This window comes from Lithobates pipiens, unplaced genomic scaffold (genome assembly GCF_037356315.1).
Source record: "Lithobates pipiens isolate NorthernLeopardFrog02 unplaced genomic scaffold, aLitPip1_a1.2 Scaffold_1, whole genome shotgun sequence".
Classification (NCBI taxonomy): Eukaryota; Metazoa; Chordata; class Amphibia; order Anura; family Ranidae; genus Lithobates; species Lithobates pipiens.
The window spans coordinates 9809143-10090566 of record NW_027507685.1 but is presented as its reverse complement, the minus strand read 5'-3'; the positions used below and the strand labels follow the sequence as shown (position 1 = coordinate 10090566).

Below are 281424 nucleotides of genomic sequence, written 5' to 3'. Positions count from 1 at the left end.
AAATGCAAAGTGTTCTCTGAATGGCTCCTATGCCAAGTGAGTGACCCCTGTGGTTACTATGCAGCAGGGCAGGTGCTCAGCACAGTACCCAGCAGACAGCGAGGATTATTGTAGTAGCAACAGTTTCAACAGGGATCAGCCAGGTATGGAATATGTATATTTATATTGGTCCAAGCTGAAAAAATGTAATGACACAAAAAAAAAAAGCACAAAAAAACAGATATACCTGGAGTTCAGCTTTAACAACTTCTGATACAAATCATTGGTAATAATTAATTTACCTTTTATTTGTTTTTTAATTACTTTTACATCTATGGCAATGTTATATTTCTTTGTTAGTAAAGTGTTATAGGTTGTAGATTTAACATATAATGAGCCTACTACAACACTGTAACAGTAAGCCCTTGTACGCACGGTCGGACATTCCAATGGAAAATGTCCGATCGGACCGTGTTGTCGGATAATCCGACCGTGTGTGGGCTCCATCGGACTGTTTCCGTCGGAATATCCGGCCGACAAACCTGGGCTATAAAATTTTCCGACAACATGATCCGATCAGACTTTGTCCGATCGTTTGTAGAGAATTCCGATCGGACAAAGTGCCACGCATGCTCAGATCAAATCCCTAGACCAAAGCTATTGGCTACTAGCCTGAACGTAGTCCCGTCATAACGAAATAACGTCATCACGTTATGAACGATCGGATTTTCCGACAACTTTGTCCGACCGTGTGTATGCAACACAAGTTTCGGACAAAATCCGACGGATTTTCAAGTCGGAATGTCCGACCGTGTGTACAAGGGCTAACAGACAGAAACCCAATGTCTGTATACCAAGAGAATAAAATACAGTTGATAGTAGCTTTGGCAGCAAGTGCAGGCCCAGCAATTTCATTTACTCAACAACAATCAGTATTTTTCTTACAGGCAGCTAAAGCACGTATATGTTTTTGTTTTGTTTTTTGTTTTTTTTCCCATTATCTTTTTTATTGAAATAAACAGGAAATTACAGAATAACAAAAGGTATCATGAGGAATGCTACATACACATCTCGTTATACAAAGGTTAAGCATATACATGCACAATTAAACTGTTGGGAAAGGGAAGCAAAAAGGTTTCCCGTCAACATTCATTGAGCGCTGCTCGTGTAAATAACAAAGTCATGAACTCATATGTTACGGACATGAGGAATGGCTGAGTATCGGAGACATCCTTAGATAGCATCAAAGTCATACTCCAAAGATCCTGAGCTTTTTTCCACCAGAGATCCTAAGATCAGTGGAGTCCATTGGAATGATTGCCATCTCACCAAGAAGCCACAAAGGCTGCGTACAAATAAGAAGCAAATGCAGGGGAAAGGGAGCCGACCTAAACGCGTATCTGCACAGAACGGCTTTGCCAAGTCTTTTTCTCAACAACTTCAGATTACTCACCCCAAAAATTCTTAAATTCAGGCAACAATTACAACAGACAAAATCAACAGTTACTGTATGTATGGTTATTATGTAGCTGAACACGGTATTTCCTAAAATCTATAACAATGTGAATTTCCCAACAAAGGAAAACAAAATCTTGGATCAAATATATACTGTACAGTACAAATATCCATGAAGCATACAAGCATATAGGTACCTTGCTACCATATCTTCATCTATCAGATCAAGTCTTGCTAATGATCAATCCAGAACAAGAACTGTTATTAAAACTGCCACTATCTATATAATTTGAATTGAAATGGACAGCCCTCTATTTCCAGGCAGCCCCAGAGTTACAAACATTCCGACTTACATACGACTCATACTTACAAACGGAAATTGGCACATGCGTTTATGCCAGCATGATAGAAAATGCCTCGCCAAACAGTAACAGGTTCTCTAAGCTTTATCCAAAAAGGGATGGCTGATGTATGTTTATGCACTGCACTTCCAGGGGGGAGATGCTGCCCTCTAGTGTCTGAAGCAGCATGTGTCTTTGCCTTTTTATAACTCAGTTGCCTTCAGAGATCCTATGGATGAGGAAGTGGACTTGTTCACGCCAGATGCAGTCCAGTGCGTATTTATTCTGCATCAAGAATGCATGGACAGTGTCTAACTTTGATTCCAATTGCCTAGTTCACACCAGTACAGCGCACTCTAGTGCAGTTAACAAAAGTAGAATGTTGCATTGTTCCTGTATGGAACACATCTGGAAAGTGGCAAAACCCATTGAGAATGCATCAGAAACACTTCTGGAACACAGAAATTGTGGTGATCTGGCCATCAGGCTTGCACAGAATCTATACAGTGAGGCCGCGTACACACGCGCGGACTGTTCGCCCAACTTTGTCCGTCCAACAGTTTCGGCAAACAGTCCGCTCAAAATTAGCATGGACGGACATGGCCACACACGACGAACGAACAGTCCGCTGAAACCGTGCACGATGACGTGAACGTGCCTACGTCTGGACGAAAAATACGACGTCCTATACACTGCATTATAACTTTCGGCGTGTAAATCCTTTCTGAGAATGCGCGGAACTTAGTTTGTCGAACAAGCCTACACACGGGCGGACTGTTCGCTCAAACAAGGTTTCAGCGGACAGTTTTTCGGAATTTCCGAAAAACCTTGTCCGTCCAACTGTCCGCTGAAACTGTCCGCTGAAAGCCCACACACGAGCGGACTGTCCGCCCAAACACTGTTCAGCGGACAAGGTTGGGCGAACAGTCCGCCCGTGTGTACGCGGCCTGACAGATTTTGCCTGCCAATCAGAAATGGAGTTAACTTCACTATATAAACTTCAGAAATGGCATTACATTTAACACTGGAAACTACAAGATTTGGCACGGTTTCTGGAAAGAGTGTAACCTAGCAACTGACTTTTGGTTGATGCTTTTGCTAGAACTGGCGCACTCAGTCACTGCTATTGTGGTTACGCCACGGGAGGGCAGGCAGAACTTCTACACAAGCCTTCGACATTTCCTATAATGGGAGGTTATTGTTTGGCCAAATGCTGAACAACGCAATTCAGCGAATGACAGGAGGGAAAAGTCTGGACAGTGGCCATAGACTAGTAAGAGGAAGCCGCCATCCTTCACTCAAGCCTACCGATCTTCAGAAGGTGCAGAAGGGCAAATCTTATAGGACAGGCTACAGATTTAACAGATCACAGTGGAGGTGTCTCAGTTACTTTTGACATGAAATCAAGTCCAGAGCAGGCTGCTTTGATGGCTGGAAAGTCTTTGCGGCCAACCAGTCTCTACCAGTTGGGGCCAGGGGGCCTGAGTGAAGTTGATTGTCGTCCAAACCCTGCAGAAGAAGGCCACAATCATTAAAGACCAGTTGGTCCAGAAGACAGGTGGGAGTACAAGGGAGAATTCTAAAGTTGACACTGAATAAATTAAATTTATGTTCAACAGATCTCAGAAAAAATGTTTGCAAGATTTTTATACTGCTACAAGGCCATTATACCAGTGAAGCTAGAAACATAGAAGCATCTGGGGACCTTTCCCCCCCAGTTTTTCTAGTACTTAAGGCAGGAGCCTTCTGGCGTGTTTCAATTTGAAGGAATCAAATGTGTTCATAAGCACCAAGAGGTGCAAGATCGAGTCCATGCAGACAGTTACAGGGACAGTTCAGCAGGCGGACCAGTTGGTATCAATCGACCCGCCGACTCATACTACCATGCACCGATCAATGTCGAGCACCAGAGTCATGTGATATTTGAGGTGGCCAGATGTCACTTCCAGTTCGGGTGTCTGCCTTTTACAGAATTGGCACAGCCCCAGGAAACTTTTTTTGAAGATCTTGTTTGCAGTGGTGGTACCTTGGACCAGGTGACACATGAGAGCGTTTCAACTTGCCTTCTTTAGCCTATGAGCTGGACTGTCTATGGATTGGAACATCTTTGTGCCTATAAAAATTCATCAAGAACTGGAATTGTGGACATTGCCACTGTGCTTCTTTCGGAGGCATGCCTCTCAGCCCAAGAGATTGGATGATTCTGATGTTAGTCCCTGTAGCCGGGGGATCCACAATCTGAAGAAACAAGTGAAGGCCATTAAAGCGTGGTGAAGCGTCTGCCCCAAGTATCTTGAATGGAAGTAAGCCTTTTTCTAGCATTGCAAGCCTTTCAGGATCTTCAGAGGCCTGTGTAAGGTTGACAACAAGACAGAGAACCACTTATGCCCCGTACACACGAGAGGACTTATGTCCGACAGACTTCCAAAGGAGTTCCGCCGGAGTTCCGCCGGAGTTCCGACGGAGTTCTGACAGACTTTTCGGCCGAACGGACTTGGCCACACACGATCACACTAAACTCCGACGGATTCGAACGTGATGACGTACGACCCGACTCGAATAAGGAAGTTCATAGCCAGTAGCCAATAGCTGCCCTAGCGTCGGTTTTAGTCCGTCGGAGTAGCATACACACGAGCGGAGTTTTCGAAGGGGACCGGGTCCGGCGGAGTTCCTTCGGGAAAATTTGAAGCATGCTTCATTTCTAAAGTCCGTCAGACTTTGGCGAATCAAAAGTCCGTTGCAGCCCACACACGATCGGATAGTCTGACGGACTCGGTCCTTCGGACTTTGGATGTTGAAAAGTCCGCTCGTGTGTACGGGGCATTACAGTCAGTTAAAGTGGAGGGCTACCCTGAAAAACAAAAATACATTAAAATTTAGAAAAAACTCAACTTACTAGAAATGCCTGTTGCTAGGCACATCGTCCTAATCTGCCTCTTCCTCCTCCGCGGTGATCTTCTGTCTTCTCTCCTCCATGCAGCGTCTTCTGGGTAATGGGTCGCACTGTGTTCTGGGAACTGTGTGTCCCAGAACACAGCGTGCCCCATTCACAAAGCGCTGTGCGACTCGCACATGCGCAGTAGGAAACGGGCAGTGAACCCGCAAGGCTCCACTGCCTGTTTCCCTTAGCTAAAATGGCGGCGCCGGGACCCGAGAGCCGAGGGACGGGTCAGCCTCGGGTGGCCGACATCGCAGGCGCCCTGGACAGGTAAGTGCTTATTAAAAGTCAGCAGCTACAGTGTTTGCAGCTGCTGACTTTTACTTTTTTTTTTTAAAACCGGCCCTCCTCTTTAAGGTTGGTCTTCTTGTCAGGGAAGCAAATCCAATTATTGGTTTGGTTAAGCAGAATATTTTTTCAACAAGTGCTTCACAAAAATATTGGCCCTTTGGGGTGTTCCAGCAGTAGTTCTCTAAGTGACCTTACTGAACATGCAGCTTCTAAGGCCGCGTACACACGCGGGGACTGTTCGCTCAACTTTGTCCGCTGAACAGTGTTTCAGCGGACAGTCCGCTCGTGTGTGGGCTTCAGCGGACAGTTTCAGCGGACAGTTTGACGAACAAAGTTTTTCGGAAATCCGGAAAAACTGTCCGCTGAAACTTGGTTTGAGCGGACAGTCCCCGCGTGTGTAGGCTTGTTCGTCAAACTAAGTTCCACGCATGCTCAGAAAGAATTTATACGCCGAAGGTTGCATTGCAGTGTATAGGACGTCGTTTTCTAGTCCCGTCGTACGTGCCGTTCACGTCATCGTGCACGGTTTCAGCGGACTGTTCGTTCGTCGTGTGTGGCCAAGTCCGTCCATGCTAATTTTGAGCGGACTGTCCGCTGAAACTGTTTGACGAACAAAGTTGAGCGAACAGTCCCCGCGTGTGTACGCGGCCTAATCTTTGCAACAGGATACCAATGCAAAGACTCCGTCATAAAAGATAGGTTCACAGTGCCATCTTTGTCTCTGGTCGACTGAAATATTTTATGGCAAGGTCAATAACAGCACCCCAATCCAATGAGGCTACTTTCAATGGCCTGTATGTGGAAGAGGCTACACTAGAGGTGCAGGGATTCTCATCTGAGGTTGTTCAGACCTTGGTGACCAGAAGGTCATCCATGAATGCTACATAGAAGAGGATATGAAAGAAATTTGTTTTGTTTGCTCAGCAAAAGCTTCCTCTCCTGTGTTCCCTGCTCTAGCCAATATCCTTGACACTTTACAGTCAGCGCTAGAGGTTGGTCTGGCATAAAACTTCATTTGAGGTACAGATCTCTACATTATCTTTTCACGGGCTGCAGATGGGCGCAAAAGCCAGTGACCAGATGCTCCTTCCAGATGACAATCTATATATGACCTTGAGGGAAATCCTTGTTCCCTCTGTTAGACTTAAAGAGGGATTCCACCAAAAAAAAAAATATTAAAAGCCAGCAGCTATAAATACTACAGCTGCTGACTTTTAATAAATGGACACTCACCTGTCCCGGGTTCCAGCGATGCCGGCAGCCGAGGCCGATCGATCGCTCGGCTCTCAGCTGCTGTAGTCACCATTCTAGGTGAGGGAATCAGGAAGTGAAGCGAATCGGCTTCACTTCCCGGTTCCCTACTGCACATGCGCGAGCCGCGCCGCGCATTAGGAAATCTCCGCGCTGTCACTGGGACCCGTGTGTGTCCCAGCAGACAGCACGGCAGGGCAGGAAATGGCGTAGACTCCCACGGGAGACTATGCCCGGAAGTGGGTGAAAATACCTGTCTTTGACAGGTATCTCCACCCCCCTCCCCCCTGAAAGGTGTCAATTGTGACACCGGAGGGGGGGAGGGTTCCGATCAGCGGAGGTTCCACTTTAGGGTGGAATCCCGCTTTAAGTTTGGATCTGAGAGCACCCTTTGCAACTACTTCAGACTGAAGGATATTGACCATTGCAACACTTTCCTGCAAGGACCCTTTGGTGTGTTGTTTTTTTCTTCCTTTTTTACCAGATATGGAGATGCAACGTCTATCTCCAAAGTTCAATTTTAAAGTGATATCCAGTTTCCAGAGCAAATGGGAAGTAGTCCCTTTGAGTTTTCACACGAGAGTCACTGAGTGCACAGCAGTAAGACTTCAGTTTTCTTACATATTGTCAAGTTACTAACGGTGTACTTGGTCAAAAGAGGAAAGTGTACAATCTTTTCCTTTAGTAGCCATCAGTCCCTCAAGAGCCCTCCACCCTTGGGTTACCAGGGTGATTAGACTGGCATGCAAGAAGTACGCTTTTCTGCTCTGAAACAATTGCAAGCCTATTTGACTAGAGGGGTGGCAGCCTTTGGGGCAGTAATGCCAGGATTGCTTGGAAAATATAGTTAGCTAGGCTAGCTTGAAGGTCTGGTGTGGCCTTCAGTCAACCTTACAAACTAAATATGCGACCAGCAAGTTTGGGATGAGAGATCAATTTTTCTCTGGCTTTAGCAGCTTTTGTTTGCTTGTCAGTGTCTCCTTTTCATTTGTTCTCTCCCACCCTATATTAGCTTTGGTATATCCTATTGTGTGCTGACGTGAGGTGGGCCAGGAAAACGGAAAATTGTCATCAAATACTTACTGTAATTTTCCTTTCCTGGCCCATCCTCACGTTAGCACATGACTCCCTAGTGGCCTGTCACAGGCTACATTGGGGCTGTCTTATTCAGCTTGAAACAGGTGGTCACGTGGGGTCCAGAGGGGGTGTTAACTCATTGTGTGCTGACATGAGGATGGGCCAGGAAAGGAAAACTATGCTAAGTATTTGATAACAATTTTCATTTTTTTTTGCCTGAAGTTACACTTAAAAATGTACCTGCTCTAACTTACATTCAAATTCAACTTAAAGTGGAGCTCCACCCAAAGGGGAAGCTCTGCTTGTTTGCTTCCTCCTTGGCACCTTTCGGAGGGAGAGGGGTGTTTTGACAGGTACCCATCCCCATTTCTGAGAGACCTTGCACCGGCAAGGCCCCCCTTCTTCCACCGCTATGGTTTTCCTTACAAGATATGTCAGGGGCAGCACCCGAGAGCCAATTGAAACCTGGAGAGGTAAGTGTCCTAATAGTCAGCAGATACAGTATTTGTAACTGTTGACTTTTCATTTTTGGAGGGGGGGGGGGTTGGAGCTCCACTTTAAGAAAAAAAAAACTATCTTGTTTTAACCGAGACTGCAAGTGCCCACTTTCTAAATTCCTATTTAGAAGATTTTGTTACTATTAGATCTCTTCCACTATAGACATACAATGCCAAAGATACACACACACACACATATATATATATATATATATATATATATATATATATATATATATATATATATATATATATATATATATATATATATATATATATTTTTGTTATTGTTGCGCTAATCTTAACTCTTAATATTCACTTTTTTTTTGTACATATCCTGTTTGCTCATACATACCCTATATGTGTGTGTTTATAAAAACTGTCCACGTCTGGAGTGAGGAAGTCACCAATCTCTAATGCCGCGTACACACGACCAGACTTTTCAAAAGTCAGACGGAATGATTCCGGCAGACTATTCGAACGTGTGTGGGCTGCAGCAGACTTTTGATTTGCAAAAGTCTGACAGACTTTAGAAATGGAACATGTTTCAAATTTTTCCGCCAGAACCGCCGGACCCAGTTCCTACCGAGAAATCCGCTCGTGTGTATGCTAGTCCGACGGACAAAAACCGATGCGAGGGCAGCTATTGGCTATTGGCTACTGGCTATGAACTTCCTTATTCTAGTCCGGTAGTACGTCATCACATTCAAATCCGTCGGACTTTGGTGTGATTGTGTGTGGCCAAGTCCGTTCATTCGGAAAGTCCGTCAGAACTCTGTCAGAACTCCGTCAGAACTCCATCGAAAGTCTGTCGGACCTAAGTCCGGTCGTGTGTACGCGGCATTATAGGACTGCTTTGAAATTACAGACTGGGACTTGTTTGCACAAGGTGCAGATTTAGAGGAATATGCCTCCTCTGTCCTATACACATTTCTGTACAGAGACTGTACTAAGCATTAAAACCATTAAGGTGTTTTCAAATCAAAAGCTATGGCTGTATGGAAAAGTACAGGCTCTGCTCAGAGAACAAGACTATGTGGTTGATTTATTAAAGGCAAATACATTGTACACTGGAATTGCACTTGCTCCAGAGCTTAGTAAATAAAGTAAAGCTTCACTTTGCAATACTCAATCACATGCAAGAAAAATAAAAAAAAACTGCATTTTTGTTTGTATGACAGAAACCAGCAGAGCTTCCCCCTCAGATCTAGAGCAACTGCACTTAAAGTGGAGTTCCACCTGTAGTAATGGCCCAGACCCCCTAGAGGCCTAATGGTGACCTCCAGAGTCAGAGAGAGCTGAATTGGGTGCCAGTCACTTTTTGAATGTGAACCAAAATGACCAGTTACACTTACCGGTAACAGTGTTTTTCTGGGAAGTCTTCCAGGATGGCACCCTGAGAGATGACTGGTCTCACCTGACAGTAAACACAATTAACAAAGGGGTTATAACCCCGACCCTCCCTGTGCTACTCAGTTGTGAAAAAGTATTGACCCACACCAATGCACGAGAATGAAACACCTCAAATATTCATATAAAACCAACATACAAAAAGAGGTGGTGAGAAGTAGGCCTGCTGTCCTGGAGGACTTCTCAGAACACCATTACTGGTAAATGTAACTGGTAATTTTCTCAGGATGGCACTTTTAGAGAAGAGCAAGTAGCTCAGACCTACCTTAGGGCGGGACAACAGCTTGTAGGACCTTCCTACCAAACGTCAGATCCTGAGTTGACAGCAACTCCACCCTGTAGTGTTTCAGGAAGGTGCTCTGGCTTGTCCATGTAGCTGCTCTGCATGTCTGCTCCACCGACGCTCCAGCCCTTTCTGCCCATGAAGTCGGCAGAGACCGAGTGGAATGTGCCTTAAGGTTATTCAGGGCTGCCCTACCAGCCTGATCATAGGCTAGAGTAATAGTCTGCTTAATCCATCTTGCTATGGATGATTGAGATGCTTGCTGACCCTTCTTCTGGCCAGGAAAATCTAACTAATAAGTGGCTGGACCTTCTAAACTTTTTTTAAATAAGTCAACAGACAACTTCTGACATCTAAGCAATGAAAGGAACTTTCTCTCTCTTTCTAAGGATTGGTACAAATTGAAGGAAGGACAATCTCTTGAGTTCTGTGGAACCTTGAGGCTACCTTCAGGAGGTACAGGGGGTCCTGCCTGAGAACAACCCTGTCATCAAATAGAAAAAAAGGCTATTTTATTGATCGAGCCTGGCTATCGCTTATCCGCCTGGCCGTTTTAACCACCAGTAGGAAGGCTGTCTTTAGGGTAAGCAACCTAAGAGGTTCAAACAGTGCCCTCTTTAGGGCTTCCAAGACTAGCGTAAGGTCTCAAGGTGGAAACTTGTTTACCTGCACTGGGGATAGTCTTTCTCTTGCTGACAAGAACCTTTTAATCAGGGGGTCCAGAGCCAACCTCCTGTCCAAAAAATTGGACAAGGCTGTGACCTGAACCTTAAGTGTCTTGGTTGCCATCCCCCTGATCCGCGCCATCCTGAAGAAAGTCCAGGATGGCAGGAACCTCTAGTTGGGAAGTTCCCATTCGCCTGGCGCCAGCGTGAGAAGACTTCCCAGACTTTGGCATAAATACACCTGGTAACCGGCTTCCTGCTCAAAAGAAGGGTGTCGATTACTCTCTCAGAACACCCCCTTTTTCGCAGGCTCTCCTTTTTCAAGAGCCAAATCATCAGCCTGAAGAAGACGGGATCTGGTTGGCAGACTGGGCCCTGAAGGAGAAGGTCCTGTTTCTACGGAAGGCACTGAGGGGGAGCTATGGACCAATTTCCCAGGAAAGGGAACCAGGTCCTCTTGGACCACCAAGGAGCGATCAGAATCAGTCTGCCCTCAGAGAGACTCAGCTTCTGCAGCAACCTTGGGATCAGAACTAAGGGGGAAAGGCATATGCCAAGTGGAAGTCCCAGACTTGGGCCAGCGCCTCTACCCCCTCTGAACCCCTCTCTTTCGAGAGTGAGAAGAATCTCTTTACTCTTCTGTTTCCTTTGCGGGCAAAGAGATCGATCTCTGGGTTGCCAAAGTGTCGGCATACGAGGGAGAACACGTAGGGGTTCAATTCCCACTCCCCCTGGTGAATCGGTTGCAGACTGAGGTAGTCTGTTTCGGCATTGTGTACTCCCTTTATGTGCAGTGCTCGGGTAGAGGGGATTCTTCTGCCCACTCTAGGAGTTCCAGGGTCAGACGAGCATGAGATCTGGTTCCTCCCTGATGATTCAGGAAGGCCACCATGGTTGCGTTGTTGGAAAGGATCCGGATCTCTCTGCCGTTGATTCTTTCCTCAAAGGCCTTTTAAGGCCTCTCTGACCGCTAAGAGTTCCCGGAAGTTGGAGGAAGCGTTCCTCTGACTCTGGCTCAATGCGCCCTGGGCTTGGAGTTCCTCTAAGTGGGCCCCCCAAGCGCTTGCAACTATTGTTACCCTGAGGGGTTGGAGTTGGGCCCAAAGGTGGCCCTCCCGCAACCTCTGAGGATTGAATCACCACTGCAGAGACCACTTTACCCTTTCTGGAATGGGAACCCTGTTGTCAGCGTTCCCCTTTTCCCATCCCAGGAGGATAGGAGAAATTGCTGGAGAGTCCTGGAATGGAGCTGAGCCCATAGGACCATGGGGATACAGGACAGCATCAGCCTGAGAACTCATATGACCTTTCTGTAAGGGACCTCTTTGAAATCTAGAAGGAAAGCTACTGCTGCAATGAGGCCCTCTACCTTCCCCTGGAGCAAAATAAGCTTCTGTGCAGTTAAGTCCACCAGGATTCCTAGATAGATCTTGGTCTGGGCAGGAACCAGCAAGGATTTTTCCCAAATTGTCTTTCAGGACAACACCTGAGAGATCCTGACTCCTCCCATCGGAAACCAGCAAACACCTCCTTCCTCCAAATCTTTAAAGGGAGGCAGCTCCCTACCATGCATCAGTTTTTGTGTTTCCTCCGGCCGGGACATCCATGGGGGGAGGGGGGGGGGGGGCATGTTCTCTCAGGTGCTCCTGGGGGACAGGTGTTCCTCACCATTTTTTCCTCCTTTTTTTTCAAGACCTCCGCCCTCCTGTTTTACCCAGGCTTTGCAGCAGTACATATGGGCTCCTCTACCCTCTTGGTGCTCGGGGAGAGCCGCAGTGGGATCTGGTTGACCCGCTCTGCTCCGTATAAGTGGCGGCTGTGTGCACCAGAACTGACTTCATTTTAAAGGTGCGTCGGGATCCGGCATCATTTCTGACTTTGGATGCAGGGGGAGGAGGCAGGGTTGATGCTGACATCTATTTCCGCGTCCAGTGCAGTGGCACTATGGGAGTCCAGAAGCAGAGTGTAAAGCCACAAGTGAGACGCTGCACCCCCGCGATGGAGGACACGGCGGGCTCTGCAACAATGGGGACAGGCACAGGTGCCAGCAAGGCGTAGGTAGGAGGGAAGCTTATATCTGCCTGTTTCCTCTACTTGGGATTTCTCTCTTTTTTTTCCCCCTGGTGGTGGGGGCCTATCTTGCCACTTTAGGTTTCTATTTCTTTCTTAAAGTGCACCTTGGGGTGGTCCACAAGTGGAGACTGGCTCTCAGCAAAGGCCTCCTGTTTTTTTGCCCTTTTTTGTTTCCTCTTTTAGGCCAAAAGCTCTGATTCAGGCAAAAGAAAATGCCCCTCATGCAAAGCCAAAATAGGAGAGAATTGGAAGAAAGCCTTATGCAGCACCTGCATTGCTTCCTTAGTTATAGCGGAGTCAGCTTCCGTTTGTGATGACTTGGTTGCCTCAGTCAAAAAGGAGCTTTATGCCACAATTCAGTCATTCTGTGACTCATTGGCTAATCAAATGGCCAGTCAGCCCTCCACATCCAAGTCTTCCTAGGTTTCTCTTTCTGCCCCAGATAACCTTTGATAAAGGCCCTTCTACCAAGCCATCTCCTGCTCCTTCTAGTGAAGGTTCAAAGGAGGAGGCTAAGGGGGCGGTAGCCCCTTTTAAATTTGTCCCTGGAAGAAGTTGACAGGCTTCTTAGAGCCATACATGTTACCCTTGGCCTAAGTGCACAACCGCATGTACACGGGTCTAGGTGAACCTAAAGTTCTGACTTTTACAGTTCATTCTGTCATTTCAGACTCATAAAGAAAGAATGGCAGGAACCAGAGAAAAAAACTTTTTCCCCAAGAGAAACAAAAGATTTTTTCTGCTTGAGGAAGACCCCTCTGTGGTATGGAATAAGGTCCCCAGGCTTGATGCTGCCTTCTCCCAGGTCTCTAGGTCCACCAACCTGGCCTTTGATGACATGAGAGTCCTAAAAGATCCAATGGATAAGTGTATGGATCTTTTGCTCAAGAGAGCTTGGCAATCAGTCACGAGCAATTTAAAGCCAGTTATGGCCACAACATGCATTGCCAGGAACCTGCCCATAGGAAGAAATTCCTTCTCAGTAAAGAAGAAGAAACTACTCCCAAAGCGTTTTTTGCAACCTCAAAGAGCTCAGGAGCAGGACAACAAGTCCTAGAGGAGAAGGAAGAATTGGTCTGCACACAAAGCTAAAGGCAAGTGCCGAATCCTTTTCCAACCTCCTATGCAGGTCGTAGAGTCCCAATGAATCATCCAGAAGTGGCCAGCCTGTCTCTCGCAGCCTGGTATCTGAAGAGCAGCTCCTAAAAAGCAAAGAGATTTCAGACCGTTTAGTTACAACATTATTATCAAGCAGGAAAAGAGTAACGAGAGCCATCTATACTAAGGTCTGGAAGGTCTATAATTCATAGTGCGATTCATCTGCCCAAGACCCAGGGAGCCTTGTTTCCATCTTGGAGTTCTTGCAAAATGGAGCAGATAAGGGACTAGTGGCCAGTACCTTGAAAGTGCAGGTTTCTGTAGTAGCAGTATTCTTAGACAAATGTGTGGCCTGGTAGTCACATTTTTTAGAGCTCTTACAAGATCTAAACCAGTACCAGTCAAAGGTTTCCCTAAATGGGATCTGTCATAGTCCTGCAAGCCCTATCAAAGAGTCCATTGGAGCCTCTAGGAGAAGCATCTCTCAGATGTCTTATGCTTAAAGCTGTGTTTCTGATCGCCAGTACTTCAGCACGCAGTATCAGTGAGCTACACGCTTTATCAATTAACCACTTGCCTACTGGGCACTTAAACCCCCCTTGTGACCAGACCAATTTTCAGCTTTCAGTGCTCTCACATTTTGAATAACAATTACTTAGTCATGTAATACTGTACTCAAATACATTTTTTGTCCTTTTTTTCATACAAACAGAGCTTTCTTTTGGTGGTATTTATTCACCTCTGGGTTTTTTATTTTTTGCGCTATAAATGAAAAAAGATCGAAAATTTTGAAAAAAAATACACATTTTTCTTTGTTTCTGTGATAACATTTTGCAAATTATTAATTTTTCTTAATACATTTTGGCCGCAATTTATACTGCTACATATCTTTGGTAAAAATAACCCAAATTAGTGGATATTATTTGGTCTTTGTGAAAGTTAGAGAGTCTACAAGCTATGGTGCAAATCTTAAAAAATTGATCACACCTGATGTACTGGTGGCCTATCTCTTGCGACCCGAACAAGCCAGGAAAGTAAAAACACCCCCCAAATAACTACTTTTTGAAAGTAGACATTCCAAGGTATTTAGTAAGATGCATGGTGAGGTTTTTGATGTTGTCATTTTCTTTTCAAAATTAAGATTTTTTTCCCACAAAATTGTTATTGTAATAGGTTATTTGCCATATCAACCATGGTGCCATGATGATTGAAACACCAACACCAGCCTTTGCCCGCGAAAAAATTGCTTAGAGAGAGTATAGATGCTTTCCATGCGGAACCTGTTTAACCTTCTTAGTTTTATTATGAGGCAGTACTTTCCTGAGGGCTTTGGAACTACCAAGAGTACTTGGGGGAGGTGAGGAGAGAAACTCCAATTTGTAGCCCTCTCTTACAATCAGAAGGATGTGGGGACACTGAGTAATCCTTTCCCACTGAGAGAGAAAGTGGGAAAGTCTTCCCCCCAGCCTTGTGTCACTTGGTATCCTTCTCAGCAGACTTCTGGCTGGGGAAGAGAAGACCTCCCTTCTGCTTGCCTTTGCTGACCACCCCCCCATACCTGGTGACATTACATTCCTTCTTAGCTCTAAACCGGTTCTTAGCCTGGGGGCCTGGAAAAAAATTTCCACTGTCCTTCTTAGGTTTTATGGGAAATTTCTTGCCTTTCTCTGCAGACCTAGAAAGGGCCTGATCCAACCCAGTGCTGAAGAGCAGGGAACCCTCAAATGGAAGACCATACAGCCTAGTCTTAGAAGTGTTGTCCCCATCCCAGGTCTTGACCCACAAAGCTCTCCTTACAGAATTCAAAAGGGCACCGGTTTTGGCAGCTGTGCGCACCGTCTCAACTTCTGCATCCGCCAGGTAGGCTACTGCCCTACCAATCAACTCTAGAGAGTCCAAGACCTGTTTGCACTTAGAAGTTTGCGACACATGATCTATTAGTTTGATGACACACATGTCTGCATTCCTAGCCACACAAGGCGAAGCCAAGGCAGGACTCATAGCTGCTGCATTGGCTTCCCAGGCCCTGTGCAAGAGGGTCTTGGCTCGTCGATCCATCTGGTCCCTGATGTTGACCGTATCCTCAAATGAGAGGTCGGATTGCTTGGACACCTGGGACAGGGAAGCATATAATCTAGGTGTCTTAAAGAATCTCTCTTCCTGCTTGAAGGGGCACCGTCGACGCAATTTTTGCTGAAGCCCTGGGCCGGAAGTGACTCGGGGAGGTGTGGCGACGTCACTTCCTGTCACCTGCAAGATGGTGCCGAGTACTCTCAGCTCCACCAAACTGCGCCATCCCTCACTGCTAGCTGCCCGCGCAGGAGTGCCAGGAGTCCTCAAAGGAAAACCGACCACCAGCTTCCCCCTGCTGAACGGACACCAGCCAGGTAAGGGGGGTGGAACAGGAAAATGGTCCCTGAAGTTCTGGGTACCCCACTGTACCCAGGGTCCTTCAGCTCTCAGGGGGGTTCTTCCCAAATCTGTCACCCTCCCCTGAGAAATAGGAGAGAACCCCCCCGGGAAGGGCAAGACCTACTGGACCCATAAGCTTCACAAGCCTGCTCCCCGGCTCCCAGGGGGAGACCACCAGGCCACAGCTTCGGGTCTATTAGCAAAAAAACAATTTTGTTGTGGGGGAGGGGGGTTAGGAACTGAACACCCTTAGGCAGATGCAATAGCAACTGTCAGTCTCCAAGACAAAATAGGCAGACAGCTATACAGGTTGAAGGCCTTTAAGCTGGTTGCAGCACTGTATTTGTAGAACTGCTGTCTCCTATGACAACTGAACTCTCCAACTTCAATGCAGATCGCCACACTTAACTCTGTGTCCTCAGTTGCAGATCTTTACTCACATCTCACTCTTACTGTAGATTTTCTCACTGAGCTCCCAGTCTTCTCACCAGACCTTCAGATCCCAGCCACCCACTGGATCCCCTGAGCTTTTCCACAGCTAACCCGTTGTAAACTCCAAACATCACCCATGTCCCTGACTTGAACGCTAAAGCTTTCTCAACTTGTTCACTGTCACCAGCTAGTCTGCTCTGGCACTTTATCAGACTTCACAAACCTGGCCTCCTGATAACAGGAGTAGTTGTCCCTTTCTAGCGACTGTGTCCCCTTTATCTCTGACTTCCTGGTTCTCACTTGCCTCTGGTAACAGAAGTGGTCGTCCCATGTGGCAACTTCTTCTTCACCTCTGGCATGCTTGGTTCACCATCCAGCTGAACATCTGCAACGATCAGGCTCCCCTCGGGCTGAGCCTCTACACACATGGCTAGGCCCCAGGCTTCGGGCCTAATCTGCTGCTGCTGCTTCATACAAAAGCCCCCAGGCCTCAGCCTGGGGCTAAAAGAACACTGATCACCTGACTCATTCCCCTTAAATAGATGATCCCAGCATGCAAAGTAGCTACTCTGGCTAAGAAATTCTGTCTATTTACAACCTGATCTCACTGTGGTCTTGTCATTCAAATGCCAAAGGCAGCAGTGGCACCTAATGACAGACGAGAGAAATGCACCAGATTCAGGCTTAGGGCAAAAAGTCAGTAGATACAACTACCAATTATCCAGGCTAGTTACCACTTAACATAACTAAATTTGTTAGCAACTTGGCTAAAACCAGGGTGCTACACACCCAAAAGTGGCACTTCCGCTAATTTGTCTCCCCCCCTCCGGTGCCATATTTCACACCTTTTCGGGGAAGGCAGATCTTTGACTGGGAGACTGGGCCGCGGCACATTTCGTCAACAGCCTGGCTTCATCCTCCCTCCTTCTTCCCCCGCTGCTGGGCCAGTAGGAGAGCACAGCAGTGCCTCTTGCATGCGCAGTAGAGACCCGACGTGAAGCCGTAATACTACACTGCCGGGTTCCCTTACCCACAATGGCAGTGGCAGCACCCGACGGCTGATAGAAACATCAGCTTCGGTGCCAACATCGCTGGGCTCCAGGACAGGTAAGTGTCCTATTATTAAAAGTCTGCAGTATGTGTAGCTGCTGGCTTTTAATTTTTTCAGGGGTGGGTGGACCTCATCTTTAAAGTGAACTTGCAATGCACAGTATATTTGCCTTTTTAGTAAATCAACCTCTCTGTCTTTAAATCATATGACTCATTGGCCTACAGGAAGGCTCAACGTAAAGTAAGCGGGATAAAGTAAAGTAAGCAGAAATTAGAGAGGCTGAGAACAATTAACAGGCCATGAATTGTGAAAATGGAGAATAACTTTTTCCCACTCTGATTTTAAACACAGGAGTACCGCAGGGCTGTGTGTTCAGATTAGCCCTGTTGACCTTATTTTCACATGATTGCATCCTTATTCATGCCTACAGTACTATAGTGACAATTGTAGATGATACTACTCTAATTGGCCTTTTACATGACAATAATGAGACAGCCTATAGGGAAGAAGTTCAACATCTGGTCCAGTGATGTACAGGCAACATCCTGATACCAAATACAACAAAAACTAGGGAGATAATAGTGGTCTACAGGAGATCTAAGAAGATCACCCATTCCCTCTGCATATAAACAGAGAAGAGGTGGAGAGTGTGAATAACAGCAAATTCCTGGGAGCTTAAATAACAAAGAAGTTGTCATGGTCCCGCAACACCTCCTACTTAGGCCAGACTGGCTTTAAAGCGCCTGCTTTCTGTTGTTGCAGCATAGAGAACATTCTCCTACACTCTGCTATAATATGGTATGACAGCTGCACGGTGGTGGACAGGAACGATATGTCATGGGTAGTAACAACACATCCGATTATAGGTAGTGACATATCAAACATGGGCACTGTGTGTATTCACCAATCACCAATCATGGAAAAGGGCTTGCAGCATTAGCAAAGATCTAACTCGCCCAGAATACAGTGAGGGGACTTTCCTAAGACTGGAGCAGCCAGAATCTGGAGCAGCTGTGCATGGCAACCAATGAGCTTGTAGCTTTCATTTCCAAGCTTAACTGAACAAGATAAACATAGAAGCTGATTGGTTAATATGCACAGCTGATTATGTTTTAATAGTTACATAGTTACTAAGGTTGAATAAAGACACCAGTCCATCCAGTTCAACCTGAGTGAGTGTCTACAATTGTCCCTATCCCTGTACATTGCACACTCACATTGATCCCTACCCTCAAGGAGCCCACGATCCAAGGTCCCCATTCATATACTAGGGCCAATTTTGGACAGAAGCCAATTAACCTACCTGCATGTCTTTGGAGTGTGGGAAGAAACCAGAGTACCTGGAGGAAACCCACGCAGGCACAGGGAGAACATGCAAACTACATGCAGGTAGTGTCGTGGTTGGGATTCTCCCCAGTATATTTAGTCCACTTCCATTATTAGTAAAACGATACAGAGCAATCAAGATTCACACAAACAGACTGAATACATTTTCCGACAGAGCTGTTTTATACATGTAGCACTAACCCCCGAAGGAGCTGCTGGTTTTATTTGGGCTTACCGTTACCTCACCTGCTCGCCTCTTCGTCTTAGGAGGGTCCTGTTGGAAAGTAGCCCAAATGATGATAAATCCGACACTTAGGCCGCGTACACACGGGCGGACTGTTCGCCCAACTTTGTCCGCTGAACAGTGTTTGGGCGGACAGTCCGCTCGTGTGTGGGCTTTCAGCGGACAGTTTCAGCGGACAGTTTGACGAACAAGGTTTTTCGGAAATTCCGTAAAACTGTCCGCTGAAACCTTGTTTGAGCGAACAGTCCGCCCGTGTGTAGGCTTGTTCGACAAACTAAGTTCCGCGCATGCTCAGAAAGGCTTAACACGCCGAAAGTTATAATGCAGTGTATAGGACGTCGTATTTTTCGTCCCGTCGTACGTGCCGTTCACGTCATCGCGCACGGTTTCAGCAAACTGTTCGTTCGTCGTGTGTGGCCATGTCCGTCCATGCTAATTTTGAGCGGACTGTTTGCCGAAACTGTTTGACGGACAAAGTTGGGCGAACAGTCCGCCCGTGTGTACGCGGCCTTAGTCCTTTTTGAAGATTTATTTAGGGATAACACAAAAAAAAAGAATGAAACCCCAGTCCTTCAATAGAGGGTTAGAGGATAAAGGGGAGTTCAGGCACCTAGTAATTGCGGGTTAGAGGTATTAGTCAGATCCAGAGGACAAACAGCTCCGCAGACTGGATTCAGCAATCACCGGATAGGCCCCTCTCACGTGACCTAGCAGCCGATGAGATGCTCAACAAAGTCTCTGCCACAGACTTGTCAATTGAACTTAAAAATCTTGAGAGTTTTAGAATAACTACCATACAGTACCAGATTCTTTCAGCCAACCCGGCAATACTGCAAGGGTATTAATCCGGGTTGCGTCCTCCAACTGAGTTTCCAGGCTCCTCCAGAGACACCAGCCTTGCACTCGGTCCTCCACCTGAGAAGTCCTCCTCTGGATCCTCCAGTTTTCTTGGCTTCTCCCTGCAGGCGAGACAGCACAGGACCACCCCTGAATCAGCAGGTCCCAAGACATTCCTGGGCCTACACTCTCAGTTGCAAAGCCTCAGGCCAGCCGGCCCCGTGGCGCAGAACCATGCGACACAGGCCCCAGGCCAGGAGGGCCATGAGGTCGGGATAACGGACCCCAAGACAGGGACCCGGAAAACAGACCCACAAAAATGGTGTCGGTACCTGAAATACCCTCTGCCAGAATGCACAGCAGGGAAACCACACCCACTGAGCTATTTCCGAGCAAGAGGTGGCATTCAATGCATCCAGCCTGCTGCATTTCCACACCTACCGGCGGTGACAGCGACACCTACGGTCAAGTGGAAATCAGTGCAACCCAGCTGGACTGGTACAGAAACCAGAACTTTTAGCCCCCGTTCACACCTATGCGAATTAGATGTGGCTTACACTGCATCCACTTCGCAGGACATTTTAAAATACATTCAAATGAATGTATCTTGTTCACATATGTGCGTTGCATTCGCACTGCGCATTGCACAAAAAAGTGTGCGTTTTCTGGGCATTGCGGTGCGAATTACAAGCACATTATCCTCTATGGGAACGCATCTGATTCGCAGATGCATTGAGCTCTGAACAAGAAATCCCCCTCTCCCTGCTCAGCTGATGCGCAGAGAGAACGGAGCGGCACCGCTGAACAGCTGCCTTTTCTCTTCACACAGAAAATGTAGCTGGAATTCGCACCGCACTGGTGTAAACCCGGGCTTAGAGAGAATTAGTCTGAGCCAAACTACAGCTTCAGACAATTAAATTTGAAAAAATAATAGCGTCTGCCCATCAGGAGCAGGGCGCTACATACATTACTCCATCATATACAAACTCCCAAGAATATTGATGCACCTCCATATTTTATTTTTCATATGCAATATTGTATTAGTACCCTGTTTAATATGTGGATTACTTTGAATACATTGTTTTCTTTGCAAGGGCTATTGCTTACAGGTAAGTAATGTGTTTTTGCATATGTATGCACAAATGTATTTTTGCTATTGTCAGAGAGTTAACATGTAACATGTTAAGCATGCAAAGATAATAAAGTATTCAATCTAATTATAAAACCGTGTAGTGTGCATGATGCTGAAGTTCGCTCCTTATTCGGCCAGCTTCTTTTTCAAATGCAGAAGGTCGCTCTTTATTCAGCCAGTTTCTTATTCAGGTTGAGTCTTCACAAAAATTATTATTTACTAAACGATCATCTGCAAAGTTTATAATAAAATCATGAACTTTAACCACTTAAGGACCAGGCCTCTTTTTCAGATTTGGTGTTTACATGTTTAAAACAGTTTTTTTTTGCTAGAAAATTACTTAGAACCCCCAAACATTATATTTTGTTTTTTTCTAACACCCTAGAGAATAAAATGGCGTCATTGCAATACTTTTTTTCACACCGTATTTGAGCAGTGGTCTTACAAGCGCACTTTTTTTGGAGAAAATTCACTTTTTTGAATTAAAATATAAGACAACAGTAAAATTAGCCCAATTTGTTTTATATTGTGAAAGATAATGTTACGCCGAGTAAATTGATACCCAACATGTCATGCTTCAAAATTGCGTACGCGACATTTAAAATGTGTGGTTTGGCCGCCGTTTTCATATGCGGGCGCTACTGCTGTATGCGTTCGCTTCTGTGTGCGAGCTCGTCGGGACGGGGGGGTTTTAAAAATTTTTTTTTTTTTTTACTTATTTATTTTACTTGATTTTATTTATTTTTACACTATTTAAAAAAAAAAATAAAAAAAATAATGGATCACTTTTATTCCTATTACAAGGAATGTAAACATCCCTTGTAATAGAAAAAAGCATGACAGGTCCTCTTAAATATGAGATCTGGGGTCAAAAAGTCCTCCGATCTCATATTTGGACTTAAATGCAATTAAAAAAAATGTCATTTTAAAAAATTACATTGAAAAAAATATACCTTTAAGAGGTATGGGCGTAAGTGATGTTTTGACGTCGCTTCCGCCCTTCTATGGTATAGAGACGAGTTGGGCCATCTGAGCCTCACTCGTCTCCATACCCAGCAGAGGAAAGGACCCGATCGCCTCCGCCGCTACGGACGGCTCCGGTAAGCGGTGGAGGGCACGGGAGAGTGGCGGGAGGGGGGGTGTCACCTCTCCCGCCGCCGATAACGGTGATCTTGTGGCAAACCCGCCGCAGAGACCCCCGTTATCGTACACAGGACCGCCTCCTGTAAAGAGGGATACCTAGGTTGTGGCAGCAGCTGCTGCCGTTACCGAGATATCCATCTTCAAATAAATTGGCACCATGACAGCCATGCATTTCAATAGGAAATTTTGAATAAGAAGCCAAGCTATTCCTATATGAAAACCATCTTGGCTCACATGAAAATTCCAAATATTTTATACTCATTGGGCATCCTACTATATAGAAAAGTTCAATTTGGCCCGAACCAAGAGATATAAAACATGAAATATGGCACCAAATTTGGCATTTCACTGTGAAATTCAGAATAAGAAACCCAGAAATTGCTATTTAAAAACCTTCTTGGCTCACCCAAATTTGAATAATACTCATTGGGCATCCTACTATAGAGAAAAGTTCTATTTAGCCCAAACCAAGTGATATAAATCATAAAATATAGCTCCTTTTATTTGAGGAACTTTATGTATCAGCTAGTAATTTGTCATAGCACATTCTTGTTACTACAGCATTCGGCACTTCTGTTGGATGCAATGTATTCATTTAGAGTAAAACCTTGGATTATGAGCATAAGAGCTGGTTCACACTGCGGGCGATGCGAGGCGACACCGACTTACCTCGACCTCAGCGGCGATTTGCAAATGACTTCTGTATAGAAGTCAATGCAAGTCGCCCCGAGGTCGCCCAGAAGTAGTACAGGAACCTTTTTTCTGAGTCGGAGCGACTCGAGTCGCTCCTCTCAGAACGGTTCCATTGTACAGAACGGGGGCAACTTGTCAGATTGCGGCGAGGCAAGTCGTGTCGCCTCGCATCGCCCGCAGTGTGAACCGGCCCTAATTAGTTCCAGAAGAATGCTTGTAATCCAAAGCACTTGTATATCAAAGTGAGTTTCCCCATAGGAAATAATGGAAACTCAGATAATCTGTTCCACAACCACTGCTAGTCTATGCAGTACCGTGTGTGGCCAGAGGTGCAGGGGCGCCAGAGAAACTCGGAAACACTCAGACGCTCAGAGACGCTCAGACAATTTGTTCCCGAGTGTCTCTGAGCATTTTCGAGCGTCTCCAAATGTCACCCGGCAACCCCACACCTCTGGCCAAATGCGGTACTACACCCCAGCAGCTTAAATCCTGCTCCTCTTGTGAGACAATTCTCAGGATAAAAAAAAAAAAATCAATTGCTTGTAATGCGAAACGCTTGTAATCGGTGTTACTCACAATCCAAGGTTCCACAGTACAAGTAAAAATGTATCATGTTTTGTGATCTGTTACATTTCCTTTTCAGTAGTTCTTCATTTTAGCTTCTTCACTGAGGCTGGGTTCACACTGGTGCGATGCGGGAAACCTTGCAAATTCTGTGCGGATTCCCGCATTGCACATGAATCACCGGCAGTTCACACTGACATCTGCAAACCATTCTGGGTGTCAATGTAAAGTTAATAACACCCCCAGTTCAGTTCTCAGATGGCAGTGTGAACTGTGAAATGGTGCAGGAATCAGATCGCATGGGTGTGAGTACAGACCAAAACAAGGGTCCTGCACCATTTTGGTGCGAATGCAATGTGATTTCAGCCCTACAGTTTGTATGGCTGAATTTGCATTGCACAGACATTGCATGTGATCTAAAAAGCAATGCGGTGTGAATCGCATGTGATGTCTGTGATCGCACGAGTGTGAACCAAGTGAAAGGGTTAAGGTAGGTTTTGTACTACAGTGGTAGAGTGTTTGGCTCTGGCTTGAGCAAAAAGTGGCAACCCTACCTGCAGTGCCAGTGCTTGATCTCCCACAGCTTGACCAATGCGCAGTGTATTCTGTTTTTGGACAAATGAATTTATTCAAAATCCAAAACCTGTATAAATGGATTTAGTCAGCAGCTAAATTTATTTTTCAGACAGATCCTTTCATCTGAAACAAAGTTTTACAGTGTGCACATGTCTTCTTAGCACTGGGGTGCATAAAATGTATACAGATATGCTCACAGGGTGGGATTATATAACGTGCATGAGTGCTGCATCCTGGTAGTGCTGCATGATTGGCATTAGTGTCCAGTTAGGTAGAGTAGACATGTGCCTATAGGTGCCCTCCATAGAGGGGCACCATGCCTTCATCTTCTCTGCGTAACTGCTATTGTTTTAACAAGATATAATACCAGCAATAACAACAAAGGTGCACTCTGCACAGACTCTGCTTCTGCTCCATGACCGATAGCTCTGTTTGACACTGAAAGGCATTTTATATTGCAGCCTTTACGCAGCACATAGTAGAGGTAAGGACACGAGCAAGTACGCTTTTTGTTTTCAATCCAGTATATTTTAATTTTTTTTATATATACAAAAGGCCAAAAAAAAGCAATACACACATACATCCCAAGTACAAGCAAATAATATGCACATAATAATTACACATTAATCATAAATAAAAAAACATACAAAAAAAATATATAAAAATTTTCCCAAATCCCACCTTCCCTCTCAATATCTTTTTCTAAACTCTTTCCCTTGGGCCCAAAAGCCTCCAACCACCTTTTCCAAATATTCTTGAATTTCCCGGGACAACCTCTAAGTAAGAAAATGTATTTTTCTTTTATCAAGCTTTACTTTATTTGTACTCTCATTCCTCTATTGTTGGGGTGGTATACTGAAATCCATTTTTGTGGTATTAGTTTACGCGCCTGGAATAGGCTTCTTAAAGCAGGAGTAAACCCAGTTTCAAAAAACACTTATATTCCCGGCATGCCGGAAATGCTAACTTTCACATTGGTTGTGCTCTCAACCAAACTTTCATACCATCCAATGGCTGGTTTCATAACTGATCACATGTTCAGCATTATGGCAGTTGAAGAATCATTAGAGGCCAAGATGGCAGCTTCCTTGACTGAAAACGATAGAAGTGTTTACTTCCACTTTAATACTGAGATATACTGTAAGCAGAGTCCGGGATCTTAGATTCCTCTAACATATTTAGCAGGCAAATGCCTGGTTCTACTGGCAGTTTTATTCCAAGCAAGCTATTACTGGTATCCATTACCCCCTGCCAATACCGGTGGAGTTTGGGACATCTCCATAACATGTGTATTTGTTTCGCAGACCCTCCCTCGCACCAAGGGCAGAGAGGGGGTATCTCTATGTTTCCATTTAAATAACTTCTTAGGTGTTTGGTAAGAGTTATGTAAAATAAATAATTGTATTGACCTTTGCGTAGTGGATAAGGATACCCTGGGGATTGCCCATTGCTCGTCTGATGTTGGCCCCAAATCACGTACCCATTGGGTCCTTAATGCAATATCTATCGATTCTTGAAGCCTATTATATAAGACCCTATATAGGTGAGATATAAGAGCATGTTTATGGACCTTCACATCCAATAAAGAAATTATTATAGAATTACTGAGTTTAAGAACAGAAGAGTGGGCCTGCACCTGAATAGCAAATGTCTAAGCTGTAAATACTGACAAAATCATTGATTCAGAATATTGTATTCGATAGTTGGTTGAAAGTTTTTTTAATATATTATATTCATTGATTCAGCTAGTTAAAGCGGGAGTCCGCCGGGACTCCGCGTTTTTTTTTTTTTTTAAAAGCCAGCAGCTACAAATACTGCAGCTGCTGACTTTTAAAATAGTGACACTTACCTGTCCAGCGCGCCCGCGATGTCGGCACCCGAAGCCGATCTGTAGATCGTTTCTCGGGTGCTGCCGCCGCCATCTTGGGTATGAAAATCAGGCAATGGAGCCTTTCGGCTTCATTTCCCGGTTCCCTACTGCGCATGCGCGAGCCGTGCTGCGCAATAAGGACGGTCCCCGCTGCCTCTGGGATCTGTGTGTTTTCCCAGCAGGCAGCGGGGCACTTGCGGAAAGGGGCGGGCACTTGCGGAAAGGGGCGTAATCTACGCCCCTTTCCGCAGAGAGCTATCCCGGAAGTGGGTGCAGTTACCTGGATTATCCAGGTAACTGCACCCCCCTCCCCCCTGAAAGGTGCCAATTGTGGCGCCGCAGGGGGGGAGGATTCCGATGAGCGGAAGGTCCATTTTAGGGTGGACCTCCGCTTTAACTCACCTCTGCTTGATGATGTTTAAAGAGGAGGTAAACTCTCCCACTCTGATGCTTATTTTCATTTAGTACATCATAATAAGTAATTATCAATCTATAGCCACTGTAATCCAGCCCAAATCGCATATTATTTCCTGTTTAAAGAAACGTTAACAAACTTGTTTCCAGGGGTAAGCCATCTTAAGTATTGTTTTCTGAGTCCACAGTGGAGTGTATTTCCGCCCTTACATTGAGCACTTCCTGTACTGTTAACCAAGCCTCCTTCTCAATCCAACGTTTCTATGGCAACCCTGCTTCCCTGCTCATAGCTGACTTGTTTTATTTCATAGTATTTACTTGTGCCGATTATCTAGTGTTTGCCTATGTCAGTCTTATCAGCTTCAGCTACAGTAATGCTGTCCGATGCCTTTTTTTCCACTCCATGTGATGTCATGTGGTCACATGGGATGTAGTAGGAAGCTCTGAGTGATTATGCAGCCTTGTGGGATTTCAGTGTGGTACAGAGCGTGCCATATATCATGGAAGATATGGGCATGCTCAGTGACGTCATTCTAAAGAACAAAAAGGATTACAACAATACTATGCAAGTAAGGACATATCTACAAACAGTGTTCATTAGAGTTTTTTATGCTGATTTACATGGGACAAAGTTGTGGGGGGGGGGGGGAGTTTACAACCACTTTAATTTTCTGTACTTATTTGAATTATTTTACTGCTTTTGTTACCAATGTAAGAATTTTCTTGTACCTTGTAAAACTCAATAAAATATAAAAGTTTTTTTTTTATGTATTATTCTGAAATAATTGCATCATATATGTTAACTCTCGTTTTCCCCAAAAATCAAACCCTTACAGTTTCCTCAATTTCTCATAACTATGGTTAGTCCATATTGGGCTATAGACAGTGTACCCTGTAACCTTAGTGATCTTTTTAATTTCTTGACAAATTTTATCTATTACTTTTCCCGTTGGGAATACCTCATCTCCCAGCAAATTTCTTGTCTCCAGTAAGGATATTAATAGGTATTCCTTAGATAACGGCAATAACAGACCTTTTATAGAATCATAGCTGGAAAATAACTTTTTACATGTGGCATAACAAGCCCCCCCCCCATCTTTAGGTAGCATTAAAGGTTCCAGTAATCCATGTCCTTAGTCGGGTTGCTTTTTCTGCCAAATGAGTTCCCGAAAGAGACTTCACCTTCCTAAACCAATATTGTGTAATCCAAATAGGAGCGTTCTGAAAGACATAAGCCAGTTGCGGGGTCCAGATCATTTTAATGAGATTCGCTCTACCCATCACTGTCAATGGAACTTTACACCAGCTCCGACATTTATCCCTAAATTTAAGCAATACTGGTTTGAGATTCAACTCAATATATTCCTTAACATCCCTAGTTATCTTAATCCCCAGATATTTAATTGAGTGCTTAACTTGTATTTGGGATAGTTGATCTGACAACGGGATTTTCAATTCATTCAATGGCATCAATATTGATTTCTCCCAAATTATCTTAAAGCCTGAGAATTGCCCAAACTCAGTGATAAGTCTCAGAATTTCTACTAGTGTGCTTGAAGTATCCAACAGAAAAACAAGTGCATCGTCGTCATATAAGGCTAATTTGTCTTCCCTGTCTAAGCGGTGAAACCCTACTATCCCCTCAGATTGTCTGGTGGCAATAACCAGAGGTTCTATTGCCAAAGCAAACAAGTGCGGAGAGTGGACAACCCTGCCTAGTCCCTATGGACAGTGAGAAGAGCGGGACATAGTATTTTTAATTCTCAACCTCGCCCTAGGATCCTTATATGACAGTTTTATCCATGCCAGGAAACCAGGCCCAATACCAAAAGCAGTAAGTACAGTCCACAGATATTCCCATTCCACCATATTAAAAGCCTTCTGGGCATCCAGGCCCAATATGGCCTTGTTTCCTCCATTATCCATTGGTAGTTGTATATTTAAAAAGAATCTATGGATACTTGTTGCAGCTGCTCTTGTTGGAATAAAACCCATTTGATCTTTATGTATCAAAGTATTAATATAGCTAGATAGCCTATTTGCAAGTACCCTAGCTAAAAAATTTAATATCTGAAGTAAGGAGAGAGATAGGGTGATAGGGCTCTTGTTTTAATGGATCTATATCTTGTTTTAAAATTACCATTATTGTAGTTTCTTGCATTGATTTAGGGAGTTTTTGTGTATTAACAGCATCATTTAATACTTACAGAAGTTTTGGAAGTAGAATCTGACCGTATTTCTTATATATTTCTGTGGGTAAACCATCTGGACCTGGGGCCTTATTATTTTGTGTATGCCGCACCGCTTCTTCTACCCTTTCCAAGGTTATATGGCAATCCAACTAATCGCTTTCCATTCGTTTAAGTTTAGGGATATCTAAATGGTCTAAAAACGTTTGCCTTTATTTATTACATTTGGAATCTTAGATTCATATAAGGAGGTGTAGAATTTCACAAATATACTTTGAATACTTTATATATCGTAAACTATCTTTCCTTTTATGTTTTTAATAGCCGCTATAGCTGATGTGGCTTCCTGGATTCGAGCTATCGTGGCCAACATATGACCAACCTTTTCCCCCATTTCATAGTGTTTTTGACTTTGAAAGAATCTACTATTCTCTGCTTTAGTTAGGGATAGGGTTCTATATATTTTCTGGGCATCCTGCCAAGCTTGATGTCTGTCTTCTGTAGGCGTAGGGTCCTATATGAACTTCTGCTCCACCAGATTCACCCTTTGCATCATCTCTTCCTCTTGTTGTCTTGTTGATCTCTTAATTTTAGGTATTTCTTTAATTATAAAACCTTGTAGATAGGCTTTCATTGTGTTCCAAACCACCCAGTTTGAGGTTGAATTCTTATTGTAATGTAATCATGTATGCATTTAATATTTTTAATGGGTTTTCGAGCCACAGTCAAATCTCCAAATTATCAAACAAATGAAAAGGATAATTATCTGTACAGTTTGTTTCATTAGTATTTTTAATATAGAAGGATAGCACATTTAAAATAAAACAGTCACATCTGGGTGAGCCAAGATGGTTTTCATATAGGCATTGCTTGACTTCTTATTCAGAATTTCCCATTGAAACACATGGCTGTCAGGGTGCCACGTTTGGTGCCATATTTTATCATTTATATCACTTGGCTCAGGCCAAATTGAACTTTTCTATATAGTAGGATGCCCAATGAGTAGAAAACAAGCGGAATTTGGGTGAGCCAAGATGGTTTTCATATAGGAATAGCTTTGCTTCTTATTCGCAATTTCCTGTCATGGTGCTAATTCTTATTATTTACAGTATATCACAGTATATCAGGCCAAATTGAACTTTAACTAATAGAGGGATGCCCAATTAACTGGTTGCCGCCCACCCCGCCATTAAATGACGGCAGTGAGGTGTGGCTCTCGTTCTGGGACGACATCATATGACGGCATTCCAGAACGGCCGCTCTCTCGCACCCGTGGGGGGTGCGCAGCGTGGCAATCACAGCAGCACCATGTTGCTAGGAAACGCGATCTGTGAAAAGAGCCGTGTCCACGGCTGTTTAACCATGTGATCGGCTGTGTCCAATCACAGCCGGTCACATGTAAACAAGGAAGTGCCTGTAATCGGAGCTCCTTTCCTCTCACTGACTGAGTGTGTGGTGAGGAGAGCCGATCAGCGACATCTCCACGCAGGGGGACATTTAAGAATGTAATCAGGGCACTGATCATCAGTGCCCCAATTACAATATTGAAAAACAGTGTCACAAATCAGTGCCCACCATTGCCCACCAATACCAGCAATCAGTGCCCATCACTTCCCACAAGTGCCACCAATCAGTGCCCATTAGCGATGCCAATCAGTGTCACCCATCAGTGCCATCCATCAATGCCCATCAGTACCGCCTATCAGTGCCCACCAGTGTCGCTTAACAATCCTCATCAGTGTCACATATCAGTGCCACCTATCAGCGCCCATAAGGGATACCTCATCAATGCCCACCAGTTCAGCCTCATCAGCACACATCAGCGAAGGCGAAAAATTACTTACCACCAGAAGACAGCTCTATTTGTGTGAAGAAAATTATAAAAAATTTGTTTGTGTATAGTGTAGCATGACCGCGCAATTGTCATTCAAACTGCGACAGTGCTGAAAGCTGAAAAATGGCTTGGGCAGGAAGGTGGTGTAAGTGCCCGGTAGGCAAGTGGTTAAATGAAAACAAGTCACGTTGGGGTGAGCCAGGATGGATTTCAAATAGAAAGTTATTTATTCAGAATTACCCCATTAAATACAGAGCAATTAGGGAGATTGAATTCTTGTTAAAGTTCACGATTTTATTATAAACTTTGCAGATGATTTATCCAACCTGAATAAGGAGCCAACTTCAGCATCATGTAGTGTGCGAATCATATTAGTAGTGTGGTGCTACCCCCGAAGGAGACCCTTGGTAATTTGGGTTCTCTGTTCTGTGCTTCGACTCCAAGAACAATCCACAGCCCCTCTGACACACCTGGTTGAGTGAAAGTTACTGCAGCACTCATAGTAACACAAGTGATAGAAAGAAATAGACACAAGATGGTTTAGTGGTAAATGAACTCAATGTATTAGTATGGGTAAGAATAAGTGGTTGAGCTTCTGTGAGCATATAGAAGGTAGGTTCAGACAAGTCTGCAAGATAGTAAAATCACTATGTCAAAGTAACTAAGAATAGAGTTATGTACCGGGGGCGGACTGACCATTCGGGCACTCGGGCACTGCCCGAGGGACCCATGCCACTAAGCGGCCCCATCAGGGTTGCCAGCCTCAATAAAACCAGGGACAGTATGTAAAAATCTGTGTTTTTTTAAAAATCCCAAGATTATAGCTGCCCCGCCTCTCCAGTACCTTTTCAGTGTGTGTATGTGTATTCTGTGTGTGTATATTGTGTGTCTGTTAGTGATGGACGAACTTCCGACGGGACGTTTCGCGAACGCGAAACGCGAACGGACACAAACGTTCGCGAAAACGACCGTTCGCCGCGGGCTCCATTGACTTCAATGGGAGGCGAATTTCGCAAACCTTTAGGTCGAATTTGCGGCCACGGGGTAATTATTAGGGGGTAGCACGTAGTCCCACCACCTGGACAATAGCATAATACATGTATGAGGTGAATTTGGGATCGATAACTACAAGCATTTTTTTTTTATTTGGGAAATTGTTCTGACAATTCAGGACTATGGAGCTAATGAAGGCAATGGAGGAGAGGGAAGGTCAGGGACCAGGGTAGGCAAACAAGAGGGTGCAGGAGATACAGAGCACTGACAGCAGCACCGTAATACAGAGCACTGACATCAGCACCGTGACATACAGCGCTGACAGCAGCTCCGTGACATACAGCGCTGACAGCAGCTCCGTGACATACAGCGCTGACAGCAGCTCCGTGACATACAGCGCTGACAGCAGCTCCGTGACATACAGCGCTGACAGCAGCTCCGTGACATACAGCGCTGACAGCAGCACCGTGACATACAGCGCTGACAGCAGCTCCGTGACATACAGCGCTGACAGCAGCTCCGTGACATACAGCGCTGACAGCAGCTCCGTGACATACAGCACTGACAGCAGCTCCGTGACATACAGCGCTGACAGCAGCTCCGTGACATACAGCGCTGACAGCAGCACCGTGACATACAGCGCTGACAGCAGCTCCGTGACATACAGCGCTGACAGCAGCTCCGTGACATACAGCGCTGACAGCAGCTCCGTGACATACAGCGCTGACAGCAGCTCCGTGACATACAGCGCTGACAGCAGCTCCGTGACATACAGCGCTGACAGCAGCACCGTGACATACAGCGCTGACAGCAGCTCCGTGACATACAGCGCTGACAGCAGCTCCGTGACATACAGCGCTGACAGCAGCTCCGTGACATACAGCACTGACAGCAGCTCCGTGACATACAGCGCTGACAGCAGCTCCGTGACATACAGCGCTGACAGCAGCACCGTGACATACAGCGCTGACAGCAGCTCCGTGACATACAGCGCTGACAGCAGCTCCGTGACATACAGCGCTGACAGCAGCTCCGTGACATACAGCGCTGACAGCAGCTCCGTGACATACAGCGCTGACAGCAGCTCCGTGACATACAGCGCTGACAGCAGCTCCGTGACATACAGCGCTGACAGCAGCTCCGTGACATACAGCGCTGACAGCAGCTCCGTGACATACAGCGCTGACAGCAGCTCCGTGACATACAGCGCTGACAGCAGCTCCGTGACATACAGCGCTGACAGCAGCTCCGTGACATACAGCGCTGACAGCAGCTCCGTGACATACAGCGCTGACAGCAGCACCGTAAGCAGCCCCAGGAGGAAGTCAGCACAGCACAGGGATGGTGTGATCCCCTCATAATAAGAACCCCCAGGAGGAAGTCAGCACAGCACAGGGATGGTGGGAGCCCCTCATAATAAGAACACCCAGGAGGAAGTCAGCACAGCACAGGGATGGTGGGAACCCCTCATAATAAGCAGCCCCAGTAGAAATATGACACCGCTCAACCTCTTCAAAGAGGAGGGTAGGGGCATATAGTACGGTGTGCTTTTTTGGGTCAGGGAAGTGAGCCAAATGAATTAAGAAGGTCTGTGTGCTTGATTCCAAAAATTGTTTATAGACATATACATGGTCTACTGATCACATGTGTTGAATTCCTCCGAGATCCATGCCTCATTCATTTTTAGAAATGTGAGGTAGTTAACACTGTGGTGAGCTAGGCGAGTACGCTTATCGGTCACAATCCCCCCTGCTGCGCTGAACGTCCTTTCGGACAGGACACTGGATGAGGGGCAAGCCAACAGTTCGATTGCAAATTGGGCAAGCTCTGGCCAGAGGTCAAGCCTGCCCACCCAGTAGTCTAGGGGTTCATCACTCCTCAGAGCGTCCACATCGGCCGTTAACCCAATGTAGTCGGACACCTGACGGTCTAGGCGTTCCCTGATGCTGGATCCGGATGACACCTGTCGATGGGTCGGCTGAAAGAATGACCTCATATCCGAAGTCACCAACACATCTTCAAACCGGCCTCTTCTTGCAGGCGCTGTTGGATTGGTACCCGCAAATCCTTCTCTGGGAGTGGGAATTGCTCCTCTGCCAGCGCACGCAAAAGCAGAATGCAGCATTTCTCGAAGCAAGGCCTGGAAGTGCTGCATTCTGACAGCCCTCTGCGACGGCGGTAACATTTCCGCCATTTTGTGTTTGTACCGGGGGTCTAAGTACGTTGCCACCCAGTACTGGTCCTTGACCCTCATGCTTTTTATACGGGGGTCCCTATTAAAACACTGGAGCATGAAGGCCCCCATTTGCACTAAAGTGGAAGCGGTGTGGTGGCCTGGCTCCTGCTCATCATCCAGGATAATGTCGTCCTCTTCATTCTCCTCTCCCCATCCTCGCACAACAGGGATCCCAGAAAGGTTTAAAGCATGCTCTTCTTGCTCCTGCTCATCCGCCCCGGCACCATCCTCCTCTGACTCCTCATCAGACTCCTGTTGTTGACTTGTCTCAGATAGAGTAGCCCCCCCTGGGAATTCATCCAGCATTGCGACTTCCTCATCTTCCCGCTCCTGCTCCTCCACAGCCTGATCAATGACACGACGCAATGCACGCTCCAGAAAGAAGGCATAAGGTACCATGTCACTGATGGCGCCATGGCTGCGACTGACCAGTTTGGTGATCTCCTCAAATGGCCGCAGAAGTCTGCATGTGTCGCGCATGAGCAGCCACTGGCGCGGTGAAAAAAAACCCAGCTCCCCAGAACCGTTTCTTTCGCAGAGTTCATACAGGTAGACGTTAACTGCACGTTTCTGCTGGAGCAGCCTATCAAGCATATAGAAGGTTGAGTTCCATCGCGTCGGGCAATCGCAAATAAGACGTCTGACCGGCAGATGGTGTCGCCGCTGAATGTCAGCAAGGCGAGCCATGGCCGTGTAAGATCTTCTGAAATGGGCCGAGATTTTCCTTGCCTGCCGCAAGATGTCCTGGACCCCAGGGTATTTGACAAGGAATCGCTGCACGACCAAGTTTAAGACGTGTGCCATGCACGGCACGTGCGTGATTTTGCCCTGTTTCAATGCGCTAAGCAGATTGGCACCGTTGTCACACACCACTTTACCAACTGTCAAATTGAGCGGTGTTAGCCACTCATCTGCCTGTGAACGCAAAGCTGAAAGGAGTGCCGGGCCAGTGTGGCTCTTTGCTTCCAGGCACAACAGACGCAGCACGGCATGGCAACGTCTCACCTGGCATGTGGAATAGGTTCTGGGGAGCTTGGGCGGTGCAGTGGAAGAGACGCTAGCAGCGGAAAAGGAGGAGGCAGCTGAGGAGGAGAGGGAGGAGGATGGAGTAGGAGGAGGAGAAGAAGAGTCAGGCCTGCATGCAATCCGTGGCGGTAAAACCAAATCTACACGGGTGCCACGGGTTACATGCTTGACGGCCGTCAGAAGGTTCACCCAGTGGGCAGTAAAACTGATATACCTTCCCTGCCCGTGTTTGCTAGACCACGTGTCTGTGGTCAGATGTATCTTGGCACCGACACTGTGTGCCAGAGATACATTCACTTGCCGCTGAACATGGCCATATAGCTCTGGGATGCCCTTCTCTGAGAAATACTTCCTTCCTGGGACCTTCCATTGTGGTGTTCCAATGGCCACAAATTTGCGAAAGGCCTCCGAGTCCACCAGTTTATATGGCAGTAGTTGGCGGGCTATGAGTTCTGACAAGCCAGCCGCCAACCGTTGGGCAAGAGGGTTATCCGGCGTCATCATTTTTTTACGCTCAAACATTAGGCCCACGGAAGCCTGCCTTTTTGCAGAAAAATGTGAGCTTGGCGTGATGGAAGGTGGAGTGGAGGACAATTGTGAGGAGAGAGGAGAAGGAGAAGTAGAAGACGAGGCTGGACGGTGAGAGCCTGCAGTGTGGCTTTGTGTGTTCCGTTGCTCCCACTGGGCTCGGTGATGGCTGCTCATGTGCCTTCTTAAGGCGGTCGTCCCTAGGTGAGTATTGGGCTTACCGCGACTAACGCGTTGACTGCAAAGATTGCAGATGGCAACGCTATTGTCAGCAGCGGACACGTTAAAAAAAGCCCACACTGCGGAGCCATGTGCCGGTGTCCTGGGAGCGCCAGATGTGACCGTACATGGTCGATGACTCGCTCCTGATACATTTGCAGTCTGCTTTGTCCCTGCTGTGCAATGTAAGTCATTGCTGCTTCTCCTCCCTATCTGCTGGTCCATATCTCCCTCTGAACTCCCCTCCTCTTCCTCTCTTGTGGGCACCCACGTGACATCACTAGACACGTCATCATCAACGTCACCTTCCCCACCGCTATAAGTAGAGTAGGCAGCAACACCGGGGACCAACCTCCTCCTTGGGCTGATCTGGGTACTGGCGTCAGACTGCTGAGTAGCGCTTGTTGCTACCTCCTCTTCCTGATCCAATACCAAGAGTGGCTGCGCATCAGAAATGTCCTCTTGATATGGATCGGAAAATAATTCCAGTGACTCAAGCGGAAGGTATGTGGTGGTGGTGGTGGTGGTCGTGTTGTTGGTGGTAGTGTCTTTGGGGGTGCACATAGCAGAGAGTGAAGAAGAGGGTGCAGATCGAGAGGATGAGGAGGGTGCAGAAGAGTAAGGCTGAGCGAGCCACTCAACCAAGTCTGGTGCATCCTTTAAAGTAATTGAACGCACCTTCTGCAACTTCCCACTTTGGCTCAAGCCTGTTGCTCCTGCCCTACCCCTACCACCCCTGCGGAAGGGCCTGCCTCTTCCTCTGCATGTCATTTTTTAAATGACCCTGTGACAAAACTCTTAGTCCCTATACCGCTGAAGGACTGCTGCAGTATAGGTGAGCGGTCAGCAGTGGTGCACGTCAACCCTATCTATTGTGGACCGATAGCGGTCCTTACAGAACAGCAGACTGTACCGCACTCAAGCCTATGTACCGTAGCACCCTATACCAAGTTACCAGTCCTTATAAGAACTTTTGTGGACCAAGCAGGTTGTGTATTAGTGTTTAGCAGACTGTACGTCAGTCCCTATACCGCTGAAGGACTGCTGCAGTATAGGGCAGCGGTCAGCAGTGGTGCACGTCAACCCTATCTATTGTGGACCGATAGCGGTCCTTACAGAACAGCAGACTGTACCGCACTCAAGCCTATGTACCGTAGCACCCTATACCAAGTTACCAGTCCTTATAAGAACTTTTGTGGACCAAGCAGGTTGTGTATTAGTGTTTAGCAGACTGTACGTCAGTCCCTATACCGCTGAAGGACTGCTGCAGTATAGGGCAGCGGTCAGCAGTGGTGCACGTCAACCCTATGTATTGTGGACCGATAGCGGTCCTTACAGAACAGCAGACTGTAACGCACTCAGGCCTATGTACCGTAGCACCCTATACCAAGTTACCAGTCCTTATAAGAACTTTTGTGGACCAAGCAGGTTGTGTGTTAGTGATTAGCAGACTGTACGTCAGTCCCTATACCAATGAAGGACTGCTGCAGTATAGGGCAGCGGTCAGCAGTAGTGCACGGCAACCCTATGTATTGTGGACCGATAGCGGTCCTTACAGAACAGCAGACTGTAACGCACTCAGGCCTATGTACCGTAGCACCCTATACCAAGTTACCAGTCCTTATAAAAACTTTTGTGGACCAAGCAGGTTGTGTGTTAGTGTTTAGCAGACTGTGCGTCAGTCCCTATACCGCTGAAGGACTGCTGCAGTATAGGGCAGCGGTCAGCAGTGGTGCACGTCAACCCTATCTATTGTGGACCGATAGCGGTCCTTACAGAACAGCAGACTGTACCGCACTCAAGCCTATGTACCGTAGCACCCTATACCAAGTTACCAGTCCTTATAAGAACTTTTGTGGACCAAGCAGGTTGTGTATTAGTGTTTAGCAGACTGTACGTCAGTCCCTATACCGCTGAAGGACTGCTGCAGTATAGGGCAGCGGTCAGCAGTGGTGCACGTCAACCCTATGTATTGTGGACCGATAGCGGTCCTTACAGAACAGCAGACTGTAACGCACTCAGGCCTATGTACCGTAGCACCCTATACCAAGTTACCAGTCCTTATAAGAACTTTTGTGGACCAAGCAGGTTGTGTGTTAGTGATTAGCAGACTGTACGTCAGTCCCTATACCAATGAAGGACTGCTGCAGTATAGGGCAGCGGTCAGCAGTAGTGCACGGCAACCCTATGTATTGTGGACCGATAGCGGTCCTTACAGAACAGCAGACTGTACTGCACTCAGGCCTATGTACCGTAGCACCCTATACCAAGTTACCAGTCCTTATAAAAACTTTTGTGGACCAAGCAGGTTGTGTGTTAGTGTTTAGCAGACTGTGCGTCAGTCCCTATACCGCTGAAGGACTGCTGCAGTATAGGGCAGCGGTCAGCAGTAGTGCACGGCAACCCTATGTATTGTGGACCGATAGCGGTCCTTACAGAACAGCAGACTGTAACGCACTCAGGCCTATGTACCGTAGCACCCTATACCAAGTTACCAGTCCTTATAAGAACTTTTGTGGACCAAGCAGGTTGTGTGTTAGTGATTAGCAGACTGTACGTCAGTCCCTATACCAATGAAGGACTGCTGCAGTATAGGGCAGCGGTCAGCAGTAGTGCACGGCAACCCTATGTATTGTGGACCGATAGCGGTCCTTACAGAACAGCAGACTGTACCGCACCCAAGCCTATGTACCGTAGCACCCTAGACAGACCAAGTTACCAGTCCTGATAAAGAGCTTTGTGGAACAAGTGAGTTGTGAATGATTAGCAGACTGCAGCAGAAGGGCAGCAGTCAAGTATAATATTCTTTCTATATTTGGAAGAAAGAATATTATACGTGTACAAGCCTATTACCGTACCACTGATACCAGTCCTGAAAAGAACCTTTGTGGAACTAATAGTAACAGCAAGTCTTTAAAATTATCCTCACTGCCTGACACACTGCTTCCTGCCTGTCCCTATACAAATTGGCAAAAAAGAGTAGGCTGGAACGATTAGCTGGAACAGCTCTTTTGTGGACCTGATAGTAACAGCTAATGATGATGATGATGATGATGATGAAGAAAGACTAATCTGGCTGAGCTGTCCCTAAAATAGCAGCATACAGCGCTCTGTCCCTTTATCTAAACTGACAAAAGAAACTCAGGCTGCTGACCTAACACCTATACCAGTCCTGAAAAGAACTTTTGTGTACCAAATAGCTAGCGTTTTCTCTGTCCCTACTCCACACAGGATCCTTTCCCTACAGTGACAGAAGAAAGAATGTAAAATGGCCACCGGATCGGGTGTATTTATAGGTTAGGGGGAATGTCCAAGTGTCCATGAGCTGTCATGTCTCAATTGGTTGTCCTGTAACACATGATAAACGTGTCACGAAAGGTTAAAGTTCTTGTATACATTAAACACGTAAGTCCGCCGGGGCGAACGACGGAAAAAGGCGTTCGAACCCGCGGACGGCGAAAGTCGGAAATTCGCCGCGAAACGACCGCCGGGCGAACCGTTCGGCCATCACTAGTGTCTGTGTGTGTATACTGTATGGGTGTGTGTGTGTAAATATCTATTCTATTGCCTGGGGGCCTCATAATCTCCTATTGCCCAGGGGCCCCATAATCTTCTCCTATTGCCCAGGGGCCCCATAATCTCCTATTGCCCGGGGGCCCCATGAGTTGTCAGTCCGCCCCTGCTGGACACCCTTTATTAGTTGCAATGTTAATTTAGCAGACTCTGAGACTTCTATAGGTAGACAGCCATGCAGGGAAAGGTATCCAGCAAAACACCACATCTGCATGAGTAGGATCGCTGTCTCCTATGGCAACAATCTTGGAACAGTTTCTGTCAAAGGTTGTAGTGAACTTTTTCACTTCTTCTACATTCTCCTATTGTAGATCTTCACTCAACTGAGCTCCCAGTCTTTCACTAGACTTGCTGATCCACTGACACTGGATCCTCTGAGCTCTTCCAATCTTCTCATTCAGTATCTTCCTCAAGCATCACCCACGCATCCCTGCTGGGTCCCTAGCTTGGCACTCACAGATACTCCTTAAGTGTCACTCCACTAGCCTGCTTGGTCCCTCACTTGGCACCCAATATTGCTCTGCAAACGTCACCTCCAATGGCTAGGTCCCTGGTTTTACATATACTGAAGTTTCCCAATTCTTCACCATCCTTGGTTGGTGAGAATACTGCTCTGGTACTTGCTTCAGCTACTGACGGTGGCCCCTGGTAGTAAGGTGGATGGTCCCTTAGTGGCGACAGCTTCCCCTCTACCTCCGACCACTTCAGGTTCTCCAGCTGGCAGAACCGTAATTTCTGGTTGGACTGCAACCCACAATGCCAACCCTGCCCTGCTCTCTTGCTTCTGAATAGGCCCTCAGACAGCCTAGCAGCCACATGTCCCTGGGATAGGCCTCAGGTTCTGGCCTAGCAGCATGGGGCAGCACAATACACATCCACTCAGACAGCCATCCAGGTGGCACAGAACCCCGATCACCTGACCTCACCCAAACAAAAAGGCTCTCCCAGCAGGCCAAGAGACCTAAGAAAATCCCGGCCCATTGGCTGAGAAACCCCATTCATTCCTAATCTGTCTTTGCAATACCCTTGTCTTATCTAATGTCACCAGATACCGGGCCATCTAGTGCCAGAAGAGAGAAGTGTAGCAATTCCAGAATTAGGGTGAAATCATTTGACCTCCTTTCAACTGTCCAAGGCGACTATCACTTGGCAAATAAATTTACTAGCAACCCTGCCTAAACATAAGGGTGCTACAGCCGCAAAAAGAAAACAAAAAAAATCTTCTCCCTGAAAGTTAAAAGAGATGTATGGGTCACAAGAGTGCAGAATGAACTGCACCCTACAGCCAAATTAGTTTTGGCTGTACTCCTTTAAGATCACAATATGCTAGTATGCAGCACATTATGAAAGACCCGGAAACAAAGCCCTCCCCGAGACCTCCATCTTCACCCTGTCTACCTTCCGGGTTTGCGGGCATGCACGTGGGAGTCACGCCACAGCTCTCTCTATGGACAGCATGCCGTCCATTGAGAGAGCAGCACACATGCGCTGGTGACATCACCGATGCTGCTAAAGTAAATATCTCCTAAACAGGTCCTTATTATAGGCTTACCTGTAGGTATAAATAATAAAAAGGCCTCTACTTCCACTTTAACGTAAGTATTTTTTAATATGCTAGTATGAGATGCATACTAACACTTTATGCCATGGCCTTGCAGGGGATTTTTTTTAAATACCAAAGTTTACTATCCTACTGCACTTTTATATTTTCAATGGAAGGAGTATATTTTCAGGGCGGAAGGAGAAGTAATTGGTCATGTCTAAGAGTGTCATGTGACTAGCCTGTCTGGCAAGCCGGCTGGCCTTGCAGTTTAGTATAAAGCTCCATTCACACCTGGGTGTTCCGGAATTGTGGGCAGAATCAAGCTTAACGGCACCCTAATCGTGGTGCAATTTTGCCATGGTTGTTGCGCGATACCTCCTGTTACCCAAAATAAGCTCCTGATCCTTTTTGAGTGACAAGCTTCACATGTTGAGATTTTTTTCCACGATTGCAGCTCACTTAACCTCTAGAGATCCGCGCTATAGCCGAATGACGGCTACAGCGCGGACCTGCTTTGCCGGGACGACGTCTATTGACGTAGTCCCAGTGCACGAGCGACCTGCGTGCCCCCTGAGGGGCGCGCACGGCGCGCTCTGTGATCAGCGAGTCTATGAGACTCGCCTGATCACAGATCGGAGCAAGGGGTCGATCCCGACCCCTTACCACATGATCAGCTGTCAGCCAATGACAGCTGATTATGTAATCACAACAGAGCCGGTAATCGGCTATTTTTCCTCCTTGCGCTGTCAGACGATCACCGGCGGCCGTGAGAGGGACTTCAGTCCCGATAAGGGCCAGCTCATCAGTGCCCACCTGCCCCCTGCCAGTGCCACCTAAATATGGAAAAAGTGCCACCCATTAGTGCCTATAGTGCCACCCATCAGTGCCCACAGTGCCACCCATCAGTGCCCACAGTGCCACCTATCAGTGCCCACGATCTGCCTCAATAATAGTGCTGCACCTCAGTGCCACATATTCGTGCCCATCAGTGTCATTTACCAGTGCCCATCAGTGACGCCCATCAGTGCCCAGCAGTGCCACCTATCAGAGCCACCTATCAGTGCCACCTATCAGTGCCCATAAGTCCCATCTATCAGTGGTACCTATCAGTGCCCATCTGTGCCACCCATCCGTGCCACCCATCCGTACCACCCATCAGTGCCATCTTATCTGTGCCCATCTTTGCCCATCAATGCCACCTTATCTGTGCCCATCAGTACTGCCTTATCTGTGCCTATCGGTGCCACCTTATCTGTGCCTATTAGTACTGCCTTAACTGTGCCTATCAGTGCCCACCAGTGCAGCCTATCAGTGCCCACCAGTGCCGCCTCTTCAGCGCATTTCAATGAAGGAGAAAAATTACCTGTTTGCAAAATTTTATAACAAACTATTAAACATGATATTTTTTTTTTGCATCTTTTATGGTTTGTTTAGCAAAAAATAAATAATAAAACCCAGCTGTAATTAAATAGCACCAAAAGAAAGCTCTATTTGTGAGAAAAAAAATGATAAAAATTTCATTTGGGTACAGTGTTATATGACCGCGCAATTGTCATTCAAAGTGCATCAGCGCTGAAAGCTGAAAATTGGTCTGGGCAGGAGGGGGGTTTAAGTGCCCATTAAGCAATGACAAACACAGCAAAATCGTGCCATGATTGGGGTGCTATTAGGAAATAATAGCATTGCAAACGTGTCCCGCATTTTGCCATAATTCTGAAATTGTGGGTAAAATACCCAATTCTGTCCGTGATTCCAGAGCACCCAGGTGTGAATGAAGCCTTAGGCTCTGTTCACACCGGAGAGATTTTCTGCTTGAAGCTTGTAGCTCTAAAATGCTCAAGAAGCCAAATCCCATTAATTTCAACAACTTCTGTTCACATATGAGCGTTTTGTCGACTGAAGCAAAATGCCTGGTGCTCAAAAAAGTACATAAGCTTCTTTTTGTCAGATTGCAAGCATTTTTGGCCCTAAAGACTTCAATAGAAATGCCTAACTTGAGCATTTTACGAGCACGTTTTCTGCTCAAGCAGCAGCTCTTCACTCCTAATCTTCTCCACCTCTCCTTCCCCTAGGGCTTTCTATTGGTTAAACAAAAAAATGCCCAAAGCTGTAAAATGATTGTAATATGAAGGCCTCTTGAACCGCCTTTAGGGAAAGGGAGCCTTGACTGTTGGAAGCATGGCATTACTGTGGGTGTGAACCTAAAAGGGAAGTTAAGTAGCTCCCTTAGGATGGGCTACAAGACCTGAAGTGATTGGGTGGAGCCTGAACTCTAGGAAAAGGCTATGCTGAGGCACATCCAACTGCTCTGAGTAGATTCAGCTGTCACAAGAATTGCCCACCCTCCCGTCCGTTGTGATGTTTTGTCACAGCTTTATTGGCGGTTTTGACCTTGCCAGCAATTGATGTTGCTTTGTGGGCTATGCCCTCAAGTTAAATTCTGGGGTCAGTCTAATGCCTGTCTGGCACTGATGGTAAGGACAGACCTCAAAGCCCTTGTACACACGGTCAGACATTCCGACAACAAAATCCGTCTGATTTTGTCCGACGGATTTTGTCCGACGGATATTGTACGAAACTTGTGTTGCATACACACGGCCGGACAAAGTTGTCTGAAAATCCGATCGTTCGTAACGTGGCCAATAGCCAATAGCTTTGGTCTAGGAATTTGATCTGAGCACGCATGGCACTTTGTCAGATCGGAATTCTCTACAAACAATTGGACAAAGTCCAATCGGATCATGTTGTCGGAAAATTTTATAGCCCAGCTCTAAAACTTTGTCGGAAACAGTACGATGGAGCCCACACACGGTTGGACTTTCCGTCGGAATGTCCAACCGTGTGTACAAGGGCTTAGACTATGTGAGTTCATATTTATGGGTGCTCATGGTATACTGTGACTGGCATTGTTTGGTACATTTGGAAAGTTGTACTTGTGAAATATTCAATAAAGCTGTGGCCTTGCCCTATTTCCAACTTAATCAGCTTCTGTGTCTTTTTTGGGGGGGGGGGAGTTATTGGTTTAGTAGTTGGTCATAAATGAGCCTATGCTTCTCAGCAGTCATGAAGGCCTCTTGAACCGCCTTTAGGGAAAGGGAGCCTTGACTGTTAGAAGCATGGCATTACTGTGGGTGTGAACCTAAAAGGGAAGTTAAGTAGCTCCCTTAGGATTGGCTACAAGACCTGGGGTGATTGGGTGGAGCCTGAACTCTAGGAAAAGGCTATGCTGAGGCACAGCCAACTGCTCTGAGGAGATTCAGTTGTCACAAGAGTTGACCACCCTCCCGCCCGTTGTGATGTTTTGTCACAGCTTTATTGGCAGTTTTGACCTTGCCAGAAATTGATGTTGCTTTATGGGCTATGCCCTCAACTCCTCAAGTTAAATTCTGGGGTCAGTCTAATGCCTGTCTGGCACTGATGGTAAGGACAAGCCTCTTAGCCCTTGTACACACGGTCGGACATTCCGACAACCAAATCCGTTGGATTTTGTCCGACGGATTTTGTCCGAAACTGTTGCATACACACGGTCGGACAATGTTGTCCGAAAATCCGATCGTTCAGAACGTGATGGCTAGTAGCCAATAGCTTTGATGTAGGAATTCGATCTGAGCATGCGTGGCACTTTGTCCGATTGGAATTCTCTACACATGATCGGAGTGTGTCCGATTGGAGCATTTTGTCTGAAAATTTTACCAAGTTGGAAAACTTGGTCCGTCGGATACTCCGACGGAAACAGTCCGATGGAGTCCACACACAGTCGGAATATCCGACCGTGTGTACAAGGGCTAAGACTATGTGAGTTTATGGTTGCACACGGTATACTATGACTGGCGTGTTGTTTGGTAAATTCTGGGGTTAGTCTAATGCCTGTCTGGCACTGATGGTAAGGACAGGCCTCGTAGACTATGTGAGTTCATATCTATGGGTGCTCATGGTATACTGTGACTGGCATTGTTTGGTACATTTGGAAAGTTGTACTTTTGAAAAGTTCAATAAAGCTGTGGCCTTGCCCTATTTCCTATTAAACTTAATCAGCTTCCATGTCTTTTGGGGGGGGGGGGGGGCAAGGTATTAGTTTATTCCTTGGTCACAAATGAGCCTATGCTTCTCAGCAGTCATGCTTCTAAGACGCTTGTAAAACACTTCTAAAAATGCTCATAAACTCTCAAATAAAAAACGTCAGTAAATTGCTATGCTCAGGTGTGAATGCAGATTTAGAGTTTGTTTTTGAAATTCTTAAAGAATGTTTGTTTTGTTTTTTATCTTAATGCATTAAGATAAAAAATCTGTGTGTAGCAGCCGCCCCAGCACCCCCTAATTACTTACCTGAGCCCCATGTCTGTCCAGCAATGTCCAAAAGTCCCTTGGCCATCCGGGACTCTCCCTCCTGATTGGCTGAGACACAGCAGTGGTGCCATTGGCTCTCACTGCTGTCAATTAAAGTCAGTTAGCCAATAAGGAGTTAGAGGGGGTGGGGGAGCTGAATGGCAGCTCCATGTCTGAATGGACACACAGAGCTGAAGCTCGGTTTGGGTGTCCCCAAAACAAGCAGCTTGCTGTGGGGGGCACTCGACATGAGGGAGGGGCCAGAAGAAGCAAAGAAGGACCTGAGAAGATGAGGATTGGGCTGCTGTGTGCAAAAAGTATAACATGTTTGTTATTTTTAAAGGCGGGGGGTAGACTTTAGTATCACTTTAATAAAAAAAGGTTTAAAATAGCGTAGAAATTTTTTGAAGAACCCTCATACTTTTCAGATCTTTTCTATGGTGCAAGGTGGCACCTCCTGTTTTCTGGCCTAGGGTGGACACTGCTACCTCCTGGGATTACCTCACATCTATCCCAGGAGGCAGTGCCACATCTGTGCCAAGGATTTCTGTGCATGCGCACAATCAACACAGCGTGGTATAGTTAAATACTGTAGTTAAATAGTAGGTGAGGTAAAAAAAAGACACAAGTCTATCAAGTCCAACCTATGTGTGTGATTATATGTCAGTATAACATTGTATATCCCTGTATGTTGCGGCTGTTCAGGTTCTTATCTGAAAGTTTTTTGAAACGATTGATGCCCCCCGCTGAGACCACCGCCTGTGGAAGGGAATTCCACATCCTTGCTGTTCTTACAGTAAAGAATCCTCTATGTAGTTTAAGGTTAAACCTCTTTTCTTCTAATTTTAATGAGTGGCCATGAGTCTTGTTAAACTCCCTTCCGTGAAAAAGTTTTATCCCTATTATGGGGTCACCAGTGTGGTATTTGTATATTGAAATCATATCCCCTCTCAAGTGTCTCTTCTCCAGAGACAATAAGTTCAGTGCTCACAACCTTTCCTCGTAACTAACATCCTCCAGACCCTTTATGCGCTTTGTTGCCCTTCATTGTACTCGCTCCATTTCCAGTACATCCTTCCTGAGGACAATCTGCCAGCCGCTGGTTGTATTTGTGCACACGTGTGGAAATCTATGTTCAGATGTGTGGATGGGTCTCTGCCAGGACAGAGATACATGGAAGACACTGACAGAGCATACATGTATGTGCCAGATTTTGTAAAATAGCGTGCGGAAGAGGGAGGAGGAGGAGGGGCTTCTTTTGGTGATTGTGTTTTTTTACTTTTGCTAAATCTTTATTGAATTTTCACAGTTGTACAAATAAAATGATTATCCAGAAAGGAAGATCCATATAAGAAGACCAGGAATTATTATCTCTCTATTTTATGCTGTTTATTTTATTATTATAAGACTTGTCATGTCACACCTTATGCCGTGTACACACGACCGGACTTTCCGGCAGACTAGGTCTTCAGACTTCAGACTCCGACGGTCTTCCCGACTGACTTTTCAGTGGAGTTCTGACTGACTTTCCCGAACGCCACACACAATCACACCAAAGTCCAACGGATTTGAATGTGATGACGTACAACCAGACTAGAATAAGGAAGTTCATAGCCAGTAGCCAATAGCTGCCCTAGTGTCGGTTTTCGTCCGTCGGACTAGCATACAGACGAACTGATTTTTCGACTCGAGTCCGTCGGAAAGATTTGAAACATGTTCTAAATCTAAAGTCTGCCTGATTTTTAGACAGCAAAGGTTCGATGAAGCCCACACATGATCGAATTGTCCAGCGGATTTGTTCCATCGGAAACCTTTGCTGTCGAAGTCTGGTTGTGTGTACGCGGCATTAGACCCCTTTCACACTGAGGCTTTTTCAGGCACTTTTGGGCTACAAATAGCACCTGTAAAACGACTCCCCCGCAGTCCCAGCGTGAAAGTGCTTTCACACTGAGGCGATGCGCTGGCAGGACCTTAAAAAAACTTCTGCAAGCAGCATCTTTGGGGGGGGGGGGGTGTATACACCGCCCCTGCCCATTGAAATGAATGGGCACCGCTGCTATTTAATTTATGTGAGCTTCTAAGAAACATTAAACCCCAGAGAGCTGGGAGCCATGTGTACTGGGCCTGCAGAGGGGTATTGTAGAAGTGGTGAAGTGTTTTGGACAGAGGACTGCAATGTTTTTTTTTTTTTTGATTGAAAACGTATACTTTATTTTGCAACAGAGGACTGCAATGTTTCTGTATGTGAGGATATTAAATACAATTCTACATATGCAGGTATATCTGAGCCCGCTGATAACTCAGTCAGGACAGGAGTGAGGAGAGAAGAGTTTCATGAAGATAAGGCCTATTTCCCGGCATGCCTCGCTCCGCCCACCTCCACTTTGACCTCTGCTGATGTGCTAAACATCCGGGCTATCTGTACTATAGAGGGAAGATGGCGGCGGCAGTACTACCTGCTGATTGGATAAAGAATTGGGAAAAATCGGGAAAAAACGATTAGTGAGTGTTGGGGTGAGGGTGCGGGGGGCTCAGAGCGGGCTCCGGGGAGGAGGAGGGGGCGCTCAGTGCGGGGTGAAGCGGGAAGAGGTGACCCGGGGGGGCCCGGACGGGAGATTGGGGCGGAGAGGGTCTGTGCGGACACACGTGGGACGGATCGGTCTGCATTCCAACGGAACGATCCCCCCCATACACCCGTCCGATCAGTCATGTCCTTGTACAGTGTGATGATGATGGTGGGGGGTGTATTGCATTGTTATTGATTGTACAGGCCTACTACAACACCCCAGTCCTGGAAGAGACCTGATAAGAGCCTCATCATTGTGTCCTTTCTGCTGTAAGGAGAGGACAGTGGCTCTCCATGGTGGAGTCCAGTTGTTTCCTCCCATCCAGTTGCTCTCCATCTCCAGGGGGCTCCTTCAGGACCATTTCGGGGGACACTTTTGCTCCCAGATTCCCCCCCCCCCCCCCAGGTGACAGTGGTAATGGATCCTGCGGGTGGGATGGCGCGCGCACACACCGGCCATCAGCAATGGATCCTGCGGGTGGGATGGCGCACAGCGGCCATCAGCAATGGATCCTGCGGGTGGGATGGCGCACAGCGGCCATCAGCAATGGATCCTGCGGGTGGGATGGCGCACAGCGGCCATCAGCAATGGATCCTGCGGGTGGGATGGCGCACAGCGGCCATCAGCAATGGATCCTGCGGGTGGGATGGCGCACAGCGGCCATCAGCAATGGATCCTGCGGGTGGGATGGCTCACGCAGCGGCCATCAGCAATGGATCCTGCGGGTGGGATGGCTCACGCAGCGGCCATCAGCAATGGATCCTGTGGGTGGGATGGCGCACAGCGGCCATCAGCAATGGATACTGTGGGTGGGATGGCGCACAGCGGCCATCAGAAATGGATCCTGTGGGTGGGATGGCGCACAGCGGCCATCAGCAATGGATCCTGTGGGTGGGATGGCGCACAGCGGCCATCAGCAATGGATCCTGCGGGTGGGATGGTGCACAGCGGCCATCAGCAATGGATCCTGCGGGTGGGATGGCGCACACACCGGCCATCAGCAATGGATCCTGCGGGTGGGATGGCGCACACACCGGCCATCAACAATGGATCCTGCGGGTGGGATGGCGCGCACACACCGGCCATCAGCAATGGATCCTGCGGGTGGGATGGCGCGCACACACCGGCCATCAACAATGGATCCTGCGGGTGGGATGGCTCATGCAGCGGCCATCAGCAATGGATCCTGCGGGTGGGATGGCACGCGCACACAGCGGCCACCAACAATCTGTGTTTACGACCTTTTTTTCCCCAAATACCGCACCTACACCGATTTGTGTGCCAAAACTTGGCTGATTGTCACAGGATTAAGTAAAATAATTTGTTCCAGTGATTTGTGTCCGGTGCGGGGCGGCCATAGGAATGTCTGGCTTGATTATGTAAGTCCAGGGATTCAGGCCGCACGCTATTCACCTGGACCATGGTAGTAAGGATCTGCCAACTGGCTTCAGCTCCTTCTGCAACCCATCAGACACACTTTTCTAATGCGTTCCGCCTGACCAGGGCTTAGATACGGGCCTCGTTCACACATGTGCAGAGACGTGCGTATTTATCATGTATGTCTTTGTAAAGACAGAAAGAAAACGATTGTTCTCTGTGTGCCCCGGTCACCCCATGACACTGGTATTGTGTGCAGATTTTTTTTTCTGTGCAGAAAAACGCTGTGGTGTGAACAGGGCACATAGAGAACAATTGTTTTCTTTGTGTCCGGGCAGAGACATAAATGCATCTCTGTTCATGGTACGTACAAGCGTATTCAAGTCAAATCTGTAGGTTGTCACTAGTTTTTAATGCACATATGGCGTGAGCAAGGCCTTAGGGCCAGTTCACAGCATAGAAACACGTTTTTCATGCGTTCCGGTGCATCCCCCCCCCCCCCCCCCTTTTTTTTCCCTTCACCATTTTCTTCCTTTCCTGGTGACACATTTGCCACTTTTCATGATAGAAGCGGTACCTGTTTTTGACACGTCCCTGTCCCCACTTCCAGGAGACCAGCGGCCCTCAGAAGTTTGGCTTCTTCCTTCCTCCACCGCCGGACCAATTAGAAAGCACGGCGCACTATGCGCAGTAGGGAACTGTCTGTGAAGCCGAAAGGCTTCACTGCTGGTTTCCCTAAAGCCCCATACACACTATCAGATTTTCTGCTGATTTTTTATTATTTTTTTCCTTCAGATTTACCAAAACCATATAATATGAGGTAAAACCTTAGGAGTTTCAATGTCTATGCAATCAGGCAGGCCCTTCCACTACATGGTTTTGGTAAATCTGAATACGAAAATCGGCAGAAAATCTGATAGTGTGTATGGGGCTTTAGTGGATATGGTGGTGGCAGCCGATTGGAAGTTCGGCTAGGGCAGTGATGGCGAACCTTGGCACCCCAGATGTTTTGGAACTACATTTCCCATGATGCTCGTCTACACTGCAGAGTGCATGAGCATCATGGGAAATGTAGTTCCAAAACATCTGGGGTGCCAAGGTTCGCCATCACTGGGCTAGGGTGCCGACATTGCAAGCTCCGTGGACAAGTGAGTGTCCATATATTGAAAGTCAGCAGTTATAGTATTTGTAACTGCTGACTTTTTTTTTTCTGCAGGCTGGAACGTTTTTATGTACAGTTCCATGCATTTTGCACTGCATGTGGTGCAAATGAGGCCTTAGGCCTTGTCAGGTGAAACGCGTTAGAGAGGAGTTTCTGTCTGATGGGTAGAAGGTTAAGCTGAAGCCAGTTAGCTGATCCTTACTGCCGTGGTTCACGTTACCAGTGTGCGGCCCTGCTGCCTAGACTTTGAGTTGTCGTAGGATGTCTGTGTTTCTGCGCCCTGTAAACGAATATCTGCACTATACTGTAGTAGTGATTGTTATTTACAGATCTCTGGCAGATTGGATCAGACACAGCTCTGCACATGGAGACTCCTTGTGATAAGTGGCTGTACAGGCCCGTACCAGTGGGGACTGAGCTGAGACATGTGTCCTTCTTCCTTTGAGCAGAGAGATGGCAGCCAGTGAGGTGTCTGGACAGATACACACCAGGGAGAGGGCAGTGGACATAGACATGTTCTGTTGTCTTCAATGCTCTCTCCTCTCAGCAATCACTTCCTGAGCACACCAGAGAGGGGTGAAGAAACAGCGATACAGTGCACTGATATGACCTGATAGGTCGGTCCCTTCTACCAGGCGTGTGCTGTCACTGTGCAATATGTGCCTAATAAACAGAGGTCCCTGAGGGATCTTTGTTTTGTTAAAGTGGTTGTAAATCCTGACATAGACCCAGGATGGTGATTAGCCTCAGGTGACACACACGCACACACATATGAAACCAATCCTCCGTTAGTTGTACCTGTGTATCTGCTGTCTTCTCTACATCCGTTCAAAGTCCAGAATTTACACAGCTTGTCTGAGCTGTCAGAAAAAAAACGGGGCAGAGAGCTGAAGTTAAACTCTGCAGAGTTCGTTGAGGAGAGCTCTGAGAGCTGATTGGAGTAATGGACCCAAGCCCCCCCCCCCCCCCTCACACAGGAAGGCCCCTTTCACACTGGGGCGGTTTTCAGGCGGTACAGCGCTAGCGCCTTTGTAGTGCCTGAAAAAACCGGCCCCTTTCACTCCAGTGTGAAAGCCGGAGGGCTTTCACACTGGAGCGGTGCGCTAGCAGGACGGTGAAAAAAGTCCTGCTAACCGCATCTTTGGAGCGGTGTATTCACCGTTCCTAAACCGATCCTACCTATTGAAATCAATGGGACCACGCGGCTATACCGCTGGCAAAGTGCCGCTGCAGCATTGCTTTGCTTTGTTTTTTCGGCCACTAGCAGGGGTTAAAACCACCTCGCTAGCGGCTGAGGACAGCCGCTAAAACGACAGTAAAGCGCCGCTAAAAATAGCGGCGCTTTACCGCCAACGTCCGCACCGCTCCCAGTGTGAAAGGGGCAGAACTAAGATGAGGCTGTCGGTCTATGCGCTAGAGGTCCCTTCCTTGTCACCTTTTTTCCTCTTGGTGTCAGGAAAGCTTGTCAGAAGTGATTCATGCTGATAGCAGAACAAAGCGGTTGACAGAAATTACATTTGGTGCTCTAGTGACAAGTACACACTATAGGGATATGCTTTAAAGTATAACTAAACCCTCCTATCTTTTACAGCCAAGGGAGCTGCCTTTCTTGGGCTGTGTTCACACCAGCAATTAAGGCCAGTGCGAATTGTAGCAGCAATTACTGCTGTGGCTCTTAGCGGCGAGGTGTGGCCGCTGGCCCTGTTCAGTATAATGACGGGCGCTGTCAGCTGCAGCTCTTCGAAGCTCTCTACACAGCCAGTAATCGCTGCAGGTAATCGCTGTCTGTGCAGAGAGCTGTGAATAGATGTGGCCACCATTGACCTGCTATTATAGTGCATGGGGCCATTGGCCGCACCTAATTGCCAAGAACCACAACAGGAATCGGAAGATTCCTGCCACTCCAATTCGCACCATCCCTAATCGCTGGTTTAAATGTAGCTTTGGTTGATCTGCAGTTGCCATGGTGTAACACATATCAGTTATGACACCAGATGGTTTGACAGTTTAGATAATAGTGCAAACAAATGTGACAGTTATTATTCATAGTCTTGAATGTAACTCTTCTGGGAAACTGTGATGGGTTTAGTTCCGCTTTAAGTACCCCATGCACACTGGGCCCACCAAGACCCCTTTCACACCACACCGCCCATAGCGCGGGCAGTAAAATGCCGCTATTTTTAGCGGAGTTTTACCGCCGTATTTGCGGTGCATTTCGCCCGCTAGAGGGGCGCTTTTACCCCCTGCTAGCAGCCGACAAAGGGTTAAAACCGCCGGCAATACGCCGCAATAGCGGCGTTTTTCTGACTGTATTACAGCGCTGCCCCATTGATTTCAATGGGGAGCAGCGGGGGAGGAGAGGTAAACACACCGCTCCCAAAGAAGCTGCTGGCAGGACTTTTCCCTGACGTCCTGCCAGCGCACCGCTGTAGTGTGAAAGCCCTCAACAATGGTGCAGCTTCTTTAGGGCGGATTGCAGGCGCTATTTCTAACGCTATAGCGCCTGCAAAACGCCCTGGTGTGAAAGGGGTCTAGTCTGCACCTCGCTCAGCCTAATTGAGCTGCTGAGACCAGAGTTTTTCCATATGGATCTCAATGGTGTCCCTTTTGTGAGTCCTGCCCGAGGCTGCTCAGTGCACATATTCGCCAGCACGCCATGGATCATCAATTGCCTCCGTATCTTTTATTGAAGAAGGATCACAGAGTACGTAGTCTAATGTTTCAGAGCCATGCAGGATCCCTTTGTCAGGCATGTTGCACTATGTCAGTGATGGCGAACCTTGGCACCCCAGATGTTTTGGAACTACATTTCCCATGATGCTCATGAACTCTGCAGTGTAGTGGAGCATCATGGGAAATGTAGTTCCAAAACATCTGGGGTGCCAAGGTTCACCATCACTGCACTATGTCTTCTGTGATGTGATTATTCTCCAATAAAGATTTGGGCATAATTGGTGATCCGTGCTGTGTTGGCACATATGTGCATCTGATGTGTGATAGTTCCAGCTGATTGCCGCTGCAGCACCCCGTTGGGCTGGATTCACACCTATGGCAGTTTTAGTGCTTTTTGCATTTTGCAGATTTGCACTACAGTCCATTTACCATGGTTTCCTATGGAACACGGTCTGTAGTGCAAATCTGCAAAAAGCACAAAAACTGCATAGGTGTGAATCCAGCCTTACTCCCAGAGCCTTGTCCAGGACAGTGTGCAATAGGAATATCTATACCACTGCCTGAGGCAGCTGGCACAACCAATCTCATGGTAGATTTGCCATGGGCACCTTTCTCTTGTAGATCCTTTTTGCTCACATGTGGGTTCTGTCTGCCAAAGAAGACCTCACACAGAAGACATTCCTCTGCCAAGTGATTAACAGCATTTTTGGATTCTGTCACTCGCGTCCCTTGGAGGAGGAGCTGGGAGTGTGACTTGTGTGCCTAGTTCAGGTTGTCTGTGCATGTCAGGGTAGGGAGTGTTCTCACATCAGGGAATATTTATTCATGAATGCCGAGGTACACGTGTAGTGTAAGGGCTCATTCACGTGTGTTTTGATTTCTGAGGAATGATCCATGTTTGGAGCACTGGTCATAGAGCACTTTAACAGGTAGCAAGGAGGCATTGGGGTTTATTTACTAAAGGCAAATTCACTTTGCACTACAAGTACACCTGAAAGTGCAGAGGGGGACATGCAAGGAAAATAAAAAATTGTATTTTTGCTTCTACATGATTGGATGGTAAAATCAGCAGAGCTTCCCCTGATTTCAGCTCTACAGCGACTGCATTTACAAGGGCACTTGCAGTGCAGAGTGGATTTGCTTTTAGTAAATCAGCCCCATTGTATCACCTTTTTTACTTTAACCTCTTGAACCCTACACTAGCTCGCCAAAACCGCCGCACAGTATGCAGTGTTTGTGGTTGCAGCATTTTAAGCGTGGCGTCATTTATTTGACTTGTGTCCACTGAAGGCACCAGGGGTTATAATCCGATCGCAAAGCATCATGTCCACAACCTCTGCAGCTAAATGGGGAGTGGTTTGGGGGAGGGGGACATTGCTCAAACACTCTTATGGGCCCAGGAATACAATCCTTACACAGGATCTTGGGTACAGAATTTTTTGATTAAAAAAAATTTAACCTGTGTGCAGAGGCCCGTCTCGGCTCCCTTAATACTTACCTAGGTCCCGTCTTTATCCAGGGAAGTTGCATGAGCATCTTAGCTGCCCAGGACTCCCCTCCTCATTGGCTAAGACAGCAGTGTGGAGTGATTGGCTCCCACTGCTGTCAATCAAAGTCAGCCAGCCAATCGGGATAGCAAGCTGCATACTGTGGGGGTACTCAACAGGAAGGAGGGGCCAGGAGCACAGAAGAGGGACCAGAAAAGTGGAGACTCCGGTCTACTCTGTGCAAAACCAACTGCACAGGGCAGGTAAGTATGACATGGTTTTTATTATTTATTTATTTTTAAACAAAGAGACTGTACAATCACTTGTAATGTGTTCTATGCATTTAAAAAAAAACAACCTTTTGTTGGCAGCAGCCCCCCTTTCATGTGATCGGCCCGATGGAGTCCGCCTGTCAGTTTTTCAGGCTGACCAGATCGGTCCACCTGTAGTCCTCTGTAGGGTGGCAGTTGTAAGCAGACATGTGTCCACCGATGCCCGCCGGGCATCCAATCTGACAAAATCCGCTGAATACAGACATATGGCGATACGTTTGCCATCTGTCCAGTGGGTCGTATCAGAAGACAATTGGATGAAAAGGTTTCCATCCAACCGCCTGCATAGCGGAGCAGAAATGGACCTGTCATCTGCCTGCTCAGTGGGGATCAGTGGAGCGATCTCCCGATGAACAGGTGGATTCTGGTTGGACGGATCTGCCCCATGTGAAAGGCAATTTAATACTTACCTGAGCCCCATCTCGAGCCAGTCATGTTACACACAAGAGATTTGCCTACCTGGGACTATCTCTCCTGATTGGCTGAAACACACAGTGGTGCCCACTGCTATAAAGTAAAGGGAGTAAACCAATGAGGAGAAAGAGGGACAGGGCTTTGGCTCGGCCTGCGTGCCCCCATAGCAAGCTGCTTGTTGTGGGGGGACTTGGCAGGAGGGAGGGACCAGGGGTTATTCTTAGATTAAAAAAAAAAGCATGGTTTGGGAGATATTCCCTTTGCATGCAGCTGCTGACGTCAGCGGCACATGCACTCTGAATGGCTGGCTGAAGGTCTTTCAGATGCTGCCGGTGTTCTGGCATATTCAGTCCGGCCATCATATAGTGTCCACCCCGTACTGCGCATGTGCAGCGCTTGCGCTGTACGGAGCAGAAGAAGCTTCCGAAAATCTCCAAAGTTGAACGGCGCCTGCGTCGTGAGTCGAGGTGGTAGCCCCACCATCCAAGCGGACATAGGGCTGGGAAAATTAGAGGGCCCCTTGTGGGCTCGCTTCGCTCGCAACGCTTCGGGCTCTTTTATATTCCAACTCTATGTCCACTTGGATGGTGGGGCTAGAACCTGGACTCACGGCGCAGGCGCCGTTCATCTTCGGCTATTTTTGAATCTGTGTGTGCTGTGTACTGTGCATGCGCAGTACACAGCGGACACTATCCGATGGGGGACTGTATATGATAGGACACCGGACCTTACTGGGAAAAAGACTCCCGCGTGTACATGTGGAAGTGACGACGCTGTGTGTGGCCGGAGCTGCGAATCCGGAAGAAACGCAAAGGGAAAGATGTCAGCTCTCGGCGTGGACCAGGCTGCAATATGGAGGCTTCGATCTAAGGTGGTAATTTCATAATGAGCTAGTATGTGGTGCAATACTAGCACCGCCAGGTTGAATCTTGCAGTGCATACTGGCTCATTATGCAGGGTTCTTTTTTTTTTTTTTTTTTTTCCTTGATGTGCGGGTTACAACCACTTTAAGCCATAAGCGAATGAAATGATAGTGAAAGCCTTGCTCAGTGAAGCTTAGTCTAACCTTGCAGTCATCTTCTCCCCCAAGATTACAGGTTTTATGATGGGCATTTCATGAGTAACGGTTCCTTAATCTTGCCTAAAAGTAAATTTGTTAAAACCTGTCCAATGCAAACTGAGCAAAGGAATAAAAAAACAAAACAATATGTCCATTCTGGGGCCACAAGCTTACATTTCCTCTACTTACTCCAATGATGTAAACACAAAAACCAGTCCCTTGATTGATATTCGTTGCGTTCTATGCCTGTTTTTCTGTGAAATGTATTAATAAATAACTGTTGCTTATCTACAATATATTAAACCTATATACGGTAATATCTTTTTACAGCATACAGTTGTGTCGCAGCCTCAGTGAAAAAGGACAGGAAAATGTGACCTTCAAAGGTAAAGACTACATATTATTATTATTATTATTATTATTCAGGATTTATATAGCGCCAGCAATTTACGCAGTGCTTTACAATATAAAAAGGAAACAATACAGTTACAATACAATAAAATACAAGATATATTTCTTTACGTTTTTATAACATTAGAGGTAGATGTTGCTTTTTTTTTTTTTTTTTTTATTTTTTTTATGAAATATGTCCAGATATAAGCTTTTAAAAAATGAAAATCTGACATTGAAGGTTTCAAAAATAACTCTGTATTTTGTGTTTCCTGAAACGACACTATAGTTTCTTATATTGTGTTTTTTGACCTTTTCTAAAATGGCACCAATAAATGTCCCTTTACAGGCACACGTACTGGGTAACCTAATGACATGGTTTGGCTTATGCCAAAGAGCTGGATGCACTGACTACAATTTTTCCTTTTAAAGAGGAACTACATTCATACAGTAATAGTAGTAATGCTTGCATTAATTAGGGAATTTAAAATAGTAGTTAAAAAAATAAATAAAAAAAAAACACTCCCCTCCTTTGAAATGAATGGAAACTGCCTCCAAAATGCCCCCACTAAGCATTTTTGGAGCAGTTTGAGTCACATGTCCTTTTAAAAATCGCACCAAAAAACGCTCTATTAGGCATTTTTACTGGCAGTTTTGAAATGAACCAGTGTGAAAGTGCTCTTTACTCTCAAAAAAAAAAGAAATAAGTTTGGTTGGAGTTTCAATTTAAAGGATCATTGAAGGCAAAATAAAAAAATAAATAAAATAACAAACATGTTATACTTACCTCCACTGTGCAGCTCGTTTTGCACAGAGTGGCCCCGAACCTGCTCTTCTGGGGTCACTCGGCGGCTGTCTCGGCTCCCTCCCACAAGAATTTCACAACTTCTTGCGAGCTCCCTCGCATAGTGTGGCGTGCTTGTGGGCGCACTCCTGTGATACAGCGAGCAGCTACGGGCGCTAGCTGTATCACTCGTCTCCACCTCTCGGCGTGCGGCGTCATTGGATGTGATTGACAACAGCATGACCCAAAGGCTGCGCTGCTTTAAAACCATCCACTCTAGCCAATCAATGGCCAGGGTGAGTGGCGAAGAGGACGTCGGGGGCGCGGGACTTTCGAGGGGTCGGGTATGTAAAACGGGGGGGCCCCGGCATTGTCGGATGTTTTTTCAAAAACGTTTACCTTTACAACCCCTTTAATCCCATAGCAGTTGCTCCAACAAGTGAAATGTTATGCTCCTTCTGCATTCCCTATAGTATAGTTTAAAGGGGAAGAAAAAAAAAGGGAAACGTTTGGCCCTGTTTTTAGTGGTTGTGAACGGTGAAAATTGACTGATTTAAAGAATTTTTTTTTTTGGGCATTTAAAAATCATGTAAGAGGTTGGATATACTCAAGCCATTTGAAGAGGACCAGTTTTGCATTTTACTGCTTATGCTTAATGCTCATTTACTTTCAAAATGCATGGCTTTAAGTAAATGGCTACTTCGCCCTTTCTTTACCGACCGGTGTAATTTGTGATGGTAATCCTATACAGTATAATCCAGGTTTATTCTCGAAGTAGAATGTCTGTATTCACAAATATAAGTAGGGATACTGTTGACATTCGCAAAATATTTACTGTGTATACCAGAATACAGCCTTTTATATTTAACGGTGTTAAATTTTTAATTTTTTCAGAAATCCAGCAAGTTCTTTATGATCTTGCTTGCCAAGTAATTAAAGGAAATCTGAAGTACGATCAAGCTGCTGGAGTTTTCACAGATATCATAGTATGTGTGCTTTATTACCTCTTTCTTTACATGTTAAAGAATATATAATATATATATAGTGTGTGTATATATGTGTGTGTATATGTATATATATATATATATATATATATATATATATATATATATATATATATATATATATATATATATATATATATATATATATATATATATATATATACACATACATACATACATTTTTTTTTATTTATTAATGGGGGGGGGGGGGGGGGAAGTGAAATAGATTTATGGTGATAAATATACAATTTGTTCTAAGGCCCCTTTCACACTGGGGCGGTGTGGTAAAGCGCAGCTATTTTTAGCGGCGGTCTGCGGGCACTAGCGGGGGTTAAAACCCCCGCTAGCGGCCGAAAAAAGGTTAAAAGCGCCGCTGCAAATACACCGCTCCAAAGATGCGGCTAGCAGGACTTTTTTCACTGTCCTGCCAGCGCACCGCTCCAGTGTGAAAGCCCTCCGGCTTTCACACTGGAGTGAAAGGGGCCGATTTTTTTTTCAGGCGCTACACAGGCGCTATTTTTAGCGCTGTAACGCCTGAAAACTGCCCCAGTGTGAAAGGGGCCTATTAGTCAACACTTTCATTTCTTACTATGGCTATATAAAGACATCTGGAAAGTATTCAAAGCGCTTCCATTTTCCACTTTTTTTTTTTTTTTTGTTATGTTAGCCTTATTCTGAAATGGATTAAATGCGTTATTTTCCCCAAAATTCTACAAACAATACCCCATAATGACAACGTGAAAGAAGTTTGTTTGAAATCTTTTCAAATTTTATTAAAAATAAAAATCACATCATAAGAAGTGACGCGCAAATTTGAGCTCAGGTGCCTCCTGTTTCCACTGATCATCCTTGCGATGTTTCTACAACTTGATTGGAGTCCACCGCTGGTAAATTCAGTTGATTGGTCATGATTTGGAAAGAGACACGCCTGTCTATATAAGGTCCCGCAGTTAACAGTGTATGTCGGAGCACAAACCGAACCACAAAATTCAAGCAATTGTCTGTAGACCTCTGAGACAGGATTGTATCGAGGCACAGATCTGGGGAAGGTTACAGAAACATTTTCTGCAGCATTGAAGGTCCCAATGAGCAGAGAGACCTCCATCATTCGTAAATAGAAGAAGTTTTGAACCACTGGGACTCTTCTAGAGCAGGTCACCCAGCCAAACTGAGTTTGGGGGAGAAGGTCCTTGGTCAATGAGGTGACCAAGAACCCGATGAGCTCCAGTGTTTTTTGTGGCGAGAGGAGAACCTTCTAGGAGAACCATCTCTGCAGCACTCCACCAATTAGGCCTGTATGGTAGAGTGTCCAGATGGAAGCCGCTCCTCAGGAAAGGCACGTGACAGCCCGCTTGGAGTTTGCCAAAAGGCACCTGAAGGACTCTGACCATAAGAAACAAAATTCTCTGGTCTGACAAAACAAAGATTGAACTCTTTGGCTGGAATGGCAAGCATCATGTCAGGAGGAAACCAGACATCGGTCATTACCTGGCTAATACCATCCTTCTAGCGAAGAATGGTGGTGGCAGCAGCATGATGGGAGTTTTTTTTTTAGCGACGGAAACTGGGAAACTAGTCAGGATCGAGAAAACGATGAATGCAGCAATGTACAGAGACATCCTTGATGAAAACCTGCTCCAGAGCACTTTGGACCTCAGACTGGGGCGAAGGTTTATCTTCCAACAGGACACCCCCCCCCCCCCCCCCCACAAACGCACAGCCAAGATAACAAAAGGAGAGGCTACGGAAAAAACTCTGTATGTCCTTGAATGACTCGGACTTGAACCCGATTCAGCATCTCTAGAGAGATCTGAAAATGGCTGTGCACTGACGCTCCTCATCCAACCTGATGGAGCTTGAAAGGTCCTGCAAAGAAAAATGGCAGAAACTGGCCAAAAATAGGTGTGCCAAGCTTGTAACATCATACTCAAAAAGACATGCACATTTTTCTGTTTTTAATCTTTTTTTTTTTTTTCCCCGTGTTTGGTTTTTTAAATTTATTTTTAACAAGTTTGCAAAGAATTTAAACAAACTTCTTTCACGTTGTCATTATGTGGTATTGTTTGTAGAATTTTGAGGAAGTCCTAGGTGAATAAGAAGTGTTTTATTTATTTATTTTTTTTTTATTTTTTTTAAGGAGCTGATTGCCACCATACTGGGAAATTTGACTTTTGAGCTATGCTAGACCTCTTAAAATTGTCCATCCTGGAGAGTGAACATATATTTGAGCAGGCTGGTGAAGGACTGGATTGTTTGTTTGAAGCTCCGGGATGAGCTTGTTTCACTTTAACATGTGTATGAGAGACTGTTTTATATCGCTTTTATGAGGTGTTTTTTTATTTATTTATTTTTATTTATTTTTTAATCAGATTGTTCATGGTTGAGGGTTTTTGTGTGTGTGTGTGTGTGTGTGTGTGTGTTTTATACGTAGTTAATGGGAATCGATATAAGTTACACCGAGCGCTGCACTTTTTGAATGATAAGTTATTGTTCAGGCCTATAGTCCGAAGAATAGGGCTCCTCACGTCCCTGTTAAGGCACATTCTTCTGGACTTGCTGGTGCTTCATGAGCTTTTCAACATTGATAGTCAGATTTTCAAAGCTGCTCCGTGGATTACTGTTGAGATGTTTAAGTTTTATTTGTGGTTGTTCAAGCTTCCTCTGTCAGTTTCAGGACTAAGGTGCTACACATTGCTCTGAGCCTGTCCAGCCCTTCTGGAATGGTTTTTGTTAAAGGCTCTGTTGGTGCCCCCCCCCCCCCCCCTAACTTCAGACTTGCAGACTCTGGGGGTTCGGGGTGGACGACTAAATGACCCGATCTGCTACTACAGTAGAAGAACTACAGTACTCATTGGAGCACCAGTGTGATGTTGCTGCACTGTTCATTGGCACTTTTTATCAGCTCCCTAACTGGAGGTCCTTGAGCTGGAAGAAGGGTCTGCAGGAGCTACAGCATTGCACCCGCGATCCACCGGTGGTTGCCGTGCTTTGCAAGCTCAAATGCCGAAAAAAAAAAAATCCATTCCCTTGTGTTTTTTTTTATATTCTCCATATTGATTGCTTTTAACTCAGACTAGCTGGAAGTGGAGGGGGGGGGGGGGGGGGTTATATAGGGGGATGTCCCATCTGCCTGTTTGTTTTTTGTCAGTCCATTTAGCTGAAGGTTATTGCATATAACCAGTTGTAGTGATTAAAAGAAGCCTGTGTCTTGTCCTGTACTCCCCTCCCAGGTATAAGATTTTTCTTGTAAGTCAAATCCCATTTTCCTGGTCCAAGTTACATGAGATAGGTTTAGGGCTGAAACAACTAATCGATTAATCGACAACGAATCGATTATTAAATTAATCGATTACTATTTTCATAATCGATTAATCGCCCAGTAACAAAATGGGGTTAAAGTTAAAGCGGGAGTCCACCGGGACTCCGCGTTTTTTTTTTTTTTTTTTTTTTTTTTTTTAAAAGCCAGCAGCTACAAATACTGCAGCTGCTGACTTTTAAATAGTGACACTTACCTGTCCAGCGCGCCCGCGATGTCGGCACCCGAAGCCGATCGCTCGCTCGGCTGCCGGGTCCCGCGGCCATCTTGGGTATGGGAATCAGGAAATGGAGCCTTTCGGCTTCATTTCCCGGTTCCCTACTGCGCATGCGCGAGCCGCGCGGCGCAATCCGGACGGTCCCCGCTGCCTCTGGGAGCTGTGTGTTTCCCAGCAGGCAGCGGGGCACTTGCTGAAGGGGGCGGGCGCTTGCGGAACGGGGGCGTAACGTACGCCCGTTCCGCAGAGAGCTAGCCCGGAAGTGGGTGCAGTTACCTGGATTATCCAGGTAACTGCACCCCCCTCCCCCCTGAAAGGTGCCGATTGTGGCGCCGGAGGGGGGGGGGGGATTCCGATGAGCGGAGGTCCATTTTAGGGTGGACCTCCGCTTTAATGAGTCTGATGATATTTACCAGATTGACCATTTAATAGTATATCTCTCCTCTAATGGTATATACAGTATTTCTCTCCTCTAATAGCATATGCAGTATATATCCCTTCTAATAGTACATACAGTATATATCCCCTCTAATATTATATATAGTATATCTCTCCTCTAATAGTGTATATAGCCTTTAATAGTATATACAGTATATCTCTTCTAATAGTATTTACAGTATATATACAGTATATCGCCTTTTGTCTGTTATTCTCAGAGTGGATTAGATATTTTGCTCCTTAACCATATAGTTGGTTATTTATATTTACCACTGCATATAGAGATATTTAAGAATAAATTACCTTTTTTTTTTTTTTTTTTTTTTTTAAACTTTACATATTAACTAAATTATACACCACACCTTTTTTTACGGTTATTAACCGATTAATCGGAACAATAATCGGCCAACTAATCGATTATGAAAATAATTGTTAGTTGCAGCCCTAGATAGGTTTGAAAAAAGGGGCGAGTATGTACCGGTACTTCTGGATAAAGGGTGACTAAAGTTACTCTTTTAGTTTCTCTCTGCATGAGTAATAGGGTCACTTTAGTTCTTTAATAAGTGATGGTATTGACACATATAATTTAACTAATATTCATTCCTTTTTTTTTCCCCCCCTCTTATTGCTCAGGATTTGCGAGAAGACATGCCTTCAATCTTGGCAGATGTAATTTGTATTTTAGGTAAGCATTTTATTGCGCATTTCTTGACCCTTTTTTATTTATTTTTTATTTATTTCGTTTTTTAGGGGATGGCTCAAACACTCAATAACTAAAAGGAATATGACCAGCCTTGTGTAGGCAAACTGCAGTTATTCAGCCTTTTAGTTTTGTAGTTTTAAAGAAAAATCCTTGAATCACGAGGACCAAGTGCTTACTGCTGCCTTCTGAATGCCTGCCTATTTTTTGATAGCTGAACAAGCTTTGTGAATTTGAATACCACACTGCAACTGCTAGCCTAGAGTTTGACTCATTGTTGTGGAATGACACCATTCAGTTAAATGGGTTATGTTCAGCGGGCAGTATTGCCACCGAACAGGGGGATTTTATTTTAATTTTTTTTCCCCACACTGCATTTATACAACCTTTGTTAGCTTAAAGTGGTGTTCCACACACACACAAAAAAAAAAGCTAAAAAATAAAATAAAAAAACATTTTGAACATATATAAAAATTTTTTTTTTTTTTTTTTTTTTTTACTCTCCTCTAAATGCCTGTTGCTAGGAGGTCCCTCATAATCTGCCTCCTTCAGTTCCTGTGCTGGCGACATCACTTTCCCTCAGCACAGGAAGGGCTCAGCTCCGCCCCCCCCCCCTCCCTCCTGTCAGTCATCTGGGACACGGGGTCCCAGATGACTGCTAGGCCGCTCGCGCATGCGCATTGGGTGCCCGGCTGTAAATCCACAGCTGGGTGCCCACAGTTGCAATGCCAGCACCACCAAGAGGAGAGGGGATGAGTGGAGCTTCGTTCCCCCACATCGCTGGACCCTGGAACAGCTAAGCTAGATTAAGTCAGCAGCTGCAGTATTTGTAGCTGCTGACTTATAATTTTTTTTTATTTAAGGGAAACTCCTCTTTAAGGGTGTGGTTGGGTTGAAATTGGAAGTGTAAACTAAGGCAGCCCATAGATGATTAATCTCCCTCCTCATTGGCTAAAACAGCAGCGAAGCTCCATTGGCTCCCGCTGCTGTCAAAGTCGGTGATCTCGGTGTCTGAATGGACACAAGGAGTTACAGCTCAGCTGCCCCCAGAGCAAGCTGCTTGCTCTGGGGGCACTCAACCAAAGGGAGGGGCCAGGAGCATCAAAGAGGGACATGAGAGAAGGATATGGGCTGCTGTGTGCAAAAGCACTACACCGATAAGTATAACTTTTTTTTTTTTTTTTGGTAAAAATAAGAGCCTTTAGTATCACTTTAAGCCTAAAGCAAAAGCTGTGCTTGGAAACGGAATATAATTTTTATCTCAGTTAGCAGCTTGGTCAGACAGTGGTGAGGCTGGGGGGAGAGTTGGCTCTGTGGACCATACTAGCTTATGATTTGGGACCTAGAATGACTGGACAAAGGGCTACATATACACTTCCTGGGTAGGTGTATCTAAGAAACAATTGGTGATTCTTTATATAAAAGTCATTGTGACAAAAACACACTACTGTCAGTATTCAGATTGAATATTAAAATGTGTTTGAGCCAAAATAGCTACTTATTGAAAGAGCTGTTATACTTGGAAAACAATGTTGCAGTTCTCCTTATTGTGATTATATGATGAGAAGCAAACTTGTGTGAGTAATAAAACTATAAAACATTTTAACCACAAGGGTTTGAAATCCCCCCCCCCCCCCCCTTTTTTCCCGCCCCCCCTTCTTTCTGTGGAAATTCCGGACTGATCAATGTGATTCCAGTTGGTACGTGCCGATAGTGACACTGGCTTTGATCCATTCCAGAGCTTCTACAGAAAGAAGAAAAATTATAAAGGATTTCAAATCCCCGAACCACTACGTTGGCTGCGTGGACAGGGACAGCTTATTGCACACAGGTTGGTGTAGCAGAGACCAGGAGGTTATAGAGCAGGGTCAGCAACCCGCCGATCGTGGGCAGGTGAGGAATATATTGCGTTCCTTCCGTGCCAACCCCCAGACTGCACCTCCGACACATGTAGAGCAGGAAAACCAGCAGCGCTGTGAGTGGGTGGATGTAAGTACCAGGGGAGTACACTGGCAGCAGAAGGAAGCGAGACTGGGTGGCGTTTACTGAAACCGATTCCCTGTAGTTCTCCCCTGCAGCAGCTAAAAGTTGGCTTCACCTCCCGTCCTTGCTAGTTAAAGCGGGAGTCCGCCAGGACTCCGCGTTTTTTTTTTTTTTAAAAGCCAGCAGCTACAAATACTGCAGCTGCTGACTTTTAAAATAGTGACACTTACCTGTCCAGCGCGCCCGCGATGTCTGCACCCGAAGCCGATCTCTAGATCGTCTTGTCGGGTGCTGCCGCCGCCATCTTGGGTATGGGAATCAGGAAATGGAGCCTTTCGGCTTCATTTCCCGGTTCCCTACTGCGCGTGCGCGAGTCGTGCTGCGCAATAAGGATGGACCCGCTGCCTCTGGGATCTGTGTGTTTCCCAGCAGGCAGCGGGGCACTTGCGGAAAGGGGCGGGCACGTGCAGAAAGGGGCGTAATCTACGCCCCTTTCCGCAGAGAGCTATCCCGGAAGTGGGTGCAGAATACCTGTACAGTACAGGTATTCGTCACCCCCCCTCCCCCCTGAAAGGTGCCAATTGTGGCGCCGGAGGGGGGGAGGGTTCCGATGAGCGGAGGTCCACTTTAGCTTTAGGTTACCGGTACCTACCCCTTGTGTAGCGTGTTAACCCCCTTTTTTATTTTATTTATTTTATTTTTTTGAGAAAGGCTAGCTTGCACTGTAATGTATGTGTAGTCTTCTATTACTGTTTATGGCTATGATGAGCAGGGTTATCATATTTGAGTTTTTGTACTATTATTGTTCCCTCTTGAGCTTGTTTGTATGTATTTCTTGCAAACACAGATATTGAAACAAGCTGCTCTGAAGAAAAATGGAGACGGGATCATTTTACCCAGCTGGTGTCCTCATGTTTGGTAAGGGTCATTTTTTAAAATCCAAGTTTTTTTTTATTTATTTTTTTTGTTTTGTCTGAGGATACAGAAAGGTATTTTTTGTTTATATTGAAATGTAGAAATATGTGTTTCATTCTTCCATGGTTGGAACCAAAAGCAATACAAATAATATGCTGCCACAATAACTGGAGACCTACAGGTTTCCTAAGCTGACCACAGGAGATTTTTCACCTTTTAATACATTAAGGTGAAAAACCATGAGGGTTTACAGCCCCTTTTTAAGGATTAGGAAAGCTTATTTTAATTTTTTTTTTTTTTTTTTTTTTTTTAGATTCGTTATTAAAGAGATCAGTAATTGTTAATGTATTCTTCCATTTTGTGGATAATTTATAAGGCCCTGTTCACAACGCGGCATTTGCGATAGTGGGCAGGATCACTGCGATTCTGCCAGCAATCTCAAAATGCTCTGCAAAACTAAGAAAAGCGCTCCACGTTTGTTCAGGTGCCATTCATTTTCAATGGTGCTTAAACGCAGGTGCGATTGTTGCGCTCTGAATCGCTTTGAGTGAAGCTTGTCACCCGACAGACGCTCCTTATTGAACAACAAGATTGGAGCGTTTTGGAATCGTGGGTAGCATCGCACTGATTCTGCCCGCAATTACAAACGCCCTGCTGTGCCGAAGTCTTTATATTTTATTATGTTAAGTAGGTAACCTGTACTTTTAAGGTAAATATTTCAGTAATTGGTTTTCCTGTTCACCAAGCCACCTGCTGCAAATTTTTTAAATTTTTTTTTTTGTAGCAGTTAAAGCGGACTTCCAGACATTTTTGTGTTTTATTAAAAGTCATCAGATACAAAAAGTGTACCTTCTGACTTTTAATAAACGCTCACTCACCTGTCCCATGTTGCAGCCTCCTGAACCCTCGGTTTTCTCCCTCGTCTCTCCCCGGCATCACAAGTGTGGGCAGCCGGCTGTGACAGCTTGCGGCTTCACAGCCTGGTGCACACTGCGAATTTGTGCATCGCGCTGCGTGTCTTCAGTGGCCGGGAAATCTTTTGGGACCTGTGACGTGTCCCAGAGGATTGCAATGAGGGAGGGTGAGAGGAGAACTTCCGCTCGAGTCACCTAGGCAGCTTGAGTGGAAGGGGGAGCCGGGTACCCCCCACAAAAAAATCACATGCAAAATGTGGCATATAAAGGAGGCCTTAATGCACAACTTTTGGGTGAAACTCCGCTTTAATTCGGGGTTTTGCGAATACTAGTCTGCCATTGATTTTATGTTCTCCCTGCTATCTAGTAGTCTGTATGTCCTCGCTCTTTCTGTCCTTTCCCACCCCCTTTACTGCTTAGAGCCACTGTGTACCTCTTATGTCCTCTGCAGTGTTTTTGGGCTCTGCTATGCTGTTTTACCCACTCTGAAAAGGGTGATGCCTTCGTTTGTTGTCTGACATGCCGTCATAGGCTTATGTACTCTGTAAGCAGTGTGTATCCCATCTTTTACTTTGCAAGACATAAAGGGGGTAATTTTGAGTGAAATAGGCCATTGTTTTTCAAGTAAATGGGGAAAAAAAACTTGGACGTGCTCTTTAAATTGTAAAGGAACAGCAGAACATCGCACAATCTGGCACGGAATAATTGTGTCTGTGTCCACCCACTCTATATCTGGCTGGAGAGCCAAGCATTGAAAGCTTGCATTTCATCTCTGTATGGTATCATTTTTATTTATTTTTTTTCTTTTCTGTACTGAAATATCAGTTATGATGTGCTGATGGGGAGGACTCGCAGCAGCCAAAATTCAGACTTCTCTACATGTTTTCTCACAAAGGCTTGGTTCCATAGTCATTTTGTTAAAGCAACTGTAATGCAAAATAGTTTGCTCTTGTACCTTTTTATCAGTCCCCTTTTATGGTGTCTGAAGATGGAATCGGTGCCCTCCCAGGAGTGTTGCATGACAAAGGTTGCAGTGCTGGAAGAGGCGGGAGGTAGAACTCCCCCCACAATAATTCCCTACTTTTAAATTTCGCCATGCAAGTCCTGTAAAGTTTGCCGCTTATAAACCTTAAAATTACTGCCTTCTTTCAACAACACTTGGGAAGACCAGATACCACCAAGTCCGTCTCTACCTATGACTTCACCCTTACAGCGGAACTTCAGTCATTTTTTCATCTTTCCATCTATTAAATCTTCTGCCCTTGTTGTTTTAACTTGCGTTAGTAAAGCTTTTTTTTTTTTTTTTTCTGCTAGTGAATACCTTTATACAGCCCACTTCCTGTTTCTTGTCTGGGGGGGGGGGGGGGGGGAAGCCTAGGCTTATGACATACACAGCTCACTTTCTCACACTCTTGTTAGGGTTTGCCAGGAAGGGAGGAGGGATGAGTCATAAGAGGGTCAATGAGAGCTGCAGAGCTGAAGGTGTGCTTCTGTGTAAATCCAGGAAGTGAACAGTTAAAATGGTTGCAGACAGAATCAGTGGAGAGAGATATCTGCAGCATATTTGGCAAGTACAGAATCACAGTTTATAAAATAATATGCAAAGTGGTTGGAGGGAAGCTTCAGAAAGGCAAAGATGGTTTTTTTATACAAATTATGTGAGCAGACTGCAGTTCCGCTTTTAAAGTGGATGTAAACCCTCACATGTGCTCAGTGAAGTGAACATGCTCAGATAATTCACAGAGATGAAACAAATCTCCCTACGTAAGTTTTGCATGCATATCTGCTGTCTTCATCTCTATATATTCTTTAGAAAGTACACATTGTGTTAGAGACTTTCTCTTCCTGTTTAGCACTGGGAGTGGCTTCTTGGCATACAGCTTATTGGAGGAAAGGCGCACACCCCCCACTCCACATTGGAAAAAGGAAGGAATGTGCACAGCTGTGCTGTGACAAGACAAGCTCTCTGCTTCTTTTTATAGCAACCTCCCACAACACAAATCTCAGGCTGGTTTTATCTTGGTTGATGGACAACTTGTCAGAAGTTATTATGCTGATAACAGAGCAATGAAACAGCAGGACTCAGTGCTTTGGAGAGAGATAAGAAAACACTACAGATGGGTGCTTTAATCAGGTTTACATCCACTTTAACGGACACCTCTAGAGCCAGATATCAACAGGCCCATCTTAAGTGGTCTTAACCTGTTTCCAGATTACTGAGCAGGATTGGATGGAAATTTTGAGGTTACATGTAAGGGCTTGGTCATTTCTAGGGGCAGAATGATGCAAATGAAATAGTTTTTTCACTGCCTCTTTACAGCTGCTAGATGGCATTAAATGGGGTCTATTCCCCTCCACGCTATGCTTGATTTTGCCGATTTTTACCCCCCCCCCCTCCACGGTTTCTGGACCTGTTAGTATATCTAAAACTTTTGGTCAGTGATTTCATCCCTTCAGTCTTAAAATGCCCCAATATTTCTCACCCACCAAAAAACTGGCATATTTAGAAACTGGTAGGTCTCCCATAATTCCTAATCAGAATGTCATTACGTACATTCCACTTCTATGACTGCAAGATGATCCTTTTTACCATGGAAAGAAACTTCTATGACAATTTGGATAAGATTTATGTACGCAGGAAAAAGCCACACGTTTTTGACCAAGTATGGGCTAGATGGGTCTCCACCACCCATGTGTGCGTTTCTCTGGATCCAGGGTCCTGATCAACACTCTATCTATGAGATGAAGAGAGATTATATATATTCTCCCTCTCTCCCTCTCTCTCTCTCTCTCTCCCCACACTCATAGTTGATGCATTGAGAAACTAGTACAGCTTTTTGTATGTTTTTTGTAGTATTATGTATTTATTGACAAAATAAAACTTAAATATTCTGCTTCTTTCACAGTATCTAATGTCCGACACAATTCTTAAGGAACGCCTAGATCCTGAAACTCTGGAATCACTTGGACTCATTAAACAATCCCAACAGTTCAACCAGAAGTCTGTAAAAATAAAGACCAAACTTTTGTGAGTATGGGTTTAAATCTGTGTGTTAACTATATATAAATTCGATATTTTAAAAGATGGTGACACCTTTTTTTTTTTAATAGCTGATTTTTACACACACACACACACACACACACATACATATATATAATGTGTGTGTAATATATAATATATATATATATATATATATATATATATATATATACATACACACACATAATATTTTTAATAATGTATGGCTCCAAAGCTGGTCAGTGCTGTTTAGCAGTGCACTTTGTTATTCCATAGCTGGTATTCTTTGAAGGAAATGGCACCTAGTTGGCTTCATACGTGTTGGTACACAAGTGGGTTTAATTGGGTAAAATGTTGTTTTTCTTTTTCTGTTTTATTTATGGATGTTAAATAAAATACTATCTTGTATTTAACCTGCTATGGATATTGGGCACGTGTCAAAAACGTTTAAATACTTTGGCAATGTGTAGTATGTCTGGTCCCTCCTTCTCCTCCAGAGTTCTTCTGTGACAGTCACTGGCAATACCCGGCTGTCATTTTGACAGCTAGTATTTTTTATTTACAGAAGCAGATCACCATCTGCAGAAGAATTACATTAAAGCAGTATTGTTATTGTTTGTAACTTCTCTGGTCATTGATTGCAGATCGAGAGGGTGACTGTGATATTTACACACTCTAAACACCAGTAGAAGGATTTGGCTGTGACTGGTTCAGGGTAACTGAGCAATTAACCCTTTAAAGGCATGGTCACAGATACTAGGTCTGTGTGTAAATGGAAACATGCAACATTAACTGTATCGCCTGTTACAATTAACTTTTTTAACAAAAATTTTTGTATGGCTGTTAAACCCAGACAAGCTATGTTCTACGGTAACTTCTTCAAAGAGGAAAAAGTAGTTTTTTTTCTAATAGAGCGTTCATTCAGAGATTCAGCTTAAGGCTGGGTTCACACTGCTGCGGGGGGAGATCCGGATGTGATTCGCACCGCAAATTACATCCGATCTCCGTAGCGATGCGAGTTCAGCCATACAGATAGTATGGCTGAATTCGCAGCGCTCCCGCAGCAAACTCGCACGGGTCCCTTTTTTTTTGGTCCGCAACAGAATCGGATCGCATGGGGGTTCACACCATGCGATCCGATTCCTGTGCGAGTCGGCAGATCGCACTGCGATATGCGGACGGATCTGGGGGTGTCATTAACATATCATTGACACTCCCAGCCGTCCGCATAGGGCAGTGTGAACTGCCGGCGGGAGTCATGCGATGCGGGAAAACGCCGCGGATTCGCGGCGTTCCCGCATCGCAGCGGTGTGAACCCGGCCTCAAGAAGAACTTAAGGCAAGCACTTTTTTTGGCTAGAGTAGGAGAGGATTCTAACCAGTTGGTGTGGTGGGTTTTTTTTTTAAATAATTTTATGTATGTATGCATGTATATATGTATGTGTGTGTGTGTGTGTGTGTGTATATGTATATGTGTGTTTTTTTTCTGTGTGCATCACTGCAAGCTTGGTTTTGTGAACTAATGGGAGATGAGGCAGATTGCCTTGTCTCTGCGATGGGCAAGGCTGTCCAGCATAGTCCGATGGAAATATTGTGAACAGGCCCTTTAACGCAAGATCAGATTAGACCGTATGCCATAAAAATGTGCATACCGGTGGTTTGATGTTTGGTCCCCTGTAGTAGTAATAATCAAAGTTTTTTTCCTTTTTTTATATATAGGAAGTGGGCTGCCATTTTAGGTATTTCTATTTTACATTGCAATAAATTCATTTATAACTGTATTTTCTGTATGTAGCTGGGGGGAGAAGGGTGGCCAGGGTGACAAACCCTTGTGCCTGGCAGTGACTGAAGAGGGTTTTCCACATTCTGCTGTGCAGATCGGTTTCAGCACAACCACTCTTTTTACTTGTTATTGTAATCGGCATTATCTGCTGATCCAGGGCTCTGGAGACTGCAGGGAGCTGTAGGAAGTCGGCCTGTTGTTGCAAATTGTTTGTCTGCAAATTGGTTACGGGCTTAAGCTTATTTCTGTTAACTCTCATTGGATAATATCTGTTTGATAAAACCAATTTATTTTTGAAAGCTTCTTTTGCCTCATAAATGAGCAACTTCACAGAGGCTGCCTGTGGGTCTGTGTTTTTTTATTTTTAGAAATCTGACCAATTTCTGGAGGTAACTTAATAATAATAATAATAATCTGTATTGAACCCAGCTAATGTTATAATTCTATGATCAGAGCTAAACCTTCTGTAATTTTCAGGACGTACTGGTCATAAACCCGGGGGTCTATTATTTTTAACTTTTTGTGATGTGTGTTTTTTTTTTTTTTTATTATGTTTGTTTTTTCTGCATAGTCTGCTTTCAATATATTTGTCTCTAGTCTTGACTTTGGATAATGCCAAACAGGGATGAGAAAAAAAAAAAAAAAAAAAATATATATATATATATATATATATATATATATATATATATATATAATATAAAAAAAATTTAACACATAAGGATGAAAAATGTTAAATCCTGTTTTCAGCTGGAAGATCAGACTATAATTTGGGCACAAGACACACTTTCCCTTCCTTGTATGTGATGGAAATGTGGCCATCAGTAATTTTGGAAGCAGGTCTACACCCAAAGAGAAAAAAAAAAAAAATGCAGAAATTGAATAGTAGAAAATTTCTCATTACCATATATCCCTCTTGGCTTGGGCACTTTGGGATAAATGGGCTTCTATTTGAGATGCTATAATCTGCTTTTGTGCATTGCTCTGCAGTACAAGAATTATACAGTGATTTATAATATTGCACAAAGTCTCCTAACTGCATCTGATGATCACAATATTGGCAGGCTGCTTTTTAATTTAACTTTTTTTTTTTTTTTTTTTTATATCTATTTAGATGTAATTTCACAAATTTCTAGTGTGTAAGAACTTTTTTTTTTTCACATTAGCTCTCCAAGACATAGACTAATTATTAGAAAATTATATTTTCTTTTTGAGTTTGTGTGTGTATTTGTGGGTTTTTTTTTTTATTTATTTTATTTTTTATTTTTTTATTTTTTTGTCCAAAAAAACCCATTTAGCTAAATATTGTTGAGACACCAAAAAAAAGCAATTGAACTTTTCAGGTGCCACTAGTAAGTATTCAACCCAAATGTCAAAAAAAGGTTGGGTCACTGTGTAAAATCTACATAAAAACAGAATGCATTGATTTTCAGATCTCATAAACCCATATTTTATTCACAATTTTGAAATTAGAAAAAATATAAAATATTTAAACTGAGGTAATGTATCATTTTAAAGAAAACGATGATAAGGTAGTTTTGAACTTGATGCAACCGCTACACGTCTCAAAGTTGGGGCAAGGCAATAAAACGCTGGCAAACTGCAACCCCAGTTTCAAAAAAGTTGGAACAGAGCAATGTTTACCACGGCGTAGCATCCCCTCTTTTACCAACACTCTGTAAACATCTACAGAGTTTTGATATTATTATGTACAGGGGATCCCCGGGTTACAAACAAGATGGGGTCTGTAGGTTTGTTCTTGAGTAGAATCTGTTTGTAAGTCGGAACAGGTACAATTTTTTAAGTGTAGCTCCAGCCAAAAAATCAATTTTAAGGTTTTTGGATAACATAGGGAAGGGTTGTCACCCCTGTAATATTTGTTTAGCTGTCTGTGCCCCTGTAGAGACGATTTCACCTCACTTTCTGTCCCAATGATAATTTGGATTTTGAAAATTTTGGGCTGTTAGGGAAACAAGGATTGGTGATGAAGCTTTAGTGGAGACACCTTTTTCCCATATTACCGTATTTTCTGGCGTATAAGACAACCTTTTGCATGTAAAAAAATTGGCCAAAAAGCAGGGGTCGTCTTATACGCCGGGTCAGCCCCTCGGATGCCGGCTGGGTGTTCGGTAATACTGTATGTAGCTTCGGCTACATACAGTATATACCGTTGAGCCAATCCTGATGAGCGATGTATTCAAATGAATACAAAGCCTGCTCGGATTGGAGTAACGACCTCTGCCAATCCGACCAGGCTACTCTGTAGCCTGCTCTGATTGGCTTGGAGAGTCAGAGTGGCGCGGGCTGATGATGTTACAGCCTCTGCCAATCCAAGCAGGCTTTGTATTCATTAATAGAATACATCGCTCGCCGTGATTGGCTCCAGCAAATGCAGGAAGAAGGAAGAAATATGAAGCCGGGTCGTCTTATACGGTAAGTACAGTTTTAAAAGCGTTTTTGTCCTGTAAGATTAGGGGGTCGCCTTATACACCGGCAAATACGGTAACTCTTACAGGAGAGAATTTCCCTTCCTAGAGGTAGATTTCCTCTTTCTTCCTGTTATCTCCCTCTGTTTGTAAGTAGGGGACCGCTTGTACTGTAGATGATGCTCTATTTAAAGTCTTTGCAGTTTTAGAATAAAAAACACTATTTTAAAGGTTGTTCTGCAATTTTTGTACGCAGGTTTTTACAGATTGTGAACTTCTGCCCATCTTTTACTTTTGAGACATTCCGGCTCTCTAAGATTCATTTTTGTATGCCAAGTTGTGTTACTGGCCTGGTGCCAATTAAAGTATATCTAAAGGCAAAACTCCTGACAGTCTTGCTGTCTGAGTCCCTGTTTCTTGTTTGGCTATGGGTCAGGAAGTGAAGTGCAATGGGAAAGAGATGGCAAAAAAAAAAAAAAAAAAGTTTTGCCTATAGTTCTACTTTAACCTAATTGGATGCAAAATGTTCTTCTTCTAGCTCTTTCTTGTTCGTACCGCTTGCATTGCCAGCTTTCTTTTGTCCCAACTTTGAAATTTGTTGCTGCCATCAATTTCAAAATTGCAGTTTTTTGTTTCCTTTTCTTTCTTTCCCACTTTAAACATTTAATATTGTGTTGTTGTTTTTTTTCTATTATGAATAAAATATGGGTTTATGAGATTTGAAAATCATTGCATTCTATTTTTATGTAGTGTCCCAACTTTTTTTGCAATTGGGGTTGCAATTAAAATTATTGTACTAACTCTTAAACTGTGGAGGGATTTAAGCTCCCTAACCTAAAATAATGTTTAGTTGCTAAATGGTGTAAAGCTGTGGTCGGCAACCCATTGATCACGTTCCACCTCTCAACCAAAGACCGGTGGACCGCAAATGGGTTCCTGCGCCGCTGACCCCCTTCTATGTACACTATGCCCGGTGATCTGTATCAGTGTTGTTCAGGTCGATCTCTATCTCTCGAAGGTTGCCTACACTGGTGTAATTTAATAGTGGTGTGCAGACCTTTAATTTCTAATTACATCTACTTAGTATTTAGGTCTAGTTTGCCTTTTTCAGTCTATATAAACTAACGCAGTGTTGCCCATAATTTTGGATGTTGCGGTGAAACGGTGTTCCAGGAAATGTCTGCATAAGTGTCCAGGCTGAAATACTCATACTAAGCATTACTGGCTTAAATGCATCGGCTTCTGTTGTTTTCTGCTGTTTACAAAACTGTCCCCACAAGCAAACGTCATTTGGATGCTTTGTAATGCTCTTATAAGCTGCTCTTGGCAGATAGGAGAAGGACGACATGTAAATGGTTGGCAAGAACTTTCAAGTGGTCCTGTGAGCTGTTTATTTCTGTTTTCTGTGTTGTGTCCGTAGGAAGGCCTTTTTTATTTATTTATTCATTTTGTATATCTTTATTAATTTTTTTCCCTTTTTTTTTTTTTTCTGCAGTTATAAGCAACAGAAATTCAATTTATTGAGAGAAGAAAACGAAGGATATGCAAAGTTGATTGCAGAGCTTGGACAAGATTTGTCTGGGAGTATAACAAGTGATTTAATCCTGGAAAATATCAAATCTTTAGTTGGTAAGGCTGGAGATATATTATTTTTCTTTCCTATATCATTGTACTTGTGTAGTTTCTCATTTTGTATGTTTAAATTGAAATATCAAATTCATAGACGATGCCAAGCCTACTTCAAATATAGACACAATTGCAGATCTCTAGCTGCTGGCAATTTGCAGGATGTCTGCTGACAAATCTTGTTTTTTCTCTTGATTTTTGGAATGGCCACTTGACCGCCGTGCTTTTTATATTTCTGCACAGCAGGGACTGTCGGAGGGTAACGGTGGCACTTTAATGTATTTTCCCCTCACAGAACCTCTGCTGTATAGGAGGCCCAGTGAGAGATAATTTCACCTTGCTGCACTGTAGTGTAGTGGCAACATTTCGTGATGAGAGGGTGACAACGCTTCAGGTAAATCAACAGGTGCCTGGCAATGTTGTCACCTTACTGCAGGAAGATGACCTACATCAAGCTTTTTTTTTCTTTTATACCTGCTCTGTTCAGTGGTTTTGAACAGAGCAGCCCCCGCCAGTCCCCCACATATGCTCCTGGCTCCTCCCCCTTGAGCAGTCCATTATTCCCCCCCCCCCCCCCCCCCCCAGGGAAAACCTTTTGGGCCATGAGACACAGAGGTGTTGCTTCCATGTGATAAGCTTGTGTTTTAATCATGAATCCTGTTATCTAGTACATTTAATGAGGCCTGTCTACTTGCTGCCCGCGCTACATCCGAAAGACGGCTACAGCATGGGCTTTAATTGCCGGGAGGGCGCCCATTGACTTTCTCCAGAGCAAGCGCTGTCTGCGTGTCCATGTGGGTCGTGTGTGGCACGCTCTGTGATCACTGAGTCTGAGACTCAGCTGAATACAGAACCGCGTAAGGGGTCGACCCTGGCCCCTTACCACATGATCAGCTGTCAGCCAATGATGGCTGACCACATGATGTAAGCAGAAGCTTGGTTATTGGTATTTTTACTTGTTTTTTTTTTTTTTTTTTCTCTCCACGCTGTTAGCTGATTATCGGCTTCTGTCAGAGGCACATCAGTGCCTCACACAGAGAGCTGCGGCTGCATTTTCCGTGCCCACCAGTGTCAACTGCCAGTGCCCACTGTGCCACCTATCGGTGCCCATCAGTGTCTCGTAATCGGTGCCACAGATCAGTGCCACTCATCAGCGCAAATTGATGAAGGAGAAAAATTACCAGTTTTCAAAATTTTATAACAAACTATGAAACAGTTTTTGTTTTTTCAAAATTTTCGATCCTTTTTTTGTTTTATTTAGCAAGAAAAAAAAAAAACAGCAGCAATTAAATACTATCAAAAGAAAGCTCTATCTGTATTAAATAAATGGTAAATATTTAATTTGGGTACCCTGTAGCATGACCGCGCAATTTTCATTCTAGGAGTGACAACGCTGAAAGCGCAACATTGATCTGGGCAGGAAGGGGGTCTAAGTGGCCAGTAAGCAAGTGGTTATAATGGTCTAATAGTCTTTGACTGCTATGCCATCTATCATTGAAGTAGAACTAAACCTAGAATTAAAAAAAATAATTGAGAGCATGGAGCTTCTTCTTTTACAAGAGTTATATACCGTATATACTCGAGTATAGGCCGACCCGAGTATAAGCCGAGGCCCCCAATTTACCCCCAAAAAACTGGGAAACCTATTGACTCGTGTATAAGCCGAGGGTGAGACATGCCTGTCCATCCCTGTGTGTGTGTCCGTCCATCCCTGTGTGTCCGTCCATCCCTGTGTGTCCGTCCATCCCTGTGTGTCCGTCCATCCCTGTGTGTCCGTCCATCCCTGTGTGTCCGTCCATCCATCCCTGTGTGTGTGTGTGTCCATCCATCCATCCATCCATCCCTGTGTGTGTGTGTCTCCATCCATCCATCCATCCATCCCTGTGTGTGTGTGTCTCCATCCATCCATCCATCCATCCCTGTGTGTGTGTGTCTCCATCCATCCCTGTGTGTGTGTGTGTGTGTGTGTGTGTGTGTGTGTGTCCAGCCTACCTGTGTCCCGAGCCTTTGTCCCGAGCCTCCGTCCCGTGCCTTGCCTCCGTCCCGTGCCGTGCCTTGCATCCGTCCCGTGTCGTGCCTTGCCTTGCCCCCGTCCCGTCCCGTCCCGTGCCGTGCCGTGCCGTGCCTTGCCTTGCCTCCGTCCCGTGCCCTCTTCGTCGGCGGCCATTGTAAAATTCAAAAGCTGCGCCGCCGCCTTCGCCTGTGATAGGCGGAACACTGAATTTCCCAGCAGCCTGTGTTCCGCCTATCACAGACATCGTATCATCCTCGTCCGTAGTACGAGGATGATACGATGTCCGTGATAGGCGGAACACAGGCTGCTGGGAAATTCAGTGTTCCGCCTATCACAGGCGAAGGCGGAGCCGGAGGCGCGGCTTTTGAATAGAATGGCCGCTGTCTGTCTGCTCGACACGCTGATCGAGCGGGCAGACAGCGATGACTCGAGTATAAGCCGAGGGGGGCACTTTCAGCCTCAAAAAAGAGGCTGAAAATCTCGGCTTATACTCGAGTATATACGGTAATCTCTTTTGCAATAAGATGCACTTGCTGTCAACCTTCTAGTGAACGTACGCAGAGCTGACTCGTGTGCTTACGAATGAGTCACGCCATCCCCCATTGGCTAATCAAGAGGCTGAGAAGGTGACCGCTGGAAGGGGGAGGCGAGTATCTTGCGGTGCAAAGGTTTACATTAAGCCTCCTGTGCTTTATAGAAAAGTAAGCTGTCCTTTTTTTAGTGTGGCCATACATTATACAATTTTCTTCAATTTCCTTTAGATTTGCCAAAACCACTTTTAATGTGGTCAAACAAACGCTTTCAATTTGCATGCAATCAGGCAGGCCCTTGTACTACATAGTTGAAGGTAAATCTAAAGGAAATTTTAGTACAAGGGCCTGCCCGATTGCATGCAAATTGAAAGTGTTTAGGTTTGACCTAATTATATGGTTTTGGTAAATCTAAGGCAAAATTGCACAAGAAAATTTTGTATAATGTATGGCCAACTTTAGTTTTGGTTTGCAGATGTCTTAGTATTGCACATGTGACTTGCCTTGATGCCAGCCATGCTGGGGGAAATTTACAATGCATGCTGATTTCAGTAGCGTGTTTATTAACCACCTCAATACAGTGCATTTTCACCCCTTTCCTGCCCAGGCCATTTTTCAGCTTTCAGCGCTGTCGCACTTTGACAATTGCGCGGCCATACAACACTGTACCCAGATGAAATGATCATTTTGTCCTCACAAATAGAGCTTTCTGTTGGTGGTATTTGATCACCTCTGTGGTTTTTATTTTTTGCGCCATAAACAAGAGTGACAAGTTTGAAAAAAAAAAAAAAACAATCTTTTTTTATTTATTTTTTTATTTATTTTTTTTAACACATTTTTTTTCCTCAGTTTAGGCCGATATGTATTTGGTAAAAAAAAAAAATCGCAATAAGCGTATATTGATTGGTTTGTGCAAAGGTTATAGCACCTACAAAATAGAGGATAGCTTTATATCATTTTTATTATCAAAATTTTATTTTTTTATTTATTTATTTTTTTTTACTAGTAATGGCGGTGATCTGCTTTTTATATTATTATTATTATTATTATTATTATTATTTTTTTTTTTTGTGACTGTAACATTGCGGCAGACATATCGGACACTTTTGACAAGTTTTTGCGGCCATTCAAATTTATACAGCGATCCGTGCTATAAAAATGCATTGATTACTGTATAAATGTGACTGGCAAGGAAGGGGTTAACAATAGGTGTTAAAAATCAAATAAGTGATGTTGCGCTCCCTTAAAATAAATAAACAACTCTAAACTACCTAATGCTTACTATTGGTTAAGTTGCATATACCAATACAATAGACCCAACTATTGTGCCAAAACGTAGTCCGTAAATAGTGTCAAGTGCTAAAAGTTATACTAAACATAAAGTATTTACACAATATAAGAGTGTCCAGTGCTTGATAAGAATCGCATAAATCTAAAGTGCCTAATGCTTACATACACAGTTGCATATGACTGCACAATAATGTTTGGCACCTTGTACCTGGAGAAGCACTGTACGAAGCACGTGGCACTTTATATTTGCTCTTTTAAGAGACTGTGTGTTTTCTCTATTTTTTTTTTATATATTTTAATTGCACTGTGCGATCCACATATATGTCATTATCAATATAGTTTGCAGCGTTAATTGTTTTTTGAGGAACAAGTTCGCTTGCATGACATATTTCCACTGGTGTATGCGTTTTTTGGATCTATGAAACACTGGACACTCTTATACTGTGCAAATGTCATATGTTTTAAGTATAATTTGCAGCACTTGACACTATTCACGGATTACTTTTGGTCACGGTAGATGAGTTCACGTTATTGTGCAGTCATATGCAACTGTGTATGTAAGCATTGGGCACTTTAAGAGGAAGTAAACCCTGATGGGTGTTACTTCCTCTTTCATTCCCTGCAAAGGTAAAGCATAATGGACTACTATACATCGCATAGTAGCCCATTATGTGTCACTTACCTGACACAGGAGCCAGCGAAGTCACCGCTGTCCCCTGTAGTCCGCCGCATCCATCTTGCTGGTGGCGTCTTGCAGCTCCGCCGCTGTCATTCGGCGAAGCCGCGATGACGTCACTCCCGCGCATGTGCACGAGAGTCGACACGCACGGCAGCTCCATTCTTGGAAATGCTGCACTCAGTGCGCCTGCGCGCCGCTGTGCGCCGTAGACAGCGGTGCCCGTTTTCGGGCAAATATCTCCTAAACCATATAGGTTTAGGAGATATTGCTTGGACCTACAGGTAAGCCTTAATCTAGGCTTACCTGTAGGTCAAAGTGGTTTGTAAGGGTTTACAACCACTTGTAGATTTATGCGATTCTTATCAAGCACTGGGCACTCTTATATTGTGTAAATACTTTGTTTAGTATAATTTTTAGCACTTGACACTATTTACGGACTACGTTTTGGCACGATAGTTGGGTCTATAGTATTGGTATATGCAACTTTGTATGCAATTTTGTATGCAACCAATAGTAAGCATTAGGCAGTTTAGAGTTTATTTATTTTAAGGGAGCGCAACATCACTTATTTGATTTTTGTCACAAGTTTTTCAGTGGTAGGGTTTATACCTCTGTCGGTGTTCTGCTGCAACCCACCCCTAGTATTTAATGAGATTTGTATATGATAGCGCGGGAATATCCCAATTCTATCTAACAATAGGTGTTGATCAAAGGGTTAATATTTTCCCTGGGAGTGATTCTAACTGTAGGGGGAGGGGATTCACAAGGGGAGGAGACCGATGGGTGTTTCTCTGTACTGAGAACACCATCGGTGTCCTCTCCTCTGACAGGACCGTGGATATGTGTGTTTACATACACAGATCTCCTGTGTTACCGGGCAATCACGGGTGCCTGGTGGACATCGCGGAGGCCGGGCACATGCATAGAGTCCCCAGTGACACAGCGGGTGTGCGTGCGCCGCCTGTGGGCCGAAAAGATGAAGGGTGTCATATGACACCCTCCCGCAACAAAAGCTGTGCCGCCTGTCCATCAATTGGCAAGCAGTTAATATTGAATGTGTGTTCTTTTTCTTAACCACTACAATACAGGGCACTTTCGCCCCCTTCCTTCCCAGCCCAATTTTCAGTTTTCATCGCTCTCGCGCTTTCAATGACAATTGCGCGGTCATGCTACACTGTACCCAAATGAAATTTTTATAATTTTGTTCGCACAAATAGAGCTTTATTTTGGTGGTATTTATTCACGACTCCGTTTTTTTATTTTTTGCGATATAAGCGCAAAAAAAAGCGGAAATTTGGAAAAAAAAAACAATATTTTCTTTTTTCTATTTTAAAAGAAATCCAATAAAATCAAATTTTGTCATAAATTTAAGCCAAAATGTATTCTGCTACATGTTTTTGGTCAAAAAAATTCCGTTAAGTGTATAATAATTGGTTTGTGTGATCACGGACATATGTACGTAAATGATCATGTACATATGTGTGCAGGTGATCATGTACATATGTGTGCAGATAATCATTGGGACATGTGATTTTAGTGGGACATATGTGGGGGACATGTCGTTTTTTTTTTTTTTATTATTTGGGGACATGTCTTTTTTTTTTATTATTTGGGGACAAGGGTGTTTTGGGGACATGTGTGGTGACGTGTATTGTGGTGACATGTGTGTTTACACTGTGTGGTGTGTTGTGTGTTTACACTAGACTGGTGATCAGTGAGTAAAAAGCTGTAAAAACAGCTCATACTCACTGATCATCAGCCGGCTGCAGCGATCTGCTCTCCTCTCCTCAGCGATGACTTCTGTGTGAGGAGAGGAGGAGCCGATTGCCTAGCAACCGGTTGTTTGTTTACATCACATGACATCCGTGATTGGCCCTCATGATCACATTACGGCCGTGTCCAATCACAGAGCCCTCCTGCCGATCTGAGATGTGCCGTGTCCGGGTGACACGAGCTACGCGGGCACGCGATCCCCCTCCTTCTGAAGGATGTTCCTGAACGTCCTATCAGAAGTAGAGAGCTCCCACCCAGCCGTATATGTACACTGGCCGGGTGGGAAGTGGTTAAAGAACATTCTTTGTTATCAAACTGTAATGGGTAACGTTCTGCTTTAAATATATCTGACTACATCAAACTGAAATAGTCTAATAAATAGGTAATGACAGCTGAGGGAGTGACAATACACATCCAAATACTAGTAGATAACACAATGGAAGAAATTAACATCTAGGGGGCCAGGCCTCCTATTAGTTCACCTAGGACTTGACGGAAGTGTGCTTGTCAGAGAGGCAAATGTTAGATTAAGAATAAAGTAGCTTTATTAGAAATTTTTAAAAAACAATCCGGTCATGATCGGACCGCATACACACTAAAAAGTGTCACACTGAACATCTATATAACACGCCATCATTTCATGAAAGTTGATGATGAGTTTTTGACGGTTGATTACAACTCATTTCGCAGATCAGGACACAAACACATGCTTGCCAAGGTTAGAGATCCATTAAGAGTAATAGACTGCTGCTGCTCAGAACTGGAAAGACCACCACAGTTCAAGGTTGGCTATGCCAAAGCCGACAGGTATTATGTTAGTTTATTCTTAATCTAACATTTGCCTCTCTGCTAATCGCACATCCTTAAAGCGTTATTCCGCAGCTTTTTTTTTTTTCTTACCTGGTGGGCGATTGCTACCGTCGGTTAGCATCCACGATCGGCGTGTTTTTGACCCCCGGTGCGACGATTCTTTTTCTTCGGATAAGTTTAAAAAAAGTACTCGGGCGTTTTCCATTTTAAGTGTGGGCGTCTGAAGCCCACAGGCATTTACTTCCTCTATTCTATGACGCTCGGCTCCCAGCATGCTCCGGTGGTAATGGCAGATACAGCTGCCTGCCCACTTTGAAAATGGCAAATTCGGACACGCCCTCGTCACGCGACCGGCGTCCTCCCGAAATCTCACGAGATTTTGCAGTTTCATTGTCCCCCCATGGATTCTTGGGAAATAGCTTAGAAATTTCCCAGGGACCATTGCGAGGAGGATAACCACGCCTACTCCCACGGGAGGACAGCCCGGAAGTCAGCACAAACATCTGAAATATAAGGTAAGTAATATTTTTTTTTTTTTCAGGGTTCATTTAGGTAAGTATGCTATCATGTGATTTTAATAATATGAAGTAAAATTTTTAGGTACAAAACCGCTTTAAATGTTCTAGGTGAACTAATAGGAGGCCTGGCCCCCTAGATGTTCCTTCCTTCCACAAACTGAAATGGCTATTTAATTCATTTTTAATATTTAAAGCATATTCGTCCATCTGTCCATGTCTCCATTGCATTTATGGCTGTGGCCTTCTGGAGTAAGAGCAGATGATTCATGTAGCATTTGCTTCCTAGAATCCAACTGCCCTTAGGTCAGGCATACAGCCAGGTGGGTGTACCTATCTGACAAAGTCCCTTCTCCTGATGAAAGGATAAGAAGCTCATGGGCTTTGTGGCATCATTTTTGTCTAGGTCAAAAACTAGGATGCAACTGAGGAAATGGGGGGAGGAGAGTTTAAAATAAAAATGGTAAGATGTATATTCTATCTCTTTACTAGCAGCATAAGGATTAAAACATAGTTTAGTTCTGCTTTAATTAGGTCTAGTTTTTTTATGTGTTTGTTTTTTTTTTTTTTGTTTTTTTCCTCTTAGGATGTTTTAACCTTGATCCAAATAGAGTATTGGATATAATCTTGGAAGTATACGAGTGCCGACCAGATTGTGATGATTTTTTTGTACCACTAATTGAGTCGTATATGGGTATGTGTGAACCTCAGACATTATGTCACATCCTCGGATTTAAATTCAAGTTTTACCAGGTAAGGTGTACAGTTTATTTCCAAATAGTTCCTCTTCTGATTCCACTTTGTTTTATTGCTTAAAATTGAATTCTTTTATTTTTTTGATTTTCTAGGAACCCAATGGAGAAACACCTTCGTCTTTGTACAGAGTTGCTGCAGTTCTCTTACAGCAAAACCTTATTGATTTGGAAGACCTCTATGTACATGTAGGTCTAAAGAAACAATACTATTTTATTTTTATAAATTTTAGTATTTGATTCTAAAGCAGCTTTAGGATAGTATAAAACTCCCTTTTTAATTGACCTGTATAGTACTATTATCCACTTACCCACTGGACACTTGAACCCCCTTCTTAACCAGGCCAATTTTCAGCTTTTGGTGGTTTAAAATTTGGAATGACAATTACCCAGTCATACAAAACTACCCATATGAAATTTTTGTTATATATTTTTTTTCACACAAATAGAACTTTTTTGGTGGTATTTAACCACTTTCCGACCAGCGCACGACGATGTACGTCGACAGAATGGCACGGGCAGGCATATTGGCGTACAGGTACGTCCAATATTCAATGCCGCCCTGCCGTCGGGAGCGCGCCGCCGGCGGCGCGCTCCCGCGCTGATCGGGACCCCCTTGAGTCCGGTCGCGGGACCCGCGGACTCGATCACCTCGGGCATCCCCACGATCGTCTCACGGAGCGGCCGAATGGAGGAAATGCTGTGTAAACAACATTTCTCCATTCTGCCTAGCAACTAGTGACGCTGATCTCTGCTCCATGTGATTGGAGCAGAGATCAGTGTTCACTAAATGAAAGCCCAACCCCCCCACAGTTAGTAACACACCCCTAGGAACACTTAACCCCTACACTGCCACCCACTGGTTAACCCCTTCACTGCCAGTGTCATTTACACAGGAATCACTGCATTTATAAAGCAGTGATTACTGTATAAATGACAATGGTCCCAAAAATGTGTCAAAAATGTCCGATGGGTCCCCCACAATGTCGCAGTCACAATAAAAATCGCTGATCGCCGCCATTACTAGTAAAAAAAATAATAATAAAAAATTATTAATAAAAATGCTATAAAACTATCCCCTATTTTGTAAACGCTATAACTTTTGCGCAAACCAATCAATAATCACTTATTGCGTTTTTTTTTATTTTTTTTTTACCAAAAATATGTAGAAGAATACGTATCGGCCTAAACTGAGGGGAAAAAATGTTTTTTTATATATTTTTGGGGGATATTTATTATAACAAAAAGTAAAAAATAATGCGTTTTTTTTCAAAATTGTCGCTCTATTTTTGTTTATAGCGCAAAAAAAAAAAAACGCAGGGGTGATCAAATACCACCAAAAGAAAGCTCTATTTGTGGGGAAAAAAAGGACGTCAATTTTGTTTGGGAGCCACGTCGCACGACCGCGCAATTGTCAGTTAAAGCGACGCAGTGCCGAATCGCAAAAAGTGGTCTGGTCTTTGACCAGCAAAATGGTCCGGTCTGCAAGTGGTTAATCACCGCTGTTTTTTTTTATTTTATTTGTTGCGCTAAAAAAGAAAAATACTGAAAATTCTGTTTAAAAGAAAAAAAAAAAGTGAATTTTTCTTCATTTCTGTTTATAAAATTTAGCAAATAGTATTTTTTTTTTCTTCAGAATTTTTGGCCAAAATTACTACTACTACAAATCTTTGGTAAAAATACTGGCACTTTTGAAAGCCCCAGAGATCTAGGACAATGGAAATGCCCCTAAAATTACCCCATTTTGGAAAGAAAACATCCCAGCATATAATCTAAGAGGCATAATGAGTGTTTTTAGTGTGTGTGTGTGTGTGTATATGTGTGTGTATGTATATATGTACATGTATATATGTGTGTGTGTGTGTGTGTGTGTGTGTGTGTGTGTGTGTATATGTGTATGTATATATAATTTTATAGTATGATTTTTTTTTTTTTTTTTTTTTTTAACAAAGTTGTCCATTTTATACAATATTTCTTACACATAGCTTGTACATACCAAAAATTACACCCCAAAGTAGACTCTCCTACTCCTGAGTACAGCGATACCACATGTGGGAGACTTTTCCACAGCCTGGGCACATACAGAGGCCCGACATGCAGGGAGCACCAGCAGCCGTTCTAGGGGCATAAGCTTCAAATCTAATTTGACTACTCGTTAGACTTTTGTGAGGCACTGTAGTGGTGTGGATGAGCGAAGGATGTGGATGGCTGAGAGTGGATAAGTGCTGCAATGGGCACAAATCGGTTCTGCGGGCACTACAGATCCAGCCCACAGCACTGCTGCACCTGATCTCGCCACTCACATTGTACCGATCGGTACAGAGAAGGGGAGAGCGGAAGCGGACATGACGCTGGTTTGTTTACAAGCAATCCCTCCGTCATTTGCTTGCATGAATATAAAATGTCACCATGTAAGGTGTAAGTTATAGTAAAAATCGCCTCGCGCTACAGCGGGAGCTGGAAGGCCACACCAGCGATGCACCGATCCTGATTGTTGTACCTAAATGAGTACAGAGTTTGAATGAATCGAGATTACTACTTAAAAGCCGACTTTCTATAATACATTTCTTTCCTAATATGGGGCTGGTGTCCCCTAGATGTGGTATGTGTGGAACATGGTTTTCCCGTTTTTACTAAGCCCTCACTTTAACAAATCTTTACATAATAAACCTTTTCTCCATACTCTATAATTAAGATAATTTTAATTCCATCCCCCCCCCTCTTTTTATTTATTTTTTTTTTTTTTTCCAGCTTCTCCCATTGGACAACAGCATTCTTGAAGAGCATAAAAAGAAGGTTTTTGAAGCCAAACAGATTGTCCGAAAACTTAATTTGGTAGTCCTGTCTTCGGAAAAAAATGACGAGAAAGATAAGGAAAAAGAGAAAGATGATGAAAAAACTGAGAAGGTAAAAAGCAGTTTTGACAGTTGAGTTTTTCATTTGTTGCAGTTTTGAGCCTAGTGATATTCTTTGAATATAGAAATTTACTCATTGCATGAGCAGAACTAAATCTAGTAGTTGTACACCTGTGTTGGACTTTAGTTTTAGTTTTTAGACATGATTTTATATGCAACTTCCTTTTAAGTGATATTAAAGCAAACATTTTATTATATTGCATCTTTCCAGTTCTTAGATGTGATGATTGCATATTTTTTTTTTTTTTATTTTTTTTTATTTTTTTTTTTTTTTAAGCTTTCTTTTTTGTTTATATAGTGATCCAGCAAGTTTTTATTTTATTTTTTTTTTTTTATTTTTTACAAGCTCTCCACAGAATATATTCGTTTACATGAATGAGGCAGACATGCTTTAAGCCAGGGGTTGACAAATTTGCTTTGCATTTAGGAGCCAGTTAAAAAAGTTAGGAGCCAGTTTTTTTTTTCAGCTCCCGGGGTAAGGCCACTCATTTTCACCCCCTATCCCTAACTCGCAATGTAGCACCCAGTCAATAACTCCATTGAAACGCTGTTACATCAGAGGTATGGGCTGACCAGAAAGAGTAAGGCTGGCAACAGATGGAACTGGCTGGCACTGGAAGGTGGCACTGGTTGCCACTGGAAGGCACGTGGAACTGCCAGATGGCACCGGCAGGTGACACTGGTTTGGAACTGGCAGGTGACACTGGTTTGGAACTGGCAGGTGACACTGGTTTGGAACTGGCAGGTGGCACTATTGGCACTGGCAGGTGGCCCTGGTTGGTGATGGCAGGTGGCCCTGGTTGGTGATGGCAGGTGGCCCTGGTTGGCGATGGCACTAGTTGCACTGGCAGATGGCACTGGTTGGCGGTGGCACTGGTTGGCGGTGGCAGGTGGCGCTGGTAGGTGGTGGCAGGTGGCACTGGTAGGTGGCACTGGTTGGTGGTGGCACTGATTGGCGGTGGCAGGTGGCACTGACTGGCGGTGGCACTCGGCACTGGCAGGTGGCACTGGTAGGTGGCACTGATTGGCACTGGGTAGTGGCAGGTGGCACTGGCTGGTGGTTGCAGGTGGTATTGATTGGCACTAGCAGGTGGCACTGATTTGTGGTGGCAGGTGGCACTGATTGGCGGTGGCAGATGGCACTGGTTGCCGCTGGCAGGTGGCACTGATTGGTGGTGGCACTGGCAGGTGCCACTGGTTGGCACTGGCACTGATTGGCGGTGGCACTGGTTGGTGGTGGCAGGTGGTATTGATTGGCGGTGGTACTGGTTGGCACTGATTGGTGGCAGGTGGCACTGATTGGCACTGGCAGGTTTCACACGGAGCACTCTGTTACTGAAATGTAACAGAGGAGCTGGCGGGACCCTGCCGGGGTGTGAAACTGACAAGTAACAGAGAGGTGGATATGTCAGATTTCAGCCTGTCGGGGTGGGCGGGACCCGGCCGGGGTGGGCGGGACTCAGCAGCTATCAAACACCAGCCAACGATTGGGCTGCTTAAGAAAAGGGGCGGGCCACATACACGTAGCGGCCCGCCCAGATCCCATTGGCTGGTGTTTGATAGCTTGCTTGGTCCTGCCCCCACCCCGGCCGGGTCCCGCCCCCACCCCGGCCGGGTCCCGCCCCCACCGTCCGGGTCCTGCCCACCCCGACATCAGGCTGACAGATCCTCCTCTCTCCATTGCATGTCAGTTTCGCACACAGCGCGGTGCTGCAGAGTGTGAAGGAGGGAGGAGGACAGCAGTCAGTGTTAATGCTGCTGCATGTCTGGGGCATCGATAGTGAGTGGGCTGGTGGCAGCTTAGGCGCCAGGTCGCGATTTCTGGTCGCATTGGCGACCTGGCGCCTGGGGTTTGTCGAGCCCTGCTTTAAATGGTCTGTTTTTATTCAAAATTTTATACCAAATGGAATAAAAGTTGTAACAAAAAAAATTATAAAGGGTTAGCTGGAGTTTGCCTTCAGGTTGTTAGTGTATTGAAATTTTGGTGGATTTAAATCTGTTCTACTTTAAGACTAACATTACATTACATAACATTGACAGTGCTGCTTTCTGCTGTGTTTCCTGTGCTCATTCATCCAAAGTGATGTCTCGCTAATACAGGAGGTGTTTTACTGGCCAGTTCACAGTGTGAACACAGAGAAGAAAGTCAAAGTGAAAAAAAAAAACTGATGCAGCCACATCTGATTGGTTAACTGCAATAGAGTACCTTTTTTTTTTTTTTTTTTTTTTTTAGCGCTTTTAGGCTGGATTCACACCTATGCATTTTTAGTGCATTTTGCAGATTTGCACTACAGAACATGTTCCATAGGAAACGATGTTAAATGGACTGTAGTGCAAATCTGCAAAATGCAAAAAGCACTAAAGCTGCATTGGTGTGAATCCAGCCTAAAAGTGGTTGTATACTGGGGGGGGGGGGGGCTTCAGGGACATCCCCTATATAACCTCTTCCACTCCTAACTAGCCCCCTTTTTTTTATTATTATATATATATATATATATATATATATATATATATATATATATATATATATATATATATATATATATATATATATATATATATATATATATATATATATAATATATTTTTTTTTTTATATGGAGGTGTTTGCTCTCAAAAATTCTTCTGTCAGGTTTCATGGCTGCATCATAGCCAATGCAGCTTTTTTTCCGCAGCTTCATGAGAAGTTGACCCTAGCGGACCATACCCAGACCCATACCTTAAGAAGATGTGGGGCTGGCCTGTAAAGTTACTTGTCACCAAGGTGTGTCACAGCTGTAGAGCAGGAATGCCAGCCGTTTAAAGAGGAAGTAAACCCTGGTGGGTTTTACTTCCTCTTTGTTTCCCTGCAAAGTCAAAGCATCCATTATGTGTCACTTGCCTGCGATGTCACTGCTGTCCCCAATAGCAGGGAGCATTTATCTTCAACCCCTCTTCCTTCTGGGGCCGCAAACTCCGTCTCTGTGACTGTCCGGAGTTGCGTGACGTCACTCCCGCGCATGAGCGCGGGATTTGCCAGTCACGGCATGACCCTTATTAGAAATGCCACAATGTGCTCTTTCTAAAGTTTGTATGTGCCGTAATCATCGGTGCTATTTTTTTTTAAATTTTTTTTCTAAATATCTCCTAAACAGTGGCGGTTTAGGAGATCTTTCTTATGTTAAGGCTTACCTGTAGGTAAAAGTGGTTGAACAGGGTGTACAACCACTTTAAAGTTGTCGTAATTGTTACCTACAGTCTGACGCAAGTGTGTCATCAGGTGCTGCTGTGCTTGCCTGGACTCGTCAGTTGCTTTTACGGTGTGTCCATACCATTTTGCTATGCCATCTGGTCAGTATGGGGTAGCTTTGACTCAAGAGCTGGGAGCCTTTGGAGAAAGAGACGGAGCGTCCCTGCCGACTGAATGAAAGGGTTCAGGTAAGTAAAACGGAGGGCTGGGCGGCCGGTGACTGGCAGGTGTTTTTTCGCATAGGATGCATTAAGGTGAAAAAAACACAAACCTTTACAATCCCTTTTAAGGTGGTTATTGCAATCCTTACTTATGCAGACTGCTCTTGTTTAGCATTACATCAGTAATGAGTCTGCAAACTTGCTTAGACCTTCCCAGCCCACTTACTCCTTGCTCGGGTGCAGTGATTAAAGCTGTATGTTCCTCCAAAAACTTACCTTTACTTTGCAATATCTGTTGAGGAGGGCTTTTTGCAAAAACGAATGCACCCAAATTTCGGTAGCTCTAACATCGGTTGAAAATGGTATTATTGGCATTTTACCAATAAAAGAAAAAGGTGCCGAAAAGGCAATTTTACCACAATTTTACTGTGCCTATAGTGTGTTTTTGTTTTTCATAGGTCTTGTGACTCAAAAATGTTACACGGGTGCGTTCTTGTTGCATTTCAACAGGGTGGTGCATTTATTTATTTATTTTATTTTTTCTGACCAAAAATGTAGCAAGCAACATTTTTAACATCGCAATGAAGCGTAATGGACCAGATTTACATAGAATTTAAAGGGATACATTCTTCTTGAGCTTTTCTTGCACTTAGGCCCCATTCACACCTGAGCGTTTTGTAGCTTGAAGCCTGAAGCTACAAAACGCTAGAGGGGGAACAAAAATCTATTATTCTCAATGAAGATGGTTCACATCTCCACTCCATGTTCCGGGTCCTTTTTTGTCGCTTGAATCGAGCAGATTTGGGCGTTTTTCTTCTTTTTACATTGATGACCTTTTGCCCTGCATAAAATCGTGGCAAAACGCCGTAAAAAACGCAGCGAAATCGCGGTAACGCGATTTTCTGCGTGAAAACGCTACGCTCAGGTGTGAATGCAGCCTAAAGGTTCCTATAATGGTCGACAATAAATAAAAATATACAGTATCTCACAAGTGAGCACGCCCCTCACATTTTTAAAAATATTTTATTATATCTTTTCATGTGACAACACTGGAGAGACGACACTTTGCTACAATGTAAAGTAGTGAGTTTACAGCTTGTATAACAGTGTAAATTTGCTGTCCCCTCAAAATAACTCAACACACAGCCATTGATACAAAAGAAGGGAAAAGGGGCAAAAAAGGGGGGGCAGCAATGGGACTTTATATGAAACAACACATTGAAGGTCAATTAAATCAATCAATAAAATGATATTTTATTGGCTATGCACGGGGAAGATACTACAATGAGTTAACAATACGTCAATATTATAATACATAGATATATACAGAAAAATATACAATAAAATAAAAAATATATAAATAAAATAGTAAATAATAATAAATAAATAGTAATAAATAATAATAAATGGATAATAAATAAGAAATATATATGATAGTAACCTAGGTCAATTCATATTATATAAGCATTAATGTATATATTTCATATTGTAGTAACATAATATATACACAGCCATTGATGTCTAAAATGCTGGCAACAAAAGTGTTTACACCCCTAAGTGAAAATGTCCAAATTGGTCCCAATTAGTCATTTTCCCTTCCGGGGTCATGTGACTCGTTAGTGTTACAAGGACTCAGGTGTGAATGGGGAGCAGGTGGATTAAATTTGGTGTTATCGCTCCCAATCTCTCATACTGGTCACTGGAAGTTCAACATGGCACCTCATGGCAAAGAACTCTGAGGATTTGAAAAAAAATGAATTGTTGCTCTATATAAAGATGGCCTAGGTTATAAGAAGATTGCCAAGACCCTGAAACTGAGCTGCAGCACAGTGGTCAAGACCATACAGTGGTTTACCAGGACAGGTTCCACTCGGAACAGGCCTCGCCATGGTTGACCAAAGAAATTGAGTGCACGTGCTCCGCGTCATATCCAGAGGTTGTCTTTGGGAAATAGACGTTTTAAAGATGATGCACAAGAAAGCCCGCAAAAAGTTTTTGCTGAAGACAAGCAGACTAAGGACATGGATTACTGGAACCGTGTCCTGTGGTCTGAGACCAAGATAAACTTATTTGGTTCAGATGATGTCAAGAGTGTGTGGCGGCAACCAGGTGAGGAGGACAAAGACAAGTGTGACTTGCCTACAGTCAAGCATGGTGGTGGGAGTGTCATGGTCTGGGGCTGCATGAGTGCTGCCGGCACTGGGGAGCTACAGTTCATTGAGGGAACCATGGTTGCCAACATGTGACATACTGAAGCAGAGTGCAATCCCCTCCCTTCGGAGACTGGGCCGCAGGGCAGTATTACAACATAATGACCCCAAACACACCTCCAAGATGAACACTGCTTTGCTATATAGAAGCTGAGGGTAAAGGTGATGGACTGGCCAAGCATGTCTTCAGACCTAAACCCTATTGAGCATCTGTGGGCCATCCTTAAACAGAAGGTGAAGGAGCGCAAGGTCTCTGACATCCACCAGCTCCGTGATATTGTCATGGAGAAGTGGAAGAAGACTCCAGTGGCAACCTGTGAAGTTCCGGTGACCTCCATGCCCAAGAAGGTTAAGGCAGTGCTGGAAAATAATGGTGGCCACACAAAATATTGGCACTTTGGGCCCAATTTGGATTTTTTTTACTTAGGGGTGTACTCACTTTTGTTACCAGTTGTTTAGACATTAATGGCTGTGTGTTGAGTTATTTTGAGGGGACAGCAAATTTAAACTGGTTTACAACCTGTACATTCACTACTTTACATTGTAGCAAAGTGTCTTTTCTTCAGTGTTGTCACATGAAAAGATATAATAAAATATTGACAAAAATGTGAGGGGTGCACTTTTGTGAGCTCATTTATCAATTTTTTTTTTTAAATGCTGTCATTTTCAGTTTTTGGCCAAATGCATCCTGCATTTTCGGTTTCATCACCCAAAGTTCCATTCAGTGCACCTCTACTACTGATAATAATAATCTCCAGGGTGATCCTCCTCTCCCTCTGTATGCTTATGATTGTTTGTTTGGATCAAATGCTGTGTCAAAGGCTTGCCTCCTGGATGATTGTTTCCCCCTTATCCACTCTGAGGTCACTGGTAACGTTCACTACCATTTATTTTTAACTTTGACTGTTGAACCATTTTTTTAATTTAATGGAATTAATAGCACTGTTTATGCATACAGTACTATGTTGGAATTTTTTTGATAATTTTGTGGTTTTTCTTTGTTGCATCTCTTACCATGCTTTTCAGGCTGCACTTGGTCTGATCCACTTATCTGATTACTCCTCACCAGAGCACTCCGGGTGTTCTGTGCTTTTTTTTTTTTTTTTTTTTTTTTTTTTTTTTTTTGGGCTCTTCCCTGCTCCTTGCCCTGAAATGTCTTTCCCCACAAAAACAGCTGGATCTTCATGCTGCTTTTCAGCAGCTCTTCTCACATCACCCCAGTCCTGAACAGTGAACAGTTTCATAATTAGTGCTTGGACATGTTCACAGTACTCAAACTTAAAGTGGGATTCCACCCTAAAGTGGAACCTCCACTGATCGGATCCCTCCCCCCCTCCGGTGTCACAATTGACACCTTTCAGGGGGGAGGGGGGTGGAGATACCTGTCAAAGACAGGTATTTTTACCCACTTCCGGGCATAGACTCCCGTGGGAGTCTACACCATTTCCTGCCCTGCCGCACTGTCTGCTGGGACACACACGGGTATCAGAGACAGCACAGAGATTTCCTATTGCGCGGCGCGGCTCGCGCATGCGCAGTAGCGAACCGGGAAGTGAAGCCGATTCGCTTCACTTCCTGATTCCCTCACCTAGAATGGTGGCGGCAGCAGCCGAGAGCCGAGCGATCGATCGGCCTCGGCTGCCGGCATCGCTGGAACCCGGGACAGGTGAGTGTCCATTTATTAAAAGTCAGCAGCTGTAGTATTTATAGCTGCTGGCTTTTAATATTTTTTTTTTTGGTGGAATCCCTCTTTAATGTTTGTGTCCAGTCAACTTTGAATCTGAAGATTCTAAACTTGTTCCCCTGTGTCCTAAATTCTGCATGGAATTGTCCAAGTCTGTAATTTCCTCTCCATCCTTAGTGGACATCGGGAATGATCACACGGTTTCATTTTTCTTTCTTATGAGCACGTTCTGCTTTTTTGCATTTACCTTTTTTGTTATCCTTCCCTTTTTTTTTTTTTTTTTTTGTTTTGTTTTGTCACCCATGACCCCCAGGTTTCCAACAACATGCTTGCCCTGATCTTGGTGCTTCTCAGAGGATATACATTTTGGGGAGGTTATCTTGATGGTCTCTTGATAAAGTCCCCACTATCTCTATGGGCCAATGCCCAGCAGACAGTGCAGATTGTGCAGAGATTCCACTGGATCCTCGACCTTTGGAAGTCATCACTGGGATCCACTCACCGATTAGAGTACCAGAGTCTAACTTTGGGTACGAACCTGTCCAGCATCCTTCAGCCCTTGGGCGTCAAACATATATGTCCTTTCGCTCTTTTGCATGGGCCATTCAGTCCCATTGGAAACCCTTGTTTTTTTTTTTACCATGGGCCTCATAGCAGCCGCCTCCTCCAGTTTCACTCTAGGCCAGTGATGGCAAACCTCGGCACTCCAGATGTTTTGGAACTACATTTCCCATGATGCTGAACTACACTGCAGAGAGCATGAGCATCATGGGAAATGTAGTTCCAAAACATCTGGAGTGCCAAGGTTCGCCATCACTGCTCTAGGCTATACTATATGTGCGGTCAACAAGTGAAAAAAACAATAGCCAGTAAATTAGAACATAGGAGGCATAGGCGTGCCGATGCAAGTCAGGGCTTTCTTGCTGTCACTCAACTGCCTGCTGTAGCTGGAAATTCAGAGGCAACATTGGATAATTCATGACTGCTTACTCCCCAGCTGTGGCTGCAGTCCTCATAGGAGTTGGTTACCCACCATCCTATGCCTTGTTTTGCCAGAACACAGCTTGAAGAGCTCCTTTCTGAGCCAGCAGTCTGGGAAAATTATATGTGTTTTTTGCACACACGTCTGTTTGAGTTTTGTGGTACACGCCATCAAAAGAAGTAACCAGTATTCTTTGAGTTCCAACCCAGAAGCGTGGCGCAAGGGAGGGAATATTGGGGGAGGGGGCAGCTTAGGGCAAGTCTGAACCATGTAATAAAAGGTACCCTCAGCTAGCTGACGTCTAGTATATAGGGGGGTCTAACTTAAGCATATATGCTGTCCAAATGAGCATGCAGGTGTATAGTAGGCTCTCTGTAGAAATCTGGCCTGAGACCATGTTTAGTGACTTGTACATACTGTGTGTGTGTGTGTGTATATGTGTGTGTGTGTATGTATGTATGTATATGTGTGTGTGTGTGTGTGTGTTTGTTTATTTTGTAGCTTTAATTTCTTTACCATGCATGTAAAGGTTTCCTTTGCAACATGGTCATTCTCTCTTCTGCTTTTGAGTCCAGCACATTATCTTGTTCTAATAGCAATTGTCCTGAATTACATTCTCATGCTTTTTGTTCATTTTTCATTTTTTTTTTTTTTTTTTTTCCATTGTAGTGTATTTTTTAACACAAGTTCTATTTTACATTTATAAAACTGGCTCCAGTGCCCCCATTTGAACTTTTTTCTAATTGCTTTGAGTGCTGTATATTGTGAGTGTTATTCTGGTTTTCTTTAGTTCTCTATTTTTTAAATTGGATTGTGTGAAATGATTTCATGGTTTGTTTAGTTTAGTGCCGTGAATGTAAATAAAATTGCAGAACTATACTCGAGAGGCAGCACAAATGAGTAGAACCAAAATCCTAATTCATATTTTATTGTTGAATGAAGCATAATTTGATTATATGCTCACTGGTAAAATTATTAACTCACAAAGAGAGTTCATTATTTCTAAACATGCCAGGGTATTATTTACTACTTCGTTTTGTAATTTGATGTCTATTTCATTCAATAGAGTAATTTTGAGTAGTTAAACTTTTTTTTTGCCTGCGTTTATTTTATTTTTTTTTTTATTTATTTTTTTATTATTAAAATCACTCTTGATACAATTTTTTGCCTTTTTTACAGTTCTTAAAGCGGGAGTCCGCCGGGACTCCGCGTTTTTGTTTTTTTTTTCTTTTTTTAAAAGCCAGCAGCTACAAATACTGCAGCTGCTGACTTTTAAAATAGTGACACTTACCTTGTCCAGCGCGCCCGCGATGTCGGCACCCGAAGCCGATCTGTAGATCGTTTCTCGGGTGCTGCCGCCGCCATCTTGGGTATGGGAATCAGGAAATGGAGCATTTCGGCTTCATTTCCCGGTTCCCTACTGCGCATGCGCGAGCCGCGCTGCGCAATGAGGACGGTCCCCGCTGCCTCTGGGATCTGTGTGTTTACCCAGCAGGCAGCGGGGCACTTGCGGAAAGGGACGTAATCTACGCCCCTTTCCGCAGAGAGCTATCCCGGAAGTGGGTGCATTTACCTGGATTATCCAGGTAACTGCACCCCCCTCCCCCCTGAAAGGTGCCAATTGTGGCGCCGGAGGGGGGGAGGATTCCGATGAGCGGAAGGTCCATTTTAGGGTGGACCTCCGCTTTAATAGATGGTAAACCAAATGTTTCTTCCTTGTACAAGCTTAAAAGAAGTTCAGAACACCACCAAAAAACTATTTTATTCCTCTTTTCCCCCCCCCACAGTACAAAGCGCATGTAGTCCTTTGTCCCCCTTTTTTTTTTTTTTTTTTTTTTTTAATACTGGTTTGCATTCAGAGATTCACACATAATAGTAATGTAATAGTTCTTAAAGTGACACTGCCACTAAAGTAAGTTACTGCCACTGAAGTCACACTGACGTGTCTTTGTAATTGTGCAATTTCAGATGATTTTACACGATTTCAAAGCCGCGGTCAATGTGAACCAAGGCTAAATGCTGAGCCATTCTGAAGGGCAAAGCTCTGACTATACTACGTAGTCTTGGAGCATGTCCTTTCCTTCCCTTTTCCGTAACACTTGTTCCTATTATCCTATCTGGATGGGTGCCTGCCATAAGTGCCAGAGCCTTGGTCCAATCAGAGCGTCTTGGCATTCAGTTATAAAGGTAGCAAGGAAAGCCCCTGCAAATATTTGATTGCAAATGTGTGAGCGACCATCTTGGAGGTAAATGAGCTTACAAGTAGACTGAAGAAAACATTTCATTAAGCAGTCATTTGGAAAATTTAACAGAATGTAAGAAGTTTCTGTAATGGCTGCTGCAGATGGACAGACCCTAAAACGAAGATGCACAGAATTTGGAAACTCTCTGTAGTCCTAATAAGATATTAGAATATATATGTGGTATAAGAGGAACCAAATGGGTCATCAAGAACACCTCAAATTGTCCAGAACTGGTTAAGAATATGTAAGGCCCCTTTCACAATGAGGCATTTCTAAATTGTCAGTGAAACACTGAGCACTTTTGAAGAGCTTTCCATTCATTTCAATGGAGAGGGCTGTTTTTTCACCGCCCTGCCAGCGCACTGCCCCAGTGTGAAAGCATTCATTGATTTTAATGGAAATAGGTTTTCGTGAACTTTTTTAGCGTCTTATGCTTCTGCTCCTGATATTGTTTATGCTTTTTTTCATTCCCAAAACTGTGCTCGATCTCCAAATATAATTATTAAAGCGGAGGTCCACCCTAAAGTGGACCTTCCGCTCATTGGAACCCTCCCCCCCTCCGGCGCCACAATTGGCACCTTTCAGGGGGGAGGGGGGTGCAGGTATCTGTACAGTACAGGTATCTGCACCCACTTCCGGCGTAGATTCTGCAGAAGGTACGCCCCTTTCCGCAGAATCTACGCCCCTTTCCGAAGGTCCCCCGCTGCCTGCTGGGAAACACACGGATCCCAGAGACAGCGGGGACCATCCTTATTGCGCAGCGCGACTCGCGCATGCGCAGTAGGGAACCGGGAAATGAACCTGAAAGGCTCCACTTCCTGATTCCCATACCCAAGATGGCGGCGGCAGCACCCGAGAGGCGACCGAGAGATTGGCTTTGGGTGCCGACATCGCGGGCGCGCTGGATGGGTAAGTCATTATTTTAAAAGTCAGCAGCTGCAGTATTTGTAGCTGCTGGCTTTTAAAAAAAAAAAAAAAAAAAGGCGGACTCCCGCTTTAAGTAATTGGTAAGTGCATTGCTACATAACAGCACCTCACTGAAAATATTGTAATGGGGATATTTTGTATTATGTTAGCAGGTTTTTGTAGCCCCTTGTGGCTTTTTTTTTTAATGAAACCTCGCTTTTGAGACCGTAAATCTGATCATATCCATAATATGGAATTCATACATGTACTATAAAATGCTACATACAGTAATACAATCTTTTAGTTACTGATATACTTGTTTGCAGGCTACTGACAACCAGAAGCTTGGTTTACTGGAAGCACTACTGAAAATTGGAGACTGGCAGCATGCTCAAAACATAATGGATCAGATGCCCCCTTTTTATGCCACCTCCCATAAATCTATTGCAATAGCACTGTGCCACCTTATTCATATAACCATTGAGCCTCTCTATCGAAGGTAAGTTACATTTTAAGGTAAAAATACATTTTGATAATCTTTTAATAGACCAGGGTGTTTTACACTTTGAGATCTCGACTTTTTGCTATATCGTGTGTATATATGTATGTATGTGTATAATATATATATATATATTTATATATATATATATATATATATATATATATGTGTGTATATATATATATATATATATATATATATATATATATATATATATATATATATATATATATATATATATATATATATATATATATATATATATATATATATATATATATATATGTGTATATATATGTGTATATATATGTGTATATATATATATATATATATATATATATATATATTTTTTTTTATATATATATATATATATATATATATATATATATATATATATATATATATATTTTAATTATTTATTTATATTATACTCTTTCTATCTCATTTCCTCAGTTTAGGCTGATATCTTTTCTTCTACATATTTTTGGTTAAAAAGAAAAAATGCAATAAGCGTATTTTGGTTTGCGCAAAATTTTATAGCGTCTACAAAATGTTAGGGGGCTGATCTTCACACAGGGCAGTGATCACTGCTCTCGATGACAGAAAACTGTGATCGCTGTCCTGTCACTAGGCAGAACAGGGAAATGCTTTGTTTACAAAAGCATCTCCCTGTTCTTCCTCTCTGTAACAGGATTGCGGGCACCTGGCAGACATAGAGTCTGCGAGATCCACAGTCGTGGCGGGCGTGCGGCCATGAGACCGCTTCTTAAAGGGGACGTACCTGTACGCCATTTTGCCCACCAGTGCTATTCTGCCAGTGTACATTGGCGTGTGCTGGTTGGCAAGCGGTTAAACAAGTATACAGAGGCTGATATGAAGTGTAATTTCTCATGTATACCTAGGCAGCAATATCTCTAAAAATTGGCGCTTTCCAGAAAAGTGTCAGTTTTTTTTTTGTGCAGCAAATTTTACCACCTTTTTCTAAAATATTTCACAGGTTGTCAAATATTAGTAATGTAGTTGTGATATAAGCTTCTGGCTGCTGTTGAAGAGCCCAGCCATCTAGAGTGTTTAAAGATCACTTCACATATTGATGATTTGTTTACTTTACATTGGCCTTAACTTGAATAAAGTCCAGCATGCTTTTGAAATCTGCTGGTTTGTCATGTGTAACCCATATAACTGTCACTTTTGCTGGACAGCTTCATCTGTATGTAAATGTGGATTTAAAATGTAAAAGAAGGCTTGAAAAAAAACCACAAACTTTAATTTGTGTGCTGAATGCTGTCTTTACAAGTAGGGCTGAAACAACTAATTGATTATGAAATTAATCGATTACTATTTTCATAATCTATTAATCGTCCAGTAACAAAATGGGGTTAAAGTTAATGAGTCTGATATTTACTAGATTGACCCTTTAATAGTATAGCTCTCCTCTAATAGTATATACACTATATCCCCTCTAATAGTATATGCAGTATATATCCCCTCTAATAGTATATGCAGTATATATCCCCTCTAATAGTATATACATTATATCTCTCCTCTAATAGTATATAGCCTCTAATAGTATATACAGTATATCTCTTCTAATAGTACTGGTATATACAGTATCCCTCTCCTCTAATAGTATATACAGTATATATCCCTTCTAATATATATATATATATATATATATATATATATATATATATATATATATATATATACACTTTATCTCTTCTGTCTGTTATTCTCAGAGTGGATTCGATATTTTGCTCCCTAACCATATAGTTGGTTATTTATATTTATTACCGCATAGAGATATTTAAGAATAAATTTTTTTAAAACTTTACATATTAACTAAATTATACACCACACTTTTTTTTTTTTTTTTTTAAACATTATTAACCGATTAATCGAAACAATAATCGGCCAACTAATCGATTATGAAAATAATCGTTAGTTGCAGCCCTATTTACAAGTATTAACCATACAGATGTTAAAATATTACTATATTTCCCCCCCCCCCTATAGTAGTCCTAGGCTCTGTATCTAAAATCCAATTAAAACAAAGTTTTCAATATTTCTTTTAATTCTTCATATAAAAAGTGCCTCAACAGTATCGGGGTTCTCATTGGTCTGCGTAGTTTATTTTGACTTTTCTCTTTTGTTTAGTGGTGAGGCACTTCTTTGCAGGATTGCCTTCTGAACACCTGACAGCAGCTACTTGGCTGATCAATGAAAATGTATCCGCTGTGGGTTGCTTTTCAGAGCATTGTCTAATGTGAATGTAGCCTTACTGAACTCTTGAAGGAGAAAATAATTTAATTTTAGGTTCCAAATGATTTTGTTCTTATTTGGAAAGCCATTTCTGTTTTTCTTCTCTCTTATTTTGACTTGTGTTTATTTCCTTCACTTGGTGCACAAAGAGGACCTAAGCAATGTCACATGATTTGGGATACAATTTGTGATCTTTTTTCTTTTGTTCATGGAGTAGACAAACGTTATGTCCTTGTTTCAGGTTGAACCCTAAGGCTGAATTGACAATACAATGTACAGCTGCTGGAGTGCTTTAACCGCTGGCAGCTGTCCATTGCTAGCTGCTGGAGGGAAGTGTGGTGCGCAGTTCAGCACATCACACGGTCCCGTCGCCCCCCCCCCCCCACTTTTTTTTTTTCTTTTTAAGTTTTATTTTGTACACACTTTATGTGAAGTGTAAAAAGCGTACTCTTCAATCATGACAATGTGCAGCAGTTTGGATTGGAATGCCTACCTTTTACAAGCACATAAACTTTAATGGCGTCCAACTTTTTGGTCTGTAGGGTTCAGTAATGAGTTGGCCCACTCTTTGCAGCTATAACCATATCAACTCTTCTGGGAAGGCTGTCCACAAGGCTTTTAGTAGTGTGTCTAAAAAATATTTATACTATCGTGCCCTGCGTCTATAATCTGTATAAACACAAGTGCTGATACACTATTGCGTATCTTTACTGGAGTCTGTAGAGTTTCAAGATAATGCAGCTGCTTAAATTCCCTCTTCGTGAGAATATCTTCATACAAAAGTCAACAAAACACCAGTTGTCAGAAGAGATGATATGCAACAAAACTGTCACAAAGCTCCACTGACACCCTGGACAGCAGCGCTGCTGTCCAGGGTGTCAGTGGAGCTGTGTGACGGTTTTGTTGCATATCATCTCTTCTGACAACTGGTGTTTTGTTGACTTTAGTAGTGTGTCTGTTGGAATTTTTGACCATTCTTCCAGAAGAGCATTTGCTAGTACTCATGTTGGACGAGAAGGCCTGGCTCGCAGTCTCCGCTTGAATTCATCCCAAAGGTGTTCTATCGGGTCCAGGCCAGTCAAGTTCCTCCATCTCAAACTCACTCGTCCATGTCTTTATGGACCTTGCTTTTTGCACTGGTCCAAATCATTTGGTGGAGGGGGGCTTATGGTGTTGAGGTTGTTTTTCAGGGGTTGAGCTTGGCCCCTTAGTTCCAGTGAAAGGACCTCTTCAGCATACCAACACATTTTTGACAGTTTCCTGCTCCCAACTTTGTGGGAACGGTTTGGGGATTACCCCTTCCTGTTCCAATATGACTGTGCACCAGTGTCCAAAGTACATGAAGACATGGATGAGCGAGTTTGGGGTGGAGGAACTTGCCTGGCCTGTACAGAGTCTTGACCACAACCCGATAAAATACCTTTGGGATGAATTTGAGCGAAGATTGTTAGCCAGGCCTTCATGTCCAACATCAGTGCCTGACCTCACAAATGAGCTCCTGTAAGAATGATCAAACATTCCCATAAACACACTCCTAAACCTTGTGAACAGCCTTCCCAGAGGAGTTGAAGCTGATCTCATTTCTTGAGGCCCGAAAAACGTCAGGACAGTACAAATACCCCTTTTTCTGGTAAGTAGACAGTTCAAGGTATTCATTAAGAGTCTTCATGGCGAGTGTGTTTTTTTTTTTTTTTTTTTTTTTTTTTATTGTCATTGATCACCCCTGCGGGTTTTATTTTTTGCGCTATTAAAAAAAATAAATAAAAAAAACACATTATTTTTTGCTCTAATAAATATCCCCCCAAAATATATAAAAAAGTTTTTTCCCCCCTCAGTTTAGGCCGATAAGTATTCTACATATTTTTGGTAAAAAAAAAATCGCAATTTTTGAATTCGATTGATTGGTTTGCGCAAAACTTCTAGCGTTTACAAAATGGGGTATAGTTTTATGGCATTTTTATTAATTAATATTGTTTTATTATTATTATTTTTTTTTTTTTTTTTTACTAGTAATGGCGGCGATCAGCTATTTTGTGACTGCGACATGGTGGACACATCGGACATTTTTAACACGTTTTTGGGTCCATTGTCATTTTATACAGCAATCAGTGCTATATAAATGCACCGATTCCTGTGTAAATGACACTGGCAGTGAAGGGGTTAACCAGGGGGATGGCAGTGTAGGGGTTAAGGGTGTCCTAGGGGCGTGTTACTTACTGTGGGGGGCATGGCTGTGTTAGTCAACACTGATCTCTGCTCCAATCACAGGGAGCAGAGATCAGTGTCACTGGTTGCTAGGCAGAATGGGGAGATGCTGTTTACTTCCGCATCTCCCCGTTCAGCCTCCCCGTGAGGCGATCGCGGGTATCCCCACGGTGATAGTCCCACAGGACCCTGAGACCGGACTCATGGGGGTCCCGACCAGCATGGTGGCAATTTTTAAATGGATGTACCTGTACGCCAATTTGACTGCCCGTGCCATTCTGCCGACGTACATCGGTGTACGCCGGTCGGGAAGTGGTTAACAATGTATTGACACTCAGCAGTTCACATATGGCAGTGTGAACTGCTGTGCGACGTGGGAACTCGCAGGGGATTCACAGGTGCTTGCGTCGCACAAGTGTGAACCGAGCCCTGGTGTCTCAAGAAATGGCCGTCAGTACATCAGGTGTGATCAATTTTCAGTGATTGGCATCATAGCTTGTAAACTCTACCTTCACAAAGACCAAATAAAATATACATTGATTTTAGTTCTTTTTACCTAAGATATGTAACAGTATACATTTTGGCTAAAATTTATGACTATAAAAATTACTAATTTGCTACATTTTGACAGAAAAATCTGTCTTTTTAAATTTGTAGCGCAAAAAATTAAAAGCCCAGTCGTGATTAAATACCACCAAAAGGGGGAAAAAAAAGACAGTCATATGGTTACAGTGTTGCATGACTGAGTAATTGTCATTCAAAGTGTGAGAGCGCTGAAAGCTGCAAATTGGCCTGGTTAGGAAGGTGGTATAAGTGCCCAATTAACCATTTTACCCATATTTCCTGAAGGTGAATTCCACTTGGCAGAGTTGACGTGATTAGGATGTGGCAAGACTAAGGTTGTTTTCAAATATGACGCTAACTTGACTTTTATGGCTCTAAGCCATGTTCTTCCAGCTCATAAGCTATTTTTCTTTTTATGGTTTTTGGTACTCTCGGATGCACATAAATAAACCAAACAAAATGGCCATGTTTGTAACAAGCTTATGCCTTTGTTTTCTAGGGTGGGAGTGCCGAAAGGTGCCAAGGGATCTCGAGTGTCCTCTTTGCACAGTCAAAAAGCACCAAAACCAGTAGAGTGCTTTGAGGATTTGAGAAGGGATGTATTCAACATGCTCTGTTTTCTTGGCCCACATCTGTCACATGATCCTATTTTGCTGGCCAAAATTGTTCGACTGGGCAAAGCTTTAATGAAAGAGGTTTGTATTTTTATTTTTTTCTTTCTTTCACTATTCATGTAGAGCATAAAAATTGACTTCTTTGATGTCTTTTATAGATTATCTGTTACAGTAAGCACATATGCACCGACTCTTAGGCTGGGTTCACACTGAAGCGATGCGGGAACGCCGCGAATCCGCGGCGGGTTCCCGCATCGCATGCCTCCCGGCGGCAGTTCACACTGCCCTATGCGGACTGCTGGGAGTGTCAGTGAAACCTTAATGACACCCCCAGATCAGTTCGCATATCGCAGTGCGATCTGCAAACTCGGACAGGAATCGGATCGCATGGTGTGAACACCCATGCGATCCGATTCTGCTGCGGACCAAAAAAAGGGTCCTGTGCGAGTTTGGAGCGGATGCAATGCGAATTCAGCCATACTATCTGTATGGCTGAACTCGCATCGCACAGAGATCGGATGTGATTTGTACTGCAGTGCGGTGCGAATCACATCCGGGTCTCCTAGCCGCAGCAGTGTGAACCCAGCCTTAAACATACACCCTGTTCTCAATGTGCCTAATGCTGAGATATTGAGATCTGCTTCTTCAGTAGGATTTGTGATGTCTTCTTCCATCTGTTCAGTGGTTCAATGCACTGTTTTGTTAATGACTTTCATGTGGCTGATGAGGGTGAATGATGAAGCACTCTTTTTTTTTTTTTTTTTTTTTTTTTTTTTATTATTAAAGCAGTTCTTGTTTCAGCTTCTGATGGTTATTTAAATATGTTCACAATCCTATTTTTTAGATTCTGTGGACTTCATTGTTGGGTAGTTGACTGTTTTTTGTTAATGGTTTTCTGTATGTTCTTGATTAAAGCTTGGTGTAAAGCATCTTATTTTTAATAGTATTGCTTTTTTAGTAAACCCTAGCAAAGTAGCGCACTTAAAGTGGAAGTAAACCCATCGATTTAAACAGTTTAAAAAAATGGCATGCCGGGAATGCTAACTGCACATTGGCTGTGCTCTCAACCAAACTGTCAAACTACCCAATGGCTGGTGTCATAATGGATCACATGTGCAGCACCCTGGCAGCTGAAGATTAAACAGAGGCAAAGATGGCAGCTTCCGTGGATGAAAATGATAGGGGAGTTTACTTCCACTTTAAATTCGACCCTTGCCTTTGCCCTGCAAGGTTCATTAAAAGGGTCACTTAACTGCATGGGCAATGAAAAGATTAATGGAAAGTCAATATCCTTCGTGTACAATACCTGACACAGGGAACATGTTAATACACCATGGGATATAACTCTCTACCTTCAGGTGATTGGACCATGGCATGCTTTTGAGGACATGCCTCCGAGGGTGCTTCCCCTATAACCCCATCCCACTCTGAGTCCTCAGTTATTGTCTGTAGGTGATGGACCTCCCTCGTCCCTCTTTCTCTCTCTCTCCCTCCTCCTCCCTCTTTCTCTCCCTCCTCCTCCCTCTTTCTCTCCCTCCTCCTCCCTCTTTCTCTCCCTCCTCCTCCCTCTTTCTCTCCCTCCTCCCTCTTTCTCTCCCTCCTCCCTCTTTCTCTCCCTCCTCCCTCTTTCTCTCGCTTCTCCCCTCTTTCTCTCGCTTCTCCCCTCTCCCTTCTCTCGCTTCTCCCCTCTCCCTTCTCTCTCTCCCTTCTCTCTCTCCCTTCTCCCTCTTTCTCTCCCTTCTCTCTCTCCCTTCTCCCTTCTCCCTCTTTCTCTCCCTTCTCCCTTCTCCCTCTTTCTCTCTCTTCTCCCTTTCCCTCTTTCTCTCTTCTCCCTTCTCCCTCTTTCTCTCCCTTCTCCCTCTCTCTCCTCCCTCTCTCTCCCTTCTCCCTCTTTCTCTCTCTTCTCCCTTTCCCTCTTTCTCTCTCTTCTCCCTTCTCCCTCTTTCTCTCCCTTCTCCCTCTCTCTCCTACCTCTTTCTCTCCCTTCTCCCTCTTTTTCTCTCCCTTCTCCCTCTTTCTCTCCCTTCTCCCTTCTCCCTCTTTCTCTCTCTTCTCCCTTCTCCCTCTTTCTCTCCCTTCTCCCTCTTTCTCTCCCTTCTCCCTTCTCCCTCTTTCTCTCTCTTCTCCCTTCTCCCTCTTTCTCTCCCTTCTCCCTCTTTCTCTCCCTTCTCCCTCTTTCTCTCCCTTCTCCCTCTTTCTCTCCCTTCTCCCTCTTTCTCTCCCTTCTCCCTCTTTCTCTCTCTTCTCCCTTCTCCCTCTCTCTCCTCCCTCTTTCTCTCCCTCCTCCCCCTTCTCCCTCTTTCTCTCCCTTCTCCCTCTTTCTCTCTCTTCTCCCTTCTCCCTCTTTCTCTCTCTTCTCCCTTCTCCCTCTTTCTCTCTCTTCTCCCTTCTCCCTCTTTCTCTCTCTTCTCCCTTCTCCCTCTTTCTCTCTCTTCTCCCTTCTCCCTCTTTCTCTCCCTTCTCCCTTCTCCCTCTTTCTCTCCCTTCTCCCTCTCTCTCCTCCCTCTTTCTCTCTCTTCTCCCTTCTCCCTCTCTCTCCTCCCTCTTTCTCTCTCTTCTCCCTTCTCCCTCTCTCTCCTCCCTCTTTCTCTCCCTTCTCCCTCTCTCTCCTCCCTCTTTCTCTCCCTTCTCCCTCTCTCTCCTCCCTCTTTCTCTCCCTTCTCCCTCTCTCTCCTCCCTCTTTCTCTCCCTTCTCCCTCTCTCTCCTCCCTCTTTCTCTCCCTCCTCTCTCCTTCCTTCTCTTTCCAGAGAAACCAACTTTACTGTTTTTTATTTTCTTTGAAGAATTCTTTAGGAAAACAATAAATCAACCTTCGCTGTCAACAGAAGCCATTTATTCAGATCAGCGCAATCTCTACCTGGACCCCGCACTGTGGGAACAGCCTGTAATGTTACTTCGAGAACCAAATCTTGCTTTGGGTGCTTACCATGCCTCTGCTCTTCTTGCAGAACCTGCCTGTAACAGGCTCCTTGCACATATGCCATTTTAAGGAAGACACCTATTTGGTGAGGCACGTGACCATTTCATTAAAGGGTGACTCCACTGTCATGGGGGGGAAAAAAAAATAGACAAATCTAGCGTATAGAAATTGCAAGTCCTAGTCCTATTTTGATTGCATGTTAAAAATGTACTTTTTATTTTCAATCTGCGTTGTTGTAGTGCTCTGTAAAATGCAATATGACTATCTGGAGGATTTCTGTACACAAACTCCCCCCGGATATGTCCTTGCCTGTTTGCACGATTTGGCTTACTGATTTTACCGAAGTCTGCACTAAGATACAAATCGGATCTTGAGCATCCCCTGCAACAAAAATGTTTGGATGACCATCTCCTGAAGAATTCATCCCCTTGCAACTCTTTGGGAATATCCCAAAAGGCAATTTAGCTGCTTCAGTCCTTAGGCTAGGTGATCAGCTTAAAAAAATAGCTTTATAGTCTTCCATTCACCTTGAGTATCTGGATCTAATTCTAGATGCATCTAGAATTCTTTCTTCAAGGCTTAATGTACACGGGACGTTTTTACAACCTCTCCTGAATGATTTAACTTGACAGATAGTAACCCATGTTAAAAACCTCAGTTTTGCTGTGTTTACATGCCAAGTTTTGGCATCTGAACAAATTTTTTTGCCTCCAAAGAGAAGCCTATAAAATCGACATTAAACGAACCTGTGTACATGTACACATAAGAGAACACTGGATGAGTAAAAAAGCATCCGACAGCCTCTGAACGTCTGTTTACCAGCAGCAGTGTACATGAGGCCTAAGCACATACGAAGCAACTGAGATTCAAGAGATAACCCACATTGAGAATCGTCATGACTTCTAGTCTAATTCAGCTCTCCTTGAATTGAGCTGAACCATTTGCCTAATTCCGTTCAAGAGCTCTGCAAGTAAATATTCTATCAGAATGGAACGAGTTGGCTCTTTCCCTGGATCTATCTATGCTGCTTTTTCCCTAAACAAAGAAATCCTTTCCCTGGTGGATCACCACTTCAACTCTGACGGTGGGAAAATTATTTTCCTACAGCTGGAAATTTCTTACAACAGATGTAAGTCTGTCAGGCTATAGAGGAGTTTTCCAGTCCTCCTACAAATAAGCAAGAGAGGAAGACCGATTCATCTGACACCAAACTGGCCAAGAAGAATGTGGTACAAAGTCATTCTCGGTCTTCTTGCAGAAGAACCCTGGCCTCTTCCCAACAGACCAGATCTGCTCTATTCCATTCTACTTGAGTCTTAAATGGTCTGAGTCTGTGTTTCCTTCTTTTTTGAAGGCAAGGAAAACAACCTCCAGACAGACGTACTATCGTACGTGGACATGTTAAATCACCTGGTGTAAGCGCAGTTAATTCTATCCGAGGAATTACTGTGCCTGGCCTTCCTACAAACAGGTCTTGGACAGAATCTAGCTCTCAGCACCCTGAAAGGGCAAGTTTCAGCCTTAACCATCCTTTTACAAAGGATCCTGGCTTCACCTTCCTTCCCTGCTCTTGTGGCTAGCAACAATTACCGTGTGTTCTCCTGGCAGGGATGACCCCCCGTATAGTGTAAATGGCTTGTTCATGTGGCTTCAATCACTAGGTGCTGCGTGCATGCAATTGTATGGGGATGCAGAGGCTGCACAGACACAGCCGGTGCGCATGTGAATGAGGGCAAAAATGAGTTAAGTTACTGAAAGGTCTGCCAAGGCGCCCCCCCCCCCCCCCCTTTTTTTTTTTTTTTTTTTTTTTTTTTACTGGTTCCCGACCGGCGCACGCGGTGCTACATGGGCGTTGACACCTTCGGCCACCCGGGTTTAAAGCTCCCCACTAGCAGCCAAAAAGCGCCCCTAAAACGATGGTGAAGTGCCACTGTAACTAAAGGCTCTTTACCGCTGACACACTCACCGCCCCAGTGTGAAGCTGCCCTAAGGGGCGGCGAAAGGAGCAATAGAGTGCAACCTGGGGCCTGGTACCCTTTATACCTGGAAGTCTGCTGGATCCTAAGGATTTGTCTGCCATCCCTTACCTCTAGATTTTGTCCTGTAGTCGAGACTTAGGCATTCAACATTCCCAGAAGTGTTGGTGAAGGAATGTTCAGAAAGTTTGTCTCTTTAACGTTAAGTTTGGTTGTATGGGTAATGGGACAGGTGAGCGTTCAATGCTTTTCTTTGCAGGCTGAGCTTTGTGTGTGTGGTTGTTGTGTGTGTGTTTTTTTTTTTTTTTTTTTTTTTTGTAACCAAAGCAGTTTTAACTAATGAAATGTTTAATATCTTTGTGAGGAAACTTGTTTACTTTTGGCATTGTGAGAAGCTTAATCCATGAAACGTATTCTACTTTTACACTTGTGACCCTTTTCCTTTATCACAACATTAATTTTTCCTGCAAAACTCCAGGCACTCCAGTGTATTTCTTATAGGGAATTCTCTTTTCATAACCTCCTGTAAGCTGTACGTGTGCCTATTTCTCAGTGCATAGATAATTGTGTTTGTTTACTTAGTGGAAAATTCTATAATTTGTAGTATTTCATCATGCATTTAGTCCATCTAGTTAAGAGAAACTGCAAACCTTGTAATTTGTTTGCTATGGCTTTTTGTTTCCAGTTTCAGTCTGATGCAGGAAGAGGAGAAGATAAAGAAAAAATGGTAAGTGTACTGTTTTGGAAAATGGGGGGGGGGGGGGGGAATAACAAATTGCTACTAGCCATGCTTTAAACATTACTGAATACTAACTTCCCTATAGCCCTAATTAGGATTCCATGTGTAACCATACCATACAATATATAGGGGTCGACCGATAGAAACTAGCAGGATCAGCCAGCTTTTTTAGGTGTTACAGGCAGCCAAATGACACCGGACAAGCACTGTCATATAACATGCTTTAAAGGGGTAGGATACTTTTTGGGGGGGGGGGGGGGGGGTTTAACCAATTTAAGGTAAAAGAGAAAAAAAAAGGTTTAATAACACTTTAGGTGGAGAAACTGTGGCTAGCACCAGTTGACCCTAATTCCATGTTGTGGAACAGTAATGTAGTTAATAGTACCATCTTGGAATGCATTGAGGTGAAAAACCACAAAGGTTTACAACCCCTTTTAACCACTACAATACAGGGCACTTTCGCCCCCTTCCTTCCCAGCCCAATTTTCAGATTTCAGCGTTCTCGCAATTTTAATGACAATTGTGCGGTCATGCTATGCTGTACCCAGATTGAATTGTTATCATTTTGTTTGCACAAATAGAGCTTTATTTTGGTGTTATTTATTAACGACTCCGTTTTTTAATTTTTGTGACATAAGCGAAAACAGACTGGAAATTTGAAAAAAAAAACTATTTTCTTCTTTCCATTTTAAAAGAAATCGAATAAAATCGAATTTTGTCATAAATTTAAGCCAAAATGTAATCTGCTACATGTCTTTGGTAAAAAAAAATTTGGTTAAGTGTATAATAATTGGTTTGTGTGATCACGGACATATGTACGCAAATGATCGAGTACATATGTGTGCAGGTGATCATATGTGTACAGATAATCATTGGGACATGTGATTTTAGTGGGTCATACTCACTGATCATCAGCCGACTGCAGCGATCTGCTCTCCTCTCCTCAGCGATGACTTCCGTGTGAGGAGAGGAGGAGCCAATTGCCTAGCAACCGGCTGTTTGTTTACATCACATGACGGTCGTGATTGGACACGGCCGTCATGTGATCAGGAGGGCCAATCACAGAGCCCTCCTGCCGATCCGAGATGTGCCGTGTCCGTGTGACACGGGCGCATCGGGATCGCACTGCTGCGCGGGCACACGCGATCTCCTACTTCTGATGGACGTTCAGGAACGTCAACTCAGAAGTAGAGAGCTCCCACCCAGCCGTATATGTACATTGGCCGGGTGGCAAGTAGTTAAGAACCACTTTAAAGGTTTTACAATTCTAGTGAGGCTTCTTCTTTAATTGTTCTATTTGGAACTGTCTGATTTCATAGAACTTGGATGAATAACCATCTGGTGGATGAAAAAACTCAAACCACTCTTCATTCACAGATTTCCATAGCCGGGTTGAACTACTCAAAGAAGCATTTCTTAATCGTACATTACAGGAGTAATAGGAAAAAATATTCATGACTCCACTCGGACATCACTCCTCTCACTTAGTGCCGGTTCACACTAGCGCGATGCCAGACATCGCATGAAATTTGCAGCGCACTGCTGTTCACATTACATGCGATGTCTGTGCGGGTGCGATGTCAGCCATACAGATAGTATGGCTGATATCGCACCGCATTCGGTCCAAACACGCACAGGACCCTTTTTTCTGTTCAGACCAGAATCGAATCGCATGTGTGTTCACACATTTGCGATCGGATTCATGTCCGAACTGTCAGATCGCAATGCGATATGTGAGCTGAAATGGGGGTGTCGTTAACATATAATGACACACCCCAGCAGTTCGCATATGGCAGTGTGAACTGCCGTGCGTGTCGGGAGCGATGCGGGAACCCGCACATGATTCGCAGGGTTCTCGCATCGTGCTAGTGTGAACCGGCACTTAAGGTGGATGTAAACCCACTCATCTTTTATAAACTACTGCCATATTGGTTCTCTATAAGGCTATACATGCCTCCTGCATGTATCCTTACCTGCCAAATTTCTTCCCTCTGTCTGTCTGTTATGAGACCCAAAAAACTGCAGTTTCTGTGGGTGGGTCCGTTGATCGGAGCTCGGTGGGTGGAGTCGTTGATGTCAGACTCCCCGCCCACCTCTACACTCCCCTTGTCAACTTGCATTTTCTCCTGTGTATTTCTTACACTGAACTTCTGCTATGATCACTAACATCCACTCAAAACCCAGAAAAGTCCCCACATGACTTGGCATCATTTTAAATAAAATGGAGAGCGATATTGGTAGTGAGATGACACTGCATGCCCCTATTGGGCATAAATGGAGAAGTTTCCCAGTGGGGTTTTGAATTGCAGCAACAAAGTACAAGAAATTGAGAAAATATACATTTAGAAAAAAATTGTTGCATCAAAGAGGCATTTGTGTTAAAACGTGAGCTCTGTAGGCAAGGCTAATACATGTACATTAAAATACAGCCGTTAAATATACAAAGGAAAACATAGCATGATATAAGTATGTAAATCATACTGAGGAACCCCGACGCGCTTCGACCATTTAACAGTAGAGGTCTTCTTCTGGGGGATCAAGCAAAAAATACTAGAGAAAAATACATATATAATGGTAAAATCGGGTATATTTTTACTAATAACAGCTGAAAGAAACCTCCTGATTGTTGTGCCTATGATCTGCCAGAGAATCCAAGCAATGCGGCAAGACACCCTAAACGCAGACAGGGGAAGGTCAAGTACCAGCGAACCAAAAGAGACCGCGATTAAACCCACACATGGGAGGGGGCGGGGAGGAGCCAAGGACCGCGAGACAGGCCAATCACTCACCAAATCGCTGTTGGGGTGTATAAAGGTTATGCATTAGGAGAGATATCACTTGGTAATTGAAAATTAGTAAAAATATTGGGGTGTAATTAGATTAAAATGGGTGAGGAAATGTGAAATCAAGATGAAGACTGGTTAAATAGTGAATCAGGTGAAGATGACAGTGCAAAAGTGTGGAAATGAGTGATGACGTGGAAGTGTGAGATTGTATATAAAAATAAAATAAGAAGAGTAAAAATGGAATAAATCCAAAAAAACAGGATGAGCTAATAAGATGAGGCCAATTAAGCAAGACCAAACGAAACCAAAAGGGAAGAGATGGGAAAACATTAAGAGGAACAGGAAAAGGAAGTAGAATATGTGAAGTGAGATGGGTGGAAGATTAACAATCAAGTGCAGGTGGATGTGACGGCAGGACTACCCAGATGCAATGATACAGGCACTCGCTCCAAAGGACAGTGGAAAAATAAAATCCACAATATAAAAGTGCCAAGTGAGTGCAGAAGGACCGTGGGGTTGAGTGTATGGCCTCCCTCCTTGTTCAATAGGAAGTAAACCCTGATGGGTGTACTTCCTCTTTGATTCCCTGCAAAGGTAAACCATAATGACTACTATGCATCGCATAGTAGTCCATTATGTGCCACTTACCTGACACAGGAGCCAGTGAAGTCACTGCTGTCCCCTTGTGTATGGAGCCTTCATCTTCTTGGTGGGTCTAGCTGCTCCGGCGCTGTCATGCAACGGAGCCGCGATGACGTCGCTCCCGCACATGTGCATGGAAGCCGCCACTCGCGTCATAGACAGCGGTGACTATCTTTTGGCAAATATCTCCTAAACCGTGTAGGTTTAGGAGATATTTCTTGGACCTACAGGTAAGCCTTAATCTAGGCTTACCTGTAGGTCAAAGTGGTTTGTAAGGGTTTACAACCACTTTCAGTGCTTTGAGACTTCAAGAATATCAAGTTCTGTGTCCCATGATATACAATTAAGAAATCAAGATTTTTGGTTGACCATGGCCATTCACCCAAAGGTAGCAGCATAACTCAAGTAGTCATAAATATCAAATCTTGGGATGTACTCCTAGAAAACGAATTAATTTACATTTCAACCAAAAGTCGTACATTTATGGTTATCTACAAATCTGCACTTCTCCCAGACAATCCTTAACACATTACAATTAAATTACCTTCATTTGACGCACTATCCTTGTATGCATTTTCACAGTGGATGGGTGCCAGTCATTCTTTTTAAAGGATATCTAAAGGTTCGTTTAAAAAAAAAAAGAAAAAAACAAACAAACCTGTCCTCCTTGCCTCCTCTGTGCAGTTGGTTTTGCAGAGTGGCCCCAATCCTCCTCTTCTGGGAACCTTCAGCAGCACTGTTGACGACTCCTCTTCTCCAGTGCCCTGTTGGAAAGCCTCTCTCCTTCGGGGCATTCATGCGGGCATGGTCCCGTGTCTTGCTGCTGTGTCTGTTGACGCAGACAGCAGGACTCGGCTCTTCCCCCAGCTCCCGAGTCATTGGATTTGATTGACAGCAGTGGGAGCAAATGGCTAGGCTGCTATAAATCTATCCAATCAGGACCCGAGACATCGGCTGGAGCTGGTGTGCTTGTACCTGTCGCTGGAAAGACCGGGTTCAGTTAAGTAAAAGTGTGGGCTCTGGGGTGGGCAGCTCCATCACAGGAGGTTTTACACCTTTTATGCATAGAATGTATTAAGGTGAAAAACCCTGAGGGTTTACAACTCCTTTTTAAGGGTTCACTTTTTAATACTGATGGAAAAACATTTAAAACCCTCATTCAACAACTCCTACGTGATGGAATGGGAGAAGATCTGGGGGAAGAGCTGCCTTTATAAATAAGGCAAATCGTATGGTTACAGGGTGTAGGAGCTCAATCTGTACTCTGTATAAACCAAATCAATATAAAATGTATTTTTTTTTCTTTTCTTTATAAAATAACACATTTTCTTTTTGCGCTTGTAAGAAGTGTGTGTGTGTGTGTGTGTGTGTGTGTGTGTGTGTGCGCGCGCTATCCCCCCGCCCCCCCCCTTCTTTTTTTTTTTTTTTTTTTTTTTTTTTTTTTTACTTACCGTATATACTCGAGTATAGGCCGACCCGAATATAAGCCGAGGCCCCCAATTTACCCCCAAAAAAACTGGCAAACTTATTGACTCGTGTATAAGCCGAGGGTGAGACATGCCTGTCCATCCCTGTGTGTGTGTCCGTCCATCCCTGTGTGTCCGTCCATCCCTGTGTGTCCGTCCATCCCTGTGTGTCCGTCCATCCATCCCTGTGTGTGTGTGTGTCCATCCATCCATCCATCCCTGTGTGTGTGTGTCTCCATCCATCCATCCATCCATCCATCCCTGTGTGTGTGTGTCTCCATCCATCCATCCATCCATCCCTGTGTGTGTGTGTCTCCATCCATCCATCCATCCATCCCTGTGTGTGTCTCCATCCATGTGTGTGTGTGTGTGTGTGTGTGTGTGTGTGTGTCCAGCCTACCTTTGTCCCGAGCCTCCGTCCCGTGCCTTGCCTCCTTGCCTCCGTCCCGTGCCGTGCCTTGCCTCCTTGCATCCGTCCCGTGTCGTGCCTTGCCTTGCCCCCGTCCCGTCCCGTCCCGTGCCGTGCCGTCCCGTGCCCTCTTCGTCGGCGGCCATTGTAAAGTTCAAAAGCTGCGCCGCCGCCTTCGCCTGTGATAGGCGGAACACTGAATTTCCCAGCAGCCTGTGTTCCGCCTATCACAGACGTCGTATCATCCTCGTCCGTAGTACGAGGATGATACGATGTCCGTGATAGGCGGAACACAGGCTGCTGGGAAATTCAGTGTTCCGCCTATCACAGGCGAAGGCGGAGCCGGAGGCGCGGCTTTTGAATAGAATGGCCGCTGTCTGTCTGCTCGACACGCTGATCGAGCGGGCAGACAGCGATGACTCGAGTATAAGCCGAGGGGGGCACTTTCAGCCTCAAAAAAGAGGCTGAAAATCTCGGCTTATACTCGAGTATATACGGTACACTTTAACTATAATATTGGTCATGTGAGTGATCCAAGGTGCACTGCATTTTTATTATTCCACTGCTGACAATTCTTATTTCCCTTTTTAGGATATTTTATTTAGCTGTCTGCTAAGCATTACAGACCAGGTGTTACTTCCATCATTGTCATTAATGGACTCAAATGCATGCATGTCTGAAGAACTCTGGGGCATGATTAAAAATTTTCCATACCTGTACAGGTAAGCTTGCATGAAAGATTAACACGTCTGTCTTTATCATTGGTATAAACATTTTATTATAGAAACCCGCACTGAGAGAAATGGCTGCCATTGCTCTCCTCACTTTAATTTTTGAGTCGCTTTCCCAGAATAGGGATGTAGTGCGTCAAGTCAGAACTCCTTCCCTTTTTTTTTTTTTTTTTTTTTTGTATTTGTTTCAAGCTCATTGAAGCCATCTTGGTCAACACCAAAGAAAACTAGCACTGGCAGGAGAAGACAATGACACTGATATTGGAGACTGCTAACCTGGAGACTGGCTGATGTCCTAAATTTGGTGTGCTTTCAGGGGCCCCTTGTGTGCATTAAAATCAGTTTGAAAATTGACACTTTATTTTACTTTTATTTTAAGGTGTTTTCATTGTTGGAGTTAGGGTGTTGAGTGCACAACTACTACTGGAATGCCTTATTAAAAAAAAAAAGCAGTTTTTTTGTAATGCCAACTTTGGAACAAATTCACTTGTAAATATATGTCTGAAAAGAGGCGACTGGGGTCTCAAAAAATGAATTAATACAAATGTCCAGACACAGATATAGCTTCTGTTTTAAAAAGGGAGTGTGTTTATTTTTGATAACCTGCTTATTATTGGTCAGCGATTGCAAAATGCACTGGTTACCGAGGGAGTCGGTGTTATGTTTTTAAATGGTGAAATCCATCTGTTACGTGTATTATTGTCTAAGTTCTCTGCTAGTGTTGGACTGTTCAATATTTGCCATTTACATATCAGACCTTTCTGGATAGATACCCTGTTTGGTTATCCATAAACCATCTGGTGTCACTGCAGAATGCCATCTTAAAAGCCAGTAGAACAGGATCAACCTGCAGGAGGTATGGCAGGGAGGTCCTAAAAGAAAACCCCATCTCTGGGGTTAAGGGTCAGTGCATAACACCCTGCAGTGGTTAATGGAAGGGAAGGGATTGTATTTTGCATTCAAACGCACTCAAGAAGTCCTAGCGAGATGAAAAGGATCAAATCTGATGAGCTGACAATCGCAGAGAAATGGGTAGCCTATTGCCTGGTGAAGACCTTTTGTCTGAGAATTTTCTCTCAATGGAATGGTGCCATCTGGAGCATGTTGCTGATTGTGGCAGAATCCTACAAAAAATGCAGATTGGAGAAATTACACTTTACGGGTCTCATAAAGGGTGTTGGGGTGTCTTTTAATATGTCTGTGTTGGATAAAAAGTCTCACATGCTCGTATGGGTGCGCCAGTGCGCATGTTTGCTCTGGATCTCGCTCGTCTGTTGGTTACACTGCGCATGCCCATTGGCATAAGCGGAACGGGAATTGGCAACTGCTGCACGGAGATGGGCATTAGCAATGTGAGTTCTAACACTAGTACTTATTTGCTGTTTTTGCACTACCTACAGTAACTATAAAATCAGGTTTGGAAAACCATGATCTTTTTTTCATTGTTTATTTATTTTTAACATATATTTTATGGAGGACTTTTCTACTCCATCATCATAGAGCTGTCTTCAATTTCACAAAATGTTGCCTTGTCTTTAATATAGATTTATCTTTAATTTATAATTTAGGTATCGTCTGTATGGGCAATGGAAGAATGAAACATACAACAGTCACCCATTGCTTGTCAGAGTTAAAGCACAAACAATTGAAAGGGCCAAATATATTATGAAGTAAGTATAACGTTTCGATCGGTTTTTGAAGTGTTTTTATTTTCAGCTGAGCAGCTAAAGTTTTTAGTGTTGTGTGCCAAACCATGAACTTGTTCAATGTTCCGAAACTCAAAGGAGGCATCTGCTCTGTTAGATCTTAAAGCTCAGAATGTCTGAGCCCAGAAATTCTACACGGAATCCATCATCATGTCTGTCGAATGTCTACCTTGACCAGGGAGATTTTCCAGCTTCTCTGGACCTTTAGAACTAGTGTGTCACAATTTTTCCATCAAATCAATGTTCTGTTTGGTGCCCCTGTTTTTTTTTTTTTGTTTTTTTTTTTGGATGTTCACCAAGCTGCTGGCCCTGGTTTTAGCTCTGTTGCACTTTCATGGCATCTTCATTGTGGGATACTCGGACAACCTCCTGTTGAGGGAGTAGTCGGCAAAGGCTCTGCCAGACAATGTGGTTTTGACTTTTCAAACGTGGTGGCAGTTTAAGTGGCTATGATTCATCATTTTGGTGTATCGGTGTCTAGTCCTGGACAGAGCTCACTTGAGTGTTTCTTTCAGAAATTGTAATATGAAGGAGAAGGGATCTCGCCGCTCCAGGAGCACACATGCAGGCTGTAAACTGTCTCTTCAGATGGGAAGCTACAGGTGCTGGCAATTACCACTAGCAACAGACGAAAAACAAGCTCTGGACTGCCGCACTCTTCAGAAGACCGCTTTCTTTTATTGGAAAATCACATCACAGCTCAACAAACGCAGCGAACAAGGAAAAATTGCTGACGTTTCGCACTAGCTGTAGTGCTTATTCATATAATATATATTAAGCACTACAGCTAGTGCGAAACGTCAGCCATTTTTCCTTGTTCGCTGTGATGTGATTTTCCAATAAAAGTAAGTGGTCTTCTGAAGAATGCGGCAGTCCAGAGCTTGTTTTTCGTCTGTTGAGTGTTTCTTTCACTGGAGAAACTTCAGACTCTTTGATTTCGGATTTGAATTCTCCAGTCCATGAGTTGCCTTTTTGCATGAGGTCTTTATCCTGGGGGTAGCCTCCCAGTTGCATATATCCAGCTGCACTCCGAACCTGTACGATGGATCAATCCTTCGTTGTGGGAGAAGTCAGTTAGGTCCCTGGACAGACAAATTTATTTGACACCAAGGGCCGAATTGTCTTTAGTTTAGTGTCTCAAGAATCTGACTCAAAAGTCATTCCTTATGTTTTTTTGCTTTTTTTTGAGCATCCTCGCTGTTAATAGCAGCCTGTTGTGGTGGGGACAAATCCTGGGCACCCTGTCATGCAGCAGAGTTGGTTGTTGGAGGATTTGACGTTTGGTTATTTTCCTCAAATATGGCAGGTGTTGGTAGTAGTGTTTTGAAAATGGGTAGTAAGGGTTTACGGAGAAGAGTAGAAATAGTCTCAGTGTTTTTCATGGGGTTATGTATGTCCATTTACTGTTAAGCAATGCTCAGTAAAATTTATCTGAGCTAAATATTTAGCAGCCATCATCTTGCATTGGAGTCTTTTTAAAGAATCTGACATAAAGAACGTTATTCCTTCCTTGAACTGAATGGTTGTGGTTGGTTGTTGGTGTGGACAATAGTTTGCACACAGAATAAAAAGGTTGAAGCGCATGTCCAGCCCAAATGTTTTTTCTTAGTTTTGGATAGAGTGGAGAAGAAGCAGAGCTTATGCCTGGTTTGTATTGCTACACAGGGCTTTGTTGGCAAGCTCTCCCTTCACGGTCTGTCCTGCTGACAAAGCATTACCAGAAAGGAAGCAAAGGCAAATCTCCAACAGCAACACGGACAAACCAACTCACTCTCACTCACCCGCTCCCTTTAAGCTTACTAAAGAGAGGCTAGAACTGCTGTCTGATTTTAATTGAGGTCTGTGTCCCTTTTGCAGATATTTCCATATTAACTGTCTAGTGAAACCATTGTCAGTGGGGTGAAATCTCTATAACAACACCAGATGACTGTAAAAACCTCACAGGGGTTCCAGATCTTCCTCACTCTGTCCAGTATAAGAAAATGTATTGAGTTGTACTGTACACAACAGATCGATAGTATTTATTAACTCTGTCGTATAGGCTCATACCTCAAGGGCACATCTTCAAGAATGCCTCCCCTATCACCTTACTTAAAGCGGGAGTCCACCGGGACTCTGCGTTTTTTTTTTTTTTTTTTTTTAAAAGCCAGCAGCTACAAATACTGCAGCTGCTGACTTTTAAAATAGTGACACTTACCTGTCCAGCGCGCCCGCGATGTCGGCACCCGAAGCCGATCGCTAGGTCGTCTGTCGGGTCCTGCCGCCGCCATCTTGGGTATGGGAATCAGGAAATGGAGCCTTTCGGCTTCATTTCCCAGTTCCCTACTGCGCATGCGCGAATCACGCTGCGCAATAAGGACGCTCCCCGCTGCCTCTGGGAGCTGTGTGTTTCCCAGCAGGCAGCGGGGCACTTGCGGGAAGGGGCGGGCACTTGCGGAAAGGGGCGTAAGTTACGCCCCTTTCCGCAGAGAGCTGTCCCGGAAGTGGGTGCAGTTACCTGGATTATCCAGGTAACTGCACCCCCCTCCCCCCTGAAAGGTGCCGATTGTGGCACTGGAGGGGGGGAGGGTTCCGATGAGCGGAAGGTCCACTTTAGGGTGGACCTCCGCTTTAACTCTTTGATTTTTTTTTTTTTTTCTTTTAAGCACCAATAAAGCAAAATGGGGTATAATTTTTGAAGCAAAGCAAAATATAACATGTGAACAGGGCTGTAAGCTTGCCATTTTAGTTTAGTGATGTGTGCTTTGATTGGCATTCAGAGTGCTTTAAAAACATGTTAAATACCACATTTTAAAGGAAGTGTAAGCGAGCCCTAAAAGTTGCATGTGTTAGCAGCACGTTGGAGAGCAGAATCGCAGATTTCACAAAGCACAGTATTTTGCATCTCCTGCAGTCCAACACTGCTCCTGCACAGTGCGTCAGTCAACAACAATGTGCAGGAGGCTGTTGGGTTACTGGAGACCTGGACCACTGTTCTGTGTGAGAATAGGGGTCTGACTCTCCAGTGTGCTGCTGACACAGGCAACTTTTTATATGTTCAAAACACGCACACTAAGAAGAAAAAAAAATACTTTTTTTTTTCTCCAGGCTGGGTCCTGAGGCTTCAAAGCTTTGATTATACATCACTCATTATGTCTTTGGGATATTTTATTTTAGTAGACTGGTACCCTTTCATGAGTGTCCTTTTAAAGAGTATTGCAGTTCCTCTGTTTTTAGAGATTTTATCTATGGGAGATGAATTTATTTTAATGGACCTCTAATCAAACATTCACATAGTCAGACTTCTTCAGTAAGGCAAAATACAAAGCTCAATGACCCATTACATCCTGTCGCAGCTCATATTTCTGTGAACTGACCTCTTGTAAACCTGTCAAAATCCTGAACATTTCAAACTGAACATATAATGGATGAATACATAAATACATTAGATTACCTTCAATGAAAACTTGATGTTTTCCATCGGAGTATAGGGAGCTGAAATATTTTTTCACCTATTCCTTTTTTCCTGTTGAATGTTGGTTTTATAACAATCAAGTACAGCTATATGATGGGGTCTTACTATGTTATCTAGCTTTGTGGTCTTCCTCCTAGTAGCCTCTCCTTTTCATATAGGCTTCTTGGCTAGCTCTGAATAATGTGTGAAGTGGCAATTTTCTTGTATGTTTTCAGCTTTGTTCTTAAACCTGCATTAACCTAGTTTTGAACATAAAATTGCATTACTCGTACCCTATGGACATTTGTGTTAACTTTAGCTTTGTGTTGTCACACAGAACTACCTAATGGGTGCCTGTGTTCTTGTGCTGGTTACAACGCTGACACTAGAATGGAACGTGAAGGGGACCTCTCCCCCCCCATTGACAATAAAAACCTGACCGATTTCAGTCTCCCCCTTACAGTCAAAAATGCACAGTACTAGGGTTACAGTTAGACCCCTTTCACACCACGCCGCCCATAGTGTCGGCGGTAAAACGCCGCTATTTTTAGCGGCGTTTTACTGTCGGATTTGCTTTTACCCCTCGCTAGCGGCCGAGAAAGGGTTAAAACCGCTGGCAATACGCCACAATAGCGGCGTTTTGCCGGCGGTATTAAAGCGCTGCCCCATGGAGTAGCGGTCAACACATCGCTCCTTCACCGCTCCAACAAAGCTGCTGGCAGGACTTTTCCTGACATCCTGCCAGCGCACCACTGCAGTGTGAAAGCCCTCGGGCTTTCCCACTACACACAATGGTGCAGCTGTTTTAGGGCAGATTGTAGGCGCTATTTCTAACACTATAGCGCCTGCAAATGCCCTTGGTGTGAAAGGGGTCTTCAAGTGGTTTGTGAAACCCTTTTTAGCACTTTTACCTATAAGTAAGCCTAGAATAAGGCTTTCCTATAGTTAATGTAAATATCCCCTAAGCATGTGCCATTTTAGGAGATATTTACCTTGCCGTGCACCAATGATGTCATCAGCGCATGCCCTGTGAAGAAACGGCCCTCCGTGCTGTTTCTTCCCGAGCGAGTGCCGTGACTGACGGCTCCAGTACACGTGCGTGGGAGTAATGTCACACTGCTCTGACCAGTCACAGAGCCGGAGTCCGCGGCCCCCGGAAAGTAAGAGGGGCGAGGATTGATGCGGGCTTCTTTGCAGGTAAGTGCCACATAATGGGCTAGTCTGCGTTGCATACTCGCCCACTATGCTTTTACTTTGCAGGGAAGAAAAAAAGGGAAGTAAAACCCATTAGGGTTTACTTCCTCTTTAAAAATCTTTATACAGGGATGATTTAGTAGAAAGTATTTGACTTTTAACGCAATAAATATTTTAATTTCTTTTGAATAGTCCTTTTTGAAACGTTGATTTAAATATGTGTACTACTGCAGTACTGTTATCACTGAGGCAGAAATTGTCCCCTTATAAGAGAGTTATAGACTTGGGACTACATCAGCTGAAAACGCTTTTAAAGGCTGCACTAAAAAAAATGTAATGGCTTCTATGGCACACTGGTATGAACCAATTATTTTTTCTCTTCATGAGATCTTTAGCTCCTTCATTAAGCACCAGTTTCATTAGGAACAGTGTTAGTAGTTACAGAAAAGTGCTAATTTTCTAACTCTAGTACATTTTAGAGGCAATTGACAAAACATATTTTTATTACCTGAAAATGTTAAGTGAAGATTTTGCTGTTATGACGAGCTTTTCCTTAGTTGTGTTTTTGTATGATCTATGAATGGAGTACTCCGTGGAAATCAACAGTTATTTGACCTTTTATGATATTTTTCTCATAAAAGATTTTCATCTTATAAATGTCTTTTGCTTTTTACAGAATCCTCTTTTTTTTTTATTTTTTTCCTCTTGTTTTTTTTTTTTTACTTAAAAAAATAAAGATATAGATAGAGCTATTTTATAGTAGATCTGCTTTTTTATGGCCAATTTAAACTGTTCATAGTGCTTTTAAAACATTGTAATAAAGAGAGAACTTTTTTTTTTTTTCTCCCTGCATATAGACGTCTAACAAAAGAAAATGTGAAGCCATCAGGACGGCAAATAGGAAAACTAAGCCATAGCAATCCAACAATTTTGTTTGACTACGTATGTTAACAATTCACAATTGCTAAAATGAAGCTTTTTGCGCAGCTTTATTGTAGCCTGTATGTCTTTGTCACTCTTCTTTTTAAAGTATGTGTATATATGTGTGTGTATATATGTGTGTATGTATATATGTATGTATATATATATATATATATATGTGTGTGTGTGTGTGTGTGTGTGTATATATATATATATATATATATATATATATATATATATATATATATATATATATATATAAAGAATATATTTTACACAATAAGTATTGAACACGTCACCATTTTTAAAGGTAAATGTTGTTATAAAGGTGCTATTGACATGAAATATTCACCACACATAGTTGCCAACCCATGCAATCCATACACACAGAAACCAAAACAAATACATTTCGGTAATTAAGTTATATAAAATAATAATAAAATGTAATGACACAAGGAAAAAGTGTAGAACGCATAAAGAAAGGGAGGTACCTAAAAGCATGGAAAGCCAAGACACCAGTATATGTGTGCGTGTGTGTGTGTGTGTGTGTGTGTGTGTGTGTATATATGTATATATGTATATATGTATATATATATATATATATATATATATATATATATATATATATATATATATATATATAAAATCAGTGATTAGAAAGCAATCCTGCCCCTTGTCTGTAAAAATGAATGGGAGGTGGTTCAGTCTCAACTGATGGCCTATAATAAGGTGTCTCATTACCAAGGTGTCACACACAAAACATTTCATGATGGGTAAAAGCAAAGTGCTCTCTAAGGACCTTCGCAAACTTATTGTTTACAAAACATACCGATGGCATTGGTTACAGAAAGATTTTTAAACTTCTGAATGTTCCAGTGGGTTCAGTTGGGGCCATAATCCAGAAGTGGAAAAAAAAATATTTCGCCATAAACTGGCCACGACCAGGTGCAAGATTTCTGACAGGAGGCTGAAAATAATCAGAAGAATTGTCCAAGAGTCAAGGACCACTTGTGGAGAGCTTCAGAAAGACCTGGAATTAGTAGGTACAATTGTTTCAAAGAAAATGAGTAATGCACTCAACCGCCATGGCCTGTATGCACGCTCGCCACATAAGACCCCATCGCTGAAGAAAAAGCATGTTGACACTCGCTTAAAATTTGCTGAACAACATTTAGACAAGCCTGTGAAATACTGGGAGAATATAGCCTGGTCAGATGAGACCAAAATTGAACTCTTTGGATGCCATAATACACACTATGTTTGGAGGGCAAATGGCACATCACCCCACAAACACCCCCCATACCAACAGTGAAGTTTGGAGGTGGAAACCTCAAGGTGTGGGGCTGTTTTTCAGCCTATGGTACTGGCAAACTCCATATCATTGAAGGAAGAATGAAAAAAATCTGCTGCCATTTACCAAGATGAAGATGAAATGAGAATGGGCATTTCAGCAAGACAAATGATTCCAAACACAAAGCCAAGGAAACTCCAAATTGGTTTCAAAGAGAGAAAATAAAGCTGCTAGAATGACCCAGCCAATCATTGGACTTGAATCCATTAGAAAAATCTATGGAAAGAACTAAAGATCAGATTTCGTAGAAGAGGCCCACGGAGCCTTCAAGATTTGAAGACTGTGTAGAAGAATGGGCCAAAATCACACCTGAGCAATGAATGCGACTAGTTTCTCCATATAGGAGGCGTCTTAAAGCTTTCATTACCAACATAGGATTTTATATGAAGTATTTAAATACATTTCAGTTAGCGTGTTCAATACTTTCTCCCTGTGTCATTCCATTTTATTAAACTTAACTTAATTTCTGAACTTATTTGTTTTGATTTCTTTGTATGGATTACATAGGTTGTTAACGTGGTGAAAATTTAATGTCAATAACACCTTGTATTAACCACTTCAGCCCCGGACCATTTTGCTGGTCAAAGACCAGACCACTTTTTGCGATTCGTCACTGCGTCACTTTAACTGACAATTGCGCGGTCGTGCGACGTGGCTCCCAAACAAAATTGACATACTTTTTTCCCCAAAAATAGAGATTTCTTTTGGTGGTATTTGATCACCCCTGCGGTTTTTATTTTTTGCACTCTAAACAAAAATAGAGCGACAATTTTGAAAAAAAACGCATTATTTTTTACTTTTTGTTATAATAAATATCCCCCAAAAATATATAAAAACACATTTTTTTTCCCTCAGTTTAGGCCGATACGTATTCTACATATTTTTTGTAAAAAAAACGCAATAAGCGATTATTTGTTTTGCGCAAAAGTTATAGCGTTTACAAAATAGGGGATAGTTTTATGCTATTTTTATTATTAATTTTTTTTTTTTACTTTTTTTTTTGGCGACGATCAGCGTTTTTTTTTTTTTTTTTATTGTGACTGCGACATTATGGCGGACACATCGGACATTTTTGACACATTTTTGGGACCATTGTCATTTATACAGCAATCACTGCTATACAAATGCAGTGATTCCTGTGTAAATGACACTGGCAGTGAAAGGGTTAACCAGTGGGTGGCAGTGTAGGGGTTAAGTGTTCCTAGGGGTGTGTTACTAAGTGTGGGGGGCTGGGTTTTCATTTAGTGAACACTGATCTCTGCTCCAATCACATGGAGCAGAGATCAGTGTCACTAGTTGCTAGGCAGAACGGGGAAATGCTGTTTACAGCGTCTTTTCTCCGTTCAGCCACCCCATGAGACGATCGCGGGTATGCCCGCGGCGATCGAGTCTGCGGGACCCGCGACCGGACTCACGGGGGTCCCGACCGGTGCGCTTGCGATGGCTTGGCGGCATTAAAGATGGGATGTACCTGTACGCCAATATGCCTGCCCGTGCCATTCTGCTGACGTACATCGGCGTGCGCCAGTCGGGAACCCGTTAACCTAGAAAAATGGTGACGTGTTCAATACTTATATTACCGTGTGTGTTTGTGTGTGTATGTATTTATCTATCTCTCACTCAAAATTAGTACACCCCTCACATTTTTGTAAATATTTTGGGGTGGCATTTTGAACTTCCAGTGACCAGTGTATATATGTATATATATATATGTGTGTGTATATATATGTGTGTGCATATGTATGTGTGTGTGTGTGTGTGTGTGTGTGTATATATATATATATATATATATATATATATATATATATATATATATATTATACATATTATTATTATATTTTGCACTTAAACCTCCTTTTGCATTGTGGGGCTTATTCTAGTATGTTGATGTACACCTGTATTTTGTCAGTTAACCCTTTTTTCTTTTCTTTTTTTTTTTTTTTTTTCCCGGCAGATTCTTTCACAGATACAAAATTATGACAATTTAATAACGCCTGTTGTGGACTCGCTCAAATACCTCACTTCCCTAAACTATGATGTCCTTGCATGTATCCTTTTTTTTTAACCTATTTTTATGTCTTTTAAATGTTTGTACATTGCAACACACGACCTTCAAAATTCTCAATAGTATTGTGATTTTTGTACGCCTGTTTGTTTGACTGTACAAACCCATAAAGAGCAAAGCTACAAATGCCTGTTGTTAAGCAGGAGGTAGTCTGGTTTCCTTTCTGGAAAAAGAAGGTACCCAGGATTTAGAGGAGCATGTGACTCGCTTGCCTTACCCTTGTGATAGTGCTGGTGATTGGCCCATCACTGTCACATGGGGATAGGTCTTGAGTCCTGCAATCCTCTAGTACAGAAGTCTTCAAACTATGACCCTATAGTTCAGAAACTACAATTCCCATCATGCCTTGTCAGGTCTGACTAACAATGCCTCATGGGATGTGTAGTTTTGCAACAGCTGGAGGGCTGTAGTTTGGAGATCCCCGCTCTAGTAGATTGTCTTGGAGCTTTACACCGGGCTTTCTTTCCTTGTTTCCAGCAGCTGAACAGTGTACAGAATCAAGTATGGTAAGACTTTGCTGCTGGGGAAGAGGGACTTGATTCAAATATAATTATCCTATGGTAAAATAGACATTTTTGCTGGATGACAACAATTTGTGTAATGATGTTATGTTGGTCATTTTCATAAGAGAATGGTAAAAATAGGATATATATTTTTCTTAACTGAAAATATATAGACTGTATAATTGAAGCTCTTGCAAATCCAGAAAAAGAAAAGATGAAGCACGACGACACTACAATCTCCAGCTGGTTACAGAGTTAGTACATTGTTTTTTTTTTTTTTTTTTTTATATTCCTTTTTTAGATCCTGCCTGATAAACAAAAAATAGTCAAGGGTCAGTACAACTCGGAGTGAATGTCCCCTCCTTTATATGCTTGGGTTACTGCAGAAGTGGGATCTCACTGCCACCAATCCTTTCTGTATTCCTGTCCTCTTGTGAGGTTTGGGTCTTCCTGCCCACCTTTTGCATTTTCTATCAGTTCCAGTTACATGCTCTAAAATTAAAATTGATAAACATAAGCAAGTGTGCAGACCCAGAAACTCAACTAAACCGTTCTTGCCAATAATTATTCCAAGAGATTCAAGAAATTGCAACTTTAATCACTTTGTAAAACTCGCTGTGTGAACTATGACACAAGTAGGAGCACGTTTGTACAAGGCCTCAGTGTGAGCTGTATAGCTGTGTGAATATCTGTTGCTTGAATTTCAGAAAGGTCTCATGTCTCATAATTTTTATTTTATATTTATCCTGCAGGTCTAGCTAGCTTTTGTGGAGCAATTTTTAGGAAATATCCCATAGAATTGGCTGGGCTTCTGCAGTATGTAGCAAACCAGCTAAAAGCTGGAAAAAGGTAAGCATTGCTTAGAATATAAAAATGTGTTGCCCTTTTATTTGTTTGTTTAACTTCCATATACATATATATATATTATTTTTTTTCCCTGAACTTATAGAACTGAAAAATCCTGCTTGGCTTTATTTTCTATAATATATATCCCCAAACATATAAATATTTTTTTTTGTGTGTGTGTATATATATATATATTCTGTGCCGTTTTCACTTCATTTAATTTCACAGAGCTGCGTTCTTGAAATGCTGGGTGTTAGTCTTTGTAGTAAATCTCAACATTATTTATTTTGCCTTGCAGTTTTGATTTGCTGATTCTGAAAGAGGTGGTACAAAAGATGGCTGGGATTGAAATCACAGAAGAAATTACAATGGAGCAGCTGGAAGCAATGACTGGTGGAGAGCAACTTAAAGCGGAGGTGAGGGAAATGTGCTGCTCTATGACACGTCAAGCACGCACAACCACCCTGGGGTCTTTACTTTCCACTAATCCATTGCATATTCATGCCGATTTGTATACCATAGGTTACTTTCACCATGCAATAATTGAAAAATCTGCTACGCTCTACATTTTGGTCCCACCAGTCAACATTTTTTCATTTTAAGGGCTTACTTGTGTTGAACAAACTATTATTTCTGGTGCATTGTTGGTAAAAGTAAGGGGTGTATTTATGAAAAATCCGCAGAGCTGTTCTTCATGTGATACTGCATGTACCATGTAATCCTTGTGTGACTAGGGATCTAGTTTGAGTGTTCTTTTAAAAATGGAGTGATTTTGGAAAAAATTGTGGTTACTAAATGTAGCTGACAATTGCAGTAAAAAAATTGATTCTTATTATCCTCGGCTCCATTTAGTGGCCATAATTTAGTACAGGGATATGCAATTAGCGGACCTACAACTCCCATCATGCCTCTGCCTCCGAGTGTCATGCTTGTGGATGTCAGTCTCCCTATGCCTCATGGGACTCTGTAGTTCTGCAACAGCTGGAGGTCTGCTAATTGCACATCCCTGATTTAGTATTTTCCTAATTCACTCTATTCTGTATGAATGAATAACCTTCAACCTGGAGCAAAATTGGACCTAGTAACATTTACATTTAGTTTTGTCACCATTCACACTGATGAAATGTATATGCAGTTTAACTGGAGATATATGTATATGTGTGTGTGTATATGTGTGTGTGTGTGTGTGTGTGTGTGTGTGTGTGTGTGTGTGTGTATGTATGTATATGTGTATATATATATATATATATATATATATTTATATATATATATATATATATATATATTTATTTATATATATATATATATATATATATATATATATATATATATATATATATATATATATATTTTTTTTTACTATAAATACACTGCTTAGTCATATGCTGTGGGGTTATATCTGGCTACAGCAGGATAATCTCCACTCTAGCCAGCATGCCTCAGTTTCTTGCTAATGACCTATAAAGGTATGTTGGTCTTTTCTTCAGTTCTAATAGGAAAGCTATTTATTTATTTATTTTTATTTTTTGCCATCTATTTTTCTTTGCTTCCTAAAGCCTTTTTCGTCAATAAAAATGTCTTGATACATTGCTGCTTGAGCTGGTCCCAATAGGGCAAGCATTTGGACTGGCCTTTACTACAGCTTAGCTTTGGAGCACTAGACCCCACTGGATTGCACATTGTAGGCCTAACCTGTGTTTTGTGAGTTCATTGTTGGGTGCTTTACAGAACTTGTACTGGTAATAAGGTATCTGTGGAACGCTTTATGGTCAGAACTGCTGGCATTGCCTCTGTGTTTGTCCTGTCTCTGAAGTTTATTCTAGTGAGTAGATTAATCTGCCTGAGCACCGGGAAAAAAAAACGACCTCACAATTTGTACCTCTGGGCACATTTTGAGTTTCCTGCCTTTTCTGACTACTTTAAATAGTAGCAACGTGTCATTTCTTTAGTGTTGTCATATGAAAAGATGTTATAAAATATTTACAAAAATGTGAGGGGTGTACTCACTTTTGTGAGATACTGTGTGTGTTCAACATGGAAGGGTTAATTCGGAAGTACTGAGCACTTAAGTCTTTCCCTGGGTGGGAGTTGTGCTAGCTATGCTTTTTTACAGTACATCCTTCAACATAGAGGAAGCATTGCCCTGTTACTCCAGTTTTGCAAAAGCGTCGCGTGCATCTTTGATCTTCAGTTGGTTAACTCCGGCTTTCAGACTCTCATCAGCTTCTTGGGTTTATAAATACCTGAGGCCTTGCTTCATACCCCGAGTGAGTTGCATTACTGACACGTGACAACAACATGTCTGTATCTAAATGGCGGGTAATGGTCCTGCTGCAATGGATGACTCCAGCTCACTCAACAATTTTCAGAATGTTTACTCTGTTCTGGCTGAGAACACTGATGTCTGTAATTATGATACCCTATGTTTATATTGTATGCCGCCTCCTGTTAACTCTTGAGTGAGGTCGAGCCCCTGCTTAGTCATCGAGGTCCTCTACTGCACTCACGCAAAACATTGACCAATTCTTCAACGATACTAGCTGTAGAGGCCCTAACCATGCTCCTGTTCCCTGCAGAATCAATTTCTGATCCACCCAAGACCTTATAGGCTGGGGCAACAGTCGGAGACCATCTCAAACGCCTCTGATTTTTAGATTTCTCATCCTGCCTTTAACTTGGATGTACTGTTTTTAGCATTTATTGATGTGACGTTCCACTCTGCGTCTGGAGAATCAGCCTTCTGTCTGCTGCCTTTGGTCTTTTGGAGCTCCTACACTAAAGAGCCTTCCAACACACCAGCAATTTGAGGTATTCCTTTGGATGCACTGGAAGCACCTTGAAAGGTTCTGGACATGTTTTTTGGACATGTTCCTCTTTGGGAGGGAATTTGGTAAATTGAGGTCTGTGCCCCATGTGGATTTGCCAGTGACCCATCTTACCAGTGAAACCATAAAAAGGATAAGTTCACCTTTTGGAACATGCTGCATGTTCCACCCGTATTTAGAGTGGAACATGAAGCAACCTCTAAGAAAGTGCACATAGAAGGCTTCCTCAACGATTCAACATCAAGCTTCTTCTGTTTGTAAGGCTGTTGGCCTTCTGTCCACACCTTTGCTAATTCTATCAAGTAGATGTTTATGGCTCTGCGGACGATAGTTTTAGGCAAAAGGTGGCTTTGTAGTGAGATTCTGCTTTTTCTGTTTCTAGGTTTCAGACTTGTTTTGACCTTACTATGTTACCCACTTCTCTGGTTCAGTGCTGTGGTATGTTACAAGTAGTAATTCTATGTCATGGAAGGGCAGAAATGGGGGTGTGGTGGTGTTTAAGGGTGGTAGTATGTTCCTGCTTCACCAATGTTTCTACCCCTTTATTTTATTTTGGTTCTGCTCTTGCTCTTTGTGTTGTAATTTCTGTACTAAACAAAAAAAAAAAAGGGGGGGGGGGTGTTTCCTTTAGTGATGCACCAAACTTTCAGCCTAGGACTGCCCTAGAGTACTAGACCCCACTGGATTGCACATTGTAGGCCTAACCTGTGTTTTGTGAATTCCTTGTTGGGTGCTTTTACAGAACTTGTACTGGTAATAAGGTATCTGTGGAGCGCTTTATGGCCAGAACTGCTGGCATTGCCTCTGTGCTTGTCCTGTCTATGAAGTTTATTTTAGTGAGTAGATTAATCTGCCTGAGCACCGGGATAAAAAACGACCTCACAATTTGTACCTAGTGGCCTCCTCTACCTCCATTTCTTGATGTATCCTGCAGATGGTGGTTAAGGTTTATGCCATTAAGGATTGGGATCCTCCCTTCCCAGTTATGACACACTTCCATGGTGATTAGTTCCTCTCTGCCATCAAGTGTCTGTGTCTCAAGTTTGCAAGGCAACTACCTGGTCTTCTGCAGACAATTGTGGTTTCTTGTCTCCCCTGTAGGGGTGTTTTTTTTTTATTTTTTTTTCTTCAGGTGGTTGCCTGTTGGATCTTGTTGGTTTCCCACCCCTCATTATTAAAGTGGGAGTCCCGCAAAAAAATTTTTTCCCTAAAAGTCAGCAGCTACAAATACTGCAGCTGCTGACTTTGAAAATAAGGACACTCACCTGTCCCAGGGTCCAGTGATGCTGGCACCCGAGACCGAACCATCCCACAGTCCTTGGATGATACCGCCGCCATCTTTGGTATGGGAATCAGGAAATTAAGCCTTGTGGCTTCACTTCCCGGTACCCTACTGTGCATGCGCGAGTCACGCAGTGCAATCCGAATGGTCTCTGCTGTCTCTGGGATCTGTGTGTGTCCCAGCAAACAGCACTGGGGGACAGGAAGAAGCATAGACTCCCGTGGGAGTCTATGCCCAGAAGTGGGTGCAAATACATGTCTTAGACAGATATATGCACCCCCCCTCCCCCCCCTGAAAGGTGCCAAATGTGACACGAAAAGCGGAGGTTGCATTTTTGTGTGAACCTCCCGCTTTAAGGCATTGCTTTGGGACATCCCTATGGGCAAGAATAATGAGAAGCTGTTCCTGTCAATGAACGTAAGAAGAAGAAAAAAGGGGGGGGGGGGGCTATTTGTTACTTACTGTAATATCCCTTTCTTTGCGTTCATTGATGGACACAATTTGGTCCTTTTTCTTGTGCTGTTTTGTGACTCTCTTGCCTACAGCCAAGAGGAGGGTTTCTACCAGCTAGGAATGCCCATTAATGGCACTGTTTTTTTTTTTTTTTTTTTTCTGCCTAGTGTCTTACTTCTGTAGGTGGTGCTATAAACCTATGGCCAAGAATGAACCAATCCATCAATATGCTCGGAGAAAAGAATTTTATGGTGCATAACAAAAAATCCTGTTTTTAATATTTAGACGCAACGGTATTGCTGAAATGTAAAATAAAAACTTTAAGGGCTGAGGTAACGAAATATACTCAGTTCTGAGTTCCTAGCCAAAGCACATGATTTCTATATGCTCTCCTACAGTAATTCAAGACGTTAAAATGGAAGGGCTTTATACAATAGCCACACAGTGCTGAACTTTAATACAGTTTTATTTTAAACTCAGAGATACAAAATGATCGATCGTTTTTAACTTTTTTTTTTTTTTTTTTTTTTTAATATTCAGCTCTGTAATAAGTACTTTTTTTTTAAGCAAAGAAATCTTTTTAAACTCTATGGCCTATATGTGGCCTTTGCACTATAAATGCTTTGTTTCTCATTGCAATACAAGAGGCTGGTATCACCCACAAGAAAATGGGGTCACAGTTTATGTCTGGCATGCTGTCGCTGGCCTCACCAACTTAAAATATGTACTGTGAAGCAAATGGTTATTTTGTCAAATTTCCCATTTACAGTTCCCATATATTTGTTTGGTAAAAAGAAAACATATATTTTATTAAAGTCCTGTCTGTAATATTTTAATAGTGAAGTGAAGCCACCAAAACGCAATGATACCACATCCCAAATATTTAATATTAAGTATAGAACATGGGAAGAGGTAACCAACCTCACGGGACTTTTAACGGTATCAAAAAATACAAATAAATACAAAAAGTCACATAGTAATTACTCAGAATGAGCTTTAAATAAAAAAATCTTAGCAAAATTTGTTGTCTGTTTATAATAAATTTCTAAAACACCGCTAGCACAGATACAATTCCATACAGTACATGGAGATTTTGGAGAATCTTTTTCGAACTCAGTCAGTGTGATATGATGCCCAACATGTTTCACTCATAAATGAGTTTATTCAAGAGCTTTAAATATCATTGACAAGTATGAATACTGTATGAATAAACACATAAAGAGAATTGTTAAACATAAAGTACATATACAATATTATAATCATGGTCTCAGAGAGTAACCAAAAATAGGTATAATTACTACACAAAACACCAACAAATGTGTGTGTGTGTATGTATGTATGTATGTATGTATATATATATATATATATATATATATATCTCAATTAGGACATCTAGGTCGTTCAGGATCAAAAGGGCTGAAAAATTCTCTGTCTGTAATAAACACTGCAACTTGCACATGTGATTTAATAAACGCTTTCATGCTTGCTTTCATAAGTAAGCTAAAATTCAATATTTTCCAGGTTCTTCATGGCATTAATTGACTAATAATTCCATTTTCTTGGTAATCAGAGATGTATAATATACTGTATAGAAGCATCCATCATATTTCATAGGCTAATGTTTTCATTAACTTGTATAGTAATTTAATGAATGTATTTTGCCACAGGGAGGTTACTTTGGCCAAATAAGAAACACAAAGAAGTCTTCTCAAAGGTTAAAAGATGCTTTACTGGACCATGACTTGGCTCTTCCTTTGTGTCTTCTGATGGCCCAACAGAGAAACGGTGTGATATTTCAGGAAGGAGGAGAAAAGCATTTGAAGCTGGTTGGAAAGTTGTATGATCAGGTGAGTAGAATAGAATTGTCAGGCTGTTTCAATTCTGGTCAACACTGATTAACCACTTGCCAACCTTGCTGAAGCAAAATGACTACTACAGCGAGGCCGGCCAGTTCTGAGAGGGCGTCGTATGATTCCTGTGGACACAGCTGATTACAGGTTGGGCTAAAAAGCTAATCCGCAGCTCTTTACCATTTGATCAACTGTGTCCGATCACAATTGATCATGACGTAAACACATTTGCTGGTTATCGGCATTCCTTTTCTCATGCTGTCACAGCGCGAGGAGAGAGCCGTTAATTGGCCAGTGTGAAAAGGGACATCTGCACTGATCATCAGTGCAGCCTATTGGTGCACATCAGTAAAGGGGAAAAAAAGTAGTAATTTTATAGCAGAAACTAAGAAAAACTTTTTTTTTTTTTCCTAAATCTTTGGTCTTTTCTCCTCCTCCTTCCTCCTTCCTCCTCCTTCTTCCTCCTTCTTCCTCCTTCCTCCTTCCTCCTTCCTCCTTCTTCCTTCTTCCTCCTTCTTCCTTCTTCCTCCTTCTTCCTCCTTCTTCCTCCTTCCTCCTCCTTCCTCCTCCTTCCTCCTCCTTCCTCCTCCTCCTCTTCCTCCTACCTCCTCCTTCCTCCTCCTTCTCCTCCTCCTTCTTCTTCCTCCTCCTTCCTCCTTCCTCCTCCTTCCTCCTTCCTCCTCCCTCCTCCTCCCTCCTCCTCCCTCCCTCTTCCTCTTCCTCCTCTTCTTCCTCTTCCTCTTCCTCTTCCTCTTCCTCTTCCTCCTCTTCCTCCTCTTCCTCCTCTTCCTCCTCTTCCTCCTCTTCCTCTTCTTCCTCTTCTTCCTCTTCCTCTTCTTCTTCTTCCTCTTCTTCCTCTTCCTCTTCCTCCTTCCTCCTTCCTCCTTCCTCCTTCCTCCTTCCTCCTTCCTCTTCCTCTTCCTCCTTCCTCTTCCTCCTTCCTCTTCCTCCTTCCTCTTCCTCTTCCTCTTCCTCTTCCTCCTTCCTCTTCCTCCTTCCTCTTCCTCTTCCTCTTCTTCTTCTTCCTTTTCTTCCTCTTCTTCTTCTTCCTTTTCTTCCTCTTCTTCTTCTTCCTCTTCCTCCTTTTTTTTTGTTTTTTTACAAAAAAATAACCAAGTGGTGTTTTAAGACCACCAAAAGGAAGCTCTATTTGTGTGAAAAATATGGATACAGCGCTACATGATGTGCAATTGTCATTCAAAGTGCAACAACACTGAAAGCTTAAAATTGGCCTCTGCAGGAAGGGGTTAAAAGTGCCCAGTAGGCAAGTGGTTAAAAGCAAAGTCTACCTGTTTCTGTTTCGTGTTACACCTATCTATATATAGTGTGTAACATGAAACATGTTCACGGGCTGCAGCTCCCCTTTTACTGAATAACCCTCCCTCTGGTTTCTATCAGAATTTGGTTTTGTAACAGCTGCTGCGCGGCTTCACATGCACAGCTGTGCCATTCATTAACGAAAATACAAGTCTCATCTGCCTCCGCAGCAGGACTCTTAATTCTCTATGGAGCACAGGTGCTTCTTCCAACCTCATAGCGGGAGGTCCGTATATCACTGTAACTATGGGACAGAAGGATTAGTCTGCAGGAACATTGCACTTTCAGGGCCAGTTCATACTATAGAAACGCAGTCCGGATGCGTTCCAGATGCTTTTCTGCATGCACGTTTTTGATGCAGTTCGTGCGTTTTCCCTTTTTTTATTTTTTTTATTTAAATGAACTTTAATAAGCAAATATTTGTTCCAGTGCTTTTAGGCGTGCGCCAGTGCATTTTTGATGCTTTTTACAGCGTTCCAGTGCAGGAAAAATGCAGCATGTTCTATTTTATTTTTATTTTTCTGGAACTGCAAGCACTGGTGTGAACTATGCAGTTGAAAACTAATATAACCTACTTTCTATGCGTTTTTGATGCAGAAAAAAAAATGGACTGGGCTGCATGTGGTGTGAACTTTCCCTCAATCTACTAATTGTAATTGCTAATGTTTTGCAGACTCTAAGAAAAAAATATCAATGCTCATTTTTTTTCTTTTTCTTCTTATTGTTTAATATGAATGCATTTAGTATTTCTTTTGAAAAAGGCGAACTTTGAGCAGGCTGCAGTTATTGATGCAAACATATTAATTTACAGCTAAGCTAAGATGCGCCATAACGTTCATAGTTGGCCCTGCTGTGTGCATACCTTTTAACTTGTCTTTTTGTGGGTAGGGAAGTGTATCTTGTTGTGACACGCTACACATACTGTAGCAGATGACTTTTAATATTAGGACGCTTGCATGTCCAGGAGTCCAGAAATGTCGGCACCGCAGCTGATGTTTCCATCAGCTGACGGGTACTGCCGCCATTGCCATGGGTCCCTACTGCGCATATGTGAAGCGCACTATGCTCTCACTGGCCCAGCGCCGGGGGAAGGAGGAGGGTGCCGTACTTCTGGGGACACGGTACCTGTCAAAAATGGGTACATGCTCCCTCCCAAAAAGTGCCAAATGTGGCACTGGAGGGGGGCGGGGAGACAGATGAACAGAAGTTCTGTTTTTAAAGTGATTGCAAAACTGTTTTATTTTTTTTATATATTTTTTTTTTTTATAACATGACACATTTTACCTGCTCTGTACAATGGGTTTTTAAATAGCACTGCTGATTCTCCTCTAATTGGGTCACCCACTGGCACTCCTGGCTCCTCCTCTACTCTGTATGCCACCACGTGAAGCTGTTACCTATTGTGGCACGCCTGTGGACTTTTCCTGGTCACTACGTTTGACAGCCGCAAGAGCCAATGGCTCCTGCTGTTGCCTCTCTGTCAGGTGAGGAGAGAGACGGCCGCTGCTCTCAGGCAAAGAGCTGGATTGAGAATGGGCTTGGGAAAGTGTAAGGTGAGCTAGAGGGGAGTTGAAACCTTAATGTATAGAATGCATTAAGGTGTTAAAAAAAAAAAAACCCTACCTTTTACAGCCGCTTGAATTATTTTGGGAAGCTCACATATGTACTGTACCTGATTTTTTAATTTTTTTTCTCTAAAGGTTGTTGCTTTTAAATTCAACATATTATGCTGTTTCCCACTGATTAAGGCAAACCATTTGATTGCTTCATGTGCTTTATTCTTTTTTTTTTTTTTTTTTTTTATGTTTTTCCCTAAATGATATTCGTTGCCATTACTGGTGGTTGATTTTAGGTTTGTGTTGAATCATCTCTTCTCTTTTAGTGTCATGATACTTTGGTACAGTTTGGTGGATTTTTGGCATCTAATCTCAGTACAGAGGATTACATAAAACGAGTTCCATCGATAGATGTCTTGTGCAATGAATTTCACACCCCACATGATGCTGCATTTTTCCTGTCTCGACCTATGTATGCTCATCACATCTCTGTAAGTATACCCTACCTAGCCTTGTAGAGCAAAGACCTAACTTTCTTTTAATTTATTTTTTCCTGCATTTTAAATTTTATAGTGCTTGTCTTGTTCTTGATACTCTACAAGTAATTTTGAAACTAATTTAGATTAAGCAGAAATTATAGTGCTTTGGATGCAATTGTATTTTAGTTTATCAAACAATATTATGAAATGGTTTTGTTTCATCTGTTGTAATGTGTACGCATAATATCTTTATTTCATTGATGTATGCTTACTTCCTCAGTCAAAATATGATGAGTTAAAGAAGACGGAGAAGGGAAACAAGCAGCAACATAAAGTACACAAATATATTACGTCATGCGAGGTTGTGATGGCTCCTGTTCATGAAGCTGTCATTTCTTTACACCCTACTAAAGTGTGGGATGATATCAGCCCTCAGTTTTATGCCACTTTCTGGTCTCTGACGATGTATGACCTGGCTGTTCCATCCTCCAGCTACAACAGAGAAATCAATAAATTGAAAATACAAATGAAAGCCATTGATGACAATCTTGAAATGGTAAGTTGAAATCTTCGATTCCTGATAGAGATATATATAGAGATATATATATATATATATATATATATATATATATATATAGAGATGTATATAGAGATATATATATATATATATATATATATATATATATAGATATATATATAGATATATATATAGATATATATATATAGATATATATATAGATATATATATAGATATATATATAGATATATATATATGTATATATATATATATATATGTGGATGGATGGATGGATGGATGGATGGATAGATAGATAGATACATATAGATAGATAGATACACATATAGATAGATACATATATACATATAGATAGATACAGATAGATACATATATACATATAGATAGATACAGATAGATACATATATACATATAGATAGATACAGATAGATACATATATACATATAGATAGATACAGATAGATACATATATACATATAGATAGATACATATATACATATAGATAGATATTAGTGTGTAATCACATTTTATGAACCGAGAAACTCCTAACTTTGATATGATATGGCTGTCTTAGATAAATGGGCTGTAAATTGGTTCATTCCTAAAGTGTTACTAAACCCAGGACCCTGCATTCACTATATCTGGTCTCTCACAGTACACAGAACATGAAAATGCAATTATGTTATTAAATATAAACTGCTAAATGCCTTTTTCTCATCAGTAATCTTGTGACTTCTATCCGTTCCTGATTAGGCTTGTAGGAGGAGTTTTCATGCTGCATTAAGCTGTCTTATCAGGATGCAGGACCCCTGACTCTATGTCTGGACAGTGCTAATCACATGCACTCTCCCAAGAAAAAAAAAAAAAACACTTCTAGTAATACACACCAAACTGAGCATGTGCAGCCTGACTCCAAAGACTCTGTCTTATCGGGACATGTTCTGGAGTCAGTAGAAAAGGAGGAGAATCTGTGCATACAAGATCAAACAGCCTTTTCACACAATGCAGAGTATTATCCAGAGTATAACGAGCATGCTTTACTGCATATGCAGACTTATTTTACTTTTATGGGTTTAGTAACACTTTAACGTGCTGTCTTAAAGTATATTTGAAGCTCACGTATATTGTATTTTAGCACCACAAACACTAATGAATTTTTAATATGCAAAGCAAGCACCCTCATCCTTCCATGTCTCCATGCTTTATTTTGCTAAGAAATCTCTTTGAAAAACGCCCCCTATCATCATTTCTGCCCGTGGCCATCTTGAGTAAGAGCAGATAATTCATGCAGCATTTACTTGGAATCCACTTGCCCTTGGCTCAAGCATGCAGGCAGGAGGGTGTCCTTGGCTGAGAAAATCCCTCCTTTCCTTCTGAAGACTCCTGTGATGGATGACATCTGGGATGACATAATTTGCCTAGGCCTGGAAACCAGGAAGTAACAAAAGGAAATGCAAAAAAAAAAAGTTGAAAACAAATATGATAACCGGTTTCCCCGAAAATAAGACCTAGGGTGATTGTCGGTGATGGTTGCAATATAAGCCCTACCCTGTTTTCCCAAAAATAAGCCCTACCTTGAAAATAAGACCTACATGGACTTTAACTAAGGCTTATTTGGGAGGAGGGCTTATATTGCAGCCATCACCGACAATCACGCTCGGTCTTATTTTCGGGGAAACAGGTTATATACTTTCCCATCTGTTTACTAATGCTAGCGGAATAAGCATTAAAAATAGTCCATATTGATTGAGAGAGTGAAGTTCCACTTTAAACTCAAGAACAAAAATGTATTATTATATTGTAGTTTACCTTTATTTAGCTGTGGTATTAGTAGTACATTATTTTAAGTAAAATAAACCAATTGTGATAGAAATTCAGTATCCTTATTTTTATGAAGAAAAGGGGATACTGAGCCTTTATGTAAAGAATGGATGTAAAGAGTTTTTTTTTTTTTTGTTATCGTATAACCAACCTAATGAGTATAGTTGCTATTAAAAAAAAAAGAAAAAAAAAAAGAAGAAAATAAGCATTTACGCTTTCTTTGGGTGATATAAGAACAATTAGAGTGTTGTCCGTGATATTATTTATTTTTTATTTGCACCAACAACCAAATTTTCAAGACCAGTTTTCGGGATTTGTCCAAGCAGCACTAATAGAGTTTTTAGCAGAATGTTAAGTGGGACAATCTGCAAACTAACTTGGCAATGGTAACGTTCCTGTAACACTAATGCACTTTCTCTGTAATACATCTTTGAGTGGGCCTGTTATTGATGTCAATAAGCGCATCACCCTATAGCTTCTGCATTTGTAATGAACAAGAGCCCAACATAAGCAGTGTGCAAATTAACCTCATTGACTTTGACGTGTTGAAGCCTCGATTTTCAGTTAATGCCTTTTATCCAAAAATCTGTGATGTAGCCTCCAAATAAAAAGAAGAAGGAAAAGGAAAGATGCACTGCTTTGCAAGATAAGCTTGTGGAGGAAGAGAAGAAGCAGTCAGAACACGTAAGCAGAGTTCTTCAAAGGATGAAACTGGAAAAAGACACCTGGCTCTTGGCCCGTAAGTGTACACAAAGCCCCCGGCAGTATGCCAGGGTCCATTGTCTCTTTAAATGTGCTTGTAGTGTAAAATTGCATTTACTTTACAGTGATTTATTTCTGTACCTTTTCAGAAAAGTACACTGCATCAGCAAGTGCTCAGAGTAGCAATGCAATATGCGACTAAAGGTTTAAAGTTTCATGAAGTCTAAATAGAACTGAGCGTTCTTTAACTTTATGTTCTAGCTTTCTATCTAAAAAGATTTACTGAAATAATAGTTGCTGTTAAACTGCTGATAAACCACCTAAAAAGTGCTGGCTTCATAGATGCATAGAGCAAAATAGATTGTACTGAATTGAAAATGTTTGCCTGAAAGGGGAAACGTTTTGTAAATGGCAACAATTTAAGCCTTATTGCTTGAATACAATCTATTGAAAGAAACTAACAGTGCATATATGACTGCAGCTGAAACAATTATTTAACTGTTATATAATAAGTCCACACTACCCTGCTTGTCATCCATTAATCTCCCAACTAAGCATTTCGGCACCACCCATGCTGCGTTACGGTGCTTTGACAGGGAGTGTGTGTAAAACTCTTAATTTTTTTCTGAAGAGTTGAACATTTGGTTCTAAAGTTTATTAGTTTTGGTAAAAAAAAGAAATAAAATTAACATGCTATACTTAACTGCTTTGTGCAGTAGTATACCACAGAGTGGCCCCTTACGTTCTACTCTGGGGTCTCCCACTGTTGTGTCTGCTTCTGATTGTGCCCCCATAGCAAGCTGTGCGCTATTGGGGCACACATGCATGCGTGATCCTGAAGCTGGGCTGTGTGCTTCCATAGATGCACAGCATAGCTTGGCCCCTGCCCCCTAGTCTTAGTTCACAGGATTTGATTGACAACAGCAGGAGCCAATGGCTGCCACTACTGACTTTGTCCTGGGAAAGTAGAGAGCCACTGCAGATGGGCACAGCGCTGGATTAAGTAAGGAATAGTGTGTGTACAGACGTTTTGCTATGCGTATGTGACTGACAGTCCCATTCCTAGGGTGGTTGGGCCTACGGCTTCTCTTCCCGTCCAGGCCCGTCTCTCCTGCCAGTCTGGCCCCTCCTCCCTTTTGGCAGTACGGACCACTTTCTATGCCTCACCTCTGCGGGTTGTGGTAGTGGTGAGTCCTGTTGGGTGCTCCCCCTTTCTTCTGTGGCCCTTTTAGGGGCGGTTTGGTGTTGCCCTTCCCGGACGGGCTTCCCTTGGTGGCACGTCAACTTTTGGGTGGATTTAGCATTGGGGTTTAGGCCCATGACTCCCTTTTCATACCCTCGTGGAAGCAGTGGAGTCCTCGGAGTGCCCTGTCCCATTGGATTTACAGTTGGTGGTCCTCGAGGCCTTTGTCTCCCAGGTGGAGGTGGCATTTGGATGCAAGGCTCTCTCCCCTTCCTCTTCAGATGTATCTCAGCCTGAATCATGCTATGCTACTGCTGTGGCCCCAGGTTTTCCTGCATGCCCAGATGACACGATTTTCAATCCCTCTGGCAAGGGTGAGCCCTCCGCCTCTGTTGCCTCACAAGAAAAGGTGCTGGTAACTCCACGTATTATCTCTGTGTGAGAAACGCTAACAATGGAGGATTCCTCAAGGGTTGCAGAGGAAGTGGTATGGTGGTATGCGCAAGCCTACTCGTTCTGATTAAGATTTTAACTTACCATTAATATTTTTGTTTAAAAGGACCGGGAACACTTGAAGCGTCCCTTTGTGGTCCCAAAACTCTTTTCGGTACATGACTGGTTTAAAGAGGAATTGAACCCTGATGGGTTTTACGTCCTCTTTGTTTCCCTGCAAAGGTAAAGCATTATGTGTCGCTTACCTGAAACCGAAGCCTGCGATGTCCTCTATATCCTTGCCTCCACGAAGAGTCCATATTTCACCCTCTTCCTTCCGGTATCGTGGCTCTGGCACTGTGATTGGACAGAGCCGCAATGATGTGCACCGGAGCCATCAGTCATGGCACGATCACTGTTTCTAAAGGTTTCTACGGTGCGCCTGCGTCATCTACGGCGCATGTGCCGTAGACATCGGTGCCCGTCTCTTTTTTGCAAATATCGACTAAATCGTGATAGTTTAGGAGATATTTTGAACACCTACAGGTAAGCCTTAATCTAGGCTTACCTGTAGGTAAAAGTGTGTGTAAAGGGTTTACAACCACTTTAAAGGAGCCTCTGTCTCCGTTACAGAGATATTCTCCCTCTTTGTCCTGTTTACCATTATCATTACTCATCAGATAAGTAATAGAAGGGAAACCTTCCTATGGGGACACTAGTTCTGGTGACCCGGGGGTCCCCAAGGAATTCCTTGTTAATTTTCAGGGATTTCCTCGCTTCCTTTTTTGACTGAGATGGTAAGGGAAATTTCTGCAATGGGTCACAGTTGTGAAAAATAATCTGACGGGTTATAACCCTGGCTTCCTCTATCCAACATGGGCATGGTACCTTTTATCAGAACCACAGCACCAACATACATCTGTTTCTGGGTACCATGCGCGCAGCCTGACGGGGGTGAAATACCAATTCGTCAATACATTTTATATGATGTTTCTTGAGTAGTAGAGCTCATAGAGCATTTATGTGCGACAATACAGGCGTTAAGCCATTGTTCGTCTGTAAAGTTCTTTCTAAGGGCTGTTTCCCACTCTTTCTTATGTCTACATGGTGTCCCGCCTTTATTGGATTGTAATCAATTATACATCAGGGAGTTTGCTTTTCCAATTGGGGTACCTGTAATGCATAGTTGTTCAAACCAAGTTGTCTCTTGTACAAAATGTTGCCTTTTGGCAGTGCGAAGGATATAATCATGTAACTGTCTACTCCAATAGGTGAAATGCTTTGCTTGCAATTCAGACTCCAATCGGTCAAAAGTTTTGAGCTTGCAGTTTTCCACACAGTGAGAAACAGTCATGGGAGTCAAATTTGCTTGGTGATGGAATGACATGGTGGTGTGGCCCTGCGCATACTCTACGTAGTGGCATCAGTGGACAGGGGGTGGAGGCTATATTGTAGTGTTGCGTAACTGTTTGGAAGACTCTTGATGTCGGTCCAATTGTGGTATGTAGTGTTAGGTTGGTAGCGTGTGCTCTCTTTAGAAGCCCATGGCAAAAACCTCAGGGGCGTCTTAGTCTGTAGGCCTTCTGCTCCCACCCAGTCTTTAGAGGAGGCGTGGCAATTCCAGGTTGAGTGAGAACAGATAGAAGATTGTCCACGTAGGCGGCTAATTTACAGTGTGTAGACCCTAATGACAAGCCCTTGACCGCCAGGTTCCTGTTTATGGTGCGTATGCATGGTTCTAACGGTAGTATAAATAAAATCGGGGACAGGGGGCAGCCCTGTCTGGTGCCGTTATGTATCTGCACTGCACTGAGAGTGTCCCATTAATCTTCAGTCTAGCAGTCGGGCTTCGGCCCAACCTGCTGGCATGCATTTCGGCGTTATACCGAAACCTAATATGCTTGCGTACCGTGAACATAAAGTCCCATGCTGCTCTATTGAAGGCCTTCTCAGCGTCCGTGGACAGGAGAAGGCCGCCTTCTGTATGTCCTCTGAGCATGTGTATAAGATAAGATTCATGGCTTTAGTGACATTATCATGAGCCTCCCTTCCCGGCATGAAACCCACTTGTTCCAGACCAATGTCTGGTAAGAGTCTGCATAATCTTGTTGCTATGATTTTGGATACAAGTTTTATGTCCAGGTTAAGCAGGGATAGTGGCCTGTAGCTATAGCAGACCCTGGGACCTTTGCCAGGTTTGGGGAGCACAGTGATGTGTGCCATAGTGAAGGAGGGTGGTAGTTCTTGAGGTGTTAAAGAATTCAGTGCGTTAAGCAGGGGCTTCGCTAATAGGGACAAGAAGGTTTTGTAATAAATGGCTGAAAAGCCATCTGGTCTTGGGCTTTTACCAGATTTCAGGGTTTTGATTTGCCTGTAGGAGTTCCACTATGTCAATGGGTTTGTCAATTTGCAACTGCATCAGAGGTGGACAGACATGGTAGGCTGCTTTGTGTCAAATATTGCTCTATAATCTGGGATCTAGATCCCTCAAGTGATGCAGGGTTTGCCCGGGTGGGAGATTGTAAAGTTTTGTGTAAAAACCATGGCATTCCAATGCTATTTGGTCTGTGGCGTGTACCAGTTTTTTTTTTTTTTTGATCTGGTTAATGTGGTGGAGCGAATGTCCCTCAGTGCCCTAGCTATAAATTTTGCTACTTCTGTTCCCGTGTTTATAAAAAAAAAAACTTATTGTAATAACAGTATCCGCTTCGCTTGTAGGCCCAGTTTAGCCTGCAACTCTTTGCGGGCCGTTAGTCGTCAGCTAAATTAATTGAACCCGATCTTTTCTGTTGGGCTTCTAGTTTCAGCACTTTATATAGCATGGCTTTCAGTTCTTTCTCTGAGGCCCTCTTTTTCTGTGAGGCTAAGCTAATCAATCTACCTCGCAGCACACATTTGTGGGCTTCCCAAACGGTGAGGGGTGATACATTGTCTGTGGTGTTCTCCCTAAAGTACGTACTTATGACCTCCGAAATTGGTTCCAAGGACAGGGGGTCAGTCAGCAAAGTCGAGTTAAGCTGCCAACTACAGGGTTTCTTAGGTATGTCCTGTAATCATAAGGTCAGTGAAATAGGCGCGTGGTCTAATATGGTCCTTGTCCCTATGTGTGCGTCCTTCGAGAGGGTTAGGTCCCACTGTGACACAAAAATGTAGTCTTGTGCGGGAGTACTTGTTATGGACCATGGAAAAGTAGTTATAGTCTGTCCTCTGTGGATGTTTCACCCATTACGAGTCCATCAATGAGTTCAACATTGTTCAGATTCTTTTAAGTTTGCGAAACGTTATAGTCCATCTGCCATTGGAGGTGTCTTGGAGGGGGCCAAGCAGAATATTGAAGTCCCTGCCAATTACTATACATCCAGAGGCAAAGCTCATCAATCAGTTTCTGACAGAAATGTGCTGTATTGGGGAAAAACACATTAGCTAAGGTGATAGGGAATTTCCCAATATTCCCCTTGAGAAGGAGGAGCCCCCGCCACCGACTGGGTCTGCCGATTGTTGAGTAAGTGTGAATCCCAAGTTCTTTCCTATCAATATGGAGTAGTGGCGTGGGATGCTTTGGTAAAATAACAGTCAGTCCATTTAAGGATGGAATTTGATCGAATGTGCATTTCCTGTAGATAAACAAAGGCAGGCTTTCCCTTCCCAAGGTGACATAACAGCTGTGTTCTCCTTTGGGGTACATTTAGACCTCTAACATTATGTGATATCACAGTTGGGCTGTTGCCCATTGAGGAATAGATCATGGTGAATGAGAGATCAGAGGTGCTATCGCGAAAAAAACCACACAAGTTGTATATTGCTTTGTTGTGAATGCCAACCTTGATCCCCTAAAGGGGTTTAAACAATCAAAACATTTCACTTAAGCTACACGGACCTTTGCCAATTATGCATTCAAATGGCAGTTCACAGAGATGGGTGACAACAGTCCTAATTAGATTGCCAGTGTGCTCTGTAAAAAGAGCTCCCAAGGAAGGTTTCCAGTTCAAGATCATGAGAGCCACCCACATACTGCAGCTGCATGCAGAAGTAATGGTCTGCAACATGAAGAAAGTTGTTATCTATGCGTCCTAAGGGTGCTGGGGTGTGGGACCCTGATGTAAATGTAGAGGTGTGGAGTTCCACCCCTGTCCAGGTGAATATCTGTCGGTACTGCATGTAAGGGGGGTTTCGGCAGTAGTCCCACAGCCCAGTCCCTGCTGGAATTGTCTGAGCTTCCATCTCCAGTCTACCTGTATAACAACCTCTTTGTGAAATAACCTGCGAAAGGGAATTAACATTTATATGGAATGCTTTGCCAGCAGGGGCCCCTGTTCAGAGTTGTGGGAGACGGGTTCTGAAATATGGTTATCTCTGTATCATTAAATGTAATATGCTCATTGCATCGCACTTTAGCCATTATTTCCTCTTATCTTAAAGTTCGGCAAGCAGGAGATTATATCCCTAGGGGGAGCTGAGTCAGCTGGACTGGCTCTCAGGGCTCTGTATGCTCTCTCAAATTCGATCTGCGTGTCTGGTGTTCCAGCAGCTCATTAAATACAAATTGTCATGCAGATGGGATTTTGCCTTGTTCCACTGATTCAGGGATGCCTCTCGCCCTAATATTCTGCCTTCTCCCCCTGTTGTCTAGATCAGTTCATCTCAATGAGATGTGTAGAGTTGGGAGTCTATGACTCTCTCCAGGTGTGTTATGGCTTTGTCCCTTCTGGAGCCGGCTTTCTCCACCCCCTCCAGCTTCTCTGACAGGGACAGTGTATCTGCATTTAGTTCCCTGATGGCGGACGAAAATGTGCTTTTTATGTCTGCCGCCATCTTCATCATAGTGGTGAGTGTGAGGGGATGATTAGGTGGACGGTTGTACCCTTGCCCCATCCTTGTATGTGGCTTGTGAGTCCTCGCTGAATTCTTCTACCCCACAAGGCTGTGCCATCTTTGTTTGGGCCTTGTGGCCTTGTGGCGGTGGGGCTGTGATTTTAAATATGTCTGGTATGCTGAGGGGGGGCAGAACAGCGTGTGCAGTTACCAGAGTTGTGGCGGTGAGTGCTCATATTTTCCTCTTTGAACTGTGCCGTTTGTGCTATAGGAGCCGAGGGTTCAGCGGAGCTCCTCTATCTTGCTGCCATCCGCTCTGCATGCCAAGCCACGTCCTCCTTGGACCTATTCCTTTGCTTACACTCTCCTAGAATGTTGACTTCTTGGTTGCTGTCACATTTGCATGCTAAGTGTCAGAGCTAGTGGCCTTGTCCTGCAAGTCATCCTTCCTGGTTCTGCACGGAGATCAGGTAGTTCTCCATTCATGCTCCCCTCCTTCCTGCCAGAGGTAGTCCTTCTTTTTTTTTTTTTCCCCCTACTTAAACAGGACATTGTACCCTTGGCACCCTAAGGAGTTTGCTGGATGTGGCCTGGGCAGTTCGTGTGTACCTGTCTGCTACGGCTTCCTTCAGGAGGTCAGTTTCCGTGTTTGTGATTGCAGACAGCTCTGCCTCCATTTCCTGTTGAATCGGGCACTACTTTGGAAGTCCCTACAGTGAAGATGAAAGCTCCCCCCCCAAAAAAAAATAGATCCTGTTTCTTTAAAGCATAGAACAGTAGTTGTACTGTGTAATTTGGCCCCTTGTATCACCTGAAATACCTGGCTGAGCCTGCCTGGTTCTGCCCACCCCCTATAAACTGACCATGGTTCATCATGTCTGCTGGGCCTTGACACCGTGGTCAGTTTGTGGCTCTGTCAGCTGCAGCTCTCCTGCGGTCCTGAGAGCGGCTCCCACTTTAAAGGTATGTATCTGTTAATAAGCACAAGAGGAAACGGGATTTCTGTTACTCACAATAAAATGCCTTTTTTCGGTGTTCGACTGACACAGCATCCACCCCTCTTTTTTTTTTTTGTTTATTTTCCTGGTACGGTTTATGACTGAGCTGCCTATAGCAGAGATGGGCTTTTTACCAGATAGGACAGCCCATAGGTGGTACTGAGTGTTTTTTTTTTTTCTGCCTAGTGTCTTAGTCCTGTAGGTGGCGCTTTAGACCCTGCGGTCAAAATTAAGATTAGTGTCCATCGAACTCAGAGAAGGATTTTGTATGGTAACTAAAATCCCCTTTTACGACTCACTTTAACTGTTAACATTAATTGGGCCACTGATAGATAAAATGTGGTGGTTTCCATGTAAACCAAACCAATCTGCCTGGTGTCGTGTATATAGTCCCTCTCTGCATTTAATGTTTTATAAGAGCTTTTACCATTGTAGTCATTATTACCATGTCGGATCCAGCAACCGACAACCTCTGTCTTCATGAAAAGCCCAGTATAATTATAAAATAGGAGTTATTTTCAGTCCTTGAAATAGCATCTCCTCTTTATTATAAATGTGTTTTAAGCAAATGCTTACTGCTACTAGAAGTGTACTAACCTTTTTAACTTTTTTGTTTTAGGATCTACTAAGAATGAAACCATCACAAAATTTTTGCAGCTTTGTATATTTCCTCGATGTATATTTTCGTCAATTGATGCTGTTTACTGTGCTCGATTTGTGGAGCTTGTACACCTGCAGAAAACCCCTAATTTTTCTACCCTCCTGTGTTATGATAGAGTAAGTATTACAGAGTTATGGCTTGCACGTACTTGTCAGTGGGGAAAAAAAGTCGGTTGGTATTTACTAGTAGAGATGTACTTGCTATATAATAATTTAACCCTGAAGTTGATTAATTTTCTTATTATGGGTTATCTCACTGAATTAAAAACTGATAAGTATAGGGCTGGCTTATATCCACTTAAAGCAAAAGGGAATACAGCTGACGCAAGGTGTGTGTTTTGTGTGTGTGTATGTATATATGTGTGGGTGTGTGTATATATATATATATATATATATATATATATATATATATATATATATATATATATATATATATATATATATATATATATATATATATATATATATATATAGGCAGGTGTGCAAAAAATGCTATATATTAAAAATGTGTTCAGAAATAGAAGTGTTAAATAGTTTTTATCGGTTAACATGATGGAAGGTAAACAAACAGAATAGAAATCCAAATCAATATTTGTTGTGACCACTCATTACCGCATCAATTCTTTTAGGTACACTTGCATAAGGAACTCGGCAGGTAGGTTGATCCAAACATCTTGAAAAACTAGTGGATGTAGGCTTCCTGAAACCCTTCGGTCTCTTCATGTAATCCCTGACAAACTTGCTAATGTTAAGATCAGGGCTTGTTCTTCTTTACTCTGAAGATGGTGCTTAATGACAGCTGCATTTTTGGGATCATTGTCCTGTTGCAGAATACATTTGGGGCCAGTCACACCCCCCTGATGGTATGGCATGATGGATATCTGCCTTTATCTCCCAGCATTTAGGACCCTGAAACCAGATCTCCAACTCCTTTTGCAGAATTGGAGCCCCAAACTTGCAAGTAACCTCCACCATGCTTCACTGTTGCCAGCAGACACTCATTATTGTACCTCTCTCCAGTAAACAAACTGCTTCTTGCTACAAGCAACTATTCAAATTTTGACTCCTCAGTCCAGAGCACCTTTTTTTCCAGATTTTGAGTCAACCGTTCAGAGCACCTGCTGCCATTCTTTCTTCACCCCAGATTCTATGTTCTTGTGCATAGTTGAGTTGCTTAGTCTTGTGTCCAATGCACAAACACAGGAACTGGGGTGCGGAAATCGGCCCCCAATTTATTCTGCAACAGGACAATAACCTCAAATATTAAGCCAATGTCATCCTTGAAGTGATGGTTTGCTCCCCCCCCCAAAAAAGAGCCCTGATCTCAACATCTCTGGGGTTACATGAAGAGAGAAGGATTTGAGGGAGCCTACATCCACAGAAGATCTGTGGTTAGTTCTCCAAGATGTTTGTAACAACTTGCCTGCCGAGTTCCTTCAAAAACTGTGCAAGTGTACCTAAAAGAACTGATGCAAGTTTTTCTTTGATTAGAAAAACAATTCCATCTGATGTGCGTCTAATTTTTACCGCAATGATATACCTAGCAGACTCATGTATTTTTGGTATAGTCCTTTAGTTCTATGCATACAAAATCACATGAAGCCAGTTTAAAGAGTCAGCGATCTAAATCAAGGAAACCTGTTTATGTCCAGGTCCAGTGAGCTCATACCTGGAGTATCAAAGCGGCATCTAGCCTTAATGTCCCACACCAAAGAGGTTCTGCTAACTTATACTACAGTATTACCTTCCCAGCTCAGAACCGAGATCTTGAGATAGCTACTCTGGTGACCTCTTCTACCGATTTTTAGAATGGCCAGGAGTTAAATCATTATAATAATGGGAATTTTATGTTGCCATTGTTTGTTTTTTCTTATGAAATAATTTTGTCATTTTTGTTGAATCCAATGAAGTTTTTACTTGTGTTAGGTAGATTATTACAATGTTTTCTTTTGCAGGTTTTTTCAGACATTATTTACACAGTGGCCAGTTGCACTGAAAACGAAGCCAGCCGCTATGGAAGATTCCTGTGCTGTATGCTGGAAACGGTTACGAAGTGGCACAGTGATCGAGCCGTATATGATAAGGTACAGAAGCTATATTGCAACAGTGTATAATTGTTGTGCCAACTACATAGGTGTGGTGTTCAGCATTCCACATAGACAGGGGTTAATTGTCTATTTGTGTTTTTGATCTTTCATGTTTTACCAGTTCTGCAGGCCCATTAATCTCCTGATTTAAGTTTAATTTGTTATCACTAAAGTAAAATTACGAATATCGGTAGAAAACGAGGCTTATCAGAATATACACAGCTATAAGAAAGAATTGAAGATGACATTTTCCCCTAAACTGGTGTGTTAAAATAATCGGTGCTTTACACAAAAAAAAGCCTAAGCCCAGGTTCACACTGATGTGTTGTGTTTTGCTGTGTGGGTGTTGGGTCCTGTGAGGGGATCAGCACACAGGAAGAATTCTTATCTTCATGCATCAAAAATGCATGAAGGTATAAAAAACCTTCAGCCTTTACAACCACTTTTAAATCGAATATTTTGGTGTGTGCTGGATTATGTGGTTAGAGCGACTTGAGCAAAACACACATTTTTAGTAGTGTTTTATATCTATCAATATATTGATCCGATCTAGAATTGTATTGGATGATGGATAAGTTTTGCATGACCGATGAGTGAGTGAGTGGTTCATGGCCCTCTTTTTAGACAACCTTCTCAGTGGGAGCAGCTGTGTTTACGGAGGGAGTAGGCCAATGGGTGCAATTTGAGCAAAGCGTATGCTTCGTCCTGGGTAATTTAGCAGTACCTGAAGGATTTTATGAAGGCTTTGATGTTCTTTCTTGATTCTTTGGAAGAATCCATATGGCAGCTATTGAGGTTGGACACTGTATCTGTTTATGAAAGGATAATTCTGTAGCTCAAGTTCTAGTCTGCAGAAATTATTTGCTTTGGCCTAGATAAGGTACAGATAAAGGTGTTGCTTTATCAGGAATAGCGCCTGTCACTGTGCTCTTGGGTGGAATCTGAGGTCACTGAATTGCCCCTGAAATTGTGCCTAAATGAGTGTACTGAGATAGGTGGTAGATGCCTTCTATGTGGTTCCATATACTCAGAATTCTGACATCCAGCAGTTCTTGGATTTGTCCATGCACCGGACTCCCATGACCGAGTCAACTCCTGAATAATGGATTCCATGTGGACACCTGATGCCAGAAAATCTTTAAAGTGACTTGGATGGTTTTAACGATTGACGCCTGCTTGACTGGGATGGGAAGGTATCCAGGGGTTATGAGGGAACAGAGGTTGCTGATCAGCATCCTTAAACTTGTGGGCGATTTGCCTCGCTCTTTAGCGATGGTGCACCTGCCTTCTGGTTCTCCCTGGCAGGGTTCATATGGACAGTGCAGCTTGATTCCCTGTTTGTTCTAAATGGGTATCCTCGCAAGGTTCAGGCTGCTTCTAAATACACTGTTTCTAGATGTATTCATCATCTCGTTTCTCAGGCTTTTGGTCTTAAGGGCAAGATTCCTCTATTCCTGATCAGGGCCAGGTCCACCTGGGGTGTCAATGCTTCCTGGGTGATTCAATATCAAACTACTGTTCAAGTTTGTAAGGACTTTACCTGGGCTTCTTGCGTCTACTAAGTTTTACCAGTTGAATGTTCAAGCCTCGTTGCATAGAAGGTCTCGTAGGTGGCTTTGTAGTATTTTTTTTTTCTTTTTCTGTTATGTTTTTGATGTTTTTTGGTTGTTGGATTGTTGCGGTGTTGCCTGCCCCTCATGTTGAGTGTTTTGGGGCATTTCTAGTAGTAGTGAATGTAAAGACATCCTGTGTGATTTATAATGATTAGGAACTTTAGAATTTTTTTTTTTTTGTTTTACCTTTTTAAAATCCTTTTGTATTGTATACAAATATACAAAATGTATTAAATACAAAACCATAGTAAAGTAGGTACATAGGGTATATAAACCTAAAAAACAAATTGGTCAGACTGGATAGTTACTTAATAGCTATATGCCAAAATACACAATTGATCTCATGGTAGGAGGTCAAATGGAGTGCATTTATTAGAAACCAGCTTATTTTTTTGATTGTTTTTTTGCCTGATAATGAAATAACAGATATCAAAAAGATGAGAAAATTAATAAATGTACAAATGTGAAAACACAGTAGGTAAGAGCTGTATGTATGTGTATGTGTAATAAATATATATATATTTATATATCTCGCATAAGAGAATGCTCTGGATATTGGCTGGGTATGCATCCCCACAGCACCGGTGTACGGTTGCTCGTGCCAAAATTTTTGAGTTGTGTGGCGTGAGTGAGATGAGAAGCATCCCTGCTGCCATAGAAACCAACAGGGCCCATGAGGATTGACCACAGATGTGGGGACGAGTTTAGCACCAAAAAAATATATTTGTATATAACACATTCATTTAAGGGGGGTATGCAATATTAAGTGAGTGTAGTTGCGTCAACATATTGTGCAAGTGCACACATGGGGGTGCAACAAACAATCATAAAAGGTATTGCACACCATTCCCAGTAGGTCAAGTGGTCTGCACAGTAGAATCTGCAAGAAGTGAGAGGGCAACAGGACATAATGTCCATCATAGTACGTACTCAAAATGGCCGTTTGGTGTAGGTATCTAAAGCGTGGAGGGCTGTGCTGTCCTGGCTGTGCAGCAGTAAAGGATTAAGCTTACCTGGCTTATAGAGGACTGGGAGTTTATGTGGTAAACATCCATAGTACTAGCAGAGTCAAATAAATTGGGCGGATAGGTTACAGGTGATCGGGGGTGATGAGTCTTGCTGATTGCTTGTATGCCTGACGTGCGTCAGGACTCGTCTCCTCAGACAATCCCCCGGCCCAGGAGGAGAGCAAAAATACCCAAAATTTGATAGAGGAATCTGTATCAATAGTATTAAGAAATATCCATAGTGGATAATGAAAATGCAGGGGTAGACATGGGGAGGAAAAGGGAAAGAGATGGGGACTAGTATGGAAATTGTACCTCTGTGGTCAGTTGAAAGGACTAATTGCTATTCCTGGTCATATGGATGGATGGGTAGATTGTCAGAATGTCTACCATAGGTGGATATGTTTGATGATGGGGGTTTACATGTCCCTTTCGAAGCCTCCAGGGGAGAAACCCGGTTAAAAGGGCTTTAACTTGAAGGCCTCGTTGAGGCCTGGTGGGGAGGTGGCATTTAAATCAGAAAGCCACCTCAGCTTGCGCCATAGGAGGAGCTTATTAAAGTCCCCTCCTCATGCATTGGGGTGTATCCGGTCCAAAACCAAAATGGACACGCTTGGAAAATGACCAACCGTGGGTTTGTGCCACGTCTTCCCAAAGGGAGGTCGGAATTGCTGGTTTGCATAGCCGCAATGTAGCGATAGGAGGGGGTAGACAACACCCGTAGTCTGACAGTTGGCAAAGTGTCTGGGGGTAAAAACCCAACCATTGTGCAATCGTATGTTTGTTTTTTCTGGCGTCCATTTATTTACAATAGGCACAAGATCCACAAGAGAATGTGCCAAGGAGTTTACAAGGATCACCTTGGCAGGAGCCCCGGAATTCGCTTTTAACTAACAGGTCACCCACAGACGAAGCACGTCTGTAGGTGACTAAGGCAACAGGAGCCACCAATGGTCTCACCCTGGGATCAGAGGTCAGAAGGTGCCAGTATTACCCAAAAATGTGTTTAAGTTTGAGGTGATCATTAGAATAGGTAGTGATAATCCTACTACCCTTGTTATTGGTAGATTTATCATTTTTGGGAAAAAAGAAGATTGTCTGTTTTTGGTTTCTATCTGATTGAATGCTTTTTTTTTTTTTTTTTTTTTTTTGAGGCATTTAGCCTCTCTAATAGATGTTGTTTTAGGCCTTTGGTCTATTGTTTAAAGTCTGCGTCATTAGAAGACATAGGTAGTCATGAATATATGAACTGCTTTTGTCCTGTGGTTTACTCCAAGAAAATGATTTTACAGGTAACCTGAGTAAACTGAGATTTTTATTTTTATATATTTATTTTTATTTTTTTGTCGCTTTTTGTAAAAGTCTTGTGATGGGCTCTTTAAACAGGTTGTTCAAGCTTGAAGAGCCTGTTTAAATATTTAACAGTAAATTCTGGCTTGCAGGAAACTCCTGTTAAAATTGGATTATATCAACATGCTATGTTTTTATTTGGCTGAAGAGGATCTGAGTGTTCAAGAGGAAAAAAATGTTCTGTTAGACTAGATTTGACAGTAGAAGACATGCCGGTAGAAACTGTGTATCTTCTTGTGAGAATGCTTCATGTCGGAAGTTTGAACTGTTGAGCTTCATCATCGGCTTGAGACAACTGATTAAAATCCCAGGCACTGCATTTAAATATTCATGCTGCCTTTGACAGTTTGCCTACTCCTTGCTAACATATTTCACAGCCAAATTCCTTGCTGTCACTTCCTGCTGTATGTCAGCCATTCATGTCAGTATTCAGTGAAGCATCCAGTTTCAGTCCTCATATCTCTGTATACGGGTCTTTGAGCTGTGTAAAATCCTGTGCTGCTGTTCTGTATTCAGTGTGTATAAAGAAAGGCTTTACAGAACTGGACTCTGTTGTAGTACAAAACACGCACTGTCAAAAGGTTCTCATCCTCGTGCCATTGTTAGTATAGTCCATTACATAATTCAACTGGCTATATGGATGAGAAATGTAACCACTTCGGACCCAGGCCAATTTTGACATTTCTCTCCTACATGTAAAATTCCTAATTTTTTGCTAGAAAATTACATAGAACCCCCAAACATTATATATTTTTTTTTAGCAAAGACCCTAGAGAATACAATGGCGGTCATTGCAACTTTTTATCTCGCACGTTATTTGCGCAGCAATTTTTTCGAACCCGTTTAAAAAAAAAAAAAAAAAAAACTCTTTCATGCTTAAATAAAAAAAAAACAGTAAAGTTAGCCCAATTTTTTTGCATAATGTGAAAGTGGAGGATACGGCGAGTAAATAGATACCCAACATGTCACGCTTCAAAATTGCACGTAATTGCATGTAAACATCCCTTGTAATAGGAATATGGCACGATCGGACCTATTTACAGTGAAATATGGGGTCAATAAGACCCCATATCTCACCTCTAGGCTGAGAAGAATAATAATAAAAAAAAAAAAACGATCATGGCTTCCTAGCCAGATCGGCACCGTTAAATTGAATACCGAGGCCGGGCGTGACGTCATAACTTCGCTCCCGGCCTCCGAACGATCATAGAGACTCCAGGGACAATCTAGTCCGCCGGAAATCTCTGATTACTTGCTGGGGCCGGCGGATCCTGTGACCGACTCACCGATGGAAACGGTGAGTCGGTAGAAGCACCGGAGGGCGGCGGGAGGGGGGGGGGGGCGTCCCCTCCCGCCGCCCGTAAGAACGATCAAGCGGCGGAACAGCCGCTATGATCGTTCTTATGGGGTAGGGAATCGCCGGCTGAAAACGGCAATATCTGAATGATGTCTGTGGCCTCAGGCATCATTTAGATATAACCACCGAAACCCCATGACGTCAATAGACGTAGTGCGGGTCTCAAGTGGTTAAACACACTGGAGATTGTTGAGGTTTAACATTATGACAGATGAATGCCTGGGCCTGTATGCGTACAATGCTTGGATGTGTCACTTGCTTTCTGTTGCACAGTGGTCAGTGGTCAGTGGTCTAAAACTTGCCTAGAGTTTCACGAATAAGTGCCTTTTTTTTCCCCTCCTTTATTGCAAAGGGATATATGAATAAAAACATGCATTTACAAGAGAATTTATAAATATCCTAAATCAGAGTGGTGCTGTGTATACATAGAAATGTAAACCTGTGTCACGTCCTAATATATCATGAAATAAAGCAAAAAAAGGAGGGGCTTATGAACTTTTTAGGCACCGTAGACAAGGAAAACTAAGTATAAAATTTTATTTCTTAAAAATTATTATACGATTCTTCATACAAACACTTTAAAACCCTGTTTCACAACAATAATCATGTTCTATATGTAACATTTGATGTGATTACCGCTAGTGTAACACTTGAAAATAAACAAGATTGAAAAGTAATTCACATTTACATCAATATTCCCGTGAATAAATCAAGGAACAGTATTCGCGGTATAATGTGTATATTTGAAGAAGGCGGCTCAACATGTTTCGCGTGCTATACAGGCTTCTTCTGGAGCTTGTATTATTGTGACTAATGGAAAAATAGAAAAACAAAATCAACATCAACAGAAAAAAAATAAAAATAAATATATATATATATTTAGTCATATTTTATATATCCATTCAAATTCATAATGGTGTATTAAGAAAAATAAAAGACAATATAAATATACGGTGTCCAAGAGACAGTCTCCTTATTTTTTATTTAGTCGAATGGGTAGGGGTACAATGTACCCCATACTCATTCACCTAGGGTGGGGGGCTGTGAACTGGGGGGGCCCTTGTTAAAGGGGGCTTCCAAATCATAAGTCCCCACCCGCAGGCCCTTGTCCTCATCAACATGGGGACGAGGTCCTTTGGGGTGGGGGACTCGGGGTCTCCCTCTACCCCAAAGCACCCATCCCCCATGTGGCCTAGTATGGTCGGGGAGAGGGGGCTTTCCTGACCTGCCGGGCTAAGTGCTCGGAAAAGGGTCGGGTATGGATCTTGGTGGGGGGTCACCCTCACGCAAAATTTTGTCAGGGTTCCCCTTCAAGATTCTCAGCACACAAGTCAGATCATCTTGATCTAAAATAGATTATAGATATATAGATATATAGATATATAGATATATAGATATATAGATATATAGATATATAGATATAGAGAGAGAGAGAGAGAGTGAGAGAGATCTATTTATCTATTTTTTTTAGATAGAGAGATATTATTGTAGGGCTTAATATCAGGCCCCTTGTGTGTCAATTATCTATGTAATAAAATCTCATCTATTTTTCATATGTTGTATGGTATACTCCCTTTGTGTGTCAGTAATGTTTGGTAACATTTCAAGTTTTTGTGTGTAGATTTGTTTACTGTATACAGATGTGGCATACTAAATATATCCCATAACTTGTATCCCGTTCTTTACTCTAAATTCTGATTGGACAGTGCATGCGTTTCGGATGACACAGAAGCTGCATTAAAAAACAAAACAAAAAAAAAACCAGTACTTCACCAGCACAGCACAGAACTGTTATTTCTTTTTTATTTTTGCGTCAGTTCCCTGTCATCACGTTCGATCAACAACGTTTATCAATAAGTATGCAATGCAAGGGCTAATTGATTTGGTAAACCTTGAATGGATTGTTTTGGATGTTCTCACTACATAGTTATCAGTAAATGTGGCTGGAATTTAATGATAATTGAACTAGTTTATCATTGACCTTACAAACACTTGAGATCTGGATTGTTATGGGGTTTATTATTGCTGAGATTGAAGACACTGGTGTTATAAAGGTTAGGGTCACGTTTACACCTTGGTCGGGGGTTGTACATTTCTGTAACTACTGTTTCAGTTGACAAAATAAATTGATTGTAAAGGATCTTTTTTTTTTAAATTAACAAACGTCTCTATACTTGCCTGCTCTGTGCAATGGAATTTCAGAGTGGCCCGAACCTCCCTTTTCTCAATTCCTCCACTGACACACCACGCTACTTTTTGTCCAGTGCCCCCATGGGAACTGACACTTGTATGTACTCGCTCCTGAGCTCCACTCTTCTGACACAGCCCCTTGTCACTGGCTTTGATTGACCGCATTGGGAGCCAATGAGCTAGGGAGACACAGAATTAATGGGAGAGAAGCGCTGCAGATGTGGATTGAATGAGGGCTCAGGAAAGTATAGGCGGGTGGGGGGTAAGTGCTGCTAAGAGGCTCAAATCATTGACTAAACATTTTTTTACCTTTAGAGCAAGAAATGCATGAAGGTAAACAATTTTTAGCCTTTAGAACCACTTTAAATGCTGTTCAGGTTAAGTTACAGTGGAAGTAAACCCATCCATAAAACCGATTCATTTCTGGGGCATGCCGGAAATGTAACACTGCTATTGGTTGTGCTCTCAAGCAAACTGTTAAACCATCCAATGGCTGGTGTCATGACTGATCACATGTGCAGCATCATGGTAGTTTTATATTAAACAGAGGGAAAGATGGCAGCTTCCTTGGCTGTAAACGACGGGATTTACTTGCACGTTAAGCAAGGCTGTATTTTGGTATAGCCCCATTCTAGACCATTTAGATAAAATATTTATTACCCCAACATTTCATGTTACTTCTCTGTGCCTGCTGTATAATGAAAAAGTATTCGGTTCTATTTGTATGCTTCCTCTGTGGGAAATCTCTGATGTTCCTACCAGAATCTCTGCTTTCCTATTAAAAACTGACCACACTAAGTAGGGAGAACACAGCATGGTCAGGTCCTCTAGCTGTGCTGGGAACTTGGCCTGCTCTCCTCCTATGATCAGACTTATCCTGATACCCCCCCCACAGCCTTTCACTGGGCAGGTCAGCATACTGTTGCTTCTCCTCACCCAGCTCTTAAGCATTCAAGAACAGAGAGGAAAAAAAAGGGGGCGGAGGGGAGGTATTGATATATATATATATTTTTTTTTCAATCTATACAGAATTGTTTTGACTTTCATTTTTGTTTTTAACTGAATGGTTTGGTTCATTTTACAAGGTGATCGGATAAATATATGCCACAGGCCAGGCATGTACTGGCCATTGGGACTAAAGGGAGTTTCCCGGTGGGCCGATGGCTCAGTGGGCCGGTCAGGTGCAGTCCTGGAGCCGCTCCTCTCTGACAGTGAGTGATCGAGATTTTACTCCTGTTAGGAGGAACAGCCGCCGTCACTTGCTGGAGAGAGCATTAGGCTTTCTGCATCCTCCAGCCTGCAGAGAGAGATAGACAGCTGACAGACGTTCCATCCTCTCTCCCCTTGTCACTTATCACATGACTGGAGAGAGGAACGAGAAGCTGCCTTCAAAACTGTGAGTACACGTGGGAGGGGGAGGAGAGGGAGGACACTCTGATTTAAGGGGAAGTGCTGATGGAGACACTAAAAATTAAAGTGGGCCGGTCATAATGAATTCCAGGGCCAAATTTTTGTCCCAGTCCAGCCCTGCCACAGGCCCTATTCATGGTTTTATAAATGACTTTGCTTTCATGATCTTTGGACACTGCAGGTAGTCCTCACTCACTGCATGTCCATGGATAATGACTACTACATCTTCCAAAATTTACATTTTTTTTTTTTCCCTATGCCACTCATTTCTCAAGTGACTCCAGTCAAATTTGTTAGACCAGCTCTTTATTTAGTGTCTCTTAAAATACTTTAGTAACAATTTCTTAACTCTAGCAGCCTAGAACATTTAGAAGAGCTTCACATTTTAAGTGTGGACACTGATCTATATTTGTGTAGAGCCCTCTCTAGAGCCATGGTCTGTATAGTAGCCGAGTGCTGGAAGGAGGGCAGCATCTGCTGTCGCTGCACCACGTTGTTCTAAAATGCCTAGCTGTGCCACTGCACCTCATTAACCTTGTCTGCTAGTAACACGTTCTGATAATGGCTCTGTGTGTGTACACTTTGCAATGTGCTAATCATAGGAGTTTGCAGTCTTGTCATTCCTGAGTGTTGTGCTTTTTCTACAAACGTGATCAAATGAAATGTTTTCAAACAACTCAATTGCCCCTTGCTCCCATTTTTTTCATCTTTTTCAAAATTCCCAACTTTTTTATTTTCAATTTCCTTTTTAGGATTGTGGAAGCTATCCAGGATTTGTTACGATTTTAAGGGCGTCCAATTTTGATGGTGGTAATAAAGCAGACCAGCTGGATTATGAGAATTTCCGTCATGTAGTTCACAAATGGCATTATAAATTAACAAAGGTAATTTTCAGCTTTAAAAATTACACAAGCAACATTTCCTGCTTTTCTGTCCTTTAAATATGGTTTTGTAAAGGCCCAATCACCTATTCTTCATTTTTTTGTTCTAGATACACTTCAGAGCAGTCATGTGTTCTATTTATTTTTTTTCCATCCTGCTTTTTTAAAGAAACACACTAGCTTTTTTTTTTTCTTTCTAATTTTGGTTTGCTTTAATTGTACATTTACATTGATCAGCCACAATATTATGGCCAGCGACAGGTAAAGTGAATAACATTTTATTATCTCATTACAATGGCATCTGAAAGTGAGTGGGATATTTTAAACAGCAAGTGAACAAGTTGTCCAATGCTGATGTGTTTATAGCCAAAACATGGGCATCACAATTTGCTGTGTATGGGGCTGCGTAGCTACAGAGTAGTCGGGGAGCCCCTGCTGACCCCTGGTCCACAACCAAAAGCTTTTACAATGGGCATCAGAACTGGACCACAGAGCAATAAAAGAAGGTGGCCTGGTCTAAAGATTTACGTTTTTCTTTTTACGTTATGTGGATGACTGGGTGTGTGTACCTTAACTGGGGAGGAGCTTGACACCAGGATGTAGTATGGGAAGAAGGTAGTGTGATGCTCTGCTGGGCAACCTTGGGTCCCGCCATTTGTGGATGTTCCTTTCACACGTACCACCTACCTAAACATTGTTGCTGACCAAGTATATCCCTTTGTGGAAATGGTATTTGCTGTTGGCAGTGGCCTCTTTGAGCAAGAAAGTGCACTCTGCCACACTGCAAAAATGGTTCCAGAATGGTTTACGGAACACCACAAGTTTGAGATGTTGACTTGACCATCAAATTCTCCAGATCTCAATCCAGTCATGTGTCTGTGGGGTGGACTGAAAAAAAATGTCCAATCCACGGAGACCCCACCTTGCGACTTACAGGACTCCAAGGATTTGATAGAGGTCCAGTGGCTTCCATGCCTTGACAGGTCTGGGCTGTTTTGGCAGTAAAAGGGGAACCTACTCAATATAAGGTTTGCGGTCATAAAGTCTATGGCTGATCAGCGTATGTTCCTTATTATAAATTTGCAGTGCACCTGCGAGTTAGCTGTGCTTTGCCATATATTATATTATGTTTTGCAGGTGTGGTGCACTTTCTAAAAGCACACCAAAACTCCTACATTTAGGAATTTTGGTGCACTTTCAGAAAGCACATCAAACTCGTAGGATATAATAGACTATGGTTCAGTGCAGCTAACCTGCAGGAAAGCCACAGGTGCGTACTGTGCTGCACCTGTGGATTTGTGTGAAAGCAGCCTAATAACCTTTATTTTAAAAGGGAGGAGGAAGAAGCATCAGCTCCTGCAGCTCCTGCAGCTCCTGCTCCTGCTGTGGCTGCATGCTTACTCCGCTACCAGCACCGACTCCAAGCACTCTAATGCTCTGGGATGGCGGGTCAACAACTCGTTGATCGCGATCTGGGCATGCTGACCCACTATCCAAGAACATGAGCTTCCGGGCCACCTGAGAGGGCTCTGTGGGTCACATGTGATTGGAGCACTCCTGATGTAGAGGTTTTTCTCAGCACTGAATCTGATTGAATTACACCTTGGATGTTTAAATGTAATTTGTGATAAAAGAAGCAGAGAGAAGAAATTGGCACGTAGAATTCAATAAATACTCCCAGTGCACTGCAGGAGGGTTGGTTGTGATTTTACCTACTACTGTGATTTACGTCGATTTAGGTAAATTGAGTGAACTCTCTCACATTTTCCAGCTGCAAGGTTTGCTGGATAGTGAACTTCTAACTGACTGCTGTATATCATGTTTCCAATAAGCAAAAGTTACAGATTCTCTATCCCCCAAAAAAAGAGAAGAAAATATACTGGTACACGGCTGATTTTGAATTGTTATTGAAGCACAAGCTGCAGTTTTCCATGTTGTCCATGTCTATTCATTTTTAAACAGCTACAACCTGTTTTGCCTGTATCTTTTTTGCAGGCTTCAGTTCATTGCCTTGAAACTGGCGAATTTACTCACATCAGGAATATTCTTATTGTACTCACTAAAATTTTACCATGGTATCCCAAAGTCCTTAATCTGGGACAAGCTTTGGAGCGAAGAGTACACAAAATCTGTCAAGAGGAGAAGGAGAAACGACCTGATCTATATGCATTGGCCATGGGGTAAAATCTTTGAGAAAAGGAGCTCTTTTTTTATTCATTTATTCTGTTATTGACCGTTTTATATTTTAGAATTTGGCAGGCTTTGTTTTCTAGAAACCAATCTGAGCAGGCCAACATCCATGTAGAGATCGTAACCCTTAAATATTAGCGGTGAGCAGGTACCTTCATGACATTGAGACAAAATTCCTGAAATATTGCAGTATCTGTTATATGTAGGAAAGCACCCACCTTTGAATTCTGATGAACTTATAATCATCAATACTCAACAGAAGTAGGCAAAAGGAATTTGGTGTGTTTTGAGTTCTTTGCTCTCAAGAGTTCTTAAAAATCAGTTTCAGTCCCATGTTAGTTTTTAGAGAGCAGTATGCCCTTTATTACGGAAATATTTTTCTAAATACATTTCTATCCTGAAAACTTTTGTTTTACAGAATTTACAGCAAAAAATGTAAACCTGAATGCTTAAGATTGCTATAATTGCTGTATACAGTGATTCAGAATATTTGTACTCCTTGGGTTCTCTTCACTTTAACGTTTAAAGCGGGAGTCCGCCGGGACTCCGCGTTTTTTGTTTTTTTTTAAAGCCAGCAGCTACAAATACTGCAGCTGCTGACTTTTAAAATAGTGACACTTACCTGTCCAGCGCGCCCGCGATGTCGGCACCCGAAGCCGATCTCTCGATCGTCTCTCAGGTGCTGCCGCCGCCATCTTGGGTATGGGAATCAGGAAATTGAGCCTTTCGGCTTCATTTCCTGATTCCCTACTGCGCATGCGCGAGTCGCGCTGCGCAATGAGGACGGACCCGCTGCCTCTGGGATCTGTGTGTTTCCCAGCAGGCAGCGGGGGACTTTCGCAAAAGGGGCGTAATCTACGCCCCTTTCCGCATTGAGCTATCCAGGAAGTGGGTGCAGATACCTGTACTGTACAGGTACCTGCACCCCCCTCCCCCCTGAAAGGTGCCAATTGTGGCGCCGGAAGGGGGGAGGATTCCAATGAGCGGAAGGTCCACTTTAGGGTGGACCTCCGCTTTTAAACATGATTTTTAATATAGAGGTAACAATTTAACACACAGCCTCACAGGAATTATATTTGGTGCATGGATGTCTTGCTGTATTTAACACTTTGTGCGAATTTCAGCTACTCTGGACAGTTGAAAAGCAGGAAACCTTTCATGGTACCTGAAAATGAATTTCATCACAAAGATCCTCCTGCCAGGAGTGTCATTCCAGCTCAAGTACAGAATGGTCCGGGTACTGTCGGTCAGTCTGTGTCACTTATGGTAAATGCAGTTAAGCCCGAAGAAAGCACTGCTGAGGATGCTGGTGAGTAATCGTATTCAGACTCTTTAATGTCATTTTACTGTTTTGATCAAAGTAATTGTTAAACTAAAGCTGTCACAAATCAAACTGTGTAAATTAGGAAAAATTGAACATATTAAACATTGAAACAAAAAGGTGTATTAAAAAGGCCCACAATACCCCACTCAGCGCCTATTTCAGCAGACCAAAGATTCAAATGATAATAATTAATATATATGACCTATCGAATTAATCAAAGTAATCGCAGAGGTCTATAGGACAGCAGCCATTTAAAATTAAAACAATCATAAAACAAGTAGTACACAAATAAAAATCAGTCCAAGTCCTGTAAATATCAGTACTAAAACGGCGCTAAAAATAAAGTCCAAAATAGCAGCATATAGATAAAAAAGTTGTGCAGAAAGGGTGACAATGGTGGTTTGATCAGCATTGTAAGGTGATAATGGTGTTTGTCATATGTGCTGTAAATACTCCATCCACCAGTATTTCACCACGTGTAGCTCGTATCCCCTTAGGGGGTTAAACTCGCCAGATAAAACTGAAATAAGCGCCTTTAAGGTTATAATCACACTCTTGTCTACCACAATTCAATTGTCATCCACCAGGGTTCGACTGCCATAAGTGCAAACAAACATGGCAGAAGCAAGCCATGTGCTCCTATCAGATAGGAGCACATGGCTTGCTTCTGCCATATTAAACATTGAACATATTGTAACCATTTGGCCAGGTACTAAAAACTTTATTTGCAGTGTAAGATGTGCATTAATCCACAAATTCTTAATTGACTTCCCCCCACCTCCTAGTTTTGTAAATCATTTGCTTTTGTGTCAATTTGTTTACTAAGATGTTTAGTGTTTTATTGTATGTATTTTTTTTTTTTTTTTTTCACAAATCCTAGAAAAATTAAAGGAAAAATCTCAGAGTGCTGCAAAAGTTATTACCAAGGCTGCTAGTGCAACACCAAAAGTTGCTGCAAACAATGGAAACAGCTCTTCAAACAGGTATGTATTCTGTTTGCTGTTCAGTGTTTGTTTTTTTTTTTTTTTTTCTCTAAGTATACAAAGCGCTATCACCACTATGTACTGTGTAACATTAAACCGTGCTTATATATTCATAATAATAAAGCATTAAGACACCAGAAAATAATAATCTGTATTTACACATCATAGATGTACGAAATCCTCAAAATTGGCAATCCATAGATTGTCTTCGAAAAAGTCTTGTTCATAAAAAATATTTAAATATCATGAATATAATATAAAATTAAACAATAATTCGTATATCTTCAACTAAGTAAATTGTCCTGTGTATAAAAAAAACAAACAAAAAAAAATAAATCTTAAAAGTCCACATCCAAAGTGAAAGAAAAAGCTGAAAATCCCAACTACACTCAAACAGATAACATACTCCATCTTCAGTGTTGAAACCACCACCAAAATCTGTTAAATCACTCACCAGAACTAATGGGTAATCATAAAACCAGTAAATGTGCATTTATATCTATTTGCAACGGTCATGGGCACCAGGGATCTTTCCACCAAAAATTTCCCACATAGTAATCCAACAACAATGAAACTCCATGCTCCAAAAGGGGTATTATAAAGGTAAGAGGGAGCGCATAGCCTAAAACCATGAAAACCTTTTTTCGATTTCGTTCATTGACAGACACAGTGCTCCATTATAAAGAACCATAGGATATACCGCCCCCTACAGGAGTAGGACACTAGGCAGGAAAATAGACTTGGCTACGCCTAGGTGGTATACACCCACCTCTCTGCTATAGGCCTTCAGTTTTTTCCTTCTGCCGAGTCAGGAGCTAATTCCCTGCTGGGATCTTTAGTCCTCTGAGCATTTTTATTTTATTTTTTCCTGGATTTTTCTCCAGTGAGATCTACAATCAACTGCCGGGCTGTGCAACCGGCTGGACAATAAGATCCAGCGGTCTCCCCAGTCTGAACAGCAAGCGCGCACAGACCGCAACTATGCGCTAGGTTGGCCGCGACACTGGACGGGGGCTGGCCCTGCAAGTTAATTGTCTCACGAGGTTGCATACGACCAAGTCGCAGCGTTCCTTATGGCCGACGGTCCCCCTGCTTCAGTGGCTAGGGGGATCTGTCTTGGAACGTTACCCCCCATGCTTCACTGGATAATTTTTTTTCCCCCCTGGATGTTGTGGTGTGGGGCGTGGCTACTCCCTGAGGTGGTCTGTCTTTCCCGGGTGAGGCCCATGCTTCTGGCTGAGGTGCTTTTTGGTCACATTGTCCCCCCTTCCACCCTTGGTTGTTACTGGGGGGGTGTCCCTTGGGCCCACCTGCTGAAGTGGTTGGGCCTAGGAGGCGGGTGACCTGACCTCTACGATAGAGGGGCTGCCTTCGGCGGCGCACCCGTAATTTAGGCCGTGACTTTGCGGCCTACCAACCGGATGCTAGGGGGCGGCCCCAGGGCTGAGGACTGCGATTTCAGATTTTTGGGGTGCCCACCCACCGTTCAGTGGCTCGGATCGGTCTGGTCCCCCCGTGGGCATCTATCGGCGCCTCCTATGTGGGAACAAAATAAAAAATTAGATTTTTGACTTTAACCATAAAATCCATTAATCGGAGTTTGACAGACAGAACCCACCCCTCTAAGGTGTTTTCATATTTCTGACACTGCTTGTTACTAAACTGAAGGCCTATAGCAGAGAGGGGGTGTATACCACTTAGGACTGCCACTAGGTGTAGCCAAGTCTCTCTCTTTTTCTGCTTAGTGTCCTACTCCTGTAGGGGGCGGTATAACCGATGGTTCTTAATAATGGAGCGCTGTGTCTGTCAGTGACCTCAGTGAAATAGATTTTACGGTAAGTCAAAAATCCTTATTTAATAAAACATCTCAATCCACATAGACAATAATACCTGTCTGTATTGCAGTATATTTTATCAGCTTGTCACCGGCCACATCCTCCGACCGTGGGTCTGGACTTGGTGTGTGTGTGTGAGGACATCACACCAAAGGCCCTGTGATTCCTCCCCTGGAGGACATCAGTTGATGAAAAGAATAGGGCAGGGCCTTTGAGGTGACTTCCATATGCATGCTAAGTTCGGACTCACGGTTTGAGGATGCGGTTGGACGGGCTGGTAAAATATACTGCAGAATAGCCAGTTTATATTGTGTAAGTGGCTAGATTTGTTTAATAACATATTTTTTATTTATGCTATGAGCTCCCTCTTACCTTTTTATAATACCCCCTTTTTGGAGCATGAAGTTTCATCGTTGTTGGATTTCTATGTGAGATGTTTTTGGTGGAAAGATCGCTGGTGCCAATAAGAACTGCATATAGATATAAATGTGCATTTGTTTAATGATCATTGGTTTTGGTTAGTGATTTAGCAGATATTTTGAAGGTGTGGAGTATTACGGAGACCAGATTTTCAGGCTTTTTCTTGAACTTAGGCTGTGGATTTTTTTGAAGAGTTTTTATGCACAGGACACTTTTTATTTAGCTGAAGGTATTATATGAATTGTTTGATCTTTAGTATATTTATCCTTTGTAAAAAACAGAATAGTATTTTCTGTTTTAATACTTTATTATTATGAATATATAAGCATGGTTGTATGGTTTATTGTTACACAGTACACACTCATTTTTTTCTGAGCCTTTTTTTTGCTACATGTTAAAATGCCCATTTTAGACATGAAGATTTTGGAATTTCACTTTCAAAAGCTAAAAAGGGCAAGTTCTGCTCATCTTCCTCTGACCATTGTGTGACACTAAATTGCAACTGCCCAAATATACCGTATATACTCGAGTATAAGGCGAGATTTTCAGCCCTTTTTTTAGGCTGAAAGTGCCCCCCCCCCCTTGGCTTATACTCGAGTCACCGCCGTCTGCCTACCCGATCAGCGTGTCGTGCAGACAGACGGTGGCCATTCCAATGTTCAAAGACCGCACCTCCCTGTCTGTGATAGGCGGAACACTCAATTTCCCAGCAGTCAGTGGTCCGCCTATCACGGACATCCGCTCATCCTCATACTACGGACGAGGGAGAGGATGTCCGTGATAGGCGGAACACTGACTGCTGGGAAATTGAGTGTTCTGCCTATCACAGACAGGGAGGCGCGGCTTTTGAACAGTGGAACGGCCGCCGTCTGTCACAGACGAGGAGGAGAATTGCGGCTTTTGAATCCTGGCATGTTTTTATGACATGCTGATACATGCTGATCGGTGCAAAATGGCACACGGAGCTGCAGAAGGACACAGAGGCTGCAGATTGGCACACAGAGGCATGCAATGGACACAAATAGGCTGCAATGGACACAGGGAGGTACGCAGATGCAGATGGGCATTGTTGACCCTCTTTTCCACTCTTTTAAGCTGTAACAGTAGCTGCTGCATGTCTCATCTTCGGCTTATACACGAGTCAATAAGTTTTCCCAGTTTTTTTGTGGTAAATTAGGGGCCTCGGCTTATATTCGGATCGACCTATACTCGAGTATATACGGTACAATGTTTTTGTAATATGGAGACTTTTAGTTATCTAGAAACTCCGCAAAAAACTGTGGTGTTAGAATGTGTTTTTTTTATTTTTATTTTTTTTTTTACATCTTGTGTACCTTTGATAGTTTTGGTTAATTGTATAATTTTCTTTCCTTTTTAGCAAAGTTACTAAAGAAAAGGAAGACAAAGATAAAATTGGTAAAGAAAAAGAGAAAGACAAGAAGGAGAAGACTCCAGCTGCCCCACAAGAGATCAAGGCACCAGGAAAAGATGGCAAAGATAAAGTAAAGGAAGATCGGGCAAATAAAGATGAAAAGCCGAGAGATGTCAAAGAAAAGACCCCGAAATCCGACAAAGAAAAAGAGAAACTGAAGAAAGAAGAAAAAACCCAGAAGGAAGACAAATCTAAAGCTACTACCACTGTTACTGAGGCAAAACTGGCTGCAGACAAGGAAAAGGAGAAGGAGCCCTCTAGAGAGCGAGATTTATTGAAGGAGTCAAAAACAAAGGAAATATCTAAAGGTGGAGATAAGACAGCCGTTGCTGGGTCCTTGAAGTCGCCTGTTCCCAGATCTGACACATCGGAGTCTGAGAGGGGTATGCTTATTATTATTTTTTTTTATTTTTTTTTCCAGCACTCTGCGTAGATAAGACATTTAAGTTGTATCTAAAAGTTATCTAAACTGATTGGCATTTGAGGGATGTTGTCGGTTTTTTCAGCTCTGCTTTTGACATCATGACTAGCAATGTACAAGTGCCCAGCATGTGCCCCTGCCTCAGCACAGTCTTTGAAAGGTTTGGTGTAATTTCACTCCTTTTTATCTACTTCAGCAGCAGGTACCCGTAGGCCTTCAGAGCTCCCACTTCGCCTATAGGGCTTGAAGCCGGAGATCAGCTGCCGCCTCTAATAAACCTTGGCGATGAAGGTGCACAAGTTCTACGCATGAGGAGATGTTTGCACATCCAGCTGGGTCCTTGAGTAATTATCTCCCTGACATTTAAATGCCCAGGACACCCCTCTTAATCCACAGATGAACCCATTGTATCTGACTGTTGTTGATCCTCACACTCCTCCTTGTGCTATTGCACAAACCAGTGCAATTTTCAAGGTCTTCCTGGGCTCCCTGTGTTTTGGGATCCCTTGTATCTGCCCATGTAGGGAATAATTTTCTAGATTTGTACCCCACTTGGGTTCCCACTTTCCTATCCAGAGGAATCCTTTATCCATGGGTACTGTTTAAGCCCTGACCTAAAAGAATAACATCGATCAATTTTTTCTGTTCCCTATCCAAGTCAGAACCTGGCCCACCAGTGTAATTCATAGGCTCCTGCTATTTGAGCATGGTGCTAGTGTGACTAACCTAGGTCCTTTTCCTGGCATCTGCCAATTGTGACACACTCAGATGAACATGCTTTGAAAAATGACAGTTTTTGGATGCTTGCGGGTAGAACCCTTTTTTTGAAGGTCCTAACACGCTAGTTCAGACTCCTTGTTCCTTTGGTGCAGGGACAGTCATTCCTTTGGCTTTGATCTCTTCTGTCCTCATCTGATCATCTGTTGTTCTTCTGTGACCTCCCCTCAGTCGTTGAATGTTCCCCCTCCCCCTCCTGCAGGGAACTTCACCTTTTCTGGCTCAGATTTGGGCATTGATCATTCAGAAGTTGTAGCCTGTTCCCAGTTTCTTCTTTTCTTCTCGTGAACTTGTCAATGAATTGCTTTTGGACATCTTGGCTGTTTGAATCCCTGTGTCCCACCATGGACGAAACTGGAATTACGAGGTTTTGTTTAATCATGCATACCTAGATGGATACGGCATCTAGCATTGTCCAGCGTCCAATGCTGCGTCTTTCCGCTGGTGCCTCTAAGACTGAGAGCAGAGTTCTGGTGACTCTCACAGGAGCACTGGGCTGTGGATGGGGCGGGATCGGCCAGATGAGTCTCTCAGCAGCTCGCTGAGAGGCCAAGCCAGTCCAGGCATGTAGGGTGGATCCCGACTCCTGGACCGGCTCTGTGACATCAGACTTCAGCCCGCCGTCTGCTGCAAACGGGTCAAAGGAGTAAAGCATGAACTATGATCCACCAGAGAAGTAAAGCTGTACTTCTCCTTTTAAGATTTGTATATGTGGCACAAAATTATTTTTATTGAAGTTTGAGGGACGCAGGTCTTACCCCTCTGTGGTCTTTCGTGGCGCTCAGCTGCATAAAACAGAGGCATTCTGGGTTGAAGAGAGACTGCATGAGTTAAAAAAAAAACATTGTGTTTGTCAATGACCCAACTGCCTGTAGGGTACAGTAAATACTAAATATATTCAAATACTGTATGAATATTGCAGAAAAATCAGCTTGGTTCATTTTTCCAAACCCTCCAACCCGCTTCCTCTCCAGTCAATAAAAACGCAAGAAAATCATGTATATAATCCTTTTTTTTTTTTTTTTTTTTTTTTTTTTTTTTTTTCTTTTCTTTTTTTAACGAGTAACTCAGTTTTAATGTGGAGAGGTAGGTGGGGTTTAAAAAAACAATTGTGGACCTTTTATTTTTATTAAAGAATTTACAGGCTTTCTGTTTTGTCCCAGCTAAAACTTTTTTTCTTTTGATCTCGGATGGTAGAATTGTTAAAACTTAACAGGTTTTTATGGCTTTTTTTCACCTCCTTCCTGTCTGGGATTCAAAACACGAGCTTGCTTGGTTGCACAGACACTTGATCTATAAAGGTTTAACCTGTACAGCAACAGGGAGGTCTCACAATTGAGCACATTTGATTACACAAATCTTTCGTTCTAATGCCGCGTACACACGGTCGGTTTTTCTAACGGCAAATGTTAGATGGAAGCTTGTTGTCGGAAATTCCGACCATGTGTCGGCTCCATCAGAATTTCCGACTAACAAAATTTTGAGATCTGGATCTCAAATTTTCTGACAACAAAATCCGTTGTTGGAAATTCTGATCGTGTGTGTACACCATTCCACGCATGCTCGGAATCAAGCAGAAGAGCTGCACTTCGTTTTTCTTGGCTCTTCGCAAGTGTTTGTACGTCACCGCGTTCTTGGCGATCAGAATTTCTGACACAATTTTTTTTTTTAGTGCCCGTGTGTATGCAAGACAAGTTTGAGCCAACATCCGTGGGGGGAAAAAAAATGGGTTTTGTTGTCTGAATGTCCGATCGTGTGTACGCAGCATTAGTATTCATAACCCAATAAAGTTCGGTTTTAGAGGGCTGTGGTTTACATTATTTTCAGACAGACACACTGACCTGTATAGGTTTGGTCCATTGGTTTGGGGTTTTTTTTTTTCCCCATTTTTAGGTCGACTTGTTTTTAGAGACCTACTTTATTTTTATTTTTGTATCTTATGCATGTTTTCTTTTTGCTTTTTTACAGAACAAAAACGACGCAAAATTGATACGCATTCTTCTCCATCACATTCCTCAGCAGTAAAGGTTAGTATAGCGTGAGGAAGGCTGTATCCATAATAGGCTGACCTTTGTGGAATACAAGAGTCCATCTTCCTTCAAGTTGGGTGCCAATAGTCTGCTGGAAAATCGCTGGAGGTTTTTTGTTTATTTTTGTTAATATTTTGTATTTTTGAAATTGCCCTATATGGACTCCAGTTTTTTTTTTTTTTTCTTTTTTACAAAGTATTTATTTTTCTAAAACCCTCAAAAAAATAAGCTCAATCTTCAAGGACCTAGCAGTCAAATATATTTTTGTACATAAAGTGAAGTAAAAATCTCTGCAAGAGAGCTTTTTCCAAAGTGCCTCAATATTTCTAAGCAGTCAGTTTTTTTTTTATTCTATAAGTGAGTGAAAAAAGCTACAAGCAAACCTTCAAGATATGTCGTGGAAATTTTTTTTTTTTTTGCGTTCAAATTTATTATTATTTTTTGTCGATGGAAGAAAGCACTGAAGATGGTGATTGGATCCTGTGGGAATGTAAAGAGTGTCTCCTGCATTCTTCAGAGCTTCATCTGGCTGAAATGTGCCTTCGAGGATAGGATCCTGAATGGTTCCACAGTCAAGTCTGGTGATCAACCAATGTGCCTGTCGTACCTGCGTAATACGGAAAAGCATGCAGCTTCTGTTGGTTGTATCCTGGAAAGTGTATGCTAGCCCCATTACCTGTTGATCCCTGCATTACCGAATAAAGCAGATTTGGCAGCTGTATAATCATCTCATCAATTGAAGAGCCAGTCCCTTGGCCATCAAGCATCATTATGTCGTGCATAGGCTGCAGTGAAGACTGGGTGGCCAAGTCCATGCACCCCTTGCTCCTTATACTGTTTGATGTTCCATTTCATTGGGATCTATTTTTGTTTTTTTCCCTTCTCTGATGAGCCACTAAAACTGTAAGTGCCCCACTTCTGTCCAGGAACATGGATTGCCAAGATGTGCCTTGCAACTGTCATGGAATTCAGCACTTTTTTTCATTTTTGTTTTTCTCTTTTGCTATTTTGGTAAGGTAATATGGTTTGACAGAACACACTTGATTACACATTGGACTTCTATAGACGCTATCACATTTTTACATTTTAATTTCATTTAATAACTTTTAAAAGCTTTAACATTGGCTACCCAATTGGGTGCCAAAGAGAGCTGCAGTTTTAACCTTGGTTAGCTTTTTCAAATTTTTTTTATTTTAATTTTTTATTTTTTTTTTATTAAACACACTTCTCTTATTACATTGTTTTTTTATTTTTCTATACAATGGGACACAAATTTTATTTCTGTGCAATGCATATTTAATTTGTTTCATTATAGTATATAGTTGTTTCCATGTTGTTTTTTTTTTTTTTTGTTCAGTATTAACAGCATCAAAAGATTTATTCCCTCCCCCCCCCCTCTCAAAGGAGTAGCTGTATTGTCAAGGTCACAACCATGGCCCTGGTTACTGACAACTATGCCAGCTTACGTGTCATCTCCATTCATTTTCTACAGGACAACCTCAGTGAATTTAAGGACTCTTCAGCAAAGGTTTGAACTACTTATATTATATTGTAATTTTCTGTCTAACATTCGTATAGTTATATCAATGCAATAGAAGTCCATTTGGTTTATATATTGACATGATCTATTTAAATGTATAAAATCAAGGAAACACTGCACTGCCTAAAACAAAATAGAAAAATGGCTGCTAACACAACAACTGGATAAGATTGTTTCAAAGGTAAATGGATATATATGGTGTAGCGCTTTAAAGTGACTAAAACAATAACATGAGTGAACAAATGTCAATGGCTATCATGTGCAAAAAAGTGACAGAGACTAGTAGTCAATATTATGGCACACTAGATGGTGGCAAATAATAGCAACCACTCTTATGACACACTGAATAGTGACAGGTACTGGCAACAAATCTTGTGATAAGAGGATGTCAGAGAAAATAGTAAACAATGGAAAAGTGACTGGTGTAATAACACTGAAAACACACACACGTACGTGTATATATATATATATATATATATATATATATATATATATATATATATATATATATATATATATATATATATATATATATATATATATATATATAGTGTGTGTATGTATATATATATATATATATATATATATATATAGTGTGTGTATATATATATATATATATATATATATATATATATATATATATATATATATATATATACACAGACACACACTAAACTAAAATTAAGCCATCCAAAAACAGATTACAACATTGAAGGAAAAAGCACAAAAAGAAAATTAAGTGGCAAAAATAAATATTTAGGTGAAAAAGTCCATAGAGGATCGTGCCAAAAGTCCGAAAACAGTTTGCACACTCTTCAAACGAGCAAAAAACAAAGTGTCTGGCAATCATCAGCGTGACCTGACCACCACCTGAGAAGATGTGAGCTTACCAGATAGCTCAGATCCACCAGAGCGTACGTTCTGTGAGTCAATAGAGCTTAGAATGTCAGCAGACAACCAAAAAACGATCCCTGCAGATGCGTCCCAAAACGTTTGGAGAAAGGTCCGTCTCAGCATATGTAAGTATAATGTCTGTTGAATAGAACACAGAATAATGTGAAGTAGCAGAAAAGGGTTAAGTGAATTCCCCACCCCTGGGAAGGTTGTGTAGAGGTTGTTTTGGGACGCATCTGCAGGGATCGTTTTCTTGGTTGTCTGCTGACATTCTAAGCTCTAGTGACTCACAGAACGTACGCTCTGGTGGGTCTGAGCTATCCTGTAAGCTCTCATCTTCTCAGGTGGTGGCTGTTGATTGCCAGACACTTTGTTTTTTGGTCGTTTGAAGAGTGTGCAAACTTCTTTTTGGGACTTGGGCACGATGCTCGATGGACTTTTTCACTTAAATATTTATTTTTGCCACTTCATTCTCGTTTTGTGTTTTTTGCTTCAATGTTGTAATCTGTCTTTGGATGGTTTCATTTTTAATATATATATATATATATATATATATATATATATATATATATATATATATATATATATATATATATATATATATATATATATAATATATACACGTATATATACTCGAGTATAAGCCGAGATTTTCAGCCTCTTTTTTGAGGCTGAAAGTGCCCCCCTCGGCTTATACTCGAGTCATCGCCGTCTGCCTGCCCGATCAGCGTGTCGAGCAGACAGACGGCGGCCATTCTACTATTCAAAAGCCGCGCCTCCCTGTCTGTGATAGGCAGAACACTCAATTTCCCAGCAGTCAGTGGTCCGCCTATCACGGACATCCGCTCATCCTCATACTACGGACGAGGATGAGAGGATGTCCGTGATAGGCGGAACACTGACTGCTGGGAAATTGAGTGTTCCACCTATCACAGACGGAGGCGCGGCTTTTGAACAGTGGAATGGCCGCCGAGGCGCCGACGCCGTCTGTCAGACGAGAAGAGCGGCGATCCTGGCATGGCAGAAGCACACAGGCTCGGGACGCAGGCTCGGGACACAGGTAGGCTGGACACACAAGGCTGCACACACAGGGATGGACGGACACACAGGGATGGACACAGGGATGGACACAGGGATGGACACAGGGATGGACAGGCATGTCTCACCCTCGGCTTATACACGAGTCAATAAGTTTCCCAGTTTTTTTGTCGTAAATTGGGGGCCTCGGCTTATATTCGGGTCGGCCTATACTCGAGTATATACGGTATATATATATATATATATTTTTTCACTGTTAGTACACCAGTCACTTTTCCGTTGTTTACTATTTTCTCTGACATCCTCTTATCACAAGATTTGTTTCCAGTACCTGTCACTGTTCAGTGTGTCAAGAGTGGTTGCTATTATTTGCCATCTTGTGTGCCATAATATTGTTTACTAGTCTCTGTCACTTTTTTTGCACACGATAGCACTGACATTTGTTCAGTCATGTTATTGTTTTAGTCACTTTAAAGCGCTACACCATATATATCCGTTTATTTAAATGTATAGAATACATTTGAATAAATGCAAATTCTAAAATAGACAGTATTTATTTTTACTGTTAACTATTTTTTACTGGTATCCTAATCTAAAAGCCCATCTTTCCCAGACCACTCTAATTACTAAGATTGCACACCTTAGATTTGATGAGTGTGTACTGCTGTGTGTTGGCTCCCAGTACTGGTGAGCTGCATAGACTTCACCGGCTCAAGGCTAATGCTTGCCTATGCAAGTCTTTGCCGTTCACCATCACTGATGCAGGAGGCTCACAGAAAGATGATATAACAATGCAGCAAGCTGCTAGAGACTGCTGCACACGCTTGTCTGATCTGAGGTCTGTGTATTTGTTAGAGGTGTTTGGAGGGTTAGTGTGTTTTGGGAAAAAATAAAACTTTTTTCTTTCAGAGGAGAGGTAGGTTTCCAGACTTTTTTTTTTTTTTTTTCCACTTAGCCTTTGCATTCCAAACCTCACTCCAATTCAGGCTTTCCCTTGTGAATTTTTAAAATGTAATGGCAATGATGGGGTTATGACCCCAGGTTTCTGTTTGAGTTAGAGAGCGGTCTAAAAGATGGTGAGAAACATGGCAGGATAAGTATTTCACCAAACTCCTTCCTTTTGGGAAATGGCATAAGAAAAAATGGTTCAGGCTGGGTTCACACTTGACAGGAGAGGGTGACCGGCTCTCAGTGGAGGTGTTCATACGGCTCCGTGGTCCGAATTGGAAAAGGGTCCTGTGCATCTTTGACTCTATTTCAGGTGCGAACTCGGGCAAAAATTCAGACCTGATCCACAGGTATCTAGTATGCGACACTAGTATCTAGTGTACCGCATACTAGCGCTTTATGAAATACCTCAGAACAAAGTCCTTCCAGTGGCACCCCATCACCACTGAGAGGGCTGATATGTTCCATTCTTCTGGGTTCGCGGGCTCCAACGTTGTGAGTGGCCGGAGCCGCGATGACATCATGGGAGCCCTGGGTTTCGGCAAGAAGCTCGGAAGGTCCATTACGGTATGCCGACTGTCAGAGCGCATGCTCCTCTGATGTCGGTGAATGCATGAAGGAGGAATATCTGCTAAACGATGCATGTTTAGTAGATATTCATTTTACCTACCTTTTAAGTCTTTGTTATTTTTACAGGGAAGCCTATAAATAAGACTACCGTATATACTCGAGTATAAGCCGAGATTTTCAGCCTCTTTTTTTGAGGCTGAAAGTGCCCCCCTCGGCTTATACTCGAGTCATCGCTGTCTGCCCGCTCGATCAGCGTGTCGAGCAGACAGACAGCGGCCATTCTATGATTCAAAAGCCGCGCCTCCGGCTCCGCCTTCGCCTCTGATAGGCGGAACACTGAATTTCCCAGCAGCCTATGTTCCGCCTATCACGGGCGTCGTCTCATCCTCGTACTACGGACGAGGATGATACGACGTCCGTGATAGGCGGAACACAGCCTGCTGGGAAATTCAGTGTTCCGCCTATCACAGGCGAAGGAGGAGGCGCGGCTTTTGAATTTTACAATGGCCGCCGACGAAGAGGGCACGGGACGGAGGCAAGGCAAGGCACGGGACAGGACGGGACGGGACGGGACGGGACGGGACGAAGGCAAGGCACGACACGGGACGGAGGCTCGGGACAAAGGCTCGGGACACAGGTAGGCTGGACACACACACACACACACACACACACACACACACACACACACACACACACACACACACACACACACACACACACACACACACACACACACACGGATGGAGACACACACACACGGATGGATGGATGGATGGAGACACACACACACACACACACACACACACACACAGGGATGGATGGATACACACACACACAGGGATGGATGGATGGATGGATGGAGACACACACACACAGGGATGGATGGATGGATGGATGGAGACACACACACACAGGGATGGATGGATGGATGGAGACACACACACACAAGGATGGATGGATGGATGGACACACACACACACAGGGATGGATGGACGGACACACAGGGATGGACGGACACACACACAGGGATGGACAGGCATGTCTCACCCTCGGCTTATACACGAGTCAATAAGTTTGCCAGTTTTTTTGGGGGTAAATTGGGGGCCTCGGCTTATATTCGGGTCGGCCTATACTCGAGTATATACGGTAAGTGGGGTTTACAACCACTTTAAAGGCCAAACGCCCTTCTTCCCCATTTCCCTTCATGGAGATGGTATCCATTTTTTCACCGAGCCTAAAATCTGCATATTAGTATGTACAAGACTAAAAATGTTTCACCATTAATATGTGAGCATAATAAAAAAATGCGTTATGATTTAATGGTCTAATGTTTCAATAGTAATGTGAAAATATAAGCAAAAACCAACACATAATCAAAGATGTTTCAGAAAAAACAAGACCACTGATCAAATATGAATACTAGAAGAACTGTTGCACCTGGGATATTACATAGGTGAAATAAAAATCCTCTGTATAATATTAATAAGCAGGTAAATGTATAAAGTTGGAAAAACACAGCTTTTACATGCAAAAGGTGAAAACTTTATCAGTGGTATCAATTAGAACTGCTTTGGATGGGATGTAGTGCAAGTGTGTTGTAATCTTACTTAGATGCCATTGCATGGATTTAATCTGTCGATCTTTTGTTTGGTTTAAGCTAGAAGAAAAAAACCTGTGCTGTAATACACCTAATCCCATGTAACCCTAAACTTTTTTTATTTTATTTTTTTATTTTTTAATTATTTTTTTGGTTTAATTAGCTCGGATACACGTTTACATCTTTTTAAGCATTTATAATAAAATTTTTTGTCAAGTTAAAGTTTGTCTGGGCAAAAAAAAAATATTCAGTACATCTGTCCAATGCTTATACATTTGCCTTTGTTTTGTCTCTATAAACGCTTGCCGACCGCCTCGCACCGATATACGTCGACAGAAGGGCTCTTTCAGGCAGAATCACAGACCTGTACGTTGCCCTTTAAGAGGCGGCAAGCTCCGTGAGTCGGGTTGAGGTTCCCGCGGATGCGATCGCCTCATGGGGAGGAAGAACGGGGAAATGCTAATGTAAACAAGCATCTTCCCGTTCTGCCTAGTGACAGTGTCACTGAGCTCTGCTCCATGTGATCGGAGCAGAGATCAGTGACGTCACACACAGCCACACCCCTCCACAGTTAGAAACATGCACCAGGACACACTTAACCCCTACACTGCCAACTAGTGATTAACCCCTTCACTGCCAGTGTCATTTACACAGGAATCAGTGCATTTGTATAGCACTGATTGCTGTATAAATGACAATGGTCCCAACAATGTGTCAAAAGTTTCTGCCATAATGTCATAGTCACAATAAAAATCGCTGATCGCCGCCATTTAAAAAAATAAAATAAAAATGCCATAACTATTCCCTATTTTGTAAATGCTATAACTTTTGTGTAAACCAAATAATCGCATATTGCATTTTTTTTTTATTTTTTTTTTACCAAAAATATGTAGAAGAATACATATCGGCCTAAACCGAGGGGGAAAAAAAAGTTTTTATATATTTTTGGGGGATATTTATTATAGCAAAATGTAAAAAATATGCGTTTTTGACAAAAGTGACACTTTTTTTGTTTATAGCGCAAAAAATAAAAACCACAGGGGTGATCAAATATCACCAAAAGAAAGCTCTATTTGTGGGGAAAAAAGGACGTCAATTTTGTTTGGGAGCCACATAACACGACCGTGCAATTGTCAGTTAAAGCGACAGTGCCGAATCGCAAGAAGCACTCTGTCAGAAGTCAAGCTTGGAACTTCTCTTTTTTTTTAAGTTGACAATACAGTGTTTTTGCTGCTTTGAAATCCCAAGCAGTGTGTTAGCCCTGCTGGATTTCTTTCCTTCTGGACCTCCTCCTCAGCTTAGTGCTGTTCTGTAGTCCAGCAGGAGAAGTTGCGTGAGATTTTTTTTGCAGGAAATGGAGTTGTCAGCCCAAGCAGAAAATTAGGAGCTCATTTTGTTTCTGCCAGGATCCACAGGCTTGTCCTAATTGCACATAACAGGACACACAACTTATTCGTACAAATAGTTTTCTCTACTTGCATTTTTTTTTTTTTTAAGACAAAACATTGAGCATATGATTTATTTATTTTTGCCACACACTCCTCAACAGAAATGGAAGGCGTACACACCTAGTGCATTGCCAGAGATAATTTAATAATAATAAATTTTTGTATAAAAGTGGGTACTCCTAAAATGTTTTTGAGTATATTCCTTTTATGCTTCCCAAACCGTGTGCATAAAGCCTGGATAGTGTGGCCCACGTAAAGAAGGCTACAGGGGCATATCAAACAATATACTACAAATTGTGAACCACAACTGATGATTTGCCGAATGGCATGGGTTTGGCCATCACTATCTGCAACCAGCTTCTTTCTATGCTACATGTATTGGCATGCTCCACAGTTGGGGACACCACACCTAAAGCTACTCTTTTGGTCAAACTGCTCCAATATTGGTTGGCCACAGTTTTGGGTTTACAGACACTGCTTGGAGCAGTATGTCACCTTAAGTTCTTGGGTCTATGGAAAATGAAATTTGGGTCTTCTGGAATAACATTGGTCAAGCAAGGATCTTTGGTAGAGAGTACGCCAATATTTTTCTATGATCTGCTTAATAGGGAAGGGCTTGTTTGTGTACTGAGTGTTAAAAGTCACATCAGAATGGCTGCAAGTACCAGTATTATCCTTGACTGAGCCATTCCCATCATATTTAGTATGCCTGCCTTCATGCTGGGAATTCACCTTCCCAGCGAACTCGGGGTACTTCAGCCTAAATTTGGTGTGAATCCTCAATGGTGGCTGGAGCATAGCCCTTTTCCAAAAATGTTTTACTCTGTACAAGGCTCTGTTCATCATAATCTTTTAGACTAGAGCAGGTCCTTTGGAGCCGGCAAAACTGACCAAGAGGTACATTTTTGATTAATCGGGGGTGATGATTGCTGCAGGCATGAAGGTATGAATTACCTGCTGATGGTTTGAAATGGCTAGAAGAAAAAATACACGATTCATCATCCACCATCAGTTCAAGGTCTAAAATACCAACTTCTGGCTATCCAGCACTTGTGTGAATTCAATCCCAAAGGGATTATTCTGACAATGGACCAAAAATGCCTCCAACTGGCTATCATCACCAACCCAGATATCATCAATATAGCAAGCATAGTGGACCAGGTTCGCCCCAAAGTTATTATTGGACCAGATGTCAAACTGCTCCCAATACCCCATAAAGAGATTGGCATAACTTGGGGCGAACCTGGCCCCCATGGCTGTGCCCTTGGTTTGTCTCTAATACTCATCCTGAAACATGAAGTGATTGTGTGTGATTGTGTGTGTGTGTGAGGGTGTAATTGATGGAATGCATGATGAAGTATACTTGCCTGGGTTTTTTATGATTTTGACGAGCCAAAAAATATTGTACAGCCTGCAGTCCAAATTGGTATTGTATAGACGTGTACAAGGAAGCCACGTCCAATGACAGCCAATGATAACCTGTTTGCCAAGGATAGTGGGCCACAATATCCAACATATGCCCTGAATCACTAACATACGATGGAAGCTGGACCCACCAAATCTGAGAAAATGATCAGTATAGCTTCCCATAGGGCTAGTGAGGCTTTCTATGCCTGAAATGATGGGCTGACCAGGGGGGGTTAGTATTGTCCTTAAGTTTTTTTGGGATGTGATACAGAAATGGTGTAAGTGGGTATGGACTAAATAAGAAATGGCATTCAGAATTTGAAATGACCCCATCATTGTATGCTTCGTCCACTGATCATTTCAGGGCTTCTTTATATGGGCCAACCGGATTACCATCCAACTTCTTGTAGGTACTGGTGTCCCCAAGGAGTCTAGATGCTTCAGCTAAGTAGTCAAGTCTCTCTTGTATGACAAGACTACCCCCTTATCTGCCTGTCTAATGATCGCTTCATCATTGTTCTTCAAAAAGACCAAAACTCTTTTATCAGACAAGGACATGGATGAAGAATAATCCTTTTTGGCCCCATGACAAAGTTGTACCAATTCAGCATAAACCACGTCATAAAAGGTACTTGCCTTTGGCCCAGTGGGGCTGGAAAACAAATCTTGGCCTGAAATGAGTATGAACCATGGGAGCCAAACTGGTATAACTGGATCAAATTTCAGTAGACTGAGCTCCTTCAGACCACAACTCCTCTAGCATTTGGAATGCCTCATAGTCATAGTAAATGCTGATATGCTCTGGGGTGACAGAAGGATAAGTGGTTTTCCCAGGCTCCTTCTTATCCTTTGATAGAAAAAAAACATTTGAGGGTAAGGTTGCTTGTAAATCTATTTAGCTCTATAAATAACTCAAAGGGGTCTGGGGGATTGGGTAGGACAAAGTTAAGGCCTTTATGTAGTAACCCAAGTTCTGATTAACTAAAAGTTAGAGGGCAAATTAAAGATTTTTATGGTATCGTAGTTGGATCTCATTTCACACCTTGAACTGATGGTGGATGATTAATCATGTATTTTTTCTCATACCCATTTCAAACTATCAGCCGGTAATTCATACATTTATGCCCGTAGCAATTACCACCCTCGATGGATCAAAAACAGACTTCTTGGTCAGTTTTGCCGACTCCAAAGGACCTGCTCTCATCGAAAAGATTTTGATGAACAGAGCAGTGTACGGAGTAAAAAAAATTTGGCAAAGGGCTATGATCCGGCCGCCAATGAGGATGCACACACCAAATATAGGCTGAAATACCCTGAGTTCGCTGGGAAGGTGAAATCCCAACATGAAGTGGGGCATACCAAATATGATGGGAATGGCTCAATCAAGGAAAATACTGGTACTTGCAGCTATTCTGATGTGGCTTTTAACACTCAGTACACAAACAAGGCCTTCCCTATTAAGCGGATCATAGAAAAATAGATCCTTGTTGACCAATGTTATTCCAGAAGACCCGAATGTAATTTTCCGTAGACCTAAGAACTTAAGGGGACATATTGCTCCAAGCAATAGTCCATAAATCCAAAACTGTGGCTATATAGGTATATTTGATATAGGTTTTTGATATGGATTCTGTAGTTTTTACATTAGTGTGTGTATATAAATATATATATATGTGTGTGTGTGTGTGTGTGTGTGTGTGTGTGTGTGTGTGTGTAATATAAAACCCTAATGAACACTGCTTGTAGATATCTCCTTACTTGCTTAGTATTGTTATCCTTTTTGTTCTTTAGAATGACGTCACTGAGCATGCCCAGATCTCCCATGATTTACGGCACACTCTCTGTGTATTTGTCTATCTATTATCAGGACTTCCTACAGCACACCACTGAAATCCCAGGAGACTTCATAATCACTGTTACCTCCTACACCCCATGTGACCATGTAACATCACATGCAGTGTAAACCTGGCCATTGGACAGCATTACTGCAGTTTTATCAGCTGAAGCTGATAAGACTCTCGCAGGCAAACATTAGATAATCGGCACAAGTAAATACTATGAAATAAAACGTCAGCTATGACCAGGGAAGCAGGGTTGCCATAGAAACGTTGGATTGAGAAGGAGTCTTGGTTAACATTACAGGAAGTGCCCAATGTAAGGGCGGAAAAATACACTCCACTGTGGACTCAGAAAACAATACTTAAGATGGCGCTGCCTAACCCCTGGAAACAAGTTTTTTAAAGTTTCTTTAAACGGTAAGTAATATGCAGTTTGGGCTGGATTACAGTGGCTATAGTTTGATAATTACTACTTATAATGGACTAAATGAAAAGAAGCATCATAGTGGGACAGTTTACTTCCTCTTTAAGGAGCAGCTTGTTGTGATCAGTGGGAGGAGCAATTATTGGTGTTCACCGAGCAGGCTTTTTTTTTTTCGAGCAGCATGTCAAACAGGTCCTGCACTCTTAACCCCGTGGTGCTGCACACTGATAATGCTCCTCCTGCTGATCATACCAACAAGCTGCTTCTTAATGCTGTGTGCTGACAGCTTTCCTCCATAGATAGAGCACTGTTCTTGGCTTTGCCTTGCTAGCACTGCCCTGTCCTGATCCTGTCTGACATACTAAGGCAGGCTGCAGGATGGCTACTGGCAGGCTGCATTTAAAGGAACCTGGTGAGGCTGCATTGATCTCCTGTCCCACGTCTGCAGTCTCTGACCATCTCCTGTCCCACGTGTCCATCAGTGCTGCATATTGGTGCAGCCTCAACAGAAAATTTTATAACCGTATCGAAGAAAAATGTAAAAAAAATTTTTTTTCTAAATTCTCTGCCTTTTTTTATTTAAGCAAAAAATTTAAAAGCCCAGCGGTGATCAAATACCACTAAAAGAGAGCTTTATTTGGGGGGAGGGGGGTGGAAAAAAATTTCATATGAGTACAGTGTTGCATAATCGCGCAAATGTCATTCAAACTGCTACACTGATAAATGCTGAAAATTAGCCTGGCAAGAAGAGGGTGAAGGTTTCCAGTATTGAAGTGGTTAAAGCCTCATTCACACCTGAGATTTTCTGCTTGAAGCTTGCAGCTCTAATATGCTCAACAAGCCAAATCCCTTTCATTTCAATAGCCCCTTTTCACATCTGAATGTTCTGTCGCCTGAAGAAAAACGCCTGCCCCTCAAAGTACATGAGCTTCTTTTTGGCAGATTACAAGCATTTTTGGCCTCATGAACTGCAAGAAAAACGCCTGACTTTGGTGTTTTACAAGCATTTTGTCTCATGTTTTCTTTTCATACACCAGCTCTCCGCCCCTAATTCCTGCTCCCTCTCCTTCCCCTAGTCCTTTCTGTTGGCTAAACAAAAATGCCTGAAGCTGTAAAACGCTTGTAATACACTCCTAAACATGCTCAAAAACGCCCCAATAAAAACACCATTAAATCTCTACGCTCAGGTGTGATTGCAGCCTTTAGCTTAACTCCAGCTTTTCTTTTCATAGCCGGCCCAAACAAGCTATGTCCCTCACGAACATATGAGGCCTGTTGATGTGCAGTATAAACTGTATGTAGCTGAAGCTGTATACAGTACTGTGTTCTGGGTTTGAGCCAAAGACTTTCCTGCCTCATACCCGAAGCACAAGAGTCTATCTGAGGGGCGCTCAGCAATTCATAGAAAGCAATATATTCTAGCAATGAATACAAAGCTTCCTCTGACTGGCTGTGTCAGAGAGGCAGACTGATGTTACAACCTCTGACTTAGCCAGTCAGAGGAAGCTTTGTATTCATTGCTATAATATATTTCTTTCTATGAATGGCTGAGCTCCACTCAGACTCTGTGTTCCTGGTATGAAATGAGAAGTATTGGCTCTAACCTGGAACACAGTGCTGTATGTAACGTCAGCTACATGCAATTCATACAGCACATCCAGCGGCCTCCTATGTTGTGAGGGGGCATAGGTTGTTTGGACCAGCTTCACTCAAACTATGTAAAGTGTAACAAAAGCTAGCGTTCAGCTATAATTGCAAAACACAAAAGCTACTATTATGGGTGAACAGCACTGGGTGGTGCCATTTTAATATTCATGGCAGGCGTTGAAGGGTGGTATGAGGCTTTAAAAATGTTCAATAAATGCCACATAAACACAGGATATTGCCGCACGTGTGAACAAGCCCTAAATGTAACCTTGCTTGGCAGATTTTGCTACCTGTAGGATCCAGCGAAACACATCAGTCTTTTTGTTGTTGATGCACTCGGTTTGTGCTCAAGCCCTTATTTTCCATTCAAACTTCAGTTTCTGACATTGAATGATAACCAAAACATTTTCTTGTGTGCTTTTGCATGGGATTGACCTGTTCAAAAGCACTTCTAAAGTATGCAACTGCTGCTCGTTAAACATGCCTGTCAAAAACCACTTGATTATTCTTAAAACGGGGCCGGCATTTTACACCGTATTCTAGATCTATTTAAATGCGTTGACAGAGTAGATGCTCGGTGGCAAAGCAACTGGCCTCAAGTTTGCTGTTCAGCAGCAACAGTGGTAAACATGATCACCGGTTTGTTGATATAGTATTAATCATTTGACCCCCTTTCACACTGAAGGCGTTTTTATGCCGCGTACACACGACCGAACTTTTCGAGGGACTAGGTCCGACGGACTTTCGGCGGAGTTCTGACGGACTTTCCGAATGAACAGACTTGGCCACACACAATCACACCAAAGTCCGACGGATTCGAACGTGATGACGTACGACCGGACTAGAATAAGGAAGTTCATAGCCAGTAGCCAATAGCTGCCCTTGCGTTGTTTTTTGTCAGTCGGACTAGCATACACACGAGCGGATTTCTCGGTAGGAACTGGGTCTGGCCGAGTTCCGGTGGAAAAATTTATACTGTTCTATTTCTAAAGTCCGCCAGATTTTTGGCAAGCAAAGGTCCGATGGAGACTACACAAGATCGAATTGTCCGACGGACTCGTTCCGTCGGACCATTGCTGTCTAAAAGTCTGGTCGTGTGTACGTGGCATTAGAGCTAAGAATAGTGCCTTAAAAATGCCTGGGCACTTTACTGCTCATACGGCGCTGCCCCAGTGTGAAAGGGATCTTGGGATGGAAGCTTCAAGTGATTGCAAAGTCTCGCTTTTAAAAAAAAGAAATAAAATAAACATTATTCTTGCCTCCTCTGTGCTGTTAGTTGGTTTTGCACAGAGCACCCCTGATCCTCCTCTTCTCGAATCCCTCTTTTCTGCTCCTGGCCCCTCCCATCTGACTAGTGCCCCCATAGACCAGCAGCTTTCCATGGGGGGCACCTGAGCTGAGTCAGGGCTCTGTGTATCCATTCAGACACTGAGCCCCGGCCCGCCACACCTCTCCACAATTTGACAGCCAATGGCCCCGCAGCTGTGCCGCAGCCAATTGGGAGAGTCCCAGACATCTGAGAGAATCGTCGACATTGCTGGATAGAGAAGGGGCTCAGGGTAAGTATTGGGGGGTGCTGTAGAGGCTGCTACACACAAAATGTTTTTTTTATCTTTATGCATAGAAAAACCTTCTGCCTTTACAACTCCTTTCTTGTTTGCATTATGTGCAGATCTTAAAAATGCCTGTTGCCTCAGCCCAACAAATATAGAATTAGTTGCTTAGCTGTTCTTCCTCTGTCAAACAGGGGTTAATGCAATCTGCTCTTCTATTTTTGTGTGATCAGCTGAATGTCAGCAGCTGTCATGTGTTGACCTTGCTTGCACGTTTTCACCTTGTATGGAGGAGTATATGTGGACAAATGCAAGGAGGAGATGTAGCTTTATGTGTCTTATCATAAACCTACACCATCTCGTGTACATGATCATCGGAATACTAACGCTTTTAGTCTGATTTTGTCATTTTAAATACTTAATCGAATGATCAACATGGTGATCGACTGCATATTTCTTCCCTGACCCCCCTCCCCCAGCCAGTTCCTTCTGAATTGGAATAGAACTGGCCACAGATGGACCAAAATTTCCCCAAGGAATTTTACAGGAATTGGGGGTGTTCTTGGTGAAACCATGGCGCCCCATTTTGTCACTTTGTATTCATCTTTACAACATAATTGTCAGGAAAAAAAAAAATTGCATAACTCTTTCTAAAAAAAAAAAAAAAATAATAATATTTTCGGGGGTTATTTGATAAATCAAAGTCAATGCAAAATGTTGGGTTTTTTTTGTTGTTTTTTTTTCGTTTTCTTTTTTTCCTTTGGCTTTCTTCAGAGTCCATTTTCTTTTCACTAGGCCAGTAGTTGGTCTTCTGTTGTGTACCATTTCTGGAACCTTGTAGAGATCTATTATATACACACCAATAACACAAGACCAGCTTTATGTCAAGTAGTTCTGTCTCTCATTGTCTCCTTGTCTGTTATCCTTTTCTATCCAGATTTCCTATAATCTTTACACTTTTATCTGCTTAAAGCTGAATTCCATGTATGGATTAATAACCTGGGGATCCCTATGGAAGATGGAAATCACTGTAGTAGTCTTCACTGATACATTGGTCACTACTGTCATCTGGCTCCTCTGCACAGGCGCCATTCACAGAATGCCTTACATTTTTCTCCATTAACCACTTTCAGACCGGACCATTTTGCTGGCTTAAGACCAGACCTCTTTTTGCAATTCGGCACAGCATCGCTTTAACTGACAGTTGCGCGGCCGTGCGACGTGGCTCCAAAACAAAATTGATGTCCTTTTTTTTCCCCCACAAATAGAGCTTTCTTTTGGTGGTATTTGTTCACCCCTGCGGTTTTTATTTTTTGCGCTATAAACAAAAATAGAGAAACAATTTTGAAAAAAATGCATTATTTTTAACTTTTTGCTATAATATCCCCCAAAAATATATATAAAAAATATTTTTTTCCCTCAGTTTACACTGATCCGTATTCTTCTACATATTTTTATTTAAAAAAATCGTAATAAGCGATTATTGATTGGGTTGCGCAAAATTTATTGCGTTTACAAAATAGGGGATAGTTTTATGGCATTTTTATAATTTTTTTTTTTTTTTTTTTTTTACTAGTAATGGCGGCGATCAGCGATATATATATATATATATATATATATATATATATATATATATATATATATATATATATATATATATATATATATATATATATATATATATATATATATATATATATATATATATATATATATATTTTTTTTTTGCAACTGCGACATTATGGCGGACACATCGGACGTTTTTGACACTTTTTTTTTTTTTATACAGCAATCAGTGCTACACAAATGCACTGATTCCTGTGTAAATGACACTGGCAGTGAAGGGGTTAACCAGGGGTTGGCAGTGTAGGGGTTAAGTGTGTCCTAGGGGCGTGTTACTAACTGTGGGGGGCTGGGCTATGTGTTAGTGAACACTGATCTCTGCTGCAATCACAGGAATCAGAGATCAGTGTCACTTGTTGCTAGGCAGACCGGGGAGATGCTGTTTACATCGGCATCGTTCAGCCTCCCCGTGATACGATCGCGGATATCCCCACGGTGACCGAGTCCGCAGGACCCGCGAACGGACTCACGGGGGTCCCGCCTGGCGCGAGCGCTGCCAGCGGCGCGCACGCAATGGCAGGGAGGCAAATACAAATGGACATACCTGTGCGCCAATTTGCCTGCCCGTGCCATTCTGACGACGTATATCGTCGTGCGCCAGTCTGGAAGTGGTTAATGAAAGGTGATTGGACGAGTTTAAGGTGTGGGGCGGTGACATCATGATTTCCGCCTAGTCCTATCGCACCTTGCATGGTGCACTTGCCAAGCAAGCGACCACCTGTGTTCACTATACAGCACGGCAGCCCCTCCGCATAGTACCTGGAAGATGGTGCTAATTACTGTAGTAAAGACTACTGCAGTGATTTCCAGTTTCCACAGGGGTCCCTCAGGTATGGCATATGCATACCTACCTCTATTACATTAAAACACATCAAACCAAGCTGTTGCCAGTGTTATATTAAAGAGGAAGTAAACCCTTTCAAACCACTTTGACCTACAGGTAAGCCTAGATTAAGGCTTACCTGTAGGTCCAAGCAATATCTCCTAAACCTATATGGTTTAGGAGATATTTGCCCGAAAATGGGCACCGCTGTCTACGGCGCATACACCGTAGACAGCGGCGCGCAGGCGCACTAAATGCGGCAAGTCCAAGAATGGATTTGCCTAATTTGTCGACTCCCGTGCGCATGCGCGGGAGTGACGTCATCGCGGCTTCGCCGAATGGCAGCGGCGGAGCTGCGAGACGCGACTCCCGTGCGCACAAATCACCCGCTTTGTCTGGGATACAAGGGTTACAGTTGTGGTAAAGAAGTTCTCCTTCATCTGAAAAAACAAGGAGGTCTAGTCTTTAGTGATACTGCCAAGCTGCACAATTCTCCATAGTATACACTGGAGGATCCAAGAACGTGTCTCTGCGAAATGTGAAAATCCTTACGAGATGGTATTTCAGACTGGCCACAATATATCCTGATTCCTCCCCCTTATGTTAAAGAGGATGCAATCTGGCGGGCTCTGTTTTTGTCACCATGTGGTGGTCATGTCCTCGCATTAGAACATACTAGAATAAAATCTTCCATCTATTAAGGAAAGTCAAGGGGCTGGCAGTCCCTCAGGACCCCACAATAGCTCTCTTAGGCTGTTGGGTTGATAGTCTCCAAACTAACGCAAGCCCTAATCTACTTCATCCTCCTAGGAGCCAAGATTACGCTTGCAGGGGCATAGAAGAAACCTTCGATCACCTTTTTAACTACCAAGTGGAATATCTCCTGGCTCATGATGCAGGAGCAGATAGTGGCTAAGCTCCAAGACAAAACAGACATTTGAGGCAATTTGGGAACCCTGGACTACCTATATCAAAATACCCCTCTGTCCAGGCCTCTCAGCTTAGTAATAGGAACTTCCTGGTAGCCTTCTCTCTTCATCCTCTCTCCCTTCTCTTCCAGGGTCACCTTAGTATCCTCTTACCTTTTTTACTTTCTCTTCTCTCCCTCTTTGGCAGATTTTTTTCTGGGGGGGCAGATTATGTATTCCTATGGTTAATTGCATAATTCAGAAGGATATAATTGGTAATGGGTATAAAGTTTTGTTCAATATACTCAACAAGATCTTTTTGATTATACTTGATCAGGGTGGACCCTAGGATTTCAGGCTTAATTGATGGGGGGGGGGGGGGGGGGATTGGACACAGGCCTCTGGTTTACCTTTGGGGTCTAGCCACATCCACAGTTTGCTCCCACAGGGGTGGTGCGGGGGTATCCTCACAGGCACATGAGGTCTGGATTGTCTGTCTAACCAGATCTTCTTTAACATTGGACCCTTGGGGTCCAGAATAGTGGGTGGACCAACATCTCTTCATTACGGGGAGATTTATGGTCTTCTTTTATACCACTCATTTTTAGTCTTGAATTTGTTTGATTATGTTTATTATGTCCTTCAAGTTACGGTTTATGACCTATTGTATTTCTTTAATTTGGGCCATGCAGGCCGATTAGCCATACTGTTTTCATATTTATCATTTGTCAAAACTCAATGAAAATGGCAAAATAATTTAGGTTTAGGGTTTAATACAGTTTACTCAGTCAGGTCTGTTTCCATATTGTCAGAATAATGAAAAGTTAAAAAGTTATGTGGCAGCAAGTTATATCGCAGCTGACCTCGGCTTTTGAAAGGCTACATTTTTTACCTTATGTGTTGTATTGGGGCACATGGATAACACAAGCATTACAATTGATACTGCACTTGTCTTGAATGGCTGGCTGACCGTACCCTTTATAAGTAAGACTTTTTTTTTTTTTCCTAGAATGTGTAACTATGCATCATTTTTTTAACTTATGATTGAAAAACGTGAAGAATGCAAAAAAATTGTGCAGAAAAATTTACAGAGATAGTTATGCAAAAATTTAATCCCCTGCACTTCCTGTCGCAACCAGCCTAGGCCGCTTATTGCCTTTCAGATACATCCACATCATCGGGCTTCTTGCTGCTTTGCTTCCCAGTTTCATTAAACTTTTTCAACTTTGTTGGATTGTTTTTTTTTTTTTTTTTTTTTACATTTGTTCTATTGAAATGCATGCATAATCCAGTAGAAAGGAGTTGGTGTTGCTACTAACTATTCGTAAAGCAGAAAGCAAATTATGGAGGTAAAAAACGATTTATTGTAAAATATAACTATAGGCAAATCTTCTGCTAAATCCTCAGACAGGCATTCCTCTTTACGAAGGTGCACCCCCACTTTCCAGAGTGGAAAAATATCTGTGGAGGTTTGGCCATCTTGCGTTCAAGATGCTTGACGAGTAGCAAATGGCGCTACAAACTGTTTCTTTTCTTCTAACCTTGCTGTGTCTCTTTGCAGCCTGGCAGATCTCGATAAGGCTCTCTTGAGCATTCTGGACAATGGTGCTTCTCAGAACCTTGGCCACTCACAAGGTGTTGACTGACTAATGTTGATTCTGTTGTATTCTTGTGCCATTCCCATTGTTGGATACATAGATAACCTCCTGTTGAGGAAACTGGTAGAGAGGGCCCTTTTTAGACAACATATTACTTGCTGTCTAGTTGTGACACCAGTTTGGGTTCATCCTGAACCTTCAAACTCATTGCTGAAAAGGACTCTCCACTTGGTGTATCTGGTTGTGGTCTAAGGCCGCGTACACACGGGCAGACTGTTCGCCCAACTTTGTCCGCTGAACAGTGTTTGGGCGGACAGTCCGCTCGTGTGTGGGCTTTCAGTGGACAGTTTCAGCGGACAGTTGGACGGACAAGGTTTTTCGGAAATTCCGAAAAACTGTCCGCTGAAACCTTGTTTCAGCGAACAGCCCGCTCGTGTGTAGGCTTGTTCGTCAAACAAAGTTGCGCGCATGCTCAGAAAGGATTTTCACGCCGAAAGCTATAATGCAGTGTATAGGACGTCGTATTTTTCGTCCCGTCGTACGTGCCGTTCACGTCATCGCGCACGGTTTCAGCAAACTGTTCGTTCGTCGTGTGTGGCCATGTCCGTCCATGCTAAGTTTGAGCGGACTGTTTGCCGAAACTGTTGGACGGACAAAGTTGGGCGAACAGTCCGCGCGTGTGTACGCGGCCTTAGACGCTTTCTGGTCAGACTGTTCTTTCACCAGGGAAAACTTCATACTCGCTGGCCTTACAGTAGTTGTAGAGGCTGAACTTTTTCACCTCCATGCCTTCTTTTGCATGAAGGTAAAAAAACCTTAAGTGTGAAGCTCCCCCCTTTTTCCCCCCATTACTTACCTAAGCCTAATCTTGATACAGCAACATGCACAAGACCTGAGGCTCTCCCGGCTCTTTTCACCCTGATTGGCTCCCGTTGCTTTCAATCATGGCCAGCAAGGCAGGGAGTGGGCCTGAGCCACGTTCTGTGTGTCTTATGGATGCAGAGAGCTGGCTCGGGAGCGAGAATGCAGGAGTGCCCCCACAGCAAGCAGCTTGCTATGAAGGCACTTTGTAAGGGTTGGGGGTACCCAAGATGAAGAGGTTCGAGGCTTCTCTGTGCAAAACCACTGCACAGCGAAGGTTATTATGACATGATTTTTTTTTATATATATATTTTTTCGTTTTACAATTACTTTAAGTTTGAGCTCTTCAGTCCAGAAGCTATCCAACTCTCTGCTTTTTGCATTGGACTGATGGAACCTACTACAGGGCAGTTCCCTTTGCCCAGTTTCACTCTGCACCGCAATGATTTGTCATGGGCTCAGGGCACTTAATTGTCAAGGGAATCTTTTCTCCTGTGCATAGCCTTAGGCTATTTGACTAGACCAGTGATGGCGAACCTTGGCACCCCAGATGTTTTGGAACTACATTTCCCATGATGCTCAACTACACTGCAGGGTGCATGAGCATCATGGAAAATGTAGTTCCAAAACATCTGGGGTGCCAAGGTTCGCCATCACTGGACTAGACAAACCTGTTGGAGGGCCGTGCAATCCGCAATTTCCATTGGACAATGTCACTGCAGTGGAATGAATCGATCCTCAGGAAGGAACCTGAAAATCGGCTACGGCAAGAGGTAGAGCAGATCCTGTCTTTAACAGAACTGCACATTGCAGCCTTGTCAAGTGTAGACAATTGGCAGGCTTTACTCAGCCAGGGAGTGTAATCTTTCACCTGAAAGTGTTTCAGGACCTGTGTCACAGATGGAGGGTGCCAGATGTGGACCACCTGGCCTCTGGGTTCAACAACCAACTGGACAGGAATTTGCTGGTAGAACCAGTGGATGCGCTGGTGGCTTTAAGTCATTACACTTGATCTCTGCCTTTCCTCCCTTGAAGCTTTTTCCTCACTTGCTCTGTGGGATTAAGATTGGGGCCATTCTAGTGATTGCCATTGCTCCATGTTGACCAAGGTAGGTCACGCCCGTATATGTAAAGGTGTTCACAACCACACATGAGGTATCGCTGTAAACATTATAGCGAGAGCAATAGTTGTAGCACTAGACCTCCTCTAACTCTAAACTGGTAACCTGTACAAAATTTTAAGGCGTCGCCTATGGAGATTTTTTTTAAGTACTGTCGTTTGGCACTATTCCACGAGCATGGGCAACTTGAAAGCACGACATGTTGGGTATCTATTTACTTGGCGTAATGTCATCTTTAATATTTTACCAAAATATTTTATATTGTGCATTAAAAAGTTTTTTGTTTTTTTTTGTAAATATTTTTTATTTTTTTTTGGCCAGTGTTCAATCCCCTTGTAGACAGCAATGTAACTTGAAGTGTTAAGATTTCCTGTGTCTCACAATGAGAAAAATTTGATAGCGCGTACAAAAATTATATCCGTTACATTGGAAAGATCTCTTTACCCTCCCTGTTGAGAGTACAGGTCAGGAAGTGGAGGAAAATCTTTTTTATAATTTGCAGTCTGTTTAGGCGGGTGTGCCTCCATCCCTTATATTACGGAAAAATATCTTTAATCAGGCACAGAGGGTGAAAGAACCTGACAGGGGTTTTAACCCTCTCCAGCTGCCTTCAAAATCAGAAAAAAATTCCTTTAGATATAGCATCTGCTTTACTAATAACTGTTGGGAACATTCTGCTTCATGCTAGATTAGAGGCATGCATTTCCGGACTGTGGGGATCAGTGTTATAGAGTTTTATGAGAATTTATTTCCTTTGAAGCAGAGATGGAAGAAGCCAGATGATCTTCATGATCTGCTGTGGATCTCTTCTCTTTTTTATTTATTTATTTCATATTCATTTTTACCTTGTAAAAGCCTGCACAATCGTCATGTTAGTAACTGGTAAGTAATAACTATTAGTACTAAAATTAAAATACTCTTGAAGTTTCTGTTGTGTAATAAAGTCAAGCTACTGTAAAAGGAAGCTTCTTGGCATGCTTTTATTTAAAGCGATTGTGAAGGCAGAAGGTTTTTTATCTTAATGAGTTCTATGCAGCTGCTGGGGACTCTCCCTACTCATTGGCTGAGACCACAGTGGAGTGCCGTTTGCTCCCGCTGCTGTCAGTCAGTGAGCCAATGAGGAGAGAGAAGGGGTGGGCCCAGCTGCGGCTCCCTGTCTGAATGAACACACAGAGCTGCCCCTCGGTGCCCCATAACAAGCTGCTTGCTGTGGGGGCACTTGGCAGGAGGGAGGCGACAGGAGCGTGGAAGAGGGACCCGACAAGAGAAGTAGCGGGGCTGTTCTGTGCAAAACCATTGCACAGAGCAGATAAGTATAACGTTTATTATTTTTAAGCAAAAAAAGTAATGTCTTTAGTATCACTGTACCTTTTGACTAATTGATATATTGTTTAGTTTAAAGAGGTAAAGGCACTTTTTTTTTTTTTTTTTTTTTTTTTTTTAAATGCAACCATACTGCTAGCATACTAGCTCATTATGAATAACTTACCTGAGAGCGAAGCCCCCGAAGCGGTCCTCCTTCATCTTCACCGCTGCCATTTATCCCAGAGTGACTTCCGGGTCTCGCTGCTCCGGTGCTGTGATGACGTCACTCCCGCGCATGCACACGGGACCCGACATGAGCGACATATCGCCGTGATCTGCGGCCTGCTCCGTGCACGCCGCTGTCTGCGGCGCATGTGCCATAGACAGCGTGCCTGTCTTTTTGTAAATATCTCCTAAGCCGTGTAGGTTTAGGAGATATTTCTTGGACCTACAGGTAAGCCTTAATCTAGGCTTACCTGTAGGTCAAAGTGGTTTGTAAGGGTTTACAACCACTTTAAATACAGTTTGTTGCTAGAGTAAAACAGTTGGTTTTATTTTTAGGGCTAATTTACTCAGAATGGACAGAAGCAGTTTCCTCTCCAGTATTTGTCCATTCTGGGTGTGGTAGAGAGTGGTGCGTTGCGTGTTTCAGCACATCACAAAGCTCCCTTTTTCCACATGGAACTTAACTGGTAGTGTACAAAAGTACACTTTGTTCTTGTCATTGTATAGCAGTACAATGTGCTGTGCTTCTGTACAGTGATGTGCAGTCCTATATGGTGCGCTGTGATAAAATGCAGCATGTCTGCAGCACAGCTCCAGGAATGGGACAAAAAAGAAACCATTATTTTTTTTGTGTCCTTGTGGTGACTGGCGTTTTACAATGCACATAGCGTGAATTCAGCCTTAAACTAAATGCCAGGCAAACATTCTTCAATCGAGTATAATTTAGATACTAGATGTATCTCATACAGTGGATATCTGCGGATATGGTGTCTACACATCCCTGTTAAAAAGTCAGGTTTCTGTGATGTAAAAAAATTAGAAAGATAATACATTTCAGAACATTTTTTTTCCACCTTTTTTAATGTGACCTATAAACTGTACAACTCAAATGAAAAATAAACTGAAATCTTTTAGGTGGAGGGAAGCAAAACTAAAATAATGTGGTTGCATAAGTGTGCGCACCCTCTTATAACTAGGGATGTAGCTGCATTCAAACTCGTATTAAATAGGACTCCGTACACACATGCCACCATTTAAAGTGCCTCTGACTCCAAATAAAGTTCAGCTGTTCTAGTAGGTCTTTCCTGATATTTTCTTAGTTGCATCCTACAACAAAAGCCATGGTCCATAGAGAGCTTCCAAAGCATCAGGCATCAGTCAGGAGAAGGGTACAAAAGAATTTCCAAGGCATTAGATATACCATGGAACACAGTGAAGACAGTCATCACCAAGTGGAGAAAAATGGCACAACAGTGACATTACCAAGAACGGGACGTCCTTCCAAAATTGATGAAAAGACCAGAGGAAAACTGTTCATGTAGACTACCAAGAGGCCTATAGCAACATTAAAGGAGCTGCAGCAATATCTGTCAAGTACTGGCTGTGTGGTACATGTGACAACAATCTTCTGTAATTCATATGTCTGGGCTGTGGGATAGAGTGGCAAGACTGAAGCATTTTACTATGAAGAAAAACATCCTAGCCCAGCTAAATTTTGCAAAAACACATCTGAAGTCTCCCAAAAGCATGTGGGAAAATGTGTTCTGGTCTGATGAAATCAAGGTTGAACTTTTTGGCCATATTTCCAAGAGATATGTTTGGTGCAAAAACACGGCACATCACCAAAAGAACCCCATACCCACAGTGAAGCATGGTGGTGGCAGCATTATGCTTTGGGGCTGTTTTTTTTTTTTTTTTTTTTCAGCTGGAACAGGGGCCTTAGTCAAGGTACAGGGAATTATGAACAGTTCCAAGTACCAGTCAATATTGGCACAAAACCTTCAGGATTCTGCTAGAAAGCTGAACATGAAGAGGAACTAAATCTTTCTGCCTGACAACGACCCAAAGCATGCATCCAGATCAACAAAGGAATGGCTTCACCAGAAGAAGATTAAAGTTTTGGAATGGCCCAGCGAGAGCCCAGACCTGAATCCTGATATAAAATCTGTGGGTTGATCTGAAGAGGGCTGTGCACAGGAGATGGCCTCACAATCTGACAGATTTGCAGTGTTTTTGCATAGAAGAGTGGGCAAATATTACCAAACCAAGATGTGCCATGCTTATAGACTCCTACCCAAAAAGACTGAGGGCTGTAATAAAATCAAAAGGTGCTTCAAGAAAATATTAGTTTAAGGGTGTGCACACTTGTGCAACCATATTATTTTATTTTTTACTTCCCTCCACCTAAAAGATTTCAGTTTGTTCAACTGAGTTGTACAGTTTATTGGTCACATTAAAGGTGGAAAAAGTTCTGAAATGATTTAGGCCCCTTTCACACGGGTGGCTGTTCTGCTGCTGTTAAAAGCATGTTCTGTTACTTTGAAATTCAGAGAATCCCAGGCACAGTGTTCACTTGCAGTTGTACATTGCGATTAGCTGTGTTTATGTGCGTTTACATACGGCTGCGTTTAGCTGCATTGGAACATTCTTTTTCCATTTCTGATGTGCTTCCTGTTTTTCTTTCCTATCTGTAGGTGATTACTGCGATTACCTGCAGTTATGTGCAGATGGCTGCAATAAATCGGTCCTGGACACAGTCACATTTTATTTCTAACCGCACCAAACCCCATGTAACGAAACCTTTGCTAAATGCAGTGTGTGAATGTGGCCATAGGAAAGAATTGTGTGAGTTTAGCTGTGGTAGATTACTTGATCTATCTGCAGATAAAAGCTGAATTCTATCCTCCTGTGTGAAAGGGGCCTTATCTTTTTTTTTTTTTTTTTTTTTTTTTTTTTTTTTTTACCCTGCAGCCAGTACGATATAGCACCCACCATCAGCAGATGCCAGCTTCAATGCTAGGATCCTGCAGACTCTCCGTACACTGCCCAGACCTCCAAAATAGGCAGTCAGTTACTGAATGACAGTAAGATTCAATGCACTATGAGAGCACTTACCAGCACTGGTAAGTGCTCTCGTAGTGCATTGAATCTTACTGCCATTCAGTAACTGCCTGCCTATTTTGGAGGTCTGGGCAGACAGTGTACGGAGAGCCTGCAGGATCCTGGCATTGAACGTTGCATCTGCTGATGGTGGGTGCTATATCGTACTGGCTGCAGGGTAAAAAAGAATAAAAAAAATCTAAAAATGCACATCTTTTTACCTGCAAATAACTACAAACCATCGGCCACGGAGGCTGGCGATGCTTGTAGTTAATTTACTCCTGGAACTCTGTGAATGACTGACACGCCCATGTGGGTGGAGATCTGTAGGGCCAGTGTGTCATTATATTCTGACTTCAGGTGTGGGGAAAAGATCACCTGCCCGCTGTCACATGGAGAGGAGTCAGAAGCTGGAACTCATTCTATATTCCACCCTAAATACGAGTGGCATATGTAACATGTTCCAAAGGTGAACTCATCCTTTAATTTGGAAAAATGCAGGACAAGATGCAAGCCTAAACTCAACATTCTCAAGCTAAGGGCAATTGCCTGTCCCTCCTGCATTGGACCAACCAGCTTTTGGAGCTACCAGTGATGGATCAGTCTGATAATGTTATAACTGTAGAAAAAATGTGGTTCCCTCATGCTATTAAAGTGAAAAATATCTGAATGTGCTATGTCGGTTAGATTGCTGCTAGACCTAAAATGTATACCATGCACTTGAACAAAAATAAAAGTGATCAGCGCAAACTATATACCATATATTACTACAAAGAAGGAATATCCTTGTTTGATATGCTTTCTACCTCATAAAGTTCAATAAATCAATAATTATACCAATACTAATGGTGAATCCTAATGCAAATTGCTGCTGTGCATGGAATTATTTTAGCTGCTATGCAAAACTGCTACTGTGCTAACTATGTAAATTTGCTGTGCATGCGATTATTTAGCTCCTGTGCAAACTGCTACTGTGCAAACTGCTACTGTGCAAACTGCTACTGTGCAAACTGCTACTGTGCAAACTACGCAAAAATAAATTATTTTCAAAAAATGCGCAACACATTACCACAAATTCATAAAGCAAGTAAAATAGCTGCTGCTGTGCAGATAATTAAAACAAACAATATAGTGCAAAATCGTGAAAATCATCATCGGGTGCTAAATATTAAATAATAATTAAACGAACAATAAGTAGTGCAAAATGGTGCAAGATTATCATAAAGTGCTCGGTGTCAAATGATCCTTTGTGTACACCTTTAAGTGTGTAGGTGTACCAATACAGTCCGATTTATATTGAGTAGTGATACCCATAAAAGTCCATCCATAAACCGCAAATAATTTGTTTGCGTAGTTTGCACAGTAGCATTTTGCACAGCAGCTAAATAATCGCATGCACAGCAAATGTATTTACATAGTTAGCACAGCAGCTAAATAATTGCATGCACAGCAGCAATTTGCATTAGGATTCACCATTAGTATTTGGTATAATTATTGATTTATTGCACTTTATCTATGAGGTAGAATACATATCAAACAAGGATATTCCATCTTTTTAGTATTATATGGTATATAGTTTGCGCTGATCAATGTTATAACTGTGGCTAACCTCAGTTGTCAGAAGCTGCCTGGCCCTTCAAAATGTGAACCTTCTACTGGCTTGGGCAAGTTTCAGCCTTGTCCACATGCCAAGAGTAGAGAATCCACTAAAAAATCTTCTTTCGCAGATTGGAGATTGAAAGCATTACAGGGATCTTTAAAAAAAAAAAGAAAAACTACTAAAAGGTGGGACTTTATGTGAGGCACAAGGCATCTACAGCCAAACGCCTCCATCCCCAATAATTGAACGAGAGAGAGAGAGAGTGAGAGGGACTTTATATGAGGCATGCTTCCCAGGAGATAACACGATAACAATGAAATGGGCAATTAACTAAAATAATAGAACTAATGACATTAAATAATTATTTTATGTCTTTAGTTCTATTATTTTAGTTAATTGCCAATTTCATTGTTATAGTGTTATCTCCTGGGAAGCATGCCTCATATAAAGTCCCACCCTCTTTCTCTCTCGTTCAATTACAGGGATCTTGGTGGCACCAAATTAGCCCAGAAGGGCTTTGGACTGAGACTTTTTCCTACTCCTGGGAGATGCTCTGTAGGTACTTCCAGATGGGCCGTCTACCATCCTGATGGTTTGACCCCCTCTGACTCTGCTATTCCTATGCTGCCTAAAGCTAGGACATTGACCTCTCACAAGGTCTATCATCACACTTGGAAGGCTTACTTTTCATGGTACAGGTATGAAAGTTTCATCCTAACCTTACATTTTTTTGTTTTCCCTGTCTGTTGGTTCTGGCAAGGGCTGTCCTGCATGTCATTCCACCATCCCTTGGTGGTTTTAGGCAGATTCCTGATAAAGCTTACACCCTAGAGCAGGGATATGCAATTAGCGGACCTCCTGCTGTTGCAAAACTACAACTCCCATCATGCCTCTGCCTCTGAGTGTCATGCTTGTGGCTGTCAGAGTCTTGCTATGCCTCATGGGACTTGTAGTTCTGCAACAGCTGGAGGTCCGCTAATTGAATATTACTGCCCTAGAGGATAGGAATTTCCCTGTGAAGCCCACTCGACATGATTGGTTCCTTTGGGGCTTTTCAGCACCTGTGAAAGCTGTCACCTGGTCATCTTTGTGGGCTTTCTTGTGCATCATCTTTAGAAGAGGCTTCCTTCTGGTATGAAAGCCATGCAGACCAATTTGATGCAGTGTGCGGCGTATGATCTGAGCACTGACAGGCTTTACATTGTAGCAAAGTGTAATTTCTTCAGTGTTGCATGAAAATATATAATATATTTACAAAAATGTGAAGGGTGCACTCACTTTTGTGAGATACTGTACATACACCTTTTTACTGCTGCCTTGGCAGATAAAGGGGGTAGGGAGTGGGGACGATAAAACCACAAATAAACCAAAGGCTTTTAACACCCCCCCCCCGCCCCCAAACTTTACGCGCTGCTCCTCTGAAAAGCGATCCAAGTGTGTTTGACAGGAGGTGAGGAGTCAATATGTTGCCGCCTCCCCACCTGATTTAAACCCATGATTGCCATGCAATGCACACGAGTGCAACACGGTAGTACGGCAATTGGAGGTTTAAATCAGATGTGAGGTGGTAACACTGTGCCCGGTGATATTTGACTTCTCCCATGTTGTTCAGGTAGATCTACACTTCTTCAAGGTTGCCTACCCCAGCGATATGGTAACCTGAAGGAGTTCTATACACCGTTGGTGTACGGAAGGCCTGTCCCCAGAAATGTAGTTTCCTGCTTGTGTGATTGATTTTACAAGAATTCTGCACTTTAGGTGTACTTGGCCACAAAAATGTACATCAGCTGATCAATAATAAAAAAAAAAAAATTAATCATTCCAATTCAAAATCCGTATCTAAAAGACATAGATGAACGGCTTTATCTTTAGAGCAGCAAAAGGTAGGTATCTGCAACAAAGTTTTTTCAAATCTTTGCAATGTGCCAGAGGGTAGAGTTACTGTTTTTTTTTTTTTTTTAAAGCTTAATGTGTTTCTGTTCAGGGCATGTTATGATAGGCGAAAGAAACCGTTTTTATATATAAAGCAGTATTTTGTATCGCAACACACACAACATGCACACTGGTAGACCAGTCTGATGATATGACAGATCAGCTTCAGCTCCTATCCTTTCAAGATTATGTCCTCCTAAAGTGTTTGACCTGCTCACTGGCTTAATCATAGAGGACCTCTGAGTGTATAATGTCAGAATCTCCTTTAGATTTACGAGAAACTGTATAGTGCAAGCATCTTTGTTTAACCCCTTAGTAATTGAGGGTAACACATTTTAATGCCTAAACGCAATTTTGCAACTTTGACATGCATTCGTAAAGCTAAACATGTCATTGCAACAACTTTGTGTATCCAGGTGGATTATACTTTATTTTTTATTGATTTTTTTTTCTCTTTTTCAGGACAAATTGAGCTTTCTTTTGGTGGCAAATTGTGTGTGTGTGTATGTGTATATATATATATACACATATACATATATGTATGTGTATGTATGTATGTATATATGTGTATGTGTATATATATATATATATGTGTGTGTGTGTATATATATATATGTGTATATATATATATATATATATATATATATATATATATATATATATATATATATATATATATATATATATATATATATATATATATATATATATATATATATATATATATATAATTTTTTTTTTTTTTTGGTCAAAGGCAAACTGAAACTGGCCCAAAATAGTAAAAAAAACTTTTTTTTAAATGTAGCTCTTTATTACTTGCTATTACTATAACCATGTGGGGAGGAGCCGGTACTAACGTCATCGTGTACGCTGGAGTCTGCACTAGCTATGCGGTCTTACGGTTTGTTTTGTTAGGCGCTTTTTTTTGTGATTCATGTTTAGTAGATTTACACCTTTTTCAGCCAATAAAAAAGCGTTTTTTTACTATTGGAGACCTGTAATTTGTTTCTCTTGCTGGGCTGTCATTTTTTTGAAGCAAAAGAGAGAGATATAGTAGTCTCCAGCTGATGTGCTTTATGGTTCCCTGTGATGAATGATCCATTACTACAAGGTCCATGCAGCTTTGAGTATTGATAGACCACCCATACTTTGGGGGGGGGGGTTTTTTTTTTTTTGGTAAGAGGCTCAGGGTGATAAAGTGGTGGCACTTCAAACAATATATTTCACAGATGAATCTTGAGGATATTGTTTTACACCCAATGTGTAAGGTTGATTTAACTTATTCACTTTATCACTAGTGGTGATTGTTGGCTTTATTTAAGTTGTGTGCAATAGTGAGCACTGCATTTATTGCATTGTATAAGAGAGCGCAACAGTGTTGTATCATACCATGTTACCATAACTTGCCACCAAAGAACAACCCAAAAATAAATTCTGATCCTAGCGATCACAGTGATACCACGTGTGCGGTGGTGTTTTGTTCCCCGTAGTAGTGCCCAGAAACAATAGTGTACTTTTTTATTTCTTTTATTTATTTTTTTATCTTTTTTTAAATCCTACCCAAAATATACTGACCCTGACATTTTATCTTGAACAGTAGGCCTTGACACTGACCTAGATCAAACTTTGATCTAACTTTTTTTCTTACACACTGTTTACAGCAAGGATCTTATCTTTACATTCAGAAGAGAAATAAAACATATGGCTTATCACGGAAAACTTCATGGCTCAATGATCACTGTGAAAGCCAATTAGAGGCTATTACAGCTATCAGGTGACGGGCTGTCCCAGGTACGCATATAGGTGACCCCCATCAATAAGGACCTGCTTTATTAATGCCGCATATATGTTTTTACTATTGTCAAGATGGGGTTACTGTATGCAAGCCAATATGGGAAAATCTTCCCCAGTGGGGTTTTTTCCGCAGCAAAAATAGAAATGGTTAGAAAAATAGTTAAAGAATAATTTTTTGAAAATTGGCAATGTAACATGGACACATAGGCATTTAAAATATGAGCTCTGGTCGGGTTATGTAACTCCATTCAAAATTCTACAAGACTATATGGACATACAATACTACACAACATTATATCAAATTGTCTGGTATGCCAATTCCCAATGCGTTTCAACCTACACAGTGAAATTCTTCCTTAGGGGTTTGATTTGCTGTCATAAAATCTATTGTTTACACTTAACATAATTTCGTAGAGTGTACAAAAACAGTTTTTCTGTATATTATCAATAAAAAGTAGAATTTACTTTTTGACCAAAATGGCCAAGAAATCATAACTTCTACCAGGGTATGTTAACTTATGAGTGCAACTGTAGATGCAATTCAGAGGAGCTGTGTGGATAGCAATTGTCAGCTTGGAACAGAGAAAGCTGTCAGAAAAGGCAGACAGCGACCGAGATTCAGGGAGTGTTTGCTAGTTCATGTGCTGTGAGTGGTGTTAAAGTGGAACTTTTATGTGCAATATAAAAATGGACAAACAGGCAGAATTTTTAATGCGGAATAGACATGCTTTGGCTCTAATTTATTAAAGTTATCTACCTGCCAGTCCACCCCTGTCCAGTGATCTGGCACGCTTAGCCCACTGTAGAAATTCTGCAAGGCCAAAGCAAACTGAGCTGCTCCACATGCGTGGGTTTGATGTCATATCGATTAGGCCAAGGAAGGCAGACGGCTGCTCAAACATGTCAGCTGCCAGTGTGAAGCGCCAGAGTATAGTTTCCCTTTTTAAAAAGAGGAGGGAGTGGACACAGCAATGTTCGTTTACCCCTTCTTAACATGCAGAGGGCACTAATGCAGGCCATATACGGTCAAATTTCAAACAAATTTTCTTTTCAAAATCTGAATTTTTTTTTATTTTTTTTTATTTTTTTTTTTTGTGATCCGATGATGCCACCATTGATTTTCGAAATTCGGCCGACCAAGCCTTCAATTTCACCTCATGTTGCTACAGAAAATAATTTTTGTGGCCGGGAATCTTCTTTTCTCTCCATAAACTTTCTTATTGCATTTCTCGCACGATTCTCCCATCATTGATTAGAATATCGTTTGTTTTTCCAAAATTTTCCGTCATGTGCGATTCCTCAAATTTGATTTCCGCAGGAAAATCGGCTGTTGCTACAGCCCACTAATGGTGTGAAATTATTACGAAAATTCTAAAGGCCCGTACACACGATCAGACTTTTTGACAACAAACATGCAAATTAGCTGTTTTGGAGCAACATCCGACCGTGTGTACGCTCCATTGGACAAACTTTTTTGGTTTTCATCTGACTTTTGTTGGCTGTGCGAACGGACAAACTTTCTGGCAACAAAAGTCAGATGGAGCAAAGTCCGATCGTGTGTACAGAAAACCATAGGACTTTTGTACAAAGTACAAACAGGCATGCTCAGAACCAATGCAAAAGATCAGACAACAATACAGAAGTTGACCAAAGGTGGCGGTAAAGTGCAGAAAAACCACGTGATTTGGTGAAAGTTGGCTGAAAAAGTCCTGCTGTGTGTATGCAATACAAGTTCAGGGCCGACGCCCTTTGTACAAAAATCCACGGGAAAGTTTGTACAAAGACCTATCGTGTGTATGAGACTTTAGATACGATTTTCGAAATTAGAACCGTGTATGGCCGGCAAAACATAGCAAGTCTATGACCTCTGGAATTTTTGCAGCACCTGCTAAGAATAGTTGAACTGTTGGGGAAAAAAAGGAGAGATGAATTTGCAGGTTTGCATGCATGCACTTTTTTTCCGAATATGTAGCTGAGACTGCATTGCAAAAAAATGAAAGCTAAGTTCTGCTTTAAAATCCACCTTTATGTTCATTATTACTGCAGCAGTGTACCTTTTTTTTATTTTTTATTAATGTATGGGCAAAACTTTTTTTTTGTTATACTTTTCCTCTGGGTCACAGGAGTGCACTCAGTTTTACTTTCCGATTACCCATAGTCCGCTTCTTGCGTGCTATTTCCCACTATCAGCTGACATCACAGAGCTGCTCCAGGCTCTGGAAGGACCCAGAGCATATTTTCAGGATCCACCCAGCTATCTGATTGACAGCTGACTCTGGCCCTCAACTGCAACTGAAAGTCAAAGCCAGCTGTGTTCATCCTCTTTCCAGCCTGGTACTTCAGTGAGCACTGGAGGAGAGAGTGGAGGCTAACAGTCCCTGCTATCTGCTCAGAGAAGACCAAGAGCAAAGAGCGTACATAGTTAGTAAGTTTGAATAAAGACACCAGTCCATCCAGTTCAACCTGAGTGAGTGTCTACAATTGTCCCTATCCCTGTACATTGCACACTCACATCAGTCTCTACCCTCAAGGATCCCACAATCCAAGGTCCCCATTCATATACTAGGGCCAATTTGGGACAGAAGCCAATTAGCCTACCTGCATGTCTTTGGAGTGTAGGAGGAAACCCACACAGGCACAGGGAGAACATACAAACTCCAGGCAGGTAGTGTGGTGGTTGGGATTCAAACCAGCGACCCTTTTTACTGCTAGGTGAGAGTGCTAACCACTACACCACTGTGCCGCCCTCAGCGTAGTGATCCAGCGGTCATGTGATCGCACAGTTCTCACTCTTGTTAAGTTGCAGTATCACACGGGTTATTCTGTTTTTTTTTTTTTCATTCTTTTATTCCTATACACTTTTAATATAGAAGAATGACAGCAGAAAACAAGACTTAGGCTGCTTTCACACTGGGGCGGTATTCAGGCGTTACAGCGCTAAAAATAGTGCCTGTGTAGCGCCTGAAAAAACCGGCCCCTTTCCCTCCAGTGTGAAAGCCGGAGGGCTTTCACACTGGAGCGATGCGCTGGCAGGACGGTGAAAAAAGTCCTGCTAGCCACATCTTTGGAGCGGTGAAGGAGCGGTGTATTCACCGCTCCTACCCATTGAAATCAATGGGACGCCGCGGCAATACCGCCGGCAAAGCGCCGCTGCAGCGGCGCTTTGCGGGCGGGTTTAACCCTTTTTTGGCCGCTAGCGGGGGTTAAATCCACCCCGCTAGCGCCCGCAGACCGCCGCTAAAACGACGGCAAAGCGCCGCTAAAAATGGCGCTGCTTTACCGCCGCTCCCGCCCCAGTGTGAAAGCAGCCTAAGTGGTCCTTCGAGTCTGCTCCCATTTTTTATATATATATATATATATTTTTTTTTTTCCGTTTTTTTTTTTTTTTTTTTTTGTTTGTATATAAATCTGTTTATAGCATGTTTGAATCCACTTACTATTGGCTGACTCGTTATCTATGCTGGAAGTCTATTCCAAACATCAACTACTCTTTTGGTAAAATACTTTCTCAGATAAGCTTAGTACATATTTTGACTCCTTTCGACCCATCCTAGTCCAAAAAAAAAAAAGTTATTCCTATATTCCAAAGCTTTTAACATCTATCATGTTTTTATTGAAAAAATATTGAATACTCCACATATACTTAACTTTTTCATTTTGTTTTTATCTAAAACTTGTCAGGCGACAGGTGTGTGAAGCCATTTCGCTGAAATCTTTTGTAATATTATTAAAGCATCCCTACATTGGCTGAGCTTAGGGTTACTATACAGTCAGATTGTATATTCTTCTTTAGAGCTATCGGCAACTATTTATTGCATAAACCTGCACAATGGATATAAATAAGATTGTTCTGGTTTGTCCATTTTTTATTTTTATAGTTGTGGCTATAGGAAACTGGACAGATTGTACAGTCAGAATGTAATGCGTATGGTAACGCTTAAGCTAGCCATGCAGAATCGACAGATTCCCCCTTTCATGTTAAAAAAAAAAAAAAAAAAAAAAAGCATAGATGGAGGAATCTGCACTGCTTTCTATTATTTTCAAGCAGCCGGAGCACCTTCAGTTGTATATATACTCAGTTACTGCATCTCATCTGATAGCTTCAATTTTTATCCAATTTAGTAGGCGTGAGCTTAAATTCTAGACAAGTATGGCTAGTATCCCAGCAATTCTCTTCTCCATCAGTCTCTCTCCCTAACTCGGCTAACAGGACCCCAGTGCTGATGGAAAGGGGCAGGAGAGCGGGACAAACAAGGATTTCTGTGCAGGTGCCTGATGTCCTTCTTATTAAAGCGGGAGTCCGCTGTTTTTTTGTTTGTTTTTTTAAAAGCCAGCAGCTACAAATACTGCAGCTGCTGACTTTTAAAATAATGACACTTACCCGCCCAGCGCGCTCGCGATGTCGGCACCTGAAGCCGATCTCTCGATCGTCTCTCGGGTGCTGCCGCCGCCATCTTGGGTATGGGAATCAGGAAGTGGAGCCTTTCGACTTAATTTCTCGGTTCCCTACTGCGCATGCGCGAGTCGCGCTGCGCAATAAGGATGGTCCCCGCCGTCTCTGGGATCCGTGTGTTTCCCAGCAGGCAGCGGGGGACCTTCGGAAAGGGGCGTAGATTCTGCGGAAAGGGGCGTACCTTCTGCAGAATCTACGCCGGAAGTGGGTGCAGATACCTGTACTGTACAGGTACCTGCACCCCCCCCTCCCCCCTGAAAGGTGCCAATTGTGGCGCCGGAGGGGGGGAGGGTTCCAATGAGCGGAAGGTCCACTTTAGGGTGGACCTCCGCTTTAAATTGAAATGGCCTCCATGGTACACGAGGTTGTAATGCTGCACCATGAAAAACGGTGACCGTTTGTAACTAAAAGGCAGGCTTGATCGACCTGCTGGCTTGTTTACAATTTTTTGGGCAATTATTAGGCATTTTGCCAAGACATCACTGAAGTAGCCAGAAGGCAACCCAGGGTGCCACGGCACCTGGTTACCTACCTCCTCCATAAGCACAAATATGCATGTTTGTACAAAGAATGCTACTCAGCATCTGCATGCACTTTAAAAGGCACTTGATTAAAAAATTAGGTATTGTGTATTGGGCCTTTATTTTAGGTGTCATTCATTCATATACTATGTGTTGTGGTGCACTGCATTGCTAAGAAAATGGTCATGGGCATTTTTTTTTTTGATCCATTTGTGGTGTTGGCAGCCAATTCTTAATAATGGCCTACCTTAACACAGTGCACAAAGTAATTTGCAATTGGGAATCATCTGCAAAGGAAACCTGTCATTTAAAAAAAAACAAAAATGCAAATGTCATTGCTGAACTATCATTTTGAAAATGAGATGCCTGGCTTATCATTCTGGTCCAGTGAATTTCATACTTAAATTTACTGATCCAGAACAAGTATACATTGTAGGAGTTCAGACCACGTCAATGTCTAAAAACAATTTAAAGCCAATGATGATGGCAAGGCAACTGGCATTTTCAAAAGGCCTGCAATTTCACCCCTATGTTTTTAGTTACAGGCTTACTTTAAAGTGTAAGCTCCCCTTTTATAGAAAATCTGTAAGGTGAACTTACACTGGACCCTCCCGGTCCCACGAACTCCCGCTGAGACATCATTTTGCCTCTTTAGCTGTCCAGGGATTTGAAATCACCACGGGTTTCTTTCCTCTTCAGTGCTGACAGGGCGGGTTCTGATTGGTCAGCACTGTCCATCTGATGGCGCCAACCAATTAGAATGCCTCCTATCCATACACGCTGAGAGGTACGTATAGGCGAGTAAGCCGCGGACTGGTGAATTGGCAACCTGATGTCTCACAGTGGGTGATCGTAAGACTCCTGTATAGTGGGACTAGGGGGGATGGGCTAAGGGGGTCCAGTGTAAGTTCACCTTACAGATTTTCTGTAAAGGTGATCCTACCCTTTAAATAGATGACCGAACATAAAAGGAGATGTAAAGGAAAAGGATAATCATGTAAGTAATGTCATGTCAGTGTGGATGAGAAAAAGGTAAAAGGAGTTATGCGCAGGCTAGCAAGCAGTTTCAACATCAACACCTTTTTGTAGCTATAGTAGTAATTCCAGCTTCTAATTATTAATTGGGTGTATGGCTTGTACTACACTACGCGCTACTGGCGGTGAGGTGCTACTCCTAATTGGTTCGTTTACATGTGTTTTTTTTTTGTATGCTTTGTTTTTCAAAACTTTATTAAAACATTTTTTTAATCATGTGGTTAGGTATTGTGCTGGCATTCTTGACATCTTTGTGAGTCAAGTTTTCTTTCTGCCTCATTTAATTCCAAGTTGAAGGGCATAAAATATTGTATGTTCTGTGTTGTTTAGTTAACCCAGATTACACAGATGGAGATTTCTTTTTAACAAGCTTTCTCCATTAACTTATAAAGTAGTTCAGTGCAAGATTTTTCAAGATCAACATCAAACTTCTCTCCTGAATTCAGAATGACTGCACTGCTATTGGAAAAGCAAGAAGACGTTTTGAGAGTGAACACACAAATGGCTCTAATGACATTTATTTTTTTTCGTTTTGGGTTTTAACAGATTGGCTGGACAAGAAAATAAAATGTTTTCAGATAGATGTCTTGACTTGTGTGTCTTGTGTAAGGCTGTAATTTTGTAATGTCTTTTCATTTAACAGCACTACACAAACCACACTACACCACCAACATCCAAGAGCAAAGAGAAAGAGGTAGAGAAGAAAGAGATTGACAAAACAAGAGAGAGGTCACGGGAAAGAGAGAAAAAGGAAGATAAAGAAAAGAAAGAAAGGAAAAGGGTTTGTGTAATTTTATCTTTGCTGTTATAATGTGAACACTAAGCCCTTGTACACACGGTCGGAGATTCCGACAACCAAATCCGTCGGATTTTGTCCAAAACTGTTGCATACACACGGTCGGACAAAGTTGACGGAAAATCCGACATGATGACGTAATTTCTTTACGACAGGACTACGTTCAGGCTAGTAGCCAATAGCTTTGGTGTAGGAATTTGATCTGAGCATGCGTGGTACTTTGTCTACACATGTTCGGAGTATGTCCGATCGGAGCATTTTGTCGGAAAAATTTACCAACAAGTTGGAAAACTTGGTCCGTCGGCTACTCCGACGGAAACAGTCCAGTGTAGACCACACACAATTGGAATATTCCGACAAATCGGTCCAATCGGACACATTCTATCGGAATCTCCGACCGTGTGTACAAGTGCTAAGGCTACATTCACACTGATGATTAGGACCTGTTGGAATAGTAGAATCAGGAATTGAAGATTGGCCCCGTTGACTGACAGGTCGTTGGGCCCCGTTGACTGTGACAGCTCGTTAGTGGCTGCAGCTATTCACGGCTCTCTGCACGGCCAGCGATGAGGCACGCAAAGCTGCGGCCACTGGAAACTTGTCATTATAGTTAATGGGGCCCGCAGCTGCACCTAGCCGCTGAGAGCCACAGCAGGAATCTGATTCCTACAGCTACTGTTCTCACTGGCCCTAATCTCCGGTGTGAATGTAGCGTAAGGGATCTAATAAAGTTACATATATATTTACACAGCTTTCACCCACGATGAACATATTTTTACATTGTATAATTTTGGAAAACGTGTGCAGAATGCGGTGCTTCCTGAGATGTATTGGAATTGACTTGGCCTACCGGCAGCTACCCAAAATGGAAATATTAATTTTAGATGAACTCATTATATAAATTCATAGCACTAATCCAAATATATATTTTTAACCTATGACTGCTATAATCTGCATTTTTCTCCTTTTTTTTGTTCTGCAAAGGATCACTCAAACAATGAACGTGAAGTGACCCAAGAAACGAAGAGACGCAAAGAAGAAAATGGAACAGGTGAGCGAAGTTAAATTTTGGGACTGTACAGTATATTTGGCCAGGATGGGCTATAATTCTTCCACAGCACTGCGGCCAATTCAAAATTGCACTAAGGATTTATGTTGCATGGCTTTCCTTTATTAAATTCTTTTGATAACTATATGAAACAGCCCAGTGGTTGATTCGGTCACCGAGGAGGGCTGATGGCTTGCGTATATATTGCAACAAATTCCACCAGCTTGCTGTCACAGGAGCAATATCTGCTGGAAAAGATAGTTTCACACATCTGTGAAAATTGCTGTACCATAGAATTTAGCTGTAGACACCTGGATTGTGTCTGCTTTCCTGTTTGCAGAGAATGGAAATCAGCAAGTAAACAGCTGTTCAGATCTGTTGCCTGATAAGACTGTTGGCTTTGGTGTAATAATACGATTTTGTAATTAAAGTGGTTGTAAAGGATAAAGGTTTATTTTTGCCTTAATGCATTTTCTACATTAAGGTAAAAAGTCTTTCATGATCTGCTCCCCCCAGCACCTTTTAAATACTCACCGGAGCTGGACCTCGATCCAGTATTGTGCCCAAGAGCAGCAGTGCTGCACTTTCTCTTTCCCCTCACAGGAACTGAGGCAGCAGCAGGCACACAGTCCAGCTGTTGTGAAAACATTATATAAAGTCTGAGCAGTTTGTCTAACTATAATGTAGTTCTATTCATCACAGATTTGCAGTATAATTTTGAGTCAATTCCACATTTAAGAGAAACGACTTTTTAATGTCTTTTAAATGCAAAGTATCAGCTCTTGGTATCTGCAGTAGATTTTCTAAAGTGTAATTGATTTCTAATGCAAGCTGTTGTTGTTTTAGGTGGCTCTTCGAAACATAGTAAAAGTGAGAGTCCATCAGATTCCCCACACTCAAATGAAAAAGACCGAAACAAATCGAAATCTTCAAATAAGGAAAAAGGGGAGCTTATGAAAGACAAGATGGAAAAAAGTTCTTCTAGCAGCAAGAAGGTATATAACCTACTCCTTCCTCTATAGGAGATTGTGACTTCCATTTGTGCCTGCATTAATGAACTAAGCTCAACATATCATGCTTTTGTTCCTGTACAACTTCAGCTGAATGCTAGTTTTCTGAGGCAGTCTTTCATATCTCGTAAACGTTGTTCACACAGATGCACCTTAAAGTAGAACTACACTGCATCTGAGCACCACAAACCAAAAACACGATTTCATTTTTAATATTCAAAACAAGCTCACGTTCTATCCATGAAAAATTACTTTGAAAACACCCCTAGCATTTCTGGACGTCGCCATCTTGAATAAGGGCAGATGGTTCGTGTAGCAGTTCTGGAATCCATGTGCCTTTAGCTCAAGCATGCATGCAAAAGAAGGAAAGAGGATCACCACTCTCCTAAAAATGATGTGTAGCTAATCACTTTCTCAATGGCACACACAGCCATTTGACCTTTTAACTGTGATCAGCTGTAGTCATTTTGATTTTGATCAGCTGTGGTCATTTTGATTAGCTCAGCATGCAAAGAGCTTTCCTTGAGAATTTCAGTCCCTGGTAGTGCGACCGAAGCAAACAATCAAATATCGGTGGCAAGGCACTGTCAAAAAATCTCTGGGATAAAGTTGTGGACAGGCACAGGTCAGGAGATGGATACAAAAAATAAATCAAAGGCCTTATCAATACCTAGAGACACAGTGAAGTCTATTATTAACAAGTGTAAGGTATTTGGTACAGATCCTACATGGATCAGGACGTCTCTCCAAAATGTATGAAAGAACCAGGAGGAAACTGGCTGGAGAGGCTACCAAGGGGCCTACAGCAACTCTGAAGCAGTTACAGGAATTTATGAAAAAGAGTGGTCAATGTGTGTATGTGACGACAATATCACAAATGCTCCACAAATGGGGCTTGTATAGGAGGGTTGTAAGAAAAAAGACACTCAAGAAAGACCACATGCAGCCCCGACTGAGCTTTGCCAAAACGCACCTTAAATATTCTGAGGCCACATGGAAAAAGGTGTTATATGATCAGATGAGACTAAAATGTAATTTTCTTTATCGTACGTCATGGGACACAGAGCCTAAGTAATTAATGGGTTATGGGACACCTTCAGGTGTTGACACTGGCATGCCCAATCAAGGAAGTTCACTCCCTATATAACCCCTCCGCCTTCCAGGAGTCAATTCACATCAGTTTTAGTCACGAGTGAAGATGTGCTCTGAGGAGCTCCAGGAGGGATCCATGCTGGATTTAAAAAAGAAAAAACTCCACAACCGGATCCATCCACGCCACTGCGGCCACAGGATGGTACCCGAGCCTCGCATAGAAGAACGAGGGTTTGCCTGTAACGCTTCTCTTTGAGGGCTGGACCCTAGGAACCAGAACTCTTTTTGGTTTTGCTACTTTACCTAAAGCTGTCCTGAGGAGTGCTATACAGGTCCAAAGGAGTGGAACCCCTATTTAAAGAGTTCTGGTCTTTGAAGGTTTAACTAAACTGCCCACCGTGATGGGTGAAGTCTGGATCTGTCTGTTTTCAGACGTATCCTGCAGTAAGGAAAAGGTAAGAGAAAAGCTTAGGAACTGCAAAGTCCACCAATGACTTTTCTTTCATATTAATATTGTAATGCCTTAAAGTCTCCTCTAGAGGGAGTGAGAATACAAATACCCTTTCAATCTGTGCTACAACAGCGTGCGTCCTAGCAGCTGAGGGGGTTCTTATTGCCTCTCCCCCCAATTGGGTAAACTGAGTGGCTCGGGGTACTTGTACATCTGTAATTGGGAAATGCCATGCTACCATTACACTGTGACAAGTACTAAAGGCTGATTCATAAACTGATAAATAATTTCAAGCAGGAAAGGTACTAAAGGTACTAAAATAAGGTCTAAATGTCCTTTTATTTTAAACGGACGCCTTCTCCTGTGTCAGGGGAAGCTGCTTCTATGCCGTGTCGACGGCCTCCAACGTCACTCTAGGGGAGAAGACATTCAGCCCCTGTATACATGATTGAAAATTGTTTTTTACTCAGCCCTACAAAGCCTAGAAGGAAACGACTTTAAGCGCATCCGCTATCCAAGGATAGGAAATTAGATCTCCACCTTTTAGATTCCTTATTAAGGGAACAGTGAGTAGAGGATGAGGGACTACCGGATCAGGAAGAAAGGCAAGCCGATTACTACTCTGCAGAGGAGACAACTGGAGTTGAACCTTTTTTCAGACTCTCAATCTGAGAGATTACTGGTACTTATCTCTTACAGAGACGGTTCATGTCTCTTTCTAGTTACCTAGTAGAGTCAGCTGATCAGTTTCTTCTTAGGTTCCTTATAACCTTCACTGCCCTTTTCATGCGTTTCCTGGACATGTACAGATCCATGCAGAAATTCAGCAGATCCATTCTAGATCTAAAAGAATTTATATCCCTTCCTGAAGACCCTCTCCTTTCTATGGAGTCGATCAGGTCAGCAGTTTCTCTACCCTACAAGGAGGAAAACATCTGATATCCATCAGCATCAGGGATGCATATCTGCAAGTTCATATGTAGCAGGACCCTTGTAAGGGCTGCTGAGTTGGTTATAGCAATCCACCAATCATCCTGCTGCCGACCTCCCACGCACCATGTAAAGACATTAAACAGTCAATGATTTGGTTTTCTTTCTCTTTATTGATGGGATATAACTTGGATGAAACAAGGGAGGTATGAGATGCGCATATAGGTTTTGTATATTGAAAGGTATCTTCCATGGCCTTGGCCTAGTAAATAGATTTACCCTGTAGAATCCTCACTACATACTATTGCTTCTTCTGTTACTTGGCATATCTGACTAAAGATTTACTACTCACTGCTTCCAGTTGGGACAAGAAGAATCACTCTGAATAATTCCCCTCTAGACTGATGTGGTTTTCCTGTTACATATCAGAGAGCCAAAAGCCTATACCGCCTATCTTCCATGGCTCAGAGAATTAAATAGCCTCACAGTCTCTGGAAGTTGCTACCAGTGTGCACACAGGATCTCCACTCCTGATCACTTGGCACGTGGCATAAGATGGCATTACTGTTCCCAGCCTGTTCACTTCTGTTCATGCTGTGCTTCCCAGCCACACAGCATGCTACACTACTCTCTCCAGCTTTTACTTCTTTACGTTACACTGACCTTCTCATTTGAATCAAAGTCCTGTGTTCCCCGGTCACAGAATGCCAATCTACTTCCGCCACTTTACTGCTACTTTTACTTGATCTTCTCCAGCATGCAAGTCTTGTGTTCCCCGGTCACAGAAACTTGATACTTTTCTCATAGAGATGAAGATCGTTCCCTAGTACTCCTTCCTAGCGGCTCCTCCATTCCTCCTCCTGCGCACGGCACATCCCCACGTGGGTACGCCCAGTAGAGCACCTCGGTACTCCATGCTGTCTTTCTTGTGCTCCAACTCTTCCCTGGAAGTATGTGACCCCAGCTTATATGGGAGGCCTGCCCCCTGCCAATACAAGTTAATGATTGGTCAAGGCTCCTCACATGAGCTACCTGCCACTCAGGTCTCAAGTCCAGCCTCCTTTCTAGAACAATCCTGAAAGCAGAGGAGGATCTCTGAGCCAGAGTACAGTGGCTACACTCCCATTCCCAGATCAAAACAACCAGGCCTGAAATAACACACAGGCCTGGCTAAATTTACCTGCACCTGAGCCCTGCAGCTAGAAAAATACTACTTTAGCACCTACCTTTTAGGTAATATTTACATATATATATATATATATATATATATATATATATATATATATATTATATTTATTATAATTATAGCTATGATTAAGAACCGACCCACGGCATGAAACGCGTTGGTTATTGCCCCTGCTACCTCTGCATTGTGTGGACTGACCTGACTGTTTTGGATTTTATTTTTACGCAATAAAGGTGTACCGATGTGCCGCCGTGCAGGACTTTTTTGCTCTTTGATCCTTTGCAGAGCCTGCTTGCTTCAACAGGGCGTGTGTTTCACAGGAACTTCAGCCTAGAGTGGCATCCTTCTTCCTAGTGCTGTCAGTCGGAAGTACTAACCACTTATCCAGTGTTACCCTTTCAGCACAGGGTCACTTGTATGGAATTCTATACCTGCTAAAAGTAGAGTCCCATACTTGTCTTTCCAGCAGCCTGGCAGTGGAAATGCCACCTCATGGCTGCTTGCCAGCCACTTCAGGTATCCATGTAGTGTAATGATACGAGTCTGTGCGAGAAGCCACAATATGCAAGTCCAGGTAGGTTTTTTGTACACCAAAAAGTGTGAAATGCATTCACTTGCCAGCAAGAACTGAACAGGCAGCCAGAAAGATAGGTAAAGTGACTCTACTTTTGACAGGCATGTAATTCTATACTAGTGAACCTGTGCTGTCAGCTTAAAGCAGAGTTCCGCCGTTTTTTGTTTTTAAAAGTCAGCAGCTACAAATACTGCAGCTGCTGACTTAAAAAATATGGACACTTACCCGCCCAGCGCGCCCGCAAAGTCGTCACCCGAAGCCGATCGCTCGATCGGCTCTCGGGTGCTGCCGCTGCCATCTTCGGTATGGGATTCAGGAAGTGAAGCCTTGTGGCTTCACTTCCCGGTTCCCTACTGCGCATGCGCAATAAGGATTGTCCCCGCTGTCTCTGGGATCCATGTGTTTCCCAGCAGACAGCGGGGGCCCTGCAGGAAGTGTCGTAATAGCCGCAGAATCTGCGGCTATCTATGCCCGGACGTGGGTGAAAATACCTGTATTATACAGGTATCTGCACCCCCCTCCCCCCTGAAAGGTGCCAATTGTGGCACTGGAGGGGGGGGAGGGTTCCAATGAGCGGAAGTTCCACTTTAGGGTGGAGCTCCGCTTTAACTTGGCTTAACAGCGGTAAAGAGGACTCTCCTGTATTATCTCACAGAAGGTGTGGGGACGTGCATGGTTCTCCTTCTTATTACTCCAGGGGATTGAGGCACATGAGTTTTTCTTTAGTTCCAAGCTCATGAGCTTCACTTGGTGGAAGTTTAGCTTAATATATATCCTATGATATATAATAATATTAACAATATTCATTATATTCATAATACTGCTAGTTCTGTTCAGCTTCCAGATCAAAGGGTGATTAAAGCAAATAACCTTTTTATTTCTTCCTTATAGGAATCTAGACATGACAAGGAAAAATCTGAGAAAAAAGAAAAACGTGAGAGCGCAGGAGGAAAGGAGGAGAAAAAACAATATCCTTTCATGTTAATGACTCTGGATGCTGCTGGGCTCACAAACTGAGACCATGTTCCATTGATTTACCCAAAGTTCAATTGTTCATTAGTATGTGTGTGAGGGATATGGATCATTTCCCCTGACTTGCTCTGGAAAGCAACATACAAAGCATTCTTTGCTGTTTGTTGCAAATAGAACATTTTTCATTTTTTTTTTTTTTTTTTTTATCGTAGTAGTTTTTGGAACTGAGTTGCCAGGAAATTGATAAATGTCTAACCCCAAGGATGTGTGTAGCAATTCCAGTCAAGTGTGTAGAGCACAAACCAAAATCAATCAAAGCTATTTTCTGCAGTGTTTGCACCAGCCCCGCCACAAATTTGATCTTTGTAATTGCAACTACCTTACATACAAGGATGCTGGATTTGCTTTTGCTATAAATTATGAGTGTGTAAAGTGCCAGTATGCCGAAAATGGACTATCTATTTTTGGGAATAATGTGACGGCTTTAAGCATGGTTTGAAATAATTTGCAAATAAATTAGGGAAGTGATACAGAAATGTTTAGTTTACTGATTTATTTTATTTTTTTTAATTTTTTTTTTTTTTTACTTTGTAGTCTAGTGTGAAAAATTAAGAACTTCCCTGACTCCATTGCTCACCTTAGTATTCTCAGAAGATAAAGAAAATCGTTAGCTAGATTTTTCTGCCCTGTCTTTTTATTTATTTTTTTTTTTTTTTATTGCCTGCATTAGCTCTCCCCTATGGGGGGATCGGATGATTATGGACCACCTGTCCGTTTTTCATCCGATCTGCCAGACGGATGGTAAATAGGACATCCATCCCTCTGGATTTTTGCGTGGGGAACGGATGTCAGCGGACACGTCACCGTTGACATCCGACGCTCCATAGAGCTTTATGGAGTTGACCGTTCAGATCCGCCTGTCAGTTTTTTTTCACGTGGATCTGAACGGTCCACATGTATGAAAAGAGCCTTAGAATGTCCCACTTCACAGGCCAGAAATAGATGGTCAGCTGATACAAACATTCATAGTTGGAAAATGTTTTATTATAAGAAAGATCTTCAGTGGCTTGATCATGCAAACATGACCTGGCTGTTATCTGAGATCTGTAGGCATCATATTTGAAAGAATACTTGGTATAGCTTGTGATTGCTTTGCCTAGCTCTAACTATTCTAAGATCTTTGATCCTTACTACCTCTTCTGAACTGAATGATAGGATTTTATTGTAGACACCTGTTCTTTTCCAAAACTACTAGCCCTTATCAGCAAAGCTGTCTTCATTTCTCGGCCCAGTCCACCACACAGCCCTTTGCTCTCGTGTTGAAATTTACAAGCTGCTGTCTTGCCAATGATGGATAGTGAAACCTTTATCTATCCTCCAGGTCTTTTACTAAAGCACTTGGAGTGACCATGTTTTTCCTATTACCTTCACAAATCTCTCAGTAGCAAGCAATTCAAAAGGTCAGTAAAGCTTACATTGACCCAGGAAAAACGACCTGATCATAGAAAGTGGTTCTAAAGCCTTAAGGTTTTTCACCCCAGTACATTCTATGCATTATGGTGAAGAACCTTTTGTGCTGCAAAATCCACCCCAGCCCCCCTTATTCTTACCTGAGCCCAATTTAGCAAGAGCACTGGCTCTTTGCTGTCCCCCTGGGCAGATTGATAGCAGTGATAGCCATTGGCTCCTGCTGCTGTGGATGGCAGGGCCAAGCTGCCCTCTCTGTGTTAATAGACTCAGACAGGGGTACTCGGGAGTGAGCATGCATGGGTGCCCCTATAGAATGCAGCATTCCATGGGGGCATTAGCCGAAGAGGAAGAGCCTGAAGCCATTGCATAGAGCAAGCATGTATGACATGTTTGATATATCAAAAAAAAAAAAATGAAGCTTTAATTAAAACAAAGGAATTATATAAATTATAGCAAAGAATCCAGTGCAAAGGCACTGTGCAAATCCAGTACAATAGCAGCGCTCCTGTTAGTCCATTAAAACATGACAGGCATTTATACGTTTGATCATAGAAGTAACAGAAACATGACACTTGGTGAATAAAATTCTGAAAGCAGACGGTGGTCCTAGTAGATGTTATAAGCGTTCACCATACACAAAGATCCGCACCGCGTGAGTCACACTCCCCTAGGGGTTTAAACTCGCCAGAAAGCAGTAAATCACAAGCCTTGAAACAATCCTAGTAAAGTCATCCAAAATATAGGACTCCATGGATAATGAATCATAAAAGAAAATGATTCCACATAGCATGATCCTGTTAAAAATGTATTCCAAACCCCCAGCCCCCCCATTTGTATTGCACTTACAAACTAAAAAAAAAATAAAAAAATCAGCGAGCAAGTAAATATGAAAACATAGTCATCAGTCTGCTGGTATAGGGAACAGCCAGTATAGGTTAAACAGCCGCATTGATTCCTCCTGGTTGTGTTTCCCTGACTGTGACATGCACACGTTGCTTCCCGTCGCCGTAAGGTCACACCCAAAAGTACATATGCTCTCACATACATATGCATATAAATCTGTACTTTTTAGCTAGAAAATTTACTTAGACCCCACATACATTATACAGTGGGGAAAATATTTGATCCCCTGTAGATTTTGTAAGTTTCCCAACTTACAAAGAAATGAGGGGTCTATAATAATTTTTTTTATCATAAGTGTATTTTAAATGATAAAAAAACACATAAAACAAATGCTATAAATTAAAGTGTTTTTAACCTTTCACTGCATACCAGCTGCCAGTCCCTCTTTTTTTTTTTTTTTTTTTTGTATCCAGCTGTAACGTGCTGTATAAATGTTTGTGGAAAACTAAGCTTCTAAATACAATTTTTGCAGATACCTTCAGGCTGGTCACGTGACTCCCAGCCGCTCTTCTACTCCGATCCAGGACTATAGCAGGAGGGGCCAAGATCTCCTGCTAACGTCACTGTGCTGGCCGCCCGGCTCCCCCCGCTGTAGCCCTTAGATGGGGACGGAGGGCGACCGGGAGTCACGTGACCAGCCTGAAGATATCTGCAAAAAATGCTATTTAGACACTTTGTTTTCCACTTACACTGCATGTTATAGCTGGATAAATGAGGGGCTGGCAGTAAATTTTAAAATACTAATGGCAGGAGGGGAGGAGCAGCTCACACACGCATACACAGAGCTGACATGCAGGGAGGGGAAGTGGGGGAGAGGAAAGGAGAGAGCAGATGACAGAGGCACGTAAACGGACCATGGTGTCAGGGCTCAGCGGCCATGATATACCGTGGTCCAATTTACAGGGGGAGGGCAAGAACTGTCAGGATCTGCCAGGTTTTTCATTTGTTATAGAGGGCCAAATTACACAGCACAAGCACTGTGCTGTTCAACATGCTTTAGGGGAACAGGATCCATTATATAATTTTTTTAGTTTAACAAACACTTTACGTTATTTGATCATCAACAAAACATGACTTAGTGGAGAAATCTTTGTTGGCAAGCACAGAGGTAATGCATTTCTTGTAGTTGGTGACCATGTTTGCACACATCCGAGGAGGGATTTTGGTCCACTCTTAACAGATCTTCTCTAAATCCTTAAGGCTTCTTGTCTGTCGAATGGCAAATTAAACCACCTAAAAGAAAAAAAAAGTGTGTGTGTATATGTATATATATATATGTGTGTGTGTGTGTGTGTGTGTGTGTGTATATGTATATGTGTATATATATATATAAATAATAATAATATTATATTCAGGTCCATTAGAATTGTGTTGTCCCAATATTTATCTTTTTGGCTCTATACGCCACCACAATAGATTTGAAATTAAACGAACAAGATGTGCTTTAACTGCAGACTTTTAGCCTTAATTTGAGGGTATTTACATCCAAATCAGTTTGTATATGTGCCTCCTACTTTTTAAGGGAACAAAAGTAATAGGACAATTGTCTGCTCAGCTGTTTCCTGTCCAGGTGTGTGTTATTCCCTCATTATCCCATTTACAAGGAGCAGATAAAAGGTCCAGGTTCATTTCAAGTGTGCTATTTTCATTTGGAATCTGTTGCTGTCAACTCTCAATACGAGATCCAAAGAGCTGTCACTATCAGTGACGCAAGCCGTTATTAGGCTGAAAAAACAAAACAAACCCATCAGAGTTAGCAAAAACATTAGGTGTGGCCAAATCAACTGTTTGGAACATCCTTAAAAAGAAAGAACGCACCGGTGGGCTCAGCAACACCAAAAGACCCGGAAGACCATGCAAAGCAACTGTGGTGGATTACCAAAGAATTATTTCCCTGGTGAAGAAAACGCCCTTCACAACAGTTGGTCAGATCAAGGACACTCTCCAGGAGGTAGGTGTATGTGTATCAGTCAACAATCAAGTGAAGACTTGACCAGAGTGAATACAGAGGGTTCACCACAAGATGTAAACCATTGGTGAGCCTCAAAAACAGGAAGGCCAGATTAGAGTTTACCAAACAACATCTAAAAAAGCCTTCACAGTTCTGGAACAACATCCTTTGGACAGATGAGACCAAGATCAACTTGTACCAGAGTGACCGGAAGAGAAGAGTATGGAGAAGGAAAGGAACTGCTCATGATCCAAAGCATACCACCTCATCAGTGAAGCATGGTGGTGGTAGTGTCATGGCGTAGACATGTATGGCTGCCAATGGAACTAGTTCTCTTGTATTTATTGATGATGTGACTGCGGACAAAGCAGCAGGATGAATTCTGAAGTGTTTTGGGCAATATTATCTGCTCATATTAGCAAAATGCTTCAGAACTCATTGGAAGGCGCTTCACAATGCAGATGGACAATGACCCGAAGCATACTGCGAAAGCAGCCAAAGCGTTTTTTAAGGGAAATAAGTGTTATGCAATGGCCAAGTCAATCACCTGACCTGAATCCGATTTGAACATGCATTTCCCTTGCTGAAGACAAAACTGAAGGGAAAATGCCCCAAGAACAAGTGGGAACTGAAGACAGTTGCAGTAGAGGCCTGGCAGAGCATCACCAGGGATGAAACCCAGCATCTGCTGATGTCGATGCGTTCCAGACTTAAGGCTATAATTGAATGCAAAGGATTTACAATCAAGTATTAAAAAGTAAAAGTTTGATGGATGATTGTTAATCTGTCCCATTACTTTTGGTCCCTTAAAAAGTGTGAGGCACATATACAAACTGTTTTAATTCCTACACCGTTCACCTGATTTGGATGTGAATACCCTAAAATTAAAGCTGAAAGTCTGCAGTTAAAGCACATCTTGTTCGTTTTATTTCAAATCCATTGTGGTGGTGTATAGAGCGAAAAATATTAGAATTGTGTCGATGTCCCAATATTTATGGACATGACTGTATGTAACTGTACTCATCTGGGCCTCCAAAAAAGTATAGTGGATAAATGGGAATGAATGGGGCCTGCGGCACACGTGCAATATAAAGGGGACGTGGCTGGGACCATGTCAGTGGAAATATTGCTGGATTAAGGCCAATAGTATGCATTATCTCAGGTGTACTGCACTTGAGGGTGGGCAATTTATTAATGGATAACTTAAAGTGGAAGTAAACCCATCGATTTAATAGTCTATTTAATAGTTTCAAAAAGCAGTTACATTCCCGGAATGCTGGAAATTCTAACTGTCACATTGGTTGTGCTCTCAACCAAACTGTCAAACCATCCAATGGTTGGTGTCATAACTGATCACATGTGCAGCATCATGACAATTGAAGATTAAACAGAGGCCAAGATGGCAGCTTCCTTGGCATAAAACGATAGAAGGTTTACTTCCACTTTAACTAAAGGTTTAGTTTTTATTTTGAGCTAATAAAGCTACCCAGGAAATTATTTTGGTGGCTTTCACCAAGTATTAACCTATATTTCCTGTGTACTACTTTAACACTGTTTACTTTATATTTATTTTATGTAACTAAATTTTAATGCACCCATTTATTTTCTTTAATTAATGTTTTTACCCATAAATCTTCAGATAAGCACAGATAATGAATTCTGGCAGTATCAAGGTACAGTTGCCTTTTTTGAGTTGAATTATTGGTCATGTGAGATTATTTTCCACTTGCTTTGGAGCTGTAGGACGTTCTTGTCTTATTGTATGACTGACAATTCACACTGTCTCTGACTTATTGTTTGCTTTGGAGAACATGGATGGATGAAACCATCTTGACTTGCTGTAACTGTAAGAATATATTGTGTGGTACAGTGTAACTGCATATCTAAACTGGCTTTCTTTATGTTTCTTAAATTCTTATTTTTTGGCAAAACATAAGGAACTGGCCACAGTTACTGTGAGTGTGCTTGATATCATTGCCGTTCTGTTGGATCTACAGTGTTCACCTTTCTCGCACATTAATAAACATTGATATATATATATATATATATTTATATATATATATATATATATATATTTTTTTTTTTGTAACTACACAGTTAAGCCATTCCAGACACTGACATTCTTTTGTATGAAACTGCCAGTATAGCAAAAGAGGGGATTTATGAAACTGGTCATGCATTATCCAATGGCATTTAATGTCTGTGTATCTCTGGAGCAAGCGAGGACATGAAATGTCTGAATTTCAGGTATTCTGGCCATAGGGCGCTTCTTTTGGTTAAGATGTTACTTTTTACAGAAACTTCAGTGTGAATGTTGCCTTAGCTACCTGTGTTTTTTTTTTTTTTTTTGTATGTTTGATAGGGATAACAACATTTTAAAGATTTCAACAATGTGTGTTCACAATAGACAAGGTGCAGGCCCAAATAATTCACATAGTTGCATTGAGTTAAGTCTAGTACACAGAGTGGGTTGAACAAAAAAAAAAAAAAGACTGACCGCACAGATTGGACATGCTGTACTAACAATCTGATGTTAGCACAGCAATCCCCCCACGATGAGCTGTTGATTTCCGAAAGGGGGATGGCCCCCCTGCCTGGACACTCCAGTCAATGATGAGAACGCTGATCGGGAGCATGTCGACTCCTGGTTTTCCAGCATGCTTGTCCAACAGAAGCTGGCCCGGCTGCCATACACACTGGCCAAATTGTATTGAACTGGCCAATGTCACCTAGCATTTGGCCCCTGCGTACTAGACTTTACGGTCAAAAGACTGAGCTCAAAAGACCATGTACATATTGGTCATAGTCAAAAGTATAAACACACAATGATATCCACTATCTGAGTCTCATTCCCATCCTTCCTTCCAAAGGTGGTTTCAGTGTTCCATCTTAACGAGGACATTGTTATGCCATCCTTATGACCTGCTCTAAGCATCCAAAGGAAGTCTCACTACATTGAGTGGACGTTGTCAGAGCCAATAGTGTGTACCTAAAACCTACTGCTTCTTTTAGGGCCAATTCACACAGCAACGCAAGAGCGGCAGTCTCTCCTATTTGAAGCGTACAAAAGGTACACTTCATTTACTGCACTATCCGGCAGATACCGCAATGTCTGATCCTGACATTGCAGTGCTATTCAGGCCAAAACACTGCGATAAAATACAGCATGTCTGCATTTTATTGCAGTACTAGGCTGCATTGGAGTTTGACTGAAACGCATAGGAAACAATGGCTTCCTTTGTGTCCCTGCAGTGACAGACCTTTTACCATGCCATAAAATGTCTGTCACCATTTCTGTCCCTGTTTGTTCTGTCATTGTGTCCATGCAAGGGACACACTGCTTCAAAGTCCAACATTGCTAAATGGATAAGCAATTTCAGGGCTTATGCTCTAAAACAGGGGTCTCAAACTGGGGGCCCTCCAGCTGTTGCAAAACTACGAGTCACATCATGCCTCTGCCTGCGCGAGTCATGTTTGTAACTGTCAGCCTTGCAATGCCTCATGGGACTTGTAGTTTTGCAACCGCTGAAGGGCCACCAGTTTGAGACCCCTTCTGCAATGTCACATGCACACTCCAAAACCGTTAGCGCATCCTGGCCCTTTAGGCACAATGCCTCCAATCTGTTTTATCCAGCTGTATTTACTAGTGCAACTTATAACATCCAATTGAAAGATGGAACACTAACATGTCAGAATAAAAATCCAAAAACTGAATCGCCAAGTTGGAAGAAGGCTCACCCCCCTTATGTCAATATTTTTTTTGGACCACATTTTGCTTTAATTACAGCCTTTAGTCTATTGCGACATGTCTCTATTAACTTTGCACATCTAGACTTTGCAAAATTTGCTCACTCTTCTTTGCAGAACTGGTCAAGTTCAGTTAAATTTGATGGTGACCATTTGTGGACAGCATCCTTCAAGTCATTCTACAGGTTTTCAATTTTGGGGTTTAAGTCTGGGCTTTAACTAAAGCATGCAAGGGCTTGCCCCATTTCGCTTTCAACCACTGTGTGGTCATTGTTGCCATGTGCTTTGGATCATTGTCATGTTGGAAGGTAAACCTTCTTTCCATTGACAACTTTCTGGCAGAGGACAGCAGATTTTTCTTAAGAATATCATGGTTGGCCCATCCATTTTTCTTCTATCCTGATAAGTGCTCCATTCCCTGCTGCAGAGAAACACTCCAGTAACAAGATCTTACCACCTCCATGCTTTACTGTAGAAATGGTGTTATTTGAATATTGAGCTGTATTGGATTTCCGCCAGACACCTTAAAGATTCTGAGGCCACATGGAAAAAGCTTTTCTCGTCAGATGAGACTGAAATTTAACACACTTTTCCATGTGGCCTCAGAATCTTCAAGGTGCGTTTAAGGTGGTCAGATGAGACTAAAATTTTATTATTTGGCCTCAACACCAAACAATATGTCTGGCGGAAATCCAATAGAGCTCACCATCTAAATAACACCATTCCTATAGTAAAGCATGGCGGTGGTAATATCTTGTTATGGGTTTACTTTATCTTGTTCGCTGGTTACTTTAGTACCTCTGCTTTGGTGCTTAGGACTATGCCTTCCAAGAAGGGTACAGGCATCTCCATCAGGCTCTGAGGATTCTAGTCATGTCTCCACAGTACCTTCCTCCCCGGAGAGACCAAAGGTGGCTAATCAGGGTGAGCTATTGGGAATGTCAGTTGCAGCTGTTTCCAGACCCTGTTTGTTACTGAAGACGTTTGTCCTCAGCTTTGGTTGGGTTACTGTAGAGATGAGCTGTTTAATCGCATCCTCTTCCCGGAGTGGAAAGAAATGCGATAGATCTCCCTTCCCCACACGGGCCCTCAAGCAAGGCACGTTAATACATGTTTACTTTAAATATACAGGATTCCTCATGTTTGCACAGGAATGCATGTCTGCATAGATACTTGTTGTGTAAAGTGGCATAACACATTTCATAAACGCATACTTACTTTGCAAAGATGCTTGTTCCATGGCACATGTTCAGGTGCTTGGCAAGCAGAGATCCTTGACAAATCGATCATCTCTATGGTATCTCTAGGCTACTCCCCAAAGACCCTATGAAAGTAAGCCGTTATGTCTGGTGCTAAATTGCTTTGAGTGGCCCTCCCCTCCAGCGAAGGAGAACCTGTTCGCCGGCAGACCGAGCCGGGTACTGCATGGGCCCCGCTGCCCCTTACTCAGGAGGGGCGGAGGAGGCTCGGAAGATTTGGAAGCCTCGAGCACGGACGCCCTTCGCAAGAGGAACGTCTGGCCAGACGCTCACGGCTTAGAAGGGATTGATGTCTCAGGGTATAATCAGAGACCCCTTCAGAAGAAGCAGGGTATGTGGTTTTATTCAAATCTCTTCATGGTACCGAAAACGATTGGAGATGAAAGACACATTTTCAGATCTCAAAGACCTAGATCTGAATCGCTTCCTAAGCATCCACACTACCGGGAGGAGAAGTTTTAGCATCAATAGATATCAAAGATTCATATCTATATGTGCCAAACTTTCCTGGCTCATCAGAAATTTCTGCTTTTTGCGGTGGAACAACAACACTTTCAGTTCGCGGCCTTGCCCTTCGGTTTAGCCACTGCTCCCCGGGTATTTACAAAAGTTCTGGCCCCAGTACTAGCAAGACTAAGTGGCCAGGGTATAGCAGTAATGGCATACCTTTATCTACAGCAGCAGGGCGTCTGGCGTTGGAATGATTAAAAAAAAATGGTGTCCAGTACGGTTGGTAATCTGGAACACTTGGGCTAGTTTCTCAACCTAGAGAAATCATCCTTGCGATCAGTAAGGATTATTTTTGCCCCAGGCAAAATCAAGGCTATAAGGAAGCTGGTCCAGGTGGTCAAGGCGAGGAAGGTTTCCTCGATTTTCCTTGGCATGAGGTTGCTAGGGAAGATGCTGGCTTCATTCGAGGCAGGTCCCTATGTCCAGTTTCAAGATTGGTGCAATACAGTATTCTGTCTGCTCGGAACAGGAAGGCCTAAGGATATGGTTATCCAATGAATCTGGCCCCAAGGGTGCGCCAGAGTCTCGGTTGTTGATAAATAGGGATTTTCAGGAAGGGAAATACTTAATTCCGGTTACTTGGAAAATAGTAACAACGGATGCCAGCCTATGGGGCTGGTAAGCAGTCCTAGAAGAGACCACTGTTCAAAGAAAACGGTCAGAGTCCGCAAAGTCTTTGCCCATCAACATCCTGAAGATTCGGCAGTACGCCTGGCTCTAATAGCCTGTACGTTCGGGGTTGCATAATGGTCCCGTCAGGATACAGTACGACTATGCCACAGCAGTGGATTATTTCAATCGCCAAAAAGGAGCACCAAAAATCTCACGCAGCCCAGAGGGAGGTGAAGCATGTTCTCTGGGCCAAGGGATCCGCTCGCATACGGGCTTGGATGCTTTAATGACTCCTTGGGATCAGTTCTCATTGATCTATGCGTTCCCACCAGTTCAGCTGCTACCGCAACTGTTATGCAGGCTCTGGGAGAAACGGCAGCCGGTAATTCTAGTGGCCTCGGTGCGGCCCAGTAGATCTTGGTATGCAGGAATCTTAAAGATTGGCAGTAAGGGGGTCCTTGGTCTCTTCCATCTTGGCCAAACCTGCTTCGCAGGGGCTGGTGTTCCATCCTGCCTTACAAGCGCTAAATGTGACGGTTTGGCTATTGAAACCCACATTCTACGGATTAGGGGGTTTTCAGGTTCTGTAGTAACTACCCTGATTAATGCAAGGTAGCCGGCCTTTAGGACCATTTACCATCGGGTCTGGAAGGCTTACGTTTCTTGGTGTGAAACCAAAAGATGGCATACTCAGAAGTATGTCATAAGTAGAGTTTTTGCCTTCCTACAATTAGGAGTATAAATGAAGTTAACCGTGAGTACTATCAAAGGTCAAATCTCGGCCGCTTGCTTCGCATTCTTGGTCTGGGCGTTTATACAAGGCGTAACACGTTTAATTCTGCCAGTTGGATCGCCCTTGTGTCCGTGGGATTTGAGTGTGGTTTTGTCTGTTTTTACAAAGTGGATGCCCATCCGGGTTTTTCACAGAAAATATAATATCCTTAAAATTCTAATGCAAAATGATCAACAATGATTGAGCCCTTCCAAATAATACTGGATAGTCATACACAGAATACTGAGGGTATTGAAAATTTACATGTACATAAGAGTATCCACATTAATTGAAAAAGAAATTTCACTGTCACGTGGAATCCCCTGCGTATCCAGTCCACATAATTGTTCAATTCAAAATGGATTTAGATGTGGGAATAGCCAAGTGTTGTGTGGGGATCAAGTTCCCGATCATACCAAAAAAAGAAATCTGGAGACCCAGATACAACAAAACCGTGTACTGAGGCCCGGCAAATAGACAATCTGGAAAAGAGGACATGTATAGTAAAATAAAATATGTCAAAAAAGGTATCCAAACAGCAGCTATCATTGATGGAACCCGATAGGATAATTTGACAAACCTAAGCGGAGCAGTGATATCAATTACAGGCAGACAGGTAGGTGGGGATATGGAGAGCTGTAGACTAATTCAGTGAGATAATGGCTGTTGAAGTCATTCGTTGCCAGATAATGGGGCACCAAAAAAGAAAAATACACAAAAAATGTATACAAGAGAAGTTTGTATGCACTCAGGTGTACATATTGCTTGTAAATCAAAAGCCCAACTGCATTAAATCAGAGTTTCCCCATGTTACTCACGCTCAATGAATATAGTGTGTGTGTGTGTGTGCATGTGTATATGTGTGTGTGTAATATATATATATATATATATATATATATATATATATATATATATATATATATATATATATGTATATGTGTGTGTGTGTGTGTGTATATATATATATATATATATACACACACACACACACACACACACACACACACACACACACACACACACACACACACACACACACACACACACACACACACACGCGCGCGCATACGCATGTGTGTGTGTGTATATATATATATATATGTGTGTGTGTGTGTGTGTGTATATATATATATATATTACATATTAATTACATACACACTTGTGTTTGTTGTCTCTGGGTCTCCAGATTTCAACTTTTTTTTTTGGTGTGATCTGGGACTTGATCTCCACACAACCCTTGGCTATTCCCGTATCTAAATCCATTTTGAATTTAAGCAATAACTATGTGGACGGGATACACAAGGAGGGGATTCCACATGACATTGTCATTTCTTTTTTTTTATTAATGTGGATACTCTTTATGTACATGCAAATGATTATGTTGTAAGTTTTCAATGCCCTCAGTATTCTGTGTATAACTATCCGGTATGATGTGGAAGGGCTCAATCATTGTTGATCATTTTGCGTTTGAATTTTATAGATATTATATTTTCTGTGAAAAACCCTGATTGAGACAGCATCCATCTCTGAAACGTGTCTGGTCAGGAAGGTGATCTTTCTTTGCATTTTTGTATACACGGTATCCATGGTCATGTGCAATATTTTATATATGTTTTCTAATAAATGTTCAATATTTTTCTACTGCTTCTCAATGTTTATGTAGTAGTGCCTTTAAAGTCCCACCCTAGGGGGCTTTTTCCTCTTTTAGGGCGCAGGGCTGGGGGGGGGGGGAATTCTGGGACTTAAAGGGTACCTCCACTTTTTGGAAAAAATGGCAAATTAAAATAAATATCATAAACCATAAAAAAGCACCTGCTCCCCTGTGATATTACAAACAATAAAGCTGACTTCCTCATAGTGAAAAACGATATAAACCTTGACCCAAAAAAAGGAAACGGAGCTAATACAGCCCTAATAACCTGCCAACAAAACCACCATAATGTTGCAGTCATGATAAAAATCGCAGATTGCCACCATTACTAGTAAAAAAAAAAAAAAATGCTATACATCTATCCCCTATTTTGTAGACGCTATAACTTTTGTGCAAAGCAATCAATATATGCTTATTGCGATTTATTTATTTTTATTTTTTTCATTTTTTTTTTAAATGGGGATATTTATTACAACAAAGTACAAAATGTTCGGGTTTTATTTTAAAATTGTTGCTCTTATTTTTTATTTTTTTTGTTTATAGTGCAAAAAATAAAAACCGCAGAGCCGATCAAATACCACCAATAGAAAGCTCTATTTGTGGGGAAAAATGAGATGTCAATCTTCTTTGGGTGCAACGTTGCACGACCGCGCAATTGTCAGTTAAAGTAACACATTGCCGAATCGCAAAAAAATGGCCCGGTCATTCTGCAGCCAAATCTTCCGGGTCTGAAGTGGTTAAAGAGTAAAATGAATTGGATATGGGCATGGCAGCCAATACTTTTTCTCTCTTTCGGTGTTTCAGTGCTGAATGTGAGAACAAAAAGGATAATCTCTATCTGGTTGCTATGGGTATTAAAAACATCTGTTCCTTAATTTTCATGTAACCAGCTGTTGAAATCTGGTGTGTGTTGGTTATGCTAATTTGTAGTAGTAATCGTGTGCTTTCCCTGCAAAGGCATCCATCAATTAAACCTTGATTTAGATGTTGCATGTGACTGGTTTTTACTAGACTGTCTTTGTAGTGCGTTCAGTTACATTTATGCATTGCACCTGTTCATTGTACAGGCTGCAGGGCACAGTTCATATAATATTATTGCTACAAGCCACTGCAAAAGACCATTAAACCATATTTGCTTATCCAAGAGAATTACTTACGGAAAGTACGCTCGTGATCACAGGCCATAAATAATGTTATATGTTTGGGAATGTTCAGGTAGATTTGCAGATTGAATTAATTAAAAAAATAAGTGCTCACTAAATATATTTAACTGCATTGATACAAGAAAGAAAAGAGCAATTTACTCTCCGTTTTTTTGGGAGGAATTCAGAACAAAGAAAAATTTTCAGGGTAATGTTTAGGCACAGTGAACCCTTCTAGATGTTCCCTACACTAGTGTTTCTCAATTCCAGTCTTCAAGGCTTACGAAGAGGTCATGTTTTCAGGATTTGCCTCAGATGGAACGGCTGTGGTGAAATTAATCAAATCACCTAATGCAAAATAATGAAATGCCTGAAAACATGACCTGTTGGTGCACCTTGAGGACTGGAATTGAGAAACGCTGCCCTATACCATAGCAAATGTTCACTTTTTAAATTCAGCACTCCTTTATTAAGAAACGGTATAAACACAGGGTTTGCAGTCCCACATAGGTTTAGTAAAATACTTCAGACAACTGCATAAAGTTAAAGTGGTTGTAAACCCTTACAACCAACTTTGACCTACAGGTAAGCCTAGATTAAGGCTTACCTGTAGGTCCAAGAAATATCTCCTAAATCTACACGGTTTAGGAGATATTTGCCGAAAGACAGGCACCGCTGTCTACGGCGCATGCGCCATAGACAGCGGCGCGCAGGCGCACTGAGCGTGCTGCGGTCAACGGCGATATAACGCGAGTGGCGGCTCCCGTGCGCATGCGTGGGAGTGGCAGCTTCGCCGAATGACAGCGGCGGAGCAGGAGACCCACCGAAAAGATGGATGCTCCAGACTACAGGGGACAGCGGTGACTTCGCTGGCTCCTGTATCAGGTAAGTGACACATAATGGACTACTATGTGATGCATAGTAGTCCATTATGCTTTACCTTTGCAGGGAATGAAAGAGGAAGTAAACCCATTAGGGTTTACTTCCTCTTTAAAGGGTCTTCCCATTGGGCCTCCATCAGAGTTGAAAAAGCACAACCAGGTTTTTTAAATGCCAGTCTACACAATCATTTATTTAGCTGAAATAACCTTCTGATGCCACTCCATCATCCCATTAGGCAGACTAGCAGCAGGTACAAGCTTGCTACAGGCCACATCAGTTTCTACAGGCCAGTAAAAAAGTACAATATCAAAAGAGAAGTATGGGGTTCCAAAAAAAATTGCATACTTCCATATATGGATGCAGCATCGATCTGATGCTGCAGTTGTCTCCTGCGGATTCTTGGACCAAGAACCGAGCATTCACATTGACTGCTGATTGCTAATTTGTTTGCAGAGAGCATTGATGGTCAGTCACTGGCTCTCTACTCTGCCCCCAGCACTCACTGGGGGAGCACATAGAGGCAATCGGTGGTGAGGTGTCAGTCTGACACACCGCTATACCAATTTTGGTAATGAGCCTCCGTCAGAGGCTCTTTACCACATGATCAGCCATGTCCAATCACGGCTGATCACAATGTAAATAGGAAAAGCCGTTGATCGGCTTTTCCTCACTCGCGTGTCACAGACGCGACTAGAGGAGAGCCGATCGGCGGCTCTCCTGACAGGGGGTTCTTTGCTGATTGTTTATCAGTGCAGCCCCCCCTCGGATGACCACGCAGGACCACCAGAGAAGGGGGCAACGTGGATGGCCAGGTATGTATCCCATGGCCATCCACATGTTCAAATGAATGCCCAATCAGTGCCCACAAATGGGCACTGATTGGCACCAGTATGTACTGAGACATCAGTGATGCCCAGCAATGCCACCCATCAGTGTCATCAGTGCCACCCAAGTACCCATCAGTTCCACCTATGAGTGCCCATTAGTGCCGCATACCTGTGCCCGTCGGTGCCACCTCATCGATGCCCATCAGTGGCGCCTTATCAGTGCAGCCATATCATTGGCCATCATTGAAGGAGAAAACTTACAAAAAAATTTAACAGAAACAAAGGTGTGTTTTTCAAAAAAATGTCCATCTTTTTTTATTTGTTGCACAAAAAATAAAAATCGCAGAGGTGATCAAATACCACCAAAAGAAAGCTCCATTTGTGAGAAAAAAATGATAAATTTGTGTACGGCGTCACATGACCGCACAATTGTCATTCAAAATGCTACAGCGCTGAAAGCTGAAAATTGGCTTGGGCAAGAAGGTGCCTGGTATTAAAGTGGTTAAAGGCATTTTTAGTTTTTGGTTTCACTTTAAGCAGCATTAAAATTTACTGCTCCTGTAAAAACTTTTTTTTTGCATTGATACGTGTCCCCCAAGGCAGCACCTGGGCCCCCATACTATTTTTATCGTCAATAACTTGCATATAAGCCTTCAAAAATGGGGCTTTTTGATTTTTCTAGTTTGGGCCCTATAGACTTTAATAGAGTTTGCGGCCCGGGTCTGAACTTTTTACATGTTTGAGATTTCTGGTGTAAACCGAACCTGGGGGATGTTCAGCCCATCACTAGTGCAGACTGATTTCTGGGCTCAGCTAGCTAGTGGGAGACACCTGTTGCTGGCCAACGGAACTACACCCTTCCATTGGTGCCACCAACAGGTAATTCAGGTCCTGACCATGGCTTTTATTTCTATCCATGTGTGCAACATCTTATGGGTGAAATCCTGATCCGCCTAAGCTGTCTGTAAAAGATATCTCATTGGTATGCCCTTTGAAGGACTGCTTTTTGTGGGACACTTTACAAGTTCATTAAGGATGTTACAGGAGCAAAGTTCCTCCTTCAGCTGCCAAAAGCTTCAAAATTTCCTGTTCAGGGGGTTCCATCTCCTCAAAATGCAGGGCACCCTATTGCTTTATCTTTAAAGCCAAAATTCAAAACTTTTTTCCACTTAAAACTTGGATCACCAATCTTGCCAGGTCATACCCCAAATCTTCTTTTACAAGAGTTTTTAAGAGTGGGGGGACGTCTTTTATATTTTACGTTCATCTGGGTCACAGACCTATGTGTTCAATCATTGGTTTTAAAACCGTACCAAACAGAGTTGTAAACTCTACCCCCTCAGTTTTTTCTCTTAAACCAACTAAAATCTACCCAAGGATAATCTGATTTGCAGACTGCCCTGAACCACCTCTTATCAAAGGGAGTGGTTGTTACTGTCCCCCTGGAGGACACGTTTAAATGAATATACTGTATAATGCAAACTTTTTTTCCCCCCTTAAAATCGTGGGTGCAAGTTATACGCCGATCCCCCGCCGATTTTTGAATTGTTGTTTTTTGTGGCTCTGCGGCTTTCAACTATTTTCGGCCGCACTCGGCGACTTTTGGAAAGCCGACAAGAACAGCAGAGTTGAAAATCGCTCTCAGCGTCGCCATTTTTAAACGCCAAGCTTGCAAAAGACACTGACAAGGCTGCAAATGACTGACAAGGCTGCAATGCAAGGCTGCAAATGACTGACAAGGCTGCATTGATGGGCATTTAAATGCTTTTCCTTTTAAACTTCCCTCCTAAACTTGGGGTGCGTGTTATATGCTGATAAATATGGTATTTATGAATACAAACTATTTTAGTGAAAGATCATGACCATACATGTAGTAGATCAAAGTCATTCATCTTATATAAAAGTTAGAGCCAGATCAACACACGTAGAATTCTTTCGGTATACAGTATATAGCAGTCTTAGGAGTTTATACATCATATGTAGCTATATCCAGGAAAGAGCTGAGGTATGCCTATTTAGTGCTGTGACCCAGTGGATTGCCACAAAGTGTATGGATCAGGCTTTCCCATGGAGCAGGCAGGAACATCAGGGATAGGGATGAAGCACAGGCACATTTGTATGTTGAGTGATTAAGTGACCTGCAATAGTGAATGTCTATGTAGCTACTTGTTGCCAAATGGGTTTAAGGAATTTACAGCTCCAAAAGATGTTGGTTAATGAACCCAAATCAGGGCAGCTGCGGAGCTACTGTGGGGTATATTGAATGAAGTTTTGTGTGCTTCATATACCACCTGGTGTGAAGTTTGACAGCTGTCACATGGATTGAATGTGACCTTGTGTTCTTGAACATGTTTGTCAGCATTTCTTCCCATTCAGTGTTCAAAAGTATGACCTATCTCTCTCTCCCAGCTAATCATTGGGTTCGTTTTTTCCTCTAGAGCAAACTCGTTGAGAAAGCGATAGATTTTAGATATAACCCCTTTGTCTTTGGAAGAGCATGCACATTTGTGTTCATATTGGGTACTATCTGTTTGGGCTTCTAAGGTGCCCTTGCTATGATAAAAGTGCTTGTTTTGCGTGTATGGAAATTGCTCAGAAGGGGTAAATTGTGCTCTAATTGGAGTTGAGTTTTAAAGTGAGAACCATCTTTGAAGGATTGAAATATTGTTACTCCAGCTGTGCACCATTGGAGGAAGTGATGTCTGTTGAAGGCTGTGGGGAAATCTGGGTCTCCTAGAAAAAGAGTATGGGGGGAGAGATCAATTAGAATTTTCTGCCGTATAGGGACTATAGGTATAAATATTGGTATGCAATTGTATTCAGTGATATTTGACTCGCTTTTATAGATCTGGACCATAGTAATCCTGAAGAAAGGGAGACTAGAGTATGTTTCAAAAGCTAGCCAAGGAATATCTGTAGAAGGGACATGCCATTGGGCTGTTTGAGCTAATCTGGCCACCATATAATAGCGTCACAGGTCTGGGAGGCCTAGCCCCCCAAGGGGTTGAGGTCTGTACAGCAGGGATTTGTGGAATTGTGTTTTTTTGAGATGCCATGTAAACTTAATAATGTCCTTCTGGATTGGTTCAATATAAGTTTGAGGCCTAGATAGGGAGGGCAAAAAAAAGCAATTTGGGTAATATGGCCATTTTTATGGCAGTAACCCTGCCTAGGAATGAAATATGATGCTAGCCAAAGTCTTTAACAGGATTCTGTTATAGGAGACTATAGGGTGATAATTTGCCTGAAACAGGGCCTGAAAAGCGGGAGTGATCTGTATTCCTAAGTATCGAAATATTTGAGTGCACCAAGCGAATGAGAAGTGATGCCGCAAAGAGGTCGCAAGGTAATTTGGTATATTTATTGCCATTGCAGAGCATTTAGGTAAGACTCCTAGGCCTAATATCGTATGGAGTGATTCCAGTAGGGAAGTCAGGTTGGGCAGTGCAATAAGGGGGTTTGTTAGGAATAGGAGGACATCGTCTGCATAGAGACTTAGTTAAAATTCTCTAGGGTGTTTATGAATATCCCGTGATATTTAAATTTTCTGAGATAGCACGGGATAAAGGCTCTATTGCCAGGGCAAATAGGAGGAGGGGACAAAGGGCACCCCTGCCTAGTCCCTTTTTGTAGTGGGAAAAATAAATGAATATATTTAAACCTGTTCACAAGTGGCAGGTCTTTTCTAATTCAGGACCCAAAATCTCTAAGCAAGTAATTTTGTGTTTGAGTCAGAAAGGGCTGGCAACTCAGGTGCTCTTGAATAAAAGTCCTTTATTGGTTACATGGGTAGAGGCTATATGCTGACGCGTTTTGGCTTAAGAAGCCTTCATCAAAGCATACATGTTTGATTTAAAAACTGATATTTATAACAAACTAAGCACTCCAAATGGGGCAGGGGCATCCTGATCAGAAGCAATCAAAGACAATTAAAAACACATGGAGAGAAGAAAGGAAGAATCACAGCATGCATATGAAGGACAGATCATGAACAAATAAAGCATGTTCAAAGTGGTACAATAAATGTATCAAACAATGCAATTATGTTGGAAAAAGATTTATGTCCATTCTATCATTCAAGCCATACGGTTTTCTAGTATTGAGAGTATGAATCCACCACGCTTCCAGTTTTAGCAAAATACGATGCGGGTCACCTTCTCTTGGGGGTTTTTTTAACCTGTTCAGCACCAAAAAAGAAAAAAGTATCTATTACCATGATGAAATTCTCGGAAATGTTTTGACACCTTATTTTTAGCGTCATTCACATGTTCCGAGATTCTAACTCTCAAAGGGCGTATAGTGCACCCAACATTGCAGGCTGCAGGCACTACATTGAATAACATAAACTACCGATTTAGAATTGCAGTTAATGTACTGTTTGATGGTATATGTTTTCTTAGTAGAAAAGGAAAAAACTGAGGTGCTTTTTTTTTTTTTTTTTTTTTTTTTTTTTTTTGTCTGTGACATTGTCTGCAGGTATTAAGGCCACACATGTAGAAAACTACAGTGGAGAGCCAGGTCTGAAGTTTGTTTGGCTTCTGAGAGCAAAACAGACTGGGTGTGAGCATGCTACCCAGACCGGGGGGGCCTTATACTAGAAAAATGACAACCCCCCTGGGTGGCACTCTCCAGATCCTTGTCAGTATATAGGATGGGAAGATGTTCTTTGAGAATCGCAACAATTTTGTTCTTTTCTAAAGAAAATGTGACAAAATTAACTTTCTATTCAAACAGTGCAGCGTTCTCTTTATTTGCACTACTGTTCTGAATCATCTCGACCTGATCTCTGTGAAATGCTATATTTTTACTTCTAGCTATTGTTCTTGTATTGTAGCCCCTTTTTTTGAGTCGCTTTTGAATTGCTGTACATTCTTGCATAAAATCCTTGTCTGTAGAGCCGTTCCTCCTGGCCCTGATGAATTCCCCAGTGGACAAAGACTTAATCATGTAACTGGGTTGACAGCTATCCGCCAGTAAAAGGGAATTCCCTGCATAGGTCTTCCTAAAGGTTCTGGAAGTCACTGTGTTGCCATCTAAAAGTCTATTTGGGTTGGGTGGTGCACACAGGTGAACTCCAAATTTAGAGAGAGTTAGTATTAATATATTTCATAAAATAACCAATAGTGTCACCCAATCCATGCCATAATACAATCAGGTCATCAATGAAACGACCATACCAGGCAATATTTGTTTTAAATGGATTACTGCGCCAAATAAAATGGATTCTTCCCACCAGCCCATGTAGAGATTCACTAAAGAGATGCACCTTGACTCTGAATGTAGTACCGTTCATCAAACATAAAGAAGTTGTGTGTCAGGAGGAATTCTACTGCTCTATAAAAGCGTGTGTACATTAGGACTGTAAATACTGTAACATGAAAGATAGTGTTTGATGGCTGTCAGTGCTAGTGAGTGAGGAATGCAGAAATACAAAGATCTAACATCTATAATGATCCAGATACATTCTGTAGACCAAAAAATGTCCTGCATGTGGGCTAACCAATGTCCAGGATCCTTTATAAACCTAGGTAAATGAACAACAAGCGGTTGGAGAAATTTATAAACCCATTCTCATTTCTCCAATAGCGATCCTATACCAGCAACTATTAGACGACCTTTCAATGGATTGTCTTGCTTGTGTATTTTGGGGAGATGGTGAAAAAAACTGAATAATGGGACCTGTGACCATGAGATAATCTACAGTTTTTTGATCTAGAACACCCATCCCCTTGCTTTCATCTAATAAGTGTGACACTTTGTGTTGAATGGTTGCTGTAGGATCAGAGGGGACAATATTTAGTGTGATTTTCCAACTAAGTGCTTCCTGTTTATAACTAGCAGTATCTAAGATCACTACAGCACCCCCTTATCTGCCTATCGAATCACAGCAGAATCAGAGCCGTTTTGCAGGCACTTTACAGGCGCTATTTTTAGCCCAAAAGCGCCTAAAAAAAAAAAAGCCCCAATGGGAAAGGTGTCTGTTTAGGTTTTATGAGATGAAGGGGGGATAAAAAAATAAATAAATAAAATAAAAAAATCGGCCTAACATATCGGCCCAAAAAAATCGGCATTATATATCGGTCATCGGTCGCCATGATTTCTAAATATCGGCATCGGCCAGAGAAAAACCCATATCAGTCGACCTCTATTTAAGACTATGGTTTCTTGGTTAGTCAGATTAATTTCATTTATATTGTGTTGCTGACATGATTCTTGCAATTTAACCAATTCTGGTTTTGAACAGGGTAAAAATATTTATCCCTCATGTTAATGCTTGATTTCTGCATCCCTCTATTGATTTCTGTATTTTATTGGGATTTTTATGTGATGGACCAACATAAAGTGGCACATAATTGTGAAGTGGAAGGAAAATGATAAATGGTTTTCCAAGTTTTTCTTTTTTTTTTTACAAATGTCTAAAAAGTGTGGCGTGCATTTGTATTCAGCCCCCCTTATACTTTGTAGAACCACATTTCACTGCAATTACAGCTGCAAGTCTTTTTGGGTATGTCTCTACCAGCTTGTGAAATGTTTGCCCCATTCTTCTTTGCAAAATAGCTCCAGCTCTGTCAGATTGGATAGAGAGCGTCTGTGAACAGCAATTTTCAAGTCTTGCCACAGATTCTCAATTGGATTTAGGTCTGGACTTTTACCGGGCCATTCTAACACATGAATATGCTTTTGATCCAAACCATTCCATTGTAGTTCTGGCTGTATGTTTAGGGTCATTGTCCTTTTGCCCCAGTCTTAATTTTTTCGTGGACTCCAGCAGGTTTTCTTCTAAGATTGCCCTGCATTTGGCTTTATCCATTTTCCCATCAACTCTGACCAGCTTCCCTGTCCCTGCTGAAGAAAAAGCATCCCCAAAACATTGTTACCACCACCATGTTTCACGGTGGGGGTGGTGTGTTCAGAGTGATGTGCGGTGTGTTTTCCACCACAGAGAGCATTTTGCTTTTAGGCCAAAAAGTTCATTTTATTTGACCAGAGCACCTTCTTCCACATGTATGCTGTGTCCCCCACATGGCTTCTCGCAAACTGCAAATAGGACTTCTTATGGCTTTCTTTCAGCAATGGCTTTCTTCTTGCCACTCTCCAGATCTGTGGAAAGCACAATTAATAGTTGTCTTTTGAACAGATTCTCCCACCTGAGCTGTGGATCTTTGTAGCTCCTCCTGAGTTACCATGGGCCTCTTGTCTGCTTCTCTGATTAATGCTCTCCTGTCCGTTTTGGTGTATGGCTATGTCTTGGTAGGTTTGCAGTTGTGCCATACTCTCCGTTTTCGTATAATGGATTAAATGGAGCTCCGTGAGATGTTGAAAGCTTGGAATATTTTTTTTTTATAGCCTAACCCTGCTTTAAACTTCTCCAAAACCTTTATCCCTGACCTGTCTGGTGTGTTTTGGCCTTCATGATGCTGTTTGTTCACTAAGGTTATCTACCAGTGTGTAATTTAATCTCAATATAAATACAGCTGTTGTGTGAAGCCCGCAGAAGTTTTAGACTGTTTACTAATTAATTCACTTCTGAAGGCAATTGGTTCCACTAAATTTTAGTTAGGGATATCAGCATAAAGGGGGCTGAATACAAATGTACACCACGCTTTTCAGATATTAATTTGTAAAAAAAAAATTGAAAACCATTTATCAATTCCTTCCACTTCACAACTATGTACCACTTTGTGTTTGTCTATCAACATAAAATACATTTACATTTTTGGTTGTAACATGACAAAATGTGAAAAATGGGCAACCCTGTCTCTCTGGGCTTAAAGTCAAAAATGTTGGCTTGGGTCTTCTCTCTTTATCAACACCCAACAGTAAAAAAATAAAAGCCCCCCTTACAATTGTGTACTTACTAAAATACAATTAAAATAAGCATTGGTTAATACATAAAGATGACTGCCCAGATTGAACGACGCTCTATCACTGGGTAGAGTTCGAACCAGCTGGCAGATGGACAAACCTTGCAGTCACAGCTAAACGCGTTTCGTCATTCCATCTTTGTCAATGGGCAGGATGATGCTATGAGGTCTGTTTCCCTTTGTTATGAGATACTGAGACTGGTGGACGATTCCAATCTATAGTGAGTGACTCAATGAGGTAAAAGACATGATTAAAAGGCATAAATATCTGATAGATTCAGTGAGTGAAAACTTTGAGGGGAGTGCTATCGCGAGGTGTGGTGAAGGATGTGTAGAGCTATATACACCTGACATATCCTAAGGAAACACTGAGTGGATAAAGCTTAATTTAGAACTCTCCTTTTAGGGTTTAATTAAGTTTGGACTATTTGGAAACAAGTGGTTACTTTTATTAAAGAGCACTGCTTTTTTAAGATTTTTTTAGATTTTTTTTTTTTTTCCCCCCCTTTCATTTGTTTGGAATAAGCTATGCTTTAGTTGCAGCCATGTGCTCTATGCACACTACACATCCCATAGTCCCTAGTCCATCTCTGGAATGACCAGGAGAAGGGTGGCTATGTTTCTTCATTTCAACATACAATAAGACCATGGAGATCAAACGTAGCCACTTGTAATAGAAAGTTGCATCACCGCAGCAAAAAAAAAAGGGGGAATTTGTAGGAGGCTGACGGCATTAGAGAAGGTACTATTTTGAGTTTATACATAGATATATGTTCTTAAACCAAAGCTTATGGCTTTAACTGCTTGAAGAACGCCCACCATACTTTTTACTGTGGCAGGGCGGCAGCTCTGTGCCAGATCACATACCTAGTAAGTGATCTGACACGGGGTTTGGGGCGCGTGCTGCCAGCGACCTGCTCCAGCTGTGATTTATACACAGCGAGAGCCCAGTGGCGGGTACTGTAGGCTCTGTGTCCACCAGTGAAACAAGTGTCCTGTCAGAGGGGAAGGCATTGATCCTGTGTTTCTGCAAAGCAGGAACGTGGATCTTTGCCTTCCCTAGTCAAAGCAACTCTCCCACAGCAAGTAAACTCAAACCTAGACATACATTTAACCCTTTGATTGCCCCTGATGTCCCCTTCCATGCCATTGTCATTCGTACAGTGACAATGCATATTTTTTTTTAGCGCTGTATTAGTATCACTGGTCCCCAAAAGTGTCATGTGTCTGATTTGTCTGCTGCAATATCGCAGTCCATCTATTATTAACTGATTTGCTGCCATTACTGGTTTAAAAAAAAAAAAATATCCCATAGTTTGTAAAGGCTATAACTTTTGCACAAACCAATCAATAAACGTCTATTGGATTTTTTTATTTTTTACCAAAAATATGTAGCAGAGTACATATTGGCCTAAATTGATGAACTGATGAAATTCGTTTTTTGTTTTTTTTTTCTACATATTTTTTTTTTTTTATTGGGTATGTTTTATAGCGGAATTAAAAAAAAAATATATATTTTTTTTAAATTGCGGTTTATAAATTTTTGTTTATATTGAAAACAATAAAAACCACAGAGGTGATCAAAAACACACCAATAGAAAGCTCTATTTGTGGGGGAAAAGGCCAATTTTATTTGGGTACAGTGTCACACAAGTTGTCAGTTAAAGTAATGCAGTGACGTATGGCAAAAAAAAGGCCTGGACGTGGATGGGGGGGGGTAAATCTTCCGGCGCTAAAGTGGTTAAACAGAAATGTTTTTAAAAGTTGGAGAAAGAGCTGGAACAGAGGGCATAGCATAGTCACATTCTGTTTACATTTAAACGGGCATGACATTAGAATATTTTATATACTGTTTATTATACTTTCTAAAAAAAAAAATTAAAAATGTTGACAAATGTTTTCTTTTTCTACAGAAGACACTTCAAATATGGGATCCTGCAGGCTGTGTGAATAAGGAAGGTGATGAGCTGTGACCACGTGTATTTACTACAATATAGATTGCACAGATATTTGATGAAGAAGAGGGCCCATTTGCATCTCATTAAATTATTCATTTATTAGCATTTTCATTTTTTCTTTCCACCCTCCAGTATATGTTCACGTTGTGCATTACTGTATTTTACATGTGTTGCTGATTACATTATGCATTTATTTTCAGTACTTGGCTGAAAGTGTTTTCCTATTCCATAATTTTAAGCACAATGTGCTGAAACAGATATTTTCCACCATATGAAAGAGATTCCTTTTGTTTTGTAAAGCGTTTCAAAAGGTTGTCACATTACTGCCTGAAACTTTAACTTTAATAATTTGCAATATACAATGCATTCTTTTTAATTGATAAAAGCAAGATATAAACAGCTAGTGAATATTTTTTGAAACTTACCTCATTTAAATTCAGTTGTATTTATTACATGGCCTTGTAAGTACTGCAGGAGCAAAGTTTTTTCATGGTAATGAATAAGAGCTGTTTGTATATTATGTATGACATCAAGTATCTGTTAAAGAACAAGAAATTAAAAAAGAACCATGTTGTTTCCAAAAGTCCCTAACTGCAATTCTGTTTTGTCTTAATGTTTTTAAATTAAAGGGAGAACAGTATTTTCCCATGAGAAATTAGGGTTCAGTTCTACAACTACAGGAGCTTTGTATTGCCGAACTTTAGCCTAAAAAGTTTCAAAGACTTTTTTTAAAGGAATTTTTAACTGCTGAATTCTACCAGTGTAAGCTTTTTTTTCTAAATAAACAATAGTTTTCTCAATGGGTCGTAAATCATTGTCTGTATCGTGCCTTATTTTATATTCATCATTATTTACCAGCTTAAAACCTTATGAATTAACACAGCTGGATGAAATTGTTGACTCTGATTGGCATAAGCTTTTTGTTTCATTTACATTCAACGTATTCCTATGAGGTATTGCAGTGAAAACTATGGAGTTTCAAAAAAAATATGCATAGTTTATGTGTATGCCTTGCTAACTGATTACATATGTGCCAAAGTGCAGGTACTGCGGTTTCTTTTCCTTCTAGATGCTGTTTAAAATATTGGTATAACTATTTGAAAATGGATAAACAAGGAATCACCAGGTGGTAGTGTGGACACATTAACTTCAATAATGTAACTGTGCCACGTCCCAAATAATTTTATGCAAAGGGCCAAAAGTTAATTGGACAGCACGGTTCATGGACTTTATAGGCATAACCAAAGTAAAGTTAAAATACAAAACTTTGATACTCAGAAGAGGCTTAAAAACATTTAAAAACCGTAGCATTCTACACCTTAAAACATTAAGGGGTGGTGGCCCAATTCTATTCATTCAACATATAAAAAGACAAATTCTAAATCCAAATGATACAAGTAGTAGAGGATTCCACCACTTCTTCACAAGAGGTTCAACGTTTTTCCTGTATTAGGCTTCCTCGGGTGGAAGGTGCTAGTGTATAAATGCTACAAATAACTCACCAGAAACCGTGTCCCAGGTAAGTTACACCATGCAGGGAACCAGAAATCGAACCAAAATCCATTAGATAAACATCTGCCTGGTATGTACTTAAATCTATAAAAAAAAAAAAGTATTTTTCATACATCATGGGACACAGACTTAGGCTAATATTCATAACCTGCTGGGTTATACTTCATCTCCAGGTAAATGGACGCTGGTAGACTAAGGGTCTTTAGACAGGAAGTGATCCCCTATATAACCCCTCCCATACAGGAAGTACTTCAGTTTTTTTTTACCAGTGACTGCAAGGTGGATGGCACGGTTGTTTGAGCTCTCTGAGCTCCAGGTCTCTAGTCCCACAAACAATTCTTAAATTAATCAAGGGATTGACTGATCGGATCCATTTGACACAGGCTTTAAATGGTACCCAAGCCACCCAAAGAAGACTCAAGATCCTGCAAGGTTTTACCTGTAATGCGGCCTCCAAGCGCTGGACCCTGCGAAGTGGAATACTACAGCACTAAGGCATTCTCGCAGGGTGCTGTAAAGGGCCAAGGGAGTGGGCCCTAAACATGAAAGGGGTACCCAATCCTTGAAGGTCCTCAAGTGACAGGAACCTGCAGTGAAGGGTGAAGATTGGGTTCTTGGTTTCTAAGCTGCCCTGCACCTGGACGGGTAAGTGAAACCCGTTTTTATTATTATTGTGGGGTCCCAGTGATTGTAACAATCAGACAAGCTAGCTAGAGGCTGGACAATTGTGTGCGGTTACCATACAGGGGAGTTTTTGGGCTAGCTGTGGGCATTTGCAAAGTGTACCTTTTTTTTTTTTTTTTTGCTTGTGTCTGGCTGTTTTTTACCTGTTTGATGGCACGCGACAGTGGGTGTTTGCGAAAGCGCTGCTGTGCTTAGCAGTTTGGCGGCCATGGTGCACGCGGCTTCGCTGCACATGCACGCCATAGCCTTTATCTCTGCGTGCAAAGATTTGCGTCCTATTCAAATACGACCATGCCCATTCACCGGTACCACGCATGTGCTTGTGCACACATGCGCAGAACGTTCCGGCGCACAGCCAGCTTATTTAAGCTGTGTATGCCAAGCATTCAATGCTTCCAGGAGGCAGCTGTGGGACACAGCAGCCACTTGCAGCAGTTCATTTCTCCTTACCCAGGTCATGTGAGTCACCAGGTGTTGCTTGGCAGGCTAAAGGTGCTTACCATGATTGTTCCATAGGGGCTTGGTGAGCCCTATTAAAGGGTCTCCCTTCTGAGGTGTGTTAATACTACACCCAGGTACTCCCTTTTTTTGGCTAGTAAATGTCTTCAAAACAAGAGTGGGACTAACATTACATCAGTTCCTGATGAACCTAGTTGTATCCCTAGTGTTGTATCCCCAGAAGAACCAGAGGCTTCCGGGCAATCTGAGCTGCTGCGCCTATCTGGGATTGTGCATACAGTCAACTCTGCTGCTTCTCCCTTTATCACTAAGCATGAACTGTCCTCTGCCTTAGCCGGGTTAGAGCACAGGATTGCTGGCATGATTGCCTCCATCCGCAGGGTGGCAAGAAGCGTGACAGATCCCCCTCCCCTGAGCCTTCTAGTCTGGAGCAGGAATGGGTTGAGGGTGGGGGAAGAGCTTAAAGCTCAGGATTCTGTGGATGGCCTTGTGGATGAGTATGCTTCTGAGCAATCTGGACAAGAAGATATCCAGTGGGTGGCTGCCTCTCAATCGCAGAGGTTTTTTATCCTGACTCTTACCAAATTGGTTCGTTCTGCCTTTAAGTTGCCTCTTGCAGAGATTACTGAGCCTCCCCGGTCCTCTTTGGGATCCCTGATGCCTCTACAGGCCACACAGGCTTTCCCCTTACACCCTCTGTTTGGAACAGGTGGTGTATGCTGATTGACAAACATAATGACAGGATTTTTGTTCCTCCTAAGAGGATTTCCCTTTTATATCCCATGGATGAAAAGTTCTTTAAGAAGTGGAGCATGCCAGCCGTAGATGCAGCAATCTCTTCCTTAAACAAGACCTCGACTTGTCCGGTAGATAACGCACAGGGCTTGAAAGACCCCGTTGACCAGAAAAGGGCATCATTATTAAAGGCTTCCTTTTCTTTGGCCAGTTCAGCTACTCATGCCAGCTGTTTCAGCAATTGGTATCTGCCAGTCCATAAAGGATCAGATCAGATGGCTGTTATAGAGCATATGATCAACTGCAACTCCATTTAGTAATTTCCCCTCCATTTTATAGTTCTTGTTTTTAATGAATATACGTGCCTCATCTTACACTTCTTTCTAGTTAAAGTTTATTTGACGTTTTGCTTGAGCTAAGGTTTAATTTAAAAAAAAAACACTGTATGAGTCATTGTGGCAGAGTCCCGGAACAGGCATACCCATGTCCTTGCAGATAAGTTATCTTTGTAAATTCCTTTCAGCTGCCTAAACTCATGATAAAAAAATCTCTCTGTAGCAGCCTGGTTAACCCTTAGAAACTTAAGAGCAAGCTTACCTCTCCCTCTTGTGTTGTAACTCACATATAAAAGTTATCATTCTTAATAAAGAATTCAGACTCGCTTTGTACACGAAAGCTGCCTTTTTTGTGTGTGTGTCATTGGGGTCTCCAAAATTCTGATGGGACGCTGTGGGCTACCAAGAAACAAGGGTAGTTGGCTGTCCAGTAATCTATCCTTTCAGAATGGCGGCTTGTTCTGGATAAAGCAATCATCCACGGTAAGTGAGTTTTTGTCTGACAAATTGTCTTGCCGCGGCTCTGATAAAGCTTTAGTCCCTTTTTTAAAGAGGAAGTAAACCCTGATGGATTTACTTCCTCTTTGTCTCCCTGCAAAGGTAAAGCATAAGCCCCGGGAGCAGCAATGACGTCACTCTTGTGCATGCACACGGGAGCCGCCACTAACGGCATATCGCCATCTGCAGCGTCATGCCCAGTGTGCCTGCGTACCGCTGTCTACGGCGCATGCCGCCAATGGATACCTGATTTTTCCTACTACAATAATCTATCGGTCGGCCGATATATCGGTCGGCCGATATATCGGTCGATATTTGGCCGTTTTTAAGAAATCGGCATCGGCCGATTATTGTGCATACCACGCCGATTTGCGGGTAACACTATACCCGGCCGCCTGCAGTACAGACCTGTGTCCCCGCTGCAGCAGCATGTACAATTGATCCTCCATCCTTCACCCGTGCGGCTGGCCACTATAGGGTGGAAGGAGAAAGTTTCACTGGCACTGCACTGCCCCGCCCCTCCCTTCCCCAGGCAGTAGCAGAGGAACATCATTAACATATCACAAGCCTCCGCAGGAGATCGTAGCCAGCACTAGCTAAGATCCTCTTCCTTCCCTGCGGAGGCGGAGCCTGTTTCTATCTCACTGTGATTGGCTGGTCAGCTCATCAGGGCTAGGTGCATGCTATTGGGTCACGTGCATACAGATAGATGCCAGCTTGTATGCACGGTGAGTCAAAAAAATGGAGTATGCTACTGTATAAATTAATATCCTTTTAAAGTGAAACCTGCCATTTAGAAAATGGATGATCCTCCTCCACAGTCACCTCTATATACCACCCCTCTACATTCACCTCTCAGTACCCCCCTCCACAGTCACCTTTCTGTACCCCCCCCTCCACAGTCACCTTTCTGTACCCCCCCTCCACAGTCACCTTTCTGTACCCCCCCTCCACAGTCGCCTTTCTGTACCCCCCCTCCACAGTCGCCTCTCTGTACCCCCCCCTCCACAGTCACCTCTCAGTACCCCCCTCCACAGTCGCCTCTCTGTACCCCCTCCTCCACAGTCGCCTCTCTGTACCCCCCCTCCTCCACAGTCGCCTCTCTGTACCCCCCCTCCTCCACAGTCGCCTCTCTGTACCCCCCCTCCTCCACAGCAGCCTCTCTGTACCCCCCCACCTCCACAGCAGCCTCTCTGTACCCCCCCACCTCCACAGCCGCCTCTCTGTATCCCCACCTCCTCCACAGCCGCCTAAACTGTTAGATTTAATGAAGGAAAAATAAAAAAAATCGGCCACAAAAATCGGCTGCAAAAATCGGCATCATATATCGGCCATCGGCCGCCCCGATTTCTAAATATCGGCATCGGCCAGAGAAAAACCCATATCGGTCGACCTCTACAATAATCTCCTGAGGCAAGCCACAGGTACTGACATGTCAGATTGTGTGAAATGAAATGTACAATAAAGGAGAAAAACAAGCTGCACTAGTAAACCAAATAAATAAAGAAATCCGTGATAAGCTCATATATAGATCCCCAAAAAACAGGAAGTCATTAACGGCGATAGAAATGACAAAGTATATATGAGGACATAAAACCAGTGAATCGTCCCAAAATAAAATAAGTCTGTGAACATTATATCAGTGATAATCAATGATGGGAATAAAATTTCTTAATCACACAAATGGCACCCTGTGAAGTGATCCACCAACACATGAATTAAGCTCTTACCAGAGGGCAAGCTAACACAGGCTTGTAAAGGTAGCTAGATATTCAATCAGTAGTGCAGTCACAGCTCAACTCCGCAGTATTGAACCAGAGGCAGACAAGATAACTCAATCCGGTAGGCATATGGAACAGTCAGCAGATAAGACCCAGGAAAATGAAAGAAAGGCTCTCCATAGTGTGAATCAGCCAATTTTATTTAAAGAAAAAAATTGTACTTACATATGAAAGCAGATAAACACATCCAAGATAAAAACAATAGATTGCTGGCTTACAGACACCCGTTCAGTACAAGGTACACATTGATGATGTCAGCGTGTCAACCACCCGACGTACGTTTCATCTCAGAAAGATGTTGTCAAGGGAAGGGGCAAGGCACTGACTCATCGCTTATATAGATGCACAGAGCCACACCTTGTTATGAAACCTAAGCGGTGGGATCTGATCTTCTCATTATAATAGGAAATGGCCAGACAATTGATTGGAAACTAAAAAGAATTATGAATTTAAAACCATATTCAGTAAAGGACAATAAACTGTAAAAAAAAACAAAAAAAAAAAAAAACCTATGTGGAGCAAAACCCAACTTAGGAAGAATTAATGAAATAGAAAATAAATTCTAAGCCTACATACAAAAACAGCCATTGTAGGATGGACAGTAGATATCGATCCAACCATGCCTCTAGTGGCAAAAAAGGGAAAACCACTCAATTATATATGTATATACAATTAAAAATAAAACTAATTGGACAGAACAACCAATCTAGGAACACCTATTACTGGTTGGAAAAATCCAAATAAAAGTAACAATACATTACATCTAGAAGTAAATAAGAATCACAAGCTTTAAAAACCCAAAAAGGATAATAATGATCTTGAAAGATCAAAAATGACCAAAGGGCATCTATAGTTGATATTGGACCACAAAATATATAAAATATAAGAATATAAATATAGAAATATGGCCCCTGAGGATTCAATGCATAGCATCTAGAACTCAATAATATCAAACCGCAGGATAGAAAAAAATAAAATGAATGGAGGCTAGGCATAACCTCAAAAGATCAATACTGATAAAGGACATCAATTATATTAACCAGAGAAATAGATAAATAAAAATTGTACAGGTATGGCCACTGAGGGTTCACATTAGGTACACAATAGTAGGCAGACATCCCTTATGAATTATCAATAAAAGCATTTTGGTCTACCTCCACATTAAGCCCAAAGGGAGTATAACATTTAAATTTATGCACCCATGCCATCTCTAACCTAGAAATCCCACGCACTAAGGCTCCACCCCCCAATGGGGGGGGGGGGGTATACCTGTAATTTCGTAAAAAGATGGTCTTAGCCGGATTACGATTGTGGGCCTTAAGGTAATGCCTAGAGACTGGGTGCTTAAAGAGGAGGGCCGTTTAGAAAAAAAAAAAAAAAAAGTCAGCAGCTGCAAACACTGCAGCTGCTGACTTAATAAACACACTCACCTGTCCAGGGCGCCCGCGATGTCGTCCGCCCGAGGCCGACCCGTTCCTCAGCTCTCGGGTCCCGGCGCCGCCATTCCCTCTAAGGGAAACAGGCAGTGGAGCCTTATGGCTTCACTGCCCGTTTCCTACTGCGCATGCGCGAGTCACGCAGTACTTTCTGAATGGGACGCGCTGTGTTCTGGAACACACAGTTCCCAGAACACAGCGCGACCCATTACCCAGAAGACGCCGCAACGAGGAGAGAAGATCTCCACGGAGGAGGAAGAGGAAGATTAGGATAAAGTGCCTAGCAACAGGCATTTCTGTTTTTTTTTTTAGATTTTTTTGTAATTTTTAAGATTTTTTTGTTTTCAGGGTGGCCCTCCACTTTAAGAAAACCAGTTAAAATATTTGTCACATGCTCGTACAACCTGACAGAAAAGGGGCGCTTGATCCTGCCCACATACTGCAGCCTGCACGGACATTGAAGTAGGTAGATAACCCAATCTGTCAAGCATGTGACAAATGGTTTAATCTCAAACTCTATCCAAGTACTAGTGGAAACAAACTTATAGGTTCTTCTGTGTGTACATACACTCAAATAACACACCCTACACCTCCTACATTGATAGAACCCTGTCAGATTCTCAAAAAACCCTTTCTTAATTGGGGGAGGGTCAAGCACTTTGGGCACCACTCTACCTCTAAGGGAGAAGGCTCCCTTTATAGATCACCTGTGGTTTTGTGGGGTGAACACTACTAAAGTCTGAGCACTTGTAAGAATGTGCCAATGTTTCTTAATAAGTTTTGGAAAATTTCTATGCTGAATAGAGTAGGTAGTAATGAAGGGGATAGAAGATATCCTATCTCCATCAGATGTTTTAACTTTAAGCAGGTCACTCCTATCCAATGATGATACCTCCTACAAGGTGTTCGTGAGAGAAGCCTCTAAGTAGTCCTTCTCCAAAAAAGCGTTTAATCAGAATATCAGCCATGATCAGAGTGCATGGATGGCATGTTCTTCCACAACAAATGTATGTGCTGTTGACCAACTAGGGGGATGTCTGCTTAAGGCCGTTGGGCACCTTTAGGCTACTTTCACACTGAGGCGCTGGGTGCGTAAAGCGACGCTATATTTAGCGGCGCTTTACCGTTGTTTTAGCGGTGCTTTTCTGCCGCTAGCAGGGCAGTTTTACCCCCCGCTAGCGGCCGAAAAAGGGTTAAAACCACCCGCAAAGCACCGCTGCAGCGGTGCTTTGCAGGTGGGTTTGGAGCGCTGCCCCATTGTTTTCAATGGGAAGGGGCATTTTAGGAGAGGTAAATATACCGCTCCTACAGCACTCCAAAGATGCGGCTTGCAGGACATTTTTCAGCGTCCTGCAAGCGCACCGCTCCAGTGTGAAAGCCCTCGGGCTTTTACACTTGAGATACAGCAGCGGCTGTTTGAAGGCGCTTTGCAGGTGCTATTTTTAGCACTCTAGCGCCTGCAAAGCGCTTCAGTGTGAAAGGGGCCTTGGAGAATCCTGCAAACTGTGAGAGTAGCCTCAGCCATCTCAGTATGGGGTCAGAGGCATGTGTGAACGCATATATAGTGTGATTTAGGGCATGATCTGAGGTGTCAAACACCGTGGAGTTCCCTCAGACTTTGAATACACATCCCCTCTATGTCTAATGCATGGGTCTTCAAACTATGGCCCTCCAGTTGTTCAGGAACTACAATTCCCATCATGCCTAGTCATGTCTGTGAATGTCAGAGTTTTACAATGCCTCATGGGATGTGTAGTTTTGCAACAGCTGGAGGGCTGTAGTTTGAGGATCCCTGGTGTAATGAGTGTGTTATTAGTGGTGTTATCGAGTGGGCCACATGTAACCTTAAGGCCCCCCCCCCCCAGAACACAGAGGCTGGCGGATGACGTGAACCAATATGTATATAGTACAGTGCTCATGCCAGCATCCCTCGAAACAGTAGCCAGTGTAACATTTAAGTTTATGCACCCATGCCATCTCTAACCTTGAAATCCTAAGCACTAAGGATCCACCCCTACAATGGGGGGGGGGTATACCTGTTAATCCCTAAAAAAAAAAAAATGGTCTTAGCCAGATTCTTATGAAATGTACAATGCTTTTGTGTATCTTAAAACTGCAATGGTTATAGCTCCTGGACTTGGATTACCTGAATATGGCAAGATGTTTCACTTGTTTGCCAGAGACAACTATAAAATAATAGGGGGGGGGATCCTAGTCCAGGAACATGGGGGCAAACTCTGCCCTATTGCATTTTTTTTTTTTTTTCAGGGGTTGTGCTTGTGCCAGTACAGGGCATGCCGGCGTGTCTCAGAGCTCTGTGCGATGGTGGTGGAAATGACTACATCATTCACTATAGGACATGCCACCACTCACAATGTATCCATTCTGCTAAAGAATATCCATGAATTTAGAAGAAATGGCTGCACACCACTGTAGCTCAAAATCCTTTTTATTTGGACATCCCAAAAACTACAGGAATCAGAATGCTGGGTAGATGCATTTCGCGCACTTGACATGCGCTTGGTCAATACAAAGATGTGTTGTCAAGACGGTTCTTATATAGTCCCACCTATAACCGGTGTCACCAGATACTAATTGCAGACATCCTGTTACATAGACTACACATGTGACCCATGAATATATAACACATATAAACAAAAGAAACAAATAACCAGAAATGTATATGTGCTCTAACAAGACAAAGTTTTGTTCTATAAAGATTAAATATTAAAGATATATAAAAAAAACTCATAAAACACCATATAGTCTTGTGTCACCCCGTGTCCTTATACTCTAAAACAATTAACCAATAGGCGACAGTATCCTCTCCCACCCTGATATAAACAACAATCAATTATTTATATATATATATATATATATAAGCACATACATATCAATGGATAGGGGGCTCTCCTAACATAGGAACGGGAAAAAACAAAAGGCACAAGACCCAAAGAGACAGAAAACACAATTGATGCATAAATATAACGTATATTGCAAAACCCATTCATGTACGTTGTGGCCCCCATCTGTAAAAGACAGATGGGGCACCATCGCATATAGTACACTATGAAGTTGGTAGGACAGACAACCAGGAACGGACAATGGGTATGGGCGTTAAACAAATTTGGGTAAAAAAAACTCCAGTATACTGCAATATTATCATCCATCCATCTGTCTCTTTATTTATAACCCTGTGGCTAGTAAATGTCCAAAAGAGTCAGAAAAAATTGGAGAAAGGATGTGTATTGAAATACATGTATGAACATTGCTTCCATACACAGAAACAGCAGATGGTTATGTAGCATATCACAATGTTTAGACAACCAAAAAGGGGGCAATGGAAATGGGCACCACAAATTTTGGTAAAGAAAACCCAATGAACCGCAATATTACCACCCATCCATCTGTCCCTTCATATATAAATAATCCCAGCCTTTGGCCCAGCAACTCCCTGGGTATTTGAAGGATACCAATCACCTTCTTATAGTTGTGGAGGATTTTGAATGCGAGAGCAAATACTCGTGGGTCACATATGAGGTTGCGAGCCTGTATTCATCAATTCCCCATGACCTTGCTGTGCTATCGGTCTCTTTTTATTTGAGACATGCACAGATCTACCCATTGAACTATGAGACTATATACTGGATGTTTTGGAGTACTTGTTTTCCCACAATTATTTTTGTTTTGGTGGAGAATTCTACCTCCAGAGGTGCAGAGCTGCTATAGGAGATAAGTTTTCGCCCTCCCTAGCCAACCTTTATATGGATTGGTGGGAGCGGACCAGCATCTTTCGAGTGGAGAACCCATTTAGGTCCTCCATTAAATAATTTTTTAGGTTTATAGAGGATTTGATATTTATTATGGAGGATGGGACACACAACTTCACTCCATTCTTGGAATATCTTAACTGCAAAAACAAGAATCTTACTTTCACTGGCGAGGCAAATGATAAAGAGATCAATTTTTTGTATGTCCTCCTGGTAGGTGCCAAAAAAAAAAAAAAAAACACTATCTTGAAATTCCCTCCTGTTGCCAGTCAGGATATCCAAGGCATACCATTAAAGGTATACCTGTGGAACAGTTCATACGGGTAAGACAAATATGTAGGGATGATTCAGATTTTGAGTGTGAGGCAGCTGCCCTATATTGTCGTTTCCTACAAAGAGGGTGCCCAAGGTAGATGATTAACAGAGACTTGACAATTGCATGAGGCAAAGATGAGAGAACTCTTGTAGGTAAAAGGGTACAGGACAAAGGTAGTCCTCACCTAAACAAAATGACCCTATTAACTTCATTCAGCATTGAAATTGGAGACATTAAGGATATTAACCACTTCAGCCCCGGACCAATTAACAGCCTAAGGACCAGAGGTCTTTTTACAATTTTGCACTGCTTTAACTGGTAATTGCGCGGTCATGCAATGTTGTACCCAAACGAAATTTGCGTCCTTTTCTTCCCACAAATAGAGCTTCCTTTGGGTGGTATTTGATTGCCTCTGCGATTTTTATTTTTTGCGATATAAATGGAAAAAGACCGAAAATTTTGAGAAAAAAATATATTTTCTACTTTTTGTTATAAGAAAAATCGAATAAACTCAATTTTAGTCATACATTTAGGGCAAAATGTATTCAGCCACATGTCTTTAGTAAAAAAAAATGTCAATAAGCGTATATATTTTGGTTTGCGCAAAAGTTATAGCGTCTACAAACTAGAGTACATTATCTGGAATTTACACAGTTTTTAATTTATGACTGCCTATCTCATTTCTTGAGGTGCTAAAATGGCAGGGCAGTATGACCCCCCCCCCCCCCCCCAAATTTTGGAAAGTAGACACCCCAAGGAAATTGCTGAGAGGCATGTTGAGCCCATTGAATATTTTTTTTTTGTCCCAAGTGATTGAATAATGACACACAAAAAAAAAGTTTACAAAAAGTTGTCATTAAATGATATATTGCTCACACATGCCATATTTATATGTGGAATTGCACCCCAAAATATATTCTGCTGCTTCTCCTGAGTACGGGGATACCACATATGTGGGACTTTTTGGGAGTCTAGCCGCGTACGGCCCCCCCGAAAACCAATCACTGCCTTCAGGATTTCTAAGGGTGCAAATTTTTGATTTCACTCCTCACTACCTATCACAGTTTCGAAGGCCATAAAATGCCAAAATAACACAAAACCCCCCCAAATGACCCCATTTTGGAAAGTAGACACCCCAAGGAAATTGCTGAGGGGCATGTTGAGCCCATTGAATATTTTTTTTTTGTCCCAAGTGATTGAATAATGACACAAAAAAAAAGTTTACAAAAAGTTGTCACTAAATGATATATTGCTCACACATGCCATAGTTATATGTGGAAATGCACCCCAAAATATATTCTGCTGCTTCTCCTTCCCCATTTTGGAAAGTAGACACCCCAAGCTATTTACTGAGAGGCATGTTGAGTCCATGAAATATTTTATATTTTGCCACAAGTTGCAGGAATATTACAATTTTTTATTTTTTTTGCACAAAGTTCTCACTAAATGATATATTGCTCACACATGCTATGGGCATAAGTCACATTACACCCCAAAATAAATTCTGCTACTTCTCCCGAGTACGGGGATACCACATGTGGGGGACTTTTTGGGAGCCTAGCCATGTACTGGACCCCGAAATCCAAGCACTGCCTTCCGGATTTAAATATAAAACGCTACCAAAAAAACTGTTAGCGATCGCAGGGTTAAGGCCTGACTCTGCGATCGCTGCAGTTATGTGTTTAGTGTTTTGTAAGTGACAGTGATCGATCGATACTGCACTTGGGTGGGCTGGGCGGAGGGGCAGAACGCAGGTGCTCGCAGGTATCTGGGCTGATCCCGCTAACAATGCGTTTTTTTGGGACCCTAAACTGCTGGGGACGCTAGTATAGAGCTGATCAGATCAGATATTGATCTGTTCAGATTCTATACCACTACGGGAGGTTTATGCTTTGCGCGTGGGTGTTAGCGGTACTGGCACTAACCTAGCGCTGCCTGGGGCGACGCAGACCCTGACCCTAAAACCTAATTGATATCACCCGCCGGGTGATCAGGGGGTTAAACCTTAATAAATGGTGGGTGCCCTGTTGCTATAAAAAGCAAACTAACTAACCAGAGTCACCCGTAACACTTATACGGTGATCACTGGTGAAAGGGTTAACTAGGGGCAATCAGGGGGTTCAAATTTTTATTAGGTAGTATATAGGGGTCCCTGGCGCTATATAAAAACCTGACGGGGAACCTAAATAACTAACTGGCTAACTAGCGTCACCAGTGACACTTATACTGTGATCGCTGGTGAAAGGGTTAACTAGGGGCAATCAGGGGATTAAAACCATTATTGGGTAGTATATGGGGGTACGTAGCGCTATAAAAACCTGGCGGTGAACCTAAAAAAATAACTAGCTACCTAGCGACACCAGTGACACTAATGCAGCGATCAGAAAAATGATCGCTTAGTGACACTGGCAAAAGGGGGTGAAAGGGTTAACTAGGGGCAATCAGGGGGTTAAATCCATTATTGGGTAGTATATATCGGGGTACCTAGCGCTATAAAAACCTGGCGGTGAACCTAAAAAAATAACTAGCTACCTAGCGACACCAGTGACACTAATGCAGCGATCAGAAAAATGATCGCTTAGTGACACTGGCAAAAGGGGGTGAAAGGGTTAACTAGGGGCAATCAGGGGGTTAAAACCATTATTGGGTAGTATATCGGGGTACCTAGCGCTATAAAAACCTGGCGGTGAACCTAAAAAAATAACTAGCTACTTAGCGGCACCAGTGACACTAATGCAGCGATCAGAAAAACGATTGCTTAGTGACACTGGCAAAAGGGGGTGAAAGGGTTAACTAGGGGCAATCAGGGGGTTAAAACCATTATTGGGTAGTATATCGGGGTACCTAGCGCTATAAAAACCTGGCAGTGAACCTAAAAAAATAACTAGCTGCCTAGCGACACTAGCGACACTAATGCAGCGATCAGAAAAATCAGGGAGTTAAATCTTTATTGGGGGATGGTAGGGGGCTACCCTGGACCTAACACTAACTGCCCTGACAGTTTTTACTTTTACAACTGACACCGAATGCAGTGATCAGTAAATAAATGATCACTGCAATCAGTGATACTGTGACTGGGGGGGGGGGTGGCGGGGGGCGATCGGGGGGGGGGGGGGGGGGTTAGTGTGCCTGTGTGTTAGTTAGTGTCAGTGTAGTGTTTGGTGCACTTACTTTTAGTCTTCTCCTCGTAGTCCGGTCAAAAAGACCGCCTCGAGGAGAATGACATCACTTCCTCCCTGCCTGTGTATACAATACACAGTGGGAGGAAGCTTCTCATTCACCAGGAGCGATTGAGAGGGGGTGGCCGGAAACCAACGGCCGTCCCCTCATCCCAGATCGCTCCTGAAGCGAAACGGACCGCCGCATCCAGTGGGAGGGGGTCCGATCGGACCCCCCACCCGCTGGAAGGCAAGCACGTACATGTACGTGCTTGTGCCTGTACATGCCATTGTGATGACGTACAATGGCATGCGGCGGTCGTTAAGTGGTTAATGTTGTCTAAACATTGTGATGTGCTACACAACCATCCGCTGTTTCTGTGTGTGCATTTCTATACACATCCTTTCTCCAATTATTTCTGACCCATTTGGACATTCACTAGCCACAGGGTTATAAATAAAGGGACAGATGGATGGGCGCTAATATTGCGGTTAACTGGAGTTTTTTTACCCAAATTTGTGTCGCCCATCCCCATTGTCCATTCCTGGTTGTCTGTCCTACCAACATCATAGTGTGCTATATGCGATGGTGCATCATCTGTCTTTTACAGATGGAAGCCACATCATACATGAATGGATTTTTCTCTCAGGCAAGATGCACTTGGCTTTGTACTCCTCACCTGGTTGCTGCCACACACACTTGACACCATCTGAACCAAATAAGTTTTTCTTGGTCTCATCAGACCGGACATGGTTCCAGTAATCCATGTCCTTAAGCCCCGTACACACTATCAGATTGTCTGCTGAGTTTTTCCTTCAGATTTACCAAAACCATGTAGTAGAAGGCCCTGCCTGATTGCATACACATTGAAACTCCTAAGGTTTGACCTCATATTATATGGTTTTGGTAAATCTGAAGGAAGAACTCAGCAGACAATCTGATAGTGTGTACAGGGCTTTAGTCTGCTTGTCTTCAGCAAACTGTTTGCAGGCTTTCTTGTGCATCATCTTTAGAAGAGGCTTCCTTCTTGGAGGACAGCCGTGCAATTTGATGCAGTGTGCGGTGTATGGTCTGAGCTTTGGCAGGCTGACCCCTGACCCTTTCAACCTCTGCAGCAATGCTGGCAGCACTCATACGTCTATTTCCCAAAGACAACCTCTGCATATTATGCTGAGCACGTGCACTCAACTTCTTTGGTCGACCATGGCGAGGCCTGTTCTGAGTGGAACCTGTCCTGTTAAACCACTGTATGGTCTTGGCCACCGTGCTGCAGCTCATTTTCAGGGTCTTGGCAATCTTCTTATAGCTTAGACCATCTTTATGTAGAGCAACAAATATTTTTTTCAGATACTCAGAGAGTTCTTTGCCATGAGGTGCCATGTTGAACTTTCAATGACCAGTATGAGATTGAGAGCGATAACATCAAATTTAACACACCTGCTCCCCATTCACACCTAAGACCTTGTAACACTAATGAGTCACATGCCATTGGGGGGGGGGGGGGGCTCATTGGGCCCAATTTGGACATTTTCACTTAGGGGTGTACTCACTTTTGTTGCCAGCGGTTTAGACATTTATGGCTGTTAGTTGAGTTATTTTGAGGGGGCAGCAAATTTACACTGTTATACAAGCTGTACACTCACTACTTTACATTGTAGCCAAATGTCCTCACATGAAAAGATATAAAAAAAAAAATGTGAGGGGTGTACTCACTTTTGTGAGATACTGTCAGGGCCAACCCTACCATGGGTCCCGAGTGGCACTTTCAGTGGGGCGAAGAGCAGTGGCAGAACTGCCGCCCACCAGCCAGCCCGCTCCGCTGCTTATCCCACTGTGACGGAGCCCAGCACCACTGCTGTTAGTGGTGACAGGAGCGGGTGGGCAGAACACTCACTGGCCGTGGGGAGCAATGAGCAGGCGGGCGGGCAGGTCGGTGGGTGAGTGAACAAGCGGGGGAGCAGAGAGATGACATCTCTCACCGCCCACCCTGTATCACTGCAGTTCCACCCTTACTGTGCAGTCACGGGCAGCAGAGAGATTACATCATCTCTCTGCTAATTGCCTTCACTCTGGGACACAGCAAGTGACAATCCACACCTTAGCAGGCAAGTCACAATCCGCAATGTGTGGCAGGTGACGTGGCAGGTGACGTCGTGGCAAGTAACAATCCGCAATGTAAGGCAGGTGACGTGGAAAGTAACAATCCGCAAGGTGTGGCAGGTGACGTTGTGGTAAGTGACAAACCGCAACGTATGGCAGGTGGTGTCGTGGAAAAATGAAAATCTGCAACGTGTGACAGGTAACGTCGTGCCAAGTGACAATCCGCAATGTGTGGCAAGTGACAATCTGCAACGTGTGACAGGTGGCGTGGCAAATGACAATCCGCAATGTGTGGCAGGTGGTGTCGTGGCAAGTGACAATCCACAACGTGTGACGGGTGATGTTGTGGCTAGTGACAATCTGCAATGTGTGGCAGGTGGCCTGGCAAGTGACAATCAGCAACTTGTGGTAGGTGACGTGGCAAGTGACAATCCGTAACGTATGGCAGATGACATGGCAAGTGCCAATCCGCATCTGGTGGCAGGTGACATGGCAAGTGACAATTCGCAACGTGTGGCAGGTGACAAAACTGTAAGTACAAACACACATCACAAGTTGTATGAGACATGAGAGCCTGAGAGAGACTTGCCTTGCCCAGCCCTGATTAACAACTTACAGACTGGAAGGATTTGCCCCCTTAATGACCAGGCCATTTTTTGAGATACGAGGCACCGTGTTGCTTTATCTGACAATTCCACGGACATGCTATGCTGTACACAAATAAAACTGACGTCCTTTTTTTCCTACAAATAGAGCTTCCTTTTGGTCGTATTTGAACACCTCTGTGTTTTTTACTTTTTGCGCTATAAACAAAAATAAAACAACAATTTTGAAAGAAAAATATATTTTTTACTTTTTGCTATAATAAATAGCCCCCCCCCAAAAAAAAAAAATCTTCATTAGTTTAGGCCAATATGCATTCTTCTACATATTTTTGGTAAAAAAACACAATTAGTGTACATTGATTAGTTTGCGCAAAAGTTGTAGCGTCTACAAAATAGGAGATAGATTTATGGCATTTTTATTATTATTATTATTATTTTACTAGTAATGGCGGCGATCTGTGATTTTTAGCGGGACAGCGATATTGCAGTGGACAGATCGGACACTTTTGACACATTTTTGGGACCACTGAAATTTATACAGCGATCTGTGCTATAAAAATGCACTGATTACTGTGTAAATGTCACTAGCAGGGAAGGGGTTTAATGTGTTCCGTGAGAGGTGTTTCGAACTGGAGGGATGGGTTGACTGGAGGAGGAGAGAGATCGCTGTTCCTAATCACTAGGAACAACAGATCTGTCTCTCCTCCCGTCAGAATGGGGATCTGTTTTTTTACATTGACAGATCCCTGTTCTGGCTCTCTTTGGAGTGATTGCGGCAGACATTGTAGCCGCCGCCCACGCACAGGTTCTTTTATACTCCTATATACATGTATAGAGCCATGACAGGTCCTCTTTATACTTCTACATACATGTATAGAGCCATGACGGGTCCTCTTTATACTTCTATATACATGTATAGTGCCATGACAGGTCCTCTTTATACTTATGTATACTTGTATAGAGTCATGACATGTCCTCTTTATTCTTTATACATGTATAAAGCCATGACAGGTCCTGTTTATACTCCCATATACGTGTATAGAGCCATGGCAGGTCCTCTTTATACTCCCATACATGTATAGAGCCATGACCGGTCCTCTTTATACTCCTATACATGTAAACAGCCATGACAGGTCCTCTTTATACTCCTATATACATGTACAAAGCCATGACAGGTCCTCTTTATACTCCTATATACATGTACAGTACCATGACAGGTCCCCTTTATACTCCTATATACATGTATAGAGCCATGGCAGGTCCTCTTTATACTCCTATATACATGTATAGTGCCATGACCGGTCCTCTTTATACTCCTTTATACATGTAAAGAGCCATGACAGGTCCTCTTTATTCTGCTATATACATGTATAGAGCCATGACAGGTGCTCTTTATACTCCTATGTACATGTATAGTGCCATGACAGGTCCCCTTTATACTTATATATGAATAGTGCCATGACAGGTCCTCTTTATTCTCCTATATACATGTATAGTGCCATGACAGGTCCTCTTTATAGGCCTATATACATGTATAGTGCCATGACAGGTCCTCTTTATACTCCTATACATGTAGACTGCTAATGACCGGTCCCCTTTAGTTATCATGATATAAAATAATGAATGTGGGGCCTTTTGGTGGGTGTGCTTTGGGGGGGGGGGGGAGCAGCATTTCATTCTTGGTCCCAGGAAGCACAATGTCTTGGGCCAACCATGTACCATCACACGTGGAAAGCATTTTGCATGGTGCTAGGAGGGGGATTTCATCCCAGGAAGTCCTCTATGAGAAGTGTCTTGACCTTCTTCCAATGGGGCCTGGACAACCATCTGGCTTTGAGCACGTTCAAAGGCTGGATACCAGCCCTGATGATTGTCTCTCAGAGGCTTCTTGCCTCTCATTTCCGTGAAAAAATACCTTTTTTCATGGTGTTAAAGAGGTTGTGACCCTAAAAAAAAAAAAATCTTGTTCCTTTAAAGCAGTGGTGCCCAACCTTTTTAAGAGCGAGGGCCACTTAAGCAACTTGGTAACCAGTCACAGGCCACAATGAGCGGAATGGGCGGATGACAGGTCATGGCTACTCTATAGGCCCTCCAATCCGATCCACCCAGATTTTTTTTTTTTTTTTAGAGGACCGGAGGCAGGCAGGAGTAAACGGACATTGAGGTTCCGATTGGGTAGGGCCGATCGTGTGAAAAGGGCTTAAGACTTTCATACTGATGTGCTATGGTTTGCTCCCACTGTGGGTGCAGCATAGTGCACCTGTGTCTATCCTGCGGGTTAACTGAACCTTGCCATAGACTCTGCCTGTGGCAAAAGCCGGCGCTCTACAGGAAGCATCGGCTTATGAGGCTCTGCTCTGCAGCTGCTTTCTTCCTCTACCACCAGCTTCATTCACAACACTGATGCTGTGGTATGATGGGTTGGCAACCTGCGATCTGGGTTTGCTAACCCGCCATTCCAGAGCAGGAGGTCGCGGACCACATCAGATGGCTCTGCGGGCCACTGATTGGCTACCCCTGATTTAAAGCATGTTAAACAGCATAGTGCTTGTACGGTTGTAATATACCTGGTTCATCCTGCCTGTTGCTGTGTCCCTCTTAGTGTGCTGAGCACAGTAATCATGGCTGCTCAACCATGATACCATGGTCAGTTTACGTGCTTTCATCATCCTGCTGCTCTCTCTTTCTCCCTCTCTCCCTGTCACTTCCTAGTGTGTGAGCTGATAAAAAACAAGCCCCTCTTGCCGCTATGCCGTGCAGCAGTAAAGTTAGTGATCCCAATTACTGCCAGCCCCTCTGTAATAATGATGTAGCACCCTCCTAGGTAGGTGCTAGAACAGAGTATAGTTTTTAGTCTTTCTGCTTACCAGGAAGATTGTCCAGCAAACTTAGAGTGCTCTCTGCCTACCAGGGAGCATGATCTATTGATAAGGTCTGCTCATTGTGCTCAGGTGCAGCTCAGCTTATCTGAATGTCCCACACTAGTGCAATAGGAAGGCATATTGGACAGTGGAAGGGGACTTGGCAAGTGAGGGCACAGGTGTTGTTACAGCCCTGGCTTTTGGCAGAGGAAAGTGCCTCAATGCATGCTGAGATACTGTATAAATGCAAAGGGTACATGTGCTCTGGGTCGTTCAGCAGGGAAGCAGGGTCCCAGAGGGAAGGGGGTGGTGGCCCCTCCTCTGTAGAAGTTGTTTTGCGGCCTTGGGCAGTCGACCTAAGGGCCTGAAGTCAGAGAGGAGCTGAACCCAGAGGTCCTGCAAAGCTGCTTGCCTGGAAGGGGGACACCAGCAAGGATCTTATTTTGCCTACAGTGAGTACAGATCTGTGTCATGGGGCCTGTCCTGTGAGGGCCACTTCTTCAGCTAGAAGAGTCAGTGTATGGGTGTCAGTCAATGGGATGTTAGAGAGTGTCCTGAAGATAAAGTAGTTGCATTGAGTCTGCTGCTAGAGGGCAAGAAGACTTAATTCTTCCATACATGTGGCAGTATGGTAAAAGCAGTGTGTCTGCTTCCACAAATCTTCTGGTGAGGCTAAGAGAAGTTGTCCTTATTTACTGGGAATAGTTCAAGTTGCAGTATCCCACTAGTCCCTTCTCCCATCCAAGTTCCACAATAAATATACAAAAAAAAGCCGAATACCCTGGACTATTAATCAACAAGCAAACGGGAGTAAGGGGTGTAAGGGATTAGCTCAGTGGCAGGGTATGCAGGACCCCATGGATGAATCACAGCACAGTGAAGTAGGCATGGACAGACAGCAGGATCTTTGTGAAAACAACACCGTGCTTTATTTCCAGTCTGTGGTTACAAGTACAGGTATCAAAAACACCAAAAATAAAACAAAACAGAAAATAAACCCTAGCCACTTTGGGCATCTAACTGCAAAACACAGGAACTTATCTACCTGGTCTGGAACAGCCTACTGCTCCCCAAAAACCTGTCTGACACACAGAAAAACAGAGTCTTTTAGTCATAAAGATTTAATCTCACCATTCAGAAAACCCAAAAGCAATCAGTGTAAAGCAAAAACCTGGGACTAATATATCTCCCATCGTGGACACAACCCATAGATTTTCCTGGCTTCCTGCCACAGGGGGATATGTGAAAAACCCTAGCAACTGGCTGCAGGAAATCAGAGGGAGGCCTAAGAAGTCAACACACAGCAAGCCCTAAGGGAAACACTGCTACAATAAGATATATTACACAGTCTGTGTGTTTTTAAAAAAATTCTGCAGCTAAATACCTTTTTGTCTCATTGTGACTGTCTGGCTGACATCAGAGGGGTTGGCAAGAATTGACTTTACAACCACTTTAATCACAAAGTTCCCTCTGTTTCTGCATCTGTGACCCTGTGAAACCCCCAGCCTGGTTCTGTCTGCCCTCCAAAGATCGATGTTTGAACCTATTAGGGATATCAGTTTTCTGCTCTCACTCAGTAGGTGATACTTTTTGTTGCCTTTACCTCTGGCAGCCTAAACCCGTAAGGAACCTTTGATTATTCCACGTAAGGTTCTCTTGCAACCTAGGTTCTCTTCCTATGTCGGTGTCTTCTTTTCCACCATAACCAGGACATCATACATTCATTTTTATGTCCTGCCACCAGACATTCTAGTTGCTGTCCTTTCATTGCCTGGATGTGGTGAGGGCTGTTCCTTTAATATCTCTCTGCCACCTCACTTCTCCCCTCAAGTTCCCCTGCCGAAGACTACCTACTTCTCCTTCCACCATCTCTGTGGCCTTGGCAGGTTATCATTCAAGCCTACAGACATAGGGATAAGATTCCACCTTTTCCTGTTTGGGTACATTGATTGATATCTCTTTGGCTTTTAACACTTGGCATCCATTTCCTAGGTTTGCTGCCACCACATTCAGACATCCTAAGTTTTACCAGGTGGATGTTGAAGGGAGACCTGGGATGTAGCAAACCATTTAAACAATTACTTCTGTTCAGTCTTCCCAGAAATAAATTGCACTAACAATAACAAGTTGAGGGATCATATTGGTTCTAGTAATGATGGTTCATTTTGAGGATTTCTGGGGACAGAGAAAACAGAGGAACTGGCTTGGTTAAACCTTAAAGATGAATAAAATTGTCCTCAAACTAAACTGTATGTAGAGCGGCTACATATAGCATACCGAACTGTGTTCCACGTGCGAGCCGAGACTTTCTGTCTCAGAACCGCAACAAAAAAGAGTCAAACGCAATGGCGCTCAGCCACTCAGAGCAAGCAATGTATTTTATCAATGAATACAAAGATTCAGAGGTTGTGATATAATCAGCCTGCATCCCTGACTCAGCCAATCAGAGGAAGCTTTGTGTCCCTTAATGAATACCAAGAAAAGTCTTTGACAGTAAGTGAAAAAATAAATTTCATCCTGGTCTGGCCCACAGATTTTCTAGCTTTTCAGTGTCCAGTCCACCTGTAGGCCACCGTATAACCTGACGGTGTACGTGACTTCCTTTTCCCTCAATAGACTCCAAGAAATGGATTTTACAGTGGGTACAACATTTTTTTTTTTTTTAAAGAAGTGTAGAAGGATTCGAATTTCTGTCATGCTTTTATTGGTATCTGCGATTCCACTGCCCAGATTTCCCCTCTAATTATTCCAGGCACCAAAAAAATTAACCAAGGTAATGGGGATCACCGGGACAAGAAGACATAGATCACAGGTAAAAGCTTACAGAAGTTCTAACCTCTCCTAATTCTACAATGTTCTCTGATCTCTTGTCACCAGGACAGAAAGTGAGATTAAATCTCCACAAAGGAGGCACTGCATTAAAAACACAATAGATGTTCAATCCTTACACACTCTTCCCAAAGCAAAAAAGTTGACTACAGTTGTAAAACAGATACTGTACAATATGACGTTGGCTTTATGTATTCTTCCTTTAACCTGCAGAATTACAAACATCTGGGAAAAATCCTATATTTCCATCTAATGTATACATGTTCCATGTTTTGTGATTTGTTTTATATTGAATGATTAGTTATTTTTTTCAAATCACAGCCATCTCAAGGTCAAGAAAGTACTTGTATAATTCTGTGTAGTATTTTAGAGCCTTGATTTATATTAGCTACATAAATGTAGAAAATAATAGCCCCAGTGCAATCACAAAGTCTTGTCAAGACAAAAGAATCCAAAAGGTTAAAAGTGAATGCAAAATGGCACAAAGAAAGATCCTCTCATCATTTTATACGTTTTTGACAACTTATTAAGATCAGTGAACTTAAAGGCCTAAAATAAATGGACAGTATTTCAAATACTGACATAATGAAAAGGGCAAATTACTACTGCATGTTGTACAGATTTGTAGAATCTCAACTGCGTTCTTTATCTTTTGACATAGATGATAATGAAAGTGGAGAGCATCCTTGTGTGGTCTTCCATGAGCACTATTAATTCATATCAAAATACTCTTCTCTGAGAGTTTTAGTATAGGTGAAAAGGCATACTCAACAACTCAAGTAACTTCTTATGTGAAAGACCATTTTACTACTATCATCCTATAGAGATAAAGCAATGTCAGTGTATTTAATGTCCTGTCCTAGTAAACACACAAGAAAGAAGGGAAATATGTTCAAAAGTGAAATAAAAAGCCAAAAAAGTGGGAATCGAATCTATTCCAACTTCAGATACCAGGGCTGTATCAATGACTGGAATGCAGAGTTAAGGAATGCATTGAGTTAGACCAGTGCTTTATTAATGAGTGGAATGCGGAGACCAGGAAGGCATCATTGAGTACATTGAAAAGAGCAGTGCTGGCTGAACAATGCCACTTACTAATTTTTGACAAATACATTAGATTGCTTTGTAACAGCACAGCCCGATCCCAGCACAGAGACCAGGGTCTCAGCGGGAGCTCTGAGTCCCGAAATAACAATCGGGACCTGAAACTCCCGATTCCAGTTCACCTGTTCGCTATGGTAGCCTCTGATTGGCTAACACAGTGATCAGTCACTGTGAAGCATGCCTGTGTGTTTCTCTCTCTGTGAATGACACATTGTATCTACACGTCCACACGTTGGGATCTTGAAAGGACCAGGAAAGATGGTCTGCCTGCGTGTTCAACCTCTCAGGGAGGTAAATTGCCAAGGTTCTGCTGTGTGTTCCCCCCTGGTGTTGGATATAGGCAACTGCTGCCTTGTTGTCCATCTGTAAAGTTACTTACCTGCCCCACGTCTAAAGGTCTTCCTTTATCTAGATGGCAGCTCACTTCCTCATAGAAGGTTAATAGATTGGTTTGGCAAGAACGATTCTTCATGAATCCAGGCTGATTACTGCCAATACCGTTTTTATTACTAAAATCTTGTATATAGTCCCTTATCACCCGCTCCAAGAGCTTGCATATTATTGATGTTAGACTAACTGGTCTGTAATTCCCAGGGATGTATTTTGGCCCTTTTTTAAATATTGGTACTACATTGGCTTTTCTCCAATCAGCTGGTACCATTCCAGTCAGTAAACTGTCAGTAAAAATGAGGAACAATGGTCTGGCAATTACTTGACTGAGTTCCCTAAGTACCCTCGGGTGCAAGCCATCTATTTCTAATTCTGTCTTCTGTTAGCCATGAGGGTGCTTCCTGTGATGTGTCATGAGGACAAACACTGCATTTTTGGTTACTGAAACCCCCCAATTCCCTCATGAAGACTGAGGATAAGAATAAATTCAATAGCTTCGCCATCTCCCCAGCCTTTGTAACCATATGTCCTCCCTCATTCCTTATGGGGCCAATATGGGTTGTCCTCCCTTTTATACTGTTTATATACTTAAAGAATTTATTGGGATTTTTTTGCTCTCTTCCTCTATGTGTCTTTTGTATTCTATCTTAGCCACCCTAATTGCACCCTTACATATCTTGTTGCATTCTTTGTAAAGTCTGAATGCTGCTGATGATCTTTTGTTTGCTCTTTTAAATTTATTTCCCAATGGGTGGCACTGGATAAGGCCCTTATTTAATATGCTCTTAAAGCAAACCCATCTCTCCTCCGTGATCTTTGTTTCTAAGACTTTATCCCAATACATATCTTCTGGCAAGGTTTGTAGTTTAGGGAAGTTGGCTCTTTTGAACTTCAGTGTCTTTGTGTTCCCCTTGTGAGCCATGTAAGCAAGCAATTTGCCTGGACATTCACCATGTTCAAATATATGCAGCCTAGTGAATAAGATGTCATGTTTGGCCTTTTCAAAGTAGAGTTGGTCAGTGAGTCTAAACTGCAGATACATCAGGGAAGCTTTGGCTGCAGATGGATCATTGATGAACACTTGTTCAAGAGAGCTGAGGTGCTCCTTGGCTTGTTGTATCATCAGCTTGGAGGAGGCTTTATGTTTGTTAATGCGTGCGGAGAGGGTCATGCAGGCGTGTACTATAAAGGACTCCCTTATTGTCCCTACCGATGGCGAGCCTGATTGGTGTGGAAGAAATTAACCCATTCCCATTGGATATTCTCCAGGTCCATCATGGTGGAAAGCCAGAGCAGGTTCAGCCTCCAAATGTGGGCCGTGGGGGGGGGGGTGGGGTGGGTTGGCAGGCGTAGGGTCACCCAGTATGGGGAGAGGTCAGAGAGCACTCTGGCACCAAACCCAACCTCCAGCAGGTCAAGCAGAAGTGCAGGTGAAGCTAGGAATAGTTCTATGCGGGACATGACAGAGCATGAAGGGGTGGCACAGGAAAAAGCAACGGTTGTGAGCCACTTGTGTCTGCAGGTGTCAGGCATGGCAAACTCTGAAACAAACCTCCCTAACCTGGTAGTTGAGGGTAGCGGTGACACTGGGTCGGTAGAGCTATATCTATCAAGGCTAGGGTGGATAGTCAAATTAAAATCTCCCAACCATATGGCAGGTAATGTAGGGTGTTGAGCCATAAAGGTCACTCCGTCCTGAAGGACACTAAATTTAAATGGTGTGGGGATATAAAAGGCTAGAAAGAGAACCTCAAGATCACCAATAGTTGCATGAAGGAACAGAGACTGTCTGTGGGGGTCTGACTGCAGGGAGTGAAGGTGGGACTGTACCATTTTGGCAATTAGAATGGCAACTCTGCAGGAATTAGAGTTGTGGGGGGGCCTGGTACAACCACCACACCCACGGTTTTTTGAGCGCCATTTGCATTTGACCTGCTAGGTGGGGCTCCACAAGGACAGAGACATCCGCCTTAAGGAATTTCAAGTGGGATAGTACAGCCACACGTTTAGGTTTAGCGCACAGTCCTCACACATTAAACGTGACTAGCTTAAGGGAGGCCATTGTACATATGAGGGCATGAGAACAGACAGTATAGAACAGCAGGGAGTGGCCTATCACATATCTCAAGGCATCACAAATGCAAAACATTTCATCAGAGCATGCAGAGAAGTCAATATGCATATCCCATAAGTAGTGGCCAAACACATAGCAGAAAAAGGTTGCATTGTATCATAGGTAGGACCTGGACATTGAACACAGTCTTAATGGTATAAGGCATGTCAGATAAGAGCAAAAATTCACACATAACACATAAGCCTTGCCTGCACTGGACCAGCATAGCAAAATAAACATACAACCGCCCACCACATCCATGGGGGAAGAGGCTGGCCAGGGAAACAGAACTTGAAAAAGAAAAAAAGGAGTGCAAGTGAGACCATTATGGTCTGAGGTGCAGCTAACCACTGAAAAGTACACAACGGTGCGGGTGTTTCAGTTCCAATAGTTCCAGGGGTGCAGACTGTGCCTTGCCATCGCAGACAACGCATAGTCTTGCTGGGAACAACATCACGTAGGTCGGGTGGTGGATGTGGAGTTGTCGCTTGGCCTCAACGAACCGCGGTTTCTTCTTCTGCACTTCGTCTGAGAAATCCGAGAACACATCGATGCAGACATTATCAAAGGGGATGTTTCCTCGTTCCCTGGTTAAGCACAGAATAGTATCCCTTTTCCGTCAGTTTAGGAGTTTGGCAATGAAGGTTAGCTGGAGAGCTCCACTTGGTGGCAGGCGTGCAGCCAGGCGATGAGCGCGATCCAAGGCAAATGTTGTGGAGAAGGCCCCCCTACCAAAGGTTTTAATGAGCAGGTTTTCAAGATAGGCTGGAGGGTCAGAACCTTCAGCTCGCGCAGCTCAGACAGACCCACGAACCTGAGGTTGCAGCGGCAGAGTCTATTCTCCATGTCGTCCTGCTTACTGAGGACAGAGTTAAGCTGGTATTGTAGCCTCTCAGTGGTGACCTGCAGCGGCGGGATTTTGTCCTCAATGCTGCCGACTTTGCGTTAATTTTCCATCACCCTCTTCCTCAGCTTGTGGATATCCTGCCATGAGGGATATCTCGATATTCAATTCCTCTTTTTTTGGTGGTGAGGGTAATCTGTTACAGGGAGATAGCTTCCGGCACCCTGGAATTTCCCCCCTGGGTGGGTCTTCCTCCTCCTGGAGGGGAACTGCACCATCTTTCTCAACTGAGTCCCGCTCCACATGACGGAACTTATCCAGCTTAGGAAGGGCTTCAGAGGTCCTCTTCGGAGGCGACATGAAGGGAGGAGAAGTAAGGAATGCTGAGAGTGCCGGTATGGAAGGAGAAGGATTTTCACCCCAGGATGGAGTAATAAAGGAGTAATCTCAGAAGGATTTCTCAGTCAGCACACCCTATGCCATGCAGCTCCAGGCCATGTCCCAAAACCCGAGTTGAGTATAGTTAATAAAAAATCCACACACAGTAGAGAGGAGACATCAAACACCCAAAGACGCTAGCAAAGAACTGAGACTTGCTGAGAGTGGGAGGTGTTAAATTGGGATCCTTACAGTTTTCAATGTCTAATCACATGAATATACTTGCCTATAACCCATTCTTCTCTGAATTGCCTGTGTCGTGTACTGTATGAACCAGCAAGTATATCTTTGGTAACAATCCCTTATACCGTTTCTTGTTCTTCCAAATTTCTCTTGATTGTTTTTAGGTTTAGGATTGTGCATTTTTACAATGTTAACACACTAGCATCCTTTAAGCTCTGATATTATAAGAAAATATTTTATTTAGGTTTTTTGTAATATTTAGGCATCTGTCTGGCATTGAGATTTGTTATAGGATTATATTTGGAATATATTTAAACAATGAGTTAATCATTCTATCTTGTATCAGTAACTGCATTTTACAACTGGATACAAATCTCCTTATACAAATATTATCCATTTTACCCATTACATACTGTTTATGCAAAGATTTCTAAGGGGATCTTGTGTGTCCTTCAAATTCTACAATCTCCCAGCAATGTTAATTGGTGTTATCAAAGTTTTCACATTGCGATTCAGTCTAGGCCTTCTGTTAATGTGCATCCTGATACCTTGACCTCCATATTGATCTAAATAATTTGTAGTTTATTCTCGTCTCTGCAAAAAGTTTACTAAGATGGCAGACCTTGCTTGTTTTCTGCTACTGCACCAACTCAGTCTGTGGCAGATAACTTTATGTTTGTTTCTTTAGGAGCAAAAAGAAATAAGGGGGAAGCAATAAATAAATAAATAAATGCAAAATTATTTTTCCTACCACAAGGTCCCTGCAAATTTCAAAATGTCAACATCCCTTGATGAACACTAGAGCAGGTCATCAGGGGCTTTGTGCACTGGTGTGCAGTCATGTTGGAACAGGAAGGGGCCATCCCCAAGCTATTCCTACAAATTTGGGAGCATTAAATTGTTCAAAATGTCTTGGTGAACTGACGCCTTAAGAGTTTACGTCACTGGAACTAAGGAGCCAAGCCCAACCCCTGAAAAATAACCCCATACCATAATCCCCATTCCACCAAACGCTTTGGACCAGTGCCCAAAGTAAGGTCCATAAAGATGTAGATGAGCAAGTTTGGGGTGGAGGAACTTGCCTGGCCTGCACAGAGTCCTGACCTCAACCCAAAAGAACACCTTTGGGATGAATTGGAGCAGAGACTGCGAGCCAGGTCTTCTCATCCAACATTAGTGCTTAACCTCACAAATGCGCTTCTGGAAGAATGGTCAGACATTCCATTGAGACTCTCTTAAACCTTGTAGACAGCCTTTCCAGAAGAGTTGAAGCTGCAGAGAAATAGAGGATGAGAGTATGCTCTGTTCTCCCTACTACAACAGTGCATTTGTGATCGCTGTGGTCTGGGCTGTGCTGCCTTAGATGTTTCTGCACCCCAGGTCTCAGTCTCTGGCCATTTCACCTTGTGGATGGTCCGTGTGTACCAGGACCAATGTGCACATCTCAGCTCCCACACTGCAAAGAGGAAGATAGATCCAGTGCAGTCAGATAAAAGCTGTTTCACCACACCCCTTCCTCCTCAAACTATGGGAACATATTGTAAAGGTCCATAAGTTTTGTTCTGTTATTGATGTTTCAGGCTACAATTCAAATAATCCTCAGCGTTCTGAGGAGTCCATAATAGACATGTGCACACTGAAATATTTTGTTTCAGAATTTCATTTTCGTTCGAAAAATACATTTATTTAGTTACTCCTGAAATTAATTTTTATTTATTTAGTTTTTCGTTAAAAATTGCATTTGTCCGAAAATCCAAATTAATTAAGGTCAAATCTGTCATTGAAGGCTTATGGTTTCTGTTGAATGTTCAAAGAAGACTCTACGGAGCAGCTAAGCTGTATGACTCCATATAGTTTAGCTGCTCCGTCGAATCTTCTTAGAACTTTCGACAGACACCATGAGCCAAAGATTCAACGTTTGTATGTTTTTTGCTACTTTGTTGAATCTTTGTCGTTCATGAATGTATATAGTTCAAACAGAAAATGGACTGGTGATAGTGATCACTGATCAAAGAGGTAACAAAATAGGGTATATAGAATCTATATAGAATCTCAATCTATAATATAGAATCTATAATAACAAATCCCCCCCCCCCCCCCCCCCCACAACACGGGCAGCCCCTGAGGCTATCACAACACTAGCAACACTAGTATCACTATCAAGTTCACAACACTAACACAATAGCATCAGATTATTATGAAAAGGTTAAGTTGAACTGTAGCTTGCTTCACTATTGTTCTGCTGCTGTGCATATGCTTAATTGCTAAATAATTCAGGTTCTCTGACAAACGGACCAGCTAAGATTGACTGTCTTCTGAAATGATTCAGTGTGTGTTTCTCTCTCTGCTAGCAATCATAAGTGAAAGTAAGTTGGCTGTACATGTGTACTTAGTTCTAGCTATTTTACTACTCCTCCTCTTTGAAATCAATCAACCAATAACATTCATCATCATCATTATTTTTATTTGATTTCCCCCACCCAATTCCAGCAGCGATCTTTTCTCTCTATGTCAAATCTTTTCTCTCTATGTAAAATAATCCTGGACTAATAGAGTTAAGCTTAGGCACATTCGACCACAGGTTCGATAGACACAGATTGTTATCGTCAGCGTCATGTTGAATCTCCTATCTTTATCGAACTGTTGTCACATCGAAAATGAGAATAAAGCATTTGTTTATGTTGGATCTTTCATTTTTTGGATTCTGCACTTTCATTAAAACAATAACGAAAAATACCTTGTGTGTCTAATCCATAAACTTTCCTGGCTAAAGTTCCCCCCCTGTTGACTGGAGGGAATAGTGCAACAAAACATTCAGCAGAACGGCAGAAAGTGAAAGTAAACTGATTGTAAATAGGTAAACGTCTTCTTCTCCATATTTTTGTAGTCTAGAACCTGACTTCACATGGGTAAATTTCCTTCCCGCTGTGTCTTTGTACTCTGACAGCGGGGAGATTCTCCCACCATTGGAACACATGGATCAGCTCTGCATTCGATTGCCTGTGGTGCTGATTGAGTGGAAATATACCAAGAGGGCAGTTGAAAAATAGTTGATTGGTAGAATGACTTCTTTTCAACCACAGTGACCGTGCATGAATTGAAATGTGGCCGGTCCTAGATTTAGGTAGCCAGTGTGCAAGTAGCAACAAGAGCGGGAGCAGAAGCTTTGGTTTACTTGGTGCCCGTTGCTCAGCATATCAGACAAAAGGAACATTCATCAATTCACTCAGGAGTATCATTGGGTGTCATGATAGAAATGTTACTATTTGATCCCTGATTTAATACTAAGTTTACTATCCACTTATCCATCATGCCATCAGGGAGGCGTATCGATGGCCTCAAATGTATTCTGCAGCAGGATAACAACCCCAAACAGGCAGTCAATGTCATAAAGGCAATATTCACAGAAATACAGCCTGTACCCAGAGCCACACCAGAAAGGCAGCAGGAACTTAGGCAACTTAACAAGTAGCTGAGGATTTTGGGTTCCTGGAGAGCTTGGTCGGTTATAGCAGAGACAGACTGCACCAAAAATGGGAGGGTGCTGCTCTGTTAGGGGAGAAAATGGCCAAAAAGTTAGGGGGGAGGGGGGATCAGATGAAGCTATTGCAGGCAGTGGTCATTGTTGGTAGGACAGCTAAAGTTAGAACTATGTATAGGCCGACAGAATCTTATTGCAGCCTCAGAACACACAAAGAGAAAATATTATACGCTGGTACAAAATTTAAAAAGGCATATCCACACATGCTAGGAGTTTAGTGAATAAAATAACAGAACTGGAACTACTGATACATGAGGAGGATTTTGACTTTGTGGGAATATCAGAAACTTGGTTTTTACAGCACATGTGACTAGCTTGCGACTCTCCAGGAACACTCTCTGTATAAGAGGGACAGAGTAGGTAGAAGAGTTGGAGGAGTTCGCATGTATGTCAAGAGTGATTTGAATATGAGGGATGCTATTAGTAACAGGGCAAGGAGGGAGGTGGAATCCATGTGGCTGGAATTTCAAGTCGAAAAAACAAATACGCCATTATCCCTGAACATTTGTAAGAGGACCCTTCGCCCTTCGCTATTTCTCTAAGCAGTCTCTATGAAGAAGCAGGTACTTATAGCAGAACTGAGTTTCTTTTTAGAAGCTATCCCAGTCAGGAATACCACTGGTTTCTCCACAAAAGAATACAGCACACAGTCACAAGAACCCTGAGCTATAGTCAGTACTTACAATGTCACAGGATCACTGGATACCTCCTTCCTGTATCCACCGGAACCCCCTCTTCAGTGAGTGAGAGGTTTACACTCTCAATGCCACAGTAGAGCCAGACTCATTCTAACTTCCACTGGGAACTCTTTAGTGAGCTTTCCAGACTAAGTCCTTATATGAAGGTTCCCCTTGACTAGCTGTTCAAAAGTGGATCATTCAGAATAGCCCCCCCAACAGGGAGAAGACCCTGCTGCTCTAAATCACAGACTATTTATATGCCTTTCCAGACCCCTTTTTGAGCACTCCCCCCTATGAGATCCATAACAGCCAAAAGCAATCAATAACTGCTACACTGATTACAGAGGAACCAAAAAGACATACATTTGCAGAATATCCTAGCAGCCTAACTAGGAGGGTGCTACAGTTATAAATACGAGGAACAATAGGTATCTGGATATTTACTGAGCAGAAGGAATTTCCTTAGTCATTGTCTTGCAGGACAATTTCATGTGTCAGTTGGTGGATGCCCCAACTAGAAATAAGGCTCTGCTTGACCTACTATTTACAAACAACTGCAGAACAGTGATCACATAGTAATTTAATTCACTGTAATTTATTGGAAAAGGAGACACAATTGTAGGACAAGAGCATTAAATTTCAAGAGATATAAATAATGCAGAGGGATCATTGTCAGGATTCTAACCTTATAAGGAATTGATCAGAGCATCGAAAATAGAGAAGAAGAGTAAAAAGAATCCCCAGACCCTTCCCATTCTAAACTTATTTCTACATATTACTCATCTTTACTGCACTCCAAGACTGATAGGCTTATGCTGTGTACACACGACCAGACTTTCCGGCAGACTAGTTCCAATGGAATCAGTCCGTCAGACAATGCAATCGTGTGTTGGCTAATCCGATCGTTTTTCGTTTTTAAAAATCCAACAGACCTAAAAATAGAACATGTTTCAAATCTGTCCGACAGACTCAATTCCTATTGGGAAAATCATCCGTCTGTATGCTGGTCCGACGGACCAAATACGACGCAAGGGAAGCTATTGGCTACTGGCTATTGAACTTCCTTTTCTAGTGCTGTCTTACATCATCATGTTCAAAACGAATGGACTTTCAAACAGACTTAGTCCGTTCGTGTGTGGCCACGTCCGTTCGTTCGGAAAGTCCGTCAGAACTTTGGCGGAAGTCCGTCGGGAAGACTGTCGGACATAGTCTGCTGGAAAGTCCGGTCGTGTGTACGCAACGTTAATAGTACAGAATACAAGTGCCGTTCAGATATACCAGAACTCACGGTGAAAGTGTGGCAGGAAATTCTCCCCCCTGCAGGTCACTATGGTTATCTCCTCTCGGGATAAATTGATCCAGGCCAAATTTTTATATAGGTCATACTATACCCCCTGTCTTTTATACCGTTTAAAAAGGCTAATAAATGTTCCTCAGATGATAGCACATTTTATCACATGGTGTGGGAGTGTCCACCAATTAGAGAGTTTTGGTTGGAAGTCACTTCTTTTATTAGTTCTATTACCCAACTACCTAATATTTGTACCCCCTAGGATATGTGGATGATGAATCCCTTTCTAAACACTTTCAACTTTTTCTATGGAAATTTGGTTACAAGTGACAGGGAGTAGTCAACTGTGTTACTGGCTATGGCTAACGGAAGTCAGTGTTTAAAAAAGATGCCTTACATCCAAAAGTCCTCAAAAAACGTAGCCGACTAAGCAGTAAGCAGGTTATGAGAATCTGAGGTGTCACCGGGCTTCCCTTTTTTCACTAAAGTTTCTTATCTGGGACTTTGTTCACATATTTATTTGATATTCATAGACTGTTGTCATTTATGTAGCGCTGCACTATTTGTACTTATAACTACATGCATTAAACATAGCATTGGACCGATGCTGCATCCAGCTAGGTAAGTATGATTTTTAAAAAAACATATTCCCATACTTCTCTTTTAAGTTTGATGTGACATCAACTTGAAAAAAAACCTCCATAGATCTCCATATTAAATTATTGAAAACCCCCAATAACATACTCACCAACTGTTCCATTTTCCACAAGACAGTCTTGTAAGTAAAATACAATCCGTGTTTTATGGATCTGTAGGAACACTCGTTCCAGAGCTCTGCTTCTGCTCTGTGCAGAAACAGCTGTGGAGCGCGAAGTGATCTCCTGCCGGCAGGCTCTGCATAGTCCCCACAGAGACCACCAATGTACCCTATCAGCTCCTAATAACTACCAAAATACCTTTCCAGGCCCCCACTGATCACCAGCAGCCCCCACTGACCACCAATGTACTACTTCAGCCCCCACTGACTACCTGTAATGGTAATGCGTACTGGGCTCACGAAAAGTGGTATGTGTAGCAGCCATTTTGTTCACGTTTAGCCATTACATTTTATTGACCACTACCTTCTCTGTTTTAAAACCATAGATCCAGCAGCTCTAGTTCCTTTGCCCCCTCCTTCTTTCACTTTATACAATACACAAACTGTTAACTGTTGCCAGGACCTTATCAACTCATTGATCAGATAAACAGACCTTTCCATTACCAAATCCACAATTTAGGTCTAGAAACCCTAATAAAACTGTCACCCTTGCAAGCTGAGCAATTCAGAGAACTAACAGATACCAGTTATAAATAGCTCAGTTGGAGGGGATGGGCAATACACAAATCTTCAGACAGATTAGCAGTTATAACTCTGAAACTTCAGCATGTTTCATAACTCCTGAAATAATTATAGCACAGCCTGAATATGGACATATTTACCTCCCTCCATTCATTTATAGTGTTTTGACAAATACCGCCGCCCAAGCAGCATGGGGAACATAACCAGCCCAATTCATCTCCTAGGCGAGCTGGACATCTGAAACCTACCATATTTATATTTATTTCAAAGTGAATTTCTTGATGGACAATAATGTGCTGGTTAGCAAACTGTAAACTGTAGATATTCAGAGATATGAATACTTATAGAAAACTGTATCTCGGACATGGTCATAAATGTGGTGACATGCCAGCAACCACCCCTTAGACCAGATGATTGGTCAGATAATCTCTGTCAACACCCCTCTTGATGTGAAGAAAATTGGAATGCATCTACATTTGGTCAGTTCTCATGTACCATCAAACAAGGAACATCTGTCAAGTTTGAGAACCAAGAACACCTTGCTCATTGACTGAGCTCTGCTGAAACCAGGATACTACAAGTATCCTTCCCTTTTATCTCTTTATTGCTTGTAACACTCTTTTTATGTAAATACATTATTTGCACCATTTTTTTGCCTTTTCACTATAAAACTGTATTTTGAAAAGTGTTAACCTTGTCTCTAACTGCATTATGCAAACTAAAAAGAATCCCTGTCTCATGAAGAGTGCTACTGTAGTACAAATCTCTGAACATACCTGTCTGTGGTGACAGTGCGTGTACAGATGTTTATCCTAAAATCATAGCTGGGATTGCTAAGATTATGAATTTCTACCTTCTTAGTCAAAAGAGGGTGGTGGTAGCTTAAAAGGTTAATTACGTAATTAATTGACCTCAGTGTCGCTAATAATGCCAGCAGCCTAACCTCTCTTAAGCCTTGTACACACGATCTGAGAATCCGTCGGAATGTGTCCTATCGGACCGTGTTGTTGGATAATCCGACTGTGTGTGGTATGCATCGGAATGTTTCCATCGGAATATCCGTTGGACCCAAATTTCCAACTTGTTGGAAATATTTCCCGACCAACTGGTTCGATCGGACATACTCTGATAATGTGTAGAGAATTTTGATCGGACCAAGTGCCACGCATGCTCAGATCAAATTCCTACATCAAAGCTATTGGCTACTAGCCAGAATGTAGTCCCATCGTAACGAAATTACGTCATCACATTCTGAAAGATTGGATTTTTCGACAACTTAGTCGGACCGTGTGTATGCAACAGTTTCGGACAAGATCCGACGGACAAAATCCGACGGATTTGGTTGTCGAAATCTCCGACCGTGTGTACAGGGGCTTAGGCTGCTGGCATCTAGATTGGGTCCCACAAGTTGGAAAATCTTTGTGCAGGGTGCAGCCAAGAGTGGCATTGTTACATAAGTGACAGCACGGTGTGAGATTAGCCAGTCCTTTGTCGCGAGTTGGTGAGAAGGGCAGGGATCTGATATCTGTGTTTGTGTCAGAAACCATGAATCAGACCGAGACAGAAGTACAATTAAATCACACTTGTTTATTAAATAAAAATAAAAAGGTAAATAGAAAAAGCATAGTCAAAGCATAGCCAGAGTCCAGTAACCGGATAGAGCAGTCAGCCAGGCCAGAGTTCAATAACCAGATCGGGTAATCAGCCAGGCCAGAAGTCAGGGATCCAAGTAGAGCAACAGCAAGCAGGATAAGGAGCCATTCTTTAAACCGAACCGCAGGAGATGGTTTCTTGTGATGTGACCAAGGTGAAGGCAGAGATGAAGTGAGCTGGAAAGCTTTAAGTAGGCAGGTCAGACAAGCATGATCAGGAACAGCTGGTAACTGTGGAGAGAGATGAGAGCTGGCAATTAGCTGACACCTGAGCAACAAGAGAAAGAAGGGCTAAGCCAGCCCTGACAGTTTGTCACACTACCAACATACTCCTCTGGCCCACACTGATCTTCACTGTTCCCCTACAGCTAACTACCATGGTATATTTCTGCCTCCCATTGACCTTCAGTGTACCCCTCTGTCCCCACTAACTACCATGGTACCCCCTTGGCCTCTGTTGCTCTCCAATGCACCCCCACAATGTACTTCTGCCCCTCCATTTACCTCTAGTGTATGTCTTTAGCCTCCACTGACACCAGTGCTTTTTTGTCCCTCATTGCCACTGCCATTATTGTTTTTTCCACATTGGACCCTTCCGACTTCCATCATCAGGGAGGGCATTATTCCCCCTACGGTTAGTGATGCCAGCATTTGTTTTCCTTGCACTGACTACCAACAACATACATTTTCCTCTTGATAGCTACTAATGCTGGGTATTTTTTCTTTCAACTGACCACTTACTTTGGGCATCCCCCCACTCCCAATAACCACAGACAGCAGGGATACCAGGCATTTGTTTCCCTTTCACCGAGTAATGGACCCTATCCAATATGGCAAGAAATTGAGCTGCAAGTTTAAAAATGACTTGCTAAGCTATCGGTAGACTTGCCAGGCGTCACAAATTTGTTGCACAATTGCAGCAAGTCTGCATTGCATAACTCCAGATCAACTTTCTTTGCAAACATTCTGCAAGTCTGCTGTAAGTTATGGTTCAGTTATGTTTTGCAATAGTCATCGCGCAATTTGCTACATATTGGAAAAGTGTGAACTAGAACTTGTGCTTCAAGTGCTCTGCAAGTGCACAACTTGCCAGTGAAAATGTGCGGCTAGTTAACAGACTTACAATTTAACACTGCCACAAATTTGTGTCAAGTTATCCTTGCTATCTGGAATGATACATATTCCTGACCATTGTACTCTGTGTGCTGTGTGGTACATCAAATAGACCTTAGCCCTACACTCTATACATAATGTTGTATATTACATAGTCCTGACCAAAGTGTTTTTTTATTTTTTTAACCATGCTCTTTTAAGCCACACCCAATATTCACTACAATATAGCCACACCCATTAACATTGCAGCATGCTGCATATCCTTTCCTCAGGGTTTCCTTCTTTCACAATTCCCAAAATTGGGAAGTAAGTCTAATAAGGTGCTTTCTAGAAAAATAGACTGATGCTGTTCAGAAGGTAATATAACTGTGACTGCTCTTACCGTGTCAACTCAATGAGTACTGCTGGCAGAGTAAAAACAGGAACTTTAGGGTTACTTCTCTACAACCACAGCTACAGCTTTGCACAGCTTTATTAAAGGTTCACAAAATAGTCAAAACCATCAACGTCAGAAAAATCGGGTCACATAGTTACACAGGTATAATTACATAGTTATTTAGTAGGTAAGGTTAAAAAAAGACACCAGTCCATACAGTTCAACCTGTGGTGTGTATGCACGTGTTTAT

General features: G+C 42.7%; 1 protein-coding gene across 2 annotated transcripts; it reads left to right on the top strand.

Annotated features, from left to right (window-relative positions):
- The first annotated feature begins 46904 nt into the window (after positions 1–46904).
- On the top strand, positions 46905–243830 carry THOC2 (THO complex subunit 2). Of its 2 annotated transcripts, XM_077478429.1 has the most exons (39): positions 46905–47021; positions 55922–55977; positions 57660–57751; positions 62374–62425; positions 65271–65341; positions 69159–69280; positions 74972–75105; positions 83300–83466; positions 83562–83654; positions 86217–86372; positions 98122–98294; positions 103825–104020; positions 109522–109563; positions 115470–115600; positions 117178–117279; positions 122800–122884; positions 126169–126262; positions 126956–127036; positions 127535–127631; positions 127927–128044; positions 133856–134035; positions 137238–137402; positions 137671–137946; positions 140343–140484; positions 148492–148649; positions 150488–150616; positions 160299–160430; positions 162423–162607; positions 163742–163926; positions 164822–164924; positions 168558–168994; positions 171778–171836; positions 173332–173367; positions 210066–210203; positions 211203–211269; positions 212113–212261; positions 217401–217477; positions 223431–223478; positions 242986–243830. In XM_077478429.1, the coding sequence occupies exons 1-38, from the start codon at positions 46957–46959 to the stop codon at positions 223456–223458; spliced, it is 4773 nt and encodes a 1590-aa protein (XP_077334555.1). In that variant the 5' UTR covers positions 46905–46956; the 3' UTR covers positions 223459–223478; positions 242986–243830. The 2 variants fall into 2 exon arrangements, 1 of the variants encoding a protein (XP_077334555.1); XR_013272430.1 differs by lacking the exons at positions 211203–211269; positions 212113–212261; positions 217401–217477; positions 223431–223478; positions 242986–243830 and having other exon boundaries at positions 171778–172850; positions 173244–173367; positions 210066–210172.
- The last annotated feature ends 37594 nt before the right edge of the window (positions 243831–281424 follow it).

Excerpts from the sequence above, each read along its gene's own strand:
- THOC2 (XM_077478429.1), top strand. The coding sequence starts at position 46,957 with ATGGCGGCGGCAGTACTACCTGCTGATTGGATAAAGAATTGGGAAAAA. Across the intron at positions 127,037-127,534 it reads AATCTCCAGCTGGTTACAGA|GTCTAGCTAGCTTTTGTGGA; the intron begins GTTAGTACATTG and ends TTTATCCTGCAG. Across the intron at positions 210,204-211,202 it reads AAAAGAAAGAAAGGAAAAGG|GATCACTCAAACAATGAACG; the intron begins GTTTGTGTAATT and ends TGTTCTGCAAAG.